At 38.6% G+C, this 287,619-nt stretch overlaps 13 protein-coding genes, 1 long non-coding RNA gene and 1 other non-coding gene across 25 annotated transcripts; 9 read left to right on the top strand and 6 right to left on the bottom strand.

Moving 5' to 3' along the window:
- Positions 1-80,640: 80,640 nt before the first annotated feature.
- On the bottom strand, positions 80,641-94,524 carry LOC107221354. Of its 2 annotated transcripts, XR_006903675.1 has the most exons (4): positions 94,393-94,524; positions 82,435-82,686; positions 82,214-82,333; positions 80,641-81,107 (listed from the first exon to the last, which is right to left on the bottom strand). XR_006903675.1 is itself a non-coding variant. In XM_046736233.1 (3 exons), exons 2-3 carry the CDS (start codon positions 91,371-91,373, stop codon positions 89,556-89,558), a joined length of 1,215 nt encoding a protein of 404 aa, XP_046592189.1. In that variant the 5' UTR covers positions 91,374-91,392; positions 94,393-94,518; the 3' UTR covers positions 89,534-89,555. The 2 variants fall into 2 exon arrangements, 1 of the variants encoding a protein (XP_046592189.1); XM_046736233.1 differs by lacking the exons at positions 80,641-81,107; positions 82,214-82,333; positions 82,435-82,686 and adding exons at positions 89,534-90,163; positions 90,767-91,392 and having other exon boundaries at positions 94,393-94,518.
- On the top strand, positions 83,589-86,670 carry LOC107221382. Its single transcript, XM_015660352.2, has 6 exons — positions 83,589-83,829; positions 84,116-84,301; positions 84,424-84,571; positions 85,014-85,175; positions 85,324-85,449; positions 86,261-86,670. Exons 1-6 carry the CDS (start codon positions 83,700-83,702, stop codon positions 86,409-86,411), a joined length of 903 nt encoding a protein of 300 aa, XP_015515838.2. The 5' UTR covers positions 83,589-83,699; the 3' UTR covers positions 86,412-86,670.
- On the bottom strand, positions 86,266-89,027 carry LOC107221361 (ELMO domain-containing protein 2). The gene has a single exon (XM_015660322.2). The coding sequence runs from the start codon at positions 88,720-88,722 to the stop codon at positions 87,784-87,786; it is 939 nt and encodes a 312-aa protein (XP_015515808.1). The 5' UTR covers positions 88,723-89,027; the 3' UTR covers positions 86,266-87,783.
- On the top strand, positions 92,966-96,326 carry LOC107221370. The gene is made up of 6 exons (XM_015660334.2): positions 92,966-93,053; positions 94,513-94,548; positions 94,746-94,945; positions 95,072-95,201; positions 95,605-95,757; positions 95,991-96,326. Exons 1-6 carry the CDS (start codon positions 93,017-93,019, stop codon positions 96,266-96,268), a joined length of 834 nt encoding a protein of 277 aa, XP_015515820.2. The 5' UTR covers positions 92,966-93,016; the 3' UTR covers positions 96,269-96,326.
- Positions 96,327-97,717: 1,391 nt separating this feature from the next.
- Positions 97,718-223,866, top strand: LOC107225043 (14 kDa phosphohistidine phosphatase-like). 7 transcript variants are annotated; one of them, XM_046736235.1, is made up of 5 exons: positions 97,718-97,984; positions 98,075-98,175; positions 98,689-98,865; positions 217,373-217,506; positions 217,598-217,765. In XM_046736235.1, exons 3-5 carry the CDS (start codon positions 98,727-98,729, stop codon positions 217,748-217,750), a joined length of 426 nt encoding a protein of 141 aa, XP_046592191.1. In that variant the 5' UTR covers positions 97,718-97,984; positions 98,075-98,175; positions 98,689-98,726; the 3' UTR covers positions 217,751-217,765. The 7 variants fall into 7 exon arrangements, with proteins under 7 accessions (XP_046592191.1, XP_046592190.1, XP_046592193.1 ...); XM_046736237.1 differs by having other exon boundaries at positions 97,724-97,834; XM_046736236.1 differs by having other exon boundaries at positions 97,726-97,834; positions 97,947-98,175.
- Positions 102,282-196,438, bottom strand: LOC107221347 (arrestin homolog). 4 transcript variants are annotated; one of them, XM_046736230.1, is made up of 10 exons: positions 196,083-196,438; positions 187,272-187,870; positions 161,832-161,885; positions 158,699-158,834; positions 154,695-154,847; positions 129,526-129,673; positions 126,613-126,813; positions 125,459-125,622; positions 105,779-106,060; positions 102,282-104,460 (listed from the first exon to the last, which is right to left on the bottom strand). In XM_046736230.1, the coding sequence occupies exons 2-10, from the start codon at positions 187,409-187,411 to the stop codon at positions 104,137-104,139; spliced, it is 1,602 nt and encodes a 533-aa protein (XP_046592186.1). In that variant the 5' UTR covers positions 187,412-187,870; positions 196,083-196,438; the 3' UTR covers positions 102,282-104,136. The 4 variants fall into 4 exon arrangements, with proteins under 4 accessions (XP_046592186.1, XP_046592185.1, XP_046592187.1 ...); XM_046736229.1 differs by having other exon boundaries at positions 187,272-187,859; XM_046736231.1 differs by having other exon boundaries at positions 187,272-187,804.
- Positions 209,461-214,059, bottom strand: LOC124293822. Its single transcript, XR_006903676.1, has 5 exons — positions 213,959-214,059; positions 212,782-212,863; positions 211,920-212,115; positions 211,134-211,354; positions 209,461-210,017 (listed from the first exon to the last, which is right to left on the bottom strand). It is a non-coding gene; the product is annotated as an uncharacterized LOC124293822 (long non-coding RNA).
- An 813-nt stretch (positions 223,867-224,679) lies between the features above and the next one.
- LOC107225049 (Golgi reassembly-stacking protein 2) lies at positions 224,680-227,897 on the top strand. The gene is made up of 7 exons (XM_015665358.2): positions 224,680-224,927; positions 225,026-225,106; positions 225,274-225,477; positions 225,822-226,039; positions 226,196-226,289; positions 226,417-226,732; positions 226,856-227,897. The coding sequence occupies exons 1-7, from the start codon at positions 224,865-224,867 to the stop codon at positions 227,203-227,205; spliced, it is 1,326 nt and encodes a 441-aa protein (XP_015520844.1). The 5' UTR covers positions 224,680-224,864; the 3' UTR covers positions 227,206-227,897.
- A 436-nt stretch (positions 227,898-228,333) lies between these two features.
- LOC107225045 (NADH dehydrogenase [ubiquinone] 1 beta subcomplex subunit 11, mitochondrial) lies at positions 228,334-229,124 on the bottom strand. The gene has a single exon (XM_015665353.2). It carries the CDS (start codon positions 228,976-228,978, stop codon positions 228,553-228,555), a length of 426 nt encoding a protein of 141 aa, XP_015520839.1. The 5' UTR covers positions 228,979-229,124; the 3' UTR covers positions 228,334-228,552.
- A 197-nt stretch (positions 229,125-229,321) lies between these two features.
- On the top strand, positions 229,322-232,641 carry LOC107225046 (eEF1A lysine and N-terminal methyltransferase homolog). Its single transcript, XM_015665354.2, has 8 exons — positions 229,322-229,693; positions 229,820-229,942; positions 230,043-230,259; positions 230,326-230,544; positions 230,631-230,890; positions 231,008-231,375; positions 231,461-231,642; positions 231,731-232,641. The coding sequence occupies exons 1-8, from the start codon at positions 229,602-229,604 to the stop codon at positions 232,274-232,276; spliced, it is 2,007 nt and encodes a 668-aa protein (XP_015520840.1). The 5' UTR covers positions 229,322-229,601; the 3' UTR covers positions 232,277-232,641.
- Positions 232,642-232,784: 143 nt separating this feature from the next.
- On the bottom strand, positions 232,785-243,281 carry LOC107225047 (aminopeptidase N). Its single transcript, XM_015665355.2, has 15 exons — positions 243,146-243,281; positions 237,888-237,986; positions 237,531-237,787; positions 237,231-237,440; positions 236,970-237,125; positions 236,529-236,858; positions 236,310-236,460; positions 236,083-236,209; positions 235,644-235,734; positions 235,003-235,186; positions 234,463-234,670; positions 234,080-234,357; positions 233,790-233,989; positions 233,530-233,706; positions 232,785-233,452 (listed from the first exon to the last, which is right to left on the bottom strand). Exons 2-15 carry the CDS (start codon positions 237,963-237,965, stop codon positions 233,005-233,007), a joined length of 2,895 nt encoding a protein of 964 aa, XP_015520841.2. The 5' UTR covers positions 237,966-237,986; positions 243,146-243,281; the 3' UTR covers positions 232,785-233,004.
- On the top strand, positions 238,268-238,830 carry LOC107225044. The gene is made up of 3 exons (XR_006903677.1): positions 238,268-238,297; positions 238,591-238,652; positions 238,785-238,830. It is a non-coding gene; the product is annotated as an uncharacterized LOC107225044 (transcript).
- LOC124292593 lies at positions 238,839-243,280 on the top strand. Its single transcript, XM_046736226.1, has one exon. It carries the CDS (start codon positions 239,046-239,048, stop codon positions 242,541-242,543), a length of 3,498 nt encoding a protein of 1,165 aa, XP_046592182.1. The 5' UTR covers positions 238,839-239,045; the 3' UTR covers positions 242,544-243,280.
- An 82-nt stretch (positions 243,282-243,363) lies between the features above and the next one.
- Positions 243,364-246,729, top strand: LOC124293899. Its single transcript, XM_046736800.1, has 4 exons — positions 243,364-243,782; positions 246,071-246,270; positions 246,386-246,683; positions 246,719-246,729. The coding sequence occupies exons 1-4, from the start codon at positions 243,713-243,715 to the stop codon at positions 246,727-246,729; spliced, it is 579 nt and encodes a 192-aa protein (XP_046592756.1). The 5' UTR covers positions 243,364-243,712.
- LOC107225048 (aminopeptidase Ey) lies at positions 246,727-253,305 on the top strand. The gene is made up of 15 exons (XM_015665357.2): positions 246,727-246,764; positions 246,843-247,314; positions 247,375-247,530; positions 247,627-247,935; positions 248,030-248,210; positions 248,282-248,417; positions 248,565-248,646; positions 248,719-248,893; positions 249,654-249,843; positions 250,107-250,384; positions 250,642-250,778; positions 250,971-251,144; positions 251,317-251,457; positions 251,700-251,781; positions 251,872-253,305. Exons 1-15 carry the CDS (start codon positions 246,752-246,754, stop codon positions 252,028-252,030), a joined length of 2,685 nt encoding a protein of 894 aa, XP_015520843.2. The 5' UTR covers positions 246,727-246,751; the 3' UTR covers positions 252,031-253,305.
- Positions 253,306-287,619: the final 34,314 nt, after the last annotated feature.

Here is a 287,619-nt window from a genome sequence, read left to right as displayed (position 1 = left end):
AAGTAAGGCTAATCCCTTTGCATTTTTGGCGAAAATTTTCGCGATTTTTAAAAGTGCCGGAATAAATTCTTTCAGGCACTATTCCGACGTAGTTTTACGAGAGAAATCGATTGTGCGCAGTCCCAATGCGCTGCGAGCAACGCATCAAAAATTACAGCCAAAAAACTAGAACCTGTTTTTTCGACATTTTTCAGCAGGTGCTTTTTCCTTCGTAATTTCTCTCCTGTTGATCCCACGCTGCTTTCGCTGCGTTATCCGAGTTCCTGGGGGTCCAATTAGTCGGGAAAGGGTCATTTAAATCGAATCTGAGACCAAAAATTTTCGGCTCCGGAAATGAAAAAAAAGTAAGGCTAACCCCTTTGCATTTTTGGCGAAAATTTTCGCGATTTTTAAAAGTGCCGGAATAAATTCTTTCAGGCACTATTCCGACGTAGTTTTGCGAGAGGAATCGATTGGGCGCAGTCCCAATGCGCTGCGAGCAACGCATCAAAAGTTACAGCCAAAAAACGAGAACCTGTTTTTTCGACATTTTTCAGCAGGTGCTTTTTCCTTCGTAATTTCTCTCCTGTTGATCCCACGCTGCTTTCGCTGCGTTTTCCGAGTTCCTGGGGGTCCAATTAGTCGGGAAAGGGTCATTTAAATCGAATCTGAGACCAAAAATTTTCGGCTCCAAAAATGAAAAAAAAGTAAGGCTAACCCCTTTGCATTTTTGGCGAAAATTTTCGCGATTTTCAAAAGTGCCGGAATAAATTCTTTCAGGCACTATTCCGACGTAGTTTTGCGAGAGGAATCGATTGGGCGCAGTCCCAATGCGCTGCGAGCAACGCATCAAAAGTTACAGCCAAAAAACGAGAACCTGTTTTTTCGACATTTTTCAGCAGGTGCTTTTTCCTTCGTAATTTCTCTCCTGTTGATCCCACGCTGCTTTCGCTGCGTTTTCCGAGTTCCTGGGGGTCAAATTAGTCGGGAGAGGGTCATTTAAATCGAATCTGAGACCGAAAATTTTCGGCTCCAAAAATGAAAAAAAAGTAAGGCTAACCCCTTTGCATTTTTGGCGAAAATTTTCGCGATTTTTAAAAGTGCCGGAATAAATTCTTTCGGGCACTATTCCGACGTAGTTTTACGAGAGGAATCGATTGGGCGCAGTCCCAATGCGCTGCGAGCAACGCATCAAAAATTACAGCCAAAAAACGAGAACCTGTTTTTTCGACATTTTTCAGCAGGTGCTTTTTCCTTCGTAATTTCTCTCCTGTTGATCCCACGCTGCTTTCGCTGCGTTTTCCGAGTTCCTGGGGGTCCAATTAGTCGGGGGAGGGTCATTTAAATCGAATCTGAGACCGAAAATTTTCGGCTCCAAAAATGAAAAAAAAGTAAGGCTAACCCCTTTGCATTTTTGGCGAAAATTTTCGCGATTTTCAAAAGTGCCGGAATAAATTCTTTCAGGCACTCATCCGACGTAGTTTTGCGAGAGGAATCGATTGGGCGCAGTCCCAATGCGCTGCGAGCAACGCATCAAAAGTTACAGCCAAAAAACGAGAACCTGTTTTTTCGACATTTTTCAGCAGGTGCTTTTTCCTTCGTAATTTCTCTCCTGTTGATCCCACGCTGCTTTCGCTGCGTTTTCCGAGTTCCTGGGGGTCCAATTAGTCGGGAAAGGGTCATTTAAATCGAATCTGAGACCGAAAATTCTCGGCTCCAAAAATGAAAAAAAAGTAAGGCTAACCCCTTTGCATTTTAGGCGAAAATTTTCGCGATTTTCAAAAGTGCCGGAATAAATTCTTTCAGGCACTATTCCGACGTAGTTTTGCGAGAGGAATCGATTGGGCGCAGTCCCAATGCGCTGCGAGCAACGCATCAAAAGTTACAGCCAAAAAACGAGAACCTGTTTTTTCGACATTTTTCAGCAGGTGCTTTTTCCTTCGTAATTTCTCTCCTGTTGATCCCACGCTGCTTTCGCTGCGTTTTCCGGGTTCCTGGGGGTCCAATTAGTCGGGAAAGGGTCATTTAAATCGAATCTGAGACCGAAAATTTTCGGCTCCAAAAATGAAAAAAAAGTAAGGCTTTTGCATTTTTGGCGAAAATTTTCGCGATTTCCAGAAGTGCCGGAATAAATTCTTTCAGGCACTATTCCGACGTAGTTTTGCGAGAGGAATCGATTGGGCGCAGTCCCAATGCGCTGCGAGCAACGCATCAAAAGTTACAGCCAAAAAACGAGAACCTGTTTTTTCGAGATTTCTCAGCAGGTGCTTTTTCCTTCGTAATTTCTCTCCTGTTGATCCCACGCTGCTTTCGCTGCGTTTTCCGAGTTCCTGGGGGTCCAATTATTCGGGAGAGGGTCATCTAAATCGAATCTGAGACCGAAAATTTTCGGCTCCAAAAATGAAAAAAAAGTAAGGCTAACCCCTTTGCATTTTTGGCGAAAATTTTCGCAATTTTTAAAAGTGCCGGAATAAATTCTTTCAGGCACTATTCCGACGTAGTTTTACGAGAGAAATCGATTGGGCGCAGTCCCAATGCGCTGCGAGCAACGCATCAAAAATTACAGCCAAAAAACTAGAACCTGTTTTTTCGACATTTTTCAGCAGGTGCTTTTTCCTTCGTAATTTCTCTCCTGTTGATCCCACGCTGCTTTCGCTGCGTTTACCGAGTTCCTGGGGGTCCAATTAGTCGGGAAAGGGTCATTTAAATCGAATCTGAGACCGAAAATTTTCGGCTCCAAAAATGAAAAAAAAGTAAGGCTAACCCCCTTGCATTTTTGGCGAAAATTTTCGCGATTTTCAAAAGTGCCGGAATAAATTCTTTCAGGCACTATTCCGACGTAGTTTTGCGAGAGGAATCGATTGGGCGCAGTCCCAATGCGCTGCGAGCAACGCATCAAAAGTTACAGCCAAAAAACGAGAACCTGTTTTTTCGAGATTTCTCAGCAGGTGCTTTTTCCTTCGTAATTTCTCTCCTGTTGATCCCACGCTGCTTTCGCTGCGTTTTCCGAGTTCCTGGGGGTCCAATTAGTCGGGAAAGGGTCATTTAAATCGAATCTGAGACCGAAAATTTTCGGCTCCAAAAATGAAAAAAAAGTAAGGCTAACCCCTTTGCATTTTTGGCGGAAATTTTCGCGATTTTTAAAAAAGCCGGAATAAATTCTTTCAGGCACTATTCCGACGTAGTTTTGCGAGAGGAATCGATTGGGCGCAGTCCCAATGCGCTGCGAGCAACGCATCAAAAGTTACAGCCAAAAAACGAGAACCTGTTTTTTCGACATTTTTCAGCAGGTGCTTTTTCCTTCGTAATTTCTCTCCTGTTGATCCCACGCTGCTTTCGCTGCGTTTTCCGGGTTCCTGGGGGTCCAATTAGTCGGGAAAGGGTCATTTAAATCGAATCTGAGACCGAAAATTTTCGGCTCCAAAAATGTAAAAAAAGTAAGGCTAACCCCTTTGCATTTTTGGCGAAAATTTTCGCGATTTTCAAAAGTGTCGGAATAAATTCTTTCAGGCACTATTCCGACGTAGTTTTGCGAGAGGAATCGATTGGGCGCAGTCCCAATGCGCTGCGAGCAACGCATCAAAAGTTACAGCCAAAAAACGAGAACCTGTTTTTTCGACATTTTTCAGCAGGTGCTTTTTCCTTCGTAATTTCTCTCCTGTTGATCTCACGCTGCTTTCGCTGCGTTTTCCGAGTTCCTGGGGGTCCAATTAGTCGGGAGAGGGTCATTTAAATCGAATCTGAGACCGAAAATTTTCGGCTCCAAAAATGAAAAAAAAGTAAGGCTAACCCCTTTGCATTTTTGGCGAAAATTTTCGCGATTTTCAAAAGTGCCGGAATAAATTCTTTCAGGCACTATTCCGACGTAGTTTTGCGAGAGGAATCGATTGGGCGCAGTCCCAATGCGCTGCGAGCAACGCATCAAAAGTTACAGCCAAAAAACGAGAACCTGTTATTTCGACATTTTTCAGCAGGTGCTTTTTCCTTCGTAATTTCTCTCCTGTTGATCCCACGCTGCTTTCGCTGCGTTTTCCGAGTTCCTGGGGGTGCAATTAGTCGGGAGAGGGTCATTTAAATCGAATCTGAGACCGAAAATTTTCGGCTCCAAAAATGAAAAAAAAGTAAGGCTAACCCCTTTGCATTTTTGGCGAAAATTTTCGCGATTTTTAAAAGTGCCGGAATAAATTCTTTCGGGCACTATTCCGACGTAGTTGTACGAGACGAATCGATTGGGCGCAGTCCCAATGCGCTGCGAGCAACGCATCAAAAATTACAGCCAAAAAACGAGAACCTGTTTTTTCGACATTTTTCAGGAGGTGCTTTTTCCTTCGGAATTTCTCTCCTGTTGATCCCACGCTGCTTTCGCTGCGTTTTCCGAGTTCCTGGGGGTCCAATTAGTCGGGAAAGGGTCATTTAAATCGAATCTGAGACCGAAAATTTTCGGCTCCAAAAATGTAAAAAAAGTAAGGCTAACCCCTTTGCATTTTTGGCGAAAATTTTCGCGATTTTCAAAAGTGTCGGAATAAATTCTTTCAGGCACTATTCCGACGTAGTTTTGCGAGAGGAATCGATTGGGCGCAGTCCCAATGCGCTGCGAGCAACGCATCAAAAGTTACAGCCAAAAAACGAGAACCTGTTTTTTCGACATTTTTCAGCAGGTGCTTTTTCCTTCGTAATTTCTCTCCTGTTGATCTCACGCTGCTTTCGCTGCGTTTTCCGAGTTCCTGGGGGTCCAATTAGTCGGGAGAGGGTCATTTAAATCGAATCTGAGACCGAAAATTTTCGGCTCCAAAAATGAAAAAAAAGTAAGGCTAACCCCTTTGCATTTTTGGCGAAAATTTTCGCGATTTTCAAAAGTGCCGGAATAAATTCTTTCAGGCACTATTCCGACGTAGTTTTGCGAGAGGAATCGATTGGGCGCAGTCCCAATGCGCTGCGAGCAACGCATCAAAAGTTACAGCCAAAAAACGAGAACCTGTTATTTCGACATTTTTCAGCAGGTGCTTTTTCCTTCGTAATTTCTCTCCTGTTGATCCCACGCTGCTTTCGCTGCGTTTTCCGAGTTCCTGGGGGTGCAATTAGTCGGGAGAGGGTCATTTAAATCGAATCTGAGACCGAAAATTTTCGGCTCCAAAAATGAAAAAAAAGTAAGGCTAACCCCTTTGCATTTTTGGCGAAAATTTTCGCGATTTTTAAAAGTGCCGGAATAAATTCTTTCGGGCACTATTCCGACGTAGTTGTACGAGACGAATCGATTGGGCGCAGTCCCAATGCGCTGCGAGCAACGCATCAAAAATTACAGCCAAAAAACGAGAACCTGTTTTTTCGACATTTTTCAGGAGGTGCTTTTTCCTTCGGAATTTCTCTCCTGTTGATCCCACGCTGCTTTCGCTGCGTTTTCCGAGTTCCTGGGGGTCCAATTAGTCGGGAAAGGGTCATTTAAATCGAATCTGAGACCGAAAATTTTCGGCTCCAAAAATGAAAAAAAAGTAAGGCTAACCCCTTTGCATTTTTGGCGAAAATTTTCGCGATTTTCAAAAGTGCCGGAATAAATTCTTTCAGGCACTATTCCGACGTAGTTTTGCGAGAGGAATCGATTGGGCGCAGTCCCAATGCGCTGCGAGCAACGCATCAAAAGTTACAGCCAAAAAACGAGAACCGGTTTTTTCGACATTTTTCAGCAGGTGCTTTTTCCTTCGTAATTTCTCTCCTGTTGATCCCACGCTGCTTTCGTTGCGTTTTCCGAGTTCCTGGGGGTCCAATTAGTCGGGAAAGGGTCATTTAAATCGAATCTGAGACCGAAAATTTTCGGCTCCAAAAATGTAAAAAAAGTAAGGCTAACCCCTTTGCATTTTTGGCGAAAATTTTCGCGATTTTCAAAAGTGCCGGAATAAATTCTTTCAGGCACTATTCCGACGTAGTTTTGCGAGAGGAATCGATTGGGCGCAGTCCCAATGCGCTGCGAGCAACGCATCAAAAGTTACAGCCAAAAAACGAGAACCTGTTTATTCGACATTTTTCAGCAGGTGCTTTTTCCTTCGTAATTTCTCTCCTGTTGATCTCACGCTGCTTTCGCTGCGTTTTCCGAGTTCCTGGGGGTTCAATTAGTCGGGAGAGGGTCATTTAAATCGAATCTGAGACCGAAAATTTTCGGCTCCAAAAATGAAAAAAAAGTAAGGCTAACCCCTTTGCATTTTTGGCGAAAATTTTCGCGATTTTCAAAAGTGCCGGAATAAATTCTTTCAGGCACTATTCCGACGTAGTTTTGCGAGAGGAATCGATTGGGCGCAGTCCCAATGCGCTGCGAGCAACGCATCAAAAGTTACAGCCAAAAAACGAGAACCTGTTTTTTCGACATTTTTCAGCAGGTGCTTTTTCCTTCGTAATTTCTCTCCTGTTGATCCCACGCTGCTTTCGCTGCGTTTTCCGGGTTCCTGGGGGTCCAATTAGTCGGGAAAGGGTCATTTAAATCGAATCTGAGACCGAAAATTTTCGGCTCCAAAAATGAAAAAAAAGTAAGGCTAACCCCTTTGCATTTTTGGCGAAAATTTTCGCGATTTTCAAAAGTGCCGGAATAAATTCTTTCAGGCACTATTCCGACGTAGTTTTGCGAGAGGAATCGATTGGGCGCAGTCCCAATGCGCTGCGAGCAACGCATCAAAAGTTACAGCCAAAAAACGAGAACCTGTTTTTTCGAGATTTCTCAGCAGGTGCTTTTTCCTTCGTAATTTCTCTCCTGTTGATCCCACGCTGCTTTCGCTGCGTTATCCGAGTTCCTGGGGGTCCAATTAGTCGGGAAAGGGTCATTTAAATCGAATCTGAGACCAAAAATTTTCGGCTCCGGAAATGAAAAAAAAGTAAGGCTAACCCCTTTGCATTTTTGGCGAAAATTTTCGCGATTTTTAAAAGTGCCGGAATAAATTCTTTCAGGCACTATTCCGACGTAGTTTTGCGAGAGGAATCGATTGGGCGCAGTCCCAATGCGCTGCGAGCAACGCATCAAAAGTGACAGCCAAAAAACGAAAACCTGTTTTTTCGACATTTTTCAGCAGGTGCTTTTTCCTTCGTAATTTCTCTCCTGTTGATCCCACGCTGCTTTCGCTGCGTTTTCCGAGTTCCTGGGGGTCCAATTAGTCGGGAAAGGGTCATTTAAATCGAATCTGAGACCGAAAATTTTCGGCTCCGGAAATGAAAAAAAAGTAAGGCTAACCCCTTTGCATTTTTGGCGAAAATTTTCGCGATTTTTAAAAGTGCCGGAATAAATTCTTTCAGGCACTATTCCGACGTAGTTTTGCGAGAGGAATCGATTGGGCGCAGTCCCAATGCGCTGCGAGCAACGCATCAAAAGTTACAGCCAAAAAACGAAAACCTGTTTTTTCGACATTTTTCAGCAGGTGCTTTTTCCTTCGTAATTTCTCTCCTGTTGATCCCACGCTGCTTTCGCTGCGTTTTCCGAGTTCCTGGGGGTCCAATTAGTCGGGAAAGGGTCATTTAAATCGAATCTGAGACCAAAAATTTTCGGCTCCAAAAATGAAAAAAAAGTAAGGCTAACCCCTTTGCATTTTTGGCGAAAATTTTCGCGATTTTCAAAAGTGCCGGAATAAATTCTTTCAGGCACTATTCCGACGTAGTTTTGCGAGAGGAATCGATTGGGCGCAGTCCCAATGCGCTGCGAGCAACGCATCAAAAGTTACAGCCAAAAAACGAAAACCTGTTTTTTCGACATTTTTCAGCAGGTGCTTTTTCCTTCGTAATTTCTCTCCTGTTGATCCCACGCTGCTTTCGCTGCGTTTTCCGAGTTCCTGGGGGTCCAATTAGTCGGGAAAGGGTCATTTAAATCGAATCTGAGACCAAAAATTTTCGGCTCCAAAAATGAAAAAAAAGTAAGGCTAACCCCTTTGCATTTTTGGCGAAAATTTTCGCGATTTTCAAAAGTGCCGGAATAAATTCTTTCAGGCACTATTCCGACGTAGTTTTGCGAGAGGAATCGATTGGGCGCAGTCCCAATGCGCTGCGAGCAACGCATCGAAAGTTACAGCCAAAAAACGAGAACCTGTTCTTTCGACATTTTTCAGCAGGTGCTTTTTCCTTCGTGATTTCTCTCCTGTTGATCCCACGCTGCTTTCGCTGCGTTTTCCGAGTTCCTGGGGGTCCAATTAGTCGGGAGAGGGTCATTTAAATCGAATCTGAGACCGAAAATTTTCGGCTCCAAAAATGAAAAAAAAGTAAGGCTAACCCCTTTGCATTTTTGGCGAAAATTTTCGCGATTTTTAAAAGTGCCGGAATAAATTCTTTCGGGCACTATTCCGACGTAGTTTTACGAGAGGAATCGATTGGGCGCAGTCCCAATGCGCTGCGAGCAACGCATCAAAAATTACAGCCAAAAAACGAGAACCTGTTTTTTCGACATTTTTCAGCAGGTGCTTTTTCCTTCGTAATTTCTCTCCTGTTGATCCCACGCTGCTTTCGCTGCGTTTTCCGAGTTCCTGGGGGTCCAATTAGTCGGGAGAGGGTCATTTAAATCGAATCTGAGACCGAAAATTTTCGGCTCCAAAAATGAAAAAAAAGTAAGGCTAACCCCTTTGCATTTTTGGCGAAAATTTTCGCGATTTTCAAAAGTGCCGGAATAAATTCTTTCAGGCACTATTCCGACGTAGTTTTGCGAGAGGAATCGATTGGGCGCAGTCCCAATGCGCTGCGAGCAACGCATCAGAAGTTACAGCCCAAAAACGAGAACCTGTTTTTTCGACATTTTTCAGCAGGTGCTTTTTCCTTCGTAATTTCTCTCCTGTTGATCCCACGCTGCTTTCGCTGCGTTTTCCGGGTTCCTGGGGGTCCAATTAGTCGGGAAAGGGTCATTTAAATCGAATCTGAGACCGAAAATTTTCGGCTCCAAAAATGAAAAAAAAGTAAGGCTAACCCCTTTGCATTTTTGGCGAAAATTTTCGCGATTTTCAAAAGTGCCGGAATAAATTCTTTCAGGCACTATTCCGACGTAGTTTTGCGAGAGGAATCGATTGGGCGCAGTCCCAATGCGCTGCGAGCAACGCATCAAAAGTTACAGCCAAAAAACGAGAACCTGTTTTTTCGAGATTTCTCAGCAGGTGCTTTTTCCTTCGTAATTTCTCTCCTGTTGATCCCACGCTGCTTTCGCTGCGTTTTCCGAGTTCCTGGGGGTCCAATTATTCGGGAGAGGGTCATTTAAATCGAATCTGAGACCGACAATTTTCGGCTCCAAAAATGAAAAAAAAGTAAGGCTAACCCCTTTGCATTTTTGGCGAAAATTTTCGCGATTTTTAAAAGTGCCGGAATAAATTCTTTCAGGCACTATTCCGACGTAGTTTTACGAGAGAAATCGATTGGGCGCAGTCCCAATGCGCTGCGAGCAACGCATCAAAAATTACAGCCAAAAAACGAGAACCTGTTTTTTCGACATTTTTCAGCAGGTGCTTTTTCCTTCGTAATTTCTCTCCTGTTGATCCCACGCTGCTTTCGCTGCGTTTTCCGAGTTCCTGGGGGTCCAATTAGTCGGGAAAGGGTCATTTAAATCGAATCTGAGACCGAAAATTTTCGGCTCCGGAAATGAAAAAAAAGTAAGGCTAACCCCTTTGCATTTTAGGCGAAAATTTTCGCGATTTTTAAAAGTGCCGGAATAAATTCTTTCAGGCACTATTCCGACGTAGTTTTGCGAGAGGAATCGATTGGGCGCAGTCCCAATGCGCTGCGAGCAACGCATCAAAAGTTACAGCCAAAAAACGAAAACCTGTTTTTTCGACATTTTTCAGCAGGTGCTTTTTCCTTCGTAATTTCTCTCCTGTTGATCCCACGCTGCTTTCGCTGCGTTTTCCGAGTTCCTGGGGGTCCAATTAGTCGGGAAAGGGTCATTTAAATCGAATCTGAGACCGAAAATTTTCGGCTCCGGAAATGAAAAAAAAGTAAGGCTAACCCCTTTGCATTTTTGGCGAAAATTTTCGCGATTTTTAAAAGTGCCGGAATAAATTCTTTCAGGCACTATTCCGACGTAGTTTTGCGAGAGGAATCGATTGGGCGCAGTCCCAATGCGCTGCGAGCAACGCATCAAAAGTTACAGCCAAAAAACGAAAACCTGTTTTTTCGACATTTTTCAGCAGGTGCTTTTTCCTTCGTAATTTCTCTCCTGTTGATCCCACGCTGCTTTCGCTGCGTTTTCCGAGTTCCTGGGGGTCCAATTAGTCGGGAATGGGTCATTTAAATCGAATCTGAAACCGAAAATTTTCGGCTCCAAAAATGAAAAAAAAGTAAGGCTAACCCCTTTGCATTTTTGGCGAAAATTTTCGCGATTTTCAAAAGTGCCGGAATAAATTCTTTCAGGCACTATTCCGACGTAGTTTTGCGAGAGGAATCGATTGGGCGCAGTCCCAATGCGCTGCGAGCAACGCATCAAAAGTTACAGCCAAAAAACGAGAACCTGTTTTTTCGACATTTTTCAGCAGGTGCTTTTTCCTTCGTAATTTCTCTCCTGTTGATCCCACGCTGCTTTCGCTGCGTTTTCCGAGTTCCTGGGGGTCCAATTAGTCGGGAGAGGGTCATTTAAATCGAATCTGAGACCGAAAATTTTCGGCTCCAAAAATGAAAAAAAAGTAAGGCTAACCCCTTTGCATTTTTGGCGAAAATTTTCGCGATTTTTAAAAGTGCCGGAATAAATTCTTTCGGGCACTATTCCGACGTAGTTTTACGAGAGGAATCGATTGGGCGCAGTCCCAATGCGCTGCGAGCAACGCATCAAAAATTACAGCCAAAAAACGAGAACCTGTTTTTTCGACATTTTTCAGCAGGTGCTTTTTCCTTCGTAATTTCTCTCCTGTTGATCCCACGCTGCTTTCGCTGCGTTTTCCGAGTTCCTGGGGGTCCAATTAGTCGGGAGAGGGTCATTTAAATCGAATCTGAGACCGAAAATTTTCGGCTCCAAAAATGAAAAAAAAGTAAGGCTAACCCCTTTGCATTTTTGGCGAAAATTTTCGCGATTTTCAAAAGTGCCGGAATAAATTCTTTCAGGCACTATTCCGACGTAGTTTTGCGAGAGGAATCGATTGGGCGCAGTCCCAATGCGCTGCGAGCAACGCATCAAAAGTTACAGCCAAAAAACGAGAACCTGTTTTTTCGACATTTTTCAGCAGGTGCTTTTTCCTTCGTAATTTCTCTCCTGTTGATCCCACGCTGCTTTCGCTGCGTTTTCCGAGTTCCTGGGGGTCCAATTAGTCGGGAAAGGGTCATTTAAATCGAATCTGAGACCGAAAATTTTCGGCTCCGGAAATGAAAAAAAAGTAAGGCTAACCCCTTTGCATTTTTGGCGAAAATTTTCGCGATTTTTAAAAGTGCCGGAATAAATTCTTTCAGGCACTATTCCGACGTAGTTTTGCGAGAGGAATCGATTGGGCGCAGTCCCAATGCGCTGCGAGCAACGCATCAAAAGTTACAGCCAAAAAACGAGAACCTGTTTTTTCGAGATTTCTCAGCAGGTGCTTTTTCCTTCGTAATTTCTCTCCTGTTGATCCCACGCTGCTTTCGCTGCGTTTTCCGAGTTCCTGGGGGTCCAATTATTCGGGAGAGGGTCATTTAAATCGAATCTGAGACCGAAAATTTTCGGCTCCAAAAATGAAAAAAAAGTAAGGCTAACCCCTTTGCATTTTTGGCGAAAATTTTCGCGATTTTTAAAAGTGCCGGAATAAATTCTTTCAGGCACTATTCCGACGTAGTTTTACGAGAGAAATCGATTGGGCGCAGTCCCAATGCGCTGCGAGCAACGCATCAAAAATTACAGCCAAAAAACTAGAACCTGTTTTTTCGACATTTTTCAGCAGGTGCTTTTTCCTTCGTAATTTCTCTCCTGTTGATCCCACGCTGCTTCCGCTGCGTTTTCCGAGTTCCTGGGGGTCCAATTAGTCGGGAAAGGGTCATTTAAATCGAATCTGAAACCGAAAATTTTCGGCTCCGGAAATGAAAAAAAAGTAAGGCTAACCCCTTTGCATTTTTGGCGAAAATTTTCGCGATTTTTAAAAGTGCCGGAATAAATTCTTTCAGGCACTATTCCGACGTAGTTTTGCGAGAGGAATCGATTGGGCGCAGTCCCAATGCGCTGCGAGCAACGCATCAAAAGTTACAGCCAAAAAACGAAAACCTGTTTTTTCGACATTTTTCAGCAGGTGCTTTTTCCTTCGTAATTTCTCTCCTGTTGATCCCACGCTGCTTTCGCTGCGTTTTCCGAGTTCCTGGGGGTCCAATTAGTCGGGAAAGGGTCATTTAAATCGAATCTGAGACCGAAAATTTTCGGCTCCGGAAATGAAAAAAAAGTAAGGCTAACCCCTTTGCATTTTTGGCGAAAATTTTCGCGATTTTTAAAAGTGCCGGAATAAATTCTTTCAGGCACTATTCCGACGTAGTTTTGCGAGAGGAATCGATTGGGCGCAGTCCCAATGCGCTGCGAGCAACGCATCAAAAGTTACAGCCAAAAAACGAAAACCTGTTTTTTCGACATTTTTCAGCAGGTGCTTTTTCCTTCGTAATTTCTCTCCTGTTGATCCCACGCTGCTTTCGCTGCGTTTTCCGAGTTCCTGGGGGTCCAATTAGTCGGGAAAGGGTCATTTAAATCGAATCTGAGACCAAAAATTTTCGGCTCCAAAAATGAAAAAAAAGTAAGGCTAACCCCTTTGCATTTTTGGCGAAAATTTTCGCGATTTTCAAAAGTGCCGGAATAAATTCTTTCAGGCACTATTCCGACGTAGTTTTGCGAGAGGAATCGATTGGGCGCAGTCCCAATGCGCTGCGAGCAACGCATCAAAAGTTACAGCCAAAAAACGAGAACCTGTTTTTTCGACATTTTTCAGCAGGTGCTTTTTCCTTCGTAATTTCTCTCCTGTTGATCCCACGCTGCTTTCGCTGCGTTTTCCGAGTTCCTGGGGGTCCAATTAGTCGGGAGAGGGTCATTTAAATCGAATCTGAGACCGAAAATTTTCGGCTCCAAAAATGAAAAAAAAGTAAGGCTAACCCCTTTGCATTTTTGGCGAAAATTTTCGCGATTTTTAAAAGTGCCGGAATAAATTCTTTCGGGCACTATTCCGACGTAGTTTTACGAGAGGAATCGATTGGGCGCAGTCCCAATGCGCTGCGAGCAACGCATCAAAAATTACAGCCAAAAAACGAGAACCTGTTTTTTCGACATTTTTCAGCAGGTGCTTTTTCCTTCGTAATTTCTCTCCTGTTGATCCCACGCTGCTTTCGCTGCGTTTTCCGAGTTCCTGGGGGTCCAATTAGTCGGGAGAGGGTCATTTAAATCGAATCTGAGACCGAAAATTTTCGGCTCCAAAAATGAAAAAAAAGTAAGGCTAACCCCTTTGCATTTTTGGCGAAAATTTTCGCGATTTTCAAAAGTGCCGGAATAAATTCTTTCAGGCACTATTCCGACGTAGTTTTGCGAGAGGAATCGATTGGGCGCAGTCCCAATGCGCTGCGAGCAACGCATCAAAAGCTACAGCCAAAAAACGAGAACCTGTTTTTTCGACATTTTTCAGCAGGTGCTTTTTCCTTCGTAATTTCTCTCCTGTTGATCCCACGCTGCTTTCGCTGCGTTTTCCGGGTTCCTGGGGGTCCAATTAGTCGGGAAAGGGTCATTTAAATCGAATCTGAGACCGAAAATTTTCGGCTCCAAAAATGAAAAAAAAGTAAGGCTAACCCCTTTGCATTTTTGGCGAAAATTTTCGCGATTTTTAAAAGTGCCGGAATAAATTCTTTCAGGCACTATTCCGACGTAGTTTTACGAGAGAAATCGATTGGGCGCAGTCCCAATGCGCTGCGAGCAACGCATCAAAAATTACAGCCAAAAAACTAGAACTTGTTTTTTCGACATTTTTCAGCAGGTGCTTTTTCCTTCGTAATTTCTCTCCTGTTGATCCCACGCTGCTTTCGCTGCGTTTTCCGAGTTCCTGGGGGTCCAATTAGTCGGGAAAGGGTCATTTAAATCGAATCTGAGACCGAAAATTTTCGGCTCCGGAAATGAAAAAAAAGTAAGGCTAACCCCTTTGCATTTTTGGCGAAAATTTTCGCGATTTTTAAAAGTGCCGGAATAAATTCTTTCAGGCACTATTCCGACGTAGTTTTACGAGAGAAATCGATTGGGCGCAGTCCCAATGCGCTGCGAGCAACGCATCAAAAATTACAGCCAAAAAACTAGAACCTGTTTTTTCGACATTTTTCAGCAGGTGCTTTTTCCTTCGTAATTTCTCTCCTGTTGATCCCACGCTGCTTTCGCTGCGTTTTCCGAGTTCCTGTGGGGTCCAATTAGTCGGGAAAGGGTCATTTAAATCGAATCTGAGACCAAAAATTTTCGGCTCCAAAAATGAAAAAAAAGTAAGGCTAACCCCTTTGCATTTTTGGCGAAAATTTTCGCGATTTTCAAAAGTGCCGGAATAAATTCTTTCAGGCACTATTCCGACGTAGTTTTGCGAGAGGAATCGATTGGGCGCAGTCCCAATGCGCTGCGAGCAACGCATCAGAAGTTACAGCCAAAAAACGAGAACCTGTTTTTTCGACATTTTTCAGCAGGTGCTTTTTCCTTCGTAATTTCTCTCCTGTTGATCCCACGCTGCTTTCGCTGCGTTTTCCGGGTTCCTGGGGGTCCAATTAGTCGGGAGAGGGTCATTTAAATCGAATCTGAGACCGAAAATTTTCGGCTCCAAAAATGAAAAAAAAGTAAGGCTAACCCCTTTGCATTTTTGGCGAAAATTTTCGCGATTTCCAAAAGTGCCGGAATAAATTCCTTCAGGCACTATTCCGACGTAGTTTTGCGAGAGGAATCGATTGGGCGCAGTCCCAATGCGCTGCGAGCAACGCATCAAAAGTTACAGCCAAAAAACGAGAACCTGTTTTTTCGAGATTTCTCAGCAGGTGCTTTTTCCTTCGTAATTTCTCTCCTGTTGATCCCACGCTGCTTTCGCTGCGTTTTCCGAGTTCCTGGGGGTCCAATTATTCGGGAGAGGGTCATTTAAATCGAATCTGAGACCGAAAATTTTCGGCTCCAAAAATGAAAAAAAAGTAAGGCTAACCCCTTTGCATTTTTGGCGAAAATTTTCGCGATTTTTAAAAGTGCCGGAATAAATTCTTTCAGGCACTATTCCGACGTAGTTTTACGAGAGAAATCGATTGGGCGCAGTCCCAATGCGCTGCGAGCAACGCATCAAAAATTACAGCCAAAAAACTAGAACCTGTTTTTTCGACATTTTTCAGCAGGTGCTTTTTCCTTCGTAATTTCTCTCCTGTTGATCCCACGCTGCTTTCGCTGCGTTTTCCGAGTTCCTGGGGGTCCAATTAGTCGGGAAAGGGTCATTTAAATCGAATCTGAGACCGAAAATTTTCGGCTCCGGAAATGAAAAAAAAGTAAGGCTAACCCCTTTGCATTTTTGGCGAAAATTTTCGCGATTTTTAAAAGTGCCGGAATAAATTCTTTCAGGCACTATTCCGACGTAGTTTTGCGAGAGGAATCGATTGGGCGCAGTCCCAATGCGCTGCGAGCAACGCATCAAAAGTTACAGCCAAAAAACGAGAACCTGTTATTTCGACATTTTTCAGCAGGTGCTTTTTCCTTCGTAATTTCTCTCCTGTTGATCCCACGCTGCTTTCGCTGCGTTTTCCGAGTTCCTGGGGGTGCAATTAGTCGGGAGAGGGTCATTTAAATCGAATCTGAGACCGAAAATTTTCGGCTCCAAAAATGAAAAAAAAGTAAGGCTAACCCCTTTGCATTTTTGGCGAAAATTTTCGCGATTTTTAAAAGTGCCGGAATAAATTCTTTCGGGCACTATTCCGACGTAGTTTTACGAGAGGAATCGATTGGGCGCAGTCCCAATGCGCTGCGAGCAACGCATCAAAAATTACAGCCAAAAAACGAGAACCTGTTTTTTCGACATTTTTCAGCAGGTGCTTTTTCCTTCGTAATTTCTCTCCTGTTGATCCCACGCTGCTTTCGCTGCGTTTTCCGAGTTCCTGGGGGTCCAATTAGTCGGGAAAGGGTCATTTAAATCGAATCTGAGACCGAAAATTTTCGGCTCCAAAAATGAAAAAAAAGTAAGGCTAACCCCTTTGCATTTTTGGCGAAAATTTTCGCGATTTTCAAAAGTGCCGGAATAAATTCTTTCAGGCACTATTCCGACGTAGTTTTGCGAGAGGAATCGATTGGGCGCAGTCCCAATGCGCTGCGAGCAACGCATCAAAAGTTACAGCCAAAAAACGAGAACCTGTTTTTTCGAGATTTCTCAGCAGGTGCTTTTTCCTTCGTAATTTCTCTCCTGTTGATCCCACGCTGCTTTCGCTGCGTTTTCCGAGTTCCTGGGGGTCCAATTATTCGGGAGAGGGTCATTTAAATCGAATCTGAGACCGAAAATTTTCGGCTCCAAAAATGAAAAAAAAGTAAGGCTAACCCCTTTGCATTTTTGGCGAAAATTTTCGCGATTTTTAAAAGTGCCGGAATAAATTCTTTCAGGCACTATTCCGACGTAGTTTTACGAGAGAAATCGATTGGGCGCAGTCCCAATGCGCTGCGAGCAACGCATCAAAAATTACAGCCAAAAAACTAGAACCTGTTTTTTCGACATTTTTCAGCAGGTGCTTTTTCCTTCGTAATTTCTCTCCTGTTGATCCCACGCTGCTTTCGCTGCGTTTTCCGAGTTCCTGGGGGTCCAATTAGTCGGGAAAGGGTCATTTAAATCGAATCTGAGACCGAAAATTTTCGGCTCCAAAAATGAAAAAAAAGTAAGGCTAACCCCTTTGCATTTTTGGCGGAAATTTTCGCGATTTTTAAAAAAGCCGGAATAAATTCTTTCAGGCACTATTCCGACGTAGTTTTGCGAGAGGAATCGATTGGGCGCAGTCCCAATGCGCTGCGAGCAACGCATCAAAAGTTACAGCCAAAAAACGAGAACCTGTTTTTTCGACATTTTTCAGCAGGTGCTTTTTCCTTCGTAATTTCTCTCCTGTTGATCCCACGCTGCTTTCGATGCGTTTTCCGAGTTCCTGGGGGTCCAATTAGTCGGGAGAGGGTCATTTAAATCGAATCTGAGACCGAAAATTTTCGGCTCCAAAAATGAAAAAAAAGTAAGGCTAACCCCTTTGCATTTTTGGCGAAAATTTTCGCGATTTTTAAAAGTGCCGGAATAAATTCTTTCAGGCACTATTCCGACGTAGTTTTACGAGAGAAATCGATTGGGCGCAGTCCCAATGCGCTGCGAGCAACGCATCAAAAATTACAGCCAAAAAACTAGAACCTGTTTTTTCGACATTTTTCAGCAGGTGCTTTTTCCTTCGTAATTTCTCTCCTGTTGATCCCACGCTGCTTTCGCTGCGTTTTCCGAGTTCCTGGGGGTCCAATTAGTCGGGAAAGGGTCATTTAAATCGAATCTGAGACCGAAAATTTTCGGCTCCAAAAATGAAAAAAAAGTAAGGCTAACCCCTTTGCATTTTTGGCGGAAATTTTCGCGATTTTTAAAAAAGCCGGAATAAATTCTTTCAGGCACTATTCCGACGTAGTTTTGCGAGAGGAATCGATTGGGCGCAGTCCCAATGCGCTGCGAGCAACGCATCAAAAGTTACAGCCAAAAAACGAGAACCTGTTTTTTCGACATTTTTCAGCAGGTGCTTTTTCCTTCGTAATTTCTCTCCTGTTGATCCCACGCTGCTTTCGATGCGTTTTCCGAGTTCCTGGGGGTCCAATTAGTCGGGAGAGGGTCATTTAAATCGAATCTGAGACCGAAAATTTTCGGCTCCAAAAATGAAAAAAAAGTAAGGCTAACCCCTTTGCATTTTTGGCGAAAATGTTCGCGATTTTTAAAAGTGCCGGAATAAATTCTTTCAGGCACTATTCCGACGTAGTTTCGCGAGAGGAATCGATTGGGCGCAGTCCCAATGCGCTGCGAGCAACGCATCAAAAGTTACAGCCAAAAAACGAGAACCTGTTTTTTCGACATTTTTCAGCAGGTGCTTTTTCCTTCGTAATTTCTCTCCTGTTGATCCCACGCTGCTTTCGCTGCGTTTTCCGAGTTCCTGGGGGTCCAATTAGTCGGGAGAGGGTCATTTAAATCGAATCTGAGACCGAAAAAAGGGCTAACCCCTTTGCATTTTTGGCGAAAATTTTCGCGATTTTTGAAAGTGCCGGAATAAATTCTTTCAGGCACTATTCCGACGTAGTTTTACGAGAGAAATCGATTGGGCGCAGTCCCAATGCGCTGCGAGCAACGCATCAAAAATTACAGCCAAAAAACTAGAACCTGTTTTTTCGACATTTTTCAGCAGGTGCTTTTTCCTTCGTAATTTCTCTCCTGTTGATCCCACGCTGCTTTCGCTGCGTTTTCCGAGTTCCTGGGGGTCCAATTAGTCGGGAAAGGGTCATTTAAATCGAATCTGAGACCGAAAATTTTCGGCTCCGGAAATGAAAAAAAAGTAAGGCTAACCCCTTTGCATTTTTGGCGAAAATTTTCGCGATTTTTAAAAGTGCCGGAATGAATTCTTTCAGGCACTATTCCGACGTAGTTTTACGAGAGGAATCGATTAGGCGCAGTCCCAATGCGCTGCGAGCAACGCATCAAAAATTACAGCCAAAAAACGAGAACCTGTTTTTTCGACATTTTTCAGCAGGTGCTTTTTCCTTCGTATTTTCTCTCCTGTTGATCCCACGCTGCTTTCGCTGCGTTTTCCGAGTTCCTGGGGGTCCAATTAGTCGGGAAAGGGTCATTTAAATCGAATCTGAGACCGAAAATTTTCGGCTCCAAAAATGAAAAAAAAGTAAGGCTAACCCCTTTGCATTTTTGGCGAAAATTATCGCAATTTTCAAAAGTGCCGGAATAAATTCTTTCAGGCACTATTCCGACGTAGTTTTGCGAGAGGAATCGATTGGGCGCAGTCCCAATGCGCTGCGAGCAACGCATCAAAAGTTACAGCCAAAAAACGAGAACCTGTTTTTTCGACATTTTTCAGCAGGTGCTTTTTCCTTCGTAATTTCTCTCCTGTTGATCCCACGCTGCTTTCGCTGCGTTTTCCGAGTTCCTGGGGGTCCAATTAGTCGGGAGAGGGTCATTTAAATCGAATCTGAGACCGAAAATTTTCGGCTCCAAAAATGAAAAAAAAGTAAGGCTAACCCCTTTGCATTTTTGGCGAAAATTTTCGCGATTTTTAAAAGTGCCGGAATAAATTCTTTCAGGCACTATTCCGACGTAGTTTTGCGAGAGGAATCGATTGGGCGCAGTCCCAATGCGCTGCGAGCAACGCATCAAAAGTTACAGCAAAAAACGAGAACCTGTTTTTTCGACATTTTTCAGCAGGTGCTTTTTCCTTCGTAATTTCTCTCCTGTTGATCCCACGCTGCTTTCGCTGCGTTTTCCGAGTTCCTGGGGGTCCAATTAGTCGGGAGAGGGTTATTTAAATCGAATCTGAGACCGAAAATTTTCGGCTCCAAAAATGAAAAAAAAGTAAGGCTAACCCCTTTGCATTTTTGGCGAAAATTTTCGCGATTTTTAAAAGTGCCGGAATGAATTCTTTCAGGCACTATTCCGACGTAGTTTTGCGAGAGGAATCGATTGGGCGCAGTCCTAATGCGCTGCGAGCGACGCATCAAAAGTTACAGCCAAAAAACGAGAACCTGTTTTTTCGACATTTTTCAGCAGGTGCTTTTTCCTTCGTAATTTCTCTCCTGTTGATCCCACGCTGCTTTCGCTGCGTTTTCCGAGTTCCTGGGGGTCCAATCAGTCGGGAAAGGGTCATTTAAATCGAATCTGAGACCGAAAATTTTCGGCTCCAAAAGTGAAAAAAAAGTAAGGCTAACCCCTTTGCATTTTTGGCGAAAATTTTCGCGATTTTGAAAAGTGCCGAAATAAATTCTTTCAGGCACTATTCCGACGTAGTTTTGCGAGAGGAATCGATTGGGCGCAGTCCCAATGCGCTGCGGGCAACGCATCAAAAGTTACAGCCAAAAAACGAGAACCTGTTTTTTCGACATTTTTCAGCAGGTGCTTTTTCCTTCGTAATTTCTCTCCAGTTGATCCCACGCTGCTTTCGCTGCGTTTTCCGAGTTCCTGGGGGTCCAATTAATCGGGAGAGAGTCATTTAAATCGAATCTGAGACCGAAAATTTTCGGCTCCAAAAATGAAAAAAAAGTAAGGCTAACCCCTTTGCATTTTTGGCGAAAATTTTCGCGATTCCTAAAAGTGCCGGAATAAATTCTTTCAGGCACTATTCCGACGTAGTTTTGCGAGAGGAATCGATTGGGCGCAGTCCCAATGCGCTGCGAGCAACGCATCAAAAGTTACAGCAAAAAACGAGAACCTGTTTTTTCGACATTTTTCAGCAGGTGCTTTTTCCTTCGTAATTTCTCTCCTGTTGATCCCACGCTGCTTTCGCTGCGTTTTCCGAGTTCCTGGGGGTCCAATTAGTCGGGAAAGGGTCATTTAAATCGAATCTGAGACCGAAAATTTTCGGCTCCAAAAATGAAAAAAAAGTAAGGCTAACCCCTTTGCATTTTTGGCGAAAATTTTCGCGATTTTTAAAAGTGCCGGAATGAATTCTTTCAGGCACTATTCCGACGTAGTTTTGCGAGAGGAATCGATTGGGCGCAGTCCTAATGCGCTGCGAGCGACGCATCAAAAGTTACAGCCAAAAAACGAGAACCTGTTTTTTCGACATTTTTCAGCAGGTGCTTTTTCCTTCGTAATTTCTCTCCTGTTGATCCCACGCTGCTTTCGCTGCGTTTTCCGAGTTCCTGGGGGTCCAATCAGTCGGGAAAGGGTCATTTAAGTCGAATCTGAGACCGAAAATTTTCGGCTCCAAAAGTGAAAAAAAAGTAAGGCTAACCCCTTTGCATTTTTGGCGAAAATTTTCGCGATTTTTAAAAGTGCCGGAATAAATTCTTTCAGGCACTATTCCGACGTAGTTTTGCGAGAGGAATCGATTGGGCGCAGTCCCAATGCGCTGCGGGCAACGCATCAAAAGTTACAGCCAAAAAACGAGAACCTGTTTTTTCGACATTTTTCAGCAGGTGCTTTTTCCTTCGTAATTTCTCTCCTGTTGATCCCACGCTGCTTTCGCTGCGTTTTCCGAGTTCCTGGGGGTCCAATTATTCGGGAGAGGGTCATTTAAATCGAATCTGAGACCGAAAATTTTCGGCTCCAAAAATGAAAAAAAAGTAAGGCTAACCCCTTTGCATTTTTGGCAAAAATTTTCGCGATTTCCAAAAGTGCCGGAATGAATTCTTTCAGGCACTATTCCGACGTAGTTTTGCGAGAGAAATCGATTGGGCGCAGTCCTAATGCGCTGCGAGCGACGCATCAAAAGTTACAGCCAAAAAACGAGAACCTGTTTTTTCGACATTTTTCAGCAGGTGCTTTTTCCTTCGTAATTTCTCTCCTGTTGATCCCACGCTGCTTTCGCTGCGTTTTCCGAGTTCCTGGGGGTCCAATCAGTCGGGAAAGGGTCATTTAAATCGAATCTGAGACCGAAAATTTTCGGCTCCAAAAATGAAAAAAAAGTAAGGCTAACCCCTTTGCATTATTGGCGAAAATTTTCGCGATTCTTAAAAGTGCCGGAATAAATTCTTTCAGGCTCTATTCCGACGTAGTTTTGCGAGAGGAATCGATTGGGCGCAGTCCCAATGCGCTGCGAGCAACGCATCAAAAGTTACAGCAAAAAACGAGAACCCGTTTTTTCGACATTTTTCAGCAGGTGCTTTTTCCTTCGTAATTTCTCTCCTGTTGATCCCACGCTGCTTTCGCTGCGTTTTCCGAGTTCCTGGGGGTCCAATTAGTCGGGAGAGGGTCATTTAAATCGAATCTGAGACCGAAAATTTTCGGCTCCAAAAATGAAAAAAAAGTAAGGCTAACCCCTTTGCATTTTTGGCGAAAATTTTCGCGATTTTCAAAAGTGCCGAAATAAATTCTTTCAGGCACTATTCCGACGTAGTTTTGCGAGAGGAATCGATTGGGCGCAGTCCCAATGCGCTGCGAGCAACGCATCAAAAGTTACAGCCAAAAAACGAGAACCTGTTTTTTCGACATTTTTCAGCAGGTGCTTTTTTCTTCGTAATTTCTCTCCTGTTGATCCCACGCTGCTTTCGCTGCGTTTTCCGAGTTCCTGGGGGTCCAATTAGTCGGGGGAGGGTCATTTAAATCGAATCTGAGACCGAAAATTTTCGGCTCCAAAAATGAAAAAAAAGTAAGGCTAACCCCTTTGCATTTTTGGCGAAAATTTTCGCGATTTTTCAAAGTGCCGGAATAAATTCTTTAAGGCACTATTCCGACGTAGTTTTGCGAGAGGAATCGATTGGGCGCAGTCTCAATGCGCTGCGAGCAACGCATCAAAAGTTACAGCCAAAAAACGAGAACCTGTTTTTTCGACATTTTTCAGCAGGTGCTTTTTCCTTCGTAATTTCTCTCCTGTTGATCCCACGCTGCTTTCGCTGCGTTTTCCGAGTTCCTGGGGGTCCAATTAGTCGGGAGAGGGTCATTTAAATCGAATCTGAGACCGAAAATTTTCGGCTCCAAAAATGAAAAAAAAGTAAGGCTAACCCCTTTGCATTTTTGGCGAAAATTTTCGCGATTTTCAAAAGTGCCGGAATAAATTTTTTCAGGCACTATTCCGACGTAGTTTTGCGAGAGGAATCGATTGGGCGCAGTCCCAATGCGCTGCGAGCAACGCATCAAAAGTTACAGCCAAAAAACGAGAACCTGTTTTTTCGACATTTTTCAGCAGGTGCTTTTTCCTTCGTAATTTCTCTCCTGTTGATCCCACGCTGCTTTCGCTGCGTTTTCCGAGTTCCTGGGGGTCCAATTAGTCGGGAAAGGGTCATTTAAATCGAATCTGAGACCGAAAATTTTCGGCTTTAAAAATGAAAAAAAAGTAAGGCTAACCCCTTTGCATTTTTGGCGAAAATTTTCGCGATTTTCAAAAGTGCCGGAATAAATTCTTTCAGGCACTATTCCGACGTAGTTTTGCGAGAGGAATCGATTGGGCGCAGTCCCAATGCGCTGCGAGCAACGCATCAAAAGTTACAGCCAAAAAACGAGAACCTGTTTTTTCGACATTTTTCAGCAGGTGCTTTTTCCTTCGTAATTTCTCTCCTGTTGATCCCACGCTGCTTTCGCTGCGTTTTCCGAGTTCCTGGGGGTTCAATTAGTCGGGAAAGGGTCATTTAAATCGAATCTGAGACCGAAAATTTTCGGCTCCAAAAATGAAAAAAAAGTAAGGCTAACCCCTTTGCATTTTTGGCGAAAATTTTCGCGATTTTCAAAAGTGCCGGAATAAATTCTTTCAGGCACTATTCCGACGTAGTTTTGCGAGAGGAATCGATTGGGCGCAGTCCCAATGCGCTGCGAGCAACGCATCAAAAGTTACAGCCAAAAAACGAGAACCTGTTTTTTCGACATTTTTCAGCAGGTGCTTTTTCCTTCGTAATTTCTCTCCTGTTGATCCCACGCTGCTTTCGCTGCGTTTTCCGGGTTCCTGGGGGTCCAATTAGTCGGGGAAGGGTCATTTAAATCGAATCTGAGACCGAAAAGTTTCGGCTCCAAAAATGAAAAAAAAGTAAGGCTAACCCCTTTGCATTTTTGGCGAAAATTTTCGCGATTTTTAAAAGTGCCGGAATAAATTCTTTCAGGCACTATTCCGACGTAGTTTTGCGAGAGGAATTGATTGGGCGCAGGCCCAATGCGCTGCGAGCGACGCATCAAAAGTTACAGCCAAAAAACGAGAACCTGTTTTTTCGAAATTTCTCAGCAGGTGCTTTTTCCTTCGTAATTTCTATCCTGTTGATCCCACGCTGCTATCGCTGCGTTTTCCGAGTTCCTGGGGGTCCAATTAGTCGGGAGAGGGTCATTTAAATCGAATCTGAGACTAAAAACTTTCGGCTCCAAAAATGAAAAAAAAGTAAGGCTAACCCCTTTGCATTTTTGGCGAAAATATTCGCGATTCTTAAAAGTGCCGGAATAAATTCTTTCAGGCACTATTCCGACGTAGTTTTGCGAGAGGAATCGATTGGGCGCAGTCCCAATGCGCTGCGAGCAACGCATCAAAAGTTACAGCAAAAAACGAGAACCTGTTTTTTCGACATTTTTCAGCAGGTGCTTTTTCCTTCGTAATTTCTCTCCTGTTGATCCCACGCTGCTTTCGCTGCGTTTTCCGAGTTCCTGGGGGTCCAATTAGTCGGGAGAGAGTTATTTAAATCGAATCTGAGACCGAAAATTTTCGGCTCCAAAAATGAAAAAAAAGTAAGGCTAACCCCTTTGCATTTTTGGCGAAAATCTTCGCGATTTTTAAAAGTGCCGGAATGAATTCTTTCAGGCACTATTCCGACGTAGTTTTGCGAGAGGAATCGATTGGGCGCAGTCCTAATGCGCTGCGAGCGACGCATCAAAAGTTACAGCCAAAAAACGAGAACCTGTTTTTTCGACATTTTTCAGCAGGTGCTTTTTCCTTCGTAATTTCTCTCCTGTTGATCCCACGCTGCTTTCGCTGCGTTTTCCGAGTTCCTGGGGGTCCAATCAGTCGGGAAAGGGTCATTTAAATCGAATCTGAGACCGAAAATTTTCGGCTCCAAAAGTGAAAAAAAAGTAAGGCTAACCCCTTTGCATTTTTGGCGAAAATTTTCGCGATTTTGAAAAGTGCCGGAATGAATTCTTTCAGGCACTATTCCGACGTAGTTTTGCGAGAGAAATCGATTGGGCGCAGTCCCAATGCGCTGCGGGCAACGCATCAAAAGTTACAGCCAAAAAACGAGAACCTGTTTTTTCGACATTTTTCAGCAGGTGCTTTTTCCTTCGTAATTTCTCTCCTGTTGATCCCACGCTGCTTTCGCTGCGTTTTCCGAGTTCCTGGGGGTCCAATTAATCGGGAGAGGGTCATTTAAATCGAATCCGAGACCGAAAATTTTCGGCTCCAAGAATGAAAAAAAAGTAAGGCTAACCCCTTTGCATTTTTGGCGAAAATTTTCGCGATTCCTAAAAGTGCCGGAATAAATTCTTTCAGGCACTATTTCGACGTAGTTTTGCGAGAGGAATCGATTGGGCGCAGTCCCAATGCGCTGCGAGCAACGCATCAAAAGTTACAGCAAAAAACGAGAACCTGTTTTTTCGACATTTTTCAGCAGGTGCTTTTTCCTTCGTAATTTCTCTCCTGTTGATCCCACGCTGCTTTCGCTGCGTTTTCCGAGTTCCTGGGGGTCCAATCAGTCGGGAAAGGGTCATTTAAATCGAATCTGAGACCGAAAATTTTCGGCTCCAAAAATGAAAAAAAAGTAAGGCTAACCCCTTTGCATTATTGGCGAAAATTTTCGCGATTCTTAAAAGTGCCGGAATAAATTCTTTCAGGCTCTATTCCGACGTAGTTTTGCGAGAGGAATCGATTGGGCGCAGTCCCAATGCGCTGCGAGCAACGCATCAAAAGTTACAGCAAAAAACGAGAACCCGTTTTTTCGACATTTTTCAGCAGGTGCTTTTTCCTTCGTAATTTCTCTCCTGTTGATCCCACGCTGCTTTCGCTGTGTTTTCCGAGTTCCTGGGGGTCCAATTAGTCGGGAGAGGGTTATCTAAATCGAATCTGAGACCGAAAATTTTCGGCTCCAAAAATGAAAAAAAAGTAAGGCTAACCCCTTTGCATTTTTGGCGAAAATTTTCGCGATTTTTAAAAGTGCCGGAATAAATTCTTTCAGGCACTATTCCGACGTAGTTTTGCGAGAGGAATCGATTGGGCGCAGTCCAAATGCGCTGCGAGCAACGCATCAAAAGTTACAGCCAAAAAACGAGAACCTGTTTTTTCGACATTTTTCAGCAGGTGCTTTTTCCTTCGTAATTTCTCTCCTGTTGATCCCACGCTGCTTTCGCTGCGTTTTTCGAGTTCCTGGGGGTCCAATTAGTCGGAGGAGGGTCATTTAAATCGAATCTGAGACCGAAAAGTTTCGGCTCCAAAAATGAAAAAAAAGTAAGGCTAACCCCTTTGCATTTTTGGCGAAAATTTTCGCGATTTTTAAAAGTGCCGGAATAAATTCTTTCAGGCACTACCCCGACGTAGTTTTGCGAAAGGAATCGATTGGGCGCAGTCCCAATGCGCTGCGAGCAACGCATCAAAAGTTACAGCCAAAAAACGAGAACCTGTTTTGTCGACATTTTTCAGCAGGTGCTTTTTCCTTCGTAATTTCTCTCCTGTCGATCGCACGCTGCTTTCGCTGCGTTTTCCGAGTTCCTGGGGGTCCAATTAGTCGAGAAAGGGTCATTCAATCCGAATCTGAAACCGAAAATTTTCGGCTCCAAAAATGAAAAAAAAGTAAGACTAACCCCTTTGCATTTTTGGCGAATATTTTCGCGATTTTTAAAAGTGCCGGAATAAATTCTTTTAGGCACTATTCCGACGTAGATTTGCGAGAGGAATCGATTGGGCGCAGTCCCAATGCGCTGCGAGCAACGCATCAAAAGTTACAGCCAAAAAACGAGAACCTGTTTTTTCGACATTTTTCAGCAGGTGCTTTTTCCTTCGTAATTTCTCTCCTGTTGATCCCACGCTGCTTTCGCTGCGTTTTCCGAGTTCCTGGGGGTCCAATTAGTCGGGGGAGGGTCATTTAAATCGAATCTGAGACCGAAAAGTTTCGGCTCCAAAAATGAAAAAAAAGTAAGGCTAACCCCTTTGCATTTTTGGCGAAAATTTTCGCGATTTTTAAAAGTGCCGGAATAAATTCTTTCAGGCACTATTCCGACGTAGTTTTGCGAGAGGAATTGATTGGGCGCAGGCCCAATGCGCTGCGAGCGACGCATCAAAAGTTACAGCCAAAAAACGAGAACCTGTTTTTTCGAAATTTCTCAGCAGGTGCTTTTTCCTTCGTAATTTCTATCCTGTTGATCCCACGCTGCTTTCGCTGCGTTTTCCGAGTTCCTGGGGGTCCAATTAGTCGGGAGAGGGTCATTTAAATCGAATCTGAGACTAAAAACTTTCGGCTCCAAAAATGAAAAAAAAGTAAGGCTAACCCCTTTGCATTTTTGGCGAAAATTTTCGCGATTTTTAAAAGTGCCGGAATAAATTCTTTCAGGCACTATTCCGACGTAGTTTTGCGAGAGGAATCGATTGGGCGCAGTCCCAATGCGCTGCGGGCAACGCATCAAAAGTTACAGCCAAAAAACGAGAACCTGTTTTTTCGACATTTTTCAGCAGGTGCTTTTTCCTTCGTAATTTCTCTCCTGTTGATCCCACGCTGCTTTCGCTGCGTTTTCCGAGTTCCTGGGGGTCCAATTAATCGGGAGAGGGTCATTTAAATCGAATCTGAGACCGAAAATTTTCGGCTCCAAGAATGAAAAAAAAGTAAGGCTAACCCCTTTGCATTTTTGGCGAAAATTTTCGCGATTCCTAAAAGTGCCGGAATAAATTCTTTCAGGCACTATTTCGACGTAGTTTTGCGAGAGGAATCGATTGGGCGCAGTCCCAATGCGCTGCGAGCAACGCATCAAAAGTTACAGCAAAAAACGAGAACCTGTTTTTTCGACATTTTTCAGCAGGTGCTTTTTCCTTCGTAATTTCTCTCCTGTTGATCCCACGCTGCTTTCGCTGCGTTTTCCGAGTTCCTGGGGGTCCAATCAGTCGGGAAAGGGTCATTTAAATCGAATCTGAGACCGAAAATTTTCGGCTCCAAAAATGAAAAAAAAGTAAGGCTAACCCCTTTGCATTATTGGCGAAAATTTTCGCGATTCTTAAAAGTGCCGGAATAAATTCTTTCAGGCTCTATTCCGACGTAGTTTTGCGAGAGGAATCGATTGGGCGCAGTCCCAATGCGCTGCGAGCAACGCATCAAAAGTTACAGCAAAAAACGAGAACCCGTTTTTTCGACATTTTTCAGCAGGTGCTTTTTCCTTCGTAATTTCTCTCCTGTTGATCCCACGCTGCTTTCGCTGTGTTTTCCGAGTTCCTGGGGGTCCAATTAGTCGGGAGAGGGTTATCTAAATCGAATCTGAGACCGAAAATTTTCGGCTCCAAAAATGAAAAAAAAGTAAGGCTAACCCCTTTGCATTTTTGGCGAAAATTTTCGCGATTTTTAAAAGTGCCGGAATAAATTCTTTCAGGCACTATTCCGACGTAGTTTTGCGAGAGGAATCGATTGGGCGCAGTCCAAATGCGCTGCGAGCAACGCATCAAAAGTTACAGCCAAAAAACGAGAACCTGTTTTTTCGACATTTTTCAGCAGGTGCTTTTTCCTTCGTAATTTCTCTCCTGTTGATCCCACGCTGCTTTCGCTGCGTTTTTCGAGTTCCTGGGGGTCCAATTAGTCGGAGGAGGGTCATTTAAATCGAATCTGAGACCGAAAAGTTTCGGCTCCAAAAATGAAAAAAAAGTAAGGCTAACCCCTTTGCATTTTTGGCGAAAATTTTCGCGATTTTTAAAAGTGCCGGAATAAATTCTTTCAGGCACTACCCCGACGTAGTTTTGCGAAAGGAATCGATTGGGCGCAGTCCCAATGCGCTGCGAGCAACGCATCAAAAGTTACAGCCAAAAAACGAGAACCTGTTTTGTCGACATTTTTCAGCAGGTGCTTTTTCCTTCGTAATTTCTCTCCTGTCGATCGCACGCTGCTTTCGCTGCGTTTTCCGAGTTCCTGGGGGTCCAATTAGTCGAGAAAGGGTCATTTAATCCGAATCTGAAACCGAAAATTTTCGGCTCCAAAAATGAAAAAAAAGTAAGACTAACCCCTTTGCATTTTTGGCGAAAATTTTCGCGATTTTGAAAAGTGCCGGAATAAATTCTTTTAGGCACTATTCCGACGTAGATTTGCGAGAGGAATCGATTGGGCGCAGTCCCAATGCGCTGCGAGCAACGCATCAAAAGTTACAGCCAAAAAACGAGAACCTGTTTTTTCGACATTTTTCAGCAGGTGCTTTTTCCTTCGTAATTTCTCTCCTGTTGATCCCACGCTGCTTTCGCTGCGTTTTCCGAGTTCCTGGGGGTCCAATTAGTCGGGGGAGGGTCATTTAAATCGAATCTGAGACCGAAAAGTTTCGGCTCCAAAAATGAAAAAAAAGTAAGGCTAACCCCTTTGCATTTTTGGCGAAAATTTTCGCGATTTTTAAAAGTGACGGAATAAATTCTTTCAGGCACTATTCCGACGTAGTTTTGCGAGAGGAATTGATTGGGCGCAGTCCCAATGCGCTGCGAGCGACGCATCAAAAGTTACAGCCAAAAAACGAGAACCTGTTTTTTCGAAATTTCTCAGCAGGTGCTTTTTCCTTCGTAATTTCTATCCTGTTGATCCCACGCTGCTTTCGCTGCGTTTTCCGAGTTCCTGGGGGTCCAATTAGTCGGGAGAGGGTCATTTAAATCGAATCTGAGACTAAAAACTTTCGGCTCCAAAAATGAAAAAAAAGTAAGGCTAACCCCTTTGCATTTTTGGCGAAAATTTTCGCGATTTTTAAAAGTGCCGGAATAAATTCTTTCAGGCACTATTCCGACGTAGTTTTGCGAGAGGAATCGATCGGGCGCAGTCCAAATGCGCTGCGAGCAACGCATCAAAAGTTACAGCCAAAAAACGAGAACCTGTTTTTTCGACATTTTTCAGCAGGTGCTCTTTCCTTCGTAATTTCTCTCCTGTTGATCCCACGCTGCTTTCGCTGCGTTTTCCGAGTTCCTGGGGGTCCAATTAGTCGGGAATGGGTCATTTAAATCGAATCTGAAACCGAAAATTTTCGGCTCCAAAAATGAAAAAAAAGTAAGGCTAACCCCTTTGCATTTTTGGCGAAAATTTTCGCGATTTTTAAAAGTGCCGGAATAAATTCTTTCAGGCACTATTCCGACGTAGTTTTGCGAGAGGAATCGATTGGGCGCAGTCCCAATGCGCTGCGAGTAACGCATCGAAAGTTACAGCCAAAAAACGAGAACCTGTTTTTTCGACATTTTTCAGCAGGTGCTTTTTCCTTCGTAATTTCTCTCCTGTTGATCCCACGCTGCTTTCGCTGCGTTTTCCGAGTTCCTGGGGGTCCAATTAGTCGGGAGAGGGTCATTTAAATCGGATCTGGGACCGAAAATTTTCGGCTGCAAAAATGAAAAAAAAGTAAGGCTAACCCCTTTGCATTTTTGGCGAAAATTTTCGCGATTTTCAAAAGTGCCGGAATAAATTCTTTCAGGCACTATTCCGACGTAGTTTTGCGAGAGGAATCGATTGGGCGCAGTCCCAATGCGCGGCGAGCAACGCATCAAAAATTACAGCCAAAAAACGAGAACCTGTTTTTTCGACATTTTTCAGCAGGTGCTTTTTCCTTCGTAATTTCTCTCCTGTCGATCCCACGCTGCTTTCGCTGCGTTTTCCGAGTTCCTGGGGGTCCGATTAGTCGGGAAAGGGTCATTTAAATCGAATCTGAGACCGAAAATTTTCGGCTCCAAAAATGAAAAAAAAGTAAGGCTAACCCCTTTGCATTTTTGGCGAAAATTTTCGCGATTTTCAAAAGAGCCGGAATAAATTCTTTCAGGCACTATTCCGACGTAGTTTTGCGAGAGGAATCGATTGGGCGCAGTCCCAATGCGCTGCGAGCAACGCATCAAAAGTTACAGCCAAAAAACGAGAACCTGTTTTTTCGAGATTTCTCAGCAGGTGCTTTTTCCTTCGTAATTTCTCTCCTGTTGATCCCACGCTGCTTTCGCTGCGTTTTCCGAGTTCCTGGGGGTCCAATTATTCGGGAGAGGGTCATTTAAATCGAATCTGAGACCGAAAATTTTCGGCTCCAAAAATGAAAAAAAAGTAAGGCTAACCCCTTTGCATTTTTGGCGAAAATTTTCGCGATTTTTAAAAGTGCCGGAATAAATTCTTTCAGGCACTATTCCGACGTAGTTTCACGAGAGAAATCGATTGGGCGCAGTCCCAATGCGCTGCGAGCAACGCATCAAAAATTACAGCCAAAAAACTAGAACCTGTTTTTTCGACATTTTTCAGCAGGTGCTTTTTCCTTCGTAATTTCTCTCCTGTTGATCCCACGCTGCTTTCGCTGCGTTTTCCGAGTTCCTGGGGGTCCAATTAGTCGGGAAAGGGTCATTTAAATCGAATCTGAGACCGAAAATTTTCGGCTCCGGAAATGAAAAAAAAGTAAGGCTAACCCCTTTGCATTTTTGGCGAAAATTTTCGCGATTTTTAAAAGTGCCGGAATAAATTCTTTCAGGCACTATTCCGACGTAGTTTTGCGAGAGGAATCGATTGGGCGCAGTCCCAATGCGCTGCGAGCAACGCATCAAAAGTTACAGCCAAAAAACGAGAACCTGTTTTTTCGAAATTTCTCAGCAGGTGCTTTTTCCTCCGTAATTTCTCTCCTGTTGATCCCACGCTGCTTTCGCTGCGTTTTCCGAGTTCCTGGGGGTCCAATTAGTCGGGAGAGGGTCATTTAAATCGAATCTGAGACTAAAAACTTTCGGCTCCAAAAATGAAAAAAAAGTAAGGCTAACCCCTTTGCATTTTTGGCGAAAATTTTCGCGATTCTTAAAAGTGCCGGAATAAATTCTTTCAGGCACTATTCCGACGTAGTTTTGCGAGAGGAATCGATTGGGCGCAGTCCCAATGCGCTGCGAGCAACGCATCAAAAGTTACAGCCAAAAAACGAAAACCTGTTTTTTCGACATTTTTCAGCAGGTGCTTTTTTCTTCGTAATTTCTCTCCTGCTGATCCCACGCTGCTTTCGCTGCGTTTTCCGAGTTCCTGGGGGTCCAATTAGTCGGGAAAGGGTCATTTAAATCGAATCTGAGACCGAAAACTTTCGGCTCCAAAAATGAAAAAAAAGTAAGGCTAACCCCTTTGCATTTTTGGCGGAAATTTTCGCGATTTTTAAAAAAGCCGGAATAAATTCTTTCAGGCACTATTCCGACGTAGTTTTGCGAGAGGAATCGATTGGGCGCAGTCCCAATGCGCTGCGAGCAACGCATCAAAAGTTACAGCCAAAAAACGAGAACCTGTTTTTTCGAGATTTCTCAGCAGGTGCTTTTTCCTTCGTAAGTTCTCTCCTGTTGATCCCACGCTGCTTTCGCTGCGTTTTCCGAGTTCCTGGGGGTCCAATTAGTCGGGAGAGGGTCATTTAAATCGAATCTGAGACCGAAAATTTTCGGCTCCAAAAATGAAAAAAAAGTAAGGCTAACCCCTTTGCATTTTTGGCGAAAATTTTCGCGATTCCTAAAAGTGCCGGAATAAATTCTTTCAGGCACTATTCCGACGTAGTTTTGCGAGAGGAATCGATTGGGCGCAGTCCCAATGCGCTGCGAGCAACGCATCAAAAGTTACAGCAAAAAACGAGAACCTGTTTTTTCGACATTTTTCAGCAGGTGCTTTTTCCTTCGTAATTTCTCTCCTGTTGATCCCACGCTGCTTTCGCTGCGTTTTCCGAGTTCCTGGGGGTCCAATTAGTCGGGAGAGGGTCATTTAAATCGAATCTGAGACCGAAAATTTTCAGCTCCAAAAATGAAAAAAAAGTAAGGCTAACCCCTTTGCATTTTTGGCGAAAATTTTCGCGATTTTCAAAAGTGCCGGAATAAATTCTTTCAGGCACTATTCCGACGTAGTTTTGCGAGAGGAATCGATTGGGCGCACTCCCAATGCGCTACGAGCAACGCATCAAAAGTTACAGCCAAAAAACGAGAACCTGTTTTTTCGACATTTTTCAGCAGGTGCTTTTTCCTTCGTAATTTCTCTCCTGTTGATCCCACGCTGCTTTCGCTGCGTTTTCTGAGTTCCTGGGGGTCCAATTAGTCGGGAGAGGGTCATTTAAATCGAATCTGAGTCCGAAAATTTTCGGCTCCAAAAATGAAAAAAAAGTAAGGCTAACCCCTTTGCATTTTTGGCGAAAATTTTCGCGATTTTCAAAAGTGCCGGAATAAATTCTTTCAGGCACTATTCCGACGTAGTTTTGCGAGAGGAATCGATTGGGCGCAGTCCCAATGCGCTGCGAGCGACGCATCAAAAGTTACAGCCAAAAAACGAGAACCTGTTTTTTCGAAATTTCTCAGCAGGTGCTTTTTCCTCCGTAATTTCTCTCCTGTTGATCCCACGCTGCTTTCGCTGCGTTTTCCGAGTTCCTGGGGGTCCAATTAGTCGGGAGAGGGTTATTTAAATCGAATCTGAGACCGAAAATTTTCGGCTCCAAAAATGAAAAAAAAGTAAGGCTAACCCCTTTGCATTTTTGGCGAAAATTTTCGCGATTTTCAAAAGTGCCGGAATGAATTCTTTTAGGCACTATTCCGACGTAGTTTTGCGAGAGGAATCGATTGGGCGCAGTCCTAATGCGCTGCGAGCGACGCATCAAAAGTTACAGCCAAAAAACGAGAACCTGTTTTTTCGACATTTTTCAGCAGGTGCTTTTTCCTTCGTAATTTCTCTCCTGTTGATCCCACGCTGCTTTCGCTGCGTTTTCCGAGTTCCTGGGGGTCCAATTAGTCGGGAAAGGGTCATTTAAATCGAATCTGAGACCGAAAATTTTCGGCTCCAAAAATGAAAAAAAAGTAAGGCTAACCCCTTTGCATTTTTGGCGAAAATTTTTGCGATTTTTAAAAGTGCCGGAATAAATTCTTTCAGGCACTATTCCGACGTAGTTTAGCGAGAGGAATCGATTGGGCGCAGTCCCAATGCGCTGCGAGCAACGCATCAAAAGTTACAGCCAAAAAACGAGAAGCTGTTTTTTCGACATTTTTCAGCAGGTGCTTTTTCCATCGTAATTTCTCTCCTGTTGATCTCACGCTGCTTTCGCTGCGTTTTCGGAGTTCCTGGGGGTCCAATTAGTCGGGAGAGGGTATTTAAATCGAATCTGAGACCGAAAATTTTCAGCTCCAAAAATGAAAAAAAAGTAAGGCTAACCCCTTTGCATTTTTGGCGAAAATTTTCGCGATTTTCAAAAGTGCCGGAATGAATTCTTTCAGGCACTATTCCGACGTAGTTTTGCGAGAGGAATCGATTGGGCGCAGTCCTAATGCGCTGCGAGCGACGCATCAAAAGTTACAGCCAAAAAACGAGAACCTGTTTTTTCGACATTTTTCAGCAGGTGCTTTTTCCTTCGTAATTTCTCTCCTGTTGATCCCACGCTGCTTTCGCTGCGTTTTCCGAGTTCCTGGGGGTCCAATTAGTCGGGAAAGGGTCATTTAAATCGAATCTGAGACCGAAAATTTTCGGCTCCAAAAATGAAAAAAAAGTAAGGCTAACCCCTTTGCATTTTTGGCGAAAATTTTCGCGATTTTTAAAAGTGCCGGAATAAATTCTTTCAGGCACTATTCCGACGTAGTTTTGCGAGAGGAATCGATTGGGCGCAGTCCCAATGCGCTGCGGGCAACGCATCAAAAGTTACAGCCAAAAAACGAGAACCTGTTTTTTCGACATTTTTCAGCAGGTGCTTTTTCCTTCGTAATTTCTCTCCTGTTGATCCCACGCTGCTTTCCCTGCGTTTTCCGAGTTCCTGGGGGTCCAATTAGTCGGGAAAGGGTCATTTAAATCGAATCTGAGACCGAAAATTTTCGGCTCCAAAAATGAAAAAAAAGTAAGGCTAACCCCTTTGCATTTTTGGCGAAAATTTTCGCGATTTTTAAAAGTGCCGGAATAAATTCTTTCAGGCACTATTCCGACGTAGTTTTGCGAGAGGAATCGATTGGGCGCAGTCCCAATGCGCTGCGAGCAACGCATCAAAAGTTACAGCCAAAAAACGAGAACCTGTTTTTTCGACATTTTTCAGCAGGTGCTTTTTTCTTCGTAATTTCTCTCCTGTTGATCCCACGCTGCTTCCGCTGCGTTTTCCGAGTTCCTGGGGGTTCAATTAGTCGGGAGAGGGTCATTTAAATCGAATCTGAGACCGAAAATTTCAGGCTCCAAAAATGAAAAAAAAGTAAGGCTAACCCCTCTGCATTTTTGGCGAAAATTTTCGCGATTTTTAAAAGTGTCGGAATAAATTGTTTCGGGCTTTATTCTGGAGCAGTTTTGCGAGAGGAATCGATTGGGCGCAGTCCCAATGCGCTGCGAGCAACGCATCAAAAGTTACAGCCAAAAAACGAGAACCTGTTTTTTCGACATTTTTCAGCAGGTGCTTTTTCCTTCGTAATTTCTCTCCTGTTGATCCCACGCTGCTTTCGCTGCGTTTTTCGAGTTCCTGGGGGTCCAATTAGTCGGAGGAGGGTCATTTAAATCGAATCTGAGACCGAAAAGTTTCGGCTCCAAAAATGAAAAAAAAGTAAGGCTAACCCCTTTGCATTTTTGGCGAAAATTTTCGCGATTTTTAAAAGTGCCGGAATAAATTCATTCAGGCACTACCCCGACGTAGTTTTGCGAGAGGAATCGATTGGGCGCAGTCCCAATGCGCTGCGAGCAACGCATCAAAAGTTACAGCCAAAAAACGAGAACCTGTTTTTTCGACATTTTTCAGCAGGTGCTTTTTCCTTCGTAATTTCTCTCCTGTTGATCGCACGCTGCTTTCGCTGCGTTTTCCGAGTTCCTGGGGGTCCAATTAGTCGAGAAAGGGTCATTTAATCCGAATCTGAAACCGAAAATTTTCGGCTCCAAAAATGAAAAAAAAGTAAGGCTAACCCCTTTGCATTTTTGGCAAAAATTTTCGCGATTTCCAAAAGTGCCGGAATGAATTCTTTCAGGCACTATTCCGACGTAGTTTTGCGAGAGAAATCGATTGGGCGCAGTCCTAATGCGCTGCGAGCGACGCATCAAAAGTTACAGCCAAAAAACGAGAACCTGTTTTTTCGACATTTTTCAGCAGGTGCTTTTTCCTTCGTAATTTCTCTCCTGTTGATCCCACGCTGCTTTCGCTGCGTTTTCCGAGTTCCTGGGGGTCCAATCAGTCGGGAAAGGGTCATTTAAATCGAATCTGAGACCGAAAATTTTCGGCTCCAAAAATGAAAAAAAAGTAAGGCTAACCCCTTTGCATTATTGGCGAAAATTTTCGCGATTCTTAAAAGTGCCGAAATAAATTCTTTCAGGCTCTATTCCGACGTAGTTTTGCGAGAGGAATCGATTGGGCGCAGTCCCAATGCGCTGCGAGCAACGCATCAAAAGTTACAGCAAAAAACGAGAACCCGTTTTTTCGACATTTTTCAGCAGGTGCTTTTTCCTTCGTAATTTCTCTCCTGTTGATCCCACGCTGCTTTCGCTGCGTTTTCCGAGTTCCTGGGGGTCCAATTAGTCGGGAGAGGGTCATTTAAATCGAATCTGAGACCGAAAATTTTCGGCTCCAAAAATGAAAAAAAAGTAAGGCTAACCCCTTTGCATTTTTGGCGAAAATTTTCGCGATTTTCAAAAGTGCCGAAATAAATTCTTTCAGGCACTATTCCGACGTAGTTTTGCGAGAGGAATCGATTGGGCGCAGTCCCAATGCGCTGCGAGCAACGCATCAAAAGTTACAGCCAAAAAACGAGAACCTGTTTTTTCGACATTTTTCAGCAGGTGCTTTTTTCTTCGTAATTTCTCTCCTGTTGATCCCACGCTGCTTTCGCTGCGTTTTCCGAGTTCCTGGGGGTCCAATTAGTCGTGGGAGGGTCATTTAAATCGAATCTGAGACCGAAAATTTTCGGCTCCAAAAATGAAAAAAAAGTAAGGCTAACCCCTTTGCATTTTTGGCGAAAATTTTCGCGATTTTTCAAAGTGCCGGAATAAATTCTTTAAGGCACTATTCCGACGTAGTTTTGCGAGAGGAATCGATTGGGCGCAGTCTCAATGCGCTGCGAGCAACGCATCAAAAGTTACAGCAAAAAACGAGAACCTGTTTTTTCGACATTTTTCAGCAGGTGCTTTTTCCTTCGTAATTTCTCTCCTGTTGATCCCACGCTGCTTTCGCTGCGTTTTCCGAGTTCCTGGGGGTCCAATTAGTCGGGAGAGGGTCATTTAAATCGAATCTGAGACCGAAAATTTTCGGCTCCAAAAATGAAAAAAAAGTAAGGCTAACCCCTTTGCATTTTTGGCGAAAATTTTCGCGATTTTCAAAAGTGCCGGAATAAATTTTTTCAGGCACTATTCCGACGTAGTTTTGCGAGAGGAATCGATTGGGCGCAGTCCCAATGCGCTGCGAGCAACGCATCAAAAGTTACAGCCAAAAAACGAGAACCTGTTTTTTCGACATTTTTCAGCAGGTGCTTTTTCCTTCGTAATTTCTCTCCTGTTGATCCCACGCTGCTTTCGCTGCGTTTTCCGAGTTCCTGGGGGTCCAATTAGTCGGGAAAGGGTCATTTAAATCGAATCTGAGACCGAAAATTTTCGGCTCCAAAAATGAAAAAAAAGTAAGGCTAACCCCTTTGCATTTTTGGCGAAAATTTTCGCGATTTTCAAAAGTGCCGGAATAAATTCTTTCAGGCACTATTCCGACGTAGTTTTGCGAGAGGAATCGATTGGGCGCAGTCCCAATGCGCTGCGAGCAACGCATCAAAAGTTACAGCCAAAAAACGAGAACCTGTTTTTTCGACATTTTTCAGCAGGTGCTTTTTCCTTCGTAATTTCTCTCCTGTTGATCCCACGCTGCTTTCGCTGCGTTTTCCGAGTTCCTGGGGGTTCAATTAGTCGGGAAAGGGTCATTTAAATCGAATCTGAGACCGAAAATTTTCGGCTCCAAAAATGAAAAAAAAGTAAGGCTAACCCCTTTGCATTTTTGGCGAAAATTTTCGCGATCTTCAAAAGTGCCGGAATAAATTCTTTCAGGCACTATTCCGACGTAGTTTTGCGAGAGGAATCGATTGGGCGCAGTCCCAATGCGCTGCGAGCAACGCATCAAAAGTTACAGCCAAAAAACGAGAACCTGTTTTTTCGACATTTTTCAGCAGGTGCTTTTTCCTTCGTAATTTCTCTCCTGTTGATCCCACGTTGCTTTCGCTGCGTTTTCCGGGTTCCTGGGGGTCCAATTAGTCGGGAAAGGGTCATTTAAATCGAATCTGAGACCGAAAATTTTCGGCTCCAAAAATGAAAAAAAAGTAAGGCTAACCCCTTTGCATTTTTGGCGAAAATTTTCGCGATTTTCAAAAGTGCCGGAATAAATTCTTTCAGGCACTATTCCGACGTAGTTTTGCGAGAGGAATCGATTGGGCGCAGTCCCAATGCGCTGCGAGCAACGCATCAAAAGTTACAGCCAAAAAACGAGAACCTGTTTTTTCGAGATTTCTCAGCAGGTGCTTTTTCCTTCGTAATTTCTCTCCTGTTGATCCCACGCTGCTTTCGCTGCGTTTTCCGAGTTCCTGGGGGTCCAATTAGTCGGGAAAGGGTCATTTAAATCGAATCTGAGACCGAAAATTTTCGGCTCCAAAAATGAAAAAAAAGTAAGGCTAACCCCTTTGCATTTTTGGCGAAAATTTTCGCGATTTTCAAAAGTGCCGGAATAAATTCTTTCAGGCACTATTCCGACGTAGTTTTGCGAGAGGAATCGATTGGGCGCAGTCCCAATGCGCTGCGAGCAACGCATCAAAAGTTACAGCCAAAAAACGAGAACCTGTTTTTTCGACATTTTTCAGCAGGTGCTTTTTCCTTCGTAATTTCTCTCCTGTTGATCCCACGCTGCTTTCGCTGCGTTTTCCGAGTTCCTGGGGGTCCAATTAGTCGGGAAAGGGTCATTTAAATCGAATCTGAGACCGGAAATTTTCGGGTCCAAAAATGAAAAAAAAGTAAGGCTAACCCCTTTGCATTTTTGGCGGAAATTTTCGCGATTTTTAAAAATGCCGGAATAAATCCTTTCAGGCACTATTCCGACGTAGTTTTGCGAGAGGAATCGATTGGGCGCAGTCCCAATGCGCTGCGAGCAACGCATCAAAAGTTACAGCCAAAAAACGAGAACCTGTTTTTTCGACATTTTTCAGCAGGTGCTTTTTCCTTCGTAATTTCTCTCCTGTTGATCCCACGCTGCTTTCGCTGCGTTTTCCGAGTTCCTGGGGTCCAATTAGTCGGGAAAGGGTCATTTAAATCGAATCTGAGACCGAAAATTTTCGGCTCCAAAAATGAAAAAAAAGTAAGACTAACCCCTTTGCATTTTTGGCGAATATTTTCGCGATTTTTAAAAGTGCCGGAATAAATTCTTTTAGGCACTATTCCGACGTAGATTTGCGAGAGGAATCGATTGGGCGCAGTCCCAATGCGCTGCGAGCAACGCATCAAAAGTTACAGCCAAAAAACGAGAACCTGTTTTTTCGACATTTTTCAGCAGGTGCTTTTTCCTTCGTAATTTCTCTCCTGTTGATCCCACGCTGCTTTCGCTGCGTTTTCCGAGTTCCTGGGGGTTCAATTAGTCGGGAAAGGGTCATTTAAATCGAATCTGAGACCGAAAATTTTCGGCTCCAAAAATGAAAAAAAAGTAAGGCTAACCCCTTTGCATTTTTGGCGAAAATTTTCGCGATTTTCAAAAGTGCCGGAATAAATTCTTTCAGGCACTATTCCGACGTAGTTTTGCGAGAGGAATCGATTGGGCGCAGTCCCAATGCGCTGCGAGCAACGCATCAAAAGTTACAGCCAAAAAACGAGAACCTGTTTTTTCGACATTTTTCAGCAGGTGCTTTTTCCTTCGTAATTTCTCTCCTGTTGATCCCACGTTGCTTTCGCTGCGTTTTCCGGGTTCCTGGGGGTCCAATTAGTCGGGAAAGGGTCATTTAAATCGAATCTGAGACCGAAAATTTTCGGCTCCAAAAATGAAAAAAAAGTAAGGCTAACCCCTTTGCATTTTTGGCGAAAATTTTCGCGATTTTCAAAAGTGCCGGAATAAATTCTTTCAGGCACTATTCCGACGTAGTTTTGCGAGAGGAATCGATTGGGCGCAGTCCCAATGCGCTGCGAGCAACGCATCAAAAGTTACAGCCAAAAAACGAGAACCTGTTTTTTCGAGATTTCTCAGCAGGTGCTTTTTCCTTCGTCATTTCTCTCCTGTTGATCCCACGCTGCTTTCGCTGCGTTTTCCGAGTTCCTGGGGGTCCAATTAGTCGGGAAAGGGTCATTTAAATCGAATCTGAGACCGAAAATTTTCGGCTCCAAAAATGAAAAAAAAGTAAGGTTAACCCCTTTGCATTTTTGGCGAAAATTTTCGCGATTTTCAAAAGTGCCGGAATAAATTCTTTCAGGCACTATTCCGACGTAGTTTTGCGAGAGGAATCGATTGGGCGCAGTCCCAATGCGCTGCGAGCAACGCATCAAAAGTTACAGCCAAAAAACGAGAACCTGTTTTTTCGACATTTTTCAGCAGGTGCTTTTTCCTTCGTAATTTCTCTCCTGTTGATCCCACGCTGCTTTCGCTGCGTTTTCCGAGTTCCTGGGGGTCCAATTAGTCGGGAAAGGGTCATTTAAATCGAATCTGAGACCGGAAATTTTCGGGTCCAAAAATGAAAAAAAAGTAAGGCTAACCCCTTTGCATTTTTGGCGGAAATTTTCGCGATTTTTAAAAATGCCGGAATAAATCCTTTCAGGCACTATTCCGACGTAGTTTTGCGAGAGGAATCGATTGGGCGCAGTCCCAATGCGCTGCGAGCAACGCATCAAAAGTTACAGCCAAAAAACGAGAACCTGTTTTTTCGACATTTTTCAGCAGGTGCTTTTTCCTTCGTAATTTCTCTCCTGTTGATCCCACGCTGCTTTCGCTGCGTTTTCCGAGTTCCTGGGGTCCAATTAGTCGGGAAAGGGTCATTTAAATCGAATCTGAGACCGAAAATTTCCGGCTCCAAAAATGAAAAAAAAGTAAGACTAACCCCTTTGCATTTTTGGCGAATATTTTCGCGATTTTTAAAAGTGCCGGAATAAATTCTTTTAGGCACTATTCCGACGTAGATTTGCGAGAGGAATCGATTGGGCGCAGTCCCAATGCGCTGCGAGCAACGCATCAAAAGTTACAGCCAAAAAACGAGAACCTGTTTTTTCGACATTTTTCAGCAGGTGCTTTTTCCTTCGTAATTTCTCTCCTGTTGATCCCACGCTGCTTTCGCTGCGTTTTCCGAGTTCCTGGGGGTCCAATTAGTCGGGGAAGGGTCATTTAAATCGAATCTGAGACCGAAAAGTTTCGGCTCCAAAAATGAAAAAAAAGTAAGGCTAACCCCTTTGCATTTTTGGCGAAAATTTTCGCGATTTTTAAAAGTGCCGGAATAAATTCTTTCAGGCACTATTCCGACGTAGTTTTGCGAGAGGAATTGATTGGGCGCAGGCCCAATGCGCTGCGAGCGACGCATCAAAAGTTACAGCCAAAAAACGAGAACCTGTTTTTTCGAAATTTCTCAGCAGGTGCTTTTTCCTTCGTAATTTCTATCCTGTTGATCCCACGCTGCTATCGCTGCGTTTTCCGAGTTCCTGGGGGTCCAATTAGTCGGGAGAGGGTCATTTAAATCGAATCTGAGACTAAAAACTTTCGGCTCCAAAAATGAAAAAAAAGTAAGGCTAACCCCTTTGCATTTTTGGCGAAAATATTCGCGATTCTTAAAAGTGCCGGAATAAATTCTTTCAGGCACTATTCCGACGTAGTTTTGCGAGAGGAATCGATTGGGCGCAGTCCCAATGCGCTGCGAGCAACGCATCAAAAGTTACAGCAAAAAACGAGAACCTGTTTTTTCGACATTTTTCAGCAGGTGCTTTTTCCTTCGTAATTTCTCTCCTGTTGATCCCACGCTGCTTTCGCTGCGTTTTCCGAGTTCCTGGGGGTCCAATTAGTCGGGAGAGAGTTATTTAAATCGAATCTGAGACCGAAAATTTTCGGCTCCAAAAATGAAAAAAAAGTAAGGCTAACCCCTTTGCATTTTTGGCGAAAATTTTCGCGATTTTTAAAAGTGCCGGAATGAATTCTTTCAGGCACTATTCCGACGTAGTTTTGCGAGAGGAATCGATTGGGCGCAGTCCTAATGCGCTGCGAGCGACGCATCAAAAGTTACAGCCAAAAAACGAGAACCTGTTTTTTCGACATTTTTCAGCAGGTGCTTTTTCCTTCGTAATTTCTCTCCTGTTGATCCCACGCTGCTATCGCTGCGTTTTCCGAGTTCCTGGGGGTCCAATTAATCGGGAGAGGGTCATTTAAATCGAATCTGAGACCGAAAATTTTCGGCTCCAAGAATGAAAAAAAAGTAAGGCTAACCCCTTTGCATTTTTGGCGAAAATTTTCGCGATTCCTAAAAGTGCCGGAATAAATTCTTTCAGGCACTATTTCGACGTAGTTTTGCGAGAGGAATCGATTGGGCGCAGTCCCAATGCGCTGCGAGCAACGCATCAAAAGTTACAGCAAAAAACGAGAACCTGTTTTTTCGACATTTTTCAGCAGGTGCTTTTTCCTTCGTAATTTCTCTCCTGTTGATCCCACGCTGCTTTCGCTGCGTTTTTCGAGTTCCTGGGGGTCCAATTAGTCGGAGGAGGGTCATTTAAATCGAATCTGAGACCGAAAAGTTTCGGCTCCAAAAATGAAAAAAAAGTAAGGCTAACCCCTTTGCATTTTTGGCGAAAATTTTCGCGATTTTTAAAAGTGCCGGAATAAATTCTTTCAGGCACTACCCCGACGTAGTTTTGCGAAAGGAATCGATTGGGCGCAGTCCCAATGCGCTGCGAGCAACGCATCAAAAGTTACAGCCAAAAAACGAGAACCTGTTTTGTCGACATTTTTCAGCAGGTGCTTTTTCCTTCGTAATTTCTCTCCTGTCGATCGCACGCTGCTTTCGCTGCGTTTTCCGAGTTCCTGGGGGTCCAATTAGTCGAGAAAGGGTCATTTAATCCGAATCTGAAACCGAAAATTTTCGGCTCCAAAAATGAAAAAAAAGTAAGACTAACCCCTTTGCATTTTTGGCGAAAATTTTCGCGATTTTGAAAAGTGCCGGAATAAATTCTTTTAGGCACTATTCCGACGTAGATTTGCGAGAGGAATCGATTGGGCGCAGTCCAAATGCGCTGCGAGCAACGCATCAAAAGTTACAGCCAAAAAACGAGAACCTGTTTTTTCGACATTTTTCAGCAGGTGCTTTTTCCTTCGTAATTTCTCTCCTGTTGATCCCACGCTGCTTTCGCTGCGTTTTTCGAGTTCCTGGGGGTCCAATTAGTCGGAGGAGGGTCATTTAAATCGAATCTGAGACCGAAAAGTTTCGGCTCCAAAAATGAAAAAAAAGTAAGGCTAACCCCTTTGCATTTTTGGCGAAAATTTTCGCGATTTTTAAAAGTGCCGGAATAAATTCTTTTAGGCACTATTCCGACGTAGATTTGCGAGAGGAATCGATTGGGCGCAGTCCCAATGCGCTGCGAGCAACGCATCAAAAGTTACAGCCAAAAAACGAGAACCTGTTTTGTCGACATTTTTCAGCAGGTGCTTTTTCCTTCGTAATTTCTCTCCTGTCGATCGCACGCTGCTTTCGCTGCGTTTTCCGAGTTCCTGGGGGTCCAATTAGTCGAGAAAGGGTCATTTAATCCGAATCTGAAACCGAAAATTTTCGGCTCCAAAAATGAAAAAAAAGTAAGACTAACCCCTTTGCATTTTTGGCGAATATTTTCGCGATTTTTAAAAGTGCCGGAATAAATTCTTTTAGGCACTATTCCGACGTAGATTTGCGAGAGGAATCGATTGGGCGCAGTCCCAATGCGCTGCGAGCAACGCATCAAAAGTTACAGCCAAAAAACGAGAACCTGTTTTTTCGACATTTTTCAGCAGGTGCTTTTTCCTTCGTAATTTCTCTCCTGTTGATCCCACGCTGCTTTCGCTGCGTTTTCCGAGTTCCTGGGGGTCCAATTAGTCGGGGGAGGGTCATTTAAATCGAATCTGAGACCGAAAAGTTTCGGCTCCAAAAATGAAAAAAAAGTAAGGCTAACCCCTTTGCATTTTTGGCGAAAATTTTCGCGATTTTTAAAAGTGCCGGAATAAATTCTTTCAGGCACTATTCCGACGTAGTTTTGCGAGAGGAATTGATTGGGCGCAGGCCCAATGCGCTGCGAGCGACGCATCAAAAGTTACAGCCAAAAAACGAGAACCTGTTTTTTCGAAATTTCTCAGCAGGTGCTTTTTCCTTCGTAATTTCTATCCTGTTGATCCCACGCTGCTTTCGCTGCGTTTTCCGAGTTCCTGGGGGTCCAAATAGTCGGAAGAGGGTCATTTAAATCGAATCTGAGACTAAAAACTTTCGGCTCCAAAAATGAAAAAAAAGTAAGGCTAACCCCTTTGCATTTTTGGCGAAAATTTTCGCGATTTTTAAAAGTGCCGGAATAAATTCTTTCAGGCACTATTCCGACGTAGTTTTGCGAGAGGAATCGATTGGGCGCAGTCCCAATGCGCTGCGGGCAACGCATCAAAAGTTACAGCCAAAAAACGAGAACCTGTTTTTTCGACATTTTTCAGCAGGTGCTTTTTCCTTCGTAATTTCTCTCCTGTTGATCCCACGCTGCTTTCGCTGCGTTTTCCGAGTTCCTGGGGGTCCAATTAATCGGGAGAGGGTCATTTAAATCGAATCTGAGACCGAAAATTTTCGGCTCCAACAATGAAAAAAAAGTAAGGCTAACCCCTTTGCATTTTTGGCGAAAATTTTCGCGATTCCTAAAAGTGCCGGAATAAATTCTTTCAGGCACTATTTCGACGTAGTTTTGCGAGAGGAATCGATTGGGCGCAGTCCCAATGCGCTGCGAGCAACGCATCAAAAGTTACAGCAAAAAACGAGAACCTGTTTTTTCGACATTTTTCAGCAGGTGCTTTTTCCTTCGTAATTTCTCTCCTGTTGATCCCACGCTGCTTTCGCTGCGTTTTCCGAGTTCCTGGGGGTCCAATCAGTCGGGAAAGGGTCATTTAAATCGAATCTGAGACCGAAAATTCTCGGCTCCAAAAATGAAAAAAAAGTAAGGCTAACCCCTTTGCATTATTGGCGAAAATTTTCGCGATTCTTAAAAGTGCCGGAATAAATTCTTTCAGGCTCTATTCCGACGTAGTTTTGCGAGAGGAATCGATTGGGCGCAGTCCCAATGCGCTGCGAGCAACGCATCAAAAGTTACAGCAAAAAACGAGAACCCGTTTTTTCGACATTTTTCAGCAGGTGCTTTTTCCTTCGTAATTTCTCTCCTGTTGATCCCACGCTGCTTTCGCTGTGTTTTCCGAGTTCCTGGGGGTCCAATTAGTCGGGAGAGGGTTATCTAAATCGAATCTGAGACCGAAAATTTTCGGCTCCAAAAATGAAAAAAAAGTAAGGCTAACCCCTTTGCATTTTTGGCGAAAATTTTCGCGATTTTTAAAAGTGCCGGAATAAATTCTTTCAGGCACTATTCCGACGTAGTTTTGCGAGAGGAATCGATTGGGCGCAGTCCAAATGCGCTGCGAGCAACGCATCAAAAGTTACAGCCAAAAAACGAGAACCTGTTTTTTCGACATTTTTCAGCAGGTGCTTTTTCCTTCGTAATTTCTCTCCTGTTGATCCCACGCTGCTTTCGCTGCGTTTTTCGAGTTCCTGGGGGTCCAATTAGTCGGAGGAGGGTCATTTAAATCGAATCTGAGACCGAAAAGTTTCGGCTCCAAAAATGAAAAAAAAGTAAGGCTAACCCCTTTGCATTTTTGGCGAAAATTTTCGCGATTTTTAAAAGTGCCGGAATAAATTCTTTCAGGCACTACCCCGACGTAGTTTTGCGAAAGGAATCGATTGGGCGCAGTCCCAATGCGCTGCGAGCAACGCATCAAAAGTTACAGCCAAAAAACGAGAACCTGTTTTGTCGACATTTTTCAGCAGGTGCTTTTTCCTTCGTAATTTCTCTCCTGTCGATCGCACGCTGCTTTCGCTGCGTTTTCCGAGTTCCTGGGGGTCCAATTAGTCGAGAAAGGGTCATTTAATCCGAATCTGAGACCGAAAAGTTTCGGCTCCAAAAATGAAAAAAAAGTAAGGCTAACCCCTTTGCATTTTTGGCGAAAATTTTCGCGGATTTTAAAAGTGCCGGAACAAATTCTTTCAGGCACTATTCCGACGTAGTTTTGCGAGAGGAATTGATTGGGCGCAGGCCCAATGCGCTGCGAGCGACGCTTCAAAAGTTACAGCCAAAAAACGAGAACCTGTTTTTTCGAAATTTCTCAGCAGGTGCTTTTTCCTTCGTAATTTCTATCCTGTTGATCCCACGCTGCTTTCGCTGCGTTTTCCGAGTTCCTGGGGGTCCAATTAGTCGGGAGAGGGTCATTTAAATCGAATCTGAGACTAAAAACTTTCGGCTCCAAAAATGAAAAAAAAGTAAGGCTAACCCCTTTGCATTTTTGGCGAAAATTTTCGCGATTTTTAAAAGTGCCGGAATAAATTCTTTCAGGCACTATTCCGACGTAGTTTTGCGAGAGGAATCGATTGGGCGCAGTCCCAATGCGCGGCGAGCAACGCATCAAAAATTACAGCCAAAAAACGAGAACCTGTTTTTTCGACATTTTTCAGCAGGTGCTCTTTCCTTCGTAATTTCTCTCCTGTTGATCTCACGCTGCTTTCGCTGCGTTTTCCGAGTTCCTGGGGGTCCAATTAGTCGGGAATGGGTCATTTAGATCGAATCTGAAACCGAAAATTTTCGGCTCCAAAAATGAAAAAAAAGTAAGGCTAACCCCTTTGCATTTTTGGCGAAAATTTTCGCGATTTTTAAAAGTGCCGGAATAAATTCTTTCAGGCACTATTCCGACGTAGTTTTGCGAGAGGAATCGATTGGGCGCAGTCCCAATGCGCTGCGAGCAACGCATCGAAAGTTACAGCCAAAAAACGAGAACCTGTTTTTTCGACATTTTTCAGCAGGTGCTTTTTCCTTCGTAATTTCTCTCCTGTTGATCCCACGCTGCTTTCGCTGCGTTTTTCGAGTTCCTGGGGGTCCAATTAGTCGGAGGAGGGTCATTTAAATCGAATCTGAGACCGAAAAGTTTCGGCTCCAAAAATGAAAAAAAAGTAAGGCTAACCCCTTTGCATTTTTGGCGAAAATTTTCGCGATTTTTAAAAGTGCCGGAATAAATTCTTTCAGGCACTACCCCGACGTAGTTTTGCGAAAGGAATCGATTGGGCGCAGTCCCAATGCGCTGCGAGCAACGCATCAAAAGTTACAGCCAAAAAACGAGAACCTGTTTTGTCGACATTTTTCAGCAGGTGCTTTTTCCTTCGTAATTTCTCTCCTGTCGATCGCACGCTGCTTTCGCTGCGTTTTCCGAGTTCCTGGGGGTCCAATTAGTCGAGAAAGGGTCATTTAATCCGAATCTGAAACCGAAAATTTTCGGCTCCAAAAATGAAAAAAAAGTAAGACTAACCCCTTTGCATTTTTGGCGAATATTTTCGCGATTTTTAAAAGTGCCGGAATAAATTCTTTTAGGCACTATTCCGACGTAGATTTGCGAGAGGAATCGATTGGGCGCAGTCCCAATGCGCTGCGAGCAACGCATCAAAAGTTACAGCCAAAAAACGAGAACCTGTTTTTTCGACATTTTTCAGCAGGTGCTTTTTCCTTCGTAATTTCTCTCCTGTTGATCCCACGCTGCTTTCGCTGCGTTTTCCGAGTTCCTGGGGGTCCAATTAGTCGGGGGAGGGTCATTTAAATCGAATCTGAGACCGAAAAGTTTCGGCTCCAAAAATGAAAAAAAAGTAAGGCTAACCCCTTTGCATTTTTGGCGAAAATTTTCGCGATTTTCAAAAGTGCCGAAATAAATTCTTTCAGGCACTATTCCGACGTAGTTTTGCGAGAGGAATCGATTGGGCGCAGTCCCAATGCGCTGCGAGCAACGCATCAAAAGTTACAGCCAAAAAACGAGAACCTGTTTTTTCGACATTTTTCAGCAGGTGCTTTTTTCTTCGTAATTTCTCTCCTGTTGATCCCACGCTGCTTTCGCTGCGTTTTCCGAGTTCCTGGGGGTCCAATTAGTCGTGGGAGGGTCATTTAAATCGAATCTGAGACCGAAAATTTTCGGCTCCAAAAATGAAAAAAAAGTAAGGCTAACCCCTTTGCATTTTTGGCGAAAATTTTCGCGATTTTTCAAAGTGCCGGAATAAATTCTTTAAGGCACTATTCCGACGTAGTTTTGCGAGAGGAATCGATTGGGCGCAGTCTCAATGCGCTGCGAGCAACGCATCAAAAGTTACAGCAAAAAACGAGAACCTGTTTTTTCGACATTTTTCAGCAGGTGCTTTTTCCTTCGTAATTTCTCTCCTGTTGATCCCACGCTGCTTTCGCTGCGTTTTCCGAGTTCCTGGGGGTCCAATTAGTCGGGAGAGGGTCATTTAAATCGAATCTGAGACCGAAAATTTTCGGCTCCAAAAATGAAAAAAAAGTAAGGCTAACCCCTTTGCATTTTTGGCGAAAATTTTCGCGATTTTCAAAAGTGCCGGAATAAATTTTTTCAGGCACTATTCCGACGTAGTTTTGCGAGAGGAATCGATTGGGCGCAGTCCCAATGCGCTGCGAGCAACGCATCAAAAGTTACAGCCAAAAAACGAGAACCTGTTTTTTCGACATTTTTCAGCAGGTGCTTTTTCCTTCGTAATTTCTCTCCTGTTGATCCCACGCTGCTTTCGCTGCGTTTTCCGAGTTCCTGGGGGTCCAATTAGTCGGGAAAGGGTCATTTAAATCGAATCTGAGACCGAAAATTTTCGGCTCCAAAAATGAAAAAAAAGTAAGGCTAACCCCTTTGCATTTTTGGCGAAAATTTTCGCGATTTTCAAAAGTGCCGGAATAAATTCTTTCAGGCACTATTCCGACGTAGTTTTGCGAGAGGAATCGATTGGGCGCAGTCCCAATGCGCTGCGAGCAACGCATCAAAAGTTACAGCCAAAAAACGAGAACCTGTTTTTTCGACATTTTTCAGCAGGTGCTTTTTCCTTCGTAATTTCTCTCCTGTTGATCCCACGCTGCTTTCGCTGCGTTTTCCGAGTTCCTGGGGGTTCAATTAGTCGGGAAAGGGTCATTTAAATCGAATCTGAGACCGAAAATTTTCGGCTCCAAAAATGAAAAAAAAGTAAGGCTAACCCCTTTGCATTTTTGGCGAAAATTTTCGCGATCTTCAAAAGTGCCGGAATAAATTCTTTCAGGCACTATTCCGACGTAGTTTTGCGAGAGGAATCGATTGGGCGCAGTCCCAATGCGCTGCGAGCAACGCATCAAAAGTTACAGCCAAAAAACGAGAACCTGTTTTTTCGACATTTTTCAGCAGGTGCTTTTTCCTTCGTAATTTCTCTCCTGTTGATCCCACGTTGCTTTCGCTGCGTTTTCCGGGTTCCTGGGGGTCCAATTAGTCGGGAAAGGGTCATTTAAATCGAATCTGAGACCGAAAATTTTCGGCTCCAAAAATGAAAAAAAAGTAAGGCTAACCCCTTTGCATTTTTGGCGAAAATTTTCGCGATTTTCAAAAGTGCCGGAATAAATTCTTTCAGGCACTATTCCGACGTAGTTTTGCGAGAGGAATCGATTGGGCGCAGTCCCAATGCGCTGCGAGCAACGCATCAAAAGTTACAGCCAAAAAACGAGAACCTGTTTTTTCGAGATTTCTCAGCAGGTGCTTTTTCCTTCGTAATTTCTCTCCTGTTGATCCCACGCTGCTTTCGCTGCGTTTTCCGAGTTCCTGGGGGTCCAATTAGTCGGGAAAGGGTCATTTAAATCGAATCTGAGACCGAAAATTTTCGGCTCCAAAAATGAAAAAAAAGTAAGGCTAACCCCTTTGCATTTTTGGCGAAAATTTTCGCGATTTTCAAAAGTGCCGGAATAAATTCTTTCAGGCACTATTCCGACGTAGTTTTGCGAGAGGAATCGATTGGGCGCAGTCCCAATGCGCTGCGAGCAACGCATCAAAAGTTACAGCCAAAAAACGAGAACCTGTTTTTTCGACATTTTTCAGCAGGTGCTTTTTCCTTCGTAATTTCTCTCCTGTTGATCCCACGCTGCTTTCGCTGCGTTTTCCGAGTTCCTGGGGGTCCAATTAGTCGGGAAAGGGTCATTTAAATCGAATCTGAGACCGGAAATTTTCGGGTCCAAAAATGAAAAAAAAGTAAGGCTAACCCCTTTGCATTTTTGGCGGAAATTTTCGCGATTTTTAAAAATGCCGGAATAAATCCTTTCAGGCACTATTCCGACGTAGTTTTGCGAGAGGAATCGATTGGGCGCAGTCCCAATGCGCTGCGAGCAACGCATCAAAAGTTACAGCCAAAAAACGAGAACCTGTTTTTTCGACATTTTTCAGCAGGTGCTTTTTCCTTCGTAATTTCTCTCCTGTTGATCCCACGCTGCTTTCGCTGCGTTTTCCGAGTTCCTGGGGTCCAATTAGTCGGGAAAGGGTCATTTAAATCGAATCTGAGACCGAAAATTTTCGGCTCCAAAAATGAAAAAAAAGTAAGACTAACCCCTTTGCATTTTTGGCGAATATTTTCGCGATTTTTAAAAGTGCCGGAATAAATTCTTTTAGGCACTATTCCGACGTAGATTTGCGAGAGGAATCGATTGGGCGCAGTCCCAATGCGCTGCGAGCAACGCATCAAAAGTTACAGCCAAAAAACGAGAACCTGTTTTTTCGACATTTTTCAGCAGGTGCTTTTTCCTTCGTAATTTCTCTCCTGTTGATCCCACGCTGCTTTCGCTGCGTTTTCCGAGTTCCTGGGGGTTCAATTAGTCGGGAAAGGGTCATTTAAATCGAATCTGAGACCGAAAATTTTCGGCTCCAAAAATGAAAAAAAAGTAAGGCTAACCCCTTTGCATTTTTGGCGAAAATTTTCGCGATTTTCAAAAGTGCCGGAATAAATTCTTTCAGGCACTATTCCGACGTAGTTTTGCGAGAGGAATCGATTGGGCGCAGTCCCAATGCGCTGCGAGCAACGCATCAAAAGTTACAGCCAAAAAACGAGAACCTGTTTTTTCGACATTTTTCAGCAGGTGCTTTTTCCTTCGTAATTTCTCTCCTGTTGATCCCACGTTGCTTTCGCTGCGTTTTCCGGGTTCCTGGGGGTCCAATTAGTCGGGAAAGGGTCATTTAAATCGAATCTGAGACCGAAAATTTTCGGCTCCAAAAATGAAAAAAAAGTAAGGCTAACCCCTTTGCATTTTTGGCGAAAATTTTCGCGATTTTCAAAAGTGCCGGAATAAATTCTTTCAGGCACTATTCCGACGTAGTTTTGCGAGAGGAATCGATTGGGCGCAGTCCCAATGCGCTGCGAGCAACGCATCAAAAGTTACAGCCAAAAAACGAGAACCTGTTTTTTCGAGATTTCTCAGCAGGTGCTTTTTCCTTCGTCATTTCTCTCCTGTTGATCCCACGCTGCTTTCGCTGCGTTTTCCGAGTTCCTGGGGGTCCAATTAGTCGGGAAAGGGTCATTTAAATCGAATCTGAGACCGAAAATTTTCGGCTCCAAAAATGAAAAAAAAGTAAGGTTAACCCCTTTGCATTTTTGGCGAAAATTTTCGCGATTTTCAAAAGTGCCGGAATAAATTCTTTCAGGCACTATTCCGACGTAGTTTTGCGAGAGGAATCGATTGGGCGCAGTCCCAATGCGCTGCGAGCAACGCATCAAAAGTTACAGCCAAAAAACGAGAACCTGTTTTTTCGACATTTTTCAGCAGGTGCTTTTTCCTTCGTAATTTCTCTCCTGTTGATCCCACGCTGCTTTCGCTGCGTTTTCCGAGTTCCTGGGGGTCCAATTAGTCGGGAAAGGGTCATTTAAATCGAATCTGAGACCGGAAATTTTCGGGTCCAAAAATGAAAAAAAAGTAAGGCTAACCCCTTTGCATTTTTGGCGGAAATTTTCGCGATTTTTAAAAATGCCGGAATAAATCCTTTCAGGCACTATTCCGACGTAGTTTTGCGAGAGGAATCGATTGGGCGCAGTCCCAATGCGCTGCGAGCAACGCATCAAAAGTTACAGCCAAAAAACGAGAACCTGTTTTTTCGACATTTTTCAGCAGGTGCTTTTTCCTTCGTAATTTCTCTCCTGTTGATCCCACGCTGCTTTCGCTGCGTTTTCCGAGTTCCTGGGGTCCAATTAGTCGGGAAAGGGTCATTTAAATCGAATCTGAGACCGAAAATTTCCGGCTCCAAAAATGAAAAAAAAGTAAGACTAACCCCTTTGCATTTTTGGCGAATATTTTCGCGATTTTTAAAAGTGCCGGAATAAATTCTTTTAGGCACTATTCCGACGTAGATTTGCGAGAGGAATCGATTGGGCGCAGTCCCAATGCGCTGCGAGCAACGCATCAAAAGTTACAGCCAAAAAACGAGAACCTGTTTTTTCGACATTTTTCAGCAGGTGCTTTTTCCTTCGTAATTTCTCTCCTGTTGATCCCACGCTGCTTTCGCTGCGTTTTCCGAGTTCCTGGGGGTCCAATTAGTCGGGGAAGGGTCATTTAAATCGAATCTGAGACCGAAAAGTTTCGGCTCCAAAAATGAAAAAAAAGTAAGGCTAACCCCTTTGCATTTTTGGCGAAAATTTTCGCGATTTTTAAAAGTGCCGGAATAAATTCTTTCAGGCACTATTCCGACGTAGTTTTGCGAGAGGAATTGATTGGGCGCAGGCCCAATGCGCTGCGAGCGACGCATCAAAAGTTACAGCCAAAAAACGAGAACCTGTTTTTTCGAAATTTCTCAGCAGGTGCTTTTTCCTTCGTAATTTCTATCCTGTTGATCCCACGCTGCTATCGCTGCGTTTTCCGAGTTCCTGGGGGTCCAATTAGTCGGGAGAGGGTCATTTAAATCGAATCTGAGACTAAAAACTTTCGGCTCCAAAAATGAAAAAAAAGTAAGGCTAACCCCTTTGCATTTTTGGCGAAAATATTCGCGATTCTTAAAAGTGCCGGAATAAATTCTTTCAGGCACTATTCCGACGTAGTTTTGCGAGAGGAATCGATTGGGCGCAGTCCCAATGCGCTGCGAGCAACGCATCAAAAGTTACAGCAAAAAACGAGAACCTGTTTTTTCGACATTTTTCAGCAGGTGCTTTTTCCTTCGTCATTTCTCTCCTGTTGATCCCACGCTGCTTTCGCTGCGTTTTCCGAGTTCCTGGGGGTCCAATTAGTCGGGAGAGAGTTATTTAAATCGAATCTGAGACCGAAAATTTTCGGCTCCAAAAATGAAAAAAAAGTAAGGCTAACCCCTTTGCATTTTTGGCGAAAATTTTCGCGATTTTTAAAAGTGCCGGAATGAATTCTTTCAGGCACTATTCCGACGTAGTTTTGCGAGAGGAATCGATTGGGCGCAGTCCTAATGCGCTGCGAGCGACGCATCAAAAGTTACAGCCAAAAAACGAGAACCTGTTTTTTCGACATTTTTCAGCAGGTGCTTTTTCCTTCGTAATTTCTCTCCTGTTGATCCCACGCTGCTATCGCTGCGTTTTCCGAGTTCCTGGGGGTCCAATTAATCGGGAGAGGGTCATTTAAATCGAATCTGAGACCGAAAATTTTCGGCTCCAAGAATGAAAAAAAAGTAAGGCTAACCCCTTTGCATTTTTGGCGAAAATTTTCGCGATTCCTAAAAGTGCCGGAATAAATTCTTTCAGGCACTATTTCGACGTAGTTTTGCGAGAGGAATCGATTGGGCGCAGTCCCAATGCGCTGCGAGCAACGCATCAAAAGTTACAGCAAAAAACGAGAACCTGTTTTTTCGACATTTTTCAGCAGGTGCTTTTTCCTTCGTAATTTCTCTCCTGTTGATCCCACGCTGCTTTCGCTGCGTTTTCCGAGTTCCTGGGGGTCCAATCAGTCGGGAAAGGGTCATTTAAATCGAATCTGAGACCGAAAATTTTCGGCTCCAAAAATGAAAAAAAAGTAAGGCTAACCCCTTTGCATTATTGGCGAAAATTTTCGCGATTCTTAAAAGTGCCGGAATAAATTCTTTCAGGCTCTATTCCGACGTAGTTTTGCGAGAGGAATCGATTGGGCGCAGTCCCAATGCGCTGCGAGCAACGCATCAAAAGTTACAGCAAAAAACGAGAACCCGTTTTTTCGACATTTTTCAGCAGGTGCTTTTTCCTTCGTAATTTCTCTCCTGTTGATCCCACGCTGCTTTCGCTGTGTTTTCCGAGTTCCTGGGGGTCCAATTAGTCGGGAGAGGGTTATCTAAATCGAATCTGAGACCGAAAATTTTCGGCTCCGAAAATGAAAAAAAAGTAAGGCTAACCCCTTTGCATTTTTGGCGAAAATTTTCGCGATTTTTAAAAGTGCCGGAATAAATTCTTTCAGGCACTATTCCGACGTAGTTTTGCGAGAGGAATCGATTGGGCGCAGTCCAAATGCGCTGCGAGCAACGCATCAAAAGTTACAGCCAAAAAACGAGAACCTGTTTTTTCGACATTTTTCAGCAGGTGCTTTTTCCTTCGTAATTTCTCTCCTGTTGATCCCACGCTGCTTTCGCTGCGTTTTTCGAGTTCCTGGGGGTCCAATTAGTCGGAGGAGGGTCATTTAAATCGAATCTGAGACCGAAAAGTTTCGGCTCCAAAAATGAAAAAAAAGTAAGGCTAACCCCTTTGCATTTTTGGCGAAAATTTTCGCGATTTTTAAAAGTGCCGGAATAAATTCTTTTAGGCACTATTCCGACGTAGATTTGCGAGAGGAATCGATTGGGCGCAGTCCCAATGCGCTGCGAGCAACGCATCAAAAGTTACAGCCAAAAAACGAGAACCTGTTTTGTCGACATTTTTCAGCAGGTGCTTTTTCCTTCGTAATTTCTCTCCTGTCGATCGCACGCTGCTTTCGCTGCGTTTTCCGAGTTCCTGGGGGTCCAATTAGTCGAGAAAGGGTCATTTAATCCGAATCTGAAACCGAAAATTTTCGGCTCCAAAAATGAAAAAAAAGTAAGACTAACCCCTTTGCATTTTTGGCGAATATTTTCGCGATTTTTAAAAGTGCCGGAATAAATTCTTTTAGGCACTATTCCGACGTAGATTTGCGAGAGGAATCGATTGGGCGCAGTCCCAATGCGCTGCGAGCAACGCATCAAAAGTTACAGCCAAAAAACGAGAACCTGTTTTTTCGACATTTTTCAGCAGGTGCTTTTTCCTTCGTAATTTCTCTCCTGTTGATCCCACGCTGCTTTCGCTGCGTTTTCCGAGTTCCTGGGGGTCCAATTAGTCGGGGGAGGGTCATTTAAATCGAATCTGAGACCGAAAAGTTTCGGCTCCAAAAATGAAAAAAAAGTAAGGCTAACCCCTTTGCATTTTTGGCGAAAATTTTCGCGATTTTTAAAAGTGCCGGAATAAATTCTTTCAGGCACTATTCCGACGTAGTTTTGCGAGAGGAATTGATTGGGCGCAGGCCCAATGCGCTGCGAGCGACGCATCAAAAGTTACAGCCAAAAAACGAGAACCTGTTTTTTCGAAATTTCTCAGCAGGTGCTTTTTCCTTCGTAATTTCTATCCTGTTGATCCCACGCTGCTTTCGCTGCGTTTTCCGAGTTCCTGGGGGTCCAAATAGTCGGAAGAGGGTCATTTAAATCGAATCTGAGACTAAAAACTTTCGGCTCCAAAAATGAAAAAAAAGTAAGGCTAACCCCTTTGCATTTTTGGCGAAAATTTTCGCGATTTTTAAAAGTGCCGGAATAAATTCTTTCAGGCACTATTCCGACGTAGTTTTGCGAGAGGAATCGATTGGGCGCAGTCCCAATGCGCTGCGGGCAACGCATCAAAAGTTACAGCCAAAAAACGAGAACCTGTTTTTTCGACATTTTTCAGCAGGTGCTTTTTCCTTCGTAATTTCTCTCCTGTTGATCCCACGCTGCTTTCGCTGCGTTTTCCGAGTTCCTGGGGGTCCAATTAATCGGGAGAGGGTCATTTAAATCGAATCTGAGACCGAAAATTTTCGGCTCCAACAATGAAAAAAAAGTAAGGCTAACCCCTTTGCATTTTTGGCGAAAATTTTCGCGATTCCTAAAAGTGCCGGAATAAATTCTTTCAGGCACTATTTCGACGTAGTTTTGCGAGAGGAATCGATTGGGCGCAGTCCCAATGCGCTGCGAGCAACGCATCAAAAGTTACAGCAAAAAACGAGAACCTGTTTTTTCGACATTTTTCAGCAGGTGCTTTTTCCTTCGTAATTTCTCTCCTGTTGATCCCACGCTGCTTTCGCTGCGTTTTCCGAGTTCCTGGGGGTCCAATCAGTCGGGAAAGGGTCATTTAAATCGAATCTGAGACCGAAAATTCTCGGCTCCAAAAATGAAAAAAAAGTAAGGCTAACCCCTTTGCATTATTGGCGAAAATTTTCGCGATTCTTAAAAGTGCCGGAATAAATTCTTTCAGGCTCTATTCCGACGTAGTTTTGCGAGAGGAATCGATTGGGCGCAGTCCCAATGCGCTGCGAGCAACGCATCAAAAGTTACAGCAAAAAACGAGAACCCGTTTTTTCGACATTTTTCAGCAGGTGCTTTTTCCTTCGTAATTTCTCTCCTGTTGATCCCACGCTGCTTTCGCTGTGTTTTCCGAGTTCCTGGGGGTCCAATTAGTCGGGAGAGGGTTATCTAAATCGAATCTGAGACCGAAAATTTTCGGCTCCAAAAATGAAAAAAAAGTAAGGCTAACCCCTTTGCATTTTTGGCGAAAATTTTCGCGATTTTTAAAAGTGCCGGAATAAATTCTTTCAGGCACTATTCCGACGTAGTTTTGCGAGAGGAATCGATTGGGCGCAGTCCAAATGCGCTGCGAGCAACGCATCAAAAGTTACAGCCAAAAAACGAGAACCTGTTTTTTCGACATTTTTCAGCAGGTGCTTTTTCCTTCGTAATTTCTCTCCTGTTGATCCCACGCTGCTTTCGCTGCGTTTTTCGAGTTCCTGGGGGTCCAATTAGTCGGAGGAGGGTCATTTAAATCGAATCTGAGACCGAAAAGTTTCGGCTCCAAAAATGAAAAAAAAGTAAGGCTAACCCCTTTGCATTTTTGGCGAAAATTTTCGCGATTTTTAAAAGTGCCGGAATAAATTCTTTCAGGCACTACCCCGACGTAGTTTTGCGAAAGGAATCGATTGGGCGCAGTCCCAATGCGCTGCGAGCAACGCATCAAAAGTTACAGCCAAAAAACGAGAACCTGTTTTGTCGACATTTTTCAGCAGGTGCTTTTTCCTTCGTAATTTCTCTCCTGTCGATCGCACGCTGCTTTCGCTGCGTTTTCCGAGTTCCTGGGGGTCCAATTAGTCGAGAAAGGGTCATTTAATCCGAATCTGAGACCGAAAAGTTTCGGCTCCAAAAATGAAAAAAAAGTAAGGCTAACCCCTTTGCATTTTTGGCGAAAATTTTCGCGGATTTTAAAAGTGCCGGAACAAATTCTTTCAGGCACTATTCCGACGTAGTTTTGCGAGAGGAATTGATTGGGCGCAGGCCCAATGCGCTGCGAGCGACGCTTCAAAAGTTACAGCCAAAAAACGAGAACCTGTTTTTTCGAAATTTCTCAGCAGGTGCTTTTTCCTTCGTAATTTCTATCCTGTTGATCCCACGCTGCTTTCGCTGCGTTTTCCGAGTTCCTGGGGGTCCAATTAGTCGGGAGAGGGTCATTTAAATCGAATCTGAGACTAAAAACTTTCGGCTCCAAAAATGAAAAAAAAGTAAGGCTAACCCCTTTGCATTTTTGGCGAAAATTTTCGCGATTTTTAAAAGTGCCGGAATAAATTCTTTCAGGCACTATTCCGACGTAGTTTTGCGAGAGGAATCGATTGGGCGCAGTCCCAATGCGCGGCGAGCAACGCATCAAAAATTACAGCCAAAAAACGAGAACCTGTTTTTTCGACATTTTTCAGCAGGTGCTCTTTCCTTCGTAATTTCTCTCCTGTTGATCTCACGCTGCTTTCGCTGCGTTTTCCGAGTTCCTGGGGGTCCAATTAGTCGGGAATGGGTCATTTAGATCGAATCTGAAACCGAAAATTTTCGGCTCCAAAAATGAAAAAAAAGTAAGGCTAACCCCTTTGCATTTTTGGCGAAAATTTTCGCGATTTTTAAAAGTGCCGGAATAAATTCTTTCAGGCACTATTCCGACGTAGTTTTGCGAGAGGAATCGATTGGGCGCAGTCCCAATGCGCTGCGAGCGACGCTTCAAAAGTTACAGCCAAAAAACGAGAACCTGTTTTTTCGAAATTTCTCAGCAGGTGCTTTTTCCTTCGTAATTTCTATCCTGTTGATCCCACGCTGCTTTCGCTGCGTTTTCCGAGTTCCTGGGGGTCCAATTAGTCGGGAGAGGGTCATTTAAATCGAATCTGAGACTAAAAACTTTCGGCTCCAAAAATGAAAAAAAAGTAAGGCTAACCCCTTTGCATTTTTGGCGAAAATTTTCGCGATTTTTAAAAGTGCCGGAATAAATTCTTTCAGGCACTATTCCGACGTAGTTTTGCGAGAGGAATCGATTGGGCGCAGTCCCAATGCGCGGCGAGCAACGCATCAAAAATTACAGCCAAAAAACGAGAACCTGTTTTTTCGACATTTTTCAGCAGGTGCTCTTTCCTTCGTAATTTCTCTCCTGTTGATCTCACGCTGCTTTCGCTGCGTTTTCCGAGTTCCTGGGGGTCCAATTAGTCGGGAATGGGTCATTTAGATCGAATCTGAAACCGAAAATTTTCGGCTCCAAAAATGAAAAAAAAGTAAGGCTAACCCCTTTGCATTTTTGGCGAAAATTTTCGCGATTTTTAAAAGTGCCGGAATAAATTCTTTCAGGCACTATTCCGACGTAGTTTTGCGAGAGGAATCGATTGGGCGCAGTCCCAATGCGCTGCGAGCAACGCATCGAAAGTTACAGCCAAAAAACGAGAACCTGTTTTTTCGACATTTTTCAGCAGGTGCTTTTTCCTTCGTAATTTCTCTCCTGTTGATCCCACGCTGCTTTCGCTGCGTTTTTCGAGTTCCTGGGGGTCCAATTAGTCGGAGGAGGGTCATTTAAATCGAATCTGAGACCGAAAAGTTTCGGCTCCAAAAATGAAAAAAAAGTAAGGCTAACCCCTTTGCATTTTTGGCGAAAATTTTCGCGATTTTTAAAAGTGCCGGAATAAATTCTTTCAGGCACTACCCCGACGTAGTTTTGCGAAAGGAATCGATTGGGCGCAGTCCCAATGCGCTGCGAGCAACGCATCAAAAGTTACAGCCAAAAAACGAGAACCTGTTTTGTCGACATTTTTCAGCAGGTGCTTTTTCCTTCGTAATTTCTCTCCTGTCGATCGCACGCTGCTTTCGCTGCGTTTTCCGAGTTCCTGGGGGTCCAATTAGTCGAGAAAGGGTCATTTAATCCGAATCTGAAACCGAAAATTTTCGGCTCCAAAAATGAAAAAAAAGTAAGACTAACCCCTTTGCATTTTTGGCGAATATTTTCGCGATTTTTAAAAGTGCCGGAATAAATTCTTTCAGGCACTATTCCGACGTAGTTTTGCGAGAGGAATTGATTGGGCGCAGGCCCAATGCGCTGCGAGCGACGCTTCAAAAGTTACAGCCAAAAAACGAGAACCTGTTTTTTCGAAATTTCTCAGCAGGTGCTTTTTCCTTCGTAATTTCTATCCTGTTGATCCCACGCTGCTTTCGCTGCGTTTTCCGAGTTCCTGGGGGTCCAATTAGTCGGGAGAGGGTCATTTAAATCGAATCTGAGACTAAAAACTTTCGGCTCCAAAAATGAAAAAAAAGTAAGGCTAACCCCTTTGCATTTTTGGCGAAAATTTTCGCGATTTTTAAAAGTGCCGGAATAAATTCTTTCAGGCACTATTCCGACGTAGTTTTGCGAGAGGAATCGATTGGGCGCAGTCCCAATGCGCGGCGAGCAACGCATCAAAAATTACAGCCAAAAAACGAGAACCTGTTTTTTCGACATTTTTCAGCAGGTGCTCTTTCCTTCGTAATTTCTCTCCTGTTGATCTCACGCTGCTTTCGCTGCGTTTTCCGAGTTCCTGGGGGTCCAATTAGTCGGGAATGGGTCATTTAGATCGAATCTGAAACCGAAAATTTTCGGCTCCAAAAATGAAAAAAAAGTAAGGCTAACCCCTTTGCATTTTTGGCGAAAATTTTCGCGATTTTTAAAAGTGCCGGAATAAATTCTTTCAGGCACTATTCCGACGTAGTTTTGCGAGAGGAATCGATTGGGCGCAGTCCCAATGCGCTGCGAGCAACGCATCGAAAGTTACAGCCAAAAAACGAGAACCTGTTTTTTCGACATTTTTCAGCAGGTGCTTTTTCCTTCGTAATTTCTCTCCTGTTGATCCCACGCTGCTTTCGCTGCGTTTTTCGAGTTCCTGGGGGTCCAATTAGTCGGAGGAGGGTCATTTAAATCGAATCTGAGACCGAAAAGTTTCGGCTCCAAAAATGAAAAAAAAGTAAGGCTAACCCCTTTGCATTTTTGGCGAAAATTTTCGCGATTTTTAAAAGTGCCGGAATAAATTCTTTCAGGCACTACCCCGACGTAGTTTTGCGAAAGGAATCGATTGGGCGCAGTCCCAATGCGCTGCGAGCAACGCATCAAAAGTTACAGCCAAAAAACGAGAACCTGTTTTGTCGACATTTTTCAGCAGGTGCTTTTTCCTTCGTAATTTCTCTCCTGTCGATCGCACGCTGCTTTCGCTGCGTTTTCCGAGTTCCTGGGGGTCCAATTAGTCGAGAAAGGGTCATTTAATCCGAATCTGAAACCGAAAATTTTCGGCTCCAAAAATGAAAAAAAAGTAAGACTAACCCCTTTGCATTTTTGGCGAATATTTTCGCGATTTTTAAAAGTGCCGGAATAAATTCTTTTAGGCACTATTCCGACGTAGATTTGCGAGAGGAATCGATTGGGCGCAGTCCCAATGCGCTGCGAGCAACGCATCAAAAGTTACAGCCAAAAAACGAGAACCTGTTTTTTCGACATTTTTCAGCAGGTGCTTTTTCCTTCGTAATTTCTCTCCTGTTGATCCCACGCTGCTTTCGCTGCGTTTTCCGAGTTCCTGGGGGTCCAATTAGTCGGGGGAGGGTCATTTAAATCGAATCTGAGACCGAAAAGTTTCGGCTCCAAAAATGAAAAAAAAGTAAGGCTAACCCCTTTGCATTTTTGGCGAAAATTTTCGCGATTTTTAAAAGTGCCGGAATAAATTCTTTCAGGCACTATTCCGACGTAGTTTTGCGAGAGGAATTGATTGGGCGCAGGCCCAATGCGCTGCGAGCGACGCATCAAAAGTTACAGCCAAAAAACGAGAACCTGTTTTTTCGAAATTTCTCAGCAGGTGCTTTTTCCTTCGTAATTTCTATCCTGTTGATCCCACGCTGCTTTCGCTGCGTTTTCCGAGTTCCTGGGGGTCCAAATAGTCGGAAGAGGGTCATTTAAATCGAATCTGAGACTAAAAACTTTCGGCTCCAAAAATGAAAAAAAAGTAAGGCTAACCCCTTTGCATTTTTGGCGAAAATTTTCGCGATTTTTAAAAGTGCCGGAATAAATTCTTTCAGGCACTATTCCGACGTAGTTTTGCGAGAGGAATCGATTGGGCGCAGTCCCAATGCGCTGCGGGCAACGCATCAAAAGTTACAGCCAAAAAACGAGAACCTGTTTTTTCGACATTTTTCAGCAGGTGCTTTTTCCTTCGTAATTTCTCTCCTGTTGATCCCACGCTGCTTTCGCTGCGTTTTCCGAGTTCCTGGGGGTCCAATTAATCGGGAGAGGGTCATTTAAATCGAATCTGAGACCGAAAATTTTCGGCTCCAAGAATGAAAAAAAAGTAAGGCTAACCCCTTTGCATTTTTGGCGAAAATTTTCGCGATTCCTAAAAGTGCCGGAATAAATTCTTTCAGGCACTATTTCGACGTAGTTTTGCGAGAGGAATCGATTGGGCGCAGTCCCAATGCGCTGCGAGCAACGCATCAAAAGTTACAGCAAAAAACGAGAACCTGTTTTTTCGACATTTTTCAGCAGGTGCTTTTTCCTTCGTAATTTCTCTCCTGTTGATCCCACGCTGCTTTCGCTGCGTTTTCCGAGTTCCTGGGGGTCCAATCAGTCGGGAAAGGGTCATTTAAATCGAATCTGAGACCGAAAATTCTCGGCTCCAAAAATGAAAAAAAAGTAAGGCTAACCCCTTTGCATTATTGGCGAAAATTTTCGCGATTCTTAAAAGTGCCGGAATAAATTCTTTCAGGCTCTATTCCGACGTAGTTTTGCGAGAGGAATCGATTGGGCGCAGTCCCAATGCGCTGCGAGCAACGCATCAAAAGTTACAGCAAAAAACGAGAACCCGTTTTTTCGACATTTTTCAGCAGGTGCTTTTTCCTTCGTAATTTCTCTCCTGTTGATCCCACGCTGCTTTCGCTGTGTTTTCCGAGTTCCTGGGGGTCCAATTAGTCGGGAGAGGGTTATCTAAATCGAATCTGAGACCGAAAATTTTCGGCTCCAAAAATGAAAAAAAAGTAAGGCTAACCCCTTTGCATTTTTGGCGAAAATTTGCGCGATTTTTAAAAGTGCCGGAATAAATTCTTTCAGGCACTATTCCGACGTAGTTTTGCGAGAGGAATCGATTGGGCGCAGTCCAAATGCGCTGCGAGCAACGCATCAAAAGTTACAGCCAAAAAACGAGAACCTGTTTTTTCGACATTTTTCAGCAGGTGCTTTTTCCTTCGTAATTTCTCTCCTGTTGATCCCACGCTGCTTTCGCTGCGTTTTTCGAGTTCCTGGGGGTCCAATTAGTCGGAGGAGGGTCATTTAAATCGAATCTGAGACCGAAAAGTTTCGGCTCCAAAAATGAAAAAAAAGTAAGGCTAACCCCTTTGCATTTTTAGCGAAAATTTTCGCGATTTTTAAAAGTGCCGGAATAAATTCTTTCAGGCACTACCCCGACGTAGTTTTGCGAAAGGAATCGATTGGGCGCAGTCCCAATGCGCTGCGAGCAACGCATCAAAAGTTACAGCCAAAAAACGAGAACCTGTTTTGTCGACATTTTTCAGCAGGTGCTTTTTCCTTCGTAATTTCTCTCCTGTCGATCGCACGCTGCTTTCGCTGCGTTTTCCGAGTTCCTGGGGGTCCAATTAGTCGAGAAAGGGTCATTTAATCCGAATCTGAAACCGAAAATTTTCGGCTCCAAAAATGAAAAAAAAGTAAGACTAACCCCTTTGCATTTTTGGCGAATATTTTCGCGATTTTTAAAAGTGCCGGAATAAATTCTTTTAGGCACTATTCCGACGTAGATTTGCGAGAGGAATCGATTGGGCGCAGTCCCAATGCGCTGCGAGCAACGCATCAAAAGTTACAGCCAAAAAACGAGAACCTGTTTTTTCGACATTTTTCAGCAGGTGCTTTTTCCTTCGTAATTTCTCTCCTGTTGATCCCACGCTGCTTTCGCTGCGTTTTCCGAGTTCCTGGGGGTCCAATTAGTCGGGGGAGGGTCATTTAAATCGAATCTGAGACCGAAAAGTTTCGGCTCCAAAAATGAAAAAAAAGTAAGGCTAACCCCTTTGCATTTTTGGCGAAAATTTTCGCGATTTTTAAAAGTGCCGGAATAAATTCTTTCAGGCACTATTCCGACGTAGTTTTGCGAGAGGAATTGATTGGGCGCAGGCCCAATGCGCTGCGAGCGACGCTTCAAAAGTTACAGCCAAAAAACGAGAACCTGTTTTTTCGAAATTTCTCAGCAGGTGCTTTTTCCTTCGTAATTTCTATCCTGTTGATCCCACGCTGCTTTCGCTGCGTTTTCCGAGTTCCTGGGGGTCCAATTAGTCGGGAGAGGGTCATTTAAATCGAATCTGAGACTAAAAACTTTCGGCTCCAAAAATGAAAAAAAAGTAAGGCTAACCCCTTTGCATTTTTGGCGAAAATTTTCGCGATTTTTAAAAGTGCCGGAATAAATTCTTTCAGGCACTATTCCGACGTAGTTTTGCGAGAGGAATCGATTGGGCGCAGTCCAAATGCGCTGCGAGCAACGCATCAAAAGTTACAGCCAAAAAACGAGAACCTGTTTTTTCGACATTTTTCAGCAGGTGCTCTTTCCTTCGTAATTTCTCTCCTGTTGATCTCACGCTGCTTTCGCTGCGTTTTCCGAGTTCCTGGGGGTCCAATTAGTCGGGAATGGGTCATTTAAATCGAATCTGAAACCGAAAATTTTCGGCTCCAAAAATGAAAAAAAAGTAAGGCTAACCCCTTTGCATTTTTGGCGAAAATTTTCGCGATTTTTAAAAGTGCCGGAATAAATTCTTTCAGGCACTATTCCGACGTAGTTTTGCGAGAGGAATCGATTGGGCGCAGTCCCAATGCGCTGCGAGCAACGCATCGAAAGTTACAGCCAAAAAACGAGAACCTGTTTTTTCGACATTTTTCAGCAGGTGCTTTTTCCTTCGTAATTTCTCTCCTGTTGATCCCACGCTGCTTTCGCTGCGTTTTCCGAGTTCCTGGGGGTCCAATTAGTCGGGAGAGGGTCATTTAAATCGGATCTGGGACCGAAAATTTTCGGCTGCAAAAATGAAAAAAAAGTAAGGCTAACCCCTTTGCATTTTTGGCGAAAATTTTCGCGATTTTCAAAAGTGCCGGAATAAATTCTTTAAGGCACTATTCCGACGTAGTTTTGCGAGAGGAATCGATTGGGCGCAGTCCCAATGCGCGGCGAGCAACGCATCAAAAATTACAGCCAAAAAACGAGAACCTGTTTTTTCGACATTTTTCAGCAGGTGCTTTTTCCTTCGTAATTTCTCTCCTGTTGATCCCACGCTGCTTTCGCTGCGTTTTCCGAGTTCCTGGGGGTCCAATTAGTCGGGAAAGGGTCATTTAAATCGAATCTGAGACCGAAAATTTTCGGCTCCAAAAATGAAAAAAAAGTAAGGCTAACCCCTTTGCATTTTTGGCGAAAATTTTCGCGATTTTCAAAAGTGCCGGAATAAATTCTTTCAGGCACTATTCCGACGTAGTTTTGCGAGAGGAATCGATTGGGCGCAGTCCCAATGCGCTGCGAGCAACGCATCAAAAGTTACAGCCAAAAAACGAGAACCTGTTTTTTCGAGATTTCTCAGCAGGTGCTTTTTCCTTCGTAATTTCTCTCCTGTTGATCCCACGCTGCTTTCGCTGCGTTTTCCGAGTTCCTGGGGGTCCAATTATTCGGGAGAGGGTCATTTAAATCGAATCTGAGACCGAAAATTTTCGGCCCCAAAAATGAAAAAAAAGTAAGGCTAACCCCTTTGCATTTTTGGCGAAAATTTTCGCGATTTTTAAAAGTGCCGGAATAAATTCTTTCAGGCACTATTCCGACGTAGTTTCACGAGAGAAATCGATTGGGCGCAGTCCCAATGCGCTGCGAGCAACGCATCAAAAATTACAGCCAAAAAACTAGAACCTGTTTTTTCGACATTTTTCAGCAGGTGCTTTTTCCTTCGTAATTTCTCTCCTGTTGATCCCACGCTGCTTTCGCTGCGTTTTCCGAGTTCCTGGGGGTCCAATTAGTCGGGAAAGGGTCATTTAAATCGAATCTGAGACCGAAAATTTTCGGCTCCGGAAATGAAAAAAAAGTAAGGCTAACCCCTTTGCATTTTTGGCGAAAATTTTCGCGATTTTTAAAAGTGCCGGAATAAATTCTTTCAGGCACTATTCCGACGTAGTTTTGCGAGAGGAATCGATTGGGCGCAGTCCCAATGCGCTGCGAGCAACGCATCAAAAGTTACAGCCAAAAAACGAGAACCTGTTTTTTCGAAATTTCTCAGCAGGTGCTTTTTCCTCCGTAATTTCTCTCCTGTTGATCCCACGCTGCTTTCGCTGCGTTTTCCGAGTTCCTGGGGGTCCAATTAGTCGGGAGAGGGTCATTTAAATCGAATCTGAGACTAAAAACTTTCGGCTCCAAAAATGAAAAAAAAGTAAGGCTAACCCCTTTGCATTTTTGGCGAAAATTTTCGCGATTCTTAAAAGTGCCGGAATAAATTCTTTCAGGCACTATTCCGACGTAGTTTTGCGAGAGGAATCGATTGGGCGCAGTCCCAATGCGCTGCGAGCAACGCATCAAAAGTTACAGCCAAAAAACGAAAACCTGTTTTTTCGACATTTTTCAGCAGGTGCTTTTTTCTTCGTAATTTCTCTCCTGCTGATCCCACGCTGCTTTCGCTGCGTTTTCCGAGTTCCTGGGGGTCCAATTAGTCGGGAATGGGTCATTTAAATCGAATCTGAAACCGAAAATTTTCGGCTCCAAAAATGAAAAAAAAGTAAGGCTAACCCCTTTGCATTTTTGGCGAAAATTTTCGCGATTTTTAAAAGTGCCGGAATAAATTCTTTCAGGCACTATTCCGACGTAGTTTTGCGAGAGGAATCGATTGGGCGCAGTCCCAATGCGCTGCGAGCAACGCATCGAAAGTTACAGCCAAAAAACGAGAACCTGTTTTTTCGACATTTTTCAGCAGGTGCTTTTTCCTTCGTAATTTCTCTCCTGTTGATCCCACGCTGCTTTCGCTGCGTTTTCCGAGTTCCTGGGGGTCCAATTAGTCGGGAGAGGGTCATTTAAATCGGATCTGGGACCGAAAATTTTCGGCTGCAAAAATGAAAAAAAAGTAAGGCTAACCCCTTTGCATTTTTGGCGAAAATTTTCGCGATTTTTAAAAGTGCCGGAATAAATTCTTTCAGGCACTATTCCGACGTAGTTTTGCGAGAGGAATCGATTGGGCGCAGTCCCAATGCGCTGCGAGCAACGCATCAAAAGTTACAGCCAAAAAACGAGAACCTGTTTTTTCGAAATTTCTCAGCAGGTGCTTTTCCCTCCGTAATTTCTCTCCTGTTGATCCCACGCTGCTTTCGCTGCGTTTTCCGAGTTCCTGGGGGTCCAATTAGTCGGGAGAGGGTCATTTAAATCGAATCTGAGACTAAAAACTTTCGGCTCCAAAAATGAAAAAAAAGTAAGGCTAACCCCTTTGCATTTTTGGCGGAAATTTTCGCGATTTTTAAAAAAGCCGGAATAAATTCTTTCAGGCACTATTCCGACGTAGTTTTGCGAGAGGAATCGATTGGGCGCAGTCCCAATGCGCTGCGAGCAACGCATCAAAAGTTACAGCCAAAAAACGAGAACCTGTTTTTTCGAGATTTCTCAGCAGGTGCTTTTTCCTTCGTAAGTTCTCTCCTGTTGATCCCACGCTGCTTTCGCTGCGTTTTCCGAGTTCCTGGGGGTCCAATTAGTCGGGAGAGGGTCATTTAAATCGAATCAGAGACCGAAAATTTTCGGCTCCAAAAATGAAAAAAAAGTAAGGCTAACCCCTTTGCATTTTTGGCGAAAATTTTCGCGATTCCTAAAAGTGCCGGAATAAATTCTTTCAGGCACTATTCCGACGTAGTTTTGCGAGAGGAATCGATTGGGCGCAGTCCCAATGCGCTGCGAGCAACGCATCAAAAGTTACAGCAAAAAACGAGAACCTGTTTTTTCGACATTTTTCAGCAGGTGCTTTTTCCTTCGTAATTTCTCTCCTGTTGATCCCACGCTGCTTTCGCTGCGTTTTCCGAGTTCCTGGGGGTCCAATTAGTCGGGAGAGGGTCATTTAAATCGAATCTGAGACCGAAAATTTTCAGCTCCAAAAATGAAAAAAAAGTAAGGCTAACCCCTTTGCATTTTTGGCGAAAATTTTCGCGATTTTCAAAAGTGCCGGAATGAATTCTTTCAGGCACTATTCCGACGTAGTTTTGCGAGAGGAATCGATAGGGCGCAGTCCTAATGCGCTGCGAGCGACGCATCAAAAGTTACAGCCAAAAAACGAGAACCTGTTTTTTCGACATTTTTCAGCAGGTGCTTTTTCCTTCGTAATTTCTCTCCTGTTGATCCCACGCTGCTTTCGCTGCGTTTTCCGAGTTCCTGGGGGTCCAATTAGTCGGGAGAGGGTCATTTAAATCGAATCTGAGTCCGAAAATTTTCGGCTCCAAAAATGAAAAAAAAGTAAGGCTAACCCCTTTGCATTTTTGGCGAAAATTTTCGCGATTTTCAAAAGTGCCGGAATAAATTCTTTCAGGCACTATTCCGACGTAGTTTTGCGAGAGGAATCGATTGGGCGCAGTCCCAATGCGCTGCGAGCGACGCATCAAAAGTTACAGCCAAAAAACGAGAACCTGTTTTTTCGAAATTTCTCAGCAGGTGCTTTTTCCTCCGTAATTTCTCTCCTGTTGATCCCACGCTGCTTTCGCTGCGTTTTCCGAGTTCCTGGGGGTCCAATTAGTCGGGAGAGGGTTATTTAAATCGAATCTGAGACCGAAAATTTTCGGCTCCAAAAATGAAAAAAAAGTAAGGCTAACCCCTTTGCATTTTTGGCGAAAATTTTCGCGATTTTCAAAAGTGCCGGAATGAATTCTTTTAGGCACTATTCCGACGTAGTTTTGCGAGAGGAATCGATTGGGCGCAGTCCTAATGCGCTGCGAGCGACGCATCAAAAGTTACAGCCAAAAAACGAGAACCTGTTTTTTCGACATTTTTCAGCAGGTGCTTTTTCCTTCGTAATTTCTCTCCTGTTGATCCCACGCTGCTTTCGCTGCGTTTTCCGAGTTCCTGGGGGTCCAATTAGTCGGGAAAGGGTCATTTAAATCGAATCTGAGACCGAAAATTTTCGGCTCCAAAAATGAAAAAAAAGTAAGGCTAACCCCTTTGCATTTTTGGCGAAAATTTTTGCGATTTTTAAAAGTGCCGGAATAAATTCTTTCAGGCACTATTCCGACGTAGTTTAGCGAGAGGAATCGATTGGGCGCAGTCCCAATGCGCTGCGAGCAACGCATCAAAAGTTACAGCCAAAAAACGAGAAGCTGTTTTTTCGACATTTTTCAGCAGGTGCTTTTTCCATCGTAATTTCTCTCCTGTTGATCTCACGCTGCTTTCGCTGCGTTTTCGGAGTTCCTGGGGGTCCAATTAGTCGGGAGAGGGTCATTTAAATCGAATCTGAGACCGAAAATTTTCAGCTCCAAAAATGAAAAAAAAGTAAGGCTAACCCCTTTGCATTTTTGGCGAAAATTTTCGCGATTTTCAAAAGTGCCGGAATGAATTCTTTCAGGCACTATTCCGACGTAGTTTTGCGAGAGGAATCGATAGGGCGCAGTCCTAATGCGCTGCGAGCGACGCATCAAAAGTTACAGCCAAAAAACGAGAACCTGTTTTTTCGACATTTTTCAGCAGGTGCTTTTTCCTTCGTAATTTCTCTCCTGTTGATCCCACGCTGCTTTCGCTGCGTTTTCCGAGTTCCTGGGGGTCCAATTAGTCGGGAAAGGGTCATTTAAATCGAATCTGAGACCGAAAATTTTCGGCTCCAAAAATGAAAAAAAAGTAAGGCTAACCCCTTTGCATTTTTGGCGAAAATTTTCGCGATTTTTAAAAGTGCCGGAATAAATTCTTTCAGGCACTATTCCGACGTAGTTTTGCGAGAGGAATCGATTGGGCGCAGTCCCAATGCGCTGCGGGCAACGCATCAAAAGTTACAGCCAAAAAACGAGAACCTGTTTTTTCGACATTTTTCAGCAGGTGCTTTTTCCTTCGTAATTTCTCTCCTGTTGATCCCACGCTGCTTTCCCTGCGTTTTCCGAGTTCCTGGGGGTCCAATTAGTCGGGAAAGGGTCATTTAAATCGAATCTGAGACCGAAAATTTTCGGCTCCAAAAATGAAAAAAAAGTAAGGCTAACCCCTTTGCATTTTTGGCGAAAATTTTCGCGATTTTTAAAAGTGCCGGAATAAATTCTTTCAGGCACTATTCCGACGTAGTTTTGCGAGAGGAATCGATTGGGCGCAGTCCCAATGCGCTGCGAGCAACGCATCAAAAGTTACAGCCAAAAAACGAGAACCTGTTTTTTCGACATTTTTCAGCAGGTGCTTTTTTCTTCGTAATTTCTCTCCTGTTGATCCCACGCTGCTTTCGCTGCGTTTTCCGAGTTCCTGGGGGTCCAATTAGTCGGGAGAGGGTCATTTAAATCGAATCTGAGACCGAAAATTTCAGGCTCCAAAAATGAAAAAAAAGTAAGGCTAACCCCTCTGCATTTTTGGCGAAAATTTTCGCGATTTTTAAAAGTGTCGGAATAAATTGTTTCGGGCTTTATTCTGGAGCAGTTTTGCGAGAGGAATCGATTGGGCGCAGTCCCAATGCGCTGCGAGCAACGCATCAAAAGTTACAGCCAAAAAACGAGAACCTGTTTTTTCGACATTTTTCAGCAGGTGCTTTTTCCTTCGTAATTTCTCTCCTGTTGATCCCACGCTGCTTTCGCTGCGTTTTTCGAGTTCCTGGGGGTCCAATTAGTCGGAGGAGGGTCATTTAAATCGAATCTGAGACCGAAAAGTTTCGGCTCCAAAAATGAAAAAAAAGTAAGGCTAACCCCTTTGCATTTTTGGCGAAAATTTTCGCGATTTTTAAAAGTGCCGGAATAAATTCATTCAGGCACTACCCCGACGTAGTTTTGCGAGAGGAATCGATTGGGCGCAGTCCCAATGCGCTGCGAGCAACGCATCAAAAGTTACAGCCAAAAAACGAGAACCTGTTTTTTCGACATTTTTCAGCAGGTGCTTTTTCCTTCGTAATTTCTCTCCTGTTGATCGCACGCTGCTTTCGCTGCGTTTTCCGAGTTCCTGGGGGTCCAATTAGTCGAGAAAGGGTCATTTAATCCGAATCTGAAACCGAAAATTTTCGGCTCCAAAAATGAAAAAAAAGTATGACTAACCCCTTTGCATTTTTGGCGAAAATTTTCGCGATTTTTAAAAGTGCCGGAATAAATTCTTTTAGGCACTATTCCGACGTAGTTTTGCGAGAGGAATCGATTGGGCGCAGTCCCAATGCGCTGCGAGCAACGCATCAAAAGTTACAGCCAAAAAACGAGAACCTGTTTTTTCGACATTTTTCAGCAGGTGCTTTTTCCTTCGTAATTTCTCTCCTGTTGATCCCACGCTGCTTTCGCTGCGTTTTCCGAGTTCCTGGGGGTCCAATTAGTCGGGGGAGGGTCATTTAAATCGAATCTGAGACCGAAAAGTTTCGGCTCCAAAAATGAAAAAAAAGTAAGGCTAACCCTGTTACGCCCCGACGTACCGCCTTGGCGTAACTTTTTCAAAATTCCATTTCATTTCATTGCTAATTTCTTCAATGCACAGATATCATTTTATCAAAATCTCATATTCTAATAACGGCGAGTTCCACCCCTCCTGGCAAAAGTCACGTAGAGACCAACGATGATCCCTAGTATAAGGTTCAACTTTATTCTATTTATCTGGTACCAAGAACTGAGATGAGAGACTGCTGAGTTAGTATCAGTAGCGCTCAGCCTGGAAATATTCCTCTTTTCAAATTAAAATTATAATCAATAACTAGGATAAACCACTACCTTCAGAACCATCAAATTAAAATAGATTACTCATTGGAATGTATAAATGAATGTGTGAACATTGCATGCAAATATCTTTTGTTCATATTTTCAATGTGTCACCGACGAGATTGAGAATCGTCGGAACACCGTCGAAGAACGAGAAGTAACGCTGACCACGTGGATTTGGGCGCCAGGAGGACGCCCTCGCACCTCATTGGCTAATTACCGTTGTAACTAATTACAACTGCAGCTCCTTGGACCCTCGGGCCCAAGAAGCCGCGTCTTTCGTCTGTCAAGTCGCGAAGTGCGTGGACGTAAACCCGGATTAGCCCTCTCGAGCAAGAGTAGCGTTTGGAAAATCTTAGTTGTGACCGACCTAAAGTCTCGCGCTAATTCGTTAAATTCGAGCATTCAGTTATTCTGTTAGCTGCAAAAGACTCACTATCTTCTACATTTCCATCTTTTCTGTTCTTTACTAAATATCGTCATTTCGTGAATAGACATTTTTATGATATTCCATTTTCCTTAGTTAAAATTGAGTTCGGCCCTGATTCAAGCGAATCAGGTAATCTTAAGTAAAAACAATAATAATTACACTATCATTTTTAATAAATAATCGTTCCAATCAATTTTAACTTATCATCAAAATCACAAACAGACACTTTCAAACTTTCGATAACAAGATATCATTCTAAATTCACAAAGACTAAGTGACCAACGTTCAACATCATTCGATTCATCAACTCTTCCAAATTTGAGGTGAGGCCCCTGGTCCAGCATTCTACCGACGCAGACCGACACGATCCGACGGCTCTCAATCTCGTCGACCGATTCACCCAAAAGCTAAGTCAATCCGAGTGTTAACCCTCAAAAAATTAGACGAATTCTTGTTCACCTTGATAATCAAAACTACTTCAGTAAATTCACAAAAACCAAGCATAGAATTGGTGGCTAGCTTCACTACCCCCAATTAAATTCCACTTATTGTTTCCAAGAATTAACAAATAAGACTAAACGATTAAATATATATATTAAATATATATATATATTATATTAAACGATTTAAGATAATCTAAAAAGAGAGATACCATACAATAATCACGACCAGCTAGTTATAACCATCGTTCAGAGTAGATGTTCCTGGTACCAAATAATATTATCTTCTAGAATAGTATAACACGCGATTTTTTTAATTCAATTTGAAACCTTTATAAATTGTTATTTTTGGCTCAAATATATAATTATCACCATCGATTGTTACCAGATATTTCAATAACTAAATTGAACCAGAATATACTTCATCTTTTACCAGTTAAATCTTTTTAAACATTTATTTTGAGCGACCTTCTTCCCATTTTCTTTATTATAAAATAGCCTCAACTATTTAAACAAACCTCACAGACCTGTACAGGTCTATAGCGACACGATCCTACAAATTACCGGCTTACCGAAAGGTAAGTCTTTTCTTAGATTTAATTATTATTCATTGTCGTTACGTGGGAGCTAGATTATTCAATTAATCATAAACTACCACCGCTCAGTACACCCTCACCCCCACGTAACACAAGAATTGGTGGCAGCGGTGGGATATTGTTGCTAAAAGTGAGATTTGTTTAAATAAAAAAAAAAAAAAAGGAAAAAAAAAAAATTTTAGTTTTTGTGTTAAAATTGAAAAACTGGTCAAACGCATGAAAAAACAAAGTATCTTTCTTTCTAGATAATAATTATATAATTAACGACAAATTGTGCATGAAACTCTGCGAATTATTATTTGTGTATTTGTATGTTTATATCATAATATCCTGATAACGTATATTGCCGAATTTTCCACTGGTCATTTGTGTATTATCTGTGTTCCCAATATTTGCCTAAAAATTGGCCTGAATTATTTCGTGTGCATAAACAACCTTTTTCGATTTTGAAATGCCTAACGAAACGGGAAACCAGAGCGCGGACCGAACCAATGTATCCGCTCTAGACGCGAGTAATGCGATGATGACGTCGATGGCGGAGTGCTTTGCGTTGCAGCATAGTACATTAAATATTCCATACTTTGACGGGAAAAACATTCGTTTGAAAGATTTCTTACAAGACGTGCAAAACGGTTCAGTGTATATTCCGCCGAATTCGGAAGGCGCATATGTAAAGTGCGTTCTAGGAAAATTGCAAGGAGCAGCTCGCGACAGTACATATGGCGAAACTTTCAATACGGTCAACGAATTAATAAAACATCTGAAAAGTAGATTTGCAGCTGAAAGGACTTATCCGTATTATCAACAAGAGATCGCGAATATACGGATGAAACGTGATGAAAACGTGAGCGATTTCTACGATCGATTAAAAATATTGGTCAGTGCAGCTCGCGTAGCTTTAGAAGACGAATACGGAAAAACCGAAGTCGACGCGGTAATGAAAGTACTGCAAGTGAACGCGTTGGATGCTTATATTCGAGGACTACCTGAAGCTATCGAAAGATATGTTGAAGGACGTGTAAAAACATTGGAAGAAGCGTTTAAGTTAGCGCGAAAAACAGAAAATCGTATGCGTCAGGGAATAATATCTTCCGGAGAAACGCAGAGAGTACAAATTTCGCGACCGAACTCTCCAATGATCTATAACCAAAATAACGCGCCGCGATTGTATTCGAATTATGGCATCTCAGACGGAGCGGAGACACGCGCGAGAAGCCCGTCACCGAACGCGGCGATGTACAAACACCCGACGGCAAACGTCGCCGATCGACGATCACCCGAACCGAGGGGTTATTACCCATACGGCATGCCCGCTCACTCACAGCTTCAGTACCAGCAACCGCGTGGTTATCAATATCCGCCTTATTTTCCACAACACCCGTATTATTATCCGCCGATGACATATCCGTATTTACCACCTTATGGATATCCGCCCACAATAAATCCTACATCGATTCCACAGAGATCGGGATCGCCGGGAGCAAATTTAAATACGGGCAGACCGAATTCGCCAAATTTAAACACCCGTTCATACGACCCGAATCAGCAGTCCAATTTTAATCAAGCGAGGTTTGATAATTCGAACGTCAGAACACGGTCACCATCTCCGCGTAGAACGTCCGAAACAGCTGAATCTTTAAACTCGAACGCGACTCGTCGTCCGGACGCAACGGCGAGGTACGCGACGCCCGAGCGTCAACCGACGGTCCGTTTCGCGGAACCGCCGGCCGGTGCATTGATACGCGCGGACCAGATCGAGAATCGCCACTGATCAGGATGACAGCTCCTGAATTAAAAGAACACTCAGCTATTTTTCTAATAGACACCGGCGCAGATATCAGTCTAATTAAAGCTAATGTTTTACATCCTGACGTTTTAATCAGTGTAGACGAAATTTCTATGATGACGGGAATAACAACCGATAAAGTAAAAACTTTGGGAATAACAAATTTAACTTTACAAAACGAACCAAGTAAATTTCACGTCGTACGATCAACCTTTTTGCTAAATTGCGACGGTATATTAGGTAAAGATTATTTGCGCGAACGTAAGGCTGAGATCTCTTTCACACATAACACCTTGGTAACGAAAACTGACCCGATTAGACCGATACGATTTATCGGATACGAAGAACATTCCGATACCGAAACAAAACCGCAAAAACGATTCTTTAAAATTCGTGCGCGCACAAAGCAAGCCATTGGCATCGACGTAATCAGTTGTGGCACAAAAGAAGCATATTTGCCACGCGTAGAAACCATAGACGGCGTGTACATTGGTGAGGCTGCAGTCTCGGTACAAGATGGCGTATGCCATGTTCTTGCGATTAATACCTTGGATAGAGATATTGAGATAGAGATTCCACCACAGGAAGTGATACCTTTTGAATATCACAACTTTCCGGAGGAGCATGAATATCACGATTCAAGTTCAGAAGACTTAAATTTAGAACCTGTAGTGACTGATCGATTTACAGAAATTCAATCAAAATTGCATTTAGATCATTTAAATATAGAGGAACGCGACCACATATTAGATATCATTGAGGAATATCCAGAATTATTTCATTTACCTGGAGATAAATTAAAATCTACACCCGGAATTCAGCATCGTATACCAACCGAGGATGATATACCGATTAATACGCGACAATACCGGTTCCCTCCAATCCACAAAACCGAGATTGAAAACCAAATCAAAATTAAAATTGACAACGGAATAATAGTTCCTTCAAATTCACCGTATAATTCACCCGTGTGGATTGTACCCAAAAAACCCGATTCTGCGGGTAGAAAACGATGGCGCATGGTAATAGATTTTCGGAAATTGAATGCAAAGACAATTGGGGACGCGTATCCATTACCTAATATTACAGACATTCTTGATCATCTCGATGAAGCGCGATATTTTTCAACTTTCGATCTTGCCAGCGGTTTCCAACAAATTGAAATGGACCCCCAAGATAGAGCAAAAACCGCATTCACAACACCAAACGGTCATTACGAATATCTCAGAATGCCTGAAGGGCTTAAAAACGCGCCCGCTACATTTCAAAGATTAATGGATCAAACATTACGCGGACTACAAGGAGTTGAAGTTTTCGTTTATTTAGACGACATCGTAGTTTATGCAAAGAATTTAGAAGAACACGGCAAGAAAATCCGCCGGTTATTTAACAAATTAAAAGACGCTAGATTAACGTTACAACCAGATAAATGTGAATTTCTAAAAACAGAAGTGGCTTATTTAGGCCACATTATTGGCAGATCAGGAGTTAGACCGGACCCGAAGAAAATTACCGCGGTTCGACATTTTCCACAACCTAAAAATCCTAAGAACATTAGACAATTTCTGGGACTCGCCGGTTACTACAGGCGTTTTATTAAAGATTTTGCAGGAAAGGCTAGGCCTCTCACAGACTTATTAAAGAAGGAATCACCATTTATTTGGGGTAAAGATCAAAAGAAAAGTTTCAAAATTTTAAGGAAGTATCTATGCCAATATCCTATCTTGCAGTACCCAAATTTTAAGAAGCAATTCACGTTAACTACCGACGCATCCGACTATGCAATCGGAGCCGTTTTGAGCCAGGAAGTGGACGGTTATGACATGCCCGTCGCCTACCTGTCTCGTGCTCTGAGCAAAGCGGAACAAAATTATTTTACAACTGAAAAGGAGTGTTTAGCAGCTCTATATGCCGTACTACATTTTCGACCTTACCTTTATGGCCGAAAATTCACACTGGTTAGTGATCATGAGCCATTACGCTGGATCGACTCGATTAAAGATCCCGGGCAGCGACTAATACGATGGAGGCTCGAGTTACGAGATTACGAGTATGAATTCAAACACAAGGCTGGACGACTTAACAGTAACGCAGATGCATTGTCGCGCAACCCAGTCCCTGTTACCGACGGCATTAACCAATCGTCGGAGTCATCTGATAGCGGAAACGATAGTGACAACCTAATAATTAAATCTGTAGATTCATTTCCAAAGTATTCAGACTATTTGAAAATAATTAGAACAGCTGATATTGAAAATCCAAACATTATTGAAGTACACGAAAGCGTTTTCGATAGACTTGACAATTATGCGCATACCGTTTCTGTAGATCTTGAAATGAGTTCCGGTATAGCAAGCGATTTTAGGAAAAAGTATGGGGTACCGGAACACCTTCGCAGTCAAGCTGATATGCATTCGGTAGCTAAATTAGAACTGCCAGATCAGAAAATTTATTACATTATGACAAAATTAAACTTTTGGGACAAACCAGAATATGAAGACATGTACCTCAGTCTGATCAATTTTCGGAAAATTTTAGAAGATGACTCTGTTAAAACAGTTAGAATACCTAGAATGGGATGCGGTCTAGATAAACTAGCATGGAACAAAGTAAGAACCATGTTACGATTCATTTTTGGAGGAACGGGAATCAAAATTTTTGCTTGTACAAATTTAAAATTAATAGAAAATCAAAAACTCCAAACGATATTTGCTATTATGAACCCTTGGTCAAACTTGAAGGTCAGGAGTAAACCGAACCAATGGAAGATATTACCCATCGATTCGAAAATTTCAAAATTACCTGCTCCAAAAATAAAGCGACCATTAGCTAAATCAGACTCAGTCCCAAGGAAAAAATCAGCTGACGAAACATTCTGTCCAAAAACAAAGACTACCATAGAGCCTGATGAGAACGCGATCTCAACAAGAACTCGATCGAGAGCTAGGACAACAGCAGGAAGTAGGCAAGCTGTTTCTGAGGACTCATCCGACGATGAATCTTCCGAACCGCCGGCCTACCGGAGGCAAAGAAGTGTATTACCGAATTTAGGTCTTGAACAACCTACTACATCCCAGGGAACACAACAACCTGAACAAACAGACGTTCAGACTGACGACGACGACGTTGAATCTGATTCTGAGCCTGAAAATATAACAGTAAAATTAAAATCACCGCGTGATAGAGATAGCGATTCGGATGATGATGTATTTTTGCAAACAGAAGCGAGTCGTAAAGCTAAATTATCTATAGATCCTAAAGAATTGAGGAAATCATTTGACCTCTTTAATAAATCTTTGCGCGAAAGAAGTAATCTGAATCCGAAGGAGTTGCAAGATTCATTTGAACTCTTTGACAAGACCTTGCACGAGAGGAGTCTTCTAGACAACTCCAGTAACTCGGATGCAGATGAAGTAGAGTTACCAGGCCATATATCAGAGGGTGAAGAATTAGACGAAACCATACGTGAGGTACTCGACGAAAAAGACGAGACGGATGACGACGAACTGAATAAAAAAATTGAGAGATTTTTAGAAAAAGTTAAGAGAAATCAAGGAGACAATAGCGAGGCTGGACAGACTAATACCAATCAAAATAATTTGAATGAAACAGTAGTTAGTCGACCTTTGCAGAAATCGGCATTACCAACACCTATAGTCGCACCCAGACCAATAGCACTCTCAACCCCGTATCCTTTGAATATGATACCTGAGTTGAATGAGACAGGGGACGTTGATGGTTTCTAAGTGGGGAGGGATGTTACGCCCCGACGTACCGCCTTGGCGTAACTTTTTCAAAATTCCATTTCATTTCATTGCTAATTTCTTCAATGCACAGATATCATTTTATCAAAATCTCATATTCTAATAACGGCGAGTTCCACCCCTCCTGGCAAAAGTCACGTAGAGACCAACGATGATCCCTAGTATAAGGTTCAACTTTATTCTATTTATCTGGTACCAAGAACTGAGATGAGAGACTGCTGAGTTAGTATCAGTAGCGCTCAGCCTGGAAATATTCCTCTTTTCAAATTAAAATTATAATCAATAACTAGGATAAACCACTACCTTCAGAACCATCAAATTAAAATAGATTACTCATTGGAATGTATAAATGAATGTGTGAACATTGCATGCAAATATCTTTTGTTCATATTTTCAATGTGTCACCGACGAGATTGAGAATCGTCGGAACACCGTCGAAGAACGAGAAGTAACGCTGACCACGTGGATTTGGGCGCCAGGAGGACGCCCTCGCACCTCATTGGCTAATTACCGTTGTAACTAATTACAACTGCAGCTCCTTGGACCCTCGGGCCCAAGAAGCCGCGTCTTTCGTCTGTCAAGTCGCGAAGTGCGTGGACGTAAACCCGGATTAGCCCTCTCGAGCAAGAGTAGCGTTTGGAAAATCTTAGTTGTGACCGACCTAAAGTCTCGCGCTAATTCGTTAAATTCGAGCATTCAGTTATTCTGTTAGCTGCAAAAGACTCACTATCTTCTACATTTCCATCTTTTCTGTTCTTTACTAAATATCGTCATTTCGTGAATAGACATTTTTATGATATTCCATTTTCCTTAGTTAAAATTGAGTTCGGCCCTGATTCAAGCGAATCAGGTAATCTTAAGTAAAAACAATAATAATTACACTATCATTTTTAATAAATAATCGTTCCAATCAATTTTAACTTATCATCAAAATCACAAACAGACACTTTCAAACTTTCGATAACAAGATATCATTCTAAATTCACAAAGACTAAGTGACCAACGTTCAACATCATTCGATTCATCAACTCTTCCAAATTTGAGGTGAGGCCCCTGGTCCAGCATTCTACCGACGCAGACCGACACGATCCGACGGCTCTCAATCTCGTCGACCGATTCACCCAAAAGCTAAGTCAATCCGAGTGTTAACCCTCAAAAAATTAGACGAATTCTTGTTCACCTTGATAATCAAAACTACTTCAGTAAATTCACAAAAACCAAGCATAGAATTGGTGGCTAGCTTCACTACCCCCAATTAAATTCCACTTATTGTTTCCAAGAATTAACAAATAAGACTAAACGATTAAATATATATATTAAATATATATATATATTATATTAAACGATTTAAGATAATCTAAAAAGAGAGATACCATACAATAATCACGACCAGCTAGTTATAACCATCGTTCAGAGTAGATGTTCCTGGTACCAAATAATATTATCTTCTAGAATAGTATAACACGCGATTTTTTTAATTCAATTTGAAACCTTTATAAATTGTTATTTTTGGCTCAAATATATAATTATCACCATCGATTGTTACCAGATATTTCAATAACTAAATTGAACCAGAATATACTTCATCTTTTACCAGTTAAATCTTTTTAAACATTTATTTTGAGCGACCTTCTTCCCATTTTCTTTATTATAAAATAGCCTCAACTATTTAAACAAACCTCACAGACCTGTACAGGTCTATAGCGACACGATCCTACAAATTACCGGCTTACCGAAAGGTAAGTCTTTTCTTAGATTTAATTATTATTCATTGTCGTTACGTGGGAGCTAGATTATTCAATTAATCATAAACTACCACCGCTCAGTACACCCTCACCCCCACGTAACAACCCCTTTGCATTTTTGGCGAAAATTTTCGCGATTTTTAAAAGTGCCGGAATAAATTCTTTCAGGCACTATTCCGACGTAGTTTTGCGAGAGGAATCGATTGGGCGCAGTCCCAATGCGCTGCGAGCAACGCATCAAAAGTTACAGCCAAAAAACGAGAACCTGTTTTTTCGACATTTTTCAGCAGGTGCTTTTTCCTTCGTAATTTCTCTCCTGTTGATCCCACGCTGCTTTCGCTGCGTTTTCCGAGTTCCTGTGGGTCCAATTAGTCGGGAAAGGGTCATTCAAATCGAATCTGAGACCGAAAATTTTCGGCTCCAAAAATAAAAAAAAAGTAAGGCTAACCCCTTTGCATGTTTGGCAAAAATTTTCGCGATTTTCAAAAGTGCCGGAATAAATTCTTTCAGGCACTATTCCGACGTAGTCTTGCGAGAGGAATCGATTGGGCGCTGTCCCGATACCGTGCGAGCAATGCATCAAGAGTTACCGCCGGAAAATCAGAAAATTCCAGTATGGTCTCAGCACAGGGTCTCTTACTTGCCTATACATCTGTCTGTTCACCTGAGGGTCCAAGTAGTCTCTGATCATTCCAATCCAGCGAGGTTCACCCAAAAGTAACGCGTCCGAATTCTTGTCTGAATCATACCATATAGGCGATGCGTTTTTGGAAAGGTGGGGAACAAACTCACAAATTCACAACCCATAGTGTGAGTTTATTCAAATGTCCTTAATTGCAATACAAGTTTTCACGTGTCAATGTGTAGTTATTTTACAAAATTACTAATAGAATTACTGTGAGAGACAAAGAGGACTGCAATGATCTGGTTAAACTTCACATATGAAATTAAATTGTCTCGTGTGGATACTGATGTGCAGTATACATTGTCCTCAGCAAAATTTGAAATATACCGTAACAGACAGTTATTGTTATAGTTACAAAATATAGCCTAGGTATCGGCCTGCGTAGAGCTGCAATCCGCCTTCGCACGATACGATGTGTGACGTATTGTATTGCATTGTCTCCATTCCACGTAACATGTATTAAAATTAATAAAGAATTGATGTTGTCCGTATTTTTCATTCGTATCTCCTAAACTGTTGCTAGTTTGCTCATCCATATCTCTATTTCCCATTCCTGAGGAATCAATCAGTTCAGAAAGAGTCATGCAATTCGATTCTGAGACGAAAGATTTTTCGCTACAACAAAAAAAAAAAAAAAACAGTCAGGCTATTTGTCAATTCTTCTATGCGCGATATCGACGTCACTTTGCAGGAGCAATCTTCTGCGCACCGTCAGAATTCGTTGCGAGCAATTGATCAAAGTTACCGCCGAAAAACTAAAGTTTTTATTGGAGTTTACTCCTTAAGAAACGATTTGAGTTATAGGGCCCGGTACGGAAATTATATGAGGAGTAAAATCAAGTGTAACACGAAAACTTGAGGCGTTATAGAAAGAGACAAACATATATATTGAACGTGCAAAAGAATGAGATGGAATACATTACACAGCGTATCCTATACTCGGGGTCTCCTCTTTGTGCGGTGCTTCGTAGTCTCACTGTATAGTTCACTACCTCTGGGCTGAGAGTTGAATGTGTGCGTATGTTTGTACGTGCGTGTTGTGTGCCTGCGTATGAATTAATAAGACGTGACGTTATCACGTGAAAATATTTGAAAATATGGAAAAAATTGATTTAGATGATAATGAAGAAGAATCCGAAAAACACATGGATGCGGTTAATTGGTAAGCTTATCGTTTACATTTATGAATAATATACATTTCAAATACGAACAACTAGATCTTTTATCTGGTGTTTTTATTATTTTTGATTAATTGATTTAATATACATATTTTATATTTATATAATATTTTATATTACTTGTATTAACCCTTAGCGGCACACATTTTTCCTTACTATCAACTTGAATTTTGTACTCGAGGGTTTTCGGGGTCGCTAATTACGAATCCGGACTCAAAAGTTATAAATTCAAGGTGGCGGATCCAATATGGCTGACCGAAAATGTAAAAAGTCGTTTGACGGGAACGAAAGTTGGTACTCAGGGGTGTTTGCGGTCACTTATTACGGATATGCACTCAAAATTTGGAAATCTTCGAAGTAATATAAATAATCCGAATAATTAGATATATGTTTGTTTCTCTTATCATTTTGGAAGATGCGTTCATTTACCCTCTTTTTCTATTCGATATTATATCATAATTATCGTTCGTAAGGAGTAAACTCCAGTCGTGCGTCGGAGCTGACACACACGCTTTTTTTTGTAATTTCTCTGTTGTCACTCACGTCTTTTTCTGATGACTTCGTTACCTCTCTGTGGGTCTCACGTGTCCGGAAAGGATTTCCTTACACTTATCAAATTCCCAAAGTTTTGTCATGCCTGCTGCAGGACTTGACCTCTTGTACCTTTAATCAACCACCTTCTTCATATTCATTTTTCGGACTCCAATCCGGGAGTACAGAAAATTATATCAATTTTCCTCACTCATCCAAAACTATGGACTTACAGAGATGCACCGAGTTGGCATCGTCATTCTAGGTTTTTGACAGCTGCTACTTTGATTTTCAGGATTTCATCGCATCCACTTTATTTTCTCCACCCCTTCAGTTACACTTCGTGAATGATTGCAGAAGGTTTCCAGACGAAATTAGTACAGTATTTTGTTTTTGTAACTTTTCAAAAGCTCCTCATATTTTTAATCAAATGGTCCGAATTATTTCCGCGTATTGGTTGGCTGTATCCTGGATTTGGAGATACCCTTGAATCAAGGAATACCAATTTTATCGTAATTACAACGTTATATGATACAGAGATATAATGTTATTTCAATAACATCAAAATCAAGTGTATAAATCTGCAAAGCAAAATTTCATCGAAATAAATATTAATTTTGCAAGATGGACATAATATCAAATGAATCACAAGGGTAAGCCTTATACGAAGTTAAAGATATATTGTGATTGATTTGATCTCAATCGTCAGCTCATGAACTTAACTGTATGACATATTATTTTTAAATAATAATTCTTAAAGAAATCAATCAAATTTCCATCCAGCTCGCAAACTTAAATCGTTCCAATATAGTAAAGAAAATTTTATTCGGCTCAGATGATTAATGAGAAAACTGAACGGTTCGCTGCTTTGAACTGAATTTTTCATTTTGAATTGCCATGAATGGTTAAAATTATGCAACGTTCATTTATAGTTTATTATATTCTGTTTTCGTACAATATTTTCATTGAAGGTACCAGGGTGTCCACTAAATAAATAGGTAATGAAATAAAAAGAATAAATTACCTATATACGATTTAGTTGCATCATTTTTTTTTATTACAAATTTTCCTATCATTCTCACTCCTTATTGCTTGTAGTCTCATAATTTTCAACGAATTTCAATTTCCCAAATACCGACGTGCGTAAGAATTTTCAAGCTTGATTCGGAAATTATGTTTAAAAAAAATGGTATAATCTGACGAAACTGTTGCCAGTTAAAGATTGCTTTTTCTGCTTCCAGCTATTGGACTTCAGATCCAGGCGGCTTGGTTTAATTAATTGGTATTACAATAACCCCGCTTTGCAAACACTTCATTACCGACACTCAGCACAGTCGGTAAAACGGAACGTTACACAGTCGACCGAACGCGGATTATAGAAACGTCAGCCGGTGTTTGATGACGTGTTTCAGGTGGAAGCTGTTAACTGTATCCCGGTGAATACAACCTGTGTCAATCCGAATCATCCAAGTTTTATAAATTCAAAAAAATTTCCAACATGTTACGATCAACGTTGATCGTGATTTTGACAATATTCTCGACCTGCGCAGCTTCTCCTCTCGAGGCTGTGAGCGATGACGAACTCTTAAATCTCATCAGAACCGAGAAACACGTCGTAGTTTATTTCAGTAAGTTATTAGTCACTTTTTAAGAAAACTTTCCACAAATTTTCATTTCAGTCAATAAATTCACGATTCTTTCGTTCCTCGCACTTACAATATTCCTGAAATTCCACCAACATCTGATCCTTGATTCAACAGATCATCTACATCACGTCAAGTTAACGAAAGAAATAAATCTGGAACCTTCACTGATTCTCGTTTCATCAGCTTACGTCGTTACAGAGCTTACAGAGTTAATCAACTTCTGCTCGTGCTATCGCACGATAATAACTCGCAACACTTTCTATTCCAGCGAAAAAAGACTGCGAGCAATGCGATACTATCGAAAACGAGCTGGTCCATCTGAGGGAAGATTTGGTAGATTCGTTGGGAGCATGGGTCGTCAAAGCGATAAGCAGTCAAATGGTGCGTCTCTACAGTCCGAACAAGGAACCGGCGCTGGTATTCTTTAGGCAAGGAATACCATTACTGTACGACGGTGAATAAAGATTTTTAATTTGTACATAGGAGAGAAAAATCGTAATGTAAATTGTGCCAATGATTTTGAATATCGCAATGTCTGTCAAAACACATTACTCACTCATCTTTCTCCTCTAACAGGATTATTGGCGAAGTTCGATGACGAAAAACTGCTACAAACTTTTACCGACAATAAGGAACCCGTCGTCAAGGAGCTTACCGATGATACTTTCGAACATTTGACTCAAGCTAGCAGCGGCGCAACCACGGGCGATTGGCTCGTTATGTTGTAAGTGATTCGATCATTTTTCATTGTATATAACGCCAAGGAACGTGGAATTTAAATATCTCTGACTTTTCCTCAATTTCATAAAATTTCCTTTTATATAAATGTTTCGAGCATCGATGTGATGAATCGTTGAAAAATGAGTACATCAAAAAAGGATAGGATCATTGCGCGCGGAATTTATACGAAATTATGGCAGGCCAATATTCCTATTTCACACTGTTTATTTCATAAAACAATTTTCTCCAAGTGGTTTCACAGATGTAATAAAAATGAGATAGTGAAGTTTGATCACAAGTTTCATTTATTGTTAGATAGTAGAATTTTTCATAGCTACTTTTCAAAAGAGCTTCGCCTACCGTGAAAAGAAGCTTTTCTTGTTAGTAATGTTTTTTTAAACTCTACTTTTCATATGTGCGTTCAACATTTTCATTTTTTAAACCAGCTACAGTACAGACTGCGTGGATTGCCAAAGGCTGGGTGCAGTCTGGGAAGCGGTGGGAGCCGAGTTGAAGCAAAGACTTAATGTGGCACGTGTAAACAAACAAACGACCGGCGCATCGACTGGTAGAAGATTCAATGTGTTTGAAGTTCCTACGTTCATCCTGTAAGTCTTGATCTTGTACACACGTTTCCATTTGTTTCAAAATATCAAAAACCGTCAATAGAAAAACTAACATTTTATTACCAGCAACTAAAAATTTACTACTTTGTGTTTTATTTAAAGAATCTAATATTTGAATTCCCATTTTCAGATTCAGACAAGGTAAAATGTATCGTTATCACATTCCCAAGTACGATGTAAAGTCTTTCGTCTCCTTTGCAAAAGACTGGTGGAAAAATTCTCATGGTGAACGAGTTCCAGTCCCGCAAAGTCCTTTGTAAGTATCACTTTCAATAATTGTCATTATTCGAAATTATCGTGATTTAACACGATGCGTAGGAATATTGAGCAACAGTTCACCCGGTGAAGAGCTTCATTGTGAAATTAGAGGTGTTTATTATTTTTGTGCTAAGAAATAATAAGACACAAACTCGACCAGGGTATGGTGTTAAAAGTTTTAATGTCTGAAGACATTTTTTTATTACAAATATTTAACGGTGAAAAGGAATCTTTGCTTGATCAATAACCAGGCAAAGATCTAATAGCCAATAATCCACGTAATACAACAAGCATCGATACAAATCTTATCTATAAATGTACATGAATCAATATTTTTATTGTGCTTCTTATTCGTAGCTTTTGAAGCTACTGATGCACATTTCCATTCGTTTTTTTTTTCTTTCTATGTTAAAACTATTTTGGCAATGTAAAGAATAATTTTCAATCGCTTTTTCCGAGTGGAGCATTTTTTTCGTATTATTCTTTCATTGCGTGAACACAATACCGACAAGACAAGGCCCGAAATTATCTCCTCCAACAACATATGACTTTTTTATACACATGATAGGCACTAATAGTTTCTACAGGATACTATCTTAGAAACTTTATCAATAGTTTTTAAATCATTTAGATCATCAACTACTAAAAATTGCAATAAATTGCTTAGCTATTAATTACTATTTCACCTATTTGTTGATACTAAGATACGCGATTTTGTGAACTGTGATTAGAATAATTAGACAAACGTCAAGTGAAACGAGAAATTTGTTTAGTAATGCCGTTAATGCTAATATTATTTTCTGTTTCAGTGACGACTTTACGCTTTTGATTGCAAATTTCTTGCGTGAAAATCCATGGGTACTGAAGCTCGGCAGTATAACGTTGGGTGTTGTGGTTATTGTTTCCGTAGCATCGAAACTAAGACGCAAGTCCGAAGTTCCTACAAAGAAAGGAAAGTGAAACTGTCTCAGAGACTCTACTTTGCAAAACGGACATGTATATATGTACACTTGAATGACGCAGCGTTGAATCATCATTCGCATTACGCAACTACGAGCTATTCGATATATAAGACAGAGTTATTATTTAGTACCCCACGAATCTTTCAATTAGATTGAAAAATTTGATGATATGAAACAGGTATTGTACATTGTGTCTATTGTCAAAAACTATCATTTTTCTACGTGTGCTACTGCAATAAATATTTTATTTATAAATACTAGCCTAAATTTCTTTTAGTCAACATCCTCCGCTCATTTTAGTACTCAGTGCTACGCTATACGCACGACAATAATAGAAAATTTGTGAGCTGTCATAGTTTTACTATTTTTTTTGTCCACATGTCGAACACGTAATTATTGTACAAATAGCTTCTTATTGATATATCTGATTTACCTCTGGATAAGCGCAAACAAGTCAAGCAATTACCCAGGGAAGTAATGATACAAATACAGTTTTGCTCTTTTCGATTCGTAAAAGTATGGTCGAAAACTTCCCACATGGAATGCTTTCCACATGTCTTTTAGTTTATAAATTTTTACTCAATAACTCAGCAGTGTATTCAGTTGAAACAATCTGTAATATGGTAGTGTACAATTAATAATTTACTTTATTTATTGAACTAGTTATTGTACTAAAAAACCTCGGCACTCAACTTGTAATAAATAAGGTGGCACAACCACGTTTATACGCAACGTGATGTCCCTTATTGATGCATTAAAATTACTGCAGAGCTTGATAAAAAGATCCCCCCCCTGCCTCGCATCCTGTTATTCTCGAAGCACCAAAATTGGTTTCAGATGAAACCCTGTGTTAAAAAAATATATTTATCCCCTTTGCATAAAAAATACAAAACTGTAATATGTATTCCAAAGAGGAATTTGATGAGCTATTGAGGAATGTACAATGTACCCAAAACCACCGCGATACCATTATCTAAATAGAAAATAGACGTGCGATTGTATTGAAAGATGTGACATTGCTTGCGAGTATCCCAAAGAAGGTAACAGTGAATAAAACCAGGGCTGTGTTTTGCACTTGCGCAGTCTGTCTACGATGCTGGTAAAAATCTAACGAAATTTTCAACATTTAATTTACCATAATTATGTGACTTGATTGTCAAAAACGTGACTAATTTTACGACACGCTCTCAAGGTATTCAAAGTCAGTGACAAACTAACAAAATAACAAACGAAGATTAGCACAGCTTTTTCAACTCTACATGTATAGCACAAAACAGCATCCATACATCACAAATAACAATTAGAGACCCTGGTACGAAGCGCATAAATATGTGAAGCTTGGTCCATATGCGATTAAAATTCGTAAAAAGTTATACATTGTCAACAGAGATGTTTACCCTGAATACAGTCTTAGGATTGTTCAATAAAATCCTGATACTATTCTCAAACTTTTCCTGAATGGTGGAAAACTCCATCATGTTGCTGGGCTTGGACTCGATCCAGAGTCTATCGAACTCGTACATAAGATAGCAGTAAAACTGATGAAATACTCTAACGGTTGGCAGGGTCTTTACAGCGTTGTAGACGTGCGTTTTTGCCGATCCATCCCTGAGGAGCCTGAGCGCCATGCTAGTCAAATTGATTCCAACGATGGCAAAGGCGTATCCATATCTGGGATGAATGGAATGCAAGAGAACATGCTTAGCGGCGTTGGGAAATTCCTGAGCAAAGTAGACTAGGTTCTCGAGTCCCAGTATTCCCATCCCGCGAAAATCTGTCTTTGGATCATCGCCCTGAAAGCCGATATCCTGCCACTGCTTGGTGACGCGTCCCTCGAGCGGCTCGTGTGGCATGAGCAGGTTCCAGAGCTTCAGCAGCATTAGTTCGTGCTCTGCATTGTCCGCGTCGTAGGCCGTCCTTCGAAGCTCCTCGACGTGGATGCAGAGCTGACGATAGCCCCAGATAAGCTCGACACATTTGCCGAAGGACTTTGCAAAGTCTGGATGAGCCACAGGGTTTATTTTTTTGGCTACCAGCACCGTTCTGATCGCCTCTTCGAGTATCCCCCGCTCTGACTTGGTGGTTATTTCCCGCCTGTCGCTAACGCCGTCCAGGTAAAGAACCAGCGTCTTTATGTCCGGGTTACGGGAATTCCTGAGGCTCTCCTCGACAGCGAGAATCCTCCGAGCACCCGCCGGCTCGCCGTAGCAGATTCGCTGGAGTTCACACATCTGCGTTGTACGATGCAAAAACCATTTGATCAACGGTCGGAAATACCAGAATAACAACGACCATAAGTAGTGATACATCTTGTCGGCGATCGGCGAGGATTTTAGAAACTTCACTGTCACCCCCGGCGCTCCTCGACGCTCAAATCTACTTCGTCACCGACGCTGTGCAGTCCCTTCATTTCACTGTTGATGGGTTCAACCCCTACCGCGAGGATATTTCAGGAGGGATATCGATCAGCATTACTTTTGGGGATAAGAAAAACTGTGACGCTTCGAGCAACGTCGAAACAACCGGAAGAACCGCGCAGCTCGATGTGATTGGAATTTTTTGAGGTTAGTTACGATGAGGAGTTTGATCGTTGTATTGATGTATACAGACTGTAGACGCGGAATGGCGGAACATGATCGAAGGCTTGTCGTTCCTTGTTTATGAATGGGAATTTGTTTTAGCGCTAAATTTGAATTTCTGTGAGGTACACGGACGTTGACAAGAACGTTGAAAGACTTTTCAAACCACTTCAAACAACGACAAAAGTAATCCGAAGGTGTAGACAGAGATTCCAAATGCAAAATATCACGCCAGACAATGTAGATACCAAAATTTAGGTATAAGAATGAGCATTTCAGCTTCAAAACATGTCTAATGGATAAATATGTTGGCGCTCGTTGAATTTGAACGCGCTTCCGCACGCATCACACTATTATACATTATCAAAGAATATATTTCAGCGCCTATAATGAAAATACCACAAATATGCACTTGGCACCAAAGGAATAAAACAGGTCCAATACTCGATTGGAATAATTTATCAAGTTACAGACATATACTGCACAAGACGCATCACTTAAAAAAAAATGGAATTAAAAACAGAAAATTTTTTACAAATGATACATCGTGAAAATACAAACGCTCAAGGATTTCCATTCATGATTGACGTGGACAGATTGTAATGCGAAGTCTTCCAATGAGGCGGATTAGCCGCAGCGCCGTTTACACTTTTCAAATTATAATCAGATTCGGTGATCCAACTTGAACCGCTCTCTATGCTGGTCGACGGATAATCGGATTGACAGAGATTAAATTTTGCGACAAAGATTTCTGGCGCCATATTGACCTCAGCGTCGACTTTAGCAACACGCGGTATATCACAGTACGTGGTCCTCGTGTAACCATTTTGAGATGAAAAGGAAAAGGACTTCTGAAGCTGGTCCGAAGGATTACTCGATTTGTCAACGTCGCCACCGCAACGATCGTCGCTATACCATTGCGAAACCATTCGCTTCAAGGGCTGAAGGGAATTAGCATTTTGCCTGATCTTTTCCAATTCTTCGTCGCAGAGACGTTCGACTTCCATCAATTTGTGACGATAAGTATTCGCGGCCAGCTGACGGCGCATGTTGTATCGCTTTTCGGCCTGAGCTAACGCTAGTGCATCCTGGTACTTTGCAAGCTTCTTTTCGTACTCTAGTATCGTTAACTCGCTCAGCGTTTGTTCAGGATTTACGTCGAGAATGTTACCTGAAAAATACGAGTGTTCAAAGCGATTTAGTCGCGGAAGCGCAACTGGAATTCAATCTAGAATTCCAGACTTTCAACTGCGCCATCTTGTGACGAGGCGTAAAACGGTACACCAAACGTGTCTGATTTAACTGTGAAAATGGTTCATTACCAAATTTTCGACTCCGTACACATTCAATATCCCAAGCTAAAAGACCGAAAGCTTGCACGAGGTTTTTTGCGCTTAGATGCTAATACGGTTCACCAAAAACGATCAGCTGATTATTTTTTTCGCCGCCATATTGTTGAGATAAAACCATGCCAAAAATTGAACTCTTCAAACTTATAAAAATTTTCCTACGAATCAGGATGTTTTTAAACGACATTGAATGCGTTCCGAAACAAACTAGCAGTGTTTGAAAACTCCCTAGGCCAGAGGCAGAGCTACTCACGAACTCGGCTGCGCAATGGAGATAAAAAATGTGTGACAGCTCTAGAAGCTAATTTCGGAACGCACCGACTGAAAAGAATTTGAAAGTTTAAAAACAATTTGAATTTGAGGGAAATAACTGCAGGCCATTTTACACAAAAAATTTGATCATACTTATGTGAAAAGAAACTTGCCATAGTTGGTGGTGTGATTGTAGTAATTAAATTGGATGTTGTCCAAATCGTTGGACAGAGGAGATTCTGCGGCGTATGCTTCGGCCGCTGCGCGTGCTGCAGCTGTGGCTTCTTCAAGAGCCAACAGGTCGCTTTTTTCTTCAAGTATTTGAAACTCGTCACGTTCTTTTCGCCAGAGAGAAATTTCTCTCTGCAATTCTCCTCTCAGAGATTGCACAACTTTATTCAATTCGGATATTCGTTCCTGAAGGATTTTATTTCTTTCAAAAATTTCATCGGAATGAGGCGAAAAGGTTTCGTCACCAATTGCGGTTTCGTTGACAATCGTATCTTTGGACGGCGTTTTTTCAGGATTTTCGATAACCTCCGTTAATTTTTTCAAATCTTCACCGTCATCCGCAAGGTCATTTACTTGCGAAAAATTTTGTCGGTCGTAAGCCGAGCTGCAAGCCGCCGAACCGCTACTTTCATCCCTCGATAAAGATTCCTCGCTATAATCATCCTTGTCGATCTCTTGTGTAAACTTTTGGTCCGCTTTGTCTTGAATCGACACATCCGAATTACTATCCGTCAGTATATTCGACAGCGATGGGACTTCGTTGTCCATTTAAAATCTTCGTAATTTACTAACGGTTATATTTATGCAATCTACCTTTCAAGTGATTCATTAATAACGCTACACGAAAACGCGTAAAAGTTTCAAAAAATTGGATACATGTTTTTTTGTAAATAAAAACTTGAAGTCTTGGTCATATTGTTTTTCAATGACAGCTCCTGCTCGATGACATATGCGTACATCCGCCATACCGCATTCGTAATTTGGGAAACAGCACAAACATGATTCAGAGCTTGATCAGAAAACGCAAATGTGAAACGAGTTACAAATCGGTCAATCCATATGGACTGGGTTCAATAAATTTTGTACCACGTTTTTTTCGAACGAGAATCTTACGAATATCAAGATATATATTGGTAAAAAATATTCCTGACAGTGAAATTAAGATCTCATACAATTTTAAAATATTGTGGGATAAATCGATAAACCAGGAAACACACGCGTTTCTTCAAACCGTCATTTTGCAAGCGTTGCATATAACGGGTTTTTCTCCAATACACGAAAAATAACCAAATTTCTTGAACCTGCATGAGATTGAACAGGGATTTCAGGGATTTAACTTCAAGTGTCGACAATTGTAACGAAGCGGTTCAAACTCGTGCCAAGAAAATATTATAAGTATTAAAATATTTACATTTCAACTTTTGATTTTTTCTGAGATGTTCTCAACAATCCGTACGGTAAATTTTCGAAAGCCATATTCGATAGAACAAATTTACGCGCAAGAGTTATAAACCGAAGAATTGGTTGAATACAAAACGCAATTTCTGTCGTAGTCTATGTCAATTAATACACGTATGACACATGGGTTTTAATTTTATAAATTCTAATTACAATTCCTCAGTTTCAAATTTGCTTGCACTTTCGCAATATTTCTAATGACATTATCGCAGAGTCTTGATAGAAGAATGAACCAAAAATTTGCAATTATTGACTCAGGACACAAGTTGTACAGAAACGAACGGGACTGCAAATTTATTTATTTGATTGTATTTGTAAAAATTAATTAACAGGAAAACAATCACGTTTATATCACGCATTGCAAGCGTTAGAAAAAGTTACGCAACCTAGGCTCTTTTGATGTTTTATGGAAGATATCTGGAATCACCTGTGAAAATACCGAATATTTTACCAAACTTTAAATGCGCCAAACGTATTACGCCGAATGATGGATTGTAAACAGGATTAAAAGGCATCGCGTAAGTGCGTGAAATTTATTATTCATTCGGGTCATGTAACAAAAGGCGAGGAGTACGGGACATGTTTGAAAAATTTTGTCCCAATTGAAGAGTTTCGCAGATGATTTGAATAGCATCGATATTTACGTGCAGCTGCACTGTTAGGTGCAAGTAATGTAGGTGTTGCAATTTAGCGATGAGATTGTCAACCCGGCACAGATTAGCGCTGTCCTTTACATTCGACTTGTATTTGAAAGCTCCGGTCTTTGTTTAAAGATCAGTCTATTCAAGACGACAATAATTAACAAGCGACCAGCGGATTAAAGTTCATGCGAAATCCTTCTTTGCATTACGGTACTCAAAATCCGTGTCGTTCAACCCGCTCAGAGGGTTCGTATATAAGGCCTCGTCAAAAAATACTAAATTCATTCTGTCGCTGATATTCAGTTTGCCAGCATGAAGACCACCATTGCAGTACTGTTCCTGATCACCGGTAAGTTATCATCTCTAAAGCTTTTCAATAACAGAAGTTTATGGAACATCAAATATAAATAAGCATGCAAACCTTTTTTCACAATTTGTGATATTAAACGAACCGGAATTGCAATTACTCAAATAAAACCTGGCGAATTTCTTGTACAATCTTCTAATAATTTGTACAATCTTTGGAAAACTCTCGCAGTTTTGTCGTAGAATTTTTCATAGATCGCGTTAATTTTGCCCGATATATATCTGAGTTTTTCTTTTTTTGTTCCTGCTTGTTTTTACTTCTCTGTAATCCTGCGGTCTTAATTTCTATAAAAGTTAATCATTTTTCGTAGATTACCGTGTACTTTTTGGCAGGGTATTTTACTTTTTCGTAATAAATCCCACATTTTCATAGATTAAGCATAGCCTTCTCTCGTTTACGTATTCAAAAAAATCACATTTTCTCCGTACATTATTATGACTTTTCTCACTTGTATTTGAAACTCGTAGCTTTCTAATAAATTTTACACAGCTCTATGGAAGAAAAATCTATGTCGTCTGTAGTCAAAATAGTGACTGTTACAGTGTTTTTTTTACAAGACTCACCCCTATTAAGACAAGATGATTCCAGAAACATACGACAGATTCGCTAAATCTGTCCAGATCGTACTCGGAATATGAGAATTAGAACGGTTTTCGGATGTAGATCGAAATTTAGCCGGGTACTTAACTTGACTGCGATAAGTTTTCGTTGTGAGAGAGATGCGACGTCAAGCGGTGTCCAGAAAATTGAATTTCAAACTTTTTCATAAATTTTCGTAATGTTATCGTCTTAAAATCAAATTCTAAAATTGACGATCATGACAAGTTTTTGTAAATTTTTTTACTCTCTTATGAGAATTCATGGAGTTCATAAGAAGTTGTACTTTTCAACGAAATTTTTACAGTACTATAAAGTAAAAAAAAAAATAATTAAATTCACGTTGTTTGGTTCCGAAATTATAATTATTTTTCATAGAAAATTGCAAATTTTTGTTATATTTTGTAGAAGGTAGCAGTTTTCTACGAAATTCAATGCTGATCTACCAAGAAACAAAGCTTCATAATCCCTGAGTCCGAAATTGACATTATCTTCCGTAAAAAATCGTGGATATTTATAATTTTCCTTCAATCCTCGTAGTATTCTACGAGATTCTACAGCAGAAAATTAAATCCACTTTCAATACGTAAAATTCTATGATTTTTCGTAGAAGGTCGTAGATTTTTATAAATTTTCATAAGAATTTACATTTTTCTGCGAAAAATACAACGATTTTTCATGATTATTTCCATTATTTGACGCTTTTATACGATTTTCTACGTACCTGCAGTTTTTCGCAGTTTGACGTAGGAATTATTTTCGCCATGGCATCACCGTGCGTGTGGGTTGATGACGTATTTTTCAAACACGAAACTAATTTACTTCTCATCATTGATTGTTTCAGCCACGGCATCTGCTGTCGAGTGGAACGATCTTCGTGGTAATTATTCGTTTACGATTATTAAGATTCCAACATGTAAACATTCATCTACATACATTCTTACATCGGGTGGTCAAGAGACGAAAACTTTCTATTCATTATTCGTTTACAATCAGAACGAGAATGGCATAGTTTTCGTTTTTTCATTCCACTTTTCTTCGGGATTCGACCAACATTTCATTGTTACCAAATTTCAGTCACGTGGAAATCACAGTCGGTAGACCCATGCCACTTGTCGAGCTACTACCAGATGCCTCGTACGAAAGTCGATGCCATTTCCGAGGGTTGGGTCGAAGTGTCAGGTGTAACTTCCTTGAATTTGTCCGTGTATTGCCGGGAAGGTGATGGTCGCGTCTGTCTCGAATACGACACTTACGGGAACATTGCCGCAATACAGGTGATCATTATTTGCGCGTTATCATACTCACAGTTGGCCAAACGGCTGGATGCTGTACAGAAATTACCAAGGGCCACTCGGTTGGTAAAATTGGTTGAATATAGATGTGTGCCAATTATTTTCTAGGCGGCCATACTCTACAGCGACATCGCAGATCTGCAAAGTAGACACAATTTCTCGATATACAACCGCTACCAGAGCAAAACGATATTCAACGAAAAGTACTTGACGAGTACCGCTTATTTCATATCCCCAGGTTAGTGGCTACATTGCTGTTAATGAAATTAAAAAATATCACGATTAACCGTTTCCCGAGTTTGCGTGGAAAGCTCTGCATATACATTTGACATAGCTGGAAAAAAATTTCCTGCACGCACTTATCGAGCCAGTGAGATTTTTCTTTCTTTGAGAACAGTTTAGTTTCATTACACGGTTACAAAATATTCTTGTACGACTAACTAGCTTTCTTTTTATCCGTTCACGATTCACTTATTTGCAATATTTTCCGACTTTTGTTTCGATGGTAAAAATTTCTAGCAGCATTGAAATTTTATGAAAAAAATTTCCCGATGATCGATTCGGCAAATAGTTTCTTTCCTTTCTGGCTATTGACGTTACACATAAACCGCGTGTCCATCTAATTATCATCATCTTTTCAGACGATATTGCAGCTGGTGGACGATGCGAAACGGACGGTTTCACCGGTACCGACGGAATATGGTTTGAAACAACGGATGGAATTACAGAAATTCCCAGGCGTGTGGCATATTTGGGTTTTGCATGGAGGGAAGGAAACTGCGTTCCAGGAATGGGTAATCCACCGTTGATCATAGAATATTTTTAATCAATAATTAGTGCCAAATATCGATAAGAAAATGTAACTTCCGGTATTGCATGCAAAACAGTCCAGCAAGCACAGAGTTATAGTAGCCATACTCAAACACAATTCAAAAATGTCAATGAAGCTGCACGACATGGAAGGATATTGTTTCAGTCTGCTAACAGTAACCATGAATATTTGTTGAATGTTCTCTCCGTATTTTAGGCACTCACTATTTTTACGATGTGGGCACATATTCCGAGTGTAGATCCATCCAGCCCTGGACCTTGTTGGCACAGGATGGCCAGCTGATCGGCTTTGCACTACAGGGATTCGGATCAACGACTTACAAAAATAGAAACTACTATGAGGACTTTCCAGCGTCCGCTATCAAGGCCGCAATTCCGACGGCCCCTAAGTGTGTAATCGATTGGTTTACGGAGTACGGTGTAATTGCAATGCACATTTACTTCGTTTCAAAACCATGGGAAATCCAATGTTGATTGCAACAATCCATGAGCAACAATAATTCTTGATGAATAAAATTCTATAAAGAAGCTAGAATATTCGCATTTGAACCTTGAATTTACACCGTTTGGCAGATTTGCAACAGATACTCGACTCTGTTTTGACACTTTCTCATATTATATCTAGTGTCATACATAAATGTACGTAAGGCAGATTAAAAAATACTCCGTTTTAAATCTATCGAAGTATAACCTGCAGCTCGTGTATACTTCGCAGAGCTTAAAATTTGCAAATTTAAATTGCTTTCGTTTCGACATAATTCTTACGACAATCGTGATATGCAATCACAACATTTCTTGGATGTAAACGTAACCTGATTAATCCTGTAAGCTTCGGAAGCTTACAAATTAAAAACACGCTACCGTTTTCATTATTTCACTCATTAATTTTTTTTAGATTTCATTCATACTTTCAGTCGTTTACATAGCTTCAACCTAATACTATATTTATTTTACACGATCGACAATGATTTTTTATGGTATTCAATACTCGAGATTACTGTAGATATAATTTCAACTCACCACCTTGCAAAGATAATGTCATTATCTCTCCCGTTTCATTAATTTTGAAATAATTGTGATCAACCTGCCAACCGAATTGCGCACCTTAGAGTAAGAATGTACGTGTAGGTTCATGAAAGTATGCGAACGAATAATACCTTCTACGGATTAGATCGTACGAGTTGAAATAAGTAAACAACAGATCGAATGGACCGACGAGAGGTCAGACGAACTGATAGTGAAGCAGTGTGTTGACGGATTCGGAAGTGATCGGTCGTAAATGCGTGATCCGTGAGAAATTAGAACGAATAAACTACACTCGATTTAATATTAAGTTGAATAATTTATTAACATTGTTAGCTACGGCCCCTTTGAGTGATTTCTGTCGTGTTCTCCCCTGAAATTTATTTAATAAACGTTTAGTTATTGCCGGCAACTTTTACGGCTATCTCTTTTCGACTTCGCATCAGTCTCAGTTTCTCTCAGTTCTCTTTGGAAAAGCTATTTAGTGTGCGTTTCAAAATTAGCTGGAAGCGCTTAAAACTCCCTAGGACAGAGGCAGAGCTAGTCAAGAATTCGGTAGCACAAAAAAAAAAATACAGGATTGCTGATAGCAGTGGGAGCTGAATTCGGAACGTATGTATGTAGTACGTACCTTTCGTGTGCGTGAAGGTGCTGATGTCGAGACTCAACTAACCGCGAGCATTTGCTCTCTCATCGCGTTCGTAACTGACTGCGTTCGGTCCGCTCATATAGGTATACTTGGAATACTCGTTTCTTCTACTGTGGATTGGATTGGCTAGGAGGAAACACATTGGCCAATCAGGTATCGAGCGAGTGAGATAGATTACAAGGGATATATACTTTCTCGCTCTCACTCTTTTGCTAGACTCTGTACGTGCGAAGCTACTTCCAGTAGTATAAGCTCCGAGGTCCGCTCTGAGTGCGATTTCTTGGCTTTTCCATCATTAGCAAAGACAGAAACCTAGGGAAAACGCGTTCAGTGCAGCCTGCTGAAAAGGCTATCAAGGGATCGATTCTGTAATTCCAATTTTCACATTTCCCACCATCGAAGTATTCTGATTCGTCTACAAAGTTTAGTCAATCGATCAGAATGCTTGGATGATGGGAAATGTAAAATGTGAAATTACAGAATCAATCCCCAGGCCTCTGATTCCTCTCTGATTTGGGGTTCGTTTCGATATTACCTGCCAGTGATGTCAACAATCTTTTATCTCTTTTACGCTGCCGAGTTTGTGACTAGCTCTGCCTCTGTCCTAGGGAGTTTATAGCGCTGCCAACTAATTTAAGAACGCAGCCTGGTCGACACGTCAAGGTCAGCGAAAGCGAGCGTGACTGGAGGACCCGGCGATTTTAATCAGGTAACTTTTGACGTTCAAAACACGGTAATTTTGCTGTGACAGTTGAAATCATCGATCATATTCAGCGCCTCGAACTATGCTAAGTAATTCGATGTAACGTCCGTCTCCCTGCTTCGCTGCGAATCGGCTACTTCAATGTTTTTGTTTACGTCAATTCAAGTACGCCTCACTTCACGTCGCACCGGCTAATCGTGCTTTAGACATGTGTTAGGGCTTGAATATTCGACGCTGAATTTCCATTGACCCTTCTTTGTCAAAACAAACTCACATCGGTCTCAGAGTTTCGTTATCTTTGTCTATCGTGCCCAGAAAATCGAACATTCGTACTTTGTTTTTAGAGGTTATATGCGGATCACTTGAATGGACGCATTTTGCATCGTATTTACGTATTTCTCGCGTTAACTGTCATGGGATTGACAACCCAGGGTTGGCATTCTTTTCTCTGCTTGTTCTTCTGTTTGTGTCCCCCTTTTCCTCCTCATCGCAGTACTCTAACTCTTTCGCCTATTTCAGTGCTGCAATAAAATTGGCTGCAAATCCCGGACGAAAACATGTCCGAACTACTCGACACTATACCTGATGTAGACATCGATGACAATGGGAAGTTCAAGTACATTTTGATCCATGTATTCGACGCCGAGAACGATACGGTCAAGACCATCGTCAGAGGATACCTCAGAGAGTTCCATGGTGAGTCGTAATTCTGCTGTTTTAATCATTTCTATGCAATATTCAGAGCTCCACGAGGCTGACATTTGTTTGATTTCATGTTTTCTGTCCTCGGAGTTCAAGGCTTTTACTTTATTGAAGCATATATATATGAATCGAATTAAATTCATGACAATTTTTATTATAAATGACTTAGTCGTAATGACTTGATATTCGTGAACATTGTTTCATCTCAAACGGTGTAAAACCTGTTCGGGTAGTGCTCGTAATTTTGGGCATCCTCGTCTGACTGGAGAATAAAATTTCTCGTCAGCTGATTCTGCGTCAGAATTTTTCTGCCTGCTGCTGTAATAAAGCAATCTGGTGAACAGAAATTAACAATCGAAAGATGAGAGAGATTTTTAGTGTATATTTTGCTTAAAAATTCATTTTATACATATAATAAATATACGTTCTTACAACTAATAGACACAAACGTGAATTATACAGAAAGGTTACATGATTTTGTGCAACTTGTGATCGGTGGTTACAAGAAGAATATTAGTGAATAAAAAGTCGCCCAAAAAAAAAAAAATTGTCAAAAACGAATACATCTATTTTCTTTTTCAAACGTGGATTACATATCGTGCATTATTTTTTTAAATTCATTTTATACTATCTGTATTATCCTTTATACGTTCAAATTAACTTTATCTTAAACTATATTTACCATTATGTACAACTTTGTTCGTGTTTGCTTGTCATTTTTTTTTTTTTCGTTTCGTTCTTTTCGCTTGTCTCCCATTTTCCTCTTTTCCGCTCATAAATATACAAACAGGTATAACAGTTGGTTGATGTTATTAGGCAATACCGATTATTCAAAAAATATGATTTACAATTACATATGTATGTGTAATATGTATATATGTATATATCTATCATCTGACTTGGACCTCCTGCAGTCGGATATCCTGACACATAATGTTATCTGCACAATAGATTGATACTTGATTATACGGTATATTATAGATGATGCATAATATTATACCAGTGAGAACATCAGTAATGGCGCTGTAAAAAAGTAACAATTATATAATATTTACATGTATCATCAATTATAGGAATGTATTCACCTTCTTTAACAATAACATTATCATCATACTGTTGTTACTATTATTTTTATCATCATTTTTATTATTATTATTATTATTACTAACGATGGTAACTAGAATTCTTTCGTGTTTCGCTTTGGATCCGAATATTTTTGATTTCGATAACGAATTTTAGGTTGAACGAGAACCAGTTTGACACGATTTCCTGGTTGACGTTCAAGAGTTGAAGTTTATAACGATAATGATGATAGTAATGACAGTAGCATCGGTATATCACTGATAATAATAATAATAATGACGTTGGTACAATCGTCATATGGTAATGGCATGACATACGGGATCTTTAAAAGTTGAATATCGGTTAAAAGACAGTTGTCCTTTTGAACATCGGTTCAATTCTTTCTTGTTTCTGTTTTTTTTTTTTCTTTTTATTCTTTCTTCAAATCCATTGGTTCGCTAAAAAGCAGTAAAAGTACTAATTCTTTTAAAATGAAATATATCAATGCTTTGATCGTTGAATTAGTTTTTTTTTTTTTTTTTTTGTGGATATTTGTTTCATTAATTGGACTGGAAAGTCATTTTAGCTCAAATATCGTAGAAGCTAAAATAAGTTCTGATAAGTTTCTGGATTCACGTAATTTTTTTTTTGTATCATTCGTATTACCAAACAAATCGACTACGTGTATATATCATTATGTACCATTGGTACAAATTTTAGTGGCAGTAGTATAATGTTTTTTCGCGATATGCATGAATGAAAGATAATTCCAGTAGAAATATACCCGCGTTTTAAAAACATTTTTTGTTTGTGTGTGTGTACATATCGGGAAAATCTCTTGATACTTGAAAATCAATTGCGCATGCGCGAGTTTTATCGACTGTTCGTGCAGGCTGGCCATCCCGAGTTTCAGCTGTCAAGCTGTTTCTGGCGGCGATGTAGTTGGTACGATTTTTCGAGGTTAGAATCTCAAATAATCGAGGCAGCGACTCGGAAAGGTTTGGGAAGCATTTGTTGTCGGGTCGGAAAGTCGATTCTTCAAACAACGGTCGGAATTTAATGCTTACGCTTTTTGAACATTCAAACGTACACATTTTGCGTAAGTTGGCTCGCCTGCATTGCAGACAATCGCTGCGGGAAGATTTGGCCGACCAATGAGATTGAATTATTTGGCGTATGCGCGGTTAATTTTCAAGTTTCAAGAGATTGTCCCGGTATAGAATTATATACCGGATAGATAAATCGACAAGAAAGCAAGATGGGAAGCATAGATAGTGAATCAAATATGTGAATTGATTAAAAAGCAAAGAAAATTGGAAAGTAGAAAGGCAACTATTGAAAATTGAAACGAGAAACTTGAAATATGACGAATAATCGTTGGTTAAATCTTCAATATTTCAATAATCGCGAAAAGAAACGCTCAGGTTATTTTCCTCCCTTTCGCTTCCTTTCTTCGGGCATTTGAATGGAAATAATCGTACCTCTCTGCGTATACTCACAACACTCTAATACCTATAGTAGAAGAAAATTGGGCGCTGATTGGATTTAAAGCTATTCAAATATTGACTTCGCGTTAGAAAATTGAATCAGGTGTGCAGGTATTTATACTGCCGAATTGTATGCCTCTAACAATGAATTTTAAAACGGAGATAAAAGTTTCATTTTCGCCTTAACATATCTCAAGTATATCTAATTTTCGATTATCCAATAATTTTTAATCATTTATCGTGAAGTGATTCGGAATGCTTGCGAGTTTGGTAGAATTAGAAATTGTTTGAAACATACTTTATATAGATACTTTCACTGTAAACCCGAGATAATATAATCGATCTTAGAAGTTTTCAATAAATTTATCCATACTCACGATGATTTTCCGCGAAATATTTCGATATGCTCAGAACGTAAATCAAGTAACTTTGTTGTTAATGTTATTTGCGCACGCACTAGGGTGTGCCAAAAAAAAAAAATAAAAAATGTTGTTCCTCTCCAACCCGCATCAAAATTGCGGTAGAGCATCTCAAATAGAATATCTCATCTTATTATGAGCTTTTAATATTGATATTTAGAGGTGCCCAGTTTATTTTGTCCGTTTTTCATTTGAACAATACGTAAAGAAAATCGGATAGTTTTTGAATTTTGTTTTTCTCATCAACGGCTTGACTTATAAACTATCTAAACACAGAACATTGTAAGAAATAATACGCACTATGAATAATCTGTGTTTAGACAGTTTATAAGTCAAGCCGTTTACGAGAAAAAGAAATTCAAAAATTTTCAGATTTATTTTACGTATTATTTAAATGGAAAATGGAAAAAATAAAATAGTCATCTCTAAATATTAGTATTAAGAGCTCATATTTGGCTGAAATATTCTATTTGAGATGCTCTAACGAAATTCTGATAACGAAAAAAAAATTTTTTTTCTGCACACCCTAGTGCACACATACGCATGTATGTATATTATAAATTCACGCACGCTCTCACATATGTACATTTTAGATTCTCTCTGGCTTTATCAAAATGTTATTTTATCTTCTTTTCTTTCTACACCAACAGCTACTTATATATTCGCACTTGTTCCTTTTTCGTTTTTTTTTTTTTTCTCTATAATTCGTATGTCCATATCAAAATCTATATCGGTTTTACTCGTCGGTTATACATATAGTACATAACATTTTGCGAAAATCGTACGATATACATTGTAATTGATTAAATGAACGTTGTAAAATATTGATGATCACTTACATGTTAGAATAATTCGAGTAAGTTGGAAAAATTTCCATGATCTCAATTTTTTATATCGAGTTCCCGGGTTCAATCATTCCTCGTTCTTTGACGCTAAGTGATTATTTATATTTTCACCTCGGTTCGTCAATTTTTTTTGATGAACGTAGGTAACCGAAGCTCAAAGCTTGCCAAGTTCGCAACTCTTTTCAAAATTCGAAACGCTGATTCTGAGTGTGATAGATGTTTTTTTTTTTTTGATCTCTTAGGTTTGTAATACGTAGACAAATATTGTGGGATTAGTTAAGGACGAATTGACTTCACCGTCTGAATTAAAAGTTGGGAAAAGAGAGAAAAACAGCTCAAAAAATGTCGAGCCGTGTTATTTCAGCCGACCGTGTAAGAGAAATGAACATGAGAAAATTTTCAATAACGGAATTAACTAAGATATCAACAAATTGAAAATGGTTTTATAATCGGGACGTTAACAATAATTAAACTCTGGCGTTTCTCATCAGGTTTTAATGTTTTTCGGCTCATTCTGGTCGCTGATTGGTTCACCACGAATCGTCTGGAAACTTTCAAGAAACCTTACGTTATGGTACCAATAGTTATAAAGTGCAAATTCGTGATATAACTATCGGCAAAAATTCGTTTCTGGAGATCTCTATGTTGATCAAAGTAAACGAAAAACCATTAAAATCTTTCCAAAAACACGGTCGTTGAACCATTTTAAAGGTTCTGATTATAAAACCCTTTTCCCAAGTGTTCATGTTCCAACTTGCGTGTTTGAAATTCGATCAGATTTGTTTTTGACGTGTGCGTGTTCACCATCATCGACGCCAATAAACTAGCTGGAGATTTGTCGAACCTTCCATTTCTCCTCCAAAACTTCGACTCAGACATTGAAGCTCATTTACCCTGAATCAGTTACACGAACAGACAAGTTCTGTTTCCAATTCCTTGACAATTTTCTCCCGGTAACTAGGAATGATATAACTATCGGTAAGATTTCGTCCCTGCAAATCTCTATGGTGATCGAAATAAGCCCAAAACCATTAAAATCGTTCCAAAAACACGGTCATTGAACCATTTTGAAGGTTCGGATTATAAAACCCTTTCTCCAATTGTTCATGTCTCAACTTGCATGTTTGAAATTCGATCAGATTTGTTTTTGACACATAGCAGGGATGCTTTTCAGACGCCAATAAGTTGGCTGGAGATTTGTCGAATCTTCTTTTCCTCTCCTCCGAACCTTTGACTCAGACGTTGAAGTCGATTTATCAGTGAAGTCCTCTTTCCAATAACTCGACAATTTTCTCCCGGTAACTAGGAAGCTCGTCTGAAGCAGCACCACGCTCTGTGGATGCTGAAACCCTCCTTGCAGCTCTTGTTGTTGGAGTTTTTTACGCTCTTTGAGTAGCTAGTTTTGCTCGTTTGACGGGGCACCCCTTCTTTGTCGCGCACCCCAACCTCGTCTCAGGTCCCCCCGTCCTCGTCGCACCTTTCTATAAGGTCAACGTCCTCCATGTTCTCCTTCCTCTTCGGGCTGACGTTCGTCGACCTTGTCTCCTGACCCTTATCGCACTCCTCTCGCGAGCTTTCCGACTTCGGTAGCTGCTGCTTCGTTTCCGATTCGAGGAAGTTCGCGTCCCGCGTCGTCGACGAATCCAACGGCTTCGACGGCTCTCTCAAGGGCGACGGAAGGCCCGTCAGGAAGTCGGGATCCGCGTCGTTGTGCATCAGGCTGAACGGCAGCTTCAACGACACTTCTCCACCCATTCCTGACACCAGGAGCTTTACCTGTCGATTATCGAAGTCTCGCTTTAGTTTTATCACTCGGTATTGTTGCTGCGACGTGCGATCGAACTTTACATTCAACCCTATCCGTTACTTTTGTAACGTGTAATTAAATTTCATTTTGTCACTCATTGTTTTTGTAAAGTTCAATCAAACATTATTTCGCAACCAATTACTTTTGTCATTTCCATATCAATTTTATTTTTTGTCATTCAACGTTTTTGTAAAATGTAACCAATTACTTTTGTAATTTGCAATTCAATTTTATTTTGTCACTCATTGTTTTTGTAATTTTTAAACTTTGACGTGACAAACTCGTTGTTTTTGTAATTTGTAATTCAAATTAATATTTTTAAAGTTTAATCAGACATTATTTCGCAACCAGTTACTTTTGTAATTAGCAATTCAATTTTATTTTGTCACTCATTGTTTTTGTAATCTCCAAACTCGAAGTGACAAACTCGTTGTTTTTGTAATTTGCAATTCAAATTTATTTTTTCACCCATTGTTTTTGTAAAGTGTGATAAAACATTATTTCGCAACCAGTTAAGTTTGTAATTTGCAATTCAGTTGAATTTTTTTCACCGATTGTTTTTGTACAGTGTAATCAAACATTATTTCGCAACCGATTACTTTTGTAATTTTGAAATCAATTTTATTTTGTCACTCATTGTTTTTGTAATTTTCAAACTCGAAGTGACAAACTCATTGTTTTTGGAATTTACATTTCAAATTTACTTTGTCACTCCTTGTTTTTGTAATGTGTAATTAAACATTACTTTCGAGACCAATTACTTTTTTAATTTGCAAATCAATTTTACATTGTTAATCATTAATTTTGCAATACGCGATTAAGCTTCATTTTTCATTTTGCAGTCTTTTACATCTCCTGAAATTGTTACAAATTTTCGTTCAATGTGTTTTCAGTTTTCCTTAAATTGCTATAACTTTTATTTTTCTTTATTTTTCGAGTTTCCTAAAATCAGTGTAAAATGTTCTGTAATCAATCGTAAAAAAATTCTTGAAATATATTCTCAGTACCGTGTGCACGAGAAACGATAAAATCGCGTCAAGTTCAATCGTAATTTTCATCAAACGTTTCGCAATTTCACAAAAGTTTCGATTGGAAAGTCTTCGAAAATTGTTTTAAACGATCATAATCGAAATTCGTCAGTAATTCGATGTAAACTTGAACGAAATCTCTTTCAATCGTTCAAAATAGTCCGCGTAAATCGCTTAAAAATCTTCCACATCTAAATGTATAAACGTTAAATAAAAGAGTATCGTTCATCTTAAAATTTTCAAATTTTCACCAACTAACCTTCACGTAATAAGACACGTAAATTGCGAAAACGTTTCTGTCCTCCGGACTGTTTCCACTGCTAACAACGGTCGACGCAAGAGTTGCACCAGCTTTCGTGTAGCTGTCTTCTAACGCGATCCAATTTTTCGTCGATCCCTTTATCGGTTTCAGGGAGTAACTCGTGGTCAAAGACGATCCAGGACCGACGGGGCATCCGTCCTGCGACGAGACTAGCGCGACGACGTTTTTGAATTTTCCATTGCTGAACATGCAGACGTCGACGTGCTGGACCACGAATACCTGCGAGACAAAAAATCAAAGTGACGAATAAGTGACTTATTATACGGCACTGTTGAAATAATTTTTACAAGTTTTATTCGGAAACGAAACGCACTGTGAATTAACCATATATTAGATCGAGATTCTACGTCGATATCTCAGATCGGCGTTACAATTTATTTGTTTATGAAAGAGCGTGACGAAAAATGAATTCGCCATTTTTTAAAAATTTTTCGTCCCAGCGTACGTGAAGTGTGATTTGAAAAATTTCTGAAGAATCTGATTTCGAAAAAGTAATACAATTTTGTCATTGAATTTTCAACGTATAATGACGATTATTACGATTTGGTTCACTCAGGTGTCGCTTTGTGAGCTTTTCGCCTTCTTATTTCCCATTTTTTCCATATATATATATATATATATATATGTACAAAAGCACCGCGCTTTAAGAATAATATTTTACGAGGGATGAAAAATAATTTCAAACGATATTTGAACAACGCTTGAAGCACGCCTCTGGGAATGTGTACATAAGTAAAATTTATTCCCCTATTTTAACGGCAGCGCACAGGATATGATCCTTTATATCTATTACACCAGAGGTCGTACTTGCTTACCTCTGTATAAGTAACCTTATAGATGTATCGGTAAATTTTTGTATAAAATGCAAACGCATGTAGGCATGCTAAAAAAAAAAAAAAAAAAAAGCCGTGAGACTACTGTGGCCTTGTCGTATTTCTCCATTTTAAAGACGTTATCTTTTATACCCTCTTAAGCATATAATGTATATGTATGTGCCTTACTTTCTTTTTTTTTTTTTCCTACATCACCAAAATTTTCCACTCACGGAATTTTTTGTGCGATTTCAGATACTCGTTAGACTACTTTAGTATTATATTTTTTGCTCGAATCAAACAAACTGATATGAATAAAAATTATCGTTACTTTGTTACGATTTCAACTTATTCATACGTACGTGTTGTTAGAAGTTTTGCAAATACTTTATTTTATTATTTTGATTGTCATGAGACAAAGTCTAGTTTATTATAACGAGGTTGGAAAAATTCGGCATCACTTAACGGAGCAACTATTAAGGAAAATAATAAATTTGCGGACACGCGGCGTGGAAGGTAATTTTAGCCGCGGGCGTTGAGAAGAACCGAAATTAACGTTAAGTAATGTTGTAACGCTGTCGGACCAAACCTGCTGAATATATATATATTAAGGTGGTTCACCCGAAAAAGAAGAAAAAAAATTGTTTTTTAATGCTGCTACCTCATAAATCTGTTGTTTACGATGAAAAACAATTCCCTTGCAAATTTGAGCTCCATCGGATAAGATTTATAGGATCCGATTTCGAGTTTTCGTTTTTACATTGAAATACCTAAAACCAAAAATAAAAATGGAAATGAAAAATAATAAAAACTTTTATTTTCTCCTGAATTTAATACGATTGTTTTTTATTTAAAAATTTTTTCAGTCTCGAGTCACAATAATTCTGTAAAATATCCAAATTTGAATGAAATATTGTTGCCTACGGAAAGGGTCTCTCGACATATTTCACTTTCGTTTATATTTTCACGCGAAATCGACGGTGAGTCAAGGTAAGCATTTTTTGTATCTGTTATTACAACGTAAAAACGAAAACTCGAAGGCGCGACCTCTGAGTCTTATCCGATCGAGGTCAAATTTGCAGGGAATTTGTTTTTCATCATGAAAAAAACAGCTTTATGAGGAAGTAGTGGTGGAAAATTTTTTTTTTTCATTTTGTTTTTTTTTTTTTTTCTTTTGGTCGAACCACCCTAATGCATATACGTTGAACGGAAAGTGGATTGGGAGCGAGGCTGCAGAATATGTGTACACACAAAGGCTAAGTGTAATTAAAGGAAGCGGAGGTGACCCGATGAAAAGTCAACAAAAACTAAAAATACAAAAATAAAGAATAAAAAACGGTATCATAAAAGAAAAGCAGAACGAAAGAAGCGACGTTGTGTACCTGAAATTAATTTTATTTTCATTAAATTTCATTTGAATATACGTGACGTCATTCTGCAACGTAATCGATATTATTTTGCGAACTTCTGTATTATATACTGAATATTGGTAATTTGAAATTGCCTTGTAGAAAAATCGTCAGTCTCAGACAAATTCACAGATATTTTTTCTTTTTTTTATTCCTCACTTTAACCATCAGTCGTTAATTTTTCTGTGGATGCATTTCACTAATTTAATTTATTATTTTACTTACAATGACGCGTTACGATTAAATTTAATAAGCAAGAAACTATTTTTTCCTTTTTTCGTGTACCCCTGAAAGCTAAGATTCTATGCAAGTCGTGTTCTAATTATTGAAAATTTTGAAAAACTGCAATACATGTATTGTAAAAATTCAAATTCGTTGTTTCGGTTTAAATTTTATCAAATATTTCTACCAAAATTTCCTTTTTGAAATTAGAATATTGACCAATACTTTGTTTAATATTATTATAATAATTACAATCGCCAATTACAATAATATTAATAATAATTCAACACATTCAATCGTATCAATAATTATTATTCTTATTACTGATTGTGAGTAGAAATACTTTTTTGCACCCTCTGTACATTATCGTTGTTATAAATTTTGCTCACATTTGGACGAATTAGTTAAGGTTTTGGATTCCACTGCCATTAATTTACCTTCAGCTCTGTCATCCAACCACGTAATTAATTAACTTTGTACATTACGTGCAGATTCTCTCATTATATGTATATATATATCTTATACTGCACTAAAATAGCTCAGTGTGTCGTTTGCTCGTTTTCATTTTTCCTACGTACCCGTAATAACAGAGATCACCTTACGCCAGGCAATGTGATATCGTCGTTATTATATACATGTACCTACTATGCAATTTCCGGTATAGATTTATCATCGCAGGTTGCGGGGGCGAGATATTTTTTAATATTTTCTTTCTTTTTTTTTTCACACATCTGTTCCACAGAAACCAGTAATTTTCAAATCAATAATACGAAGGGTATAAATATATACCCGGAGAATCTCTTGAAACTTGAAAATCAACTGCGCATGCGCGAGTTTTATCGGCTGTTCGCGCAGGCTGGCCATCCCGAGTTTCAGCTTCAAACTGTTTCCGGCGACGATGCGGTTGATAGGAATTTTCGAGGTTAGAATCTCAAATAATCGAGGCAGCGACTCGGAAAGGTTTGGGAAGCATTTGTTGTTGGATCGGAAAGTCGATTCTTCAAAGAACGGTCGGAATTTAATGCCCACGCTCTTTGAAAATTCAAACGAACACATTTTGCGTAGGTTGGCCCGCCTGCAACGCAGACAAGAATACCGCCGCGGAAAGATTTGGCCGACCAATGAGATTTAATTATTTGGCGCATGCGCGGTTAATTTTCAAGTTTCAAGAGATTCTCCCGGTATGTTTGATAATAGCTCGATGCATATCCATGTATTACATTTATGTACCTGTACGCATTTCATTCGATATATAAAATGAAAGGAATTCTTGTTTCGGTGGTAAAATTTATCGGAAATTAACCGTATTACGTATTCAATAACGTACACGTAGTTTCATGAAAACAACTCATCGATCATATCAAAAATCTTATATATGATTTGACCCTGTTTTATTTATCTTCTGGACTTTCTTTTACCCTATAAAATTCTCTTATGCGTGGCCTGCAGCCATAAAATAGAATGAAGGATGAACAGACGTTTAATAATTATTGCAGACATGTGCTGAAATAAGTAAATAAACTTACATGCATGTATAATTTTGTATGATTTGATTTTTCCCTCGTCATGCCAGAAATATGAATATGAATAAGCCAATGAGAATTGGCGATGATTCGCGAAATCTTATAAGCTCTCTCTGCATATAAATTAAAAAAATTCGTATATACATACATTCATGCTGATAGTCGTCGCGGTATTTAAAATTCATCCGACGTTCCGTATTTATCATGGACGCACACGATATATAGGTACATCATTTGTCTGCCTTATGACTTGTCTTTTTTTATTTTTAAATTCTATATGCAATCGATTTTTATCGACCGGAAGGTATTCAATTTATTTACGCTACCTACGTATACATAAATAAATTGCTTGAAAAATGTCATAATTCAATTGTTATATACACTTGTCTGGATAGAAAAATAGAAAAAGTACATTTTACTTTAAGATCGCTCGTTTTAAATAGAATTTAAAAAAAAAAAGATGATACACGAATTGAAAAGAAACATATTCGTTAGATAATCATTCGTCATTCAATAATAATACAGGATTCGTCAACGATTAGAATATATTTATTCAAATCTTCGATATCAAGCTGTTTTTTTTTTTCTTTTTTTTTCTGTAAAAAATATTATCTACCAGAAACTTTAGCCTTCGTGCATAGATGTACTTTCTGATGAAGAAATTTGTTTCGAAAAAAATAGACTTACAAAAAAAAAAAAAAAAACATGGCACCCACAGCCTTTTATAATTATCCTGTTTAATTATCTCTGTACGTATAATGGAGAAGCGATTGACAAAGTTTCTATATTTAGGTGATCAGGCCTTCAGCCATGCCTTTACGGACGGTTAATTTCACGTCTGATCAGGGCTTGCATAATCTGATATTTCGAATTTCATGGGCAATTTACGAGGATCTAGATTCCACCGAAACTCTGCGCAACTTTAACGAGTATCATGCCCGCAATACAAACGCTCTACGAGCATTGATTCGCGATTCGAGTCACCATAATTTATCAAAAGGACTTTTCGAGGAAAACACGAATTTTTGATGCGTTATTTCAAATAATATGTCTGGACACACTAGGCTGGTCCTTAAAAAGGTTAATTTTGAATTTCGACTGTCTAAGTCTCCAAATGGGTTACAAATTATTCAAAAATAATTACCTGATTTTTTCCGACTTTTATCTCAATTCTAACCCGGATGCCTGAAGGTTGATTTCCACATTTTCAAACCTTTTCAAGGGATCGGTAAATCTACTTTACGGATTACGATGAAATTTGATATCCGGGGGTTTTTTGGCTCGCTGATTGCGAATCTGGACTCGAAATTTTCAAATTCAAAATGATGGATCCAAAACAGCAACGCCGAATGAATTTTGGGATGTTTGTCCGCCGTATTGGAGTTTCTCGAGTCGTGTATTACCAATCTGGACTCAAAATTAAAAATGGCGGATCCAATATGGCTGACAAATATTCCACAAGTCACTCGACATTGCTGTATTGGACCCACTATTTTTAATTTTGAAATTTCGAGCACAGATTCGTTATCACCGATCCAAGAAACCCCTTTCTGTCAAATGTCTAAATCCGTATGGTAGATTCAGCGTTCCCTTGAAAAGGGTTAAATGGGGAAATCTACCCTCTGGCGACGCGGGTTAGATTTAAGATAAAAATCTGAAAAAATTGAGGAGTTATTTTGGAATCATTTGTAACCGATTCGGGGGGGTGAATCGGCCGGAATTCAAAAATGACCTTTTGTAAGGATAATTAATTAAAACCGGGTAAATATCAATTCTTTTGTAAAGCTTTCTTACGAGTTCAAATTTTACGGAAATGACAAAATCACAAAGTTTCAAGAAAAAAACTTTCAGATAAAAAGCGGTTCAAGTCTGTCAAGTGAAGAGTTTTTACAAGGAAGTTGAATAGGTGCGGGTATATGTATATATATATACATGTATGTAAAATGCACGGCTATATATTATCCATAACAAAGAAGCTGTTCCGAAACTCTTTGGTTGTTGAAAATCGATGAATACCTCGCGCCTCGGTTTTTGCCTGCCACAGGCGAGATATTCCGAGTTCAATCGCAAATTCATGACCCCAATAGCCACTCTCAATGTATAACATAGATTTCAGGCCTACATTGTATGCACGTATTATACAATATCCGGGGAAGCGAGGATAACTGATACGAAGCTACTTTGAGCTTTTGTCACGGACTACTCAAACATCAAGTCGAATAATATTCCACTCGTTGCGTATGCAAAATTTTGTATATTTATTGCACGTATAAACGTATAACAATTATTGTCTAACTTGTTTGAGACGATCGAAAAAAAAAAAAGAAGGCGAGTGTAGATCGAGAGTGATTTTACAAACCACCAGTCAAAACGTGTGGAAAAATCAAAGCTGTATCGATATAAATCAAAAATTTTTAGTAACAATCCAAGATTTTCGAATCGCAACAACAACAACGTATATAGTATTCACAGAAAAACAATGGAATGATTTTTCATCGTACAAAGTATAGAAATTGTTTCTCATTTCTTTCTGGGAATTCAATCAAAGAATTGATTTGGTAACGGTAGAGATTTTTTTGAATTCCCTTCCTGATGTCACATTTTTTGGCTTATCGTCCTGATTGTAACAATTTCTCAAAAAACTTGTACCGGGACAATCGCTTGAAACTTGAAAATAAACCGCGCATGCGCGAGTTTTATCGGCTGTTCGCGCAGGCTGGCCAACCCGAGTTTTCAGCTTCAAACTGTTTCTGGCGACGATGTAGTTGATAGAAATTTTCGAGGTTAGAATCTCAAATAATCGAGGCAGCGACTCGGAAAGGTTTGGGAAGCATTTGTTGTCCGGTCGGAAAGTCGATTCTTCAAAGAACGGTCGGAACTTAACGCTTACGCTCTTTGAAAATTCAAACGTACAGATTTTGCGTAAGTTGGCTCACCTGCGTCGCAAACAAGAATATCGCCGCGGGAAGATTTGGCCGACCAATGAGATTGAATTATTTGGCGCATGCGCGGTTGATTTTCAAGTTTCAAGAGATGGTGCCGGTATATGATACTTCATGCCCTGGTAGTCGATGCGTTTGGTGAAAAACAAAAAAAGATGAAGAGATTTTTTTTTTTTTCCAAATAATCTGCCTTACTCGTTTCGTTACCGGTTTAATTTGGTTTATGCATGCAGTTTATGGATTTAACGATGGTGAATTTCTGGCGAAACACTCCATTCCCTAACAAGGGTTGTACGTTTTACATCCGTGAAAAGGCACTTGAGGGATTCTCTCCTTCGCCATCTCCTTTCCGCCCTCGTCCTACTTCCTCGCGGTTTCAGGACTCTCGTATATCTCACTTAGGACGACACTGCCAGAGCCGCGCGCCTCCCGACTCTATTCTGGCGGATTTTCGGGGCACGAGGGAGAGGGAGGGAGAGGGAAAAAGGCGGGGGTGACAGGCGAGCAATTATTCATACTCAAGTTTCCGCTTTCGCCCGTTGATGCGTGTTTCGTACTTTAATATAATCGACGCTTGGGGTTTTTTTTTATTTCGGCACACGTCGGTTTATCGAAAATCGATGGCGTTTTGTTAATTTTAACAGATTAATCATATTTCAAAATAATCGTGCATCGATTATTTGTTAAACAATTATATTCTTAAAATATGGATATTCTTGTTTCAAAGTACTGATATTTTAAACAATAGCTTGGAGGATCGATGCTTCGTTTCAAACATTTAAAATATTCATCAAAGTCCGGTTATAGATTCGTTCGACTTCATTCTGTTAGGATAGGTTCGTTTTTTTTTTTTTTTTTATTCTATTCAAAATACCGTTTACGATGAATTCACTCGGACACTGTTTTTTTTTTTTTAATTCTTCTCTATCGCGTCGGTATCGTTGTATATTTAATTTTTACAAGATTGAATCATGTGGAAATTTGTGTCATCAGCTATTGGAAAAAGAAAAACCGTTCCACCGACTTTGCAGAAAGTTGATTAAATGTTTCGTTTTAAATATCTGTCAAATCCTTTTCTATACTCGGCATACACAAATAAATTATTTATCTGCAAATAGCCTTAACCTATAACAAGAAAACCAATAACAATAATAATAGTTGTAGCGTAAGTATTATTTGAAATTACTCAAAGCCTTAGTTAAATCGACTTACGGTTTGTGTAATTAATTTCACTGGATTGAAAATGGATATTTTCTTTGATCGTTGCCGGTAAATTTTAACGTATTATTCTCCTTATTGTATTCATATGTCCGCGTTAATTGTGAACGTTGAGATATATAAAAATCGTGTATCGGGCGTTATTAATTTCAGAACACTTTTCCAACCGATTACAAGAACAACGCTTTTCAATCTCTGCATCGTCAGAGGAAAATCAATCTCGTTGTTTGAGGATGTTAAATTTTCCAGTCGCTGCGCTGTACACACATTACACACACATCGTCATGTAACACATGCCACTTCAATTCGCCAGTCATATTGCCTCCTGAATTTTTACGAAGGCAGCTAAGGCTAAATAAATATATAATTAGACTGGTTCAAAAAAATCGGCTAATCTTCCTTTTTCAAAAAAAAAAAAAAAATGATGCCTGTCAAAAGCGGAGCTCTTAATATTAATATTTAGAGGTCGCTCATCGCGGATTTCTATTTTCGATTTAAATAGCGTAGGTAATTTTTTTTTTTTATTTAGAATTTTTTAGCTCAGAAACCAATCTTAATGCAATTGAAAATTATTTTTTTTTTCAACATACGGAATGGAAAATTTCAAACTACAATGTTTGAAAAGTAATTTACCGCTAAAAGTAGAATTGATTTCAGTGAGGTCGTTGAAAGTAGAGCTTTGCAAACAAAAAATTGTCAACCGACTTTCTTCCTCATAGAAAATCACAAAGTATAGAATTTATAAGAAAAATTCGACGATATTTAGTAACAAGTCTTAACGTTTTGACGTAAGCTAAAAAAATATATATATATATATTCGACTTTACTGTAAATTGAACTTTGAGTCATTTTATCAAAAAATGATAAGAGACACTTTTTGCAGTGTTCTATTTTTTATAAAAATATGTATGAGTAACTCGGATTTTTTTTTATTGATTTGGGAGCTACAAAAATCTAATAAAAAAAACAAAACATTCCTATTCTATTTAAATGGAAAAAAATAAAATCCGCGATGAGCGACCTCTAAATATTAATATTAAGAGCTCCGCTTTTGACAGGCATGATTTCTTTTTTTTTTTTTTTTTTGAAAAATAAAAAAGTAATAGACTTTTTGAACCAGTCTAATATATATTATTGCGACGAAATCTTCAACTTATACATAATACCTATATATTTATGCATGTACCTACAGGGTAAGCAACTAATATTTCCACAAACGCAGGTTACATCAGTGAAATTGAATGTTATCGATTACCGTTCATGCAGTCGGGCTAATGGAACGTCAGAACTTGAACGTTTCATCAAGATTTCTTCGACGATTTCTCACCTCCGTAACGATATATTTTCCATCTCTCTCTCTCTCTCTCTCTCTCCCTCTCCCTCTCCGAGTCGATTGGGGGGAGGATATGAATGAATAATTGATTGATCGATCCATCCATTGACCGGTGGAAGTACGATGTGAAAAAATATGCACACGTCTTATGCATAATGTAGTGAATTATTACAATAACGATTTGAATATTATTGTTTGAATTGCAGGAACATTCTTTTTTTTTTATTTTTTTTTTTTTTTTACAAACAACTGTTCAATGTGATTGCAGTTGTTGGTACTAGATCTTCTGATTATTATTGCAACGTTGGAATCTGTTCTTATTTGTAGATTATATATTCGTTACGATCAATAAGGTTTAAACGTAAATTTATCAACTTACAGGAACTTCAAATTGTCCAAATATCTGTTAGAAAATTTATGTTTAGTACGAGTGACCTTAACTTAAAAAATAACAGCAACGAATAACTACATATTCCGGATAGAGCTTAAGTATAAAAAAAAAAAAAAATAATAAACTAAACAAACTCATTTTCATTTTGTTACTAAAACTATTGTAACCACAGCTTAAAATTTTTTTACGCATATAACGGAATGTTTAGCGGTTGATGTTTTTTTATTTTGTGCAAATGACATACGTGAAAAGTTTCTGTAATTGTGGTTTATTGAGTTTTACAAAAACAAAATAAACAAAACAAAAAACAAACGAACACATCCTCGCATCAATGATGCTATGCATATCAACTTTGTTAATTAAATTAGTCCCGCAAACAAAAAGACGGACCAAAATATGACGTGAAACGAAGAAGAAAGAAGAAAAACGACGAAAAAAAAAAAGAAAAGAAAATAATGAAACGAATAAAAAAAATATCGCGGGGATTGTTTCTGACGTTAATTCTGCTCCCTTCTCTGATCGTTCACCCGAAACGAACACCTTTATGAATATTTGACGTTTTCATAATGGGTTGTACGCCGATGGATTAGTCCAAAAACAACGTGGAAAAAGAAGCAGACTAATAGAAATAAATTTGTCAAGCTCGCACTGCTTGTCGTGTCTCCAACGCGTCTCGCGAATTGATGTGTTTGACTTTTTTTTTTTTCATCTTGTATTCCGCATATTATCACTCGGCGGCCTGTTGGCAGTTTACATATGGCGAATTCCATGCGAACCCAACCAAAGTTTCACCCTCTCATCGTTATCGATTTCGTTGGAATGTTTTTGCTGTGATTTTACCAAATCTGAAACAGTATCTTGAATATTTTTAGACCAGTTGATTATTTATAAATATTGAGAGTGATTTTGAATAGTAGGTTATTTAAAATTCTCAATAACTGTATTTTCCTTTCCAAATATTTTCAAAACCTCACCTCAAATAGGCTGATATTTTTTTCTATTACTTTTTTTTTTTTTTTTTTTGTAGCACCTTTAATTTTTTCGATCAACTAAAAACATCGTTTAAACGGTCTGAAAATCCCCGAAAAATTTTCAAAACTTCTATACTTCACTTGGAACATTTCTAGACCGGTTTAATCGTGACGTGGATGAAAAAAAAGGTTGCATCAGATGAAAAAAATGAACAAAAGTCGCTTCATAATTGAACCGGTCTAGAAACGTTCAAACAAAAGTGAAAAATAAAAGTTTTTGCAAGATTTCTCGGGAATTTTCAGACTGTTGAAATTATTTTACCATTACGGTTTAGACAGCAAAAAATTGAATGTACTGCAAAAAATGAAAAAAAAATCAGGCCATAATATCTGGTTTTGAAGTTATTGGAATAGAAAATGGAATTTTAAAAAAAAGTTACTCATCAAAATCACATCAAATATTTATAAATAATTGAGCTGTTGAGTAAAAAATTCGAAACAATTCAAAATACCGTTTCAGATGTGGGATTGACGATTGCAATCAGAATTTAAAAAAAATGTGAAAAAAAACAAAAAATCTGAAATTTCGAGGGTCAGACGTTGGTCGGATTTGCATAGAATTCCCCATATATTTCATCGACACAAAAGCTGCGACGACACAGCCGGGCGTCGAGGTGCTGCAAGCTCGGTGCAAGCACGCGGAGCGAACGATCGTTCGATATTCTGGGTCAGCAATGTCGTGTCAAGGTCGAAGGAAGGACTTCACGTAGCCTGCTGCAGAAGCTCCGGGCGAAAAAGCTTCTTTCTCTATCTTTTAGTCCGTTGAAAAGCGTCCCGGATAACACCGCGCGAGCTTTATACGAAGCCTTTTTATCACCCCGTTAAACTTCACGCCTTTGTCTTTTTTTTTTTTGTTTTTTTTTGTTTTTTTTTCGCCACTTTTTCTCCGCCGATCGTTGTACGTTTTTTACAACAACGAAAAAACTTTTATATCCACCTGTGAATTCAATCGCCGACAGTTTTTGTTCACGGTAGTTTACGTCAATAATTATATCCAATAATACGGATTCATTGATCTTATTATATAATAATTAACGGAAACCGATGAATAAAAATTAATCCAGTTTTTAACGAAGCTTAATCATTTGAGAATTTCACCTGATTTTTCGTATTTCGCGAGTTTTTGATTTTTCAATTTTCACAGGAGGATCCGCAGACTAAATTGTTTCATTATATACTAAAATCTGTACCTCGGTGAATAGATACTGAGCTTTGTGTAATATAAATGAAGAATACATTTATTACAGCGTTGAGCTTATTTTATCAGTGTTTTTCTTTTTTCTCTTTTTGTTTTTCTTCTTTTTTTTTTTTTTTGTTTTTTTTTTTGTTTTTTTTTTTGCACATCCGCGAATTAGTTGCTGATTATTCGGCAGGCTTAGGATAAGTGTTTTCGATTTCTATGTTCGTTTTGATCAGTTAAATCAGTTAAATGTTTAAACTTTGTTTAAACTCATCGCCTGAATTTATTTGCCAAATTAATGTGAGCCTACAGGAAACTGGATCACCGATTGTTTATGTTTGAATTTGCTCAAAATTTTATTGTGGGTGAAATTTATCGGAAGTGTGTCGAGAAAAATTTTGCCAAATATTGCCTCATAGTCTTTGAATGATTGATAAAATTAAATCGTGAATTCTGTTAAAAAATGTACAGTAAAAAATAGAATGAATAAAAAATGATCCGGAAATCTTCGTGCAAACGGGAAAAAAAATTGTTACAAATATTCTTTACCTCAACAAAATTTCTTGGGAATTAACCAAGTGGACAAAATAAAATAAACTCTTTCGCAACAAATAATAAAAGTCGAGTGAAAATGTCGGTTTCACACCCTTCGTTACACTTTTTTTCGTTATCCCAAAATGCGAGCTTTCAAAACAAAAACGAGAAAATTTATGCAATAATTAAAAAAAAAAAACAAAAAAAAAAAAAAACAAACAAAAAACAGAAGAAAGACAGAAATAAATGAATAAAAAAAGTAAGAAGGAAAAACTGGGCTGAACATTACAAACTCATTTACAAGTTAATTAGCTCCTTGCATCTAAGAAACTCGCGGTGAGTCTCAATTCCGCTCAAAGCTGTTTTTTCCCTGTTTCTTCGTCCAAGTCTCGTGATATTTATCTTCACGTATTTACCTCCCGGTGTCTTAAGCCTGGTTTCTCGGATAGCTCGTTGTTGTTATTATTATTATTATTATTACTACCACCACCCAACAAATGTTTACAAGGTAAACAAAGCAGCCAAGGCTGCTGCACAATACTCGGCAGGGCTTGTTTAATTCAATTAATTAATTTAAACATCCGGTCGTCGCTCGATATGCGTTAATTAACTATATTACTTCCAAAATTTGTTTCAACCCTAAATGATGTTTGATTATTAATTGAAACAGGAGGATATTCAAGTTGATTCCGCAGAGTGTTTTTTAATTTCCACTGCATGCTGATTCGTTTTCTTACAAATATTTAACGCGATATTTATTAAACAAGTTTCACGCTGCGTTTTTTAGATTGTATATTTAAACGACTCGTCGAATAGCTGGCGAACGGAAAAGGAAAATCCAGGCAATTCATACGTGCCGTTTAAGCTATTCGAGTTTAGTTCGATCGAATCTTTATTGCACTGGCTGCGGAGAGAAAAAAAAAAAAAGACATGGATTTTCGAAAGGACAAAGTGAATCGCGTTACTTATCCCAATTTCAATGAATTGTTTTTCATTTTCTTTGCAACTGGTATTGTCATTTGATACTTTTTTCATTTATCTCTTCGATCGACGAGAAAAAAATAGATATATTCATCTGTGTTAGGTTAAAAAGTTTTAGATGAAGAATTTAGAATTTTTCAAAATATGTACCGGTTTTGACCAAGTTTTGGTATAATTTTAAGCGTTCCTCGGACGTCATTCGTTTCAATGAAATTGGCATTAAGAAACGGAAGAAAAGCAATACAAATATTTCATTGCTTTTAATTTATCAATGATAGGAGTTTTTGAATAAATATCGTTGGGTTTTTTAATAAAGATTTTTTATACTAAGATCACGAAGCTATCGTATTTCGATTGAATTCAATTGAAAATAAGTTTCAATGACTTTGGTCAAGTCAAGTCTTAATATTCAGCCTTGTGAAAATCTTGTCGAATGACGTAATAATCCGAAAGAAGGGGTTTAATATTTTAATGCCTTTTCTTAGTCGTTCACACAAGTTTGAGAATTACGTAATCTTATGGAACGTTATCAGTAACAGCGCTTGATCGAACAAAGTTAGTTTAGGATAAAAACTTGGAAAGATCAGAAAATAGACAAAATTATCAAAAACGGGAATACCCGTTTTATACAATGAAATTTCAAAATTTCGAAAGTTGGAATGTTGGAAGTGAAAGCACCGAAGATCACAAAATATAAAATGGTCGTGACGATTCTAAAAAATTTTGACTACTCTAAACTTTGGCATTTTATATTAAAAAATTGTATAAATTCGAGTTTTTTGCATATTTGGAAATTTGATATTTTGACACTACCGTTTTCCAAACTTTCTACACTTCCACCATCGTCAAATAAAGTTCGTTGGTTTCTCATTAAAAACGTCATTATTTCGGGACGCCAACTTGCATTCCCCGTGGGATATTCAAACTTTAATTAAATTATACAGCTTGACCGCAGTTCCGTTTTTTTCCCCCCGCTTGTAAATCAACGAAGAAACATCAACAAATGAACAAAAACGGATACTATACCAACCGTTAATTAGTTGACAGAGAGGACGGTGGGACAGCAAAAGCGAATGAGCCGAGTCCGTACACTTTGCATGCTGCAAGGCTTTCGAAAAACTTTCTCCGCTTTGCTTTCTAAAACTCTCGACTTAACGAACAGTTTGTTCCAACGCTTGCCGAGAGCTAAACGGACCCCTTTTTACGCCTGCAACCCTGAGGCAAATGAAAATTTTTCTAACAAACGTTCAATTTCCACAAGTTTTATTTGTTTCATTTTCTCGTATCTTTTATCTTCCTCACCTTCGTCGACAGAGGTTTGAATTACGATCGTCGCAGCGAGAACAGAATCAAATCGCTGCTGTGTAATCATTTTGGATTTACGATTTTAGTGCAATCAAAGTTTGAGTGGTTAAAAAGTTCAGCGGAATGAAAAGGAAAAAAAAAAAAAAAAAAACAAGTAGAAAATCAGCTATGAAAGAAATCTTCTGCTTCGACGAAAGCTAACTCTGTTTTTGACAAGGGCTTAGAAATTTTGTTGTTTTTTTTTTCATTAAATTCTTACTTTCGTTTTTTCTATCGATTTTAAAAAAGGTGTAGATGATGATATGAGAAAATAAATATTGGACTCTAGTTTTTGACCAGTAGTGGCGTATAAAAAATTGTGGAGCAAAGCTTTAAATCTCAATAACCGGTCTTGATCGATAGCTCGTGAAATGTTGTGACGGGGACCTCAATAACCCGTGCAAAAGTAATCCAAACAAAAAATGTACAAAATATCAAATTACATTAAATTGAATTAAGTTAAATTTCAAATGCGATATTTTTGTGTCTGTTATTTTTTTCTTGGCTTAGTTTTGTGTTGGTTATTTTTGTCTTAAGTTATTCTTATCTCTGTTATTTTTTTTCTTGGGTTATTTTTGTCTCGAGTTATTTTTGCGTCTATCATTTTTGACTTGGCTTATTTTCGTCTTGGGTTAATTTTGTGCGGGTTATTTTTTTTATTTCTGTAATTTTTTTCTTGGGTTATTTTTGTCTTCGATTATTATTGTGTAGGTTATTTTTGCATCTATTATTTTCGTCTTAATTTATTTTTGCGTGGGTTATTTTCGTCTTGGGTTAACTTTGCGTGGGTTATCTTTATTTCGGGTTATTTTTGTGCCTGTTATTTTTTTTTCTCGGGTTATTTTTGTCTCGAGTTATTTTTGCGTCTATTATTTTTTACTTGGTTTATTTTCGTCTTGGGTTAATTTTGTGTGGGTTATTTTTTTTTTTTTGTTTCTGTAATTTTTTTCTTGGGTTATTTTTGTCTCGAGTTATTTTTGCGCGGGTTATTTCTGTCTTCGATTATTACTGTGTAGGTCATTTTTGCGTCTATTATTTTCGTCTTAATTCATTTTTGCGTGGGTTATTTTCGTCTTGGGTTAACTTTGCGTGGGTTATCTTTATTTCGGGTTATTTTTGTGCCTGTTATTTTTTTTTCTCGGGTTATTTTTGTCTCGAGTTATTTTTGCGTCTATTATTTTTTACTTGGTTTATTTTCGTCTTGGGTTAATTTTGTGTGGGTTATTTTTTTTTTTTTGTTTCTGTAATTTTTTTCTTGGGTTATTTTTGTCTCGAGTTATTTTTGCGCGGGTTATTTCTGTCTTCGATTATTACTGTGTAGGTCATTTTTGCGTCTATTATTTTCGTCTTAATTCATTTTTGCGTGGGTTATTTTCGTCTTGGGTTAACTTTGCGTGGGTTATCTTTATTTCGGGTTATTTTTGTCTCGAGTTATTCTTGTAGCGGTTAATTTTTGTGTTTGGTTAGTTTTGTCTTCGATTATTATTGCGTAGGTTATTTTTGCGTCTGTTATTTCTGCCTGGGTTATTTTCGTCTTTGGCCATTTTCTTCGTGATATATTTTTCGTTTGGGTTGTCATTCCTGGATAATTTGATCCTGGTACCTGGTATAACTTATTTTTAGACTTCGACCATCCTTATCGTTTTCCGATCCGCCCAACTTCTTGAATTTTAAATTGATAATTACACGACTGGGGTTCGAATACCAAATCCGTTCTCTTAGCTTGGCTCTGTTGTCGAGTGTAGCCTCTAATAGTTCATATATGCAACGAACACCACAACTCTTGAGACTGTACACCGTTTTGTAAATGACAATAAATACAAAAGCAATGCGACTCGCTTCACCTCTTGTCGGTTTTCTCGTTGCGTACAACGTATACATACATGTGTACTTTGTAACGTCTTGTTGTTTCGGCGAATTAGCCGATGATTAATTTGTAAAGTTTATTTGTAGGTGCGATCTTCTTCGTCTGAAAATTATATAGTAGGTAGATATATAAGCATCTCTCCACGAAACCGTTTATGCTAATACGAACCTTGTCTGCAAACCGTTCGTATATTTACATTTATTCACCCGTTGTTTGGCTTGCTTATCGCGTCTTTAGTTGAAAATCAATACTTTTTTTTGTTGATTCGCTTATCGGATAGTCACGCTTTGAGTATTTGTCTAATTCGTATGCACCTAAATTACGATAATCTTGCCGTAATTAATGAAAAAAAAGGTAAACGAAATTGCGAAATTATCAACAGTTGGAGTTTAAATATAAATTTTTCATTTCAAATCGCTGTAAAATGGTGAGAAATAAATCTGTCGTTGAGGTAATTTTTTTACAACACTTTTTTTTTTTTTTCTCTCTCGTCAATAGTCAATTCAATTTTTCTATTATATTCTTCGTCGATAGAAATAAATGTAAATTGGACAAAGACTCAATTCAGCCAATCGATAATAAAATATATCGATTTTTAACTCGCTCCCTTTTCCTTCGTGCAAAATATGTCGCGAAATTTGTCAATCGATGAATAACGCTCAACAACTTCGAACTTTTTTTTTTTTTCATTAAAAACAAGAACGAAGGAAAATTCAATATTAATAAAAAGTATACGGGGCTAAAAACTTGCAAAGAGCCAGGTCTTTATTTAAACGTCGCCTCGGTAGTAAAATATTTATTTAGGCGTTATATTGCCGACCTAACAACTCCAGCTATGGGCTATTCGATTTAACAATATTAATCCGACTAAAGAAATTGTCTAGACTGGCGATTCGGAATGTTTTTAATTTTTACCTGCACGTCGAGGTGTCAAAACCGAAGACTGATCGTGCGCTGCCTGCATATATTCGTAACAAATAATTTGATTTCGTACATGCGACCGTTCGTCTAATTACATTTATATATTCCTTAGACCCGGTCAACGATTAGTTGCAAATTTAATCGTGCAGCAATTGAGGAACAAACTTACAGTCGAGTCACAAAGCTGTAAAGACAGAAATATTATGTAACGAAGGTTATTTGATGCGAAAGTGCAACTGAAGTTAATCGTGTTGAATTTAGTTTAAGACATACACCACCTTTGATGCAGGGAAAAATTAAAAAAAAAAAAAAAACCAAAAAAAAAAAATATGAATTTTAGTTACGATATCAAAATTATTGATGATATTGAACCAATCTCATTGATAAATCATTTCGAATCAACGACAAAATTAAGAAAGTAATTCGTTGGACAGACATCGATAATTTTCATTAACTTTACTACGACATTGTCGCACATTAAGTATTCATCGAATTATTATATTAGCAAGCTACAAAAGTCTCTTTAAAAATACATGTAATAAATAATACCAGGGTCATGAACAAAAATTACATGCTTACATATTATAAAAACAAATATTTGACACTTTGTTTAAATTGATAATGCAGTGATATTTAAGGTGTGTATATGAAGACATATTTTCACCAAATGGTGTATAATTTACTTCATTTTCATTTTCTTTTTTTACGACTGCACTCAGAGAACACTTTTTGCCTTTTTAAAGAAATCAATTTGTAGAAAATTTTCTCGTGGGAGCGCAACATTTTATTGTAAATATAATACCAAAATCAATGAAATAATTGTTTCAAAATCGCCAAAAAATTTAATTGAATAAAATACGCTTATAAGTATGAAACCTCGATTTCAATTTAGTCAATTTAATGAATTGATACTTTTTTCATGGTATTATCAAAATATTGAATACCCTCCTCTGGTAAATTCAACAAAATCGCTTCGTACAGTTTACCAAATATATTCGATGGATAAAAATCAGTAACAAATTACGAAATCATGAAAGCTGCTAATTGATTACCGCTATCAAACGATGTGTTACATCGTAAATCTACAAATATTTTTGTTGAAACGGCAAAATACTTTCAGTAACGCGTGAAAAATCCTTTCTCGCAAGAGAAGTAAGATGAGCAGTTATTGAGAGGCTTCGGGTATCCGTCCGGTGTAATCAGCAGAACCAAATCATTAGTCGTCTAATACCGTTGAATCAGCCTGTCAATTCACAACGACATATTTCTCTGTCGATGTATCGATGCGGCACTTGATTCACGTATCGTAAACTACGATTAAACGATAATTTTTTCAGTCATAACAATAAAACAATCATTTGTCAATCTTTACAAAATTATTTCGCTGTGTAGATCTGATTTCGCAATCGCAGCAGAATCTATGGGATTGTGGTGCCAAACATTTTCTTGCACATTACTAAAACATATTGTTCTCTGCGCACCGTAAAATTATCCAAACTTTTTGGTTGTGAGAAAATAATATTTGGTACGACGTATATTAACCCCGAAATTTCGTTTCCCAGGCAAAATATTGATCATTACGACTAAAATTTTTTCTCAGTTTATGATCAGTCGAACAGAAAACTGAAATCGCTTCGTTTTACTTAGAAATTGAATTTTGTTTGTAAAACAATTTGTTTCTTCTACTTTCGTTTGACATTCAACTCTCGAGATTTCTCTCGAGAATATAAGTAGGTACTCACTTATACCTCATCCTTACTTGAAAAAACCAAATAAAAAAAATCTTTCAATCAGTTATATTATATATATGTTATATATATATATATAAAAATTGCAAATCCACGGAATAAAATTGTCTTTGCATCGGCTGCAGGGCACAGAAAGAGATTTGACGTCGCGTATTATTTACCTTGATCCTCCTCACGGATTTGCTGCTGTTGTTGTTAACGTTAACGTGGACGAAGATCGAGTCTCCGTGGGAGTATATCGCTCGGTCCAGTCTCGCTTCTAATCCCACTCTACCGTCGCTCAATAAAAATGGCTTTTCCACCGCCGCGTGTGGTGGAGTCAGTTCTGAAAAATACATCGTTACGATCAGAGTCGGCGAAATTCGAAAAACGTGGTTATCGATGAAAATCTTTATTCTCGAAAGCGAAAAATCAAATTTTAAGTTGAGCTTTAAACAAGGAGATCCTCAAACTTTGAATGTTCTATGATTTTTAAAGCAAAAAAAAAAAAAAAGTTCATCCTTACAAAATAAGATTGTATTTGCTTTCAGACCTTGATCGTTTCGAATTACGTAACGATTCAAAAAAAATCTAACGTCAGACAAATAAATCTGGGATGGAAAACACTCTTTACTCAAAAATATTCATGACGAAAACGGTGAAAAGTTCTGAAAACGAATAAAATCTTACTCTGTAAGAAAAAACGAATGAAAAAAAAAGTCGATTTTTCTTTGAAAAATATGCCGGCAATAATCTTTAAAGATATTCTTTTTTTAAGGTTAAATTGAGGATTTTCAACTTGGAGTACAAACATTTTTTTTAATTTTTATATAATTTTATATATATATTATACATCGAGAAAAATTTATGTTAGTAGTTTTTTTTTTTTCAAAGTTCTTGCCTGTGTCGTCATTATTTTATTATCATCAAAAACAACGATTCTAACATAGACAGAGAATCAGAATTCGATTTTGCGGCGGCATAGCCAGTAAATATTACAATATTGCCAAAGATAATTTTAATGATCGCCATACGTTGAATAGCGATTTGTATTAACTACCACATCTTTTTTTTTTTTTTTTTTTTTTTTTTTTTTTTTTTTTTTTCATTTTTCCTATTCGTCTTACACAAAAATGGCAACAGCATTTAAACGTAACTATTAACGCTGCTGCCGCATCATAACATACAATTTCCGGTATTACAACCGTATTGTAATTAAACAGGAAATCCTCCAATTGTGTAACTACAATAATTTCCCGCTCCTTCGAGCGAGCAGGGATGATAAAACAAAAAAAATAAAAATAAACAATAACAAGAGAAGTAAAAGAAAACTGACCGTCATGCTCGATGATATCGTTGGCCAATTCGGCGGGTTTCGTTCTCTGCGGTTTTAGAAAGGCGCTTAGGGATGGTCCAGTTGCCGTTGGGATGCTGTGCGGTGTCTTGAGAGGAAGGGGGGGCGGACTGCTCCTCTGAACAACCCTTATACCCATTCTGACCATCGTTCTTCGATGTAATTTCTCGTCAGCCTTTTCCGCTACAGGAGTTTCAATTCTGTTATACATTTTTGTTCATCAAAAATCACGGTTCTTCCTTATTCGACCCTTTTTCGCTACGAACTCTCTTTATTATTTATATTTTTATATACCTACCGGTTTGAATTTTTTTTTTTTTTTCCAATTTTATTGTTAAAGAGAATTTACCAAGCTTTTATAATGTATTCATATGTATATGGGGCATTCCACGCCAATTCGATCTGGATTTTACCCTTGACCTCTCAGATTCGGCGCGCAATTTTTTCTATGATTGTTCGCACTTTGAAAGGAACTCTGTTCTTTTTTTTATTTTCGACTCAATTCGAATTTTCTACAATTTTTAGAAACGATTTTATCGACCGACCAAAATTAAAAAATTGAAAAACATTCTGAACAATCCTGCGTCAGATATAAAAATTTTTAAGTTTGGACCCGTATTGGGCCGATTTTCCCTTCTTATTGTTTTAAAGCTTATTTCGCAAAAAACGTTAAAAAAAATTAGAAGCGAAAGTGATTTTCGTATGGATGGTTCCTGAAACATTTTTATACGTCACATGGGATGTTTGAAAATTTGTTCAGATTTTTCGCAATTATTTTACCATTTGCAATTTTTTTTTATTAGCAAAATAAAGAAGAGAAAATATCTCTTGCGAGAGATCTAAATTTTTTTTTTTTTAATCCGGTACGATATATGAAAATGTTTCGGCAACCATTCGTAGTAAAATAGCTCTCGCTTCTATTTTTTTTGACGCGTTTTTGTCGGCAAAAGCTTGTAAACAGTCAGAAGAGAAAATCGGCCTACTCCGGGTCGAAGCTTAAATATTTTGATATCTGATGCAGGATTTTTCAGAATTTTAAAAAATTTTTAATATTGGTCGGTCGCTAAAATCGTTTCTAAAAATTGTAGAAAAATCAAATTGAGTCGAGAAAAAACAAAAAAAAAAAAAAACAGTACCTTTCAAAGTGAGAACAATCATAGAAAAAATCGCGCGCCAAATCTGAGATGTCAAGCTTAAAACTCATGTCGAATTGGCGTGGAACGCCCCATATATATGTGTGTGTGTGTGTATCAGGGTGGCCCTTATTTGCGGGGGTAGGAAAAATTTTCAGTAGAACGCCCCTCGAATATGTGCCAAATCATGAAAAAAGAAAGTCTGTGTAAAGTTTCAAGCCTCTGCGTCGACTGGAACACGTGCCTCTGAAGGTTCGAAAGTTTCAAATGTAAAATACATGTAGTTTTTTATAACCAGTTATTTCGTTTTCTACGAATTTGGTATAAACTGATGGATCGATTTGGCAAACTTGGCAGAGTTGTTGCTTAGTTATAATGATAGGAAGAAACCCTCAATATTTTATTGTAATTTAATAATCTATTTCTTCATGTATAAATAATCTTGATAGCATCACTTTTATTAGGCTTATGTATATAAGAGAACAATAATTATAAAATTTTGAAATTATCCGTACACATATATACACACATGCATATATACGTATCCCTAAACCTGAAAGTTATCTGCATTTGATTTAATAACAATAATTGCGACAACAAGAATACTGTTATTGTTATTATCATCATGATTTTGACTTTCTGCATTATGTCGGTGTTGTTGTTGTTGTTATTATTATTATCACTGTCATTATACACGTGTTGTAATACACCTTGTGTGAATAATTGCCCTTGAATTTTCATCCAATTAGGCGGGCTGCTCGCCGTCGCGAGAGAGGAATTGAGTGGGTAGTAGTAATATGTAACCACAGTATGAATATCACGTCTCGTGTTAACGTCATGTCTTAATTATAATGTTCCAAAATAGGTGCAAGTATAATTAGGAATTAATACGCGTGTCGTGGTTTTCGCTTTTATTTATACCTCGTGACATTCTAAATTCATTTTACAAGTAAGAATATTTGGAGTTTTCATTATCGATGCGGTAATCAGAAAAGAAAATTCTTGTTACCAGTTTAGATTAATATAATAATAATTTATAATTCAAAACCGAGACGACGACGTCGGTGACATTTAATTACCTGCAGTTTGCAGAATGCAAACTTTAGCTATCGCGAAATTAATTTTTGAACGCATCGCTGAACGCACGGAGGAATATTAATCTAAGTGGATACCTACGTAATTCCACGTCCAACTATCCAATTAATAATGATAAGTGTACACAGTTCAGTTAAGGCAAAGCTTCAAGTGGAATGGAGCGCAACGCGCCGAAGTTGTTTGCTTATTTCTCACCAGCGTGCAGAGAACTTTGTTACTGTATATTTATACCTACTCATTTCCATTTTCATTATTAATAGATCAACGATTGCCTTTTCCGTTGCTACTTATTTACTAACGCGGAGCGTGTTTCAGAGTTGTAATATTTTCACGCTGGTATTTTCTCGATTTAAAATCGATCGCGTATATTGTAGTTATATCGTTGAAAAAAAATTGTCACATTTTTTTACTCTACCTGCCGAGGGAATGAAAACTTTAAATTTATCGTATGAAATAAATTATACGCTTGTATTTCGATTCGCAAGGCGATACTTTTAGGTAACTAGAGTTGCATGAATATTGATGAATCTTTTTTCGGCACTAATGATTTACTCGAATTTTGTTCAACTCCTTAAAAAATGGGGGGAAAAATTCTTTCGAAATGCAGCCGGGACTTTGGCTTGATAATTGATAATTTCGCTTCTCAGTTTTGTTTATGGACACTCACCTACGTAAGCTCTTACGTCATAACTCGTACCGATCGGCGCGCCGTTGTACTCCTTTGCCGGTACTAATTGCACCGACGGTGGCGCCAGCGGCGTAATTTCCATTGTGAATGCGTGCGCATTCGCTCCGAGCCTCTTTATCAGCGTCTCCTGAAATGAAAAACGGCGGTGAGGTCGCGTTTCGTGGATAATATGGTGTACAAATGATTAACTTTAAAAAATGATGTTCCATTTTTTAGGACGGGTGTGAAATTCCGAATTTGAAAACTACCGAAATATTTGGTAGCGAAATTTAAAGTAAAGAAATCAAACTTTGCCGAAACATCAAAGTTTCGAATGGTCCGAAACCCGACGCTCAAAGTTACGAAAGTGCAAAGTTTCGAGAGGGCAAAATTCCGAAAGTGCGAAAATGAGAAAATATAAAAATTCGAAACATCGAAATTCCGAATGATCGAAGATTTTGAGTTCTGTGAATTTCTGGTTTGGTAAAATTTCACCACTTTGATATTTCTTTGTTTTGGATATTTTTACGTCTTGAATCGTGGTCATTCTGATTTTCGATTTTTCCCATTTTTTACACCCACTCGTCGAGTAAACTACGCTGCGTGAATATATTTTAATTTTCGCAATTTCACTTTGTCGAAACTTTATTTTTCAGAATTCTCCACCAACGGAACTTTACTTTTCCAAACTTTGCTCTATCTTAACTTGAATTTTCAGAATATTCCATTTCGGAACTCTGAGCCGTTGGCTTTCCGATCATTCGAAACTTAGTAGTTTCGTAACAGTTTCATTTATTTACCTACTTCAAGTTTTCCCACCAATTAATTTGGAATTAGGCGTTTTCGCAACTTTTCCCATACGAAACTTCAACCCTGCCTTCGTTTTTTCAACTTGTAGAAGGAGAAAAAAAAAAAAATCGAAAAAAAAAACAGAATTAGGTAAATTCCTCGGAATTTATAAACTGAATTAATCTTTTCCTCAATTTATTTTCCACTCAAAATATTCACGTTGATAAATTTACATTGTTTTTCTGCGGCTAAATTGCGCCCCCCCCCCCCCAAATCAGAGACCGTGGAAAATGGATCAAGGTAACGCTGATGTAAATCGAGCGGAATCGTCACTCGAGACGTCATTGAACTAATGGGATGACGTGAGCCTCTCCACGAAATTCGAGAACTACGACCCCTCGGCTTGTTATAGAACACCATTAAATTACTGCGATTAAATTTGCCCGTCAAAGTGAAATGCGAGGTCACTCTGTTGTCGGGTGTACGGTTTAAAAAACTATGATTACGAAACTATATATTTAGTCACGTTATTTGTAACGATGAACTTTTAGGGTAAATTAATATAATATCGCAAATTCAGGATACACTTTTGGAAGAAGAAAATGAGTAAACCGTTACAGAAGAAAACATATTTGCACAGTTTGCAAGCTAAACTCCTTTAAAGTAATTCTCAAATTTGCAAAATAACGATTATTCGAACCAAAGTTTCGTTACGTTATATTACGTTACTAAATACTTCAATCTAATTTTAACATACGATTTAACTCAAGTTTCACCATTTCGAAAGTTTCATCCACCGCAAAGTTTTACAGTCGCTTATACCAATTTTCATTCATAGTTTAAACGGGTGTCGTTTACTTTCACAACCGCAGGGTGCAAGTTTTAATCATCCCAAAAATTCTCGCTCGATCTCGCGCCTTTCGATAAATAATTGGGGGTGTAAAAACTTTCTCGATCATTACTCTGTTATCTACCTTCGTATATATATATATATATATATTTATATACATCTCGTTTTATCGGCGTCGCTTTCGAGCAGAAAGTCATGGTCCACATGTGAAGAGGCTGGTTTTTTTTACACCCTACATGGTTTTTATGCACCTCGGTGCCATCTACCAGATCGGTTGAGGGTTCGGCTTCGGCTTGAGTAGAGGAGCCGAAATGCGTTTTTATACACTCTACGTGTGTTTTCTCTATGTTTACGGATGGCAAAGTTCTTTTATTCGAGTGGGTATAAAGGAGGGGTCTTATCTTCTATCGCCGAGTGGAGAAAATCAATAATTTATAGGAGTTCAAGAGCGATGGATAATATTTAAAGTCAAAATTCAGTGCACGCAAGGGGCAGGAGTGTGAAATCAATTTTCAATGTATAAATCTTGACTTTTATACGTCTTAATTCTTGCTGTGTGAAAAATTGTTGCCTACTCGTTTCAATTTTTTTTTTTTTTTTATGAAACCGTTCGTGATATTGAATTTTTGAAAATGTTGATATATTTTTTATGTTTTTTTCCAAATTCTTACAATTCTTTGAAAAATCGATCAATTTGAAAAGTTGTACGCTGGTTAGTTTAAAAGCATTTGAAAAGTGAAAAATTATAAAAATTTAAAAAAAATTTTATATAGCATGAAAGGTTTGACGGAAAAATTTGAAAAAAATTGAGAGACCTTTTTTTTAACGGAATGCAATATAAGATAGCTAAGTTTCGGCCAAATCAAAAATGGCAATTTTCGCAGTAGGTTGGGTTGGCATGGATTGCCCCACATATTTAAAGTACTTATCAACTGTTATATAGTAGTTTTTTTGTACCTTGAGTAATGTCTGGATTTTGGGCCCTTTTACATTTCAAAAGTTCTCATCTTCGGAACTTTCGATTTCTGTACAATTTCAGTGTATTCTCACAAATTCATGTATTTATAATTATTCCAAAACATTGTTTTCTTTATATGTACAGTTTTTTGAATTTAATATTTAAGAAAAAGAAAAACCTTGCGTAAATTTGATAACTTTTGCCCTTTCGAAAATTGATTTTCCACCCCTTATTTTAGTTTAGCCATAACGTTCTACCGATTTCCTGGTATTATTATTTTTATTATTATTATCCTGCAAAACTATGGACGTTACGTGTAATGTAATAATATATCATGTACAGCTTTATCGTTTAGCAAATTTGCGTGCGATTCTGCAGCCGACAACCTGTCTGGATGAGGCTTACTGAGATCCCGTTGTTCAGGTTGGGATGGGGTGGTTTCATACGATAAACAAATTAACAAGCTTTCAGTGCCTCTGGCAGTTTTCTCACCGCTTCGAGTCACACCTAGAGAAATATCTGTAATTATTTACACTTTTAAAAAGGACTTGATTATTTTTATGTCGCACTTTGACCGAAAAATATTGCTATGGGTATAAAGTGAAAATTAGTTTTATAGCTCTAATCAGAAAATGTAGTAATGTTGTCGTATTGTTGTTGTTTTTTTTTTTTTTTTTTTTTTATCGAGTATAGTAAATCTTGATGTATTTTTTTTCTGTTTGTTACTGTTACGATAATTTGATTGGTGTTGTTGCAACGATAAAAAAAGGCTGCGGCCTTTAATTATTCAGAAATATTGAAAACTAAACGATCAGATCATTGTTGCAATCAACATAAGATTCAGTATTCACAAATTTGTTTTTTCATTGAAACGATGTAACGATGATCGTCTTATTCGTGATTTCCTATAGTTGACGAGTAACTCAAATCGAATGGGATTATTTAAGTATCTTGAAAATAACGTAACAACGAAACGCTTCGATTATTATCGTAAGAAGTAAGAAACTGTTGTATCAAGAATAAAGGTGAACAGTTTTAAGGAAAACTTTCTACCAAATTAAAAACGCTCCAACCAAGGGGCTTACTGCCTTAAAAATCTAGTGTAGAAAACTCAATAAATTTTCGCAGTCGTTTGAAATCTTTTAAATCCTGCGATATGTCTCACGAGAATATTTACTTTTTAAAGCAAGTGTTTCAAGTATTTTTGAGGCCAAGTAATCCAATTATGACCCTAAACAGTTCGTTTTTTTTCACGCATTCATACAGTTTTGAGCCTTCAAAGTAGACGAATTGTTTATCATCTTCTCAAATCGCGTCATAGAACAAACCGTCATCTTCTTTCTTCAGGATGAATTTTTCTTTTGAAAAACATCGAAGACTAATATTTTCAGTTCAAATACGCGATTGCCGTGTAATTTTTTCTAATACAAGCCACAGTTATACCGTTACAATAAATCACATTGACTCTGTAATTCTTGATATTTCGTACTTGGACTCAAAAATAGTATCATTCAGTGTTTTTCAAAATGAAAAATTCATCTCAGACACAGTAAATAACGATTTATTCTATGACGCCGTCTGTGAAAATGATTAAAAATTCGTCAACTTCCAGAAATAAAACCTGTACAAATGCGCGGAAAATCGTACTTTTTACGGTAATAATCGGTTTCCTTGACCTCGAAAATACTTGGAACAAATGCTTTCAAAATTAAATATTCATCCGAGACAATAAAAAAGATTGAATTACTCCACGACGCGACGTCATTTCGCGATCTGCCAGGCAGTAGTAGAGGTCCATTAACGGTCGGCCGGGCCGCTGCATTCGAATGCAACTCGACCTCCCCACCACGCCCCTCTTGCCGCCTCCTCCCACCTTCACTTCGCCCGGCCGAACGTGAAGTAGTAGCTGCCCGTCGACATCAGACGCACGTAGAGCTGTCCGGTGCTGCGTCCGACTGGCAAGTGGATCAAGTCAGGCGTTGGTCAGCCATCCACTTTGCCCTTAACGCGATTTCGCCCCTTTTACGTACGCGTTTCCGCCGACCCTCGTTGCATAATAATTACAGCTCTTCGGGTGTGTAATTTAATACATGCACGTTTCAGGAGGCGAGCGTGTACTTTATTTTTTTTTTTTTTTTTTTTGGCGTTTTTGTTTCTTTATTTATGTCATTTTGAAATTTTTGAAATTCCGAATTTGACAAGTTGACAAGTAAGCATCAAATTCTTGATTTTTTGGTGGCGCGAGTCGAAGGACAGAAATCAAACTTTTACGAAGCATTGTAAGTTTTGAACGGTCCGAAACCTGATGAGTCAAAGTTCCGAAAGTGCTAAAATGAGAAAATTTCTCAATCCGAAATATCGAAATTCCGAATGATCCAAGATTTTGAGATCTGTTAATTTCTGGCTTGGTTAAATTTCACCACTTTGATATTTCTTTGTTTTGGATTTTCGATACTTTTACGTTCGGAATCCTGGTCATTCTGATTTTCGGTTTTTCACATTCTTTACACCCACTCGTTCAGTAAACTACGCTGTGTGATTGTATTTAAATGTTCGAAATTTTGCTCTATTGGAACTTTACTTTTGGGAATCTTGTATTTCGAAACATTGAACCGTCGGGTTTCCGAACATTCGACACTTTGTTGTTTCTTCAAAGTTTGATTTTTTTACTTGAAGTTTCGCCACCAAATAATTCGGAATTAGGCGTTTTGGGAATTTCTCAAATTCGGATAGGAATCGAGCTTCTTGTCCATTTGCCAATTTATTTTCCCTGCATTTTGCATAATTACCAAAATCATATTTCGCCGCACAGTGACATGGGTAATGAAAAGAGGTTGTTCTTCCATGGTGGGCATCAAGCTCAAATGTAAGAGCCCGCTGATGCGGAAGAAACGCGTAACGGTTGAGCGGGTTCGCTGCATGCATGCCTTCTAACGATATTCAAACCATTAGCCGCGTCTTAGCTGTACGTCAATGTGAGCCCGGCATAATGCCTGCTGCAGGGAGACAAACCTCGGCTCGACATTCTCTGCACGGGGTCGATACAAACTTTGGCAATATATTCCTGTTATATGATACATATAATACGCCTAAGAAACATCTACTCGATAAAAGCAAAGAAAAGAAAAAAAAAAAAACAATCTCTGGTCGTTCATTTCGCATTTGCTCAATGCTATGGCGAACATCGCGAAAAAACGCAATAATTTTCGCGCGTAAAATAAAAAAAAAAATGAACGTGAAAGGGTGTATTTTTACCTTTCATAAAGCGTTTAGAATTCTTTCGCTATTCAACTTCTTTTGCTTTCAAGGAAATTCGTAAGCAAAAATTAAATCTTTTTTTTTTTTTCGTTTGTTTCGTTGCGTATTGATCGTAATATGCTAAAGAAGGACAAAAATTGACATTATAAAAAAGAGTTTGGATGAACGATTTTTTATTTCAAATTGCTTCGAAAGCGTCAATTTAGTTCTGCCATTACTCACATGTCATTCAGAAAATTTTATTCTCTACTATTCTGAACTGCGAAACTTTTTTTTTTTTCTTGTCACCTTGGTATCCATGAATATTCAACTTTCGCAGATTCTATTGATAATTGGATTCAAAACTTTTGATAATCTCATCTTCCTCCTTATCTTATCACATCTTACAATGAGTAAGATGAAGTGATCGAAATTTTTGAATTTCTCTTTATTATTTTCAGCGAACAATATCTTTTTTCTTTAAGAATAATTTCACTGAATTTCTTGACCGTTCAAAAGTTTGGATTCGTAAGTCAAATTTCCTGCCGCACTAAAATTTAGACAGCGTAGTCAAAAATAGAGGTAGCCAAATTTATCGAGCGCAGTTTTAAACGGGACAAATTTACCTTCGTTCTGCTTGTTTAGAAAATTTTTTATCATTGTTTTTGTACTCGGTACGCACTTTTGATTAGAAAACCTCGAAAAATCAACGCTTTTTCGATGAGAAAAATTAAGGCTTTCTAGGGGCGGGGAAATATGGAGAGGGAAAAAAAAACATATTGAAAAATTTTTTTTTTAAATTCGAACTAATTTGAGGGTTGCTAACATCGAAATTCGATTTAATTCTTCTCGAGAACAGTTTTAATATACATGTCTATCAAATAAATATAAAAAAATAATACTTTTCTTGAAAATAAGAAGTGATAAATTCCAGTACAATTTCTACGTTTTACGAGCATTCTCTTAAACTCAGTAGCTATATCGGATCCGCCATTTTGGAATTTTGTAAATTTGATAACGGATTCGTAATAAGCGCCACCAAAATCTCCCGATTAACCAAATTCGGATAAATCAGTTAACTTTTTGACTTTTACCCAGGTTTTTCGTATTTTTGTCCACTTTGTGCCTCTGGTTTTTTCTATCTCATAAGATGATGGATTCTTTCTTTTTTCTTCTTCTTCTTATTTCTCTTCTATCATCAGAAGGTACGGCAAGGACTTCGAGCTTTCGGTATGTACATATGCGCAAGTTTGCAAAAGTTTTCAAAATCATGCACTTACACAAACTGTATTATTTTTCTACCGTATATTAAATACAATATATAACACTTCGAGTAATCATTTCTCGAGTAAATTTTCTCTCAAAACTTTTGAAACCGACAATTATTCACACAAGAAATGAAAAACAATAATCGTCAACATGAATATAAAAAAAGCAAAAAATTACCATATGAAAAAAAAAAAAACTCTCATACACGACAAGTTTTACTGAAACGTAAGGAATTTGAAATTTTTTACGTATCTACTTGGCGCGTCACCAAAAAAGCTGCTGCTCTTGACGTATCTCGAAATTCGACGCGACGATTCGCGCAGCAGTGAAATCCTGAGCTTACATCACGGAGCTTGCTGCATGGACGGGTTTCATTCTCGAAGAAATTTTTCTACCGACGAGACGAGCTGCTGCTCTTTCTCATAACCAGAGTAGCTACTTAATCTCGTCTCCCGCTATTCTTATATTTTCCTTCAACTTTTCATTTTCTCGCTGCGTCGTATAACCGCATCGCATCCGAACCTTTGCGAATATGCAATATTCCAAATTTTGTTTTCTCATGCTTAAAAAGAAATTTCAAATATATTATACATTTTTTTGTTTCTCTGATATGATGAAATTCTTTTCGAGCTACGGTTTTGTCAAGTAAAAAATTTTGCTTATTTTTGTGGCTTTTGTAATCAGACTGTTTCGAATTTAAGTGAAACAATTTTCGTTTCCTTCATCCTTATCCGTTTTGAAAATTTCATTTTTTGCCTCTGTAACTCAGCATAAATCAAGTTTCATAATGTATAGATAAAGAATTCGAATTAATAAATCAATGGACACTGCGTTAAGGAAAATTTTTCACCATGGAAGTGGATTCATAAAATTTTTGCAAGCCTTCTCAAATCCTCGACTGTAATTTTAATTTTTCTCAATCAAGATATCACGGATGAATAAAAAACTCGAATCGCCGGAAATCGATCGAAAATTCTCTACTGTGATAAAAATCATTTTAGTTTTAAATATTTCCAATATAAAACTTGCAAATGAGAAATAACAGAAAATTATTCGAATATGTAAGAGAGAAAAAAGAAATCGTCACGTCTCTTCATCGAAATATATTGCAATAAAAATCAGGACAGAGTTTAGAAATTTGTGAGAATTCGCACCTAAAAAAAAAACGACGTAATCCCCCCTCCCGAAAAAAGGAAGGAACGGGATCTGTGAGAATATTGAATCGTTCGGGAGTTAGATTGAGAAAATTTAGTAAAAGATTCTGCACGTCGTCGTCACCGATTTTTAATAGAATGCCCCATGTATATTTCTATGTACCTGTACTCGTTTTATATACCCGCAACGCAAACCCCGGAGGCGTGAAGGCGAAAAACTGAAAATGGTATAACGGGTAGTAAAATTGCATCTGCATATATGAAATCTGCTCCCCCATTGTCATCGATCAAATTTTCACCATCGTCTCGGTGCGTCGATACTCGTTAATACATACATACAAATATACGTATACATGATTTATATAATATTCATACATAAATTTATAATATACAGTACATGGGATAAAAAATTGTACGAAATGCGGTTCGGGTGGAAAGAACAAAACGACTTTGCGTGTAAAAAATTTATTGTTTTAAAACAAAAAAAAAAAAAGTTTCCTCACTCAGTATCTGATATGCTAATTTTTATAATAATATTATTATCTTATCTCCCCTTATACATTATAACTATAATTTCCACATAATGCGGGAATAATTAAGCCGTTCGCGGTATTAGAAATTCACCCCTAAATTTAGCCAAAAATTGAAAAAGGCAAAGTTTCATATTCAGCTTTTCTCCACACTTCCTTTATTCATTGTTATTATTACAATTAATACTTTTATAATCGATCATTATTATCATCGTCATTATGCGTGTGACGGGTAACTTTATTACGCGTCGAAAATATACATACATATTTATTTTTTTTTCAACCGCATAAGACGTGTTAATAAATAAAATCTTATGTTTTGCGGGCGTGCTGAATTCGAAAATGACTTTCATTTCCCTCCATCGCGTATGCGGTATGCTTGAAAAGTACAAGGTGTTTGCATAAAAATAGCATAACAATAATGAAAAATCCACCATCTTGTTACAACGAATCAAACAATATTTCTTATAAAATTGAACAAACAGTTTCTTCGCGAAATGCATTTAACATTCCGTGTTCTTTCTTTTCATCTTCTCTTTTATACTTCTCCGAAGACGCTTCCGCTTTACATTTTCTCTTTCTCCGTTTGTATTCATTCTTGAGTCTCACTCTAATACATATTAAACGAAAGTAAGGAATCAATTTTGCATCGGATCTTTAGAGTCAAGAACAGAATACCAAATTTCAAATTAAACGGGAGTTTCACCCGAAACGAAACTACGAACACGAGTTTAAAGAAATTAAAAATAAAAATAAATAAAAAATAACCAAAAAATCTGTCGAGATGAAATTTTTTGTATACTTTTCCCGGTTTCAGTGAGTGTACATTTTATAAGAAACTGTATAAAATAGAAAAACCTGTGCAGTTTTTTTTGTTGCAGACCTGTGTTATTTACCGGAGCATATAATTTCTCCATTCTCTCTTAATTTCGTTTCCTTTCTCTCTCTCTCTCTCTCTCTCTCTCTCTCTCTCTCTCTCTCTCTCTCTCTCTCGTGTTTTTTTTTTCATCTTCATTTTTCACGAATAAAGCTCCTTTCTTCTCTTCAATTCTCTCTTTTCTTCTCTTCTCTTCTGGTTACTTTCTTTGATGCATCACGTTGAAAAATTATCCTTTAACAATAAGAGCTTTATCGTGTTTTTGTTGTACCACTAACAGCTTGTTTTTCATTTTTTTTTTCTTTCTCTCCTTCTTTCTTATTTTTATTTTCATCTTTTTAATATACTTTTTCTTCTTCTGTTTACTACTCGGTGGATAAATTAATTTCTCCGGGGATTTTTTTTTTTCCTATGTTCAAGTATACACGTATATTGTACGTATATTGTATATATATACGCGTATATAAATAATTATATGAAATAATATATATAAAATTATACATACAACGACACAAATTATGCGTACATTTACGCGTATATATATATATATTCATTGTTATTCAAATTGAAAAGTGTCCCTTCCTGAAAGCTACTCGTTTCTTATAATTTATCGTCCCCTATATTAAATTGACAGGCGAAAAAGATAAACGAACGAATATTTTGAACCGAGGATCAAAATACGATGAAAAAATTGAGCGAATGAATATAAGTCGATTTGGTTTGCACTTTGGTGTGATTTTTTTCTTTTTTCTTTTCTTTATTTCACATTACTTATAACAATTGAAAAGAGGGACGATAATTATGTGAAACAAATCGCTTTCAAGAATTATGTTCGCAAAGTGTTCATAAAAAAAGAAAAAAAAAAAAAAAAAACTAGTGTACACCTGACGATTTTGAAATACGACTCCGAACGATTCGTCTGAGCAGAGGAGGAAATTGATTTTCAAACGTGAAGAAAATATCGGCAGTCGCGGTGTAATGTAACGTGTCTGCCGTTCACGTTTACAAATATTTTCTACATCCTTCAAGCCGTTACTCAACTCCATATATATATATGTATATATATATATATTTATACACACTTTCATCTCCCCGTGGTGGACAGATTGATAACCTCGCTTTTAGTGATCGGAAAAATTCTTCGCACATTTTGCTCGATAGTAAAAAAAAAAAGTTATTTTTTTCAAAATCGAGTTCATATTTGTGTGGAATAACAAAAGTATTCTCAATTTTTATAAAATTTTTCACGAAATTTTTGCCACCTACGTATAATACAAATTTAATTTCCTCCGACACTTTATTTTGTCAAGTTTAGTAATAATAAAAATAATGATAACAAGAACAACAACAACAATTCGATTTTGACGAAATGAATTATCGTTTGTTAAAGAATATAACGAGTTTCGAAATTACGTATTCACGGTCTTACTTTATTTTGTTTTCTTATTTCTTTATTTCTATCGAGTCCTCAAAGTGTCAAATAGTTTGCCCTGCTAAATGAATAGAATAACGATTAAATATGATGGAGAACGTAAATAGAATAACGATTATTCGTATCCTCTCAAAGTGTAAAAAAAAAGAATACATCGTTAATTTGTAAATTTATTGTAATCGTAAAAAAACAAAAAAAAAAAACAATAATAATCTCTTAATAGCTAAGAATATTAAATATTAAAAAAAATGATACGAAAAATTTAAAAACTTGTATATCGTATAATTATATATTTTCTGTACACATTCGGAGATTCGTTGATCGTGTTGATTAATGTATATAATAATTAGATTTGTCGAATAATTCCGGCGACAAATATTTCCTGGTCGAGTTCAAGGGTGTTTCTCTCCCTGCAGGATGTGGGGCAATTTTCTACAGCTGGGACTCGTCGTGTCGAAGCAGTGCGAGTGCGCGGTTTGAGGGAGGCCAGGGTCAAATACAGTCGGGTCGCAAATTCCACCCGAAAGCACATTTTTTGCAGGTTATGGCCTCGACCGGCTCGCGTCATTTAGTTTTGCAAATTGCGCTGCGCAGGGCCTCGCCTGTTCCGTAAATACGTCCCTGAGAAATTTCCGCCTCAGGCTCTTCTCGTTGCTACGATTATTTAGGAGATTCTTTATTCTACTTCGTCTACTTGTATTCTATTTCAGTGAAAATAGGCCTGAATTAAAAACCTTCGGGACGTTGCTGGATTTTTGTGTATGGAAGTTTTCGACCCTCAGAAACTGAGATCTGAAATGATTTTTGAAATGAAATGAAAACAGCAAAATTTGACGTTTTTTTTTTTTTGCGTTTTCCTCAAAAACTTCTATCGACGGATGAAAAATTACTCGAACATCGTGTAGAGCGGAAGATTCTACGTCGAATTAACTTCGTGTCCTCGTTTTTCCGGAAACGGAGTCGGTTTAAGAAATTAAGGAAAAAAAGAAATTATTTCACCAAAATTCCTCAGATGACGTCGATAAGTAGAATTTCTTTCTATTTTCTCAGTTTGTTAATCCGACTTCGTTTTCGATCTTTTTCTTTTCAATTCGTCAAATTCGCTTTAGAAGTTTTGCTTGCATTTTTTTCACGAATAATTTTCTCCAGTTGGAATACGAAATAGTGTTTCGTTTCTCATAAATATTTTCTAACCATAAAATTGTGTTGATAAATTTATACAAATACAAATACGATCGACGTTTGACGAAAATTTGAACTATTCAAATTCTGCATTCATATTTAAGTATAGTACATATATTTCAAACAAACGTAATCAAGTATTACAGATAAATCAAATAATCTAGGATATTTAGTTCTGACTCTCAAACAGATTGGAAGATAAAAAAGTTGGGAAAAATTCAAAACACTGCAGGATGATTTCTAACAAAATCGAGCCTTAATTATTTGTACCCTCAAAAAATCTTTCAAACCTGAAATATTTGGAAGAATTTCGGGCCCGATGAAACGATTTTTTTTTTTTTTTTACATATATACATTCTTTTGTAAACAATTGGAGTAACGTATGGAAGAAAAGTTTTTTTTAATCGCATTACAAAAAAAAAAAAAAAAAAAATGTAATCAAAGAAAAATCCTCCGTCGAGATAATATCGATGAAATACTTCTCGAAGCAACAGAAAAAAAAAAAAAAAATAATTTGCTTGTACCGTTCGGTGAAATTGTAATTTTAGTAAAAGTTTACCTCGGCAAGATTACTGCCGAAGGATTATTAAATTACTGCCGGAGGTGGGAAATGTCTTCCGTGTTTTTATTCTCTGCGGTTACATTACGGTTTACAACACGTTACTTTACACTCTCGTAAAATGTACAACCCAACCCCCCGTTCACAGATGAATTTCATCATTAATTTTCGCAAAGGGAGCGGCAACATTTACAGCCCCCTAATTTTTTTTTTTATTTTCCCCTAATTTATGGTATTGCTAATGCGTAAACGTTTTCGAACAAAATTATATCGGGCCGAATATCATTTGGGATAAAAATGAAATTTCATTTACTATACGCATGAATTGAAATCCTTCTATATATTCACAATTTTGTAACGAGTATTCGTGACTTTGTTTTCTTCTCTGTTGAAAATGATTAAGTATTGTAAAAAATTATTGCAATCGGATGTTCCAGTCTGAAGCTAAATTTACAGAAATCTCAACTGTAAATTTGAATTGTTCTCCAAAGAATTGATTCATTTTAATTTATCGATTTTTTTTCCGTTCGTGCCGAGGAAATCTCCTTTCTATGAATCTTTTTAAGTCTCTTGAAATCTATGAAAAGTTTTGAAGTATTTTGTAGTCTTATGAAATCTCTTGAAATCTTCTGAAATCCCGTGAAGTCATTTAAAATCTTTGGAAAACATTGAAATCTTTCGTAATCCTTTAAATTTTCGTAAATCTTCTGAAATCCTTAGAAATCTATTGAAATCATTTACAATATTCTGAAATCCTTTGAAATCCTTTAAATCACTTAGAATTTAAAATTTTTCTGCAATCTCCAAAAATTAATAGAAATTACTTGAAATCATTCGTAATCCTTTGAGATCTATAGAAATCTCCTGACATCATCTGGAACGATTTGTAATCTCTTGAAACCTTTTGAGGTGTTTGGAATCTTTGAAATCAGTCAAAATCTTTTGTATTCCTTTGAAATCATTTGAATTATTTTGAAATCTGTCAAAATCTTTTGCAATTCTTTGAAATCATTTGAAATCTTTTTTTAATCCTTTGAAATTCTTGAAACCTTAGAAATATTTGAAACTATCTGAAATCTATTGTAATCTTTTGAAATCGTCTGAAATCTCTTGAAATCTTCGGAAATCGCTTGAAATTGTCTAAAATATTTTGCAAGCTTTTGAAATTTTCTGTAATCTTTTGAAATCCGTGAAATTTTTTGAAACCTTTGAAATCGTTTGTCAAATTTCATATCTCAACTGTACAATTAATAAATAATCAGCGAGAATTTCGTTGGTTGATTCATTATCCCGCAATTTGTTTCATAATTTTTCACGACCTAAAAAAGTTTCTCAAATAGAAACTGTACCATCCTTATTCGGTTAAGGAAAAGGCAAAACCAATTTATTAAGGTACAAGCGGGTCTCGCACTCATCGCAAGGTTCAACTCTGAATCAGGAGAGCGTGGTCTGAAGCTGTTTTCCCGGAGAGATGAAAAAATATCATGCAAGTTAGAAAAACTCGTCTCGCAACTTTTTGTGTATCTTATGTGTGGAGCGCTGCGAAGTCGCGTGAGAAGTTTGAAGAAGAAGGGAAACTTTTCTCGAGTGGTAAATTCATGAGGCACCAGCTTTTTGTACGTTGTACGTATGAAATTTCCGAGTGGTATGAGTAAAATAAATAAAAAAAAAAAACGGGAAAAGAAAGGATGCCAATAACAGAAATAATGATCCTGATTCGTGTATCCAATATAAAAATCTGCTCTCGGTACCTTTTTATAGAAAAAAAAAAAGCAATCGTAATTTGACGAGTGAAACATTCGCAAACTCGTGAAAAATTTCCCCTCAATATTTTCTTTTCATTAAATTGAACATGATATAACATACATCTGGAGGTAAGCAAAAAAATACAATATACAATACGGTATAGAATCTTCGTTGTTATTTATTGTGGTTTCGTTGCGTTACTTTTATGTCAATTGGTTTTTTTTTTATGAAATTGGGAAACTGGACGAATAGCCGCAGGCATTTCGCGTTGAGCGAGTAAAATGTCACTAAAAAATCAGATTGAAGACCGGAGGTCAAATATACCGACCAGCTGTGGATAAAGGCTTTAGATAAACATTTGATTGGGTTGTTCTTGATGATTTAGCGGAAAATCTACACTTGAACATTTTCAATTATTCCTATTGATGTGTTTATTCTGTACTCTTAACATTACGTAGATTCCCTCATATTCTCATTATTTCTTTGAGGATGTGTGTATTATACCGTGTCAATGTATGAGTTTTGAGAATTTTTCCAGAATTTTCAAAACGTCAAACAATATTTTAGTCGGCCAAAAAAAATTGAAAGTACTGAAAAACATAGAAAAAAAATTGGCTTAGTCTTGAAATGTTACGAATAGCAAATACAGTTTCTGAGAATTTTTTAAGAATATTAAAAAAAAGATCCTTTTCAAAATCAATCTAGATATTTATAAATAATCGAGCAGTTTCAGAATTAGGACGATTACAGAAAATTTTTTAAAAGAAGTCAGAAATGACGAGGGTCTGATTGATTGAGGGATTGGCATGGAATTCTCCATATATACCCCGTTCTTTTTCTCGACAAACATGGAAATATGATCGATCTCGAAAGTTCGTTGTTGCACGTCTTTGTCAAACGCTTGAATTTATTAAAATGAATATAAACTTCAACCGCTTTAATGGTGGTTTCACTTTTTTTCTAACCTCTCGAAAGATTTTCAATAATTTTTATTCGCAAATTGTTCAGATTAGATACTTCAAAATCGTTCCCCTGACAAAGTTGTTTTCGTTTTCCGTTTTTTGAAGCACTTTTAAAATTCAAGATTGGCATAAAATCCGCAATTGTCTTAGGTGTCGACTAAATTCCGAGTGAAAACAATTCGAGGGCCGTAAATTTTCAATAGCTCGAGTGAAATTTCAAATTTAAATTAATACCGAATCAACACTTTGGTATTTCCTACAGTGTATACATGTATCTGAAATATGTACCCGCAGAAAGCAATTTCTCTTCAAAGAAGCGGAGGAGAGGAAGTTGGCTTGTTTTTGGGGTGAATAATGCATCGTGCAAGCAAAATTCAACGAGGTTAAAACGCATTTTGCCTCGTGTTTATGGACCAGCGGTGGCCCCCCCCCCCCCCCTCCGAGTCGATGACTCTATGTAAATTAACTTAGTCTGCAAAATTATAACTGTTACACGATACGCAGTTTGAAATTTCCGCCCGTAGACAATTTGCAATTGATGGGACGAGTTCGCGAGGCGATCGTTAGTGTTTCATTTTTGAGGTAGGGATAGAAAAAAAAAAAAAAAAGAAAAAAAATATTTTAGAATTTCATTTTTCATATATTCAAAACTTTGGACATTGATATTTATTAATCCGAAATTTTTAAAGCGATAGAAAGGACTGAATTCTTAAAGGAGTTAGTAGAAGCAGTTTGAGAGTTTTGCAAAATGTGTAGAGCTTTTAGAATTTTCGAATACACGTGATTCAAAAATGAAACAAAAATAAAAAATAAGCGACAAAAATGGATAATATTAGTGGTTTCACAACTTGAAAAGTTTCAACAAATCTTGAGAATAGCTTCAGAACATGTATGTAGATTTGGCATAGAATGCACCGTATACTTTTCTATACTTCCACATTTATTACGACAATTCTATATTTTGTTTCTGTGAATTTTTGCCTTTACGCATATATGCGATCATACTTTCTACGTTTTCAACGTTTCATTTTATACTTTTCCTCATATTTTTAAAAAACGTCATATGCATCGATTTTTGTCAATACAAAATTTTTCGAGTGCCTAAAAAAATTAAATTGTTTTACCTCATTCGAGCAGTCTTAAATATTAACCGATGCGAACACTAAATTAAATGATTTTCTAAAAATATTTAGAACGCATCAAACAAATTGGAATCTTTGATAGGTTTGAATGTTTGGAACCTAAAAGCGACCACGTAAAAAAAAAAAAAAAAAAAACACACAAAAAGTGAATAAATCAAGTATTTCTACAATTACAAAAATTCATTGCAACAGATGTAGAAAATGTAATAAAAAAAAAAAAAGAAAATAGGCATTCCGTGCCAAATCGACCATTTTTTACCCTAACCTGTAGCATTTTTGAAATTTTTTGAAAGCGATGTATCGATACATAAGCATCTACGAATGCTATAAACGGACGTCAATCGATCGATTTCACACGGAATGCCGCAAAGTTTTCACTCGGACGCTTCTGTACTTTTATTCTTTCATATACCGAAATTCCACGAATCGCACACCCGGATTTTGGAATTTTCGGTATTTCAATCCCTCTATTTTGTATGGCTGTTCAGCCTTTGCATTCCCTACTATTCCGATATTGCGGATGAATGAATATCGCTGGGGTTTGAATCCCCATAATCCCAAGGGTGCCGGCCGAGCGAGTATATCTTTGCCAAAAAGCACTGCACTCGCCTCGTCCGACGGGACTTTGTACGATTTCGATGTGTTGCTACGTATATATATATATATGTATGTATGTATGTATATATTTATTTTTTTTTTCTTATTTTTAAAAAAATTTTTTATTTTTTTTTTCTTATTTTTAAAAAAATTTTTTATTTTTTTCTTCACATCCCACCGTTATCCCATAAAACCACCCCATATTTATCACCGTCCCTTTACCCGTGTCGTCACTCCGTATTTTGCTTGTACCAATATGAGTCTCGGTCAGAGTGGAAAAAGGGCGCTCAATACGAAAACCATTAATCTTCTAAGCGAATAGCAGAGCGGTCGTGTTTGTGTTGAAAGAAAAAAAATAAAAATAGGACAAAATATATAATTTAACGTTTTATCTGCTCGTCAGCTCGAATTTACTTGCATTACTTGTAAAAAGACAACCGAATCGAAAATATCGAAGTATATATCGGTCATTCCATGTCAAATTGACATGTTTTGAGTCTCACTAATTTTAATTTGTCTGAAATTATACTAGACTGTAGAAAATTTTTATTTTTATTTTTTTTTTTTTTTTAATTTCCTCATTCTGAAATTACAGTTTACATAGATCATCTATTTCCCATATTATTAACTCTCACGCTGTGTATCGGGGTCAAATTTACCCCACGGTATATCCACCGTGAATTCGGTATAAAAAAACATGTATATGCATAATAAATTATCATAAAAATTCGCAATTCATTCGGTTAATAATCCGCGTCGCTTGCATTTTGTAATATATTCATAACGCTGATAATTGTTTTGGACAACAAGTTACAATGCGTCGTTCAATAAAATTCTATTATATTTAAATTTTTGATAAACCAACGGTTTGTCCGATTTTCATTTTTCATTGTGTAGAAAGGAAGCCGTTTCTAAGCTGTTGGAAAAATTCAGAAATTTATATTCCCAGCATTTGAAAGCAATCTTTAGTTATTTGTCGCCGTTCTACTTTTGACCCCGTTTCTCTTTTTTTACTCATACATTCGAATCAGAATCGCGATTCCCTCGGCCTAGTTTCACTACCGTCAAGTTGAAAAGTAGAGTTTTTCACTCCATTTTTCCTCCCGTTCATCCATCAAACTCGCTTCGAATTTTTTTTAACCTAATTTTACGTCGCTTGGCGCAATTTCTTTTTTCTGATTGTTATATCGAACCAATTTTATACATGTGTATCACATGGTCGTTCAATATTTATAATCGACAGCTTCCGTCTGCCGGAAAAGTTTATCGTCGCAGATTTTTTCATCTTGGAAAGATCACAGAGTCGAGAACTTTAATGAAGAAACAATTTTAATAAGTAGGGATACTTCGCAAAATTTTTTCGCAACCTTTGAACGTCAACTTTACATTATAAAATTAATAAGATTACGATCAAAAGTTCAGATTTTATTATCCTCGTTCTGAATATTTATGGCTATTCAAACTTGGTGATTCTTTCCACAGTCATACAGATAGATGAATAATCTATAATTACAGTAATTATTTCAACGTCAAATATTATATTTGCATTGTATGATAAAGTAACTCGTAAATCGATTATAAAATTCTCGTGCATCGTAATTTCAACCGTGTAGACAAAAGAGACGAAATTTGCAATTGTTTGACTACCTTGTAACATTTTGCAGATCGTGGTAAAAACAACAGAGATTGTAGGTTTTTTTTATTAGAAAAAGAATAAATTGTACATATACTGAAAAAAAAGTCGAATCTAATCAGCGGAATTAAAAATCTCATTTTTTCTGTCCTAAGGCTCTTGTAAATAACTTGTACAACAATTTTATTTGATATGAAAATACTTTTATTTCGTTTGCTTTTTTCGCAAAACTTCATACTTTAGAATTTTTTATTCTATTATCTCAAATTAGGGTTGCTTCATTGATTACGATTGAAAAAAAAACTTTACTAGCTAAATGAAGAAGAAAGTTCAAAAAAAGATCTCTTGTAAAAAATGCGAAGAATTTTTCAAAAATCCGGTGTGACACGTGGAAATATTTCATCAATCATCCACGGTAAAATAATTCTCGCTTCCAATTTTTTGAACGTCTTTTTTTTTCGAAAAAAGCTTGAAACAGTGAGGAGAAAAAAACTCCCCACCCTGGCTCTAAGCTTAAAAATTTTTTCATATATTTAAAACGCGTCGATCGCTAAAAAATCGTTTTAAAAAATGTAGAAAATTCAACTCGAGTCGGAAATATGAAAAAAAAAACTAGACAAAAATCATATAAAAATTCGCCGGGCCCAATTTTAGAAGTCAATGGTGTCAGGCCCAGATCGAATTGGTATAGAATGCCCCATAAATAAGCGGAGTGTAAAATTGAAATTTGTACGATTTATAAGGATGGAAAAAACGGAGTTATCACGCAGCTGACGATAAGTGCGACTAACAAGTGAGAAAATAAGCTCTCAGCTCTCGTGCCAAACTTTCCAACGCCGTGCAAAATTTAGTCCGCTGCTTTAGGAGCGGATTATCCATATACACACACCGTGTACTCTACGTAACGTGATTTAAAATTAGATTCTCAAAGCCCCTCGACCACCTGCGTGAAAAGGGATCGCGAGTGAGTAAATTTTTTGCATTGTCCTTTTCTTCGCGACGATCGTTACAGGCGCGTGAACCGATCCACCAACTTTTGGCCAGATTTTTAGGCTCGAAATTCCGATCTTGTTTCAATTTGAGATGTGAAAAAAGTACTAAAACATTTATGACTTGGGTGGTGTTTCGAAGAGAATAGAACGATCAATTTTATCACGTGTTCAAGTTTTCAGGTCTTTCTGTCGTCCGAAAAAAAATACGAAACAAACAATTTTTTTTTTTTTTGGAATTAAGCATCGCCTTCTTCATTTTACTCTTGAATTAAAAAGAAAATCGAATTTTACCAAGACGAAATTTCTTTGGATCTTACTGCGATAAATGACGATTAAAAATAAATTTCAAGAAATTTTTTTTTTAGACAAAATTTAAGGGAAAAAAAAAACAAAGAACAAAAAAATCATCTCCATTTTCATCGCATTTTCGAATCATGACTAAAAGATGTGTTTTCGAGTCTTTGATGTTACAAAAAAAAATTCATCGATTTTAAAAATGTCAATATTTATGCAGAGGATATTTCGCGTCACTTTTACAAAACGGCGGTAAAATTTAGAAAAATCAAAGCTGTCATTTTTGACCGCAACGAATTGAAAAATTTTTTTGGACATCAAACGATACAGTCAGGTCTATGATTTGTTGGTTCGATCCGTACAATATGTATTAAAATATGTACATAAAAATATGTACTTTCAATTTTCGCCGGTGTATTCGTCAACGAATTATAAAATTTGAAATATCAAAGAAAGTTTTTTCCATGTTATTTCTGTAAGATACTTCGATCACAAAGTGGATTATCTTGGAGTTGATATGGAAAGCTCAAATTTTGAGGGAATTTTCATTTGTCAATTTGAAAGCGTTCAAGTCTCTTGGATGATAAAAATTCAAAAACAACAAAAGTGTTGCGGACAAAAAGCTTTCCTATTTATCATGATAGAGAGGAAATATCGCAGGAAAAATACATCATCGCGACAAAGAGATCGAAAGAATCGAACGTTCACAAATGTTCATGTGTGTATTAAACGCACATGAATACGCATTTTATTTAAGCACATATACACATGTATATGTATCCATGTAATGAAAAACGCAACATTTTTCATCCGCAAAGTAGAACGCCTCGTGTTTCCGATACTTTCAATAACTAATTTCACGTAATCTCGATTGAGACGTGCTCAGATTCACGATGAATTCACGATGAATTCACGATGACGAGGCGATGCGACGCGGTGACGTTCTAGTTTTTGAATATTGAAATCAACATTCGCCTCTCGTTTCACGCGAGAAAAACACGCCTAGCTCTGCCAAACTCCAGTGAAAAGGAAATGCATGGTGAATTAATGGTTTCGCAGTGAGAACCTTTTGGAAAAACTGATAAAAGTCTGAGAATTTTTTAAATAAAACTGAAACTTTATCTCATTAGAAAATATTAGCACGTTTTTATAGCTTCGTTATGGTGATTCGAAATAAATATAATATCACATTTTATCACCTAATTCGTTTTCTTTTTTGTTTTTCTTTGCGAAAATTACAGTCTGTTGTTAGGAAATAGATTTGAATAAGTTATCAATCGGACGATATCAAAAGTGCTGTAAAAATAAAAAAAACAAATTGGTATTCTATCAAGTGGCAGATCACTGGAAAACTCCATTTTTCCGGTTGAAATGTGTTGAAAAGTGGCGAGATTCGAAAAAGTGTACCAACCGTGTTTCAAAAATACCGACTAACCGCTATTCTGCACGTAGAAAATGATTTCTCATGAATCGTGGTAGAATTCTACGTATATTTTTATGTTTTGTTTTCATAAATTTCTTTGCATCTCAAACTGTGCTTGAAAATATTCTCATTCTTTTTTCCGGAAAATCTCACGGGATTAAAACATGGCGGTTTTTCCAAACACTCTGAAGAGACCAGCGAGAAGAAGTCCGCGGAGGATAACAAATTTGATTTATCCGAAACGAAACAAATGAGAGAACAAAAAACGAGCATTTTCCGAGAAAATTTTGCGGGTTCTCTTTAGTTGATTTTGAAAAACTCGACACGGAAGTTACATGCGTAGGTAATAAACGTTTTAAACACAGAATTTTTCTTCCCACTTTGCAACTGGTATGATTAAAAAAAAAAACTTACTTTTTTTCAGGCAGGTTTAATATACAGATCACATTTATCACGATCAAGCGATTACATTCCGCATCGCTTTCCTACGTTAATTTCGCTTCTGTCGAGTATATTAATTGCCTCCCGCAGCCTGATTTCCGGTTTCCGTCGTATTATTTAACCCCGGCCTAAGTTTTTTCTTTCTCTGCTGTTAATGTTCCCATCCCTTTAAGCCCCTTGAACCGCTTCCTAATTTGTTCCATCCCTCTTTTCCTCTCTTTCTCTTTTCCTTTACTTACACAACCCTCTCGACCATTTTATCTCGTATACATGTATATATATATATATAAACTCAATGTTTCACGTCCAAGTCAATTTTTTCTCCACCCGTATGCTGTGGTAACTTTCGTGGGATTTTTCGTGTGTGAAATCGCTTCGGTCCTTTGCAGGTCCCTCTGTATAAAAGTGCGGAATGAAACAGTCGGAAAATTACGGTTACTCTCTATATTCGTACGCATAAATTGACAGGCGTGCCGGGTTTCTCCTTTGAAGAAGAAAACTTATCCTTAAATATCATAAGTCTCGCAGGAACTCTGCAACAATTTTTTATCAGTCAAAGATTAGCTCTCACCGATCTCTGAAATATATATATAATAATAACAACAACAACAACCATGATAATAATAACAACATCATCTCTTTAATATATCTGTACGATTTCGTATTATATATCCGACTCATTAATTCTGCACGCGGAAATTCACAATCGGGAAATTTAATCGATGCTGGACATAATTTGCAAGAGCTCGACTCAGAGTATTTAATTAAACACTGGGTTGTAGCGTTTAGTTTATTCGCGCGGCTAAGAGAGGGAAAATATTCTTTTACAGATTTTTTTTTTTCACGTTGCCTTTTTAAGTTTCACGGAATTTTAAATAAATATTTATCCCGCAAACTTTATCTCGATGTTTAGAATTGACATTGTTTTTAAGAAAATATTGTCAAATCTAAAATATGATTCGATGATCGATCGGAGAATTATTTATAGCTTGTAAAGAAAATTTAATTTCACATTTATATGACCATCCGTACGTTGGAAAAATGTTGAATATTTACTTCCTTCATACGAATAATCAAGTACAATTTTTTAATCCGATTAAATGACACTTTTTTTGTGTACAATGAGACCAAATTTCGAGTTAAAAAACAAAAAAAATTTCCGTTGAAAACGATTGAACGATAATTTTGACTTGATAACACGCGACAATGTCCCTCGCCTTTTAGTTCCTTCTGTTTTTCAATACTATACGTTTTTTCTCACCCTCTTTTGCCATGTGCTTGAAAAGGGAGTATTATACTTCTCTCAATCTTTGACGCATAAGTCTTTGCTCGGCTGGGCAATTCGTCATTCTCGTTTCACCGTGATAAAAGAAGAGAAAGCGCCTGGCTTTCGGTTCAGTGGGTTTCTTTCATCACGAAAAAGTGATGAAATTTAAGGGCCCCGGTACCTCGCCTTGCAAATTTAGCAGCTCTTATTATTTCGGAATCGAGTATCCCGTCTGTTACATTTCTCTTCCCTCCTCTCCTCTTCCATTTCTGTCTTTCATCTTATTGTCATACAGAAAGTTCGAAAAGGGGGGAGGCTCCGTTGGATTGATCGCTGGGGACGGAAATGTAGGGAAATCCCTTCTGGAAATCAGGGATTCTGGACGGAGACCCGATACGTTCGGTAGTAAAAAAAATTTCCCTTTCGCGATACGGGATCGCCAATTTGTTTAAGTCTCCCGCGTACCGCAATCTTGGTGAAACTCTGTTCGATTTCGTCCTGGACAATACCAGAGCTGCTTTTAAACGCGGGACGATGTTTGCCCACATCAGAGTTGACACTGGTATCCCTCGTTCTGTACGTGGACAAAGGGATTTTCTTTACTTTGAATCAATTTGTTGACTCGCCGATTCCTCTGAGTCCATTTGAAATTTACTCTACTTGACAAATTGCGGTTTCGATTCGGGTTTACATTCGAATTACTGTTTGCCTATTTCCACGCATCGAGCATCCAGAGAATTTTCCATGCGTGGTTGTTTACCGTGTGGTTTGTAAGGGAGTAAATATAAGTCACTTTCAAAGAATTAATATAATTTGAAATTGATTTATTTCTCAACCCAAGTTCAAATCACATTGACAAAATTTTCCGTGGGAGGAAAAATTTGTATATTGCAAAGGTTTTTCACACCGTTGATACGATACCGAAGATATATTCCAGCGAATATACTTAGAATATCGTATACGATTCGAATCGATAATTCATGTTTTCGTAGGCTCATGAATTATGCAACATTTATTATAGTATTCTGAATAATCATTGGATAGTAATTATTATACAAACGAACTTCCGCGAAGGAAATTGTTCCACTTTTAGAATTTGTCAAACGTTTAACTTAAATGGAAATTTCACGCAAAGAGAATCATACGTGAAGACATATGAATAGAAAAATTGTCAAACTGAAAAGTCAATCGGATTAAACCTTGTTGAAAAAATGTAACCTCCTTCGTTTAGATTTTCAATTTTGATTATTTTCACACAGAATTAGAGAGGAATTTTATTTGTTTGTGTAAAATGAATGCCAATTAACTCCAGTTCCATTTTTAAAAGTACAATCGAAATACTATTTTGTTTTTTTTTGTTCCTCTTTTTCGAAGATAGTAGTGAATATACAGTGCTATTTCTAGAATTTCTTCAGTTACCGACACTTAGCCGAGACACAAACCTTTATCTGCAATGTTGAAAGTTGGGTGATATCCCCACTCTGGCTGACTTTATCGATCATTGGATCATTTAGTTGGCCGACGTTATCGATCATCCGATAAAGTAAGCCAGAGTGGGGATATCCCCCAATCCGGAACATTCTAGAATAAGGTTTATGTCTTGGCTAAGTTTCGGTAACTCTCTCGGTATAGAAATCTGTTTCTCAAACGGGAACTGTATATATATTCACGGTTACCTTATTTTTCTTTTCGCTTTCGTTTTCAGTCTTGAAAAAAGAACGAAAAATGTTCGGATAATTATGGAGAAAAAGCAGAAATGCATGAAAATTCGTTCAACGATTACGCTGATAGTGTGGGCATGTATAACTGAAACATGAAATGATCGGATTACGTACCTGAAGCGGGGTGTTTGTCTCCTGATGCTCTGCCCCCGGATACGGAGGGTATAGTTGAGCCAAGCACATGACTGCTTCGTTGCAAAACTTGAGCCCCATCACCTCCTCGTCTTCCCTACCGTATCGAAAAGTCAGAGTCACCTGACCGTAGACCTGTTAAAAAATTGGAGCCATTAATCGTCGGTAAAGGGAATGATTATCTGATTTTTCGGTGTACAACTTTAATCTGTACACAGTTATAATTTGCAACTAATTGCTTCTCGAGTATAAAATAAATTTTGTTTCACGATAACAATTATTTTTCCACGTTATAATTTTGAATCGAGGTGATTATTATTCGTTTGAAAATTTGTCGACATTTCAGTTCGTTCCAAGTTATTTACCCGTCTGAATAAATGTATGAGGGTATCTTTTTAACGTTGAATAAAATTTTTTATTAAATTTTTTAACGGCCTATAGACGAGTTATGAAAGCATGTTTCTTTCTTTTTTTTTTTTTCACCTCGTTCTCAATATTCGTAACATTGTTACTTGAAACCGTGTGAAAAAAAATCTCCTTCAACAATATCCAGACGTCAAAGTATACTAAAATTCGTAAAGAGCGAAAGAGAAAGAGAAAAAAATGAGAAACTCGGGTAGGAAAAGGAACGAAATTGTTCAACTTTTTACAAAAGTTTGAAATTGAATTTCAGCGACAATTAGATCGGTGAGACCTGCAAAACGAAACGGTGAATTGAGAGTTTGCAGACTTGATTTGCTACGAACGAGATTAAATCTTTCACCTCGGGTTTACGACTTTTTCCAGACACTCCCGTCGTCGTCGTTTCGACAGTTGACGATCGGTGTTTGCGAATAATTTATTACAGGTATGTACCCCGGCTGATTTGACTCGGTGAATTTTTTTTATTTTTTTTTATTTTGTTCTTTTCTGACAAACCATGAAGACGAAAGTTTCTACAAACACAAATATCGGATAAAATATTCTCGTTGTCTATATATTATAAAGTTTAATTGCATAATTATTTATTCTCACAAACAGTTCTATCGCAATCTTATGCAATATGTGAATTCTTGTAAAATTCAATAATTCTTACCACATTATCAAACAACTTTTATATTCATTTCCTCTCTTTCTCCCAATTCGAGAACGAATTTCCAAAGATCTAGACTTGCCAAATTTTATTTATCATCATAACGTGTTGGTCGGAAAAGTTTCGCGAATTCATCCCCTTGTGTACACTGTATCTATATATATATTTTATATATAAGTATATATATATATATATATATATATATATATATATATATATATATATATATATATACTTATTACATACGCATATGGGAATGGAGGTTGTAACAACAGATGTCAGTGCCTTGCAAAAACGTAAATGTACAAACATTGTCGCGATTTTTTGTACATGTCTGAAAAAAAAAAGAATGACGTGTCACATGTATCTAAATATTGTAACACGAACAACTCCATCTTCTTTTTTCCTTTATATTTCTTTTTATTACCCTCTCCCCCCCCCCTCCCCTCATGTGTATGGATAAAAAAAAAAAATGATTTCCTCGCGTTACAAAAGTCAAAAGTTAAAAAAAAAAAGACATGTCTCTGTATATTCTTCACGTTTTCCAAGATGTTTTTTTTTTTTCCTTTCTTATTTTATCTCCGTTTTTGTTCCACTTTTATAATACACAGCGCCAAGTTTGCGGATCTGCTTCAGTTACACTGACCGAAAAATCGAAAGGACTAACCGCTCTGGGTAACCCTTAACCGGAAAACAACCCTCGCTCCTTTCGGTTCAGCAACCAAATTATTCACCCCTCCCTTTCTTTTGTAAACTGACCGATCCGCTTATCCCCTGACCGGGAAATTCGATTCGCATGCCGGGCTTGATTTCGAAACCCGTTGTTTACGTACGCGTCCTTGCATATCGACAGTCGGAGAAGATAGTTACGAGTCGCGAATTATGTGGAACATATAGAAATGTCTGGGGAGATTTTATTTATTTTTATTTCTTTTTTTCTTATTCAGGTTAAAGTTTGATTCGGCAGGGAAACCTTTATTCAAGATCACAGTGTAAGAATTTGATAATTTTCCATACATAAGTAATTTTAGTGAAGTTGAAATTTGCGAATAACAATTTTCGCGATAGCAAACAAAAGTTAAAAAAAAAGTACAGATTTAGTGTAAAATTTCTTCGATTCGAAAGTTTTTCACGAACTTACTACGTTTTGTAATTCTTGATTAATAAAGTTAGCATATTTATATCGTAAAATTGTTAAACCTCTTTCGACATTTCTTCTTTACGGTTTTTTTTTTTTTTTTTTTTTTTTTTTTTCAGATTTCGTTTATTTCGATTCATTTTATTCTCGTCTCTTGTATTCCCTTTTCCTTTTATTATACCACATTACGATAAGGGAAGATCAAAGGGATAACGCATGCGATCACGGCTGGATATAAAAAAATGTACCTCTGTGTTATTCAAATTCGGCCCCCCTCCCCACCCCCCGTACCTATGAAAATGACATATCGCTAAATTGGTACGATGCAGCAATTTCGTCTTGGGTTTACGTTACCTTTGAAAAAGAATATATCGAGATGGGATCGGGAGGGGTGAAGAAAGAAAAAAAAAGACAGAAAAAAATTCAGGGCACTCTATTCGTTTCGTTCGTTATTACAGCGACTTTCGTATTCTTATTCTCTTCTTTTTCTTTTCTCGAAACTTATATACCGACAGCTGCTGTCGTCACTTCTTGTATATATAATTAAAGGTATTTATTCTCGAGAAGTGCTTTCGTCACGTTATTATATGCAGTGTATAATATATATAATATATATATATAATTATATATATAGGGTTACTTGTTCGATGAGTAGATTTCCATTTTGCATTCAGCGTCTTGTATTCACTTTTGATTCTTTATTTTTGACCAAATTTCTCAACGCCGTTGATTAATCGACTCGATACAAAACGCAGGAAAGAGAATTTGACTTGCAAATCTAACCTATGTGAGGTATATATAGAATAGAAATAATTTATTTGTATGTGCCTACAATTTGACTAAAAACTAATTTATTTGATAGAAAAGAAAAATTTGAGACACTCATACTACAATGTTACTGTAAGGGTGGTTTAGGTCGGTGAATTTGAATCTGAAATCAGATTTTGAAAATTTTAAATGTCGGATTCAATATGCCGAATGAAAATTAGAAAGATAGTTTGAATACGACGAAAGTGTATCAGCGGTTTTAAGTTCGCTGAATGTAAATTTGTAATCTGTGCTGATTTTAATTTTCATTTGAATTTGAGTCTTTAAATGCGAGAAAATATCTAACATAATGTTAAAAATAGTATAAACACCGAAGATACAAAGTTTTGTCGCAATTTTTTCAATTACAAAAGTGGCACAACTTTTTTCCACTCGGATATGTTTCACTCACGGTCAAGGACTTGATACGAATTATATATATATAATTAAGTTAAGAAATTTATCATATTAAAAAAGGTCTTATTACTGAATTTAATAAATTAAATCATTTTACGAAATAATTCAAATTCTGATCGATCAGAAGAAATAATTTACAACGTTGCGTAGAGCTAGTATGTAACGAGTGCAAATGAAGCGTTTTTTTTTCCTTTTTTTTTTTTTTCTTGCATTTTTATTTGTGTCAGATGAGACTGAAAATTATTTCTTCGAATGATAAGAATCGTAAAGAGTTAGTTTAAAAAAAAAATTCTTTTGTCAGTGCGTAATAGGAATAAATTTTATTCTTCGTCTAGCCCAACTTGACGTCAATGTGTATAAATAACAATCGATTTATAGACTTTGTAATTCGGTGAGAAAAAGAATTTCTTTCAATTCTTCGTTTTCTTCTTTTCGTCTCGCTCGGTATTGAATCAATTATAAAATGCGTGAATTTCAAATTTCAATCGATCGAACGTTGCGTCGGATGAAAAGTGGTTAATCATATGCGATATTATAATCTACCGGTCGCACCTTTTTGTCCTGCAAGTAGTCAGGATCGACGAGAAGCACGCCCTGAAGACGGTCAATCTTTCCGGCACTCACCACGAGATCTCTGCTCGCCAAATACAGGGTGAGCTTGTTGTTCGACGACGATTTCTTGAACACCCTGTAAAACGAAAATCATATTTCACTTAAATCACTCGTAAAAGAATCTCCTCCTTTCAATCGAATCAATGTCGTCGTGCAGTCAATTCTTACGACTCAGTAGAAAAAAAAGAGACGAAAAACGAATTAAAAAAAAAAAAAAAAAAAGACGAAATCGCTCATCGTCATAACTTCGGTAATCATTTTTTTTTTTTTTTCTATTTCAGTGTCGGAATTTTTTTTACTTCCGACAATACTCATCCAACCTGATGAGAAATAGTTGCAGGGTTTTTTTTTTTTTTTTTGTTTTTTTTCGTTCGTTTTCATTTCGAGTAAATGTAAGAAGATGAAAAAAAAACAAAAAAAAAAAAAAAAAACCAACTTTCATTTCTCTGCGACGAACAAAGTTGTTGAAATAAAACAAAACCGTTGAGGTTGTTTCATTTTTTTTTTTTTTTTTTATTTGGAAATTCGTTACTATTTCATTGAAATAATTTTGGAAAAAGTTAAACTGCAGAAATCTGGCCAACGTTTAAAACTAATTATAGCTTCGATCAGCTGTCTTGCCGATACGCTTGTAATATATTCGTATTTCACCGACTTCCGTGAGCAATAGAATCCGTCGCATGAAATGTATCTATAAATAAGAGACGCGACCGTGACCCGGTGTGCTGATATTATCAATCGATATTTGGTTAAAAACTTTTCCGACGCCTATGCGTCTTTGAGTTTCGAAAAAAAATAGAAAGCTTTTCAAAAGCTTTTTGCCGTCAGTTCCAGATTTCTAACGAATATAATGTTTTTTTCTTTTTTTTTTTTTGTTTGTTTTGAATTATTTTTATCCTCAAAAGCTTCACGATCGACCGCGGGCAAAGTTTCTTTGTTTATTAGGTTGGCCACACACCTGGGAAAATCTGGCAAACATGGAAACGTCATAGAATGTTTTTTCCCAAAAATTTGTAGCCACCTTGTTTATAATAATAACGATACGGTAATTTCTCTCCCTGCTTTTGAGAAAATTAACAAAACCATTATACTTGGCATATTTTATTATTGTTAATTAATTTCCAACCGCGTGTATAAGTTTCAAGGCAAAATTATTACATGTATAATCATCACGCCGCAGAAATATTTTTATGATTATATCTGCAAACTGCTAAATTGCGTCCAGCTCGTTATTTAAACTTTAAAAAAGATCCGGATTGTTATACAGATACGTAATAGCTACGCATGGCGTTTTAATGGTACAAAGTTAATTCATTACGAACAACACGATAACGATGCCATGGTTTAATTGAACGTATTATTATGTAGCTTGTTTGTTGAGTTATGCCGAAATTCATTATATATATTATATATATAAATAAGCTCTTGAATAGAAAATTTTTTTTTTTTCTTTGAATTTATGGTTTTAAATCTGTTTTATATTGTTCAGACAAAATTCTCCAATATTAAATCAACGTCAATTTGGATTTTACTTTGCATACTTTTATAAATCTCTTATGAAATTCCTCAGTTATTGAACTGAAACCTTTAGCGTTTATAGACTGAATTCAATTTAACTTTACATATTTTTTTTCACATATTTACGATTCACTGAACGAACTTGTGAAACACGTTACGGATAAGGAAAAAGTATTAATGTAAATCATAGTGAATACGTATAATAAGCGATAATAAAATATAACATAAATCAATTTACTTGTATCAACAAAATTTTCAGTAATTAATTGAATTCTGCAAACAACACGATGGTGAATATTGACCAGTTAATTAATTTCCAATGCGATATTGTGATCATTATAAATGCAGCTGGAATTGAATATGGAAAAGTTTGTCAGTTCGGATTTTTTTTTATATTCAACTCTTCAGACAAAGAAAAAACTTCTTTACCATTATGTATTCCATATTTTTTCTAACGATTTATCCTTTTTTTTTTTGCTAACATTTGTTTTCATCTATTGAAGTAATCGAGTTTCTGCTGATTGCCCTATGAAAAAAAAAAAAAGATAAAAATAAAAAATAAGTATATTATTCTCGTAAAATCAATGCCGATTGTAAAATACAAAAAATAAGCAATAATAAGTCTTTAATATATAATAAAATTAATTTAAAGTGACGGGTGAAAAAAGTAAGCGATCATCCCGCTCTAATTTTTCAAAAGTAATGAACCAAGTTTTTTTTTTTTTTTAATCATCTCTGCAGAGTTTTGTATTCAATTAGCGAACCCGCCTCCTGTTGCGCGTTATTTAAAAACTTTCTTCCCTCTCAACTGTCTCCGAATTTAATTCAAAATCCACTCGAAAAGTTCATACCCAAACCAAAATTTCTGCAGCGCGTGACGTAAAACTCTTTGAAATTGATACCTATGAAAATAATCTAACTGTGCAGAATATGAAGCAAGAAAAAAAAGAAAAAAGAAAAAAAAAATACCCTTTCCAATTTTCAACAATTTGTCAACACAATGTATCTTATTTGTCAACACTCGCATTGTTTAATCCTATATTTTCGAACTTTGCATTATAAAAATAAATTGTCAATTTCCGAGTTTTTTTCTCCGTAATCTTTCGATGCAACCTGAATAATTTTGAAAATCTGATAATTGCACCAAGTTGATCTTACAAATCGATTCTAATCAAATTTCGTGCCGGAAATTCGCTTTCTGAAATATCGTAATAATTTGTCACGTCTAACTTCTTCTTTACTGCAGAAACTCTCGTCGTTTTTCATCATTTCGCGGGTTATCGGGGTCGTTAATTAATCACCGCGGTTAAACCCCCCACCCCTTTCGAAAAATAATTGTTCCTTATGAAAAGTTTTTTTTTTTGTTCTCACGGTGATCTTTTATAATATCTTTATAATTCCGCGTTTTAACTAGCTGAAATTACAACTTTTTTTCCGCAAATTTTCCCTCGGAAAAACGGAGTATCGCATTTTCATCAGCATTGCCAAAGTCACGCCGGATAAATTGTATCAAATAATTTTACACATGATAAAAGGTTGAATGTATTTATTATACCTTTGACTGTTGAACGTCGAATCCGAAATAGTACCGAGGCTCGATTCTGTTTTCCTGAAACACAAACAGAGAGGGTGAAATGAATTTCATATCGGTACAAACGTTGATCAATTCATCCCAGCCTCGATCCTTATTTTAATTTCGTTATTATTAACGAATCATCATCAACCCAGAATTTTAATTCTCACTACCATTTAAATTTGGCACGTCGATATATCTTTGTTTATGCAAATGATTCGTCAAAAATAAACTTGAGATCGCGTTTTTCTTATTGTCATTCAAATAATTATCATTATTATTAATACCAATATTATTATTATTATTTCGTTATTTAAACAATATTTTTAATCGATGTGACTGATTTGATGCGTTTTTTTTTTAAATTGTCGATATTAAGAGAAGATTGAAATAATTACACCAGAAAGCAGTTTTTTTTTTATAAGTTACGTGCACCATAAATCCGATTCAGTTCTTAACACAAGCCTTTCGTTATATCGGGAAAATCTACTGAAATTTGAAAAACAACCGCGCATGCGCCAAATAATTAAATCTCATTGGTCGGCGAAATCTTTCCGCGGCGGTATTCTTGTCCGCGACGCAGGCGGGCCAACCTACGCAAAATGTCTACGTTTGAATTTTCAAAGAGCGTGAGCATCAAATTCCGACCGTTTTTTGAAGCATCGACTTTCCGACCCGACAACAAATGCTTCCCAAACCTTTCCGAGTCGCTGCCTCGATTATTTGAGATTCTAACCTCGAAAATTCGTATCAACTGCATCGCCGTCAGAAACAGTTTGACAGCCGAAAACTCGGGATGGCCAGCCTGGACTAATAGCCGATAAAACTCGCGCATGCGCTGTTGATTTTCAAGTTTTAAGAGATACTCCCGGTATATACAAATTCTTGGTTAAATCAACGGATAACACAAAAGTTTGATTGAAAAATATTAAAAAAAAAAAAAAAAAAAAAAAAACGAAAGAAGAAAAAACCAATTCAAAATATTTTTGTTTGTCTAATAAAATTTTTTTTCATATCAATTCAGAACTATCACCTGTGTACTTCATTGTTGTAAACGCGTAATAATGACGATGAAAAAGCAATAACGGCGGATTCGCGACCCGCTAGGTATTAAGGAAACTAAGGAGAAACTCTTCTCTCTCGTCTTTCGCCATTTCTGTTGTTTTTCTTCTTCTTAATCAACGACGAGTCCCCCGAGGCTGGGGCTTTAGTGCCGGCCTATCGGCCCTGTGCGGCTTTCTTTCTCAGTGTGTTATAATGTATATTTTTCTTATCGAATCAGCCTCCATCCTCCTCGATCAACCCAAATGCACGGAAGTGCAGCTGAAGCAACGCGCGCGCGGCTCACGAGAGATTATGATCGATTTTCCGGCTGCCAAACGCGAGAAGAAGTCTTTTTATAAGTTGTCATCATCGATTTTTATTCTTATTTTACACTTTTCTTTTTTAAACGTGACAAGAATATATAAATGTGTATATATATATATATATTTTATGAAGGAAGTTATATATATATATTTACATATTATATATGGGGCATTGCATGTCCTAACTCGAGCAATGATTTTGCCCCACCATTTTTGATTCGCAGCTTCAGGATTTTTTATACGATTCTCAAATCTCAAGATCTCAAAAAAGCACACCTGAATTGCTTCAGAATTTTTCCTACAACCGTTGATTTTTTATTATTATTCAAGCCCGTCTGAAAATTGGCATTTTTTCAAAATCTCCAAATATACTGAAAATATCGATATCGACTTATGACGGAGCATTTTTTTTTTCTTTGTCGATTCTTTCTTACCATCTTAAACGTCTTAAATAAACGTAACATCATGATTCAATGTTCCGAAAATTCATTAAAAATTACCGTAAATTCAGCGTTATCGCGCTAAAATATTTAGAATGAAACACAGAAGTTTTGGTAATTTTCATTTACAGTTTTCGGAACGTTCAGACATGGTGTTTTGTTTGTTCAAGACCTTTGAGGTGCTAAAAACATTTCACAAAAAACATCACTGGCCGATGTCAGAATGATTGGAATGAATAATAAGATTTTCGAAATTTTTTTGGGGATTTTTAAAAGATACCAACCAACTTTGGTCTAGTTTGAATAATCGTAAAGAATTAACGCTTGGAGGAAAATGTCTGAAAAATTTCTCGAGTAATCTTCTGATATATCGGAGAATTGTACAGAAAAATCTGAAATTGATCAAAAATGGTGAGGAAAAAATCATTGGTCGAGTGGACATGGAATGCTTCATATATTTAGTTTAAATAAAATAAAAAATAAAAATAACAATAAAAAAAGTGATCGTACGCCGAAAATTATTGTATTTTGAGTTCTGTGTGCAGTATCGATTATGCAACATTGATGTTTCTGACTGTGCAAAAAAAAAAAAAAAATAGAAAGTAAATTTTGCCGCATAGCAGTTCTTCCAATATTAGCAATTGGACGAGTAGTTTTTAACCGGCATTATTTACCTTGAAAATATTTTTCACCGTCCAATATGTCCAATATAAGACAAGTCTCGCATTAGCAAAATTTAACTTATCGTTCGTTTTTGTCACAGCTTTGCAATTATTTCGTTCAACTTGTACTCTTTTTTTTTTTTTTGTCATACAGCGATAAATTATTAGATACAATCGTAGAAAGCTGAATTTTACAGAATCACGAGAGAGTTTTGAATTTGCGTGTTATATTGTTATAAAATAAAAAAAAAAAAAAAATTCAAATTTAAAATTTCAACGATGAAGGCATTCTAAAATTTAAACAATTGATACAATCGTTTCAATTTGCCTGCAATAATATTAAGAGAGCCTACATTGCCCGTAGCAGCCGCAGAGAAATTCGGAACGAATATTAATTAATCGACTCGGGTTACCAACGATACTCGGAGGAAATCACCGAGGCACTTTCACTCCTCTCGTCGCTTTTCGAAGCTCGTCGATCAAAACGAGGGAAGAGAATAATACACCCATTTTCTCTCCCTTTTCTCCGACATGCGGTGTAATATGTTACTTGGTGCTGCCCTATAAACTTGCGCTTCGTCTTATCCCCTTTTCACGCATTCGCTTTATTTCCTCTCCTTCGCACTTTTATTCCCTCAGTTCGTTTCACAGTACGTAAATTTTCATCCTGTGATCCTATTGTATCATCAGCGATGACGGATATTCAAATTTGTTTGTGGAACAGAAGGGGAGAAGAAGAAGACGAAGAAAAATAAATAAACAAATAAACATACCAAAAAAATTATACATCGGTATGAAAAATTAAAATCTTTATCGAAAGATTTTATCGAAAAGAGAGAAGTCGCGTTTTAATGGAAATTTTTTTTTTTCTTTTTCTTAATTAATTTTTGAAATTTATTTTTATGTACACAAGTGACGATGAAAAAAAATGTTTCAACGAGTTTTTAACCCTTTGGGTCACGCATTATTCTGCCGAGTCAACTTTTATAACAAGATAATATGTATAATTTTGGGGTCACTGCTTGTTCAAGATGTCTGCGCCAGTATCGTGAATGAATATTTCGAATTTGATCAAATCTGGTCAACAAATTCTATACACGAGTTTTCGGGGTTCCTGATTGGATTCGCCGGGCTGAATTTTGAAGATTTAATTTCAGATTCGTAATCAGCCACCCCGAAAACCCTTGTACAGTTTTTTTTTTCCGGATTCGATTGAGTTTGAAATTTTTTTCGGCCATATTAGATCCGTCATCTTGAATTTTGAAAGTCCGATTTCAGATTCGTAATCAGCGACCCCAAAAACTTGTAATTCATTTAAAACATGTGTACGTGTAGCGGGATGATATTCTCGGAAATTAATTATTCCTTCAATTTTCACGATTTTTTTCAATCAATTTGTTTCTAACAATAACAATTCGCGTTACATCGTGATAATTACTATCGAGTATTGAAAACCTGTTAGTATACTATAGGAAATAGCGAAAAAAAACTGCCAAGAAATACGTTGAAAAGTTTTTTAAACATACAAAATATGAATGTAAAATACGACTAAAAAGTGTCGAAAGAGGGATAATCTGATTTTTTTTTTTTTTTTTTTTTCCGCCTCTTTTGGTTTAACACGACCGAATACAAAGTACAAATATTTACCCTGACGATATTTTTAGTTCATCGTCATTCTTTAAACCGAGGGGGGAGAGGATATGATTTGATCGATACATTTTCAAATTGGATTTTGTCACCGTTTGCTTTTCTCGTCACGTTCGCTAATTACTTTTAATATCAGGTCTCTTTGCTTTTGCCTCGTGTAATCAAGCCTGCGAATGAAAAAATGAACGAGAGTAAAAAAAAAAAAAAAAACAAAAACGAAAAAAATTAAACTTCATGTCGCAGGGTTAGGGGAAAAAAACTTGTCAACTTTTATATTATCTATGTTTTACATAAACGAATACCTAACATATTAAAAAGATACGTAATATATCAAATCGGGCATTAAAAAAACTTGTGGGTAAATTTTTTCCTATATCGAAACTTTTGAACAGTGACAAATCTGGTAAAAGTACTTTGGGTAAAAAAAAAGTGAGAGAAAAAATATAGAAAAGAAAAGAATAAAAATATCGTGTAGAATATTTTACATTTTATATCCAACTAATGGAAAAATTCAATTATCTTGCGTGCCCGTTTATTCATTGAATTCAAAACTAGAGGCGAATTTTCCTCTCCGGGGAAATTCTAACCTTGATGCGATAATCTTGGCAAGGATATCGTTCGTCCTTCGGAAAGGTAATGAAGCTGGATTTGTGTCTCCCTTCTTCATATTTTGCGACGACCCCTTCCTTGACGCCACCGTGGATCAATCCATTCCCGAAGGACTCGCGGTAAGGGTTGGTTCGATACTTTGTATTTCCCTTACTTCGCGCCATCGGTATATCGGCGGTTTTCCATCCGTATAAACGTTTGTGTCAGAAAATCTTCCCGGAACGATGATTTCCTCTTCCGTATTCCCGGCGTTCACTCAAAGGTTAAATTTTAAATCGAACCCTGTTCGTTGGGTCGTCGTAAAATTTTATGGGAAAGGTCGCGCGTCCGGTTTACCTTCTCTTCCTTCGATGCGCGAAATTAATTTTTATCCAAAGTAACCGATGGAGGTGGAAACGTGGTGAAGAATTCAGATACGAGGATCGCGGTTACGGTATAGAATTTTTTAAGACCGCACTAACGGTTTCGTAGTGTCTCAAAATTTGGAAAATCGATTTATATACTCCGAGAATCTCTTGAAACTTGAAAATCAACCGCGCATGCGCGAGTTTTATCGGCTGTTCGCGCAGGCTGACCATCCCGAGTTTTCGGCTGTCAAACTGTTTCTGACGGCGATGCAGTTGATGCGAATTTTCGAGGTTAGAATCTCAAATAATCGAGGCAGCGACTCGGAAAGGTTTGGGAAGCATTTGTTGTCGGGTCGGAAAGTCGATTCTTCAAAGAACGGTCGGAATTTAACGCTCACGCTCTTTGAAAATTCAAACGTACACATTTTGCGCAGGTTGGCTCGCCTGCGTCGCAGACAAGAATATCGCTGCGGGAAGATTTGGCCGACCAATGAGATTTAATTATTTGGCGCATGCGCTGTTGTTTTTCAAGTTTCAAGAGATTGTCCCGGTGTATGCATAATAGTAAAAATAGTGGAAAGGCGTCAAAGTACGGAAAGATGAAATAATGAATCGTCAAAATTGTAACGAATCTGTATAAATTGGTGATGTAACGAATATTCGCATAATTCTTGACATTCGCATTCGGAAAAATCGTGCCAATATTTTGCGAACGTGACTGTCGCAAACACTTCATACTTTGCTTATAAAAACTGTGAAAATAATACAAAATAAGGCAAAAAATCTTAGTTTCATAACGAACTTTTATTACGAAAGTTTGTTATCACGTTTGAATCGCAATTGTCAATTTTCAGCCATAGAAAAATGGCGCCAGATATAAAAATGTATATTTGCATTCGCGAATGCTTAAAATTTTACATTCGTTACGTCATTACTGCATATTTTGATTTTTTCTGCTTTTATACGTTTCCACGTTTCAACTTTTCTATATTTTGTTATTCGTTTAACAATTCGATTATGCGAAGAGTTTATATTTTCTAACTCTTTCACATTCTCTGTTCTTCAGTGATAAAAAGTGTCACAAAATCTATATTGGATTATTATTAAAATAAAAAAAAAAAAAAAAAAACAACAACAACAACAACAAAAAAACGTCGTTATAACTTCATTTCGAGAATATCAGTGCGATTTACCGTTTAAAAACTTCGTGAAATGTTGTTCACTTATAAATAAATTATACCCGTGACGTCTGTGAATTTCTGAATGATTGTAACATCGATGAAACAAAAGAAATTCGTTGCAATTATGCAATCTCCATATTATTTATTTATTTATTTTTTTTCTTTTCCAAAGTTACGCCTTTTTAGCGCGACGTCAATGTCAAAGCTACGATAAGACTGCCAGCTTTATTATTTCCATTGAGAAATCTCGCACAAACGTTACTGTAGATGCATTCCCAAGCCGAGATATTTCGAGAACCATTCACGGCCAATAATCGAGTCCTTGAAACTAGTTTAGATGACGGTTTCAATTCGCCTCAAGTGATCCACCGCTATCAACTTGTTATAAGACTAGATTTCCGTGTTACAATTACACTTAAGAAATATAAACTCGTCTATACGTGCGTTTAGTTTTTTGTTGTGCAATAAAAAAATTCCGACACTTGAATTGAATAATATGCTTCGCGCTTATTTCGCACTTGTACGAAAAAGTTTAAATGAAACAAAAAATAAAAAAACAAAAAAATAAAAAAATAACCGGCTGGCTCGTGAAAATTTAACAGGATAATTTTATTCTCGAATTCTTTGCGTTATTATATATCCTGAATATTGTGTAACCATTTCAGTAATATCAATAATTATTTTATACCTCATACACTTAGAGAAATTTTTAGTTACGGTTACCGCTCAGAGTCGGTTCTTAACTATTTTCATTTTTTATCATAATAGAAAAATATAGTTCTAGGTAGAAAATGAAAATTAGTTTTCTAGCCGTTACCGGAAAGTCTGGTATCCGTTGCTATTCTTTCTCATTACGATCGCTGTTGCTATATTTTCTCGTAACTGTTGCGAAAATTTAATGCTCGTGCAACGATAAATTGACGTTAAAGCCTTATGTAACTAAAAAAAGTAGAGTAAACCTCACAAACTGATATTGCGTTGCAATAACCAAAAAAGGATCGACGATAGCGCAAAATGGTTAGGCGTACCTCATTTTTTGTAATTCCAACAATATTCAAACAGTTTTTTTTAAACGACACCTGTTTTACTCAATTTTTCTAGTTACTGTAACAAATGAAATTTTTCTCATTGTACTTTTGGGGAATGATCGTTAAAATATCCGTTTTTCGTTATTAGGTACTTTTTTTTTTCTAAAGAAAATGACAACAGTTGAAGGAATTTGTGATTATCGACTTCATTATTTATATATTTTTTTTTATTGAAATTAATAACAAAATGGTGGCATCGTGTATATAAGTAGCGAACGATTCCGAACTCGAAAGCTTTTGCTGTTTGTTTGACATCACTGTCGAACTTGTAACGGATAGAAATATCTTGTTTCATTAAAAACACCTTTTCTGGTTCAAGCTCGTAGCCCAAATGTTGAAAAAAAAAAATCTACACATATACGATTACGAGGAAAAAATTAAATCTTTCAATCGTAAAATTGTTGACGAAGCTTTTATCGTAAAAAAAATGTTTGGATTGTAAGTCAAAAATTTAGCCTCGAGCTCGCATCGATAAACAAGTTTTCAAAATTGTGTTCAAAAAATTTGAAGTCGATTGGATAAAAATTGAGGAATCTACACCGCCGGATCGAAAACGCAGTCGTTCGGTACTTATGTGCGCCATACCGCCATTTTGTTATTGATTTAAATGAAAGAAATCTAATATTTTCTTGAAACCATAGATAATAAAGCCCTGAAACTCAAATTGGTCCAAGCGTATTCATTTCCGTAAAAAAAAAAAAAACGAAAGGGAAAAAAACCTAGGGATGATTTTACCTCGTTTAAAGAGAAAAGGATCGTCTGTCGGATCATTAACGAGTCATTGATATCCCTCTTTCCGTTTTATCTTACACAACAATTTCGTACAATTACGATATTTTAAGGATGAATTTTAACCGGCGCAAGTCTAAAAACACCGGCGTATCAAATGAATGGATCATTTTTTCGCTTATCGTTAATTGGCGATTAAGGATAGTATGACGATAAGTCGATCATGAAATGAATTTTTCAATTTCCGCAGACAGTGATTTAAGAAATTTGTCAAATTGGGGCGCAGGCTGTTGATTCGGATAAAGTACCCGTTGAAAGAGTTTAAATTTAATTTGAGGAAGGTGCGTTTATTTTCATCTTTTCAGGAGAGTAAATTTAGAGGAAGATTAACGGATTACTTTAACAGCTTTTCGGCTGGCTTTGGGAAAAAAAATTTCCGTTACTTTTCAACTATCCTGTAAATTGATTAACTTAATTTTTTTCGTTTATCACATCTCACCGGTAACAATATCTTTTCACAAGTGTAATAATAAAACGAAAAGAAAGTTGTAATAATCGTGACCAGCTATTTTATAGATAATAAAGCAGACTTTTATTTCAAGCTTGATTTTCAACCAACGCCCAACAACGAAAATGACGATAACGAATGTCAAAATATTGTTAAGTTCTTTTCAAATCGTTGAGAAACAGGATTAACGTGTTAAAATATTCAACAGTTTGAAATACCGTCTTTTCCGCGACTATACCGTGATGAAATTCTGTTCCAATTATTCATTCAAACCTGGAGATAATTTACTTGGAAACAAATATAACACCGAGCCGCGTTCAATTAATTTTATACTCGTGGGGAAAACGTAGTTTCAATGGGTTTCTAATTTCCTGTGTATATTGCAGTCAAGCTGCGGGACGAGTTTTATAAATATGTACGTACAGTAGCGAACAAAGGCGTGAGATAAACAAGTGCATTTTTATATCTTGCGTATGAAGCATTAAAAAAAAAAAAAAAGGAAAAAAAAACTTACGGGCGAAGAACGTTACTCGGTACGAAAATGATACTTTTTGTTAATTGTGTTTAATCGCGATCAATAACGCGAGCTAAGGAAACTTTCGTAATGTTTCAAACGATAAGAAAGAAAGAAAGAAAGAAAGAAAAAAAAAACAATAATGCGGTAATTATAAACATGAGGTAATTGGATGAGAGAGATTTTTCTTTTGAAATCGCTGCATTATTTGTTGATCAAAATCGATATCAGTGGGATATTAAATAAAAAAAAATAAAAAAATTTATATTCAACAGCACCAATAACGTAATAACAAAGAAAATATACGCAAAATGGGTCAGTGAAATTTTATAAAAGAATAGTATAAATAGATAATGGATAATAGAAATAATCGTAGAGTAAAATCGAACGATTCTATCAGTTTTTAACTGTTCCAAAACGATTTGAAATGAAAAATTCGATGACCAAGTGTCTCTTTTGTCCATCAACATAACAATTAGTGTTTGTTTTTCTTTTATTTTTCGGCAAATTTAAAAACGTATTTGAACAGATCAAAATCGACAAAAAAAAAAAATAACTAAAAAAATTATCAAATCACGAATCCCTCACCTTCGTAAATTGAGCGTCGTTTTTTTTTTTTTTTTTTTTTTTTTTTCACGCAACTCTTGTCGGCCCGATGAATTCGATTCCATATAATTCACACGCCATACAACAAACTCCAGACTTTGTTATATACCGCGCGTATGGAAAAATTTGCGAAAAAAAAATCGCTCTCTTCGAGGATTAAAAGCTTCGCGTATAAATGCACGGAAAAAAAGGGGGAAACGAAAAAAAAAAAAAAAAACCGAAAGAAACGATTCGTTGTTCAAAAGTTGGCTGTAATTATGCTCGATGTCTACCTATATAAATATGAAAATATGATATATTTTGCCTGCGAATAAATTGGAAATAAAATTCAGTACCAAAAATACAGCGACTGAGGATATTTTTTGATAATTTGAAACTTTTTTTTTTTTTTTGTTGGGCCCATTATAAGATCCATCCTAACATCTATATACGTATACACTGCTTGTCGAATCTGGAGTAAATATAATATGTACAATTTCTGTAGATATAAGTACATGATTTAGCTCAGCTGTTGCACGTCCGGAAGCTAAGAGAGTTCAAACTCGTCGTCGACTCTCTAGGGTCGTAGACGCCATTAAACTTTCAGACGACTTTCCGAAGCTCGAAGCTGCTACGGCGATTCGAGCTTTTACGATATCTACTTGAAAACTGCTCCTTCTCTCCGACGTTTTAATCTCCGAGCTGCTGCACTTATTTCTTATAATTAGTCGTCGGTGTAGCGTGAAGTGGGATTCTGCACTTGTAACAGTTCGGAGTGGATTAACTTCACTGCACTTTAAAGTTTGAACGGAATTTTCAAACGCTGCGGAGTCTGATTTTCTTCTCTACGTATACGAGGAGGTTCGTTGACCGTAAATCGATAGTTTGTTGTTATTTTGTCACGAGAGAGTATTCGTCAAATTATTACATTCCTAGGCTGAGAATATTATGTTTTTGAAAATAATTGAACAGAAAATACTGGAATCGCAAAGAAAAGTTTAGACTCTGATGCGTGATTTTTATACGATATTTTTATAATGGTCGAAAATCTAGTAGAATTCTTTGAATCCGATAATTTTTGGAAAATTTATCGAAACACTGTTTTTCTTTTCTTTTTTTCCTTTTTTCTATCACGTTGGCATCGTTAAATATTTAATGTTACCAACATTGAGCCGATATTGATTTTATGATTAAGAAATGGCAATAATTATCGACTGCTGAGAAAAAAGTAAATATCTGTTTGAATTGTGAAAATTTACAGTCTTATACGGTGGTTTAATAAAAACTATTGATTTATGGCAAACCAATTTTTCTAACGACATTTCAATTTAGCAAATACAAAGAGTTTTACAATTTGATGCATCAGAATTACGGTTGAGAACATTCAGTGTTTTATTACGCTTTTTAAAAAATTCACTGGAAAATTCATTGCTAAATGAAACTGAAGTACGAATCTGTAATAGTTGAGTTATGTTATTTTTATCGTGTAAATTTGGATGGAAATGAAAAACAAACTCAGGGAATGCTTTTTACTTTTTAAAAAAAATCATTTTGTGGACGCATTTAGTAGAAAATTATATCGTGAGAACACAGTGTTTTCTTGTAAATACCAAAATTAACGAAATGGTTTTTTCGAAATCGCAAAAAAAAATATAATTGAGTAAAATATACTTGTACATACAAAATCTCGATTTTAATTTAGTCAATTTCATGAAATGATACGTTTTTGTGGTATTAACAAAATATTTAATACCCACCTCTGGTAAATTCAACCAAATCGTTTCGTACAGTTTACCAAATCTATTCGGTGGATAAAAATCAGTAACAAATTACGAAATCATGAAAGCTGCTAATTGACTGCCGCTATCAAATGATGTGTTACATCGTAAATCTACAAATATTTTTGTTGAAACGGTAAAATACTTTCAGTAACGCGTGAAAAATCCCTTCTCGTAAGAGAAGTAAGATGAGCAGTTATTGAGAGGCTTCGGGTATCCGTCCGGTGTAATCAGCAGAACTAAATCATTAGTCGTCTAATACCGTTGAATCAGCCTGTCAATTCACAACGGCATATTTCTCCGTCGATGTATCGATGTGGCACTTGATTCACGTATCGTAAACTACGATTAAACGATAATTTTTTCCGTCATAACAATAAAACAATCATTTTTCAATCTTTACAAAATTATTTCGCTGTGTAGATCTGATTTCGCAATCGCAGCAGAATCTATGGGATTGTGGTGCCAAACATTTTCTTGGACATTACTAAATCATATTGTTTTCTGAGAACTATAAAATCAGCTAAACTTTTTGATTGTAAGAAAATAATGTTTGCACTAGTTTTTTACCCGCAGTGTCACTACACGCTATGTGCTCGATAAAAACTGACTCTCCTACTGTTTTCTCAAAGTTTAATACTCGGACTTTAATCAAGAATAATACATCGCTCTCTAGAAAAAAAAAAAACAAAAAACATCAAAAGTATAAACAAAAAAAGTTATAGAATTTTTCCCGATTTCACGGCAAAGATTGACGACAAGTTTTCCATTACAATTCAATGGTGGTACCCGGTAGCTTTTATTTTTTTACACACGTTCAAGATTTTTTTTATTTGGGATTACAATAATAGTATTACAATATGTAAGACTTGCATCAATGAATTGAAAGAAAAATCTATTCCCAAAATCCTATAAACTTTGAATTGAATCCTGCGAATGAATTTGCGGTAAACTAAAGTCGTATTATCGTTTTCGAAATTACGGCACACGTTGTAGGATGGAAAAGCAAAAGATTCATCTTTTCTTCTCCCAAGTAAGAACAAGGAGATAAACTCGCTATGATCCAGCAAAAACGGGAGAATATTCCGTGCAACTTCCCCATAAATTTCACCCTGTTCGTACGACAAGGAGGCTCTTAATCATCCTTTCCAATTTCAAAATTCACCGCAAATTTCCGCTCATTCATATCGTACACCTCGTGTCGAATTTCAAAGTCTTCCTCGATTATCTCACCTCCCCATTCTTCCGCTTTGTTTCTCTCTCAGTGTGACGAGTCTCGAATGATTTTCAAAGTTTTCGGGTAGTTTCAAAGTCGGCGCTTTTCTTCATCGGATTCCATTGTCCTCGAACCCTTCCCCGGGGTTATTGTGCTCTTCAAAACACGATAATACACCGTCGCTTCGCGGTTTTCCTGAATGCCTGCCTAAACTCTTATCTGTGCCTCGTTAGATTCTGGAAAACTTTGGCAAAACTCTGCAGCATCGTTACCCAAGGCACCGCTTTCGTCCATCGTATTTCAAATCGTTGAACTTTGTCCGAACTGCCAGTTTCGCGATAAAGTTGAAGATAAAGAAAACCGAACACTTACGTAGGTGTGAAACAAACATTCCGCGTTCCAATCTCTCCGAAAAATAATCGTCTGTTATTGGAATTTAAATTTTGTACCTAAGATATTTCGTAACTTTCATAAAATGTTCTTCGTAAAAAATGGTAAAAAATGAAAATGGTTAAGGACTGAGCGATAACAGCAACAAAAAATTTGTCTCAGTGCCGCACAAAGATGATTAATGAACATATTGATCCAAATTGATCATTATTTCGATTCAGCTACTCCCGGCACTGTAAATATTATCAACGATTTTCAGAATCTGCGATTCATTGTTCAAAGTTTGCGTACGATTCGAAGGGTTTAGAAAAGCCCCTGAAAATTTGGCTCTCGACGAATGACCGCAAAGTTCACAAAAGCGATTATGGTTCGACGTTCGGCGTGGTTGTAGGATTAAATATCTATATTAAGCTGGATCACGCCGCGCCGCTTTGTTACAACCTGTGTAAATGCAAAATGCGGTGAGGTGCTTAATTTCATTGTTCAAACGCGACGATCCCCGTATCTTGAATTCATTGTTTTTCACTGAAAATTTTGCCTCATTTCCTCCGAATTGGCTCACGTTACGAAGTATTATGCACGAGATCGGCTCCGCAGATTAATTCGCAAGGAATTTTGCCGAATTCTTAACTCGAGGTATTTAAAACGCTTCAATTTATTCCGACTTTAATTAGAGCCGTGCAAATTATCTCGATCACCCGTTCGACCGGCCTTTATGTTATTAAATGTTGAATAAAGAAGCCGGAAAAACTGTTTTATCGCGATAATTTTCATCGACGTGAAAAGGAATGAGTCAGTCGGTCCGTTCAACAAACTTCCGCGATTATCTGAAAAACCACTGAGTAAAAAATTTGAAACTGTTATACTCGGCAGCCAAATAAAAAAATTTTTAAAGAAAATTTCCTCTTTTAGAAACAAAAGGTTTATAAATTTTTTTGAAATTAATATGGAAACCATGATGTAATAAAATAAGGTGCGTCGGAATTGAAGATCGATTTTCGCTCAGTCTGCGCATATCCAATCATGACGTTACAAAAATCATGCAAATAGGTGACTTGAGGTTACTCATTTATTTTCGTATATTCTGTTTGTTCAAAAAGGCCAGTTTCTGCAGTCAAAAATCGCAAGAATAATAATATGAAGAATAAAAAAATATTAAGCCTTGGATGTGTATTTTGATTGGTTTAAACTAAAGCGGATGTGCATTTGTTTAACCTTATTTCCTTACGTCGCGATGTAAATTTAAAAAAAAAAATAACATAATCGTTTATTTAGAAAAAGTATAATTTAGTTGGTTAAACAATGAGAATCGATTCATTTCCGGTAGAACCGGAAGTTCAAATTAAACTGGGCGTAGCAATTTTTCACGCTCATCATTTCGTTATAAAATCCTGTAAGTTTCGAACTTTTTCATCTAGAAATCTTCGAAATCATCGCGGAAATTTTTGCCGGACAGTTCGACATTTTCTTAAAAACCTGTTTCTCGGATTTTGAAGTTTTGAAAACTCAACGATTCGTTTAAATTAGAAAAAAGTGATTTTAGATCGAAACCAATACCTACTCCTTTTACACCGCCAAACGTGACGAAAAGTATAAATATTAACATTCGTACCGAAACGAGAAACTTATATTCGAGGCTGATGTTTCCATTTTTGAAATTTTTTTCTTCGACTCTTCCATTTGTCAATACCACAACGAAAATATTCAATAACCGTGCGCTTAGTTAAAAAAAAAAAAAAAAAATGAAATCATTTTTTTGGAATCCCACATTTCATGGAAATATTTATGACAAGTAACAAATGCGCAAACATAATTTTGTAAAAAAATACACACACATATATATATATATATGTGTGTGTGTAAAAAAAAAAGAAGGAATAAATCAGCTGACACGTGTTGACTGTATTAGGACAAAAATAAATAAATATATAAAAAACTGCGTCTTCAGCTCCGCATTAATATTTATTTGAGTATAAACACGTGCTGTTTATCCTGTCCTCAAGAGCCTACTCCTTGAACATTTCGTGAATTTGGTCGATAAATTATTTACAGCTTTCGAACCACCGTATTATATAAACGAGATAATATTTTCTTGGGTGAAGATTTTCCGCAGCTTCTTGAAAAGCTCTTCGCCCATATTCATGTTCACATTCGTTTTGATTTATCGTTTGTGGCAACTTATTGTTTTTATACGCGTTCTCGAGTATACGGAGCTTATCGTTATTGCAATATTCACATTATTATTATTATTATTTGCTTCTTGAATAAAATACTAAAATACGATTAATTGTGCGCGTGTATACGGGGCATTCCACGCCAATTCGACCTGGGTTTCACCCTTGACCTCTGAGATTTCGGAGTACCTATCAAAGTGAGAACAATCGTAGAAAAAATCGCGCGACAAATCTGAGAGGTTAAGTGTTAAGTGTAACCCAGGTCGAATTGGCGTGGAATGCCCCATATATACGCGAGGCGAACGAGCCTTACAGATAACGTCGTCGTAAACGATTGTATGGGATATAATTGGGCCACCTACGCACCTGTATCGCGTATACGGTAAGATGGCGTAAAAATATATATATATTAATGCGATAATAAAGGTGAATTTTATGTTACATAAATCCCGAGGGTGTCGTTGGGACATCAACTTTTTACTTTATACAGGTCTACAATGTGTGCCGTACATTCCGTTACGAATTGTGAAAGGTTGGATGGAAATTTTATTATTTCGACAGTAAAATATATATATGTATATATTTTTTTTTTTGTGCGTGCGTATTGTCGTAAAAGAGAGAAAGAGAAGTGATTTTTTTTTTTTCTTCTCTTATCCGATCCAATTATAATCGTTTTATCGAAGGAAGTCAAAAATTTATCACGTATTGTTATGAAAAATTATCGCGGACACGTGCTCGCAGTTTGTTTTATAAATTTGTCAAGTTTTTAATTAGTTTCAATTTAAATTCTATACCTTTTCTGGTACATTACGTGTAGATTACGGGATTTTTTTCATTTTAATACGATTTAATTAATTTTTGCTTCTTTTTATTTTCCCTTTTATTTCTTTTTCTTTTCGCGAATTTAAATCTTTTCGTTTGAATTTCTCTTCGAACAACGAAGATTTCCATTCGTCGTCACGATATCACAAACGGCGAAACTCAACGACAGTTCTTTTGCCGAAAGGAAAAAATAAAAAATTCTTGTCAATCAAAGAAAATGATCGTTATTCATTTATTTATTTTTTTTGCTATATTACTGAGAACGAAAAATTCATCCGTTTCATATGTGGGTATTAAAATTGTGAATTTGCATGAAAACGACGATGAAACACGTGTGTAATAATAAAAATTAATCAACGATCGGCACGGTACGAGATTAAAACACATGCATATAAAATTCACCAGACAAAATTCAGCTGGATCCAAATTCAAAATATCCCGTTTTATTTTTCTTCACATTTCGTATCGCGGCTGCAATTTTATGAAATGAAAAAAAAAAACCAAAATAATTATTCTCAAACTCGATATTATTGCGCCAAATTTGGTAATGAAAAATTTTTCAACGATCGTTTGCAAAGACAGAAAAAGAAAGAAAGAAAATATTTTCTTATATCCGTGTGGACATAAACGTTTTTCCAAGTAAATGTTGCGTAGGAAAAAAAGGATCGTTCACTCCTCGTTAAAAAAAAGTTGACAAAAAATAAATAAATAAATAAAAAAAAATACCAATATCGCCCGAACAAGATATCCAGTCTTGTCCGCGAAGTAATTGACGCTAATCGGCACTAAAATCGTCGGGGGAATAATCGGGAGGTAAATACGAATGATGCGATATTCGTGTTGTTTGCCCCCCCCCCCCCCCCCCCCCGCCCGCCTTCTCACCTCCTTCTCTCTCTCTCTCTCTCTCTCCCTCCTCTTCTCTTTTTCACGCTTTCGAGCCGTCGTTAACATCGTTCGTATATTAATCTCTACATCACGTTGTAAGTCTGATATCGGATCATAAAAGTTAGTTGGGATCCGGTTATTAATCGGTTCAACCCTAGAACGGCAACGAGAATTGTGGGGGTGGGGAGGGTGAAAAAAAAAACACCCCGCGTGACTTTCTATTACCCGCCGCAAGATAACAACTTGCGTTTTCGCGTTTCGTTTGTTTGCGGTTGGATCAAATTTTCTTTTTTTTTTCTTTGGTGGAAGTTGGGCAAAAAAGTTTTCGTGGCCCACGCGATTCATTGTAAAAAGAAGAAAAAAAAAAAAAAAAAGGGTAAAACGCAACAACAAAAAAATAAAAGAAAATGAGACCCTAATGGAATTTTTTCCGAAAATAGATGACGGAAAAAAAAAATAAATAAATAAATAAAAAATAACGTTACCGTTGTAGGGTTAATCCGAAAACCACAAAGGCGCGAGCACTCCAAAGACCCAACCAGCCCATCCTTTAACCGTAAAATCAATTTTCCTCTACGTTTTTTGTCCGGCTGACTTCTTCCCACACACACACACACACACACACACACCTACCAAACTTAGGAGTCCAATATTCGACCATCCGGCTCTCGTAAAATTGTCATTAGGATAGTTTCCCCGGATTAAATTAACCTCTTAGGTCGACAGGGTTGGGGATAAATTCCTCGTTTCCGAAACCAGTCTCTCTGTGGAAGATCTGACCCTTCGTATGCAAAACCGTGTTTCATTTTGGTTTACGGTTGTGTCAAAAAGCGGTTATCACAAAAGTTCTAGCGGCAGGATCAGTTTTTTTTTTTTTTTTTCTTTTTATTTTCTCTCTCGTTAACTTGAACTATATTTATAGCGGAAAATAATCTTTTTCGCATAATTGAACTCGTAATTATTATCATGACTCATTCGGATTTCTTTTGAATTCTGCCGTTACGATGATTTACAGCTCAGTTATAGCTCCCGAAAATTTTGAAGGAAGTAAAAGTACGGAACTTGAAAATCTGAAGAATAACATGACTTCGGTGTTTTTCGAATTCGGGAAAATCCCAGTTGAGAAAAAAAATTCTACAATTTTCTCAACAATTCAACGTGTTTCAATTTTTTAGACTTTGGATCGGTAAATAGCCTGGAAATTTAACTCACGAGTTTTGATAACTCTGTACAGATCCTAAAATTATAGGTCCCCTGATTCCCTGATGACCTTTACGAAACGGCGTCAGAATGGCCATTCTTTCCACGTAACTTTTCCAGTCACGCGATTAATGTTTTTTTTTTTTTTTTTTTAATGGCTTGAAGTTGATTTATACGTTTCCTATGTATTTTTCGACCCTCAATGCGAATCTGATGTCAAAAATTGATTAAAACTAAAAACAACCCCTAAAACGGGGTGAATTATCAACTTTGTTTTAGGTAGTGTTCTCGAATGAGATTTATACGATTATTTATTTTGATACAGTACGATTTTAGGCCGAAAACATCTGCAACTCCCGATACTATCTATATCCACCCCTGAGAAGGGTAAAAAGTACCCCTGTGCATTGAATTTTGTAAATCCAATGGCCATTTTGAGATCTCTGTTTGCCAAGCAATGAATTCCAAGCGTTTTTATTATACTCTTACTATCAAATTTCTCTGCTAACGAATTGCATTTACGAAAATACGTTTTCTTTTCTATACGTTTATTTATAACGATTCGAAACAATTATGGATTTTTAAAAAATCGTAATCTTTCCAAATTTTTTAGTAATTTTTCCCCTGAAAATGCAAAAAAACTCAGGTCTTCGCATGGAGTATAAGAAAGAATCAGAAAAGAATAAAAGTGTGCCACTACAGTGGCTTCCGTAAATTAAAGGGTTAAAGTCATGTTTTCCTGAGACTCTGAAAAATGTCAAATAATCGAAAAACAAAATTTCCGAAGTAATCGCAAACACTTTTGACAGCACAATTTCGCTCCGTCTTCCTCTTTCTATGCCGTCAGTAAGCAATCACCGTTCGACACGGTTTAAAATCGGATTTTAGTCACAGGTAGAGCGAGTTCTGCACGTTCCAGCAAATTCGGGTAATTCGCGTTGTCCAAATTCCAATCATCAGTAATTGCATCGCACCTGATCGTCACTGTAGCTGTGCCATGAAAACCGCCGTAGCTGACCGACGCTGATCGACGATGTTATCCCCCAATCGAAAATTGGCTCGAATTTTCCCCGTCGACGTTTCAATTTCCGTAGAAACTTCGGAAACGGTTTATACGACACGTTCCGTACGTCAATCTGTTCCTGAAGGAATTAATTAGGGGGGGTTAATTAAACGGTCGCTTCGTTGCGACGTCCCGCTGCTCAGTGACGATAATCGTGTTTTTATGCACAGAGAGATATCGCTTCACTTACGTCAGGTGACACGAAAAAAAAAAAAAGAAAAAAAAAACATAAGGAAAGAAATCACTGTTCTGCAACCTTAAAACCATTTTTAACACGCCGAGCATCCGAAATGTGATTTATGCTTTGCTTGACCATTGCGAAAACGCGGAATAACAATTTTTTTTTTTTTTTTTTGATCAAACATTCATTTCCCTTCTTCCGTTACTTGATTTCGGGTTTAAACTTTAGGTGTTCTATGGTGTGATTTTGTACTCTGGTTCCAATAATTGAAAGTTGGAAGAGTCAGTTTTGAGCCTTTCTCATACCTTCTAAAAACCAATATAAAAAAATAAAAAAAACGAGAGATTTAAAAAGAAACTTTGACTACGTCACATATTTTTTTTTTTTATTCGCATACAAGCACTCTGAAACTGAAGGTTTCCCCCTAAATTTACGCGAAAGCAGTCGATTTCTCCTTGAAACCATCCGATGTTTGCCAGATACTTTTTTTTTTTTCATAAGCTAAAATTAACTGTGAAAATCAGTTTGATGCTTGAGCACAATATTTATACTGCCAACTTGACATAGGAACAGAAAGGAAAAATACGTTGAATGTCAAAACTTTTTTATATTTCATAAAACTTTAATTCTTACGGTTTGAGTTTCGTTATCATCCTAAATTATTTTCTTCCTACATTTAATTGAAAATATGAACATTCTTCTCAAGCATCAAATTGATTTTTTAATACATTTTACTCGATGAAAAAAAAAAATTAATAAATAATCAACAAAACGTCGAAAATTTCAATGTGTTTTACATTCAAGATTTCAATCGCCCCCTGGCACGTGTTGATATTATCCAGAAATTTTTCCTAGTGTGTATCTAATTTTTTACTGTTAGATCGATACTGTGAAAATATATTGGAAACCCCAACAACTCACCTATTTTCACAAAGCTTTCCCTCGTTTCCCTTAAAATGACCAGAATTGAGCACTGTGAAGCCTGTTTCCATCATGGGTCATTTAATCCTCCGTTTTGGGCAAATTGGCTCGCAAAAATAGAAAGTCGAGGGAAATTAATATATATCTTGAAACCGTTTGTGCAGTGACAACAAGCTTCGCTCGAGGCTGACTTTAGTCGACTTAGCGTCGAGTATCAAAAATCGAACCTTTTCAAAACGAGTCAGAGACAAGGAGTACCCTACAGCTTCTAAGACTGTTGGAAAATCGCGATTTTCGTATCGGCAGTTGGCTCGTCAAGGGTAGTAACGAATGCAAGGCATAACCAAGTGACAGCCTAGTCACTAAGACTCGGAAGGAAATCCCAAGGAGAGCGAGATCCGGGTGCCACTCACTCAATCTTCGTTAGGCGTGCCGTGGATCGTTCCTCTTCTCGTCTTTTTCTTTGTCCCCCGCAGCGCCACCACCCTGACTCAGATTTTTCATCAGCCTATCAATCACCCGGTTGAATTGTTGTTATTTGTTACAGCACGACAGTCGAGATAGACGACAGATTCGTGTACCATAACACTGTAATTTCTGTGGTTCTTCTCGGTGTTTGGTGATCGACGAACATCCATTTCAGCCCCAGCTGTAACGTAACAACTTTCCGTGTCATGCTCGGTTATTCGCTCAATCTCGGTCTAGGGAACAGTTTCACGTAAATTATACAACCCTCGATATCACTCTGGAACTATCAAATTCCAACCGTCCTTTGACCCAGGAAATCCATGAATCGTCACTGACGGTTCAGGGGTATGCAAATTATTCAAATTCACTAATCTAACTGCAGCGATATTCGGTAAATAAACTTTTACTTTCTCCTAATGTGGTTAGCGATGATAGCAATCGTTTTGTCCTTCATGAACATCCTGCTAATTTTGACGCTTCAACTTCTGCACGTGTAAAATGCATCCGAATTTGATAATTGAACATATTTTTTCGAATATTTGATTGGATTCCAGCACAATTCTTGTAGGCATTCACAGTTTCGATCGATGAAGCATGATCTAAAAGAGTCGCAATAGTTAGTTAATCGTTATAGAACAATACAATATTTGACCATGGCTTCGTACTGTCGTGTTCTCAATTAGCCTCTCAGTTAACATTCGCTCACGTGAAATGTATCGAAATTTGATGATTGAATCTAATTATTCGAATACATGATTGGATTCTAACACAATTCTTGTACGCACCTGAAGTTTCGATCGATGAATCATGATCTAAAAGAGTTCCAATAGTTATTGAATCATTGTAGATCAATGCAATAGTTGGTCACGGTTTCATATTTTCGCGTCCTCAGTCAGCCCCTCGGTCAACATTTACTCATCAAAAATTCATCATCGAATCTCAATATCAGCAGCAGCTTTAGTTGTCGATGAAAGTTGATGGATCGGAAGATGAGTTACATTCGTAGCTTGGTTTAACGCCATCCAAGAAGTTGGACCGAATGTCTATTGAAACTCTGACAGAGTACTGTCACATTTCTTCTCGCATAGTTACGTCCGGATACTGGATAGTCCCTTCAATGTTTTCGCCTTCCATAATGCACTTTGCATAGTGGATAGTTGAATCAGTGATGGATCGAGGTTCCTCCGAGGGTTTCCAAGACCTTGTATTGCCGCGCATGGGGCTATAAAAAATTGAAAGTGTGCAACGTGACAAAGCTACGTTGTTGCAGACTCGACCTCTGGGCCTGCGGGGAGCGAGTTTTGAAATATGCACACTCAAGGGTTTACCCATCCCGTAGAGTGCCAAGGACCACCAAGGACTTCCACTCGGTCCTTGCATAACGTTGCTGCATAACCAGCTCGCTCACTTTACTAGCCTGAGAATTTCCCCAGACAGTCTTGGATCGGTTGATGTGCTCTCTCTTATCAAATTTTCCTTTCTCTCTCTCTCTCTCTCTCTCTCTCTCGGCATGTCGCGTTGATCCTTTTCCATTGTACCTACTAACCATCCAAAAGAAATCCTACGGATGTTTTCGCGTCGAGGCAAAGATCTTGTTATAGAAACTATCACTAAAAAAAAAATCTCCGATCCCATAGAGACTATCACTAGTAGTCGCCAGCTACTCCAATTTTCGAGTCCATCCTCCGGCCAGTTTTGAAGTTTCACAATGACGAAGTTTTTCGTGTAAGATTACTCATTTTCGAAATAAACTTACTGCGCGATGAATAATTGATCTAAGTATTTATGAAACTTTTTGAAAACGTGTAACAACAGCGGCAGAATTACTGTTTTCAAAAAAGCTTCTCACTAAATTTCACTTTGTCATTCTTGAAAATTTTCATCAAATTCAAACTTTTTACGTGTAAACGTTGTACAGTAGCGTTCAAAAGTGACATCTCATCGATTCTAGCTCCTGAAGATTGATTCCGATCAGTGAGCGTACTTCTTTAGTCATTCATTATTTAAAAGAGGTTTTGGAATCTGTATCGAGACTTCTGAGTTGTAGTCATCTATCTTTTGATTATTCAATGATATTACGCGACCGAAACATCCTCAGCTTTGAAATTACAAATAACTCGTGACATATAAGAAAGAATTCTTTCCGTCACTCGCAATCTGCATAACCGGAAATGAAGAAACGATTTTCTAGGTATTGAAGAAGACGGTTCGTCGTTTGAACTTCTCCAAGATCCATAGCGCCGCGCTTTGAATGAAGTCTCTTCCTCCCCTTCACAGTTTCTTAGTAGAGATAACGTGATTACATATTGAATTCGAAGTAAAGTACCATGTGTGCTTTAGCGGCGCACAGTGCCGTCGACACCGCATGCATAAGGATTTACAGCTCCACTCAGCGCTGAAAACTTTTTCTTTCGAAACTACCCTGAGTGACGGAACGAATTTCCCTGAGCCATCAATGTACGGAAAGTTTCTTTTCTCCATTTATCGACAGCGTTGAGCACTCAGGGACTTTGAAAATAGTCCTCAGTTCACATCGGAATCAAAAATTAGTCGAAGATGTTTCGACAAATTGACTGATCCGAAATTATACTTTAAGTGATTTTGTATTATACCGTTAGTTTTAATGATTTTTTATGGCATCATATTTCCTAGGGTTGTATTTTTAGCTTTCCGCTCTTTCAAATTTTGTTTTTGCAATCGTTGCACTTGTCTAAAGGGGGAAACCTATTTTAGGAGACTGAAAAGTAATTGGTTTTTGGGAATTTCTTCGACAAGAAAGAATTGAATGGATATTTATAAACTCTGAGGATCTTTTATTTCTAATTTGAACTAGATCTAGTAATTTTTTCAAGTCATTTCAACCGCAATCGATCGAGTTATTAACTACGTCCCAAAGTAGTTCTTCAGTCACCTTGGTAATTTGCGTACACTCCGAAGGTCGCAAAATTGATCTGAAACCACCGAAATTGATATTTTTTTCATTGTTTGGATTATGTCTAAAAACATAAACCTACCATCGTTTGAAGTATCCCTTTTAATTACAAAAAGCTGTGACAAAAATGGCGAAACATCACACTCTCTTTTTGAATTACCTGTAAAACATCCACGTTCGTCTTTAATTAGGAGATTTAGGTTCACGTTCTTAGAAATCATGTAGACAATGCAAAAATTACAGTTGAGTTGGTTTCAGATAAAAATTGCGACCTCTAGAGTGTACGCGAATTGCCAATGTGACTGAATTTCTGCTGTGAGACGTAGATGATAACTCGATCAATCATGATTCAAATGACTTGAAAAAATTACCATATGTAGTTTAAACTAGTAATAAAAGATTCCCAAGAGTTTGAAAAATGTCCATTCAATTCTGCGCTGTCAAAAAAATTCCCAAAAATCAATTACTTTTCGGTTTCCTAAAGTAGGTTCTCTATTTAAACAAGCAAACCTTAGTTGCCGAACATTACCATGGACATTAATAAAGACTAATAATGATGTCAAGAATACTATCAAAGGACTTGTAAGTGATACAAAAACTAGTTGTGATGGAATTCTCAAGTTCTTCCATTAGTTCAGACCTTTTGCAGTAGCTCAAAACGATCCCACGTGACCTGAATTTGAAAAAAGCTCACGTCATTACTTGACATAGTGAATCCGATGAAGTGCTTCGAAACGATCGCCGTTTTTTCATATTTTTATACTTTTATTTTTTTATATTATTAGGTCTACAACTTTGCTCCCGCCGTTTTTTTTTTAATTTTAAAAATTATATAAAAAAAAATGGTATCTTATTTATGTTTCAAAGTATTGTCCGTCACTTTCCACTACTTTGGCCCATCTTTCAGGCAACAAACGAATCCCGCGTCGGAAAAATTCTTCATCCTTTGATAAGATCCAAGAATCGATCCATTCTTTCACTTTTTCAAAAGAATCGAAGCACTGGCCCGCCAGGCCGTGTGCCATCGACCTAAATAAATGGTAATCAGATGGAGCAACATCTGGAGAGTATGGCGGGTGAGGTAGAATTTCCCATTTCAGTGTTTCGAGGTACGTCTTGACTACTTTCGCCACGTGAGGTCGAGCATTGTCGTGTTGCAAAATTACTTTTTCGTGTCTATCAGCGTATTGCGGCCGTTTTGCTTTTAATGCCCGACTCAAACGCATTAATTGCGTTCGATAAAGTTTGGCACGAGTCTTCATTAAGTAAAGCCTCCAGTTCATCATCTTCAAAAGTTTTTTCTCTGCCACCGCTATGCCGATCTTCAACAACAAAATCACCGCTTTTAAAGCGCTGGAACCACTCGCGACACGTTCTTTCACTAATAGTATCATCACCATAAGTACTTGAAATAACCCGATGAGCATCAGCCGCCGATTTTTTCATGTTGAAATGAAAAAGTAAAATCTCCCGCAAATGACGTGAATTCGGTTTATGAGTTGACATATTTAATTAAGTGTAACTATATGACGCAAACAAAAATTAACTAATATCGATGTAAGGTTATATTTATAGATGTCAAAACTGATGGAAAACAACTGTGATTTATTTATTTGAACTATTACTGGCTACTAGCGCCATCTTTTGGAAAACGGCGGGAGCAAAGTTGTAGACCTAATATATTTATATTGAGATGGAAGTAAAGGAACACTCACTTGTCCGGGACGAGAAGCTGCGTCTGGTCCTGGGAATTTTCGGACATTTCCTCTGCGACTGTGGGATCCTGGCCAATGTTATCATCGTCAAGATTATCCTGTGAAGAATGCCTGCTGGCGTCGGTAGTAATCTCGGCCATATTTTCCCGCGCTTCACGACGATTGCAGAAGCCGAATAAACAGTACACGATCACGCACACACTTCCGGACGTGCTAATCCACCCCCGTGAAACATTACCATTCGCAATTAATACCGCACGACGATGATCCTATCGAACTTTTGGTTATTTTTATCAACTGATTCATTTCCTTTTTATTCTTCAATGTCTTCGGTACTGTTTTGAGTCAGGTTTCATTTGTTACAACTCACTGACGCGCTGAAAGGATAGTATTACTTTCCTTTATTATTATTCTTTCTTTTATTGTCTGACGAACCGACGCAGCTTCACAAACTCGGTTCGATATTTAATCAGACTCGCCTCGAGCTGACAGCAGCTGATTCTTCTGCGATGAAATATAAATATGTCTGCACTCTGAGGTGATAGGGTGTATCGTAAAAATTGGATCTCTATCCGGCTTTCCGAGTATCTACATATAAGCTAAGAAGTAGGTCGAAAATGGAAGTATGTAAATCGGACTTCATCTGCATCGCCGCTTTAGTATCCAGAACCGATATTCAATGTGTCGGTAGAATGTCGATACAGGAATCTGTATCCAGAACCAGCATTCGGAGTGCCGGTAAAATGTCGGTAAAGGAATCTGTATCCAGAACGGCCATTCGGAGTGTCGGTAAAATATCGGTAAAGTAATCTGTATCCCGAACCGGCATTCGCAGTGTCGGTAAAATGTCGGTAAAGGAATCTGTATCCAGAACAGTCCCTGTATTACTACTTCCATTATTATTCAATAACTTTCCAATTCCGCGCGTAATAATATGCGTATGTAAAAGAGTATATTATTATCGCGAAAACGTGGGATAAGAAAGATGCAAATTGGCTGATAATCCGCAATGGAATAAATTTCTCTTTTGCCAATGCGCAAACGTTTTTGCATCTTATAATTCGATACTGCGTTGCGTTGTAACGATTAATCGATAAAAAATTCATGAATATCTACCCTCGATATTATCCGTTTACACTCATCGAGTGAATAAACTGATTTATTACTGTCGTCCCAAGGCTCTCTTGGTTACGCATCATTATTTATTTTTGTCCTTCTTTTCCCTCCATCTTGAATTAATCAAGAGAAAGGTAATACATTATGTAACGCAAGAATAATACAACGCATTGGCAAAAATTGCTATCATCACTATTACACAACAAAGAAGAAAGACGACCCCCCCCCCCCCCCTTTATTTTTCACATAAATTGCAACTCTTTACTCAATCGATCCGAGCTAATCAATTCTCATGATATTCCGCGTTCAGAAAAATCCCGCTTGATTCTCATGAATATCATAAATAGATCGTTGAAATTTTGAAATTCCAATTCACGCGTTCTTCATTACACGTAATGAACGAAGGTGTGGTAGGTAGTGAAAGCAATAAAAATGAGGGGAAAAAAAATTATTTTCCGTATTGAAATCCCCCGACAGCCGTCTGTTCTTTTTATTCTCACAGTGGCTTCGCATTTGTTTGTTTGGTTTTTTGTTTATGTTTTTCTTTTTCGTTCTTTTCATTGCCTGCGGCTTATGATACACTAGTATATGTACATATCCTACTGACCACGCAATACAGCCGACAGTATCTGAGCCTCAAACATTTATGAGACAATTTTACAACTGTACCCTTTCATTTCTTTCAAACACTCTCATATGTTTACCCAGCGCGCAATTTCGGACAAATTGTATGGTGACAAACTTTTTTCCACCCTTTTTTTTTAGTTATTTTTTTTTTTTTTTTCGAATTACCCAAGTCGTACGAAATGAGGACTTGTCACGCGTATTGCGCAACGTGAGAAATAATTATTGTAACTTGACGAAAGAAAAATAAATAAATCCACCCTCTCGTCAACGTGTGAAAACTATTCTCGATATTGTTGTTATTTATTTGTTTATTTATTTTTTTTTTTTTGTTTCTCGATGCTCGGTACATTATCGGCGATTTATCGATTATCGTACCAGTTTACTTTTTTCTTTCGATCGTTTTTTCAACACCCATAATCGACACGGTCGACCGACACCGTGTTTTTTTTTTCCCATGTATCCGAGGCTGTTGTATACTTGGGAAAAGAGTTTCCTTTCCGTTATACGTGTGTACAGGTATACGTATAATCGATATGGTATACGTTGTACCGACCTGCTGATCCAAGAGTACCCATCATCGCTCATTCGTCGAGACGGAAACCGTGCACAGCACTTTTACCAAAGTTACGCAACGATATTTCTCGTTCCTAACAAAAGCTGTATACATAACGTAATATATTACGTATCGTACTTGTGACGACGATCGTGGGCGTGAAAAATCCTTTCGCAGGGTTTTTGTGCTGGCATTATTATGCGATAAGTATGTAGGTAGAGAGAGAAAAAAAAAACAACTCATTTTTGTCGATGTTATTATTTCTTATTTTTTTCATAATTTGTACCAATAATAGTAATAATGAAAAATGTTACGGAAACCGTACGTTGATTAACTAAATATTTTAATTTTTTTTTCCGTACTTTTTTTTTTTTATCCTGAAACGATTATTTTGAGAAACTCTTCAATTTCATATTTATATTTTGAAATGAACTGTATTGGAATTTTTAGAACGGGGTAAAAGTGTAACTGGATCAATAAAATTAAGGTCACGGTGTCGAATTTTCAAACGTTTCTTAATTTTGTTAAATTTTATAATACGGAGAATCGAAGTATAAAAAAAGTGAAAACATAATAAGATAATTACGTGTAGCGAGCTAAAACATATAATCGTCAAAATTTTGACGATTCTGTATTTTGGTTTTCTGTACTTGGTCTCTTTACATTTGGACTTTCGACATTTTAAAATTATATTCAACAGATTTTTCTGCTCTTAAAAAATCCGATACCGTGACCGTTCGATTTTTCGAAAACAAGGAAAAAAAAAAAAATTAAAAAACATTTCCAGCTCAAACTGCGAGGGAAACTCTCGTGTACATAAATTATCGCTAGTTTAAATACTACGTGCAGGGTTCGAGAAGCTAGCCAACGGCAACTTCTCTGTAATACAGCGCATAGCTAATTCAGGCCCGTTTCCCAGTCCGCCTCTGCATCACTACAGGGAATTCCGAGCAACGAAGGGGCCGAACTTTGCCCTTTGAAACGCGCAAACTTTGATGATTGTCATCTATGCGTTATATCATATATATCATACAGACCTATACGCGTATCGTCTTGAAACGAAGCATTGATTCGACAAACTAGATCATAGAATACGAAAAGTATGTTTCACGCTACCTAAAAAGAATTATAAGAATGTCTCTAAAAAATTTCAAGCAAAGTTTAACAATTTTTTTGTTCCAAGAAAGATTGAAAACTTTCCCGTCACATTTTTATCACATTAATTGCATTGTAATGTCTCTTATAATCAACGAGACCATTTATTTTTTTTTATTTTCTTCTGTTTCGAGAAAGTACTTTGAGTCGATTTTCAACGCGGACTCATTTACGATCGAATCAAATTAGAGCTAAATTCAACAATTTTTCATTACAAATAATATAAAATGTACAAATTCATAGATACATACAAATCAATTTAGGTATAAATTTTCAAGTTCGACATTTGAACCGTTAAAATACAAACCGCGAAACGGAAACCGCAATTCTTTGGTTTTAACTACGGCTGACCATTTTCTGGTCAGAGTGTTTTGTAAACTGTTTCCGTTCAGCGCATAAAAGCTCGATGCTCATCGATTCGACCAGCTTTTCCTTTCCAAGAAATACGAGGCTCGATTTACACTAGCAAGCGATCAATCTCTTCGACTCGCGGTACGTTAAGCCTTTTTTTTCCTTGTTTTTTTTTGTTTGTTTTTGTTATTTTTTTTATTTATTCTTCTTACTCCACTAATCAAGAATTTCCCGAGTAAAAAAACGAATCCCCTAAAATTCTGGTATTACAAAAAAAGCGTTAAAAAATTACAGAAATTTTGCAATTCTTCGCTCGATGAAAATACGACGTGATGATATTCGATTAAAGTCTTCTTCTTTTTTTTTTTTAAAGATTTTTTCGAGGTTTTCATTTGTTTAAATTTGGAATACCTACCTAACGAATTCCTAGTTAGACTGAATCTCTCGTAAGGAGCTTTGGAATTGAATTTTTTTTCTCTTGCGGTTTTGTTCTTTCTTCAAGGAAATAAATGCGATTCTAAAGGATGTTAATTTTTCAAGCATCCGCGAGTCTGTCAAGAAATTCCGAAATACGATACGGGATATTTTTTGACCGTGATATTTTTACGCTTACAAATTATACAAATGGCGAGTGGGAATCTTTGAAATTGACCTGCGGCTACTGCTATCGAGCGAGTGCGAAATGGGTGAAAATTGATTCGAGGTAAAAGTGCAATCAGAGATTCAAACGAAACTCTGAATAAATGGAAGCTGGTGGAAAAAAAAAAAAAAAAAAACAACAACGAAGAGAAAAAGGAATTTTTTTTTTTTCTAAAAGAATTATAAAACAGTTCACAAAATGCTAAATTTCCTATGTTTCAAACATCGTGTCTTTTTCACTAGATTATCGAATCATAAATTCGACTGTATATAATCTTTGGTGTGGCTCGGTGTTGAAAGGTTCATTTTATAGTTTACATCAGCGTCGTAACATAACCTTCGCCACGTGATTCTTCCCACTTTTCTACAACCAAAGACCGTGCGGTGCAGATAAACTCTGCTTGTAAAATGACAGGGAGACGTTGGTGTAAATATTGTATGGAATACGGATCAGATAAGGGGACGAATGACTTTACATCGCGTGTCTAATTGTATAAGTACGTATGCGCCATTACGCGACCTTTTACCACGCGTAAAGGTAAAAGGGCGCGTTTTTTCCCACCTTTGTGTTTACGCGAAAAACATGAGGGGATGCGTTAAAAAATGTTGGAATTGAAAGTTGTAACAACCCTTTCGTCGTGAACTTTGTGAAAAGTAATCACGTTCACTAACAATGGTGTAAGATCGTACGTTACGTTTGATATTACTTTTTGTGAAAATAAAAAGTTTTAAAGATTCTTTCCGAAATCGACGAATATTTACGATTCAAAGGTTTTTAAACCTTTCAGTCACAGTCGAATGCTCAGCGCGATTTTAATTCCCTAGTCTTACCGCAGTTTAGGTATTTGCAACTTGAAACGATCTTTTTTACTTCTTGTAAACCCAAAAACCACCGAGTAACAAGTTCCTACCAGAATTATCGAATTTTTATTTTTTTTTTTTATTTATTTTTGTTTTTTATCCTTAGAATATACATCCGCCATCTTGCATTAAGAAATTATCAATTTCCGACTTTGGATGCCTGATCGCCGATCCGAAAAACTCCTGAGTAATAAAATTCAGGCAAAAATATCGAGTTGAAAAATGTGCGACTGAAAGGGTTTACAGCGTTTGGGAAAGAAGAGAAGAGAAAAAAAAATTCGAAAAATACGACCTTATATCGTTACGATTGATATGATTTTTTGAAAATTTATAAAATGTTAATGATTTTCCTCAAAAACGATAAATTCTTACGTTGCGGAAAAAAAAAGCAACGCAAAACTGGTGAATGCGATCTTTACACCATTTATAAGTCTGATAAATAAAAATATATATTTTGGTGCCGAAAAGGCGTATCCACACCAAACATAAGACCTTCTACCTTTACTTATTCTTTCGGCTGATTTTAATTTAGATACGCGTTTTCAGTGCCTTTGTATCGAATTCAGCGAAAAATGAAAAAAAAAAAGAAAGAAAAAAATTATACGCTCTTTTATCACCAAATTTATCTTTTTGGCTCATACGTCCTTATATCATTAGACACGCGATAATTTCGTAATTATAGGAATTCATCCAGAAGAAAAGTGTGCGACAATAATTTTTCTCCCCCCGTTTATACCGCGCGATAAATTTTCAATTTCCAATCGCAAACTTTCAACGACACTGCTATGTCCAATTTCATTTTTTACAGTTACAAAAAATTTTCCGATCAAATTCCAACAGCGTTAATTTATACAGCTTATAGATCGAGCGATTGTGATCAATGAAGGAAAAATACATTTTGAAAACTAAGTTAATCAATCTGCGTTGATGCTTCATTTGCACCTGATCAACCTCGTAATCCTATTATAACAAGGATTGCACAGCCCATTCCCTTTGTAATTTCCGTTAAACTGATGACGAGCTTGCGTTAATAATTGCAAGCTCGGCTTTGATGAGAACTGAAATATATACAAGGGCTTCGAATAAATATTCACCTCACTGTTAACGACGCAGAAAACACCGCGGGATAAACCGGAAAATTTATTCTCTGTTGAAAAAAAAAAAAAAAATAGTCGCGGATCAATTGTATTCTGTTCGATTTTTCGTTATATCTGCAGATCATGATCGGCAAGATTTTTATTTTTCGAAATTTGAAAAAAAAATTAAGGCTCATACAATCACGACGATGAAAAAAAAAAAAAATAAACAAATAAATAAATAAATAATGAAATTTTCAAAATCTGCAAATATCGAACTTGCGCAGCTCTAGTCTTACACATTTTTTTTTTTTTTTTTTCTCAAACAAACTTACCGCAAGCGGTTTACAACAAGTAACAAAAATTACACCGCGCGAGTACAAAAATGAACGTTGCAGAATCAACTTCGGAAACATAATTGGAAGTCGAATGATTTTCTTCGTAAAACTAATAAATTGGTCGACATTTTTTCAGCAGTGAGAAGGAGAAAAAAAAAAAAAAAAAGAAAAAGAAAAAGAAAAAAAAATCACGGCGTGCCTCCATTTGCGGAATGAATCCGCAGAAGAGCGTAGGCGAGATAGTCGCACTTAATCTGTCTTTTGAAATCGGATTAGACAGCGGGTCTGCATGTAGAAAAGAATAATAATAACAATAATAATATGAATTTTTAACAAAACTGTTCTCTTGGATTAATTGAGTTATATATACAATATACATATATACATATATATATATATATATATATATATATGTATATTTCTATGATGTTTCTATGCAAAGTAAATATATGACTAGCCGCTATTCGTAGCTCAAGGACTTAATTCAATCGTAAGGATCGAATCGTTCGCTTTTTCATTTGTGTTAATTCAGACGGTGTGTTTTTTTTTTCTTGTTTTTTTTTCGGAAGGAAAAAGTCGAACGAATGAAATTTATCAACGTAATAGCTATTAATTTTATAAATAAAAAAAAAAAAAAAACAGTACCGATGTTGGCAAAAAGTTGATTATTTTTTTTCGTAATTTTAACCTCTCATTCCCGGGACTTTTGCGCACTTGTTTGAACTCTGCGAGGCTGAAAACAACGATTACTTTTCTCGAGCCAGTCGATGACCGAGCCACTGGTTGCGCCTTTAGCAATGTGTGATGTAAAGGGCAGCGAATCATTTACAACAATTTTTGCCACGGTAGTTCAAAAATTCATTTTCACCGCGCTACTTTCACAAAGGCTTTTGTTTTAAATAAATTTCATAATGATTATAGAATTTTTAACGAAAATATATAATAGCGGGTTACTTGAAAGGAGTCTAGAGTTTCAAATTTGAATGAAATCTAATTACACCCAACGGCGTTAGTCGAAGATAATATACCCTGAAAATTGGTGGTGTAGCCTTGATCATAAGCATCGATTAAGAACTTCCCGCTCGTTTAAAGGACTCGAAGAATTTATCCTGATAAGGATCTAATGAATGAATTTAATCCCTTCGAGTTCGGGGTGGTTAGATTTTTTATTTTTTCTTATTTTTCACGGTAAGTTGTTTCAAACCGATTCCCTTTTAATTTCATATCGTGATAATATTCACACTTTTCCTGTCACAAATTGCGGTGCAAAAATTTTCGAAACGATTCTAATTATGCGTTTGGTATTTTTTGGGAATATTCTTTTTTATATTCATTTTTTGTCTCTAACAAAAATGAAGTTCTACCCTTGTTTTCTTCACCATCATTACTGATCAATGAATTCGACCGCATAATTGGTTTAATTTTTTTTTTATCGACATGTTTTTACATCGCTGGTTCGAAATACTTCGCATAGATAAACTGTCGATAATGTTGCCACGTTTTTGACAAAAAATTTTCCCTCACATGTACCGAAGAATGATAATAGTTTTGATCGCGCAATTTTCGGTGCTCGAATTTATTCTAACTGAAATTCAATTCGTTCGTTTGATCATTCATGCAGTGAAACTTTCGCGAAATTTATATACAACGGGCACTGAAACAATGAATTTTTGCAAAATATATTCAACACCGATAACTGCAATCGCTTCGGGAATTATTAATTCTCGTCGTGTTTGTAGAATCTGAAAATCGCTTCGAGCACAATTTTTTAAAATCTCTTTTCGTTCACCTTCGTTTTACAATTAAAAATTCCGCGTGCGAAAAGATTCGCGTGTAATTCAACGTAAAAACGACCAAATCGGTTATTCGACGAGGTTGAATCGAGTTCTGGAAATTTATTATCCAATAAATGGAAAGAAATTTTCTAACCGTTACATATGTATATATATACTTCAATTTATCGTATCGAATTTCAACGATTCGAGCTTGCTTCGCGTAATTAAACGTTACTCGATTGAAGCAATTGATTTACTCTCGCATCGCGGCTGTTTCGTATCATTGTTGTTACTATTATTATAATTATTATCTTATGTACCATTCATCGTTAAATTCGTCAAGTTTTTATTCAACGAGAAATAAACATGTTTTTTTTTTTATACAAACAGATAGACTAATAACGCACGCCGCACTGACACTGGGACACAGAATAAATAATTTAATTAATGTTCACAACCGACGCGTTAAAAGTAGTTACAAATTTACCAATATGTATGTATATAATATCATCCGACACACGTATAATAATTTTATCTCAACAGGTTGCGAAAATCGATCGAAGTTTACGAGAAAAAAAATAAGTGATTATCTTTCCGTTTTTCCCGGCCTTGCCAGTTCGTAATTTTCATTCGTATTCCGCGGTTCGTTCGAGCTTCTCCAAGAGCTTTTTACCTCGTCCGGCCGCTCGTGAGGCTCGACGATAACTGAGCGACGCCGACGCGGAGCGTCGCGACGACCCTTGCCACTCACCTCCACCTGCATGCGAATCGGACCCCTTTTCACTCCCCTTCTCCAAGTCCCAGTCCAATCCAATACCCCGAAACTCCCGCTCCGGTTACAATTTCAACAATTTATCATTGTGCAGTTTCTACTAATTCATCCTCTCGAATTCACCCCACTAATGATCAACACCCACGCCTGTATTATTGTACCGGATGTAGGCCGCGGTTTTTTATATCCCTCGTTTTTGTATCAGCTCTCCGATCGAATTACCGTCGTGGAATTTTAACAAAATTTATGTTTATTCACTTGCGAACCTTGCCATTGCTAGTCGAAGCGAATTTTTTTATGCTATGATTGAGAATTTTTAATTTTATTTCATTTTTTTTTTTTTTTTTTTTCTTTAGGGTTGAACAATTGTTGGCAAGATTGCCTGCGATAAAAATTTTAAATAAAAGTCGAGTAGGTATCTACAAAATTTTTCAACACAAGCGAATCGTATGATTGTGTAACAATTGATAATAATTTTTCACCCTTTTCTTTTGTTGGTTAAAGTTTCAAATTTTTGGTGCTTTTTGCGCAGCTAAATTCGTACGTGCATATTACAATCGTCAGATCCGTTCGAATGAAACGTCCGATAATAAACCCGCGTCAAGTGTGATACGAAGAAGAAAAGGGGCTTGAAAACGGGGGTTAAAGCTTGAAAGGGATGAAAGTATAGTGTTATTTAGTATATAATATCTACAAGCCGTTTGATGCGGTCGCCGCGATGCGAGCTTAGTGGTCCAAAAAGGGTTAAAAGCTTCGCAAAGGGAAATCTTTTGATCGGAGAGTCGTTTCACCAAGCTTTGAAACAAACTGTTGCTTTTCCACACCAAATACGACGACTGTGAAAGCTGTGACTGTCTTTCTCGTTATCGCAATTATTCCCACCCTTATTTACGAGGGTTGTTTTTTTTTTTTTTTTTTTTTTCTCTCTCACTCTTCTCACTTCTTTTCTCTCTTCTTTTTTATCGTATCGCCCGACGACGACGATCCTTCAACGCGTTAGTCTTTCACCGAAAGACGGGATCCAGCCTTCGTCTCTTTTTGACCTCGGCGACCTCCGGAAAAGATACCAACCCTCGACCCTCGCCAATTGCTTGCCGAAGTTGCTCTCTCGAGTGCCGCTTTCAGTCTCTCGTCGCATCCTTCGAGCGTCACTTCACGTGTCCCGGGATTACCGTCACGTTATTGAAAATAATTGCACAAGGTTGATATAGATGCGGTTCGAGGATGGCGACGCTTGTTTTGCCTCGACAGAAATTGGGGCGTTAATGCGTGAGTCAAATTTTTTAATGGAAAAAATTTTGACAACCATTTCTTGGGCATTTGAAACAAACATTTTTTTTTCTTCCATTCATTCGATTCGACATTTTTTGATTTAAGGATTTTTTCCGCAGCCTCGAACCGAAATCTGAAACTCAAAACTTCGGATTCAATATCATGGAAGATACAAAACTGGAACAATTACATTTTTTGCAATTTATTTCACCGTGTTTTATTCGCCATTTTAAAATATGGTCACGTGACATGACGTGAATTCTGTCATTGTATTGCATATTCAATTTATAGTTGATAATAAACTAACAACAAATTAAATTTACAATTGCACGTTACACTTGTTTTTTCTACTACAAATACAATACACATTTTTGAATGAAATAAAATAAATTTTGTTATGCGAATTACATTTGTATCCTGCAGTACAAATACAATACACATTTTTCAATACAATACAATACATTTTGTGGTACAAATTACATCAGTACTTTGTAGATGATTGTGACAGAATAATCTCTAAGTACAAAACTTGATTACAGAGAAAAAATTCAATTTGTGCATTTTATTTTGCTTCAATCACACGATACAAATACAATTTCTATTATATTATTACCGGTTTACAAAATGAAAATACAATTTGCATTCCATTTCACTTCAATTACAAAGTAGAAATTTAACGCATGGTTTCTCTTTCCCATTAAAAATTACACGTGCAATGCAACATGCAATGTTATTTCTAATTGAAGTATAATTAATTACAATTTGTAATCAGACGATGCCTAGTACTGATTACAACTTTCTTAATTCCTGCACCCACACTAAACGTACCCGATTGTTAGTTCCATATTTTCATCACACTTTTTCAAATTGTTCCCGATTTGGATTTGAAAAGCGTTCGTCATATGAACGTATCGATCCAACCAACGAAAATGACGAGGGTAAAAAAACGAAAAATCTTAAGGGGCACACCTAGTGTGACAGCCTAAGAAATAGGCGATTTTTGGGAATTTAAAAAAAAAAAAAACTGATGTATCAATTATTTAAAAATTTTAAGGGTATATTTATACATTTTTAAAGAATATACAGTAAAATTTTTGAAGAAAAAAATTTAACATTTTTCGAGTTACACGCGATCTCCGACGGCGCTGAAAAAAAAGGTCCTCCACTGCTGCAGTGATTCTGGCCTTCTCCGTGGATGAAACCTAAAAAAATAAAATTCTCGTTAAACTAGAAGATATTGTCCGTACAATGACCTACGGTCGAAAAAAAAAATCAAAAATTGACAAAATGGCGGCGGTTAAAAAAAAAAAATTGAATTTTACCCAAAACTGTGGTCGTTTTTGGCCTGCCAAAAATTCAATTTTTGATCAGATCAAAAAACTGGTAGGTCATTGTACGGACAATATCTTCTAGTTTAACAAGAATTTTTTTTTTTAGGTTTCATTCACGGATAAGGCCGGAATCACTGCAGCAGTGGTGGACCTTTTTTTTCAGCGCCGTCGGAGATCGCGTGTAACTCGAAAAATATTTAATTTTTTTCTTCAAAAATTTTACTGTGCATTCTCAAAATATGTATAAATATACCCTTAAAATTTTAAAATAATTGATACAGTAGTTTTTTTTTTTTCAATTCCCAAAAATCGCCTTTTTTTTAAGCTGTCACACCAGGTGTGCCCCTTGAACCAATAAGAATACGAAATGGTCCGAGTTACGCGTAACGGCGCAAAACCATCAAGAGGACCGTATCAGCTATTGTTGTTGATTTAGTTTTACAAAACGGCGGCGGACGAATGGATTCGAGGGTCATTTGGCAGGCCGATAAGACCTTGGAAAGATTTTCATGAAGATTGGAATCGAGATTGAGCAACATGGTGGTTCGATCAGCTCAGGGTGCGGGCAATTGCCGTACGTTGAACGGACGTTTCGTCCTTGATTCCCATCCGCTCCCTTCTTTCTTCATTTCCCTCTTTATACGCGGAGGGAATATAACGACACGATACCGCGTTACGCAAGGTGGTCGGTCGAGATGAATAAAAGTAAAACTCGTGGTAAGCTCTCCGCTTGACAAGGTAATAAGCCGGAGTGCTTTGACGTTTCACGTTGCCGCCTCTGCGAAAGGTCTCTCGGGGACTCGACGCTTTTCCCGGAAATCAAAAGAGGATCAAGGATCAAGGATCAAGGATCAAAAATAGCCCGCCCCTCTCGACGATTCGTGGTAATACCGAAAACGGTGTTGGATTTTCCAATTTTCAACGTAAACATTTTAGCGTCATAGGATTTTTTTCAATCGATTTCTTATTTCCTTTGTCGAAAAACTTTTTGCAAAAATGCGGCGACATCCAAACCTCGAGATATTCGCGTCAACCTAACGATCGTGCATTAGCCAGCGAAAGCGGATGAACCCACCAGTTTGTCATTCGGCTGACGCAAAAGAAGAAGAAAAACCAGTTACCTTTTCTTATCCTTCTTAACTGTCGCTTGCACGCGATTCACTTCACATTGTCGCAATTTTACTCTGATGAGGTTTTCGCATTTCGTTATTTTCGTACAATAACGTTTTCTTTACGCTGTATTCACACTTCTGCTCGGTAATGGACACCGCCTAATCATAATTTGTAATTAAGGTGGTGCTCTGGTCGATTTCGACGTTGACTTATACCGAGAAAATCTCTTGAAACTTGAAAATCAACCGCGCATGCGCGAGTTTTATATTCGCGCAGGTTGGCCATCCCGAGTTTTCAGCTGTCAAACTGTTTCTGACGGCGATGCAGTTGTTACGAATTTTCGAGGTTAGAATCTCAAATAATCGAGGCAGTGACTCGGAAAGGTTTGGGAAGCATTTGTTGTCGGGTCGGAAAGTCGATTCTTCAAAGAACGGTCGGAATTTAATGCTCACGCTCTTTAAAAATTCAAACGTACACATTTTGCGCAGGTTGGCTCGCCTGCGTCGCAGTCAAGAATATCGCTGCGAGAAGATTTCGTCGACCAATGAGATTGAATTATTTGGCGCATGCGCGATTGATTCTCAAGTTTCTAGAGATTCTCCCGGTATATCTCGAAATATCAAAGTTCGCGTATCTGAAACGCAAAGAAAAGCATAACAGCCCCGTTCTGTACGCAATTATGAACAAAAACACTTCAATACATTTTCATTCGATGCTGAAATAAAGAAATGGCTTGGTTTCTACGAAGTTGTAATATAGTTGATTCGTAAAATTCATGCAATTTCTTTATTTCTGCGTCGACTGTAAATTCATCGGAATGTTTTTGTTCGTAATTGCGTTCAGAGCGAGACCGTTAAGCTCTTCTTTGCATTTTAGATACGTGGACTTCGATATTTCGAGATATATATATCAACATCGAAATCGACCAGGACACTCCCTTAATCACATTTTATCCTACGAATTACAAAATAACAAGGTAATTTGCATTCCGTTTAACTTGAAACAAAGAATGCAAGTCGTACTTGTAATCCATTCTGATTCAATTAAAAGAAGCAACCGTAATTTATATTTTAGTTTCTTTCATTTTATTTCCCTTCAATTACAAATTACAAGTAACATTTGTATTTTTAACGGCGATACAAAATAAAAATTTCACTCTCATCTTCTAAATGACCGACTACAATTTTGCTCGAAAATATTTTCACTGCTATTGTTACGTTAAAATTTAAATCAAAATTCTTCAAAGCTCGCAATTTTTTCCTTCAACACTTGATGCGTTCTCCGACTCTTTTTCACCTTGAAAATTAACTTACAGAGCGATACCCGAATCAGATGTAGCAAAAGCTAAATCGCACAATATCTGAATTCTACTTTTTCTTTGCTTTACAATTTTTTCGACCTTTCTATTTATAACTTACTTTTTACGCTCCCATTCTCCGTCGCGTCGGCTCGAACGCAATACCGAACAACCAAATTGCCATTAACGATTCGTGACAAGAGTAAAAGCAAACAGGTACATAACTGCGTCTTGGATAGAAAGTTACCCTGCACTTAACCAATATTAGAAGTGTACACATATCACGTGCGATGAAACTCTGATTTTTCTTCGGAATTCTCAGGTTGCATGCAAGCTTCCACGGCTGGGTAATCAGCTTTATGCCTCGAGGCTATTTTCGGCAGCGGTTTCTTTTTTCTTGCCCCTTCTCTATCTCTCTCTCTCTCTTCGTGATCCTCGTATTCTTTTCAAGAGCTTGACACCAGACACTCCGCGAGCAAATAATTACACAATATCGATTTAACCACAGTTGATATTTCTTGCATACCTTGATTTTCCTGAGTTTCGCATAATATCTCGTATATATTGCAATATACTCCGACGGATTCCCGACTCTGGGAATATTTTTGCCATCGGTATCGACACCGAAATTGGATTATTTCGTAATTAGACTTTTGACATTGTAGCAACGATTCTTACACATATATAATTCACACGCCCATGCTTGCATATAAATTCGTTTGATCTGTTTTTTCTCAAAATTTTATGCTCCATAAAATTTACCATTCACTCTGTAAAGTATTACATTTCCATGGTTTTAATATCCTGTCTGACAGTTTTCTAATTTGGTGGTAAAGCCTCAGAACTTCAATCAGCTTCACTTAATTAATTAATATCGTACTTAATGAATGTCAAATTGAGATACCAATAAAAAGAGAAAAAGAAAAACAAATTGAATAGACAGGTAATAAATGTTCGCACTAATTAAAATAAGACTTTAATACACATAATTAATAGTCTGTAAAGGATTCGATCACGAGTCGAGACATTCCAAATGACATTGGACAACTAAAAATTTCTCTCGTTGTGTAAAATTTTTCTACCTTCCCTGATTTATTTCACGAACAGAAACGGGTTGAGGTGACTAAATTGTAATCTAATTTGGGGTAAACTCGTTCCGGATATTCCTTGACGCAAATTCCTTTCAGGTATACTCTTTATTATTCTCTTGTGGGTAACTTGAATTTCATAGTCGGTATATGCATAGTTCATGTAATACAGACTAGAGGGAAAGAAAACCTCGTTTATTGATCAAGCAACCTGCATTAGGGAAATAATGGAAAATTCTTGCCAGAGACTTTATCAATGAATCAATCGGTGGTGAGTTGAAATTATGTGTGTATGTGTGTATTTTTGTGAACTGCTCGTTAATAAGTGAATTTTTGTTTTAAAATCGTCGCGAACAAACATTTACAATTCCTTTTTTTCCCATTCTGCAGGATAATCGCGAATTGAATATTTATCAAACTTTTATATTTTCAATCCAGGAAAATTTCCTTGAAAGTAAAAAAACAGAAAATATCTACTGAAATTAAAAAAGCTCATATATGTCAATGCTTAGTTTCAGATCGCTTGAAAATTGTTATAAATCCGGTAGATTCGTTCAATTTTACATAACGATCACCTATTTTATTTGAAAAACAAAGAAATCCTCTTCTTAGTAAGCCACTGATTGTTGAAGGAATTTTTTTTTCTCATTTGCTGTTTTCCAGCAGGCAATTCAATATTGCCATTTATTAATCGTAAACGATATTACTGCAGCATCGTAATATTGAATATTCAACAATGTCGTCAGGATGAAAAAAAGTGTTTCGGTAAATTCGTAGAAAATAGTCTTATCAATAAAATGAGCCTTCGTATCGTGAATGCGAACGAATCTGCTACAGATTTATAAAATTTTTTAAAGAATTCAAAACAAAGAATCGAAATATTAGCTTCCGTTTATCATTCCAATATCTTGGGTTCTCTTTTTTTTTTTTTTTTTTAGTTTTTTAACAGATTTTCTACATTGAATCATTAAATAAAGTTGGCTAATTTTTTGCCCAACATTTTTCGCTCGATTTTATGAGAATATTACGACTCATCGAGCATTAAAGTTCTAATTTGGTTAGTCGTACTTTTTCCATAAAATATTCCAATCGCTTTTAAGTTTCTGTAAATTATCGAAAACGCAAATTACACGCCGTCCCTGATCTTACCTTCGATTAAAATTGTGGTGGAAAAAGATCAGGCAACGATATCCGGTTGGGACGGAATAAAAGAGGATGAAATAAATCTTGAAATTTAAACTCGAGTGCCTCGATTTTGATGGGATAAAATCCGGTGTATTAAGTTTTCACAATTTTTAGAATTCCTTATAAATACGCCGTAGCATAGAAATTTTGAGATTTCACTTTGACGATTTTTTATACCACAAAGTCGGCCGATTAAAGAAGTTTTTTTTCTTTTTCTTTCTTTCTTTTTCTTTCTTTCTTTTTTTTTTTTTTGTTATTTCTCAAAGAAGAAAAGCAAACGTCATACGTGCAGCTTATCTCAACTCCCGCTTCTGTGATTTTGTGAAAACGCGAGAGCGCCGAAGTGAATCGTGCGGAAAAGTTTAACGACGAATATTCGCGAATTTCTCCTCACTTCGCCGATCATCGTATACATATACACCTATCGTAGCGTTAGATGCAAAAGCTACTTGGATTTAGCAGCTTTTCATTCACATCCGAAGAAGAAATTCCGAAGAAAGCTCACCCAATAACGACGCTCAATTCAATTCTCGGAAACTGATCTATCCCCGTAAGTTGCACAATGCGAAACAGTTTAACCGGAAGCGCGATATTTTTAGATCTTCGGATTAATGTTTTTTTTTTTTTTTGCCCCTTATGGTAACCGAAAAATACAGTTCACGGTAAAAAGTGAAGAGTCGGTTGATTCGTGGTTGCGAGAAAAAAATTTAAAAACAAAAAAAAAAAAAAAATCCAGCTCAATTTTCGAATTCACGTTTTAATTATCGATTTCGGTCATTAGTACCATTTTTTTTTTTTTTTTTTGGAAATATTCTAAATTGATTTCAAGACTTTGTTTAACTGGAAAAATTGAGTAAACGATAAACGAACAGATTCGATTTTGCAGTGAACAGGAAATTCAGTATCGACTGACGAAATACATACTTGTAAAAAAATTTACTGTGACTTCAAGGACATTCGAATCGCTACCAAAACATGACTAAAATTTTTTTTTTTTCCTTTCATCGCAAGTCGTAACGATGGAATATTTGTTCATTGTAGTTTACGAGGTTTTCGTGACCCAGAGGCATTAATAATAATGAAATTCTCTGGGTGTTGGCGAGAATTCCAGCCTCACCGCTTATTAGCAGTGGTCTATTAACGAATGCAAATTCATGTCGTCACACACAAAAGCTTGTCAAGCCGCAGAATTGGCAGTCGCACGCCAGCAGCCGACTTCTTTCACTCGTAATAACGTTTTAATGCAATATTCGCACAGCGTGACCATTTCGGGCAAAAACTATGCGCGCTGCGCAGAAACGAATAATTACATCACCGCCTTATCGTTCCAACGTCGATCTCTAGTCCTTTGTCGAAGCTTCTTAATCTTATCAAGCTTTGTAGTTCCATCAAATTTTACTTCTCAAAAGCTCAATTTTTTTTTGCTCGAATCATTTTCTTATATCACCTTCGACCTCTCTGATTGTTCTCACTTTGAAACACGCTCGGTTTTTTTTTTTTTTTTTTTTTCTTTACACGGTTTCAATTTTAAAAATAACAATTAAAAAATCTGAAGAAATTTTAAAAATCGTGTGCCGGATATCCAAAATTTTTTAAATTAGAACCGGAGTGATGATATTTTTTACAGTTACTCTCTTGTATTTTCAAGCTTTTTCTCCAACAAACAAACGTTCAATGAATTAGAAGCGGAAGTCACTTTACCATGAATGATTGCTGAAACATTTTCACATGTCATATCGGATTTTTCAAATTTTTTTTCATAATTTTCGGTACAACCTTACCATTTGAAATTTTATTTCTCATCGAAACAAAGAAGAAAAAAAATATCTTGCGAAAAATCTGAAGAAAAAAATGTTTTAAATCCGGCATTACGTATAAAAATCTTTCAACAATCATCCGTGGTAAAGTGACTCGCGCTTAAAATTATTTCAACGTTTTTTTTTTTTCATTTTTTTTTTTTACGGAAAAAGCTTGAAAACAGTTAGAAGGAAAAATCTTCCCACTTCGACTATTAGCTTTAAAAAATTTTATATCTAACACAGGATCTTTCAGACTTTTAAATTGTGTCGATCAATAACATGATTTTGCAAAATAATAAAATAAAAACCGTGTTGAACAAAAAAAAAAATAAATAAAACAAACAATCAGCAACCTAGTCTTACTGTCATGACAGAGAAACACGTGAATTTTTTAAAACTCTTTGTTCAAACTGCTCCGCCATTAAAATTCTGGTATCGATGAATAAATTTCACAGGAAATTTAAGACCTGCAGGTTTGATTTCGTTCCGTTCTAACAACTCGCTATTGAACCTAACGAATTGACTTCGATAAATGAACTCTTTGTCACTATTTTCTTCTCACACACGCATTATTTCCCTTTCACGAGAATTGGGTAAAAATACTGTTTCTATTTTCAGTCCAGATTAAAAGTGTGAAAATAAACTAAGAAACATCAACCGCGACCAATAAAAACACCTTTATTTGTACACAGTCAATCCTCATTCCCAGTCTTCTTTAAAAGCATACGAAAATAATTGGTTTTTATTATAAATGTTGGAAAAATTTGACTAAACATAAGTCTCCCGGCAGGTTCACTTTATATTTGTGTTAATTGTTACATTTCTGTTGGTAAACATAACACTAATTTTCACATTCTCAACATTCAAGTTATCATATCAATATATAATTTGTGATTTTTACTTTTTTTTTTTTTTTACTTAATAATACATGAAAAAATGGTTAAATATCAATCAAAATATCTTAGAGGACGTGGCGGGAAATTTTTTTTCCAACCTTGTATAAAGGCAGACTTTGTTTTGGTTCAAGAATAATTGTGGAAACTCGCAAAAAAAAAAAAAAAAAAAATTGCGAAAGTTTTATAAACTTTATTTCAATTAGTTTCTAAAATTATTTATCAATTTTCGTATCGTTTGATATTCTATGAACGCTAATACAGTATCAACAGACTAAGAATTTGTAAATTCAGCTGTGCTTCTGTTGAACCGAATAGCTGTGGAATTGTGATTTTTATTTCAACCATTCTCTACGTTGGATTTTTTACACAACATTATACTCATGAAATTTCCTGTCCCTCCCAGTTTTGGCATTGCGAAATACCGACGCGATTTATTTGACGAATGAGAGACAAACCGGGCAGGTATTACTTTTTACCAGAAATGAAATCAAGACCAATTTTCCTCACCAGTCTTCCTGCTTTCCTGCTCTCTTCCTCTCTCTTTATCTCTCTCTCTATCTTTCTCCTTCAATCCCTCTGCAAACATTTTCCAAACGAAGAAATATTGCTTCTAATCTTCTCCCCTGACGTCTGATGTTTACTTTTGCGTTTACGTGCTCGCGTGCTTGTCCATTCGTAGGAATGGCGTGTAACCGACAAATGGCGGAACGTCGTAACTCAGGCTTTTCCTCGTCCCGGTGACGAAACAACCCGAGCTTGCAGTTTTGCGACAAATTTTCGACGCCGGGATTTGCAAAAGAAATTGGAAGTATTCTTCGCCTTCATCTTTAAGGGATGATTCCGGTGAAATTTCGATAATATCGAGTTTTCCCTTTTTCGTATTACTAAAAAATATACACCGAGAGAAATTTTTAGTTCCGGTTACCGCTCAGTCCTTAACTATTTTCATTTTTTACCACAATCGAGAAATGTAGTTGTAGGTAAAAAATGAAAATTAGTTTCCTAGCCGTTACCGGAAAGTCTAGTATCCGTTACTATTCTTTCTCATTACGATCACTGTTGCTATTTTTTCTTGCAACTGTTGCGAAAATTTAACGCTCGTGCAACGATAAATTGACGTTAAGTCTTGTTTAACTAAAAAAGTAGAGTAAACCTCACAAACTTATTTTGCGTTGCAATAACCAAAAAAGGATCGACGATAGCGCAAAATGTTTACGCGTACCTCGTTTTTCGTAATTCCAACAATATTCAAACAGTTTTTTTTTTAACGATACCTGTTTTACCAAATTTTTCTAGTTACTATAATAAATGAAATTTTTCTCAGTGCGTGATCAAAAATTTCCTTTCAACAAAATCTAGATCATGGTACTTAGTATGTGTCTTGAAAACAAAATTTCATTCTTCTACGATGAAAATGTATGCGCAAAGAAATTTTCTTCCAAAATTTTGTTCGTCACATATTTTTTAGTCATTTGAAAAACAAAAAACTCGATATTATCGATATTTCACCGGAGCTCTCACCTTGAAATGCGTTTTATCTTCCTTTTTTTGAGCATTTGTATGGTAAAAATTTAAAAAAGACTGTACGTATAAGTTCCTGAAACTCAAAATTGAAAAGAAAAAGAGAGAAGAACCGTTTTTTCTTCGATGTACAGTTATTCACTGCTTGAATTCGTCGGTGAAAGTTAAAAAGAAAAGCAAAGACTCTCACAGACTTTTTCAATATCCTCTTAAATTTGTTGTTTTCGTTTTTTTGCTAACCAAAAGATTGTACGAAACGCTTTTTCCACGACTCGAAATTTCAGTTTTGAAACCGCGCGTTTTCTCTGCGGATTATTCAATATGTTTAGGTTTAATATTAACATGTACCTACATAACGCAGCTCGGGAAGTTTGTATAAGCCTGATCCTGCTATCCACGGCAACATCTCTGAAACTACCCCGCTTCCCAAATAACTCGACCTTTTCCCGCAAGTCTAAAGTTTTCCGTAATTCATATTCCAATGATGGAACTGTAAGCCACGTAGCAGCAGAGCATGCCGACAACTCGTTACTACGGATTTCCCAAAATTCTCTACAGCTAATTTTACACCCTCATCCGCCTCGCCAATGAACTTTACTCGATTCATTCTCTCGAAAAATTATCCCACTCAGTGTTTGAGAAAACGGTGAGATTAATAACAAGATTTAGAAATTCCGAACCGTGAACACGCCTTCTTTTCTTCTCTATAGTTTTTTGATTACCGAATGTAAGGTCGCCATTTCAGATACGACAAAATCGTCAAGGAAGTATTTGAAATTTTTTAAAACACTTTGACTCCTCGATAAGAAAAAATTTTATATTCCATTTTTTATCTTATTTTATTCTTGTTCAATCGCGTTTGATATCGATGTTGATATAATTTCGGTATTTCGTTTCCGTTCCTTGTTAGAAAAATAATCCCTTTGCTAATTGAGGAAAAATAAATTAACCATCTTTTTATCAAATTAACCCGTCGAGTCGTAGTGATAAATATTCTTTCAATCTATTTTATATCCATTTTTATTGTTGTATATTTAGAGAAATTTTCAACATACTTCTTTGCCGTTTTTTGCTACCTTTGATAGTATACTAATGGGTTTTCAATACTCCGGAGTAATTATTGCGATATAATGTAAATTTTTATTGTCGGAAACAAATGGTTGAAAAAAATCGTGAAAATTGAAGGAATAATTTATTCCAGAGAAATTTAACCCTCTACACATATAAATACATGTTTTACATAAATTATAAGTTGTTGGAGTCTCTGATTACGAATCTGAAATCAGATTTTGTAAATTTAGTACGGCGAATCCAATCAGCGACCCCGAAAATCCCCGCATACACTGATTGCGAGAGAAATTTTTAGTTCCGGTCTGTTTCACTCAATTTTTCTAGTTACCGTGACAAATGAAATTTTTCTCAGTGTGTAGAGTTTTCCGATCGTATTCGATGAAATTTGAAATTTTCGTCGACTACATCGAATCCACCATTTTGTATTTTCAAAATCCGTTTCAAAATTCGTAATCAGCGAGCCGAAAAAACCAAAGAATACAATCTTGTTACAAAAGTTGACTCGGCGGAACAATGCGTGACTCGAAGGCTTTCCAAAATGCATCGACTAACGATAGGACGGTTGTTTATCCCGGATTTCGATTCGAGAATATCAGCCCCGCCGAGTCCAATTCACCCTGTGTTCGGTTCGTTTTTTCACCAAGTTCTTGAATTACACAAGAGGATTGGCGAGCTCGTCTCTACGGAGAGAACGAGGCCAGTGGCGTGTAATAAGCTGGACCTCGGGCGTCGTTTCGGGGGTTTGCAAATCCTCAATATCGGCGGTATAATCCCTCGGTATACAGGGTGGAACCCGATGGTGGTGAGTAATTGGCGATCGTGAGGGACAGTGTTTTGCTGCACTATCTTCGTTCGGTCGAACCGAGCTTGTGTCGTACATCTCGTCCAAATTTCACCACGATTCGATGCCCTGAGAAAAGTTCAATCGATTGCAGTCGCTGTTTAAATATTATTGCGGAATTTATACAACAAAAAAAAAAAAAAAAAAAAAAAAAGAAAATTTTATACAGCTAAACATTCAATGCTTAATTGTAGTCATCAATGGTCGTATACTTTCTGCTCATTGAAACGTTTAATTTGATAATAATTGTTCAGTTGACAGTATTTTTTTTTTTTTTTTTTCTCTACCAGTTCATTTTAAATAAAACCTTGACACTGATTTATAGTTTCGCCAAAAAAATCGTCGCGATAGATAGATGGGAATGTAGAATCAGTAACCACGGTTAAAAGTAACGGATATCTGCCAATTATATCCGCTTTCGGATATTCGGGTTCTAAAAAATTCCAAACAATTGATTGTTCAAATTCAATCAACGAGCTTTTTTTTTTTTGCTTTTTTTGCTGTTTTTGTTTTTTTGAATTCTGACGCTTGAGGCTTTCGTACGTAGGTATTCGATAGTTGGACGCGTTCCGATTCTTTATTTATTTTGCAACGATGATCGAATATTGATTGAAAAACAGGAAAAAAAAAAAAAAAAACAACAAAAACTTGATAGAATTTATATACCCACTCTGGTGGGGTGACCCTGAAATTTCGTTTATTTTCTTTTCTTTCGTGATCCTTTTTCCCTCATATATCGTAGTTATCGGTTACATTAGGATATTTATAAATTTTTTAGAGCAGAAAGCGAAAAAGGAAAAAAAGATAAAAAGCGACTGTCGCAAAGAGAAAAATATGGGAAATGGGGGAAGATAAAGTTACGGTTTCTTTGATAATTTTATTTCATTTTCTATATTGATAGTTTATTATTACAATGATGAATTTATCTTATTCAGCAAAACAAACGAAAATAAATAATAATAATAATAATAACAACAACAACAACAACAACAACAACAATAATAATAATAATAATAATAATAATAATAATAATAATAATAATAATAATAATAATAATAATAATAATAATAATAATAATAATAATAATAATAATAATAATAATAATAATAATAATAATAATAATAATAATAATAATAATACTGATACGAATTCTTTTCAACTTTTAAAGTTCGTTCGTTTTCTTACTTTCTTGCGTATCGATTATCCATTCGCTGATTGATTTCCTTACTAGAAGCACGAGTATCTATACTATAATGAAATGAAAATAGGACAAACAAGGAAAAGAAAAACTAACGAATTTCCGTAAATGACTCGTGAGGACCTTTAAATTTCGTTTACGTTATTTCTCTCTTAAATTTTTTTGTTTTTTTTTTGTCCGTCGTGTTTTCACCCGCTGTAGCACACATCTGGAATAATTATTAAAGTCATGAATATTCATGCAGCTAAGTATAGCTTGACTGCCTAATAAAGTAGCGAGAAAGGTAGATGTGGGTAGATGTTATATCTGTATAGGTAGAAACTTGTGGAATATACTGAGCTTAGATACGAAAGGGGATAGGATACGATTTATAATATTCTTCATTGTTCGTCGCTACTTAATACATCAGTCGGGATATCATTTTTAGCTAAGAAGTTATCAGCTGTATATATTATTAAATATTCCATAAAGTTAGCAAAATTACAACGCTGAGTGACAATTTATTATCGATTTTCAATCAGTTTTAGTCGTATATTATAATTTCATTTTGAATATTAATTTCTTTTTTTTTTGTTTTTTTTTTTTTTTTTGTTTTTACTTCTTGCTTGATTCTCATCCGAATCGTTATTACGTACGTGAAATTCGACGTCATGGGATCGTTAACGCAAAATGTTTCAGGTTCGCGAGTATGTGCGAAATTCTCATTATAAAAACAAATTAGCAACTCGTAAGGAGCGACGATACTTTTTTCATTCACCGATTGCCTCGTTTACTTTTTATTATCTTCCTTCTTTCTTTCTCTACTCCATTTCTTCTTCTCCCTTTCCATAATTCGTTCCTCGTTCTATACAGCTTGTGGTCGAAATCGTGTATTCGTGACTGATTCTTATTTCGCGTTCCACGCTGTCGGGACGTACATATAAGTACGTAGAAAACGAGCTTGGGTATATAGGAAGGTCTATTTTATGTCTGTAAGGGAATATATGAGGAATTACATTCCAATTTGATCAACGGATTATTATTATTATTATTATTATTATATGTATATATATTTTTTTTTTTTTGCTTTCTTATTTCTTGTCAAGCTCAAATCAAAATCGGCTCCCGTAATTTTCTTCATTTTAAATCGTTCGTGAAAAATGTATTTATTACTAGGTATTGTAATAATGATTCGAGAATATTTTTTCGGTTTCGATTTTTTTGATTTCTTTTTTTTTTTTTTTGTCAAGTTTTCAAACGTTTTTCAGGCAGTATTGAAGTAATGAATTTAATGAAATTCATTGAGCCTGCATGAAAATTTTACGCAAGAATATGAAAAAAAAAGAATAGAAAAATAAGAAACGTGAAGGAAAAAGAGAAGAAAATGTTGGATCAAGTGTTGATAAAAATGTACAAAAATTCGAAAATGTTTTGGTACAATGTTGAAATGTGGAAAGTTGAATTATAGAAAAGTAAAAATGTGTATAAAAAGGTGAAGTGCAGAAAACGAAAATGTAGAAATATCGTCAGAATGCTATATTCGTATTCACCCTGACGATTGTGCATTTCGGTTTATTTTTATCGAACACTCTGACCCAATTTCTAAATTCTAAAATTGAATTTCTAGACTCGATTTCTACGTAGTATAATCTCGACCTTCTATGTATGTATATTTCAAGTCTCCTCATCTCCGATCCTTCTACGTTTGCACTTCTAAATTTCTGCGTTCCTGGAAAAACTTAACGGGACCCCCGCCATTTTTGATTGAAAAAGGTTAAACCTTAAAACGGTGTAAGTTTGCGCAAGTTTCAAGTAGAACATTGAATCAAAAAGGATATTAAAGCTGGAAAATCTTAGCTTTAAGCTCCATCCTCCAGATTTAGTTTACACGCATTTTTTCTCGAGTAATCTTATCTTTAAGTCATTCATGTCAAATTTGTAAAGTTAACATTTGACTTCGCGCTGTGATACGCGATGAACAGAATTGTGTTTTAGCTTTTAATAATAAACATTTTTTAGCTTGGAGTTTCCCCTTCGAAATGCTTCTTTGTTTTTTAATTCCGTCTGCGATATTTTCTCTCCAAGTTATCCAACATCAAATGAAATAGCGTATGAAAAACTTTAATCATATATCTGTGGCATTCAAAAATACAAGAATAATTTTAAAACAGGAATTTGAAGGAAAATCTATATCTGAGACGCTGATGCTGAGACGCGGTAAAGTTTATATTTTGATCACCGAATTTTTAAAAGCCATCATTAAAAGATTCATAAAGGTGTCATTGAGCGGTTCAATCTCTTCTTTGTTTCCAATTTCTGTACGATGGTTTTTCAATTTCAGTTACATAGGACCAAAGCTCTCGGACGCTATTTTATTTTCCAATTTTATATTCGGACGCAGACAAAATTTAGAAAAAGCACCTTGAAGAGGACACTCAAAGCTACAAAACTGTTATTTTGATAATCTAATAACAAAAAAAAAAAAAAAAAATTCTACATATCACGTACGGCCGCGCCAATTCGAAGGTTTACTTTTCAAACTTGACACGAGTGTCTTGAAGATAGGATTAGCCGAGAAAAAATACGTCTAGACCAAATCTGGTGGATGGAGCTTAAAGCCAAGATATTCAGCTTTAATATCCTTTTTGACTCAATGTTCTAACTCGCAATTAAAGCAAAGTTACAGCGATTCGAAGTTGGCATTTTGTTTTTTTTTTTTTTTTTTCGCCGAAGCCCCGGGAAGGGGGGTGAGGTTAAATTTTTTTTTCACGGGTTCATTTTCAGTTCCCGCATTTTCATTCCCGCAAAACGCGATCATCCGACTATCCGATACTTGTACATTTTTTCACCCCCTCGTTCGAAAGGTAAGAAAAACACGTCGTCACGTCCCAACGCACTTTGCACTCACGGTATTTCGCCACTTAGAGCAAACTAGCCTCGGCTCTTAGTTCCCACTGTGCGAAGCGGCCGCTAGACCGAAGGACAACGAGCCTTGCAGGGTATATTGATTTCTGTTAATTCCCCTCCCCGCGTGCAAGTTCTGACGGCGATGCTCGACCTGCCCCGTCTTCCCGCTTTGTTCCCACTGATACCGGTCCGCCGATTTTCCTCGTCAATCCCACAGGACTCAGGGATTCGCACGGTATCGCGTTTTACTCATCCCCGACGCAAATAGAATTTCCAATCCCCCTTCGCCCACCACCACCATCCGCCACGCCGTTCGTCGCCGCTTCTTACCCCTCTAAAATCGGCCGTACGATACTTCCGGCGAACCGGAAACAGCCTCCTATTATCGTTAAGCTTTGCAATTATCCTCCTACTATGTTTCATTTCCGTTTAAACAGGATCTTCGTCTGTAGACTCGGGCACTCCGGTTTAGTTCGATATTTAATCAAAGTGTTTTGTTCGATAAACTGAATTACGTCACGACATATCGAGGAATCTTCAAATAATTAAAATTTTTTACCTAAACGTGAAGAAAAAAGAAAAAAAAAAAAAGCATTTACTCGACGGTTGATTAATGGTACATTACGGAACAAGGGAATAATCGACTTTTAATCCTGTGTTAGATGCAGGAGTTTATTCCCGACTCAAATCTGGTCACGTTGTTGACTTAAAAGGGTTTTCATTTCATGTCTAAGTCTGATCTATCGGTACGGAAACTAAGATTTTATTGAAAGTTTATAACAATACAGAGAGAAAACCAGAAAACGTGAAATGTGAACTCATATTTCCCGCTAATTCGAATTTACGGGAAATATGATCTCATACGTTGATGATGATGATCTTACCACAGATGAGGAAAAAAAATAATACACCACTTACGTTCCGATTTTCAGGTTAAAAAAAGCGAACTTTATGGTTAAGTTATACAGTTAGGGAGAAAGCAAAATTCAATTATGTAATAAGAAAAATGTCAATCATTTTAGTTGCGATTAATGGTATTTTGTTAAATCAGATTATGCGAATGCAAAATTGATTAAAATGTGTTGGTTAGATTTTTTATTTATTTTTTTTAAAATCGAAGACATCGCTTACGATAGATTTTATTAAACTCATACACTGTAAAAGGTATTCAAGAAACCGTCACTTGATAAAACGTAAGGAAAATATCCGTTAAAACGAGTTGTATAAACGATGAAAATACGGCTGTTGATTTACTCCCTTTCAATATTACACGCAATGGCAACCGTTTGCCCTTTTCGTTTTATCCGGTAAATATAATCAGTCGTGAACTTTCGTAGGCTAATTTCTCACGCCTTGAATTGCGTATTTCCCTCCTTTTATAGGCTTAAACAAAACCTAAATTAGCTCGCCCCATCCTTACAAAATACATCACGTAAGTCTGTATATATAATCAGTGGGCGCTGAATAATTCTGTTTTAATCCCCATGCTAAAAGGCGAAGAAAATTACGAAAGGCAGGAAATGCCAATCAGTAAACACGCTGCTGGAAGCTTGGAGTAACAAACAAAACAAAACGAAAACAAAAAAACATTACTCCAAATGTTTGAATCCTGTAGTGCGAAGAACAGCGAGGCGACGAGAAAGGGAACGAAAAAGGATCACTGAAATCGGATATAAATTTTACGTAAATGAATTTTATTTTTTCGCCGTTATTTGCCGCAGTCGTTGATCGAAATTTCAACGGTATTTCGAATTGATCACGTTAACGAGATTTCATTATTTCAAATAAAGTGGCGTACTAATCGGTAATGTTTGAAGTGTCGACGATTCGCGCTGGCTTCAAACCTCTGCCACTGAAAAGTGGTTACAGCTGTTCTCGACAACCATGCTCCGAACAAATAAACCACCAACGCTACAGGCAAACCCTCAAATATTTTGGCGATTTGTCAACGGTAACATAATTCGATCGTTGCAAATTCAATTGCGTCGTTTTACGCGCTCCAATTTTCAATCATAAAAGGAACGGTTTTTTTTTTTTTTTCTCGACTTATCCGACGTCACCTCCTGATTTGGCTCATCGCTTATTATCCTTCTTTACGTTTCTGAACGAGAGGCGATTCTTTTCTGTCGTCTTTTCTTCGTGGAATTAAATAAAAAAGGGGTAAGCTAAAGGATTCGGATTGAGATCGTACTAAGAAAAAAAAAAAAAAAAAAGTCACGGGTAAAGTGGACTCAGGATTTTTTAAACTTGTGTAATCTCACGGTTAAATTTGACTTCGATCAAATCGATTTCAATTCGTTTCACTTAGTCAAATAATGATATATGCAGTCATGATCAATTATAAAAAGTTCGCCCCTCTTTCGGATTATTGATCAGTTTTTACAAAATCCTAAACACGGTATCGAATACCAGAAAAAGCCAACGCATTTGTATTTCTAGTTTCAAAGCGTATTGCCTTTTAAAAAAAAGGGGGGGTTTCGCAATTTTCTTCATACCGCGTAGCTCACGGATGCTTGACGATAAGATTTCGGTCTACACGCGAAACGCGCGTAGATACATTTGAGGATAGAATTATTCAACCGTGACCTCTGAAAATTGGTGTATGATACGTAGATTTAACCCCCGTTTATCCAGCCTTTTCTGGATTTGAAGCATTTTCACCGGCAGATCGTAAAACGAAAGCCCATGTGACGAAATCCGGCAGCTCAGGGGACGCGTAAAGCCGACACTTGACCTTTGACCTTTTAAGGTTAATCCAGGTAGCTTTCTGCCGCCCCCATGATATGCGTTTGAACTTCTCTGACTTGGTCCTACGGTGTGATTAGTGACTATATTTCGCCTAGTTGCGGCATCCAATTCGTAGCTCGTAACAAATCACCTGCAGTCGGATGTACGAACGAATTGTGAAAGCGCAAGTTGGACAATAAAACGGTTCGTCCATTTTTTTCACCGTCTGACTTGGCCAACTTTTGCGTTCAATAGTCTCGTATTTCGTAATAGCAAAAGACATTTTCGGCAACGAATATGTGCGGAATGCCTCCAGAGATCAGTCGGTGAAATTTTCACTTCATCGACATTTCTTCTCGGTGTCAAAGGTATTCATTGACATTGCCCTTCCAACCTGTAAGTTGAAAGAGCGGGTATGCGATACTAGAATTCCACATCCACGCGCGAATAGTTTCTTTTTCCAAGAAAATAAGCTAAGAATCGGCAAACGTCGCTGCGAAATTACTCGAAGCATGTACGCATCCTTTATTCGTTCGTTCGCCATTCGCTCGAATAATTCTCACTTCCGAGAAGGCTCGATGCTCATTCCGTCCTTTGATTTATCAAATTCCAGCACACATATACGAGGAAGTGGAGGAGAAGATTTTGAAAGACATGGCACCGCGTCTTGAAACTGAGTGCATAGGCGGTGGATTCATCGAGCACAAAGCTGCGGATAAGAAGATCAAGGTTTACGGCAGATCAATGGTGAGTTACAAACTGTTACAAACTGTTACAAACTGTTACAAATCTGCCACTGTCACCGAAGTGACCCTTTTTTATTCAATCCCCTTCTTAGGTCACAGTAAAAAACTTCATTCTTCCCTTCGTGGTTGGAATGATTAATGTTACAGGATACGTTCAACGTTACTCAAAACCTGGCGGTTTTGAAAGATTCTTGGTGAGAATATTTATCTGTTCAGAGGTTGGCGGGAAATTTGGCGATTTTTAAATCCATTCGGCTTTTTTATTGGCCGTTTTCGCCAATTTCATATTTTCAACGGGAAAATTGATGGTTTGATTTTTTTCTGCTCTAAAAATTCAAATGAACGAATCGGAAGTATCGCAAATGAAAATACACTAAACCCACAGGCAAATACAGAACCAAATGAAGTAAAACTACAATCCGATATAATCCTTGGTAACGAGTCTAATATGATCTCAAATAAACAAATCCAACATCCAAACGTAATTCCAAATGAACAAATTCCAAACAGGTTACCGAAAAACTCGAATGCATAAAAAATTATTTGTAAACTTCGCATTCAGTGTTTCCAATTTACCATCAGATAAAAATATTTTGGATCAAAAAACACAAACAAATGAAGCACGTTTTCGTTGGGTTTTATTGGTTTTTTGGGTTTAGTTTTTGAAGTTGGCGTTTTGTTTGTTTGTTTGTTTGTTTTTTTTTTTTTTGGCGTGAAATAGCGCAGACGAGTCAAGCGGTTTTTGGCGGGATTTGACAAGGACCTTAACAGGATCACGACAATCTGCATTGGCAACACTGGTAACACATGGTGTTGTTACAACAATCAAAAAAGTACCGGTCCAGTAGAAAAACATGAAATTTTCTAGTCTAGGAGTATATGGCGCATTTTTTTTTTTTTTTTAACGGCCGTCGATAAACCGCGTTACCAGTTTTGAGCTTTTTTGCCCCATTCCATTGGCATTCGTAGGTTTTCTTGTAACCCTCCTCCCCCCTAAAGTAACGTTTTACCTTTTCAACGGTAAGTTTTATTTTCAAATTCAAATAAGGTGGACGAAAGAACAAAAACAAGAAAAAAAAAAAACATACAAACATGATCACGAAAATAAAAATCACGCATTTTTGAAAGGCAGCGTTACGTTTATGGACACCTCCCCCTCACCCCAAACTTTTAACACAGTTCATGGACGACCCCTCACGATGTAAACTCTCCTGTATAGTTGAATATAAGGCACTTGGATATTCTCTGAGGATTGGTGCTCGTTTTTTTAAAGAAGCTACCGTTGTTAGGCAAAGCTACTCGGGGCTCTTGTAACGCAATTTACATTATGTCCTCGATTACACGCTCCGTAGCGGACAACAAATGAGTTTCGAACAGTAAAGGTTTCCTCGAGGTGTTGCTAAGATCAATCGAATTCGAGACACCCTTGACATAAAGGGAGATAAAGGGAGGGGGAGCAATTGGAAAGCTCTTGAACGATAATCGCTGTTCCCAAAGTGTTTTGGAACCTGTGAATATACACCGTAGTATCATCGCAGTCGATAACGAATTAAACCTGGGCTACGGAATTGGGTGAAAATCGAAGGTTTTCAGTAACCGTTTTCCTTCCGAAGCTGAAAGTTTCACCTCGAGGTCAAGAGTAACGCGCATTGGAGTCAACAGCAAATTATAACACACGCTGCACGAATCCGCTAGCCTCGTTCTAAACTTCCACGAAAGCTTGTTTTCACTGTCGTCGGCAACTTTGTTTTTCCTTTTTTTGGTTTTTTTTTGTTTTTTTTTTTTTTTATCAAGCCTCACTCTCCTAGAGCAATCTAAACTTTTTCACCACTCTATTTACCGTGGCTGCACTTGACGCGTTTGGTTATACGCTGGCAGATGCTGATGACTTTCACAAAACCACGAAGGTCGAATGAACGTGATAACATTCGTGGAAGGTAAACTTGATCGCCTTAAACTACGTCGTGACGTTCTAGAATCAAGCCGTGTTTCTAGGATTTTCAATTTGCTCGGCTCTAGTTTATGGTTAAACTTGATTGTCCCTGTGAGGAAGGAATGCAGGCTCTCGAGATATAACAGTGAACAATGAAAAGCTATTCAAACCAACCGGGTTTACGGGATGAGTATATAAAGTCTTGACTCCTATGGTACTTCAAGACCTTGTGTATAACTGTATTTGTTCAAGGTAAGCAATTTTTATCGGCTCAAGGTGTTTCCGACGGAAAACTCCTTTCGATGCAGTCTTGCTATGTATCGTATCGCACGAACTGAAACGATATTATTACGGTATTGGATTTCGGGAAACTGCTTTGTCCGATTATTTCCCAACTTTTTCTCACATTTTTGACCCAGGCGAACCGATTTTTGAACATTAATTCAAAATAAGTGCGGATATACCATGCAAACGCAGTTCATTATTACGATACAAATGTGTTTAGGATTTGGAAAACGTTTCTCTGTCTGAATTCCGTTGAAAAACAAGGAAATGATTCATCTGAGCAATATCGATACGGTTTGAAACAAGAGATGAACAAATATATCAACTGATCATTGATATTTTTCCCCGCTTTAGTTCCGCCGGAAAATTATTAAACGGATGATTGATTGTCGGTGATTTTCTTCCTTTTTTTTATCGCTTCTTAATCGAACCGAACCATTTATAGTACCGACAATGTAAAAGTGTCAGCAACGATCGGTGAAGAAAATCGAAAATGTCGAAACTCGTTTGTGAAACTAGTAATATTTGACAATCACTGTTTAGTGAGGATAAAAAAATTAAGCCGGACGTGTGCTTATGGTTAGTTTTAGGGAATTATATTCTTTTAGAGTTCACTACTGTGCGAACAAATAAACTGGAGTTTAATGTTGGTAATTAAAATTGTATTTTCCATCCCCTGTTCGGTATTTGCAGTGGTTATGTATGTATATACATATGTTTTGCGACAGAAGATTAAATCGGTTTGTTTAATATACGTCATTCCTCCGACCAGTTTGTTGTCCTTTATCTCACACCGTTTCTAGTTATTGACTCGCCAATTAGTTCCATCATTATTTTGGAGTGTCGAGTGACCGCCGTTTTGTATTGCCTCTGCAATCTTTCATTGAAATATCGGGCTGATACGAGCAATCGAGTTCAAATCTTATCGATTTGATTTTTTCATCTAGTACACTCGGAGAACACGTTCTACTTTATTTCTGAAAAATCAGTTTGCATTTTGTTGAAAATTTTCTCGTGGGAACGTTACGTTTCATTGTAAATACCAAAATTAATGAAACAATTGTTTTCAAGTCGTCAAAAAATTTAATTGAATAAAATATACTCATGAATACGAAATCTCGATTTTAATTCAGTCAATTTAATGAAATGATGCTTTTTTGTGGTATTATCAAAATATTGAATACCCTCCTCTGGTAAATTCAACCAAATCGTTTCATACAGTTTACCAAATCTATTCGGTGGATAAAAATCAGTAACAAATTACGAAATCATGAAAGCTGCTAATTGATTACCGCTATCAAATGATGTGTTATATCGTAAATCTACAAATATTTTTGTTGAAACGGTAAAATACTTTCAGTAACGCGTGAAAAATCCCTTCTCGTAAGAGAAGTAAGATGAGCAGTTATTGAGAGGCTTCGGGTATCCGTCCGGTGTAATCAGCAGAACCAAATCATTAGTCGTCTAATACCGTTGAATCAGCCTGTCAATTCACAACGGCATATTTCTCCGTCGATGTATCGATGTGGCACTTGATTCACGTATCGTAAACTACGATTAAACGATAATTTTTTCAGTCATAACAATAAAACGATCATTTTTCAATCTTTACAAAATTATTTCGCTGTGTAGATGATTTCGCAATCGCAGCAGAATCTACGGGATTGTGGTGCCAAACATTTTCTTGGACATTACTAAAACATATTGTTTTCTGCGAACTATAAAATCAACAAAACTTTTTGTTTGTGTGAAAATAATGTTTGTTCGGATGTATGTTAACCCTGAAATTTCGTTTCACGGACTAAGTTTTGGTCATTACGACCAAAGTTTTTTGTCAGTGTATATTCTTTTCAATCCTCCTCTCTTCAGCCAACAGTACGTGAGTTCAGTTTCCCGATTTTACGCTTACGGGACTGAAAAGTTACCGCAAATATGGAATCTCGGAATACATTGAAACAACGATGCGAAAACTGGCCGAGGAACTTCGGTAAACGACCAAACGGATATCGATTTCACTGAATGGCCACTTTCTTCATTATTTTTCTCCTTGTATACGAACGCTTTCGACTGGGCAAACACAGAGGCATTAAGAAGACAAATAGTTCCTGACTTTGCACGCGTCAGTTTGATCGTTTGGAAGCAAGGAATAAAAATAATGACGGCAGCAAAACGCGATGATCAAGAGAGTCGCACAGTTACAAATAACTGGAAAGTACAAAATTCAGGTATAACTGCGTGACTGAAAAACCTTTTCTTCATCACTGACTCAAAAATTGTGATAATCCCGATCCGTCGCGCGTTAATGTTCGGTGATTGTGTCATGCAATTACTTACTTTATTGGCTTTGAATACCGTAACGATCAATCTTCTCTTACGAGCGAAGAAACACGGTTAACGTTATTCGGGCGGCATAAAGTTCGTTTTGCCGCAAACTTTACCTTCTTGCGCGGCTGTAACGTTTTCTTTGAGGTGGTTCTTTTTTCCTTACTTCTTTCTTCTTTACTTAATTAATTAACTTCTTTTGTTTCTTTTATCCACGCCTCATAAGCCGACGCCATCTAACGTTGAAACGTTTTATCATTGAGACAGCTGTTTATTCTCACTCGAATGATCAGAATACTTTGGTCCTTAGAATTCAAAACGGTTCGAAAATCAGTCGGAAATTACAAGTGGAGGTTTCGTCACGTTTTCTACCATCTTTCGAGTGTTCAGTATTTTCACATTCAACGACGCAGTTGCAACAGCATTATCTGAGGAAGTATACGTATAATACTTGAGTTATATCCCCTGTCACTCTAATAAATCGTACAAGAAAAAACGATTATTTTATCTCGCGTATTATTTTCCGAGCTGAAAATATTTGTATAAATTCGACGATATATCGTCATGGTCTGGTACTATTTACTTTTCGAGCAGTTATCTTTAGTGCTTGGTTAGTCCACACTCGAGCATCTGTTTTGCGGTGATAATAGACCAGCTATTCCGGCTTAGCAACCGTGTTTCTACCGTAGAAACTCTGAGGATCATTTGCAGAGTTCGTGGAATATTGGCAAGCTTTGGCCAATTGGCCAGGATTCGCGGATAATTAGTGTAGTTGAAGCTGCAACTTCGTTAAAAGAATAACTTCAGAGTGCAATTGACGAGCACTGCATGACGCAGTTTCGTCAGAGTCATCTGAAATTTATCTTAAAGCTTTGTTGTTCCCTCTTTTGAGTTGAGAAATTTCTTAGAAACATCTTTCGCAGATTTATGATCAGAAATTTTCTGCCTCAGATATGTTTTTAGGATCAAATTATTCATTCGAATACGTTCTCGTCGAAGCGTTTAAAACGGCAATGAATAGCGTACTGCGAAGTAGAAAAGGATTACAGTTTCCAACTCGTCGTGTGGTTCTACTCAATAATTGACCGACAAAACGATTCGGCGAAATTCGACCTGTCTATAATTCATTAGTACTAATTCTGTCTTTGCAGGGCTTTGGCAAGGCCGATCATAACGTCACCGTCGAACTCTTGAAGAAGGCATATCCTGACTACGAGGTCATCACAACTAACGAAGAATAGTAATTCTGACGTGTATTGCATACTCATTTTGTCCCGTATTTGTATGCACTCCTTTATTCGCTTGCGTTATCGTGTCTTGTGCTCCTACTTTGACTTTAATATTTAATAAAACAGCCATTCAATCCTGGACTGCACCTCATCCAGCTGCTCCTGTTCCAAGTTTATGATTCCTGACACTACAATTGCGCTTACATAAATTTAATGATGTCGATATTAAGCAATAACAGAGACTCTCGATGAAATCAATACCTGTATTTATATTATTATCCGACTGTCGTCGAGAATAATGTGTTCGGAATACAATACGTCTTCAATGTACTGAGCACATACTAGAATATGTGTCAACCTATGCGCCAAGCAGCTGCCGACTAAGAAGTAAATCCAGTTTCTCTGCAGCCCGCCATGTCGCAAAGGTATACCTATAAACTAGGATATAATATAAACCTCAGGTTACCATCGTCTTGAAATTACGGGCGTACAGCATACAACAAAAAAAAAGTGGGTAGTTACTCATTAAGTGTTACAAGGAAACGAATGATAGACCATAATTGTTGTAATCCGAATATACCTGTGCTTATTACATGTTTTCACTTTACCTAGTTCATGAAACTATCCTAAGTATCAGAGAGATTTCTGAAAATCGAATCATCGCCAGTTTTCAGATAACACAGATCGCAAGTAGAAAAGCGTCGGGGTCAGATAGTGTATTTTATGACAAGGGACGAAAGTTGACGATTGCGAGCGAAGGCGACAATCACGCGAGTTGCGATGGCCTACTTTTGGCCCGAGTCGTACACGATAGTTTTTACAAGTAGCCAACTGCTTTTCCCTAGGGTCGAAAGCAAAGCCATTGTAGACTACGCATGCGCGAACTTATCTTGACGACACTGAAATGAAATTGGCTAATTTCGTACCACTAAACTGCTACGCAAAGTCCCACTTTTCGTGCACGTGTGATAAAAAATGGGTTGCCTGCCTGTAAGCGACAAACTTGCTCCTATATGAATTCCACAGTATAATTTCGTTACGCTAACAATGTTCATCTAGTTTTGGGACACTTTCGAGAAATCCATTTATAAACTTTTTGATAATGTTTCTAGATCCAGATGAATAGCACAATCGTTGACTATAGTGTGTTTGCATTTACGCCTGAAGCCTAAATGACTGGCAACCCGGCACGCAGGGTTTTCAACTGTGCACAATGCTCCAAGCATTTCTAACCGTGCCAACTGAGTGCAATTTCCCTAGTTTTCAACCAATAGCAATGGCGGAAGCCTAGGGAATACTTTAGCGTAGTCAGTTGAAAACTTATCAACAAACGATTTGGCACATCGAGTTGAGGCAAATCAGGTGTAGGGTAAGTGCATTTATGAACACTTTCTGCTCTTTCAAGTTCCAGGGCAGGCCATTCGCCACGACGTCGTGGACATCTATGATCTACGATATAAGTTTGTAGTCAGAGGACGTGCCACGTAATTTTTGCCCATCAGCAGTTGTGTCAAATAATCGTTCGGAACGGTATTTAATGCATGCGTATCGTGGTATCAGTGCAGCGGTATTAACGATTGATTCGTAAATATGGGATCATCCCAGAGTGTTGAAATACCCGGCGGAGGTACGGAAGGTTATCACGTTCTTCGCGTAAGTTTCCCCTGTCAAATGCATCTTAACCTATTATTCGCCCACTGTTAATCAGTCTACTTCATCCCCGATCAGACTAAAACTTCTCCATTTAACAGGTCCAGGACGGTTCTCCTGGACAGAAGGCTGGCCTCGAAGCATTCTTCGATTTCATTGTAGCAATTGGAAACACTAGATTGGTATGTCATATTTTGCATTTGTAACAAAATTATGTCTGTTCTAGGGTAGCTTGCCTACGACTGGTCTTAATTTTTTTGTCGAACAGTCATTCGTTGGCTATCGATTTCACAGGACGGCTACTAGCTGAGATATAATTGTGGTTTAATTTTGTCGTTTCTTTGTTCAGGATCAAGACAACGACACTTTAAAGGAACTCCTAAAAGCTGGTGTCGACAAAGAGCTGCAAATAACTGTTTACAGCAGCAAAACGCAGTCTGTCAGACAGTCTGTGATTGTCCCCAGCATGACTTGGGGCGGTCAAGGTCTACTCGGTGTCAGCATAAGGTTTTGCTCGTTTGAGGGTGCTAACGAAAATGTTTGGCATGTGCTTGTGAGTATGATTGACCTAATTTCATGCCAAAAAATCAGTAGGTCTTGCGGTACTCGGCTTTCTTACATCACTTGGTCGTAATCGTATTTGGTGTCATTCGATTTCACTTCCAATTTAATTTTGAACGTGAAATTCATTTTGAGAGTGCTCATTCCTTTTGTTATCGAGTAATTTACCAAAGCCAAAATTTTTACTGGAAATATTTACTATCTTACAAAACTTGGCTAAAGAAAAGTTGAAAAAGTTATTTGAAATGTTGTTGGAAAAATTGTTAAATTTTAACAGTTATTAACTTTATTTCTTGACGTGATATCTTCTCTAATTAATGTATATGTGTATCTTAGGAAGTACATCCTTCGTCACCGGCTGAACTGGCGGGATTAAAATCATTTACAGATTACATTATTAGCGCAGACTCCGTTCTGCACGAAAGTGAGGATATATTCACATTAATTGAAGCCCACGAGTCGCGCCCACTCAAACTTTATGTTTACAATACGAATGAAGATTCTTGCAGAGAGGTGACGGTAACTCCGAATAATACTTGGGGTGGGGAAGGCAGGTGAGTAATTTTTAATGAGTTTCATTACGTCATTCGAAGATGATCACTTTTTCCAAAGAAAATTTGAATGATCAGTGATATGATTTTAAGACCATGTTAAAAAATTGAATCAAACATGATGCAATGATTATTCTTACCATTTTCATATGTATTTAGCTTAGGATGCGGGCTTGGCTATGGATACCTTCATAGAATACCCATCAGAAATATTCCGTCTCCATCAGTCACTGCCAGTAGTCATTCGTATGCGGTAATTTCCATTTTATAAGCTGTATAAGTTACTTGCTTATCGCGTATCACAAAGCATGTCCATATTTCTTGTTGGGCTACTTAATAATTACTTTACAAGTTTCAAGTTTGTAATTATTTTCTTGCAGAGTAACATTAAAACTCCCGTGACGACAACGGCGTCAACGAATGTTCATATCAGTCAGAGTAATCCAGTTACCAATATACCACCTGGATTTTCCATTCCTCCAAGTTACGTGACAAGTAATGCGGCAATGGCACCGCCTTCTGCGATTAAAGAAACTGTCGAACCTACAACAGTTTCCGTCACTCCAGTTTCTCCCACTTTGCCACAACTCGATAATGTTCCTCAAATAGATCCTGTATCTGCTGGAGCAACAACTACAACTGCCACTTCGACCTCTCATCTGTTCGCCGGACAGTCTGATGTCAATTTAACTCAGAGTAAGTGATGCGTAGAAATGTACCATAGCTCTTATGCATTTCTATAGTATTTACCTGTAGCGCTAAAATTCATGTACAAGTACTTTCTTTGCTTGTTTAATGAACGTACATACTTTTAATCAGGTTCTGTACAAGCCGCTGAATATTACGGAACTCCAAATATTCCGGGTATGCCATTGACTCCACCTACACCCGCAAGCATGGTCAATGTTGGCCCGCCGTCAGGTATACCTATGTATTCCACGCCCTTACCGAATTACAATTTGCTAAGTGGCCCAACGAGCGCAGCTTTGCCGTACAATGTAAGTCAGCCTCACATGGTGACAACACCTATTTCTTTACCTGGAATGCCCCCAATTACCGTCAGTGCTACTCTTCCTCAGAACCATCCTTACTATCCCCCTGTCTGTAATCCTAATCAGGCACCTGTCCCAACACCAGGCTTACCGTCTACAACGGCGTCAGCACAATAACAAGATCGTACGATGTTAGTGAAAGAATATCCGCGGCGCCGTGTAAAATTCAAACTCTATAAGGAATCAGAAGCCTACGTGGCAATGATTATGAAACAGGAATACAAAAATTGTCGACTGATTCAATGTTATATGAATTAAAGTCTAGAAATAGGATTTTTTTCTATCAATTTAATTTCAATCTTATTTCTACCAAGCAGTACAGTACCAGAGAAAAAAATAATAAGAATTTACAGTCGGATTGTCGGCATGCTTCGTATAGTTGATACCAATTCAATAAATCATTTTTAATTACAAAAGCTTTCTACCGCGACTTTAAAGCTTGGCCTATTTGCGGCAGTTTACTATTTGGCCTGTAAAAATAAAACATAAATTAGGTCACAGAGGCAGAGTAATAATTGATCAACTGAAATTCTTTTTGCATTTGAACTTTGAAACGACAAGCGAGAATAAACAACTTGTGAGTAATGTAAATTTTTGATTCCATTTTGTAACAGCGAATCTAAGTGAATTTTGCGTGGTCGTTATACCCAAGTTTTAAATCATATACATAGGTATGTATCATGTATGTACACTGATATTAGGTAAATTACTATATTAATTTATACACATGTATTGTGATTATGCTACCTAGAATTATTTTGAATGAACTTGTTCGATCGTTAAAATGCATTTTTACATACACACATAAATGCGAGTTTTAATTTGAACAAAGGATTTTCAAAATGGGGACATTAGGTTGGATAAAAAAGGAGGACAAAAATCGGTACTTTCACAGACTTAAGACTATTTCTGACCAGCGTTTTGTATAGATTATATGACGATAAAAAAAACGAGTGGTAGAAGTTTTCAACAATTAATTTTGACAAGAATTCAGATTAGCTCAGTACTGTAGCGCTGTAGATGTTATTTTCCATCAACGTGCGTCTGCTGCTATTAATTTGGAGGTGTATTATATTTTTCATAGGTTTTACAAAACTATAATAACAAATATTAAATGGTATTTAAAAAAATTTATCGTAAATATGTAAAATTATTTTCCACTGTTTTAACTGAAGACAAACTGTGAGAATAAGATTGACTAAGGATTATTTTTAACGAAGAGTGAATGAAAGAAGAAACATCGGATCGCTAGTACACAAAATTTTATTGTTATCTGCTGGTGAATATGAAGACTGTATAGTAGCAGTTTGCTCGGAGTGTAAGTTTTTTAGTATCGTAAGTTAATATACATCTACAGTTTGCTGTTCGCCAGGTGTGCGGTAACGCTTTACACTAAATAATATCAACTATCGTATGCAACAACATGCAGTTCCAAGGAGAAAATTAACATGATTGACTTATTCTCTAAATGATGATCTCTGTGTCGCCCAGTTCCTCATCGCTTGGAAGTTTGATTTTGGCAGGATCAATAAAGTTGCGATCAATCAGAGGAAGTCCATTCTCTTCTCTATAGCGAAGTAAAAGGTATGCTTCTCGTTGCGCCCAGTCCTTGAGCAATGGATCTGGCAAGTAGGACCAGCCAAATCCTCCAATAACGAGGCAAAGGGTGACGGTGACAAATAATGTTTGCTTCATAACATTTCGATCGATGGTCTTGCTGTTTCGATCGAAACCGTAGCTCACCCAGTTCTCCTTAGGGGGTTCCGCACACTGCGTCTGACTCTTGGCTTCGCATTTTTTTGACGAGGAATTTATGCTGCGTCTTGAGGTTACACCTGTCAACGCGTTTCTCAGCCTCTGAAGCCCTTGCAGACGAACTACACCCGCCATCCTCGCTCTCACTAATCACTATTGGAGACCAGCAGCAAACCTCGATCGTAGAGGTTAGTTACGCAAACTATAAGGCACGAGCCAACGGACAGACGTAGCTCCGAACCTGTACCACAAATAAAGTTGTAACTGTGATGTAAGAATAAGAATATAAGGTGTTTTCCTCCGGTCGATACGTTTTCTTCCAGTACTGCGCCGGCCGAATAAAAGCCATCTTCTAAACAATTTCGAATACGATTGGTTGAAAACCCAAGATGGCCGTCATACGGTCGGGTTTTGGAGATTAGGCTTAGAGATAGCTGCGCAAGAACACACCTCAGTTGAACAGCGATTGTGTAACACGCGCCACGAAGAAGCTTTTCAGCAGACGACAGGCATTGATTTGGGCGAATTCCGTTGATCGTCGTTACCTATAGACATCAGCTTCTATGAGCCAATCGCGTTTCAGAATCCAGTGGACGCCGCTAATGGATTTCTCTCGCTGATATTCTGGCTGCACAAGCATATTGAGTTTTGAAACGGTTTTGATGGAAACCAAGTTTAAAGTGTTCGACAAAAATAAAAGAAAAGGTTAGGGGTGAGCGCAGCGCGTGGATCGCGCAAAATTTGAAAAGATAAATAAAATGGATCTACTGCCTAAATCGCACGAGGAATTCAGTCAGCAAACTTATTGGAATACGTTTTTTTCAAAGCGTGGAAAGAAAGCCTTTGAATGGTAAAACGAGATCAATTTTTTTCTTGTTGAAGTAATGCTAACCTGCCGTAACCTAACCTATCCTCAGTTGCCCATTTAAATAATTTTTTTATTTTATTTATGTTTGTGTGATTTTATAAATTTCAGGTACGGTGAGTATCCAGAATTATGCGGGCATCTCCACAAATATATAAAACCAAAAGATGACGTTTTGGTAGTTGGCTGTGGAAACTCGACACTGAGCATGGATCTGTACGATGTTGGTTATAGGTATGAATTTAGGTATAAATTGAATAGAGAATGCAAGAAGTGTAGCGTATCATCCCTTTGCTGAAAACTCTGTACCTAATTGCAAGTTTTATTGTTTCAGGAATATCACTAACATCGATATATCGCACGTTGTGATCAGGCAAATGATAGATCAGAATAAAACGCAGAGACCTGCCATGATATTTGAACAAATGGACGCCACAGCAATGAGCTATCCTAACGATAAATTCAGTGTCGTATTAGATAAAGGGACTTTGGACGCTTTGATGCCCGATGAAAGTGAGGATGTTATTTCACAAGTAGATAAGCTGTTTGGGGTAAGTAAGGAGTGTGAAACGGAAAGAAAAGCTTTTCACAGTCGAAACTTTGGTCATGTGTTTCAGGAAATATCAAGAGTTTTGAGAGTTGGAGGAAGATACGTTTGTGTATCGTTATTGCAAGAGCATATTCTTAGAAAGTTACTCTCCTATTTTCCTCAAGCTGATTTTATGTTCAGAGTAACTCGCTGCTACGAAGCTGAAGCAAAAACCCGCGAAGAAGATGGTAGTGCAATGCCAGTGTTTGTAGTAATTGCTACGAAATTTAAGAAGCTACCAGCACTGGTAAGATTCTTGTTTTTCTTGTGACACAGAAACTTTACACGCGAAGGAAATATTTTCCTGCTAACTATAATTTGTAATTTGAATAGGTTCTTGAAGTGGGCTTGGTTGAAGGTTCTTTAGAACGCGTTTCTACTACCGATGATATTATTTCAGCCATTAAGTCTGCTCAACAAATGGCAGTTATTTGCTCGGGACTTCATAAAGGAAATGTTGTGGATGTTGGAGAGGTTTCTTTGGACTTATATAGACCTGGAGAAAAGCATTTAAGATATACAATATACGTTTTAGATCAGCCATATGCAAGGGAAAATGAAATATATGCTGCCTTCATAGTTCCACAAGGAAGGTAAACAATTCCAGTAATATTTTACACAGTGACGTAAAAGTTAATTGCTAATTTTAGTTTGTTCATGGTTAAATCGAGAAGATTCGTAACTTTACATAAAGCTAATTATCAAAACAGAGAAACAATGTGGCTTTTTTGCACTAAAGAGGGTCGGCAACAGCTGCTGAAAACTACCAAGAGAAACAGATTGGTAATAGTGACTTTGCGTCGAGAGCATACATACGAAAGTTTGGATGCAGTAAAAAAGGAGCTTAGCATTACTGTTCGTAACTTGGCCCCAGCAGGAGTCAGTAACGATGCTCAAATTCCTTATCTATCTTTGGCGTCGAATGTTGGAAAACGCGAAGTTTGCTATGAAGGTGATAGTAAATTCAGTGGACAATATGTTATCGAAGAAATTGAAGATGATAATGGCTCAGTGTTTAGAAGACTGATATTTCTGAACAATCAATTTGTCATCCAGAGTGAAGCCAAACTAAAAATCGGTAAGGAAGTAGAAGTATTTTTCTTCTATGTACATTTTAACTATCATTGCACTGTTTGTATTTGTTTATTTTTGTTTGTTTCAAGTCAAATCAAGACGAGGAAAACCGAAAAAAGTAGTGGATCCTGGATATCTGGCTTGCGAGCATCATATCTATATGAGTATCGGAGTTTCAATGATCGCAAAGAATGCTAATCAAAATGATATTGCTATCATCGGTCTTGGTGGTGGAGGTCTCTGCACATTTTTGCGTCAGTGCCTACCTGAGGTAAACTGATTAACTTTATACCTATATCAATAACTGTTCATATTTTCTTATAACTGTTTGTTGAATCAATCTCCAACCTGTGTTCCAGATCAATATTACAGCAGTCGACATAGATGAAGCTATGCTCCAGATAGCAACTAATTATTTTGGCCTAGTACAAGATGCTAAATTGAAAGTTGAAATTGCAGATGGTCTGAAATTTATTCTAGACTCGGCAAATCAAGGAAGAAAATTCAGTGCAATTCTTTTTGATGTAGACAGCAAAGATACCACTATGGGCATGAGTTGCCCACCAAAGCAGTTCATTGAAACGTCTATCCTGCAGGCGGTTGCAAAATGCATAGGAGAAACCGGACTTTTCATTTTAAATTTAGTGTGTCGAGATCCAGAACTTAAGCGCACGGTGCTAAGTGCACTTAAATCCAGTTTCAAATCAATATATTCTTACAATCTTGAAAGTGATGTGAACGAAGTCGTGTTCTGCACAGTTTCGGAGTCGGACGACAAAGCAGCATGGAAAGAACATATTAAAAATGCTGCTACAAGCCTGAATCGACAAGTACAGACCCGGAAATTGCAAAATGAAGATATCGTGGACGTGGCAGATCTGCTCGAACGACTAACCTTGCAATGAACTGTGATGTGCATTTTCTGATAACTGGTAACTCTGATAAATGCCTGAATACGAGCAGATCTTATTACAATTGATGAACTCAAGAACTGTAATACAGCACCTCGAAAAATATTCTGGGTTTCGAATGGCAAACGAAATTTTAGCTGAATAGGACGATGAAACAATAACTTTATTGTTGCATGCCATCGACTAATCAGCTTAATGTAACTGTATTCGAGAAGCTAAAAATTTGCCGCGGAGCTCTGTACTAATAAGTTTTAAACGCAGACTACGATCGCTAAACGATAAGATTTCCTACTGTAATAGCGGTTTGTGAAACGAAATTATGTTAAGGGTGTCGAATATTAAATTTATTTTAACTTTCATCGAAGGTCATCATCTCGGATAAATCTCTGTAAGTATACTCCACCTTTCACCGTTTTAAAATCGAAGTCGAGTCGTCGGGAATTGGGGTTCAGTCGCAAGTGGATGGAAAATGATTTTTGTCCAAATAAGTCTATTCGTAGTATTGGCTGAAAATGTATTTTGCCTTTATTTATTAATAATTACAAAGAAAAACTTCTTCCCGATAAATGTACACAGGGTGGGATACGTCGTTGTAATATACCGATAATTACCATTACAGAAAGAATACGATATTCATTTTACCGACTACTTAAGAGCTATGCGAGAGAATACAGTACGTGAAACATAAGGCTCATAAATAATAACTCTTGTTACTTTTCTAATTATCCTGCGTGAGGCGCGGCCATTGTCGTGGTGGCGGTGCTGGCAGCGGCTATGGCATCCAGATCTTCCTTAGAAAGGTTCGCCGTCAACCAGCGTTCTATAACCGGCAGGTTCTCCTCGCTCCACTGCGTCTCCTCCTTGATGTTCTTCAAAGCTTTTTCGATAATAGCATCGGTCGTCTCAACTTCCCCTTGACGGCTGACGTACAATTCTGACACCATGTCGTAGCCGTCCTGCGTGTTGAAAGACAACGTCGCGGAATTCACGATTCCGTCCCAAAGGTGCTTTTTATCCTGGAATTTTAACTTTATCTCGTCCCAGTTCTCAGAAAGGAAATTGAACAAGGTTGTATATCCCGTTGCGCTTCCCGTTAGCATGCTGAATATCAGATGTATGTCCGCATCCGTGAAGTCAGAGTTCTTTCCAAGTATCGTTTCCGCGAGCAGCCTGAAAACGAAAAGACATTGCAAGTGTAAAACCGGGCATGTGCGTGACATGTTCGTAATACTGCTATGCAATCATACTTTTTAATCTTTGATGCATCCTTCGGGCACCCTGCCAAGGTCTTAAGCAGATAGGTACGCTCGCTCTTGTTTCTTTCCGGTGAGTTCACCGGGAAGTTTATCACACGTTTTAATCCAAAGTCCCACTCATCGTCGGTTCCCCATTTGAAAACTGGGCAGATGAATTCGTGCGCCACTCTAAAAATAGAGAAGTAAACTTAAATTCATGATCAGCCTGCGAAGAGAATCATCATTATGTTACATGTAATGACGATACTGACGGGTTTCCTTTGTCCGGTTCTTCATTAGCCATCCACTTCTTGTACTGCTCCCGCGCTTCCTTGATACAAGGTTCGTATCCAGCCTTGCACAAGAAGTTCTTCGTCACTCCTCTCAATTGCGTTTTCCACAGAGGTTCTCCCGGTCGTGGTATTTCTCCGAGTCTCGCGTACACAGGCTTTAGCAGCGAGCGAATAAACGCCTAAAAAGAAAAACGGTTCAAGAATAAGTCGAAGATGTCGTTATTTCGTCAACTAAGACGATCCAAACTCTTGGTCCTTGTAAAAATTACCTCAAACTTGAGATGTACGCAGCTGTTTTCAATGCGCCTTCCGATGTGATCGATCATCGGGAATACCGGCTCCCAAACCACGTGACTTCTTTCTTCCTTCAGGAACAGCGTCATGTTCAGAGCTATTTCGAAACACAGATCTCCGGCGTATGCGATATTCCATGCGTCGTGTAACAGTTTGGCACGGGTTAGAACTGGAATTTTCTCTCTCTCTGGACCCTGCAGGAACTTGGCCAGCATTCCCCAGTTGCGAGAATCGTAGTTGACGGGGAACATACCTGACAATCAGAGTTCACCCTTTAGACATCGGTGAGACGGAAACACGGAACAGAAGGTGAAACTAAGGAATGTAGTTCAATGGCATTTGGTAAGTTCTCACTTACCTATTTCCTCTGGATTTACAATAACAAAACTATCGTTTGCCGCTACGTCTTTTATGGTCAGGCTTCTGTCCGCATCCTTCATCATCCACACCGTTGGTACAGTTTTACTGAAGTCAAGCTGGGCTTGGGAGACGATTACGATGGGTATGTACCAAGTGTACTTACTCTTCTCAGAAGGCTCTTGAGGTCGGTCTCTCAAGTAAACTTCCTACCGCACAAACAAATAATCAAACTGATGAACGGCGTAGAGAAGAGCAATCGATGAATGCAGGTGCAATTGGCAAACATAATTTATGTACAGGGACATCAATCATACTGTTTATAATTGTCAGGGTCAGTAGTAATCTTTAGAGTGGCTGAACGATCCCCTGAAAAGAACGAATCCACTCTAAGTTTACGACGCCAATTGAATTCCATTATCCTTGTAACTACCATTGCATAATGCCTGGTTGGGTCAAGGCATCAACGCACAACCAATATTCGTCGATAATCATCCGAAGGCAGGAACTGCGAGTAGCAAGCAGGGTTTTAATTACAAACCTGACTGAAAGTTATATTCCCTGATCCGTAATCACGAGTGACCGTGACGAGAGGCAATCTGTCCCGGTTGATCCAGGAGGCAGCAATGTTGTTCAAAGTTAGATCGGGAATCAGCTTTTGCGACTCGTTGGCCACGTCGTTCAAGCAGGTGTAAATATCATCCGCGAAAAAGGTCCTCGACTTTCTGTGTCATATTAAACCTCAATGTATTTAATCATCGTCTAGTAAACCTTGATGAAAGATTATAGTCGGGAGTCAATTGATCAAAGTTTGATTTGTATTCGCTAGATACCTTATGAAGGATTCTCTCAATACCATACGAAGCTCTATCTCCAAGACGACGCGTGGAAAAAACAATTATCACCGCACTTAATGCTCGAGCTACTCATACCAACACACCAATTAACGTTGAAGGTAAAAGTGAGATGCAAGTTAAGTAATACCTTGGCTGATGTTTCTCATACTCTTAAGACAGCCTGCGACCAGTACTAGTGTTTAAATATGGACGGTCACACACTGTTATTTAATGGTTGGAGACGAATTTAAATTATTACACCCGCTCAGAATACCAATTTTGAATTAGTGATTCCAATAGAACAAAGGCGATTTGACTCCCGACTAAGTAGAGAAGGCATTACTACTCTCGCCACTGATTGTGGATAAATCTCCGAAGACTTCGTTGCATCAAGTCGTTTCCAAGAGTGTAGTTGAACATTCGGAATACCAACGCAGCTGCAATAAAGAAGAAACAATGGTTCAGTCTCTGCCTAACAGTGTGATTGTAATGCTTGCGGATTGTATTGTGCATTACGTGTGCATGCAGCGGCATAAGAATAGTTAGTCTCTCTACGTAACTATTTGTCGTCAGCGCAAACGATAAAATTTAAGATAACACAGACCAACACAAACCCACGTCGAGATTTTTATGCACGCTAAATCTTGATAGCTTCTATTGCCTATTTACTCTATTGTTTTATACAACGGTCGCCTAATGTATGCCAATGCTTTAATTTCATTCGTTTTAATCCACCAAGTAACCTTGTGTCAAATTCAATTTAAGAAGAAAAAAATACGGCATACTTTTGGCAGCAGTGGCGTCTTGTCTGATTCCATTGATTCTGGAGAACGGGAACCGTTTACCGAACTCATAGTAAAGAGAGTAGAGAGCGGTTGTAGGCCACTTTCCCTCCAGTTCATCGGGGTATATCTGAAATTGCATAGCAATAGATATTCCATTAGTGTTCAGGGGGACAAATGTTGATAGTCGTAACGCCTGAATTATTACAATAGTACATGCAAATATATACCTCGAGCGTAGTCATTGACGCCAAATACGAATTGAGGGCTTCATTCACTAGAGAATCACTCCACCAAAACGGCGTTGCAAACTGTCCAATCCATTGATAGGCTATTTGGTATGCCGTAGACCAGACTCCAGTGCTGCTCAGTTCACTCTCCCTGCGGAAATGTGTGAGGTACCGATCAAGTGCCTGATCTAAAATTGACGCAATCAAATTAAAACTCACTTTAAAAACATGAGGCCCCAGTTGTCTGATGCCTGGGACGCTGAATACATTGGAATAGCCATAATGTCCAGCTTGGGAACCAGGATTGAAGAGTTAAAGAAGTCTTGTAGGTAATTGATGATCTTGACAACTTTGTCTGGGACCGCTTGCAGGGTCTCCAAATACTCCTTCCGACTCCAGATCCTGATGTCTAGGCTCTTTCCGTTCATTTCATTTACCTTTGTTGTCGGGCTTATACTTTCAAAATCAGAAATAACGAGTGCCAGTTGATGCGATGATATTTGAGGCGTCTGTGCGAAGTGATCCCACACAATGTCCGGTTCTCCCGACCTTAGAATGAAATGAAATAGAAGCAGTAATTGTGAGTTTTGAACGGAGCTGCCAGATATTAAATGAATATTCATTATTACCAAGCTGGATTTATTCCTATCGAATACTTACACATCTTCGGTCTTTTCTACCGGGGTATTGGAGCGAGCCGTGTAATTTCTTGGCCGAGTTACACTGAGATTAAAGGTGGCTTTGTAAGCTGGTTCGTCAAAGCACGGAAACATCCTTTGTGCATGATTTGGTCGTAGATAAGTAGCAACGAAGAAACTGTAAAGTAACGGTAATTCAATCAAATATTACATATTTTTAATGTTATACTCAACACTTTTGGACGGTCGCTTTCCTGAATTCTAGTTTAATCTGTCCACTTACTGCTCTTGGCCGCTGGTATCCTTGTACTGATTCCTGAAGAATCCTTGAGTAGCATTTGTGGTAATATTTCCCGAGAATGTGATGTCGACCTCATAGAGATCCTGTACGTCTAGTATTTGTTCGAGGTGAATGATGTACCACGGTCTCTTTGTGTGGCGTTCAGTCCTGGCCACATTGACGGTCAACATCCCGGATGGCCGTGCTTCCTTTCTGGAATAAGTTTTGTATCGTCAGGTAAGAATGTTCAATTATGAAACGACTTTCAACTTCGTTCGTGGATTATAAATGCGTGCTACGAACGTTGGAGAAGAATCCAGTTGAGTGACCCGGACATCCGAGTGAGAAATTTGTAGGTCCGGATGAACATTTAATGTGATTCTATCAGTCTTGTCGGTTGGGACGATGTGGATCTTTACACGGCCCTTGAACTTGCCTTCCTTAATGAAAGGTTGTAGCTCAAGGCGATAACTGGTCGGATGAATTTCTTTTGGGAGTCGATACGAGCCGATCATCGAATAGACTTCATTGAGATCGACGCTACGCTTCTGTCTAGCACTCTGATAAATCAAAAGTTGAAATAAAATACCAATTGAATCATGTTTACAGGAAGTTCAATGTATTATTGTGGTTGTTTAAATTCGAACAATTATCCGGTACCTGTTTTGGGTAAGCTGCGACGGATCCCAAAAATAAGACGGCAGCTAGTACCGTCAAAAAAACGGTGGTTCGCCCCATGGTAGGTTGTCGTTAATTTTTCTGAAACGCAACATAAGACATTTACCATTTGTTTTTGATCTTTCTACTGCTGTAGGAAGTAGATTATGCAATTTCGTGATACAGGTATAGCTATATCAAAGTACAACGTGTTGTCAACGAATTTTTATCACCCGTTTATGACAACCAGTGCGTATCGAATAGACCATTGCTCTCCGTGTAAGATACACAATAATTATTTGCAAATAGCTTATAACGAAGATGCTCATTAGATAAGACGCAGGAGGCGCCCATCCGAAAGTCAGTTCGCATCAGTCGCCCGACAGCTTCAAACCTGTTAGGAATGTTAAGAGGTATAAGTGGAACTTTTATTACTTTATAAACTGGTAGTGATTGCCTCGCTTCAAACTTTATTAACATTTTAACTTTCCCCGGTGGTACGGACAGCCCTTCAGCTCGTGTTATCTCTTGAACAGTTACTTTCGTATCTGTGGTTACAATCATGATTAAACATACAGCACAGAAAATGATATGCAAGCAAGCACGTCAAGTTGTATCTAAAAAATTCGAGAAATTACGCTTTGCAACTTTCTAAAGTCATTATAAACTCGTGGACCCCGTTTCAAGTTGTTTATCTTGTTCACAGAATTTCTGGTCGTCGGCTTCTTGACGTGGCGAGTCGATGGCGTTTTATTAACGCGTAATCAGGTGAGCCCGATCAATTTAATGGTAAATGATCCATTGCCATTCTGATTATAAAAGACCCAATAGTTAATAACGCTTCGGTTATTCCAATCGCCCATTAACTATGATATGTACATGTATCTTTCTACTATTTAGTGCTCTGAGGAACTATCCACAGTCGACAGCATCCAAGGAAATGTTGGCCGAGTTAGTTGGCCGAAGACGTTTTCCCACACGTCGGTTTACTCCGATCCATTGTGTCTTTCAGAAGATTATCGTCTCATCAAGAGAGAGTGCTCAGACACATGGCTTCCCCGGGTGGCGCCAAACTGCTCTTACGTTTCCCCGAGAAAATCGAAAATTTACTGCCCTCCAGGATATACAGTAGTCAGTGGCAAGGAAGATCACGTTTGCATAATGGTTTCCAGGGAAATGTGGGCCAACACCTGTAGGTTTTCCCCCAAGATCTTCGACGACGTGGAAACCGACTTGTTGATCGCAATTTTTGAACACCTCAAAGAACGCGGGTTGCACACCACGTGGCTTCCCGTTAAAAGATTGAACAATTTTGGTCCTCTGCTTTGGATCGTCCCGGGTCCACTCTGGAGTTCGCGTTTCCACATGTCGGAGGCATTTAAAGTGACTAATGGAGATAGAAGCAAAGGGTGTCTGGTGCTCGATTTATCGAATGGTTTCAACGTGAGGTCTGAGAGTTGCACCGCCACTCATCCCTACCTGTGTATCGTGGAGAAGGATTATTTCGTGCAAGGTGCCTGTCCCCCGAAGTACATTGCCTCGCCAATTCCGGGGGATGAGCGGTGCTTCAATCTGATGAAGAGCGAGGAGAGAATCGACTGGCGAGGGGCTATGAACAGCTGCACGACCGCGCAAATAGACAATCCGTTTATCGAACAACTATTTTCTGGAGTGGCGAGGAAGCGGGATTTGAAGGAGACGGAGTTTTGCTGGATAGGAGGTGACGGCAGATACACCAGCAACACCGTGGCAATGGCTGTGAACGGTGAATCCAGAAATTTGAATACCAGCGTTAAACTACGTTGCATATTTTGCCAAATTGATACACCGATTCATCCTGCTCCCAGCATTAGTTTGAAGTTTTACCAAAACGATAAACAGCTTCGCCTTAGTGTTCATGGCGAAGAAGCTCTGTGGAAGTTGTCATCGTCCGATCCCGGAATTCGATGTTTTACCGACGCGAATGGAGACTTGATTCGGAACGTTAAACTGAAGAGGATCTCGGATCAGCGATGGACGTCTAAAGACATTGAGCCAGGCATCGACTTCGAGGATCGCGTTGACCTCAACGTAGATATCCACAAGACGGTTTATCGACTGAAAATCAGTGATAGAGGCCCTGGCTCTTACATTTGTGAGGCTCACACGGTCGGTGGAGAATTATTGTCCACGAAACCTGTGATTGCTTACGACGATCTAAAGGGGAACACGTTCGCGCTGGGGCTTGAGGTCATCGGTGCTTGTGAAAGCATCGAAAAATGCGACCCGACGTTCTACGATATGTATAAAAAACTTGCTACCGACATCGAGGAAACGACGTCTGAACAGTTGGTAGAGGATATTAGGTTGATGCGAATCCTCAAAATTACCCCGGACGGTAACGTAAGTGTTTTATGTCACGTAACCACGAAATACTTTGACAATGAAAATTTTGCTGCAGAGGTTAGCGCGAACGCGTTTATGAGGTCGAAGCGATTGTTTCAGCTACTAGCTGCCATGAACCCGCGAACGTACAAGTTCATTTTTTTACGCAACTGCGACGGTTGCCTGAGGTCGGTCACTGGCAAAGGTGAGAATCACTTGGTGTGGCCTTATACACATGTCGGGGTTACCGCTGTTTCAGAAGAAATTTGCTTGGACTCGAAGGGACTTCCAGTGCACCGAGTTTGCGAGGGAAGCTACATGCAAGGGGGTGCATGGTCCGAGCCATCCGGCGAATGCGCGAGTGACATTTCACCGTTAACGAGGAGGTTTTACGAAATCAGCAGGAACGTTCAGGCATACGACCGTGAATCAGGGGATGAAGTTTTGAGGCTAGTTGAGAATGTCGAGCAGTTCTCGACCGCCGATATTTATTTCCTCTCAAAAATAATCGAACACGAGGCGGCGACTCACGTTTCAACGGAAGTCACGCTGGAAGACATATCCCGCATCTCGATTATACTGGACAAGGTGATGAGAACAGATAAAACTGTGCTCAGACAGTCCGTGATTCTGAATTCCACTAATATACTCCTGGACTCTCTTGGAAGGCTGCTAGACTACGCCTCAACGACGATCAGCACGGAATATCTAGCTGAAGATGACGGATTGATCAGCATCGTTAGGTCGAATCTGATCATCTACATATCAGACCCTAATATCACGAACGTCACTGGCCTGGCACTGATCAAAAACTCCACGAATTCCACCGTGGTGTCCAGCTCTTTCTTTGAATTCAACCTCGTGCCTCTGGGTCCTGACCATAGTATAGAAAACGTCGCTGAACTGGGTGACGTTGAGGTTGCGACCTGGCTACCAAGGAATCTGCTCGACCTTCTAATGAAGCCAAACTACACGAATTTCAACTCGAGCATGGAAAACTCTACCGTAAAAGATCCTCTGAGGGTTGTGACTACTCTTTTCTACGATGACACAGTATTCGACAGTGGTTTGAGAGCTCAAAATCCCAACGAGGTTAGCAGTCGAGTGATCAGCATGTCGGTGCCCGGTTACGGCGCGAATCTTCCGTTTCCGATACCGCTTCTATTCAAACCGTTGAAGGGAGCCTCGCAACAAACGAAGACATGCGCTTTCTGGGACTTCGATTATGTCAGTATTTCTACCGTAGCTTCTTTCAGCGCTTGGTCTGAAGATGGGTGCCAGAACTCCGGAAGAACACGAGATCTTTCCGGTGAGTTGAACGTCTGTCTTTGTTCTCACTTGACGCACTTTGCGCAGCTAGTTTTGGGCCACTTTCCGGGTCCAGAGGAAGTTGGGGACCCAGTTTCCATCCAGCACGGGCAGGCCCTCGAGGTGATAACGGTGATTGGCTGCGTCCTGTCCATGGTCGGTGTATGCGGCATCCTGATAACAGCAACCGTCTTTAAGACTTGGCGAAAGAAGCCCGGCAGCAAAGTCCTGATCCAACTGGCCTTGGCTTTGGGACTGGAGAAGTTTGTAATCGGCATATTGCCGATCGTGGATTCCGTGAATTACCCGATTCCCTGCATCGTCACTGGCGCACTTCTTCACTACGCCGTGCTTGCCGAATTTTCGTGGATGCTGGTGACCGCCTGGCTCCAATTCAAGAGATACGTCACGGTTCTCGGCGCTACGCGACCACCAAGATTTTTACTCAAGGCAGCCGCATTCGCCTGGGGAGTTCCTATGATAATAGTTTCCATCGTTGCTGGGATCGATCCTTACGCCTACATGCCGGGAACCGATTCCAAGGTGACTTATTGCTACGTATCAGGAATCGCACAGTACGTTGGCCTCCTCGGACCGGTGATTATCGTTATTTCTCTGAACGCGTTTCTGTTCGTTCGTGTAATTCACAGCATCCTAGGGGCTCAGAATAAAAGACCCAATTTCCATGCCGATAAGACCCTCGTCATCGCGCAACTTAGACTCGGAATCATGCTGTTCTTTCTACTGGGAATCACCTGGGTATTCGGTCTGTTCGCGAAAATCGGGGGTGGTTTACTATTCAGTTACCTATTTTGTATCACCGCTACTTTACAAGGTTTCGTTTTGTTCACGTTTTTTATTATTTGCGATCCGGACACGAGACAACTATGGTATTCGCTTATTAAACTGACTGGAAAAGCGTCTGGTACAATCAGCCCAAACTCTTCACCTAGTAGCGCAATCAGTGAGTACAGTCAACGTTATTAAATCCAAACGGATCTCCATTTCATGATTTTATAAAGAAGTTCGAGTTTCAATCTGTATGATTATGGAAGAGCTCAGCTTTAGTCTCATCCGAAAACTTATAAAAAATTACAATTTCTCTTGTGGCATTGTAGTCCGTATTTGTTTGGGGTGGAAGCAAAATATTTCGAAAGAAATTGTACTGAATCGTTTTAGTATGCAATGAATAAAATGATTAATCTTTTCCCAAACTCTGCTATCGTACTCTCTCATTACACATCCAAGTACTAATAACACAAGTGAATATTTGCCTACTGTGACTCATCCTCCAGGTATTTTATTATAACACACAACGAACGTGGGTGGGAGATTAAACCTACTTACATCACATGACGTTAATTCGAAATACCGATGACTATAAATATGCACGAGTGAGACATTTCCAAGATATTTTTATCACAACCCGGAACACGAATAGTTTCATGGTACTCGGATCAACTTTCCTTAACTAGATAGATTACACTTAATTTTAATTAGTGAAATTGATCGATTATTCATCTACAATGATCGCTTATCCCAGAAAAGTGAAAAAGGCTTCCCTCGGAAGAGTAACCGTGTCTAATTACCTTGAGCCAGCAGCAGGTGGAGGATAATTAAACTCGAACTGCCCTGACGAAAAACACTCGTGGTGAACAACTGTTCCCCAGAGACTGCGAGTGTGGAATCTAGGAAGAAACTTCGGGCCATGTCGGTCCGGTAGATTGAGATGAAAAAAATAGGGACCACGTGACCCCCTCTTCTGAAGTCGAAGCACGAAATTGCGTTTACCCACTTAAGGGAACGTATAGTAATGGACACCCACCGGCCCATTATCCAATTTATCGTTCGACGTAACAAAAGTGCCTAATCGTAGGTAAGTGAGGCAGACATAAGCCGGGCTGAACAGTACGGAGCGGATTGTGAATGGGCAATAGGAGAATCGGGTGATCATGATGCTGCGTTGTCAATAGGACGAATGGGACGTGGCCTAGTGTGCGATCTAATCCTTCGACGATTCACGCATGGTGCATGTCACGAGTTTTCCCAATTATATCCTGCCAACCGGCCGCACACACGAGCGGATACATTCTCGTTTATTGTCGAGGATGTCAACAGATTATTGAATCTAGGGAACCTGACTTTACCCTACGCGTATGGGTTTAATAACGTATGTGTCCCAGTTCACCACTGCCTCGGCATACGATAAAGCTGTTTACGTTAGCCGTAAGTCTCGCCGCTGGTTAATTATTGCAAATTAAGTTTCACACAGAGGCTAATTCAATTGACCGATTCGGACGGTAGGTTTTGAACCGTTTATTGTTATACATTGCACGAGGTCGAACATCGAAGCGTATTCCATTATATCAAAGTGTCGCATGTTTTACGTGTATTTCTTGTAAGTATACCTGGATTCAATAACTGCTGTTTATTTTACGACTCCGATTGTAATTTATGGTCACACAACAATAAAATCTTCATCTTTCTCTGTCATACGCCTGTACGCGGTCTCTGCAATAATTTCTTCGTTTGTTACATCTTACCGTTCCAGACAATGAGCACGGTAGAATAATTGATCGGAACAATGGAGTACCGTCCAATATCACGTGACTGACCAGGTATTGTGTTTATATAAATGTACGATACTGCTGCGAGTGCATACGAGTCTTGATTCTTGCATTACCTGATTGTAGAAATGCTGTAATATCGATTCCAATATTTCTGAGATAGGAAAAGACGAAAACATTATTCGAAAGTCCGAATTAACCATCCGTCAGATCTGCTCCTCTAAAAATTGGAACGAAACCCTAACTATAACCAGAATCATGCCGACATTATGTCACTTAGGGGCTGAGTATACAAATCGCCTAAAAAGAGAAGATTCACGGGTGCATTACCGGGTACACTTGGTGAGATAGATTACAGCCATATATTACTACATCGGTATTATAAGAGATTGAAGTACATTTTCCATGCGAGGTGGGAGATCCGTTTGTAGAACAATGGTGGAATGGATTGGCGCATATGCAGGTACGGTGCCGATCCATAGGTGGGGGAATTAACGCGTCAACTTCTGGCTCACGGTCCGCACCTCGTCTTCGATAGGTAAAACCGTGGAAGTCGGGATATCGGCAACTCTATAATTGTGCTCGATCTCTCTACCAGCTTTGTACTTTTCTTTCAAGTCAACAATTAACGCGATTCAGCTTACTTTTAAAAAGTACGCGTGTTTCCGGTTAACTAATCCGCAATCACAGTGATTTTTCAATGCGCCGAGGGTCCATCAGCTCCTGGGAGCCTTGGGCAAGGCGAAATTGTAAGTTGAAATTTTTCGACTCTAGAAGAACTTTGCGGTTCATCTGCCGTTTCTTCTTCTTCTACCGCACTAAAGCCTGTGGTTTAGCAGATCATTCGATCAAACTAATCTAACCATTTTTGATTTCGAAATGATTTACGTCCCTTTATTTTCTTCCACCTAGACAAGTTCTTTGAGACGTTCGGAAGTGAATAAACTGATTTTAAATTAAAATTCACGTTATTACGAACTGTTCGATTAAAGCTCTTGACGTCTGCCATAATGTATGGCAGTCTTGAAAGCATTTGTGAAGAATCCGCACTTTGATAAATTCTGCAGTGTATACCCATATCTATGTCGGTTCTCCGTGCTGCTGCATTGACTAGAACGGAGGAGAATGGCGTCGCAATTGTTTCGTAGTATGCGACGTTTCTTATCGGATGTGTTATACCACACACTCGCAATTCGTTGTACTCACCCACCTTATACTTGTCCGTCACCTTTTGCTGTTATCGCTTGCTGGACCAAGTGAGGCTCGAGGTGCAATTTACGACGGTGCAACCTGCGTGCGTGAGTGCTTGCGTACGCGCGTAATTCCATTTCATCTCGTGCGCAAGCTGCGTACCTCATAATGATGTTGGACAATTTAAATTCTAACTTCAACTCCGCTTCGATCAGTTTCAGTATATAACCTGACTAGAGCAGTTAAACCGAAAATACAGGCGTTGCGTGATCTAGATGAAATTAAAAGCCGGAACTGTGACCTACAAGGTCTTCTCAGCGTGTTTAATTTGTTGAATTGTATCGTGTAAATCGTTGCAAATCGCATGCCTGCGGATAAGTCTTGGATTCAATCGAGATCTTGGCGGTGAACCGGAAGTGGATCAGTAACATAAACAATGCAATTACTTAGTACGCGCTTAGTCCGATCGCCATATCACGCTGCGAAAGATTCGTCGTGTGGCTTTCAGTCGGATGTTTCGAATCAAAATGCTTGGATAGCGTGACTTAACCATTCGAGCTAATTACGACGAAATGATGATGTCATTGGACACGATACCGGACTACTATAATCTATTTAAGAATCCACATGATACTTGTACGAATGGTTTTTACTTCCAGTTTGGGAATACGCGAAAAAAAGAGCCCTGAAAAATTTTCTAACCCTTATAACTTGAATACAGACTAATCGCTGTCTTCTTCCCCGTTATTGCTTTAGCTGATAACATGGCCCAGATCGCAGGCAGCAGATCAGAGTTCACAACGAGCGATCTCGGGCTCAGTGACACGGAGTATAAACGAAACGGCGGCTGTTTCTTGTCTTATAAGAAGACTGCCGTAATAATCCTGATGTTCATCATTGGTGTCATCACTGCAGGGTTGATAGGAGCCTACTTGAATCCATGGGCGAACAAGCCAGTGAGTTATGTCAATGGTTTTGACTTAGCTTCTTGCATCCAGGAGGTGAACTGACTTGGAGGATATTCGGGAGAAAGCAGCATAACTAAAAGGTGATTTTTGTGGCATTGTGCAGACTTTGACGGCTCTGACCTTAGCTGAAGAGGATGACGTTGAGGGAATCAGACCCTCAGCCAGGTTCTCCGTTTCGCCTTTGATCTTTCCAACACTTTACAAAGTGGAACTGATCCCAGTTACGGAAACAGGAGTGACCAAGTTAAACGGTCATCTAATCGTGGAGTTCGCTTATAACGGAAGTCGGCCCTTGTCAAAAATAGTTTTGAACGCCAAGGAGATCACGGTAATCAAAACGAGACTGTTCTCAGCGGATGATCTGTTATCGGAACATGCTCACTCCAGGAGAAGGAGGGACGGTAACGACGAGAAAGTGACAAATCCTGAGATAAAGAGCACGTCTGAACCTACGCCCCACGATTCTAGAATGACGCCGGAAGGTAAGACTAAATTTCCACAGGTTTATTTCGTGCTTTTTCATTTCCTAATGACGCGAATGCTCTCTTCATCATTGTCAGAATCAGGCTTGGACAACACTTCCTCTCGGACTTCAGTGAATCTATCCAGTATTGTTACGACCGAATCATCCAGTCATAAAGTTGCCACCAATGAAACTTCAGCCCCTACCTCGATTACACCTCCAGATGTAATCACCACGAGCAACGACGCTTATTTTGAAAAAGACAAGGCTAAATTACCGGCTCCAAGTTCAGAACTGCCCGTAGTCATTCAAAAAATTTCACCACCTTTGATCACCACTCGTCCGATTGTTTCGAGCTCGACGCCCGAGCCTCCCTCACTCTCTTCTCCGAAGAGGAGCACCGAGATTCGAATCGCTAATGACGAGATGGACGCCGTCGATGGTTTCTACGTAATTTATCCGAATTCCCCTATCCTAAGAGGGGTCTATTCCGTTGAAATAACGTACGAAGCCAAGGTCGACGGCCAGGCTGTTTTCAATAACACTTACGACCTTGAGGACCAGAAGAGGTGAGTCGAAACTCGATCGCTCGATGATCACTCTCCTTGAATTTTATTCAACTTTTCCAGATGGATACTGGCGACCAAGTTGAAACCGTTTGACACTGGTACGCTCTTTCCTGGATTCGAAGACCCGGTAGACAAGGCTAGATTTTCCCTGTCAATAGCGAGGCCTACGACTTTTCACACTCTGACCAATATGCCTCTGATATCATCAAGCGCCATGTGAGTAGCGACAAAGCTACGTTGATCGATACCCGACATTGCGGGGTTAGAATTTTCACAGCAGTGTAATAACTGGGACCTGCGCATTCGTTTCAGTTCCAACGAGTTGGCGATGGACCATTTTCAAACGACACCTCCACTCTCTTCGCATAGCCTGGCATTCGCTATCACCGATTTGCAACCGATAGTGGAACCGAATCTTCACAACTTAGAAATACCTCTAACTTTGTGGATCCGAAGCAGAGAAGTTGGTCAGACTCGTTTCGTCTTCGAGACGATGGGGAGAGTCGTGCAAAGCCTGAGGCATTTCTTCTCAGTCCCGTATCCACTACCTAAATTGGACATTGCTGCTCTACCTGGACTTGATGGTGACGGCACAAGCAGCCCCGGGCTAATTTTCATCAGGTCAACATCATCTCAAGTTTAATATTAGTATCGACGCATGGTACAATTAATCCTTTTCAACGGCATGTATTATATTCACGTTATCTCGTGACAGGGAATCGATGCTGTCATTGGACCGAGAATCTTCTGCAATTGCTAAGGAGTTTGAGGTTCAGAACCTAATTAGATTGATCGGCGAACAATGGTTTGGAGGGTTGGTCAGCACCCAGACTCGGATGGAAGCTTGGTTCCTCGAGGGCTCATTATTCTACTTACAATACTTACTGGCTGATAAGGCAAGTAGCGATATAACGGAAATTAACAGACCGGAATATTGTTTATAACAGCTGTTTAATCGATTTTTTAGACAGATCCGAGCCTCGATTCCTTCAATTCAATCGGCATCCTTCAGCACAGCGTGTTTGAGGCTGATGCCTACGACGTGTCGAGGTCTATGAGGTCCAAGCTCAAGTTTACAGCTTTGAAAAACACTTACGAAAAGGGTGAGTGACTATTTAAACATACGAGGGACAGAAATTGATAAGTGATCCTCTGAATCCGGTATATCGTCTGAATTATCGATGAAATTCGATGTTTCTTGTTGTAATATACACAGGTTTTTTTCATGCATAAATTGTTACTCGTTATAGGTGCATGTCTGATTCGCATGTTGAATTACGTGATATCTGACTCGGGATTTAGGAACGGCTACAAAACGTTCCTGACTAGGTGGTGGGTACCCGTTTCACTAGCGTGTAACGATCAATGTTTTGCTGTACTGGATTTCCATTATCGCTTCCACAGGGCGAACGCGAATGCCGATGTCTCCGATTTCCTTGTCTCTATGTCGAAAGAAGCTCAATGGCTTCCGGACGGCGTATCCTTAGCACAGGTTTTTGCGTCCTGGATTGACCAGGGTGGTTTTCCGGTCGTCACTGTCACCAGGAATTACGAAAGTGCTTCTGCAACCGTGCGGCAAGTGAGTTACTGTTAAATTCAATTATCAAACTCACGGGTAGGTACGATATACTGACCGTAAGAAAATACTCATTCATATAACAATAAGTATCCAAGAGATAACTACACACGGTGGCATATAATGGATAAAACTGCTGTCGCCTATCTACACTCAGAGGAATCTACTATACTTTTTGAAATGGAAGTATCGTACGACAGCTTGACTACTGACAATCGAGTGCATCGTTGAAATAATTGTATCAATATTCGAAATGGATGACAAACTTCCTTAGTTTCTTTGAATTCTGCAGACCATTTCTTTGGCAGGAAATGGTCAATCAGAATAATTAGAAACCGGCATGCAGAGTATACATTTCCGAGAATTTACGTTGTGGAAGATGAAGCATCAACTTCAACGCATATAGGTAAATTGAATAATAGCAGGAATGATGGCGACGCGACGGGGCAACAGTTCACGAAAACAACGGACGGTTCAAGGAGTACCAAGAAGGAGATGTGGCGCCGGACGTAATATGTTACACTAATTAACTCATCAGACTCGAACAGTAGTTACAATTACTTGAGACGTGGCGATTGTTCGTTGCAGACTAAGGGAAGGCCTAGTTATTGTTGGATCCTCTGTTAAAGTAACATTGACTCATCGGTTGATTGAAAAAGAACTCTATGTTCAATTCACTGTCAGCCGAAGAATCATGCGTTACCCTGGATTATTTTCTTTCAAACTACCGATCAAAATGACACACGGTCATTATTCATTCCAGGAGCAATTTGCTTTCGATAACGAAACAATAACAAATCGCAAGTTGTGGCACGTTCCTGTTACTTACATCGTCGATGGAGAGAACTGGTCGTCGCCGTCAAGAACGTGGATGAGCCAGGAAGAGGCAACTTTGATCGGGCTCGGGAATCACGGTGAAAAAAAGTGGCTTTTACTGAACGTTAATCAAACCGGTGAGTCGATTCATCAGTGTCAAAAAAATTAACACCATATTCGACTCAAGAGTTGCTTGTTACGCTGATTACAATGAACCGATAAATTTTTTGGACTCCGACTACTTTCGTCTTGATCATCTCGACGAAGTTGGTGGAACTCAGAGTAGAAAGTTACAATGTGCATAATTTGTATTCTAAATTTGGTTTGGATAATTACAACAAAGCTCATCATCTTCGGCAACTAAGTGTACATTACTTCGTGAATTGTATACTGTTCAAAGGCTACTATCGGGTTAATTACGACTTGGATAATTGGAGCCTGTTGGCGTCGGCCCTCGACTCGAAATTCGATAAATTTCCGGTAACAACGAGAACTTCGTTAGTCGACGATGCTCTTAGCTTGGCTTGGGCCGGCCGCTTGGCGTATCCTGCAGCTTTGAACTTAATTCAGTTCCTTCACAAGCGGGAGACACACCACTCACCATGGACGGTCGCTTTTCAGAATATGGAAAAGCTCAACTACCTTTTACAGAATACTGCTGCATATCCGAGCTTTCAGGTAATCGATCGGTTTTAATCTTTCGTTTGTTAAATTTTAGTGCCCGATTGGTGTATTGCTGTAGAAATTAGCACATCGTATGTGTCGTATTCTTATACGTGGAGTGATTGCTTAACGTTTAATTAATAACAGGTAATTATTAAAGAGCATGAGTTTGTAGTTATGGAAAATATACTGATCGAAGCTGATAGTGAGTTATACGTAGTGAGGTTTGCACACCAGCCGGGTTATAGAAAGTGGTATTCTTTTACTTTCAGAAGTTCATGGTGAAATTCGTATCACCTCTCTTCAAAAACGTAACAGCATCCAGCGCTGAAACGCAGCTCAAATTGATTGCTATCAAATGGGCATGTCTAGTCGATAATCCAGAGTGTCAGAGCTATATGAAAAAACTGTAAGACTATGTATTCTCGGATAGATTTTCTCACTTTAAGATTTTACGGAGTTTAAACCTACGAGGGAATTGGCATGGGTATATTCTAATAGATGGGGAAACGAAAATGATGAAAAACATTAGCGAAATTCTCTCTATGTTTGTCACGATATATTCTTGACTTTAATTTTCTTCAATTCTCACAATTCGTAGTTCCAACGTGCCTAATTACCTCAAAAAAACTCACCAATGCACCCTGGCGAGATTCGGCGGAAAGCTGGAATGGGATTTTCTACTCTCGAAAATCTCTGTCGCTTCGAATAGAGAAACAAAATTGAAACTCTTATCAGCTTTGCCGTGCTTTCAGGTGGAATGGATCCTTCAGCTGTGAGTATGCGGTTAACTCAATGTGATGAAAATAATCGTGACGCGTTTTTGCGCGTAAAGTTATACAAAAATTGTGATTGATTATTAGGGTGAGACAAAAGCGTGTTGCATCAAATATCAAATGAACTAGAAAACCATAATCGAATCGATTTTCATTGTTTTTCTATACAAGACTTTTGAGCGACATAATGACCGAAGGGAAAATCGACGAACACGAAACTCTGGAATTACTTCGCAGCTTTCGTCAAAATCCAATGGCTTCTCGATCGGCATTCAAATTTCTCCGAAGATACTGGAATGAGATTTTCCAAAGGTTTGTTTTTTTATTTTACATAAACATGAATACATAAATTATTATGACAGGTTCAAACCTCAATTCTTAATGGATTTTATTTACTAAGTGTGCGATTATTTTGTACAAGTCTGGAAGATTTTTGTCTTGTTATTTTAAACTACGCAATAAAATGGTAAAAAAAAAAAGAAACTCGATGCTGTGTTGAAATTCTGTGTGATCAATTTTTTGGACAGAGAATTTACCAACAACATTCTTTGCAGGTTTTCAAAATCGTATCCAATCCTGAAAGCGTTCGTCCAAGCATCTGCTAGCGGTATTATGGATGAACAAGATATCAAAGACGTAAGTAAGACATTTCATTCTGAAAAACGAAACACAGGTTAGAATAAAATAACCATATAAATAATATACCGATGTATTGCATTTTTGCAGTTTCAGATTTTCAAAGAGAAACACTTCGACAGTTTGAAGTTCTTGGGACACACTATAGGAGTTGCTGAGGCCGAAGCCAGGTCAAGGAATTTATGGCTCAAGGAGAATCTGATCGCGGTTCAACGGTGGCTGGACGATTATATCAGACCAACGATATAGTGATCACAGAATCTGAAGAAGCTCAAAGAACAAGTTGATTAGTTAATTGCAATATGCAGTAAAACACATACTTGCAATTAAATATTAACTGACAACGTGTTTACTCGCGTAATTTTCAACACTCGTTAAGGAAGTGCAGCGCAGGGAAGTTGCGTGGATAGTGAAGTTCTTGGATTTTGAAATAACGAAGAAATGTCGATTTGGTTACAGAAAATTATATCGTTCAAATTCGGATGGATTTCCTTTTATTGGCTGCGTCAATAACGAAAATTTATCTTCAAAAATTAGGTATATCGTGAAATTTTGTATGTATGGAAAAGTTGGCTTGATGTTGAGTGAAATCTTGTTTGATCTTCATTATTATTACGATCTCGGTACGTGTATTTACAATAATATAAATCTTAGGATAATGGCTTTTGATACTTTATCGTCGTCATAGAAATGGATATCTGACGATTGGACATGATAAACTTGTTTCTTGTTTCTGTCGAAATGCTTGAATTTTACAACGCGACAACCGATGAGGGGCGGAGTGATTCGATTCAAAAAAAATTTCGATTCGAAAAAATTCATAACGAACATTTCTTACGTTCAATGTACAATTATTGGAACGGATTTGGCATTTCTAGACTAGTTGCCACTTTTGAAAAAAAATGAAACGGGTTTCGGTATTACCGTTCGTTTCTGATCATAATTTTAGATTATTAAAAAGGAAAAAGAACATCGTTTCTTTCGAAACGAAACTTTCAGTAGGTTTTAGAAGTATTGGGTAAAATAAGTCCGTACATTTTTTTGAACAGAATAATATTTCTTTCTGTCAAACCATTTGTCTTTTATACATTTTCACTTTTATCGCAATTGTTAAGATTGAAGACAACACATAATAATGCAATAGCAACATATTTACGAAAATATGTGAAGGCGAATGCCTTTATTACTAAGAATGATGAATCGAGAGAGTTTGGAAAAAAAAACACGAACTTTATAATAAATAGAGTATAAATTATTGTGTACATTTCAATATGTAATTCCGTGGTAATCGATGTGATGTTCTATGCAATGTTCGGAAAGCATATTATGTGTAAGATAAAAAACCAATAATCTGTTGATAATCTTACTCTGTGTGTTAAATTACTACTTAAGATTCGATAATTGTGCGAATGACGTAAGTTCAACGGAATAAACTATCGTCGTCAAATTCATTATGCGTAATATATTTCGAAAATAAATCTGAAATGTAATCAATTATCTTAAGAATAAAATTGGTTCGATTGATATTCGTGGTAAGAATCATTCCACGTCGGTGAAAATAAAAGAATACCTGAAGTGGTTACTGCTGCAGGATATATATATTTTAATTGTGCATTATATCTATTCGGAGTGCACACGATCTAATCCTTTCGTGGAAGAATTCCATCACGATGAAGTGCATCGCAAAATAGATTTCAGAATTTTTTTAAATTGTTAAAGATTTAACAAAAAATCCGAAAGAGTTAGTTTGTCAGTAAAAAGACTTTCGTCTCGAAAACGATTTGCATGATGCTTTCTGGAATAATTGAACCATCAGAAAGCGCAAAAGAGATCTGAAACCCCAACCGACCAGCAGTTGGAAAAATACGAAAAAAAAAAGGACGAAAATTGATTCTTTGTATAGATAATACAGATGAGAAAATGAAGAGAAGACACAATATGATACATCATACATCGTGTCCGCATGCGGAGTCTTGTTGTACAATTACGCGGGCCGAAAATTGAACTATATCTTCAAGTTATGATGATGACTATACGATACGGTACTAAGCATATTCTGATTCCAACAATGAATACTGCACACTGATTTCCACGTCTGAGTATAAGATTTCTTATGCGATGTTTCATCATGTTTTTGCAGTCTTCGTTGTCTTTAAATTTACTTCTGATCTGAAATTGTGACATTACTACACACTGACACTCAGGCACTTGTACAATAATGAGGGCATCGTCAATAAAAGGACCTAATGCTACGAATGTGTGACTCTTCTTCGCGACTATAATTGGGAATATACGTCGGGGATTTACCATAATTTAGCCGAAACGTTTGATTTGTTGTTGGGAAAGTTGACCCTGTTGTTTTTTAATTTATCGAGTGAAGATTTTTACAGATATAGAGAAGATATGAAAAATGGCTGAGAGTCAGCTCCTAGAGGACTACTGAGAAAATTACCTGGTTTTACTGCTGTAGCTACCGATGACAAAATCGTAGCCTATCTGGACTGCGCCCAATCGAATTCTCTCGCAGAATCACGTCGGAATAGTGCCAGATAGATTTCATTCCAGCACTTTTCAAAATCGCGAAAATTTTCGCCAAAAATGCAAAGGGGTTGGCCTTACTTTTTTTTTGGGCAAAAAACTTTTGGTCTCGGATTTGATTTAAATGACCCTTACCTGACTAATTGGACACCCAGGAACTCAGAAAACGCAGCGAAAAGGGCGTGGGATCAACAGGAGAGAAATTACGAAGGATTAACCAGCTGCTGAAAAATGTCGAAAACTCAGGTTCTCGTTTTGGGGCCGTAACTTTTCATTCGTTGCTTGCAGCGTATTGGGACTGCGCTTAATCGTTTTCCCCGGCAAAATTACGTCGGAATAGTGCCAGATAGAATTTATTCCAGCACTTTCCGAAATCGCGAAAATTTTCGCCAAAAATGCGAAGGGGTTAGCCTTATGTTACGCCCCGACGTACCGCCTTGGCGTAACTTTTTCAAAATTCCATTTCATTTCATTGCTTTAATTTCTTCAATGCACAGATATCATTTCATCAAAATCTCATATTCTAATAACGGCGAGTTCCACCCCTCCTGGCAAAAGTCACGTAGAGACCAACGATGATCCCTAGTATAAGGTTCAACTTTATTCTATTTATCTGGTACCAAGAACTGAGATGAGAGACTGCTGAGTTAGTATCAGTAGCGCTCAGCCTGGAAATATTCCTCTTTTTAAATTAAAATTATAATCAATAACTAGGATAAACCACTACCTTCAGAACCATCAAATTAAAATAGATTACTCATTGGAATGTATGAATGAATGTGTGAACATTGCATGCAAATATCTTTTGTTCATATTTTCAATGTGTCACCGACGAGATTGAGAATCGTCGGAACACCGTTGGAGAGCGAGAAGTAACGCTGACCATGTGGATTTGGGCACCAGGAGGTCGCCCTCGCACCTCATTGGCTAATTACCGTTGTAACTAATTACAACTGCAGCTCCTTGGACCCTCGGGCCCAAGAAGCCGCGTCTTTCGTCTGTCAAGTCGCGAAGTGCGTGGACGTAAACCCGGATTAGCCCTCTCGAGCAAGAGTAGCGTTTGGAAAATCTTAGTTGTGACCGACCTAAAGTCTCGCGCTAATTCGTTAAATTCGAGCATTCAGTTATTCTGTTAGCTGCAAAAGACTCACTATCTTCTACATTTCCATCTTTTCTGTTCTTTACTAAATCTCGTCATTTCGCGAATAGACATTTTTATGATATTCCATTTTCCTTAGTTAAAATTGAGTTCGGCCCTGATTCAAGCGAATCAGGTAATCTTAAGTAAAAAATAATAATAATTACACTATCATTTTTAATAAATAATCGTTCCAATCAATTTTAACTTATCATCAAAATCACAAACAGACACTTTCAAACTTTCGATAACAAGATATCATTCTAAATTCACAAAGACTAAGTGACCAGCGTTCAACATCATTCGATTCATCAACTCTTCCAAATTTGAGGTGAGGCCCCTGGTCCAGCAATCTACCGACGCAGACCGACACGATCCGACGGCTCTCAATCTCGTCGACCGATTCACCCAAAAGCTAAGTCAATCCGAGTGTTAACCCTCAAAAAATTAGACGAATTCTTGTTCACCTTGATAGTCAAAACTACTTCAGTAAATTCACAAAAACCAAGCATAGAATTGGTGGCTAGCTTCACTACCCCCAATTAAATTCCACTTATTGTTTCCAAGAATTAACAAATAAGACTAAACGATTAAATATACATATTAAATATATATACATAATATTAAACGATTTAAGATAATCTAAAAAGAGAGATACAATACAATTATCACGACCAGCTAGTTATAACCATCGTTCAGAGTAGATGTTCCTGGTACCAAATAATATTATCTTCTAGAATAGTATAACACGCGATTTTTAATTCAATTTGAAACCTTTATAAATTGTTATTTTTGGCTCAAATATATAATTATCACCATCGATTGTTACCAGATATTTCAATAACTAAATTGAACCAGAATATACTTCATCTTTTACCAGTTAAATCTTTTTAAACATTTATTTTGAGCGACCTTCTTCCCATTTTCTTTATTATAAAATAGCCTCAACTATTTAAACAAACCTCACAGACCTGTATAGGTCTATAGCAACACGATCCTACAAATTACCGGCTTATCGAGAGGTAAGTCTTTTTCTTAGATTTAATTATTATTCATTGTCGTTACGTGGGAGCTAGATTATTCAATTAATCATAAACTACCACCGCTCAGTACACCCTCACCCCCACGTAACACAAGAATTGGTGGCAGCGGTGGGATTTTGTTGCTAAAAGTGAGATTTGTTTAAATAAAAAAAAAAAAAATAAAAAAAAAATTTTCTTTAGTTTTTGTGTTAAAATTGAAAAACTGGTCAAACGCATGAAAAAACAAAGTATCTTTCTTTCTAGATAATAATTATATAATTAATGACAAATTGTGCATGAAACTCTGCGAATTATTACTTGTGTATTTGTATGTCTATGTCATAATATCCTGATATCGTATATTGCCGAATTTTCCACTGGTCATTTGTGTATTAGCTGTGTTCCCAATATTTGCCTAAAAATTGGCCTGAATTATTTCGTGTGCATAAACAACCTTTTTCGATTTTGAAATGCCCAACGAAACGGGAAACCAGAGCGCGGACCGAACCAATGTATCCGCTCTAGACGCGAGTAATGCGATGATGACGTCGATGGCGGAGTGCTTTGCGTTGCAGCATAGTACATTAAATATTCCATATTTTGACGGGAAAAACATTCGTTTGAAAGATTTCTTACAAGACGTGCAAAACGGTTCAGTGTATATTCCGCCGAATTCGGAAGGCGCATATGTAAAGTGCGTTCTAGGAAAATTGCAAGGAGCAGCTCGCGATAGTACATATGGCGAGACTTTTAATACGGTCAATGAATTGATAAAACATCTGAAAAGTCGATTTGCAGCTGAAAAGACTTATCCGTATTATCAACAAGAGATCGCGAATATACGGATGAAACGTGATGAAAACGTGAGCGATTTCTACGATCGATTAAAAATCTTGATTAGTGCAGCTCGCGTAGCTTTAGAAGACGAGTACGGAAAAAGCGAAGTCGACGCGGTAATGAAAGTTCTACAAGTGAACGCGTTGGATGCTTATATTCGAGGACTACCTGAAGCTATCGAAAGATATGTTGAAGGACGTGTAAAGACATTGGAAGAAGCGTTTAAGTTAGCGCGAAAAACAGAAAATCGTATGCGCCAGGGAATAATATCTTCCGGAGAAACGCAGAGAGTACAAATTCCGCAACCGAACTCTCCAATGATCTATAATCAAAATAACGCGCCGCAATTGTATTCGAATTATGGCATCTCAGACGGAGCGGAGACACGCGCGAGAAGCCCGTCACCGAACGCGGCGATGTACAAACACCCGACGGCAAACGTCGCCGATCGACGATCACCCGAGCCGAGGGGTTATTACCCATACGGCATGCCCGCTCACTCACAGCTTCAGTACCAGCAACCGCGTGGTTATCAATATCCGCCTTATTTTCCACAACACCCGTATTATTATCCGCCGATGACATATCCGTATTTACCACCTTATGGATATCCGCCCACAATAAATCCTACATCGATTCCACAGAGATCGGGATCGCCGGGAGCAAATTTAAATACGAGCAGACCGAATTCGCCAAATTTAAACACCCGTTCATACGACCCGAATCAGCAGTCCGGTTTTAATCAAGCGAGGTTTGATAATTCGAACGTCAGAACACGGTCACCATCTCCGCGTAGAACGTCCGAATCAGCTGAATCTTTAAACTTGAACGCGACTCGTCGTCCGGACGCAACGGCGAGGTACGCGACGCCCGAGCGTCAACCGACGGTCCGTTTCGCGGAACCGCCGGCCGGTGCATTGATACGTGCGGACCAGATCGAGAATCGCCACTGATCAGGATGACAGCTCCTGAATTAAAAGAACACTCAGCTATTTTTCTAATAGACACCGGCGCAGATATCAGTCTCATTAAAGCTAATGTTTTACATCCTGACGTTTTAATCAGTGTAGACGAAATTTCTACGATTACGGGAATAACAACCGATAAAGTAAAAACTTTGGGAATAACAAATTTGACTTTACAAAACGAACCAAGTAAATTTCACGTCGTACGATCAACCTTTTTGCTAAATTGCGACGGTATATTAGGTAAAGATTATTTGCGCGAACGTAAGGCTGAGATCTCTTTCACACATAACACCTTGGTAACGAAAACTGACCCGATTAGACCGATACGATTTATCGGATACGAAGAACATTCCGATACCGAAACAAAACCGCAAAAACGATTCTTTAAAATTCGTGCGCGCACAAAGCAAGCCATTGGCATCGACGTAATCAGTTGTGGCACAAAAGAAGCATATTTGCCACGCGTAGAAACCATGGACGGAGTATACATTGGTGAGGCTGCAGTCTCGGTACAAGATGGCGTATGCCATGTTCTTGCAATTAATACCTTGGATAGAGATATTGAGATAGAGATTCCACCACAGGAAGTGATACCTTTTGAATATCACAACTTTCCGGAGGAGCATGAATATCACGATTCAAGTTCAGAAGACTTAAATTTAGAACCTGTAGTGACTGATCGATTTACAGAAATTCAATCAAAATTGCATTTAGATCATTTAAATATAGAGGAACGCGACCACGTATTAGATATCATTGAGGAATATCCAGAATTATTTCATTTACCTGGAGACAAATTAAAATCTACACCCGGAATTCAGCATCGTATACCAACAGAGGATGATATACCGATTAATACGCGACAATACCGGTTCCCTCCAATCCACAAAACCGAGATTGAAAACCAAATCAAAATTAAAATTGACAACGGAATAATAGTTCCTTCAAATTCACCGTATAATTCACCCGTGTGGATTGTACCCAAAAAACCAGATTCTGCGGGTAGAAAACGATGGCGCATGGTAATAGATTTTCGGAAATTGAATGAAAAGACAATTGGGGACGCGTATCCATTACCTAATATTACAGACATTCTTGATCATCTCGGTGAAGCGCGATATTTTTCAACTTTCGATCTTGCCAGCGGTTTCCAACAAATTGAAATGGACCCCCGAGATAGAGCAAAAACTGCATTCACAACACCAAACGGTCATTACGAATATCTCAGAATGCCTGAAGGGCTTAAAAACGCGCCCGCTACATTTCAAAGATTAATGGATCAAACATTACGCGGACTACAAGGTGTCGAAGTTTTCGTTTATTTAGACGACATCGTAGTTTATGCAAAGAATTTAGAAGAACACGGGAAGAAAATCCGCCGGTTATTTAACAAATTAAAGGACGCTAAATTAACGTTACAACCAGATAAATGTGAATTCCTAAAAACAGAAGTGGCTTATTTAGGCCATATTATTGGCAGATCAGGAGTTAGACCGGACCCGAAGAAAATTACCGCGGTTCGACATTTTCCACAACCTAAAAATCCTAAGAACATTAGACAATTTCTGGGACTAGCCGGTTACTACAGGCGTTTTATTAAAGATTTTGCGGGAAAGGCTAGGCCTCTCACAGACCTATTAAAGAAAGAATCACCATTTATTTGGGGAAAAGATCAAAAGAAAAGTTTCAAAATTTTAAGGAAATATCTATGCCAATATCCTATCTTGCAGTACCCAAATTTTAAGAAGCAATTCACGTTAACTACCGACGCATCCGACTATGCAATCGGAGCCGTTTTGAGCCAGGAGGTGGACGGTTATGACATGCCCGTCGCCTACCTGTCTCGTGCTCTGAGCAAAGCGGAACAAAATTATTTCACAACTGAGAAAGAGTGTTTAGCAGCTCTATATGCCGTACTACATTTTCGACCTTACCTTTATGGCCGAAAATTCACACTGGTTAGTGATCATGAGCCATTACGCTGGATCGACTCGATTAAAGATCCCGGGCAGCGACTAATACGATGGAGGCTCAAGTTACGAGATTACGAGTATGAATTCAAACACAAGGCTGGACGACTTAACAGTAACGCAGATGCATTGTCGCGCAACCCAGTCCCTATTACCGACGGCATTAACCAATCGCCGGAGTCATCTGATAGCGGAAACGATAGTGACAACCTAATAATTAAATCTGTAGATTCATTTCCAAAGTATTCAGACTATTTGAAAATAATTAGAACAGCTGATATTGAAAATCCAAACATTATTGAAGTACACGAAAGCGTTTTCGATAGACTTGACAATTATGCGCATACCGTTTCTGTAGATCTTGAAATGAGTTCCGGTATAGCAAGCGATTTTAGGAAAAAGTATGGGGTACCGGAACACCTTCGCAGTCAAGCTGATATGCATTCAGTAGCTAAATTAGAACTGCCAGATCAGAAAATTTATTACATTATGACAAAATTAAACTTTTGGGACAAACCAGAATATGAAGACATGTACCTCAGTCTGATCAATTTTCGGAAAATTTTAGAGGATGACTCTGTTAAAACAGTTAGAATACCTAGAATGGGATGCGGTCTAGATAAACTAGCATGGAACAAGGTAAGAACCATGTTACGATTCATTTTTGGAGGAACGGGAATCAAAATTTTTGCTTGTACAAATTTAAAATTAATAGAAAATCAAAAACTTCAAACGATATTTGCTATTATGAACCCTTGGTCAAACTTGAAGGTCAGGAGTAAACCGAACCAATGGAAGATATTACCCATCGATTCGAAAATTTCAAAATTACCTGCTCCAAAAATAAAGCGACCATTAGCTAAATCAGACTCAGTCCCAAGGAAAAAATCAGCTGACGAAACATTCTGTCCAAAAACAAAGACTACCATAGAGCGTGATGAGAACGCGATCTCAACAAGAACTCGATCGAGAGCTAGGACAACAGCAGGAAGTAGGCAAGCTGTTTCTGAAGACTCATCCGACGATGAATCTTCCGAACCGCCGGCCTACCGGAGGCAAAGAAGTGTATTACCGAATTTAGGTCTTGAACAACCTACTACATCCCAGGGAACACGACAACCTGAACAAACAGACATTCAGACTGACGCACGAACCGACGACGACGTTGAATCTGATTCTGAGCCTGAAAATATAGCAGTAAAATTAAAATCACCGCGTGATAGAGATAGCGATTCGGATGATGATGTATTTTTGCAAACAGAAGCGAGTCGTAAAGCTAAATTATCTATAGATCCTAAAGAATTAAGGAAATCATTTGACCTCTTTAATAAATCTTTGCGCGAAAGAAGTAATCTGAATCCGAAGGAGTTGCAAGATTCATTTGAACTCTTTGACAAGACCTTGCACGAGAGGAGTCTTCTAGACAACTCCAGTAACTCGGATGCAGATGAAGTAGAATTACCAGGACATATATCAGAGGGTGAAGAATTAGACGAAACCATACGTGAGGTACTCGACGAAAAAGACGAGACGGATGACGACGAACTGAATAAAAAAATTGAGAGATTTTTAGAAAAAGTTAAGAGAAATCAAGGAGACAATAGCGAGGCTGGACAGACTAATACCAATCAAAATAATTTGAATGAAACAGTAGTTAGTCGACCTTTGCAGAAATCGGCATTACCAACACCTATAGTCGCACCCAGACCAATAGCACTCTCAACCCCGTATCCTTTGAATATGATACCTGAGTTGAATGAGACAGGGAACATTTCAGTGAAAAGCAAGGTCAGCAAAACGCCAAGGCGTTTACAGCCGCAACTAGAATTCCGAGATTTACCAACGCAAATTGAAATTACGGAAAGTATACCACCAGATTTAGAAACAGTATCGCCATTAAAATTTCCCAAAACAGGTTACCATTCAGGGAATAGAATCTCATTCAGTCGTGAAAATTTGACATACAGAAAAGACAATTATGTACATTTCATATCAATAGATTCAGAATTTTCTACACCAGTCAGCAGACTATTAAACGATTTGGAATTAATAAATGCAGACGATCATCGTGATGCAAAACCAAAATTAGGCCAAGTTATTATAACAAAAACGGGAAAATATAGCATATTTAGCCTCGTAGTTAAAAGAAAACATTTTGACAAAATAGAATTACATAACGTCAAGGTAGCTTTGGGAAATTTGAAAACGACTTTATTAGATTTGAAAATAAAAACATTTAGAATTTCAAAATTAGGGGATATGACTGACGAACTATCAATAGACATCGCGAATTTATTAATATATATTTTTGAGGACGAAGACATAGACATTACCATCTGTTCAGGTATAACCGAGATACCACCGGTAGAAATAAGACCAGGCATAATTTCGGAAATGCATAGTGGACTAATGGGAGGACACAAAGGCGTGACCAAAACTTATCGAAGAATCCGCGAAAGATTTTATTGGCCACGAATGAGAGAGGATATCAGTAATTTCATTCGAAGATGCGAAAGCTGTCAAGAACAAAAGCTAGTTCGCGTAAAGACTAGGGAGCCAATGCTAATAACGGACACTCCATCTGAGCCGTTTCAGAAAATTTCACTAGATACAGTAGGTCCACTTCCGCAGACCCCTAGTGGCAACAAGCATATCTTAACTATGCAGGATAATTTGACAAAATTTTGTATCGCCGTGCCTATTCCCGATATAAGAGCTGAGACAGTGGCTCATGCAATGGTAAAACATCTGATTTTGCAATTTGGATCGCCTAAAACTATTCTAACAGATCGAGGAACAAGCTTCGTAAATAAACTATTACAAGAATTAGCTAAACTTTTCAAAATTAAACATATTACAACTTCCAGCTATCGACCACAATCAAATGGCGCATTAGAACGTAGTCATATTGTTTTAACAGAGTACATTAAACATTATATTAATGAGTTTGACGATTGGGATGAACTAGTTCAATTTGCTATGTTTTCATACAATACGGCAGTTCATGAAGCCACAAACTTCACACCGTATGAGCTAGTTTTCGGAAGAATAGCGCGCTGTCCAACTTCGTTTGATACTGAGGAAAACTGTTTAACGTACAACTCGTATCTTGAAGACCTAATAATCAGATTAAACGAAATGCAGGCCTTGGCTGCGAACAACTTAGTGCAGGCGAAGGAAAGGTCGAAAATGTATTACGATCGGACAGTACATCCGTTCAAAGGCAAAGCGGGAGACATGGTACGCGTACAGATAGAAGCTAGAAAAGGAAAATTTAGCAAGCGATACCAGGGTCCATATAGAATTGTTAAAGTCTTGGAAAACAATAACGTAGTATTAGAAGGTAACAACGGTGAAAGATTCATTAAACATGTAGACAAACTCGAATTGGCTTACTGATGGAACGCATTGTAGACTGATTAATGCGACTACAAATATGGGATTGGGAGTAATGTACATTCATTTTCGAACTTGAGGAAGAAGAATACCATGGATTCATTAGGGGAATTTACCTTATTAATTATCGCATTTTGGATATTGAGAGAAACCAACTTGGAGGACTACATAATCACATCATTTACCAACAATCGTGGGATATACTATGAAAAGTTACATAACATCAGACTTAGGGAAGCAGATTAGTTGCTCAGGAGTAAGTGCAGTACGAGGGGCACTACGGAAACGATTCTTTATTTCTAAGTAATTTTAAGCTTAACGCCAACGGATGGGGCGTGACCAACCGCAACGAGGGATATTCAACTGTAACTAGCTCTAAGTTTGAAGCCTAACACTTAAGAGGGAAGTTCAGCGATGAACTTGATCTGCCCTTAGAGTTTGTTCAGAAGCTTTTGAATGGATCAACTCAGTGTGATGTTAACCTTGAAACCTTTCCTTTCTTTCAAATTCCTTTCATTCCAAATTAACGTTAAAAATGCTACAGTATATTAGAAAAAAATGACCATTGGAACTTCGGCAATTATTTAAGGCAAATGGCAATTTGGTGAAAACTTTTACAAAACCTAACAGGAGAAAAGGCGAGTTCGAGTGGCTGAATGCAGTCGACGGGCTGTTTGGGTCCAGAATGCACTACTCCAAAGGAACCCAGATGCCAAAACAAGGCAGCACTTAAAAGTACTGCCAGGATTCCCGTTCGTCAACCTATTAACGAGTATCCGCTACGAGGGTACACATACGACTACGACTCTCAGTGGGTCACATGACACTGGGCCCACCACAAAGATCTAAATGCACGGAATCCGGCCTCTACCAAGGCGTAAGGCTCTCCAGCTAGCCGAGCATCCAGATCTCGTTCACCAATCAGAGGACACGGTACACCTGATGTTCAGCAGCGCCAAAGCCAAATGTCAACCAACGCAGAACACACTAGCCGTTCCACCAACGTTTCGCATAAGTCATTTTCGCTATGAAGAACTCGGCTGACCAGTCTCACTGATCATAGAGAGTTATTCTCCCGCCGACCTTACATCCTAGATTGCGATACAGACGATGGTCACCATCTTATAAAATATACCACCTTTAGTAACGTTATTACTTCCTTATATTAACTTTATACATACATCGTATTCTTGGTGTAAGGCCGGCTGACCAGTTTACTGATCACAGAGAGTTATTCTCCCGCCGACCTTACATCCTAGATTGCAGTAGCAACGATTGTTGCCATGTCATAAAATATTCCACCTTTAATTACGTTATTACTTCCTTATGTTAACTATATATATGTGGCTCTTGATGTGAAGGCCGGCTGACCAGTTTACTGATCACAGAGAGCTAATCTCCCGCCGACCTGAAATTTGTTTTTATAAACTATATAATACCTTAATATTTCATCATCGTTGTGACACTGTCACATATACACATACATTATCTTTTGATTACTCTCAATTTCTGTATATCTACTAGCCTTTAATTATTCATCAACGGGGACGTTGATGGTTTCTAAGTGGGGAGGGATGTTACGCCCCGACGTACCGCCTTGGCGTAACTTTTTCAAAATTCCATTTCATTTCATTGCTTTAATTTCTTCAATGCACAGATATCATTTCATCAAAATCTCATATTCTAATAACGGCGAGTTCCACCCCTCCTGGCAAAAGTCACGTAGAGACCAACGATGATCCCTAGTATAAGGTTCAACTTTATTCTATTTATCTGGTACCAAGAACTGAGATGAGAGACTGCTGAGTTAGTATCAGTAGCGCTCAGCCTGGAAATATTCCTCTTTTTAAATTAAAATTATAATCAATAACTAGGATAAACCACTACCTTCAGAACCATCAAATTAAAATAGATTACTCATTGGAATGTATGAATGAATGTGTGAACATTGCATGCAAATATCTTTTGTTCATATTTTCAATGTGTCACCGACGAGATTGAGAATCGTCGGAACACCGTTGGAGAGCGAGAAGTAACGCTGACCATGTGGATTTGGGCACCAGGAGGTCGCCCTCGCACCTCATTGGCTAATTACCGTTGTAACTAATTACAACTGCAGCTCCTTGGACCCTCGGGCCCAAGAAGCCGCGTCTTTCGTCTGTCAAGTCGCGAAGTGCGTGGACGTAAACCCGGATTAGCCCTCTCGAGCAAGAGTAGCGTTTGGAAAATCTTAGTTGTGACCGACCTAAAGTCTCGCGCTAATTCGTTAAATTCGAGCATTCAGTTATTCTGTTAGCTGCAAAAGACTCACTATCTTCTACATTTCCATCTTTTCTGTTCTTTACTAAATCTCGTCATTTCGCGAATAGACATTTTTATGATATTCCATTTTCCTTAGTTAAAATTGAGTTCGGCCCTGATTCAAGCGAATCAGGTAATCTTAAGTAAAAAATAATAATAATTACACTATCATTTTTAATAAATAATCGTTCCAATCAATTTTAACTTATCATCAAAATCACAAACAGACACTTTCAAACTTTCGATAACAAGATATCATTCTAAATTCACAAAGACTAAGTGACCAGCGTTCAACATCATTCGATTCATCAACTCTTCCAAATTTGAGGTGAGGCCCCTGGTCCAGCAATCTACCGACGCAGACCGACACGATCCGACGGCTCTCAATCTCGTCGACCGATTCACCCAAAAGCTAAGTCAATCCGAGTGTTAACCCTCAAAAAATTAGACGAATTCTTGTTCACCTTGATAGTCAAAACTACTTCAGTAAATTCACAAAAACCAAGCATAGAATTGGTGGCTAGCTTCACTACCCCCAATTAAATTCCACTTATTGTTTCCAAGAATTAACAAATAAGACTAAACGATTAAATATACATATTAAATATATATACATAATATTAAACGATTTAAGATAATCTAAAAAGAGAGATACAATACAATTATCACGACCAGCTAGTTATAACCATCGTTCAGAGTAGATGTTCCTGGTACCAAATAATATTATCTTCTAGAATAGTATAACACGCGATTTTTAATTCAATTTGAAACCTTTATAAATTGTTATTTTTGGCTCAAATATATAATTATCACCATCGATTGTTACCAGATATTTCAATAACTAAATTGAACCAGAATATACTTCATCTTTTACCAGTTAAATCTTTTTAAACATTTATTTTGAGCGACCTTCTTCCCATTTTCTTTATTATAAAATAGCCTCAACTATTTAAACAAACCTCACAGACCTGTATAGGTCTATAGCAACACGATCCTACAAATTACCGGCTTATCGAGAGGTAAGTCTTTTTCTTAGATTTAATTATTATTCATTGTCGTTACGTGGGAGCTAGATTATTCAATTAATCATAAACTACCACCGCTCAGTACACCCTCACCCCCACGTAACACTTACTTTTTTTTTTGGGCAGAAAACTTTTGGTCTCAGATTCGATTCAAATGACCCTTACCAGACTAATTGTATACCGAGGAACTCAGAAAACAAAGCAGAAGGAGCGTGGGATCAACGGGAGAGAAGATACGAGGAAAAAAGCACCTGCTGAAAAATGTCGAAAATTCGGGTTTTCGTTTTTTGGCTGTAACTTTCGATGCGTTGATCGCAGCGTATTGGGACTGCGCCCAATCGATTTCTCTCGCAAAATTACGTCGAAATAGTGCCACAATTGATTTATTCCAGCACTTTTGAAAATCGCGAAAATTTCCGCCAAAAATACAAAGGGGTTAACCTTCCTTTTTTTTTGACCAAAAAATTTTTCGTCTCAGAATTGATTCGTATGACTCTTTCCCGACCAATTGGACCCCAAGGAACTCAGAAAACGCAGCAAAAGGAGCGTTGGATCAACGGGAGAGAAGATACGAGGAAAAAAGCACCTGCTGAAAAATGTCGAAAATTCAGCTTTTCGTTTTTTGGCTGTAACTTTCGATGCGTTAATCGCAGCGTATTGGGACTGCGCCCAATCGATTTCTCTCGCAAAATTACGTCGGAATAGTGCCACAATTAATTTATTCCAGCACTTTTGAAAATCGCGAAAATTTTCGCCAAAAATACAAAGGGGTTAACCTTCCTTTTTTTTTGACCAAAAAATTTTTCGTCTCAGAATTGATTCGTATGACTCTTTCCCGACCAATTGGACCCCAAGGAACTCAGAAAACGCAGCAAAAGGAGCGTGGGATCAACGGGAGAGAAGATACGAGGAAAAAAGCACCTGCTGAAAAATGTCGAAAATTCAGGTTTTCGTTTTTTGGCTGTAACTTTCGATGCGTTGATCGCAGCGTATTGGGACTGCGCCCAATCGATTTCTCTCGCAAAATTACGTCGGAATAGTGCCACAATTAATTTATTCCAGCACTTTTGAAAATCGCGAGAATTTTCGCCAAAAATACAAAGGGGTTAACCTTCCTTTTTTTTTGACCAAAAAATTTTTCGTCTCAGAATTGATTCGTATGACTCTTTCCCGACAAATTGGACCCCAAGGAACTCAGAAAACGAAGCAAAAGGAGCGTGGGATCAACGGGAGAGAAGATACGAGGAAAAAAGCACCTGCTGAAAAATGTCGAAAATTCGGGTTTTCGTTTTTTGGCTGTAACTTTCGATGCGTTGATCGCAGCGTATTGGGACTGCGCCCAATCGATTTCTCTCGCAAAATTACGTCGGAATAGTGCCACAATTAATTTATTCCAGCACTTTTGAAAATCGCGAAAATTTTCGCCAAAAATACAAAGGGGTTAACCTTCCTTTTTTTTTGACCAAAAAATTTTTCGTCTCAGAATTGATTCGTATGACTCTTTCCCAACCCATTGGACCCCAAGGAACTCAGAAAACGCAGCAAAAGGAGCGTGGGATCAACGGGAGAGAAGATACGAGAAAAAAAGCACCTGCTGAAAAATGTCGAAAATTCAGGTTTTCGTTTTTTGGCTGTAACTTTCGATGCGTTGATCGCAGCGTATTGGGACTGCGCCCAATCGATTTCTCTCGCAAAATTACGTCGGAATAGTGCCACAATTAATTTATTCCAGCACTTTTGAAAATCGCGAAAATTTTCGCCAAAAATACAAAGGGGTTAACCTTCCTTTTTTTTTGACCAAAAAATTTTTCGTCTCAGAATTGATTCGTATGACTCTTTCCCGACCCATTGGACCCCAAGGAACTCAGAAAACGCAGCAAAAGGAGCGTGGGATCAACGGGAGAGAAGATACGAGAAAAAAAGCACCTGCTGAAAAATGTCGAAAATTCAGGTTTTCGTTTTTTGGCTGTAACTTTCGATGCGTTGATCGCAGCGTATTAGGACTGCGCCCAATCGATTTCTCTCGCAAAATTACGTCGGAATAGTGCCACAATTAATTTATTCCAGCACTTTTGAAAATCGCGAACATTTTCGCCAAAAATACAAAGGGGTTAACCTTCCTTTTTTTTTGACCAAAAAATTTTTCGTCTCAGAATTGATTCGTATGACTCTTTCCCGACCAATTAGACTTCAAGGAACTCAGAAAACGCAGCAAAAGGAGCGTGGGTTCAACGGGAGAGAAGATACGAGGAAAAAAGCACCTGCTGAAAAATGTCGAAAATTCAGGTTTTCGTTTTTTGGCTGTAACTTTCAATGCGTTGATCGCAGCGTATTGGGACTGCGCCCAATCGATTTCTCTCGCAAAATTACGTCGGAATAGTGCCACAATTAATTTATTCCAGCACTTTTGAAAATCGCGAACATTTTCGCCAAAAATACAAAGGGGTTAACCTTCCTTTTTTTTTGACCAAAAAATTTTTCGTCTCAGAATTGATTCGTATGACTCTTTCCCGACCAATTAGACTTCAAGGAACTCAGAAAACGCAGCAAAAGGAGCGTGGGTTCAACGGGAGAGAAGATACGAGGAAAAAAGCACCTGCTGAAAAATGTCGAAAATTCAGGTTTTCGTTTTTTGGCTGTAACTTTCAATGCGTTGATCGCAGCGTATTGGGACTGCGCCCAATCGATTTCTCTCGCAAAATTACGTCGGAATAGTGCCACAATTAATTTATTCCAGCACTTTTGAAAATCGCGAAAAATTTTCGCCAAAAATACAAAAGGGTTAACCTTCTTTTTTTTTTGACCAAAAAATTTTTCGTCTGAGAATTGATTCGTATGACTCTTTCCCGACCAATTGGACCCCAAGGAACTCAGAAAACGCAGCAAAAGGAGCGTGGGTTCAACGGGAGAGAAGATACGAGGAAAAAAGCACCTGCTGAAAAATGTCGAAAATTCAGGTTTTCGTTTTTTGGCTGTAACTTTCGATGCGTTGATCGCAGCGTATTGGGACTGCGCCCAATCGATTTCTCTCGCAAAATTACGTCGGAATAGTGCCACAATTAATTTATTCCAGCACTTTCGAAAATCGCGAAAATTTTCGCCAAAAATACAAAGGGGTTAACCTTCCTTTTTTTTGACCAAAAAATTTTTCGTCTCAGAATTGATTCGTATGACTCTTTCCCGACCAATTGGACCCCAAGGAACTCAGAAAACGCAGCAAAAGGAGCGTGGGATCAACGGGAGAGAAGATACGAGGAAAAAAGCACCTGCTGAAAAATGTCGAAAATTCAGGTTTTCGTTTTTTGGCTGTAACTTTCGATGCGTTGATCGCAGCGTATTGGGACTGCGCCCAATCGATTTCTCTCGCAAAATTACGTCGGAATAGTGCCACAATTAATTTATTCCAGCACTTTTGAAAATCGCGAAAATTTTCGCCAAAAATACAAAGGGGTTAACCTTCCTTTTTTTTTGACCAAAAAATTTTTCGTCTCAGAATTGATTCGTATGACTCTTTCCCGACCAATTGGACCCCAAGGAACTCAGAAAACGCAGCAAAAGGAGCGTGGGATCAACGGGAGAGAAGATACGAGGAAAAAAGCACCTGCTGAAAAATGTCGAAAATTCGGGTTTTCGTTTTTTGGCTGTAACTTTCGATGCGTTGATCGCAGCGTATTGGGACTGCGCCCAATCGATTTCTCTCGCAAAATTACGTCGGAATAGTGCCACAATTAATTTATTCCAGCACTTTTGAAAATCGCGAAAATTTTCGCCAAAAATACAAAGGGGTTAACCTTCCTTTTTTTCTGACCAAAAAATTTTTCGTCTCAGAATTGATTCGTATGACTCTTTCCCGACCCATTGGACCCCAAGGAACTCAGAAAACGCAGCAAAAGGAGCGTGGGATCAACGGGAGAGAAGATACGAGAAAAAAAGCACCTGCTGAAAAATGTCGAAAATTCAGGTTTTCGTTTTTTGGCTGTAACTTTCGATGCGTTGATCGCAGCGTATTGGGACTGCGCCTAATCGATTTCTCTCGCAAAATTACGTCGGAATAGTGCCACAATTAATTTATTCCAGCACTTTCGAAAATCGCGAAAATTTTCGCCAAAAATACAAAGGGGTTAACCTTCCTTTTTTTTTGACCAAAAAATTTTTCGTCTCAGAATTGATTCGAATGACTCTTTCCCGACCAATTGGACCCCAAGGAACTCAGAAAACGCAGCAAAAGGAGCGTTGGATCAACGGGAGAGAAGATACGAGGAAAAAAGCACCTGCTGAAAAATGTCGAAAATTCAGCTTTTCGTTTTTTGGCTGTAACTTTCGATGCGTTGATCGCAGCGTATTGGGACTGCGCCCAATCGATTTCTCTCGCAAAATTACGTCGGAATAGTGCCACAATTGATTTATTCCAGCACTTTTGAAAATCGCGAAAATTTTCGCCAAAAATACAAAGGGGTTAACCTTCCTTTTTTTTCGACCAAAAAATTTTTCGTCTCAGAATTGATTCGTATGACTCTTTCCCGACCAATTGGACCCCAAGGAACTCAGAAAACGCAGCAAAAGGAGCGTGGGATCAACGGGAGAGAAGATACGAGAAAAAAAGCACCTGCTGAAAAATGTCGAAAATTCAGGTTTTCGTTTTTTGGCTGTAACTTTCGATGCGTTAATCGCAGCGTATTGGGACTGCGCCCAATCGATTTCTCTCGCAAAATTACGTCGGAATAGTGCCACAATTAATTTATTCCAGCACTTTTGAAAATCGCGAAAATTTTCGCCAAAAATACAAAGGGGTTAACCTTCCTTTTTTTTTGACCAAAAAATTTTTCGTCTCAGAATTGATTCGTATGACTCTTTCCCGACCAATTGGACCCCAAGGAACTCAGAAAACGCAGCAAAAGGAGCGTGGGATCAACGGGAGAGAAGATACGAGGAAAAAAGCACCTGCTGAAAAATGTCGAAAATTCAGGTTTTCGTTTTTTGGCTGTAACTTTCGATGCGTTGATCGCAGCGTATTGGGACTGCGCCCAATCGATTTCTCTTGCAAAATTACGTCGGAATATTGCCACAATTAATTTATTCCAGCACTTTTGAAAATCGCGAAAATTTTCGCCAAAAATACAAAGGGGTTAACCTTCCTTTTTTTTTGACCAAAAAATTTTTCGTCTCAGAATTGATTCGTATGACTCTTTCCCGACCCATTGGACCCCAAGGAACTCAGAAAACGCAGCAAAAGGAGCGTGGGATCAACGGGAGAGAAGATACGAGAAAAAAAGCACCTGCTGAAAAATGTCGAAAATTCAGGTTTTCGTTTTTTGGCTGTAACTTTCGATGCGTTGATCGCAGCGTATTAGGACTGCGCCCAATCGATTTCTCTCGCAAAATTACGTCGGAATAGTGCCACAATTAATTTATTCCAGCACTTTTGAAAATCGCGAACATTTTCGCCAAAAATACAAAGGGGTTAACATTCCTTTTTTCTTGACCAAAAAATTTTTCGTCTCAGAATTGATTCGTATGACTCTTTCCCGACCAATTAGACCCCAAGGAACTCAGAAAACGCAGCAAAAGGAGCGTGGGTTCAACGGGAGAGAAGATACGAGGAAAAAAGCACCTGCTGAAAAATGTCGAAAATTCAGGTTTTCGTTTTTTGGCTGTAACTTTCGATGCGTTGATCGCAGCGTATTGGGACTGCGCCCAATCGATTTCTCTTGCAAAATTACGTCGGAATATTGCCACAATTAATTTATTCCAGCACTTTTGAAAATCGCGAAAATTTTCGCCAAAAATACAAAGGGGTTAACCTTCCTTTTTTTTTGACCAAAAGATTTTTCGTCTCAGAATTGATTCGTATGACTCTTTCCCGACCAATTGGACCCCAAGGAACTCAGAAAACGAAGCAAAAGGAGCGTGGGATCAACGGGAGAGAAGATACGAGGAAAAAAGCACCTGCTGAAAAATGTCGAAAATTCGGGTTTTCGTTTTTTGGCTGTAGCTTTCGATGCGTTGATCGCAGCGTATTGGGACTGCGCCCAATCGATTTCTCTCGCAAAATTACGTCGGAATAGTGCCAAAATACATTTATTCCAGCACTTTTGAAAATCGCGAAAATTTTCGCCAAAAATACAAAGGGGTTAACCTTCTTTTTTTTTTGACCAAAAAATTTTTCGTCTGAGAATTGATTCGTATGACTCTTTCCCGACCAATTGGACCCCAAGGAACTCAGAAAACGCAGCAAAAGGAGCGTGGGTTCAACGGGAGAGAAGATACGAGGAAAAAAGCACCTGCTGAAAAATGTCGAAAATTCAGGTTTTCGTTTTTTGGCTGTAACTTTCGATGCGTTGATCGCAGCGTATTGGGACTGCGCCCAATCGATTTCTCTCGCAAAATTACGTCGAAATAGTGCCACAATTAATTTATTCCAGCACTTTTGAAAATCGCGAAAATTTTCGCCAAAAATACAAAGGGGTTAACCTTCCTTTTTTTTTGACCAAAAAATTTTTCGTCTCAGAATTGATTCGTATGACTCTTTCCCGACCAATTGGACCCCAAGGAACTCAGAAAACGCAGCAAAAGGAGCGTGGGATCAACGGGAGAGAAGATACGAGGAAAAAAGCACCTGCTGAAAAATGTCGAAAATTCAGGTTTTCGTTTTTTGGCTGTAACTTTCGATGCGTTGATCGCAGCGTATTGGGAATGCGCCCAATCGATTTCTCTCGCAAAATTACGTCGGAATAGTGCCACAATTAATTTATTCCAGCACTTTTGAAAATCGCGAGAATTTTCGCCAAAAATACAAAGGGGTTAACCTTCCTTTTTTTTTGACCAAAAAATTTTTCGTCTCAGAATTGATTCGTATGACTCTTTCCCGACAAATTGGACCCCAAGGAACTCAGAAAACGAAGCAAAAGGAGCGTGGGATCAACGGGAGAGAAGATACGAGGAAAAAAGCACCTGCTGAAAAATGTCGAAAATTCGGGTTTTCGTTTTTTGGCTGTAACTTTCGATGCGTTGATCGCAGCGTATTGGGACTGCGCCCAATCGATTTCTCTCGCAAAATTACGTCGGAATAGTGCCACAATTAATTTATTCCAGCACTTTTGAAAATCGCGAAAATTTTCGCCAAAAATACAAAGGGGTTAACCTTCCTTTTTTTTTGACCAAAAAATTTTTCGTCTCAGAATTGATTCGTATGACTCTTTCCCGACCCATTGGACCCCAAGGAACTCAGAAAACGCAGCAAAAGGAGCGTGGGATCAACGGGAGAGAAGATACGAGAAAAAAAGCACCTGCTGAAAAATGTCGAAAATTCAGGTTTTCGTTTTTTGGCTGTAACTTTCGATGCGTTGATCGCAGCGTATTGGGACTGCGCCCAATCGATTTCTCTCGCAAAATTACGTCGGAATAGTGCCACAATTAATTTATTCCAGCACTTTTGAAAATCGCGAAAATTTTCGCCAAAAATACAAAGGGGTTAACCTTCCTTTTTTTTTGACCAAAAAATTTTTCGTCTCAGAATTGATTCGTATGACTCTTTCCCGACCCATTGGACCCCAAGGAACTCAGAAAACGCAGCAAAAGGAGCGTGGGATCAACGGGAGAGAAGATACGAGAAAAAAAGCACCTGCTGAAAAATGTCGAAAATTCAGGTTTTCGTTTTTTGGCTGTAACTTTCGATGCGTTGATCGCAGCGTATTAGGACTGCGCCCAATCGATTTCTCTCGCAAGATTACGTCGGAATAGTGCCACAATTAATTTATTCCAGCACTTTTGAAAATCGCGAACATTTTCGCCAAAAATACAAAGGGGTTAACCTTCCTTTTTTTTTGACCAAAAAATTTTTCGTCTCAGAATTGATTCGTATGACTCTTTCCCGACCAATTAGACTTCAAGGAACTCAGAAAACGCAGCAAAAGGAGCGTGGGTTCAACGGGAGAGAAGATACGAGGAAAAAAGCACCTGCTGAAAAATGTCGAAAATTCAGGTTTTCGTTTTTTGGCTGTAACTTTCAATGCGTTGATCGCAGCGTATTGGGACTGCGCCCAATCGATTTCTCTCGCAAAATTACGTCGGAATAGTGCCAAAATTGATTTATTCCAGCACTTTTGAAAATCGCGAAAAATTTTCGCCAAAAATACAAAGGGGTTAACCTTCCTTTTTTTTTGACCAAAAAATTTTTCGTCTCAGAATTGATTCGTATGACTCTTTCCCGACCAATTGGACCCCAAGGAACTCAGAAAACGAAGCAAAAGGAGCGTGGGATCAACGGGAGAGAAGATACGAGGAAAAAAGCACCTGCTGAAAAATGTCGAAAATTCGGGTTTTCGTTTTTTGGCTGTAGCTTTCGATGCGTTGATCGCAGCGTATTGGGACTGCGCCCAATCGATTTCTCTCGCAAAATTACGTCGGAATAGTGCCAAAATTGATTTATTCCAGCACTTTTGAAAATCGCGAAAATTTTCGCCAAAAATACAAAGGGGTTAACCTTCCTTTTTTTTGACCAAAAAATTTTTCGTCTCAGAATTGATTCGTATGACTCTTTCCCGACCAATTGGACCCCAAGGAACTCAGAAAACGCAGCAAAAGGAGCGTGGGATCAACGGGAGAGAAGATACGAGGAAAAAAGCACCTGCTGAAAAATGTCGAAAATTCAGGTTTTCGTTTTTTGGCTGTAACTTTCGATGCGTTGATCGCAGCGTATTGGGACTGCGCCCAATCGATTTCTCTCGCAAAATTACGTCGGAATAGTGCCACAATTAATTTATTCCAGCACTTTTGAAAATCGCGAAAATTTTCGCCAAAAATACAAAGGGGTTAACCTTCCTTTTTTTTTGACCAAAAAATTTTTCGTCTCAGAATTGATTCGTATGACTCTTTCCCGACCAATTGGACCCCAAGGAACTCAGAAAACGCAGCAAAAGGAGCGTGGGATTAACGGGAGAGAAGATACGAGGAAAAAAGCACCTGCTGAAAAATGTCGAAAATTCAGGTTTTCGTTTTTTGGCTGTAACTTTCGATGCGTTGATCGCAGCGTATTGGGACTGCGCCCAATCGATTTCTCTCGCAAAATTACGTCGGAATAGTGCCACAATTAATTTATTCCAGCACTTTTGAAAATCGCGAAAATTTTCGCCAAAAATACAAAGGGGTTAACCTTCCTTTTTTTTTGACCAAAAAATTTTTCGTCTCAGAATTGATTCGTATGACTCTTTCCCGACCAATTGGACCCCAAGGAACTCAGAAAACGCAGCAAAAGGAGCGTGGGATCAACGGGAGAGAAGATACGAGAAAAAAAGCACCTGCTGAAAAATGTCGAAAATTCGGGTTTTCGTTTTTTGGCTGTAACTTTCGATGCGTTGATCGCAGCGTATTGGGACTGCGCCCAATCGATTTCTCTCGCAAAATTACGTCGGAATAGTGCCACAATTAATTTATTCCAGCACTTTTGAAAATCGCGAAAATTTTCGCCAAAAATACAAAGGGGTTAACCTTCCTTTTTTTTTGACCAAAAAATTTTTCGTCTCAGAATTGATTCGTATGACTCTTTCCCGACCAATTGGACCCCAAGGAACTCAGAAAACGCAGCAAAAGGAGCGTGGGATCAACGGGAGAGAAGATACGAGGAAGAAAGCACCTGCTGAAAAATGTCGAAAATTCAGGTTTTCGTTTTTTGGCTGTAACTTTCGATGCGTTGATCGCAGCCTATTGGGACTGCGCCCAATCGATTTCTCTTGCAAAATTACGTCGGAATATTGCCACAATTAATTTATTCCAGCACTTTTGAAAATCGCGAAAATTTTCGCCAAAAATACAAAGGGGTTAACCTTCAATTTTTTTTGACCAAAAAATTTTTCGTCTCAGAATTGATTCGTATGACTCTTTCCCGACCCATTGGACCCCAAGGAACTCAGAAAACGCAGCAAAAGGAGCGTGGGATCAACGGGAGAGAAGATACGAGAAAAAAAGCACCTGCTGAAAAATGTCGAAAATTCAGGTTTTCGTTTTTTGGCTGTAACTTTCGATGCGTTGATCGCAGCGTATTAGGACTGCGCCCAATCGATTTCTCTCGCAAAATTACGTCGGAATAGTGCCACAATTAATTTATTCCAGCACTTTTGAAAATCGCGAACATTTTCGCCAAAAATACAAAGGGGTTAACCTTCCTTTTTTTTTGACCAAAAAATTTTGCGTCTCAGAATTGATTCGTATGACTCTTTCCCGACCAATTAGACCCCAAGGAACTCAGAAAACGCAGCAAAAGGAGCGTGGGTTCAACGGGAGAGAAGATACGAGGAAAAAAGCACCTGCTGAAAAATGTCGAAAATTCAGGTTTTCGTTTTTTGGCTGTAACTTTCGATGCGTTGATCGCAGCGTATTGGGACTGCGCCCAATCGATTTCTCTCGCAAAATTACGTCGGAATAGTGCCACAATTAATTTATTCCAGCACTTTTGAAAATCGCGAAAATTTTCGCCAAAAATACAAAGGGGTTAACCTTCCTTTTTTTTTGACCAAAAAATTTTTCGTCTCAGAATTGATTCGTATGACTCTTTCCCGACCAATTGGACCCCAAGGAACTCAGAAAACGCAGCAAAAGGAGCGTGGGATCAACGGGAGAGAAGATACGAGGAAGAAAGCACCTGCTGAAAAATGTCGAAAATTCAGGTTTTCGTTTTTTGGCTGTAACTTTCGATGCGTTGATCGCAGCCTATTGGGACTGCGCCCAATCGATTTCTCTTGCAAAATTACGTCGGAATATTGCCACAATTAATTTATTCCAGCACTTTTGAAAATCGCGAAAATTTTCGCCAAAAATACAAAGGGGTTAACCTTCAATTTTTTTTGACCAAAAAATTTTTCGTCTCAGAATTGATTCGTATGACTCTTTCCCGACCCATTGGACCCCAAGGAACTCAGAAAACGCAGCAAAAGGAGCGTGGGATCAACGGGAGAGAAGATACGAGAAAAAAAGCACCTGCTGAAAAATGTCGAAAATTCAGGTTTTCGTTTTTTGGCTGTAACTTTCGATGCGTTGATCGCAGCGTATTAGGACTGCGCCCAATCGATTTCTCTCGCAAAATTACGTCGGAATAGTGCCACAATTAATTTATTCCAGCACTTTTGAAAATCGCGAACATTTTCGCCAAAAATACAAAGGGGTTAACCTTCCTTTTTTTTTGACCAAAAAATTTTGCGTCTCAGAATTGATTCGTATGACTCTTTCCCGACCAATTAGACCCCAAGGAACTCAGAAAACGCAGCAAAAGGAGCGTGGGTTCAACGGGAGAGAAGATACGAGGAAAAAAGCACCTGCTGAAAAATGTCGAAAATTCAGGTTTTCGTTTTTTGGCTGTAACTTTCGATGCGTTGATCGCAGCGTATTGGGACTGCGCCCAATCGATTTCTCTCGCAAAATTACGTCGAAATAGTGCCACAATTAATTTATTCCAGCACTTTTGAAAATCGCGAAAATTTTCGCCAAAAATACAAAGGGGTTAACCTTCCTTTTTTTTTGACCAAAAAATTTTTCGTCTCAGAATTGATTCGTATGACTCTTTCCCGACCCATTGGACCCCAAGGAACTCAGAAAACGCAGCAAAAGGAGCGTGGGATCAACGGGAGAGAAGATACGAGAAAAAAAGCACCTGCTGAAAAATGTCGAAAATTCAGGTTTTCGTTTTTTGGCTGTAACTTTCGATGCGTTGATCGCAGCGTATTGGGACTGCGCCCAATCGATTTCTCTCGCAAAATTACGTCGGAATAGTGCCAAAATTGATTTATTCCAGCACTTTTGAAAATCGCGAAAATTTTCGCCAAAAATACATAGGGGTTAACCTTCTTTTTTTTTTGACCAAAAAATTTTTCGTCTGAGAATTGATTCGTATGACTCTTTCCCGACCAATTGGACCCCAAGGAACTCAGAAAACGCAGCAAAAGAAGCGTGGGTTCAACGGGAGAGAAGATACGAGGAAAAAAGCACCTGCTGAAAAATGTCGAAAATTCAGGTTTTCGTTTTTTGGCTGTAACTTTCGATGCGTTGATCGCAGCGTATTGGGACTGCGCCCAATCGATTTCTCTCGCAAAATTACGTCGGAATAGTGCCACAATTAATTCATTCCAGCACTTTTGAAAATCGCGAAAATTTTCGCCAAAAATACAAAGGGGTTAACCTTCCTTTTTTTTTGACCAAAAAATTTTTCGTCTCAGAATTGATTCGTATGACTCTTTCCCGACCAATTGGACCCCAAGGAACTCAGAAAACGCAGCAAAAGGAGCGTGGGTTCAACGGGAGAGAAGATACGAGGAAAAAAGCACCTGCTGAAAAATGTCGAAAATTCAGGTTTTCGTTGTTTGGCTGTAACTTTCGATGCGTTGATCGCAGCGTATTGGGACTGCGCCCAATCGATTCCTCTCGCAAAATTACGTAGGAAAAGTGCCACGATTGATTTATTCCAGCACTTTTGAAAATCGCGAAAATTTTCGCCAAAAATACAAAGGGGTTAACCTTCCTTTTTTTTTGACCTAAAAATTTTTCGTCTCAGAATTGATTCGTATGACTCTTTCCCGACCAATTGAACCCCAAGGAACTCAGAAAACGCAGCTAAAGGAGCGTGGGATCAACGGGAGAGAAGATACGAGGAAAAAAGCACCTGCTGAAAAATGTCGAAAATTCAGGTTTTCGTTTTTTGGCTGCAACTCTCGATGCGTTGATCGCAGCGTATTGGGACTGCGCCCAATCGATTTCTCTCGCAAAATTACGTCTGAATAGTGCCACAATTAATTTTCTCCAGCACTTTTGAAAATCGCGAAAATTTTCGCCAAAAATACAAAGGGGTTAACCTTTCTTTTTTTTTGACCAAAAAATTTTTCGTCTCAGAATTGATTCGTATGACTCTTTCCCGACCAATTAGACCCCAAGGAACTCAGAAAACGCAGCAAAAGGAGCGTGGGTTCAACGGGAGAGAAGATACGAGAAAAAAAGCACCTGCTGAAAAATGTCGAAAATTCAGGTTTTCGTTTTTTGGCTGTAACTTTCGATGCGTTGATCGCAGCGTATTGGGACTGCGCCCAATCGATTTCTCTCGCAAAATTACGTCGAAATAGTGCCACAATTAATTTATTCCAGCACTTTTGAAAATCGCGAAAATTTTCGCCAAAAATACAAAGGGGTTAACCTTCCTTTTTTTTTGACCAAAAAATTTTTCGTCTCAGAATTGATTCGTATGACTCTTTCCCGACCAATTGGACCCCAAGGAACTCAGAAAACGCAGCAAAAGGAGCGTGGGATCAACGGGAGAGAAGATACGAGGAAAAAAGCACCTGCTGAAAAATGTCGAAAATTCAGGTTTTCGTTTTTTGGCTGTAACTTTCGATGCGTTGATCGCAGCGTATTGGGACTGCGCCCAATCGATTTCTCTCGCAAAATTACGTCGGAATAGTGCCACAATTAATTTATTCCAGCACTTTTGAAAATCGCAAAAATTTTCGCCAAAAATACAAAGGGGTTAACCTTCCTTTTTTTTTGACCAAAAAATTTTTCGTCTCAGAATTGATTCGTATGACTCTTTCCCGACCAATTGGACCCCAAGGAACTCAGAAAACGCAGCAAAAGGAGCGTGGGATCAACGGGAGAGAAGATACGAGGAAAAAAGCACCCGCTGAAAAATGTCGAAAATTCAGGTTTTCGTTTTTTGGCTGTAACTTTCGATGCGTTGATCGCAGCGTATTGGGACTGCGCCCAATCGATTTCTCTCGCAAAATTACGTCGGAATAGTGCCACGATTAATTTATTCCAGCACTTTTGAAAATCGCGAAAATTTTCGCCAAAAATACAAAAGGGTTAACCTTCCTTTTTTTTTGACCAAAAAATTTTTCGTCTCAGAATTGATTCGTATGACTCTTTCCCGACCAATTGAACCCCAAGGAACTCAGAAAACGCAGCAACAGGAGCGTGGGTTCAACGGGAGAGAAGATACGAGGAAAAAAGCACCTGCTGAAAAATGTCGAAAATTCAGGTTTTCGTTTTTTGGCTGTAACTTTCGATGCGTTGATCGCAGCGTATTGGGACTGCGCCCAATCGATTTCTCTCGCAAAATTACGTCTGAATAGTGCCACAATTAATTTTCTCCAGCACTTTTGAAAATCGCGAAAATTTTCGCCAAAAATACAAAGGGGTTAACCTTTCTTTTTTTTTGACCGAAAAATTTTTCGTCTCAGAATTGATTCGTATGACTCTTTCCCGACCAATTAGACCCCAAGGAACTCAGAAAACGCAGCAAAAGGAGCGTGGGTTCAACGGGAGAGAAGATACGAGGAAAAAAGCACCTGCTGAAAAATGTCGAAAATTCAGGTTTTCGTTTTTTGGCTGTAACTTTCGATGCGTTGATCGCAGCGTATTGGGACTGCGCCCAATCGATTTCTCTCGCAAAATTACGTCGAAATAGTGCCACAATTAATTTATTCCAGCACTTTTGAAAATCGCGAAAATTTTCGCCAAAAATACAAAGGGGTTAACCTTCCTTTTTTTTTGACCAAAAAATTTTTCGTCTCAGAATTGATTCGTATGACTCTTTCCCGACCAATTGGACCCCAAGGAACTCAGAAAACGCAGCAAAAGGAGCGTGGGATCAACGGGAGAGAAGATACGAGGAAAAAAGCACCTGCTGAGAAATGTCGAAAATTCAGGTTTTCGTTTTTTGGCTGTAACTTTCGATGCGTTGATCGCAGCGTATTGGGACTGCGCCCAATCGATTTCTCTCGCAAAATTACGTCGGAATAGTGCCACAATTAATTTATTCCAGCACTTTTGAAAATCGCGAGAATTTTCGCCAAAAATACAAAGGGGTTAACCTTCCTTTTTTTTTGACCAAAAAATTTTTCGTCTCAGAATTGATTCGTATGACTCTTTCCCGACCAATTGGACCCCAAGGAACTCAGAAAACGAAGCAAAAGGAGCGTGGGATCAACGGGAGAGAAGATACGAGGAAAAAAGCACCTGCTGAAAAATGTCGAAAATTCGGGTTTTCGTTTTTTGGCTGTAACTTTCGATGCGTTGATCGCAGCGTATTGGGACTGCGCCCAATCGATTTCTCTCGCAAAATTACGTCGGAATAGTGCCACAATTAATTTATTCCAGCACTTTTGAAAATCGCGAAAATTTTCGCCAAAAATACAAAGGGGTTAACCTTCCTTTTTTTTTGACCAAAAAATTTTTCGTCTCAGAATTGATTCGTATGACTCTTTCCCGACCCATTGGACCCCAAGGAACTCAGAAAACGCAGCAAAAGGAGCGTGGGTTCAACGGGAGAGAAGATACGAGGAAAAAAGCACCTGCTGAAAAATGTCGAAAATTCAGGTTTTCGTTTTTTGGCTGTAACTTTCGATGCGTTGATCGCAGCGTATTGGGACTGCGCCCAATCGATTCCTCTCGCAAAATTACGTAGGAAAAGTGCCACAATTGATTCATTCCAGCACTTTTGAAAATCGCGAAAATTTTCGCCAAAAATACAAAGGGTTAACCTTCCTTTTTTTTTGACCTAAAAATTTTTCGTCTCAGAATTGATTCGTATGACTCTTTCCCGACCAATTGAACCCCAAGGAACTCAGAAAACGCAGCTAAAGGAGCGTGGGATCAACGGGAGAGAAGATACGAGGAAAAAAGCACCTGCTGAAAAATGTCGAAAATTCAGGTTTTCGTTTTTTGGCTGTAACTTTCGATGCGTTGATCGCAGCGTATTGGGACTGCGCCCAATCGATTTCTCTCGCAAAATTACGTCGGAATAGTGCCCTAATTAATTTATTCCAGCACTTTTGAAAATCGCGAAAACTTTCGCCAAAAATACGCAGGGGTTAACCTTCCTTTTTTTTTGACCAAAAAATTTTTCGTCTCAGAATTGATTCGTATGACTCTTTCCCGACCAATTGGACCCCAAGGAACTCAGAAAACGCAGCAACAGGAGCGTGGGTTCAACGGGAGAGAAGATACGAGGAAAAAAGCACCTGCTGAAAAATGTCGAAAATTCAGGTTTTCGTTTTTTGGCTGTAACTGTTGATGCGTTGATCGCAGCGTATTGGGACTGCGCCCAATCGATTCCTCTCGCAAAATTACGTAGGAAAAGTGCCACAATTGATTTATTCCAGCACTTTTGAAAATCGCGAAAATTTTCGCCAAAAATACAAAGGGGTTAACCTTCCTTTTTTTTTGACCAAAAAATTTTTCGTCTCAGAATTGATTCGTATGACTCTTTCCCGACCAATTGGACCCCAAGGAACTCAGAAAACGCAGCAAAAGAAGCGTGGGTTCAACGGGAGAGAAGATACGAGGAAAAAAGCACCTGCTGAAAAATGTCGAAAATCCAGGTTTTCGTTTTTTGGCTGTAACTTTCGATGCGTTGATCGCAGCGTATTGGGACTGCGCCCAATCGATTTCTCTCGCAAAATTACGTCGGAATAGTGCCACAATTAATTTATTCCAGCACTTTCGAAAATCGCGAAAATTTTCGCCAAAAATACAAAGGGGTTAACCTTCCTTTTTTTTTGACCAAAAAATTTTTCGTCTCAGAATTGATTCGTATGACTCTTTCCCGACCAATTGGACCCCAAGGAACTCAGAAAACGCAGCAAAAGGAGCGTGGGATCAACGGGAGAGAAGATACGAGGAAAAAAGCACCTGCTGAAAAATGTCGAAAATTCAGGTTTTCGTTTTTTGGCTGTAACTTTCGATGCGTTGATCGCAGCGTATTGGGACTGCGCCCAATCGATTTCTCTCGCAAAATTACGTCTGAATAGTGCCACAATTAATTTTCTCCAGCACTTTTGAAAATCGCGAAAATTTTCGCCAAAAATACAAAGGGGTTAACCTTTCTTTTTTTTTGACCAAAAAATTTTTCGTCTCAGAATTGATTCGTATGACTCTTTCCCGACCAATTAGACCCCAAGGAACTCAGAAAACGCAGCAAAAGGAGCGTGGGTTCAACGGGAGAGAAGATACGAGGAAAAAAGCACCTGCTGAAAAATGTCGAAAATTCAGGTTTTCGTTTTTTGGCTGTAACTTTCGATGCGTTGATCGCAGCGTATTGGGACTGCGCCCAATCGATTTCTCTCGCAAAATTACGTCGAAATAGTGCCACAATTAATTTATTCCAGCACTTTTGAAAATCGCGAAAATTTTCGCCAAAAATACAAAGGGGTTAACCTTCCTTTTTTTTTGACCAAAAAATTTTTCGTCTCGGAATTGATTCGTATGACTCTTTCCCGACCAATTGGACCCCAAGGAACTCAGAAAACGCAGCAAAAGGAGCGTGGGATCAACGGGAGAGAAGATACGAGGAAAAAAGCACCTGCTGAGAAATGTCGAAAATTCAGGTTTTCGTTTTTTGGCTGTAACTTTCGATGCGTTGATCGCAGCGTATTGGGACTGCGCCCAATCGATTTCTCTCGCAAAATTACGTCGGAATAGTGCCACAATTAATTTATTCCAGCACTTTCGAAAATCGCGAAAATTTTCGCCAAAAATACAAAGGGGTTAACCTTCCTTTTTTTTTGACCAAAAAATTTTTCGTCTCAGAATTGATTCGTATGACTCTTTCCCGACCCATTGGACCCCAAGGAACTCAGAAAACGCAGCAAAAGGAGCGTGGGTTCAACGGGAGAGAAGATACGAGGAAAAAAGCACCTGCTGAAAAATGTCGAAAATTCAGGTTTTCGTTTTTTGGCTGTAACTTTCGATGCGTTGATCGCAGCGTATTGGGACTGCGCCCAATCGATTCCTCTCGCAAAATTACGTAGGAAAAGTGCCACAATTGATTCATTCCAGCACTTTTGAAAATCGCGAAAATTTTCGCCAAAAATACAAAGGGTTAACCTTCCTTTTTTTTTGACCTAAAAATTTTTCGTCTCAGAATTGATTCGTATGACTCTTTCCCGACCAATTGAACCCCAAGGAACTCAGAAAACGCAGCTAAAGGAGCGTGGGATCAACGGGAGAGAAGATACGAGGAAAAAAGCACCTGCTGAAAAATGTCGAAAATTCAGGTTTTCGTTTTTTGGCTGTAACTTTCGATGCGTTGATCGCAGCGTATTGGGACTGCGCCCAATCGATTTCTCTCGCAAAATTACGTCTGAATAGTGCCACAATTAATTTTCTCCAGCACTTTTGAAAATCGCGAAAATTTTCGCCAAAAATACAAAGGGGTTAACCTTTCTTTTTTTTTGACCAAAAAATTTTTCGTCTCAGAATTGATTTGTATGACTCTTTCCCGACCAATTAGACCCCAAGGAACTCAGAAAACGCAGCAAAAGGAGCGTGGGTTCAACGGGAGAGAAGATACGAGGAAAAAAGCACCTGCTGAAAAATGTCGAAAATTCAGGTTTTCGTTTTTTGGCTGTAACTTTCGATGCGTTGATCGCAGCGTATTGGGACTGCGCCCAATCGATTTCTCTCGCAAAATTACGTCGAAATAGTGCCACAATTAATTTATTCCAGCACTTTTGAAAATCGCGAAAATTTTCGCCAAAAATACAAAGGGGTTAACCTTCCTTTTTTTTTGACCAAAAAATTTTTCGTCTCAGAATTGATTCGTATGACTCTTTCCCGACCAATTGGACCCCAAGGAACTCAGAAAACGCAGCAAAAGGAGCGTGGGATCAACGGGAGAGAAGATACGAGGAAAAAAGCACCTGCTGAAAAATGTCGAAAATTCAGGTTTTCGTTTTTTGGCTGTAACTTTCGATGCGTTGATCGCAGCGTATTGGGACTGCGCCCAATCGATTTCTCTCGCAAAATTACGTCGGAATAGTGCCACAATTAATTTATTCCAGCACTTTTGAAAATCGCGAAAATTTTCGCCAAAAATACAAAGGGGTTAACCTTCCTTTTTTTTTGACCAAAAAATTTTTCGTCTCAGAATTGATTCGTATGACTCTTTTCCGACCAATTGGACCCCAAGGAACTCAGAAAACGCAGCAAAAGGAGCGTGGGATCAACGGGAGAGAAGATACGAGGAAAAAAGCACCTGCTGAAAAATGTCGAAAATTCAGGTTTTCGTTTTTTGGCTGTAACTTTCGATGCGTTGATCGCAGCGTATTGGGACTGCGCCCAATCGATTTCTCTCGCAAAATTACGTCGGAATAGTGCCACAATTAATTTATTCCAGCACTTTTGAAAATCGCGAGAATTTTCGCCAAAAATACAAAGGGGTTAACCTTCCTTTTTTTTTGACCAAAAAATTTTTCGTCTCAGAATTGATTCGTATGACTCTTTCCCGACCAATTGGACCCCAAGGAACTCAGAAAACGAAGCAAAAGGAGCGTGGGATCAACGGGAGAGAAGATACGAGGAAAAAAGCACCTGCTGAAAAATGTCGAAAATTCGGGTTTTCGTTTTTTGGCTGTAACTTTCGATGCGTTGATCGCAGCGTATTGGGACTGCGCCCAATCGATTTCTCTCGCAAAATTACGTCGGAATAGTGCCACAATTAATTTATTCCAGCACTTTTGAAAATCGCGAAAATTTTCGCCAAAAATACAAAGGGGTTAACCTTCCTTTTTTTTTGACCAAAAAATTTTTCGTCTCAGAATTGATTCGTATGACTCTTTCCCGACCCATTGGACCCCAAGGAACTCAGAAAACGCAGCAAAAGGAGCGTGGGATCAACGGGAGAGAAGATACGAGGAAAAAAGCACCTGCTGAAAAATGTCGAAAATTCAGGTTTTCGTTTTTTGGCTGTAACTTTCGATGCGTTGATCGCAGCGTATTGGGACTGCGCCCAATCGATTTCTCTCGCAAAATTACGTCGGAATAGTGCCACAATTAATTTATTCCAGCACTTTTGAAAATCGCGAGAATTTTCGCCAAAAATACAAAGGGGTTAACCTTCCTTTTTTTTTGACCAAAAAATTTTTCGTCTCAGAATTGATTCGTATGACTCTTTCCCGACCAATTGGACCCCAAGGAACACAGAAAACGAAGCAAAAGGAGCGTGGGATCAACGGGAGAGAAGATACGAGGAAAAAAGCACCTGCTGAAAAATGTCGAAAATTCGGGTTTTCGTTTTTTGGCTGTAACTTTCGATGCGTTGATCGCAGCGTATTGGGACTGCGCCCAATCGATTTCTCTCGCAAAATTACGTCGGAATAGTGCCACAATTAATTTATTCCAGCACTTTTGAAAATCGCGAAAATTTTCGCCAAAAATACAAAGGGGTTAACCTTCCTTTTTTTTTGACCAAAAAATTTTTCGTCTCAGAATTGATTCGTATGACTCTTTCCCGACCCATTGGACCCCAAGGAACTCAGAAAACGCAGCAAAAGGAGCGTGGGATCAACGGGAGAGAAGATACGAGGAAAAAAGCACCTGCTGAAAAATGTCGAAAATTCAGGTTTTCGTTTTTTGGCTGTAACTTTCGATGCGTTGATCGCAGCGTATTGGGACTGCGCCCAATCGATTTCTCTCGCAAAATTACGTCGGAATAGTGCCCTAATTAATTTATTCCAGCACTTTTGAAAATCGCGAAAACTTTCGCCAAAAATACACAGGGGTTAACCTTCCTTTTTTTTTGACCAAAAAATTTTTCGTCTCAGAATTGATTCGTATGACTCTTTCCCGACCAATTGGACCCCAAGGAACTCAGAAAACGCAGCAACAGGA

Source organism: Neodiprion lecontei, chromosome 4, assembly GCF_021901455.1.
Source record: "Neodiprion lecontei isolate iyNeoLeco1 chromosome 4, iyNeoLeco1.1, whole genome shotgun sequence".
In the NCBI taxonomy this organism is placed as follows: domain Eukaryota; kingdom Metazoa; phylum Arthropoda; class Insecta; order Hymenoptera; family Diprionidae; genus Neodiprion; species Neodiprion lecontei.
The sequence above is the reverse complement of the archived record's forward strand: the minus strand, read 5'-3'. Positions and strand labels throughout refer to the sequence as shown.

What these genes read in the sequence shown, in the direction of transcription:
- LOC107221382 (XM_015660352.2), top strand. Translation starts at nt 83,700, where the DNA reads ATGTTACGATCAACGTTGATCGTGATTTTGACAATATTCTCGACCTGC. An exon ending in AATACCATTACTGTACGACG is followed by an intron (nt 84,302 to 84,423) that starts GTGAATAAAGAT and finishes CTCCTCTAACAG; the next exon opens with GATTATTGGCGAAGTTCGAT. An exon ending in CCAGTCCCGCAAAGTCCTTT is followed by an intron (nt 85,450 to 86,260) that starts GTAAGTATCACT and finishes TTTCTGTTTCAG; the next exon opens with TGACGACTTTACGCTTTTGA.
- LOC107221361 (XM_015660322.2), bottom strand. Translation starts at nt 88,722, where the DNA reads ATGTATCACTACTTATGGTCGTTGTTATTCTGGTATTTCCGACCGTTG.
- LOC107221354 (XM_046736233.1), bottom strand. Translation starts at nt 91,373, where the DNA reads ATGGACAACGAAGTCCCATCGCTGTCGAATATACTGACGGATAGTAAT. An exon ending in CAATCACACCACCAACTATG is followed by an intron (nt 90,164 to 90,766) that starts GCAAGTTTCTTT and finishes CGTATTTTTCAG; the next exon opens with GTAACATTCTCGACGTAAAT.
- LOC107221370 (XM_015660334.2), top strand. Translation starts at nt 93,017, where the DNA reads ATGAAGACCACCATTGCAGTACTGTTCCTGATCACCG. An exon ending in AGTACTGTTCCTGATCACCG is followed by an intron (nt 93,054 to 94,512) that starts GTAAGTTATCAT and finishes TGATTGTTTCAG; the next exon opens with CCACGGCATCTGCTGTCGAG. An exon ending in CGCTTATTTCATATCCCCAG is followed by an intron (nt 95,202 to 95,604) that starts GTTAGTGGCTAC and finishes TCATCTTTTCAG; the next exon opens with ACGATATTGCAGCTGGTGGA.
- LOC107225043 (XM_046736235.1), top strand. Translation starts at nt 98,727, where the DNA reads ATGTCCGAACTACTCGACACTATACCTGATGTAGACATCGATGACAAT. An exon ending in ATACCTCAGAGAGTTCCATG is followed by an intron (nt 98,866 to 217,372) that starts GTGAGTCGTAAT and finishes ATCAAATTCCAG; the next exon opens with CACACATATACGAGGAAGTG. An exon ending in AGGTTTACGGCAGATCAATG is followed by an intron (nt 217,507 to 217,597) that starts GTGAGTTACAAA and finishes TCCCCTTCTTAG; the next exon opens with GTCACAGTAAAAAACTTCAT.
- LOC107221347 (XM_046736230.1), bottom strand. Translation starts at nt 187,411, where the DNA reads ATGGCCGAGATTACTACCGACGCCAGCAGGCATTCTTCACAGGATAAT. An exon ending in CAGCTTCTCGTCCCGGACAA is followed by an intron (nt 161,886 to 187,271) that starts GTGAGTGTTCCT and finishes TTTGTGTTTCAG; the next exon opens with GAAAACAGAATCGAGCCTCG. An exon ending in ACGTGTCTTATTACGTGAAG is followed by an intron (nt 104,461 to 105,778) that starts GTTAGTTGGTGA and finishes GATAATCGACAG; the next exon opens with GTAAAGCTCCTGGTGTCAGG.
- LOC107225049 (XM_015665358.2), top strand. Translation starts at nt 224,865, where the DNA reads ATGGGATCATCCCAGAGTGTTGAAATACCCGGCGGAGGTACGGAAGGT. An exon ending in ACTTGGGGTGGGGAAGGCAG is followed by an intron (nt 226,040 to 226,195) that starts GTGAGTAATTTT and finishes ATATGTATTTAG; the next exon opens with CTTAGGATGCGGGCTTGGCT. An exon ending in TGATGTCAATTTAACTCAGA is followed by an intron (nt 226,733 to 226,855) that starts GTAAGTGATGCG and finishes ACTTTTAATCAG; the next exon opens with GTTCTGTACAAGCCGCTGAA.
- LOC107225045 (XM_015665353.2), bottom strand. Translation starts at nt 228,978, where the DNA reads ATGGCGGGTGTAGTTCGTCTGCAAGGGCTTCAGAGGCTGAGAAACGCG.
- LOC107225046 (XM_015665354.2), top strand. Translation starts at nt 229,602, where the DNA reads ATGGATCTACTGCCTAAATCGCACGAGGAATTCAGTCAGCAAACTTAT. An exon ending in AAGTAGATAAGCTGTTTGGG is followed by an intron (nt 230,260 to 230,325) that starts GTAAGTAAGGAG and finishes CATGTGTTTCAG; the next exon opens with GAAATATCAAGAGTTTTGAG. An exon ending in TTCATAGTTCCACAAGGAAG is followed by an intron (nt 230,891 to 231,007) that starts GTAAACAATTCC and finishes TTATCAAAACAG; the next exon opens with AGAAACAATGTGGCTTTTTT.
- LOC107225047 (XM_015665355.2), bottom strand. Translation starts at nt 237,965, where the DNA reads ATGGGGCGAACCACCGTTTTTTTGACGGTACTAGCTGCCGTCTTATTT. An exon ending in TCGCAGCTTACCCAAAACAG is followed by an intron (nt 237,788 to 237,887) that starts GTACCGGATAAT and finishes TTGATTTATCAG; the next exon opens with AGTGCTAGACAGAAGCGTAG. An exon ending in GGAATATAACTTTCAGTCAG is followed by an intron (nt 234,671 to 235,002) that starts GTTTGTAATTAA and finishes TTTGTGCGGTAG; the next exon opens with GAAGTTTACTTGAGAGACCG.
- LOC124292593 (XM_046736226.1), top strand. Translation starts at nt 239,046, where the DNA reads ATGGTTTCCAGGGAAATGTGGGCCAACACCTGTAGGTTTTCCCCCAAG.
- LOC124293899 (XM_046736800.1), top strand. Translation starts at nt 243,713, where the DNA reads ATGGGTTTAATAACGTATGTGTCCCAGTTCACCACTGCCTCGGCATAC. An exon ending in TAAAGCTGTTTACGTTAGCC is followed by an intron (nt 243,783 to 246,070) that starts GTAAGTCTCGCC and finishes TTATTGCTTTAG; the next exon opens with CTGATAACATGGCCCAGATC. An exon ending in ATCCATGGGCGAACAAGCCA is followed by an intron (nt 246,271 to 246,385) that starts GTGAGTTATGTC and finishes GGCATTGTGCAG; the next exon opens with ACTTTGACGGCTCTGACCTT.
- LOC107225048 (XM_015665357.2), top strand. An exon ending in AAAACGTTCCTGACTAGGTG is followed by an intron (nt 248,647 to 248,718) that starts GTGGGTACCCGT and finishes TCGCTTCCACAG; the next exon opens with GGCGAACGCGAATGCCGATG. An exon ending in CTTCTGCAACCGTGCGGCAA is followed by an intron (nt 248,894 to 249,653) that starts GTGAGTTACTGT and finishes TATTCATTCCAG; the next exon opens with GAGCAATTTGCTTTCGATAA.